The sequence below is a fragment of the Balaenoptera physalus genome, assembly GCF_965194825.1.
Source record: "Balaenoptera physalus genome assembly, chromosome: 16".
Classification (NCBI taxonomy): Eukaryota; Metazoa; Chordata; class Mammalia; order Artiodactyla; family Balaenopteridae; genus Balaenoptera; species Balaenoptera physalus.
In genome coordinates, this window is record NC_138898.1 from 49,723,803 (window position 1) to 49,999,613 (window position 275,811).

Genomic DNA, 275,811 nt, shown 5'->3' on the forward strand with positions numbered 1-275,811 from the left:
TGTTGGAGGGGCTGCAGCTAACAGCCCCTCCGCAGCAGGGAGGTGGGCTTGGCCCAGCTTCCAGAGGAGCTGAGACCCTCAGGACGAGGTGGGGCTGGCCAGGGGGAGGGGGAGAGCAGGGGAGGTCCAAACAACCGCCAGCAGGTGGGCAGCCTGGACTCAGGGAGGGGGCACGAGGGGGGGCACAGGCAGAAGGAGGCTGAGCAGGGATAGGCCCCTCGGGGGCAGGTGAGCCGGCCACTGCCACGCGTTCAGGCCTCATCACTCTCCGTCTTCTCCAGGACAATTTGTTCTAGATCTTCAGCAGTTTCTCACACAATGTGGCCTTGAGAGTGAGTGCAGCTCTGCCCACTGGGGAGACAAGGCCTCTGGGCAGTGGTGTCCTGGTCTCAACAGACCTGGGATGGATGGAGTCCCGGCTGCACTGCTGACCCTCCACGTGACCTCAGCACGGCTTCTCTGTTCTCTCTGCCAGTCGGCAACCAACTCCACTCAGGATGCCACCCGGCAGAGAAGATGCCTTCGCGAGGACCACCGAGGTGCAGTTATACTGTGGAGTGTCCAGCCCTGGAAGGCGCCTTTATTTGGTCTATGTTTTGGGTCGCCAGAAGAGCTTGGTCTCCTCTAAAGTAAACCACGAAAGGCAAGATTAAACAGCCCCCGCTAGCCAGGGTCATCAGGCAGTGCTCTGTTTAAAGTCCCAGGCCTGCGGTCTGCCAAGACCTCTCAGGAAAGCCATACATGGTACGATTCTCTCCCATCCTCATTCGAGCAATATTTTAATGGACAATAAACAGCAAGCTTTATAAATAAGCAGAAAGGAGGAGTTGGAGATGTTGGGAGGGACGTGAAGACTGGGAGTTCTACACTCTGCAAGCAGAACTGCACCCAAAATCTAATTTTAGCCATTTGTCCCACAGCAAGAGTTGGAAATGATCTTCAGAAGGAGAGTGAAGGGAGCTGGGGGAAGGGAGACATTAAGGACCTCTTTGAGGCAGCTGTGGATGTCACGGGGTTTCTTCCTGAGCTTTCATTTTTTCCTTCATAACCTTGCCTTGTGGTTAGATCTGACCCCCGCCAGCCGGTCTTTAGTGTGTACACGCTGCTTCTCTGTGGCTAGGAGTTGAAAGTGACCTTCAGGATGATGCAAAAGCCTCCTTCCATCCAATGCTACAAAAGTAGACATCTACCATCTTCCCTGCATACTGTGAGGGAGGGAAGGTTTTTAAAATACAGTCAGCCCTCCACATCCGCGGACACCAAACTGCCGATACAGAGGGCCGAGTGTCCCACACCATTTTACATAAAGGACTTGAGCACCTGCGAACTTCAGTGTCTGCAGGGGGTCGTGGAACTCTGATGAAAATAAGTAAAAGCTCCCGCCACACATAAGTAGGCTCAGGACTTCTGCTCCAATGCTCTCAACATCGTCACCCCCTGTTGAATTGCGTTGTTTCATTTATCAAGCCAGCGTCTGTGTTAATGACACTTACACCCATGGCTCCCAGTTTTGTTTCTAACCCAGCGTCTCCTCCACGTCCTTCAGATCTTCAGAGTTCTGGTTTTTTCGCCTTGTCTTCCTTTATCTTTTTCGGACCTTTCAGCAACTTGACCACACGCTGCTACTCACACTCCGATGTGTCTGAGTCCCTCTGAAGTGGGATTCGGGAGCCAGGTTGTGAGCGACGAGGGTCGTATTTCACCACCATCCACACGTTGAGCATGCGGGCTCTTCTCTCTGTGCGGTCCTCTTGTCCATCACCCCACGACAGGCTGCATCTGCTCACTGAGCATGAGCTGCTGGCGATCAAATGCTGTGGCAGGAAAACGTCTGACAAATCTGTTCAGCAAGTCCACCACCCTACAGCTGAGTTTACAACACTGGAGCTTCAAGTAACTTTAGCGTGAATCTGAATTCACTCTGTAAAAGCCGACAGAGACCACGGAAATGGGAGAGCTTCCCGGACCTGAGTGCCCGTGAGCTGGGGGAGCTGACCAGGCTCTGCATCCGGGATGGCGTGATTTCACACCGAGAGGTTTATGCCATCGAGGATTCTACAGGACCATGTGCATCGGGTCAGAATAAGGCAATTTGGCAAACCCCTTTCCAGCTCTATGTTCCAAGTACTTGAATGTACACTGGAGATGTGATTTGAGTTTTTTTCCCCTCATGTTTTCTTGCTGTGTCCTTATCTGAAGCAGACAACTGGGTCTGAGGAGAGGGACTCAGACGTTATTACAAAGTCACAGATCAAGTGTCAGTATTGCCACCCTGAACACGCCCCACCTTGTCGGTCTCAGAAGCTAAGCAGGGTCGGGCCTGGTTAGTACTTATATGGGAGACTGGCTGGGAATAGCCGGTGCTGTAGGTTTTAAGAAAAGTTTCAGCATTACCAAAATGCCAAATAAGGACGTCTCTTCTATAGTTAGGCAAGAAGTATTTCAAGAGAGGATAACTATATAAGCATTAGTATATTATAGATATGTTATATAAATGTATATTATGTATGGCAATAGATATATTACTGTTGACATCCCATAATGTCTAAAAATGATCACTATCGTTGTACCACTAGATCAAAACTAACTGAGAAACTCTTTGCTAGAATGTGGTTCTTTCTTCATGTTACTGTGGGGACTTGGATACACGGACAACCATGCAGCTCCTGGAAAAAGGGCAGCTGTGTGGTCCGACATGGTGAAGCCTCTCCCCCACGTCCCAAAGGTAGACAAATCAGATGTGGAGCCGCACACACGTGGTATCAGTCATCTGGCCTTTCTGAAACAGGATTCCCTTCCCACATACACTCCCCGTTCCTGCTGTCTTGTGTCCAAGGAAAAGGGCATCAGCTATACATCACCACAGACAGGCTCTCACCATAGAACCAGGGGCCTGTGTGCACCACTCAGGGAAGGCCTCTTGCGTAAGAATTATTTGGAAAGAAGTACATACATACAGAGAAGGGTCAGACATATTGTATCTCTACAGATGAAATCCTTAAAAAGGATTTGTTTAAGAATAAAGTAGTCTGTTGAGCTTTGGAGTTTATTTCTGTTTAGAAAAAACAGATAAAATTTACAAGATGCAAAGGTCTCACATAATACATTATCATTGATGACTATTCTCTTTACACCCTAACAGGAGCCCTGGCTTAGCCAGTGATGGGAAAAACACAGACAGCAGGAATGCATTTGGGACCCACCATGGACACGCGGAAATACACCACAGTGTGAAAGGGGGACTCAGTGACAAGTGATGTTGGGCCAGCTTGTTCCAAGAGCAAGCTGAGACATCAGAGGGACCAACATAGCCGTTCTGAGGGGGACGCTTGGGTGTATTCCTTGCCTGCCCTGTGCACGGGGCGACTTCCCCACACTGACAGCACCCCCTCCTCTACTAAATCACAGCAGCAACAGAAAACGGTAACGCTACTTTGGTGGGTTCATTTTGTTTTGTTTTTGTTTTTGCAGGGCTATTCAGGTTCCCAGTTTCTTATTTCCATCTTCCTTTTCAGGATTCAGTTCCAAATCCTTAAAGTAGTAGGTGCCTAGCATCTTTCATGAATTTTTCAGGATCCAGTTCTGCCCAGTGATAATGCACTAAAAAGAACAAAGATAAGACACATTACTCAGAAGAGTCCCCAAATTTGCCTTCAATTCATATTAAAATACATGACCAAGCATAACAAAATAGCTGGAGATATCCTTTCAAGTTCTTACAACGACAAGAGAATGACAGTGTTTCACTTTACTGTGAAAAATCTGCTGTGTTGTCATGTATAAATCCAAATACCTTCTCACCAAAGAGATGCCAATTTATTAGAACTTCACCCTTAGAGCTCAAAAAGCCACCAACCAAATATCTGGGAATTAAACAACACACTTGTAAATGGACTTTGTATCAAAAAGAAGTCACATGGCAAATTAGAAAATACTTTAAGATGAATGAAAATTGAAATACAACAATCAAAATTTGTGACATTCACCTATAGCAGTGCTTAGAGGAAAATTCATAGCTTTAAATGTGTACACTAGAAAATAAGAAAGCGTTTAAGTCAATAATCTGAGTTTCCACCTTAAGGAATTAAAACAATAAAAGCAAAGTAAACCCAAAACAAGCAGGAGGAGGGGAATAACAAGAGCAGGAAGGAATGAAGTTTCAAACAGAAAAACAAAACAGAAAATAAATGAAAAGGTCAATAAAATTGATACACTTCTTGTCAGACTTACCAAGAAAAAAGAGAAAAAACAAGTTAGGAATATCAGGAATTAAAGAGACAACTTCAATACAGTTTTACACACATTAGAAGAATAAAAAGGGTATATCACAACTTTATGCCCACAAATTAGACATGGATAAGATGGACAAATCCCTTGAAAAAAATACAAAAGTCTCATTTCCACATCCTTTTAACAATGAGGGAGGCAAAGGGGTGGGGAGCCTAAAGAAAGCATAGGGACAGTGTACAAACTAAATGCTTGTTCTTGGAATATCTTTAATACTGCTCAAAGGAGGGTAGGTTCTTCGGTATAAAATGTCCAAGCGTCCTGTGTTTCCTTTTGCGATTCTGAACCCACAACAAAAGCCAGCTGGTTGTGCCAAGATTTGTGTGGCAGGCGTTTGTCATCCAAGTTTAACTAAATCCCAAACTTCACACAGCAGTTTCTATTCCCTCAGACCTAAACTCTAATTGGATGAACTCCAGTAAACTCAAAAGATTACAGTCATTTGCACGTGGTGATGCCACATCTGTAAACATGCTTCCAGATGTACTCAACACAGGTCACGTTCTCAAGAAAGGGTCACGTTATGAGCAGACACCTCCATGGAATGACCAGCCTTCCATTCTTGAGCCCAGCTTGACACCGAGGCTCACAGGCCCACATGGGAAAGGCTGGTTGGAACTGCAGCTTGTCCATGTTCTTCAGGTCTGTCTGGACCCACACAAGGGATCAAAATTTCCCCCAGGCCTACCCTCATGCTCTGAACCCCAGCTGCCAAAGTACAACACTACCTCCTAGGAGATATCTGAAAAACCACAAGGGGAATATACAACCTAATTCCTGGAGACCGTTACTACTCCTGTTTTAAAGTCAAGAAAAGCAACCCACTTGCTCCTATATTTTAATCAAGATGTTAACGCAAACTTAAGAACCTGGGGCCTTTTAATACCTCTTTCCTCACCTGCAATACTAGTAAGCACAATCCTGAAATGAGTTCCCACATTCCACCTTTGGGGAACTCTATCTTCTTGGCACAGATTAAAACCTTTGCTTTTGAACTTAAAATGAGCTTTGGGATCCTGCTTGAATACATTATTCTTTTACATTTGCACCAATTAAATACTCTACATGTTTTAATGAACTGCGGTAGTAAACTTATGCTTCAAATGTTTGCTGTGCAGATGGAGATGGTAAGGTTTACTACAGAAGAATGAACGATCGAGAAGATGTCCATGATAGTCTGTTCTATGACAAAAGCAGGTACCATTATGCAGACAGTATGTCTCTAACTTTGTAAAATTAGAGAGACATAGAATCACCTGCTTAGAGAAAATGTTACAAACACATTAAGAAGTGTCTAATAGCCTGGCACCACCATTTCATGGCCTTATGAAAGAAGCTGCTGGGGTGGTTCTCTTTCACTGCATTCAACCGTTGGGGGCAGCAGGGAATAGACCAGGATCAGGAGCAAGGGATCCCTCAACAGCTTGTTTAAACACGGAGTTTCTCAAAGATGCTGACTTCCAGCTGATCTGTTTCTGGCTTCAGGCCATTCGAGCAACCAGAAGACGTGAGTGCTAGTCAGGATACGCACACACCACAGACCGGCTCTCCAAACCACGGTCAAAAGAACCCAGCCCAAGTTTTATTGATTTATTTACTTCCAGTCACAGGTGGGAATCTAATATGAGCTCAGTTACACAGAAAAGGCAGGCTGTTCCATGGAAAAACATGAGTTGTTGGGAATTCGATGTTATCAATGAAGGACTCACGCAGCCCTTGCAGCAAGTTAGGAAGCCCAGTGAGGCCTCCGCTGAACTGTCAGAGCAGACACTCCTCTGGCGCGTGAGTGCTGCATGCAGGTCCTGACTTGGTGGTGAGAACATGGGGACAGTGATGCCATTTTTAACTGAGAAAGGAAAGCTTGGTGTGAACTAATAAAGCAAGCAGGAAAAAAAAAAACAAAACAAACCAACTGATGTCACCTGATTGTGGAAGGAACAAACTCTGACAGCAGTTAGTTTTTGTTTTTTGGATTAAATTCTACCCCATGTAGAATTTGTAACGTATATTTGTATATATTTCACCATGTCTGTCTTACCGAACTTACAGTGGTTCAGATGACAGTCTCAAACCTTACTTGGATCCCTCTAGGCTGGTGCCGCCCAAGCAAACTTTCTGCAGTGACTGACTGTCCTGTATCAGCTCTGTGCCACATGGCAGCCACCAGCCGTATGTGGCTACTGAGCACTTGAGATGTGGCTACTATGACTAAGGAAATTAAACTTTATTTAATTTTAATTCATTTACATTTAAATATCCACATACAGGTAGCGCCTACTCTATTAGCACACTCTAGGTTATCACCAAGCTTAGCTCTGCACTTGAGCAATAAACAGAATCAATTATTATGGCCAGATTCTTGCCAATTTATTTCTAATAAATAAGGCAACTGAGGAGCAAGCCTGGGCATGAAGTAAATCCAACCTCCCTGCCAGGAAAGTGACATAATATGCCCGCTCCGTACCAGCGAGCAAGCAGAACAACATCCTGTATAACAAAGGCCAGAACAACACTTATGGGTTGGGAACAGTAATCTCCTCCTAGTAAGACGAGGGAAAACAGGGCAAAAAATAACGTTGGAAGAAATACTGCTTAAAATTCCCCAAATGTATTGAAAGACATACATTTATAGATTCCAGAAGCTCAGAAAACCCAAAGCAATCATCAGAATGAGACTTAGATGTTTAACACAGACGCTGGAATTATCAGACAAGGAAGAATAACTATGATTAATATGTTAAGGGCTCTACTGGGAAAAGTAGACAACGTGCGAGAACAGATGGGTTATGTAAGCGGAAACAATGGAAGCTCCAGAGAGAATCAAAAGGAAATGCAGAGTGCTTTCGACAGGCTCATCAGCCAAGGGAGGAATCAGTGGGCCTGAAGACAGGTCATTATAAACTTCCCAAACCAAACTGCAAAGAGAGGAAGGAATGGAAAAAGGAACAGACCATCCAAGACTGTGGGGCAGTTGCAAAAGGGGTAACATACACACACCAGAAGGAGAAGGCAGAGAGAACAGAGAAGTAACAATGGCCAAGAACGGCCCAAACTTAATGACAGGAGACACTGAATCACAGATCCATGAAGCAGAGAACACCAACCAGCAAGCACACCTAGGCAAATCCTATGCAAACTGCAAAAAAACAAAGAGAAAATCTTGAAAGAAGCTGAGGGCGGAGTGGGAGGAGGGGCCACATGGCTGTGGATTACAGAGGACGTCTCAGAAGAAACTATGCCAGCAAGGGGAGAGTGGAATAAAATACTTAAAGTTTTCAACCAAAAAAACCACCAAACCAGAATTCTATACCAGCAAAACTATCCCTCAAAAGTGAAGGAGAAACAAAGACTCTCTCTGACCTGCAAGAAATGCTCAAAGAAGTTCTTCAGGCAGAAGGAACACAATACGGCTCCGAAACTTGGACTGACATAACGAAAGGGACAGCATCAGAGATGAAATTAAGGTAAAATAAGATCTGTTCTTTTTCTTATTCTTAGTTCATCTAAAAAACTACTTATGAAATGATAACAGTTAACAATGCATTGGGTTGTGGAGCACATGAAAGTGACATGAGTGACACAAGGTCACGAGGAACACGAGGGAGGGAACACTGGGAGATGCTGCCATGAGGCACCTGCACAGGTGAGGAGGCCAGGCTGTTTGCAAGTGGGCTCAGATTTGTTAAAAATGTATACCGCAAACTCTGTTATATCCTATAAATGACATAATTGTGAATAACTCATTGACCTCACAATGGAAGGTATCATTTCTCTTTGATTGATATGTCACATAAGATAGATTATTGTTTTCCACTAATTGCATATGCTATCCAGGCATTGCTGGGCATCCTAGAATTCTGTAAAAATTTCCAATTATCCTCACATTATTTTTCAAATATTCCAGATCTTAGTAAATATAAACATCATGGATTTTAAAAAGCACAGGCCCATATGACAGTGAATTTGGATTAAATAATATTTTGCCACCGTGTTCTCTGAAAATCTTATTGTATGTTCCTTCAATATCATGAAGTAACACCGTAAGTGTTTTGGGGATTTCAGTATTAGCTTATGCCTATGAAATAAGAAAAATGTATACTGCAAACTCTAGGGCAGCCACTGAGAAAAGGTTGTTTAAAGTTAAAAAAAATTAAAACACTACCTCAGAGGCATAGTGTGTTTTATACCATGAAATACACAGGGACTGGAAAAGTGGTATTAATGTTGACACAGGGAAGCAAAGTGAAGCTCTGGGAATAAGAGATCCCACCTTCTACAGGGAAAAAAACAGTGAAAAGTGATGGAATAGCCTTTTACAGAGCGTGCGCACACACACAAACACACACACACACACACACACACACACACACACACACCCCTGCTCTAGCTCATCAGGAAGAAACGTGCTCGGCCAGGACATGTCTCACTATACAGACAAAGGTCAAGTTGGAAAAGCAAACAGACGGCAGCTTCCAAAACGCTTTCCTTGCTTGGTTTCGAGGGCTGACATCTGAGGACAGAAACACGGGGTGCTGGTCCGAAGTGCGCCCCTCTCGTGCACGCACTCACGACGGCAGTTAAGTCAATACTCAAACGAGTGGATACTGCAGCCTGTGATCACAGGCAGAAACCACACTCTTTTCATGAGAAGTAGCCCTCGTTCCTTTAGATGTGGGCCAGAAAGGGGGGAAAACTGAGCTGCAGCCTCACAGAAAACCGTGAATCCTCCCAGCGAGATGAGGAGCCCGAAGGAATGAGACAGAGGACAAAGGACAAGTTAATTTTAGCAGTTTCACGTCCATTTGGTAAAATAAGAAATGTCTGCAATGTGACAGAGAGATGGCGGCACCCTGGGGAGGTCCTCTGAACCAAGGAGGTTTGAGCTCATTTTCAAAGCAGCATACCCCAAGATCATGCAGCTTCTCATTCCATTTTCTCTCGCCTCTTCTTTCTCCCTCGTGCCTCAAAAACTCAAAGCTGCTCCCCTTCGGGCCTGTGAGGCTCCCCAGGGCTCTTTCCGTTTTTAAACAAAAGTAAATGAAACCTGCAGCAAATGAAAACTGCAGCTCCCCTCACTGGGGGCGGGCGGGCTGCTGTTTTTCAGTGGAACAGGGCCAATGCCAAGGTTACCTTCTGTCTGTCACCATGTAACTCAGCTCTTACAGACATCTGAATACTGGGTGGTGGTTTTGGGGGTCGACTGGGATGACAAAGTCCAGCAGAAGGGGCAACAAAAGTCCACAGGCAGCAAAACCCCCAATATATCCGTGGAGTACCAGCTGTCGCTTAGCCTAACACCCTTTAAGGTCTGCAAATCCGGGAGCGTGGCTAAAACCCGGGTGCTCTGCTGGGCATGGTGGCTCGTACCTGCCTGCATCTCCCCACGTCGCTGACGGGATGGGCTTCACTCACTAAGTTCACAGAAGAAAAACCAAGGAAGCAGAAATTACATAACTTACTCACTGTCACACAGAAATTGGTAGGATGCAAATAAGCACCTGACGAGGTTCTGAATCACCGCTGGACCCACTTTATTAATTAGCATGATTAGAAAACTAACCTAAAGAGCCGCCCTGTGCACTGTCTTTATGTGGCACGTTTCACCCCCCGATTTCAGATTTCTGGATGGACCGTGAATCAGAAGCACTGGCGGTATTTCTGACGACAAAACTGACCACGTCAGTGATAAGCAAATCCTCATGATCTTGGAGGGGAAGTTTTACGTAACATAAATGCCCCATAAAAGGTTACTGTGTGTTCATGAATATTTAACATTATTTATACACCAAATTCCACATTCAGAAGACTCTCCCTAACTTATAACAACTGTTTCAGTTCACGAATAAAAACCAACGGCTTGAGGCCAGAGCATCAAGGTCCAGAACAAGGTGGGGCTTGTGAACAAGGTGGGGCGACAAATGAGGCCGAGTGTGAAGGGCTGCCCTGTGACTCCGGCTTCACGCTCACCTGAGAGTGTGACACGTGTGAGCCCAGACCCGCGAGCACGGCTGTCACCTCCCCGGAGTTACACTCGGACAGAACATGGTGACTGGGGAAAGTCAACAGGGCCTTCCAGGACTGACAATCCCACACGGCCCCCCATAAAACTATGATTCAGCAACCCCTCCTTTCCAAGATCTCCCCCCGGCCTGTCTGCTCTACTCACGTCTACCGGCCGGTCCGCCACCATGGGCTCGGCAATCTCTCTCAGCACCGGCAGCGGACATCCTGGGGACATTCCACAGGAGACCCCTGGCCCCCACCCCCTTCAGAAGGCAGAAGCCATCTCACGGGTGTTCTCTCTCGCCATGTGGCACCTCCAGGGCGAACCCAAGGCTGACTTGATTTGAACCACAGTCCACAAGCCGAAGGCTCCAGACCGCACGCCCGGCCTGGCTCCTTTGGTTTCTGCAACTGCCCTGTCACTGGCCTGTCGCCTCCAGCCTGCTCCCCACGGCTGCTGGGGTCACCTTTCAAGTCGGGACCTGACTGTGTCATTGTGCACTTGGCAGCTTTCAAAAGGTTCCCCATGATCCCAGGACAAAACCCACATTTCTCCGAGTTGCACACCAGACCCTGTATGGCCCGGGCCCTTCCTCCGCCCCTGCCTTCAGACAAGCTCCCGAAAACAGCCCCACGTCCCTTCCCTACCGCCTCTGCCCGAACCCACGACTCGCGCTCCTTCTCTCCTCTCCGCTGGGCCACTCCCCGCCCTCGGCGCCCGTCGCCCCATCTCTACCAGCCCTTCCAGGTCCCGCCCTGACCCCTGGTTCCCTGGAGCCACGGCCACGTCCCTGTCCGCCCGGCCCGCGGTGCCGGCACCGGCGCACTGCCCGGCACTCTGGCGGGACTGTCCCCTCGCTGCTCCCTGCTCCTGTGAACGCTGCCATGTGATGTGTTCACGGGGAAGGAACTTGAGCCGAGGGCCATCGGACGGCTGGAACAAGCTCCAGAGGCCTGTGACCTCCAGGCAGGGAGGTGGACCCGAGCCACAGGGAACCGTGAGGCACTCCCATCTCGGGAAAGTGAACGGGCAGCGCCGTGCGGGGGACGTGAAGGATGCAGGCTGTGAGGGGAGGCCTCCCGCAGCTGCTGAGAGCGCAGAGGCAGGAGCTCACGTCTGGAACACTCTAGAAGCGCCAGGAGCCGCAGTTGTTGCCAGACGCGGGTGCGTCTCAACCCTTCTCTCTGCCCTGGAGGCAGCCAATCTCAGGAAGCCACAAGGAGCCGCCATAAAACAAGCTCTGCCTCCAAAGCCACCCTGTCCTCTACCCCGACTGGTGCCCCCGACGTGAGGCGCCGACGCAGCTCCGGGGGGGCCCTACCTGCGCCCCGGCCCCCTACGGCTCCCGCTCCGAGGACACGTCCCCCTCGGCCCCGCTGCTGGCGCTGCGGTCTTCCTTGCGAGGAGCGCTTCTTTCCTTGCTTGATTCAGAAGGCCCTTTGGCTCTGGTTTTTTCTTTCCTCTGCTGTTGCTTTTCAAGCTTCGACAGCTGGTTATGAAAAAGAAAAAGATTATTTTACAAATGTAAACTCGTGCCTGTATGTCCAAAGCACCAATTACTTCACAGGCAGCAACCACTAAAAACGCTTTCTGTCTGATAACACGGGGCATCGCAGTGGCTCCGACATGCCAGATCCCACACCAAGTGTCTGTCTGCCAGACGCCAGCATCCTTAACACAGACTCATCAGACGTATGACGTCCGTCAGATTTCCCCACCACTCAGCCTGTCTCGGGGTTTTGGGGAGGGTCCACTAACAGCCTTCTTTGACAGGCTGAGCAGAGCCTGTAAATGAAAAGGCTTTTAGTCTGTTATTTTTTTCTTTGATGTCTCTATAGCTTTTTCTCACCACTTTGTCTTCCCACTCACTGTTTTGTCCACCATTTGCTGAAGGTGAGAGAAGGCTGTGAATAAAGTACATCAGGCACATGGGACGTCGTCTCGGCCCTCGGTTTGTCCTGAGACTGAAGCCTGACTCGTCCACAGCCCAAACCCTGGGTGCTCCCGGCGAGCTGCGTGGTGGCTACACGGGGACGCTGCCACAGGGCACACGTCCCACAGGCCACCCGGGGCCACTTCTGCCCTGGGTGTCTCCCCAGCTTGTTCAGAGACCACAGACCGGACAGTGGAAAGACAGATCTGCAGACACTCTGCACAATGGTTCGGTCACCCCAGAAAGACCTGCCAAGAAACTCATCCAAGGAGGTGGGCCAAGCCATGGCCACGGGATTTTCTTGGACCATAAAAACCATCTGTAACAAAGCTTGACACACGGCAACACCCAGGTTCATGGGCCTCCCAGGCCAAGTCTGCAAACATTTTCCCATTCACGTGGAAAGGGGGAAACAGGGAGGGACCAGCTGCTCCCCGCTGGTCTCTGCCCCGTAAAGACGCAAAGAAAAGTTACTGTAACCAACCTGCCAGATCATCACTTTATTATTCTCAGACTCTGAATTAAACCTTTAGGTAGATCAACAATCAGCGGCTCTCAATTTGGCCCAGAAAACCAGGTTTATTAATGGTGGACTTATGATATTATCTCCCCCACCTCCCAACCCCAGGTGCCTGAACAGCTGTAGTAAACCACTGGCTTGGTTAACAAGCTAATTCAATTTTGTGAATGAAGGCTTCACTTCCCCTTTGACCCAGGACTCCCTTCCCAGAAAGCTCGCCTGGATAAATTCCCTCTCGTGTTGCAGGAAAGGCTCCTGTGAATGTGCACCGTGGTATTGCTTGTATTCAGCAAGAACCTAGAAACAACCTTGAGTGTCCACTGTAGGAGGACAGGTAACTAGAATGTGGCAGTCACACAGAGCGATATCTAGAGCAGGTGGACATGTACCAAAACAGATACGTCTCTAAACCCACGTTAGACAAACGAGGGTAAGCTTCAGAGGCCGTAACAGTAGGATCCCATTTTCACAAAGCGCTACGTGCCACTAACGGGCAGACGGAGGACGGACTGGGAGCGTACAAACCAAGTTCAGTTAACTTTGGGGAGAAAGAGAAGAGAATGGGATCATAGTGGGATGAATATATATGGCCTCCAACTGTAAGTGTCAGCTTTCACTTCTATAACAACAAAACCAGCTCTAGAACAGAGCTGCTGACCGCTGTCAGACGTGGACTGCTTGCTACTGGCCCTCGGACCACTGACAGTTAAGACTCGTGCCAGGATCTAAGCCAACACACAGCTTCCTTCGTCAACAAAGTCTTGCTGTGAAAAAGTATCACTGCTAAACTGTGCACTCAGTGGCAAAGCTGAGCTCCTCTGGCCATGGCCTGGTAAAAAACAGCTCAGGTACAGGCACGGTGAACAGGATGATCTTGAGCAAAGATGACAACAGGCTAGCATTTTTTAATTGAGATAAAATTGACAGACAACATTATATGAGTTTCAGGTGTACAATGTAATGATTCGACACTTGTATACAATGCTAAACGAAAAGGTTAGCATTTTAAAAATCTGAGTAATGGCTACACAGAGCTCTTTGCTATATATTTCCCTCTGCACTATTATTTTTCCACGAACGATTATTTTTCCATGAACGATTATTTTTCTCTGTGCCATTCTACCGCAGATGTGGGAGGAATTTCCTTCATCAAGATGCCAGCCTTCCTTTCTTGTTTCCCTTTTGGTGTTAAATGCTCTTTCTTCTAAGAAATGATTAGGATGGTAAATGGGGGCCCTTCTGTCTTGCTCTTTTTCTTGCAAAATGGTCTTGGATGCACAACGTGAATGTACTTAACCGTACTGAGCTGTACAATTAAAAATGAGTGGGATGGTAAATTTTATGTTATATTTTACAACTAAAAAGAATTTTTATAGTGATATAATTGACATATAACATTATATTAGTTTCAGGTGTACAACATAACGATTCCATAGCTGTACATACTGCAAAATGATCACCTCCGTAAGTCTAGTTAGCGTCCATCACCACAAAAACTTTTTAATGACCTTAGAAAACATGAAGTTGGCAACTCGTGCTGGCCCCCTTCCTTTTTTATATTTCATGTCCCTAGTTCATGAAATCCAGACATCTGGGAATCAGTGTTCGGCAGGGAACCGTGATGGTCTCCTTCTGCTGTCGGCAGTTTACATTCACATCAGTGTCTATATGTGTGTTTACACGTGTGTGTTACACGTGTACATATCTGTAGGTGGATGGATACGTCTACGAATACACATATATAACCGTGAACATGTTCCAAGTTAGACGCTGAGAAAGCATGATCTTTATTTCCAAAAGAGGCCCTCTCAGTTTTGCTTCCCCTCTTTAGAGGTAAATATAAAAAAAATGTTGACTATCGCCAGTGACACAACCAAACCAAGGCTCCCGCAATGCTGAGATTCCATCTCATGCAAAGGCTTGTTTGTGATCCAACCTGTTATTCGCTTTCTACTCTTTAATGCTGCGGAGAAGCCAGATCCTGGCAGGGTGATGGGGAATAATTCCCAATGGAAGCAGCCTTCCCAGAGGCTGCTCAGGGCCCCACGGCACCGTCTTGACTCTGCACTGGCCCAGAGGCGCCATCAACGCCGAGCCAAACTGCAGAAACATTAGCGCGACCTTACACCCCAGTTCCATCCCTACCGCCCTGGACCAAGCTTGTGAATCACTGAATCACGAGTGACAATTACCGAAGGGACAGGCACAGCCCGAGTTTCTGTAAACGATGTAATGCTGATTCTCTTTCATTATTTATCTTAAAACAACCCAACCACATATGGCTCCACGCCTCAAAGTAAAAGTTCTCTGAGGGAACATTGTGAACTAACCTAATAAATTTAAGCCTTTTCTCGGAAAACTTGGAATCCAATGCAGCCAAAATGTGGAATTTACATCTTAAGGCAAGAAAGCAATTGGATTTTTCTTTTTTTGAGGAAACAAATGAGAAAGAAAGAAAGAAAAAGAAGAGAAGAAATTGGTGCTGCACACAGATTCCTGTAGCATGTCCACGGCTTTCAAGTTAACGAGCACACTTACGTCAAGGAGAATAAAAACCGCACAGGCCTGTGAACACAGGACCTAGACACCAAAATGGAGGACTTTTGTTTCTTTGTTTGTTTGCTTTTTAATCATCTGAGAGTGTCCATATTGCAAAGGAGACACTGTCCAAACCATACAGGCTCTAGCGCCTTAAAGAGAAACCCAAACCTTCCAAAGGCAACTCCAGGCACAAGCCACCGCCAGGGGCCAGGTAACCGTCCCAAGGCCAGCCCATGCCTCTCACGGCGGATCTCTGAAGAGGGGGGGCCAGGGGAGGGCGGGCTGGAATATCTAGACCCAAACCTCCCTGACTCACGCCTAAATCCACTGAGAAAATAAAGAACCTCCTTTTTAATTAAGATGACCATGCTCTGATTGCCTAATGTACAAATAAACTAGTTGAACAATGCTCTATCACGGGGCCTGCAAATGTAATCATGCCCTGAGGGACCAGGCAGAAGCAAAATAAGTGAAGTAACTATAAGACTTTAGGGCAGGATGGAGACTGCGGCCACACTGCAGAGGACAAGCCCCGCCCACCCCACCCCCCCAAGCCCTACCAGGGCATTCACATTTTCTTTTTAAACAAGCATCTGCACAAAGGTATAAAGTCAATGGGGTAGACAGAGCCCCCCATAGGTACCCCGCTTTGCACCTCCGCCCAGCTGATCCCGACTGCTCCGAACAACCCAGGAACAGCTGTATTCTCATCAGCGTCCCCTGGAGAAGCCACCGTCGGCTGCCTACACTACAGCCATCCTCCAGCTCCCTCCTCTCTCCCTGCTGGCATGAGCAGCCTTCTACTCAGAAGTAGTACCAGTCTGAGCCTGCTGTCACATGGGCAGGGGACAGCACTCACAGCCACCCGGACCTGAGGACCGCCAGGGGGCTTCAGAGAAAGGTTTCTCTCCCAAATAAACAGAGGTGCATGGAGACCCGGGGGCGGACAAGGAGCTCTGGAGCGGTGGCAGCTCTTGGAAGGAAGATGGGGTGTCCAGGGGTACAGAGAAGCCTCTGGGGAGGGGTGGAGCCAGCCGGAGGAATCAGGCATCCTCTTGGGCGGGGGGCGGGTCACTAAGCTCCTCCCTGTTTCAGCCACACTCGGCCGGGTTTGGAGCACGTGCAGCTGAAAGCAAAGCATCTCATCACACACTCATCGAAGTAAAGGAGAAATGGGCCTTCAACAGGGTGGGGGGCTTGCTCAGGTGTCATGCACAGTGTGCAAAAGGCAGAGATGGGACCAGGCCTCTAGATGCCAAACTCCGTGGGCACCAGAGGACGGGCTCTGAGACATGTGAGTTACTCCCACCTGCCCCGGTCTTTCTCATAGAACAGCGCTGCTGAAGCATCTCCAAAGGCAGATCCCTTCACCCTGTGGGCTGATCCAGTGGATGATGACATAGAACATTAAATGAAGGAGCACCTCCAGGCTGCCGTGGACACCACAAGCTCCCAGGACGCGCTCCGCGTACAGTCAGACTCTGGGCGTCCCCGAGATTCCACGTGTTCAGGGGAAGCTCAGCCAAGGGCTCTGCTCTGCAGCTGGGGACACCCATCCAGGCTGGAAGGGTTCAAAGGAGCTGGCAGAGAGATCTGTGTCTGCAGTTGCCACCACCCGCCTGCCTCTTTCGGGAACGTCCAAACCACCCAGCTGCCAGGCACTAGAAGTGGTTTTGGAGGGGTTCAAGAAAGATGGTTTCTTTGCAAATCATTTCCAAACAAAACAGGTGCCCAGGAACCCCTGATGGAAGGGTAATTCTCCGAGCGAGACAATGTCTCAGACTTGCTTCCAACACGATTTGGGGAAATGATGTGAAAAATTACAGCTTCTTGTAGATGCTTTTGTATGTTCACATAAGTCCCACAAAAACTATTTCAGGTCTTCCTCTTCTTCTTTTTTAGACTACAGTTGACTAAAAGGAGCAACTCCTTCCTCAAAGGGCCCAAGAATATAACCTGAAATTTTAATTTCATCCCTTTAAAGTCTATCTTCACACTAGGGAAATAAATGGCCCCTTATATTGTGACAACCAATTTGTCACCTTGAGCATTCCGAGAAGTCAAGAGCAGGTATTATTACTCCCAGATTGCTTCTGAGCGCAAGGGAAGTGGAGTCAGTTGAGAGAGCAAGCTCAAGGCCATGGCCAGGCAGTGGCCAGGCTGGGAGGAGCCTCAGGCCACCAGACTCCCAGCCGAGCCTCCAGTCGACCTGGCTCCTTTGGGGCCGAAGCTCACCTGGACAGGGGTTTCTGAGGTTAGCCCCAGGTCCGGGGCAGCCAACCCTGCTCTGATCTTGCTAGGGCGACGCCAGGTACAGCCCTGCCTTTGAGTTATTTTAATGCTGGTTATTTCCTGCCAGACTGTTCTGTCCCGTGAATGAGCAAAATCTAATTAGAGAGTGAAGAAAGTAACAAAAGAAAAGTGCAAGCCCCATGAAGTCAGTTACTAGGATTTTTATAGACCGTGATGTAGATGGAAAGGTTCTGTTCCAACCAACCCCTTGCAAAGATTCCAAGAAAGTCATAAAGATCAAATGTCCCCTCTGCAATTACGTTGTAAAGTACCACAAGGTATGATGGCTCCACGGGCGCTGGCCCACACCTGTGGCCCTGCTGACGTCAGAAGGCAGGAGCGGGCGACCACAGGGAGCTGCAGAAGGACATGGCTGGCATGTCCCCTTAGAAGGACAGGAGCGAAAGGACAAAATGCCCCAAACCCACCAGCCCGTGAACCCTTTTCAACAGCACTAGAAACTTCACTCCACGAGGCTCGCTGTCTTTCCTGTGTCCACCAAGTCCTACCGCCAGGAAAAGATGCCCTGACTGTGCCGAGTCATTGAAACCAGTGTGTTGACCATTCTCTCACCCTGCAGAGCACGCTGACACCAGAGAATTGTTTTGCTGAATAACTAACACGTTCGAGGCAGTAAGCAAGACGCACCGTGGAGTGGAGCAATCCTCCGCCTCCACGGGCCTCCTGGGGTCAGGTGGAATCCCAGTGCTCCGCTCGACCACACACACCAGAGGCGGCCTGCCAGCACCGCCTGGAGATGCAGGAAAGCCCAAGAGGCCCCGCACAGCGACCAGAGCAGCCCACAGCCCCTCCACGTCAGGCGGGGACCCCTTCAGGGGTGGACCCTTCAGGGAATGACGGAGGCTGGCGCTCAAGGCCGGGAAAGGGCGCCTCCACCCGAGCCCGATGCCCACGTGCCACGGGCGGGACATCTCCTGAGCTACTGGACACCCCTGGGTCCATGACCTTTTGCTTCTCCCTGTTTCTTTCCGCTGCCTACAGGCCAGAGGGCAGAGAGTGGGAAGGGGGAAGAAGAAAAGGCAAATTCCCATCAGCCTGTGAGACTCGCAAAACTCCGAGAAGACAGAAGTGCGAATCTACTGTGGGATTTTGAACAATCTGTAGAAACCTACTTCCACAGATTCGCTCTAGTTGACTAAGCCATTTTTTAAAAAGCAGTTGGAATTTATATTTGGGCAACTTTGTTTTATCGAATTGTAACTTGATATAATTTCATATCATGTGATAATTCTGAAAGCTTCTTTTTTAAAAATGTCCTTGTGTAATGGAAAATCTGACAGAACACTCAAAGAGGATGTTTCCATACACTCCGAAGCATCTGCCATTATGTCAACTGTCATGTTGTGTTATTTTTAAATCAACTGGCTGCTTAATAAAAACATTACAAAGCAAAGTGCACACATGGTACCTAATTTTCATACATTATTAACTCTGCTTGAGGTTTTCGTGGGAATTAAAAAAGGAAAAAGTCAGGCAAGGAGGCATCCGCGCAATCTAATTTTATTTTCTAATTCCCCATTGTTTACAAAAACCCTCTTAGGCATGCGAAGTGGCAGTGAGGGTGGGGTGCCCGGCTGCCTTTCGCATTATCCTTACTCTCCTCTCCTCCCGTCCACGCCCACGCTGGGGCGGCTTCAGCCTTCAGGACCCGGGGCGGCTTGTTTCGGGCCATCATGGGATCGAGGTCAGCAAAGGCGTGGGTTTCTCGATCACCGCGGCAGAGGCTGTCAGGGCCTGCATGTCCCCCAGCCCAGAGGTCCCGGCAGCGTCAGCCCACGACTTCTGACCTCCTCCAGCCTGAGCACCTGCACCTTCGGCCTGAAGATGCCCCCGGGCCCAGGGGGGGCACCTGGCCTGAGTGTGGGCGGCAGACATGTCTGGAGGCAAGCACTTCTGGACGTGATCTCGGCCAGGGGGAAATGAGAGCTAGGGGTCCACCTCCAGACCCCTCAGGCCGCACGGCACCCACCCTGAGATGTGTTCCATGCGGCCCCCCAGGGGGTGCCCAGGGGTCACCGACACGCAGGTCCCCCTCCCCGTCTCGCTTCCACCCCTCACCGTGCTTCCTGTACCGGGAAGACCTGTAGCAAAAGCCTTTCACTTCGGGGTGCATCCAAACCAGAAGCATTTTACATGCTTTGAAATGAGCCACATTTTAACGTGATCATTTGTTATGTGTTACAGGCCCCGTGTTAACCTGTGTTCTCCACTGGCGGGCACCCCAGACACAGGAGGGCCGTGGGGGTGATGAGGATTCCACCCCCACTGAAGGCGCTGAGGGATGCAGTACAGTCCTGTGGCATCTCACTATATACGTGAATCCTCTGAAAACTGGTCACCCATATACATGGCAAATGATATATTCTAGCAGCCAGGATTTTTATTATGTTGCCCTCCGTTCCCTAACCCCACTGGGGACAAGGTATCAACTGCACTCCTAACACGACACAACCCACTCCTGTGGCCTGGGCTCTTCCTTCGATGGGGGCTAATTATAAAATTTCGAGAGTAATGGGCGAGAAGTTAACTATTTCCCCGCCACTGAGGAAGCAGCAGTGGCTGTGGCATTCGGAGGCTGGAGTCCGGCTTCTCCCGCCCCACGGCCGAGCTATCAGCTCCCCCTCCTCTCTAGGCCGCTGCTCTTTGCGGGCAGAAATAACAGGCACCTACTTCATCAACATCTGCATTAACGTTATCAACACATATATGTGGACCCTAGAAAAATGGCACAGATGAACCGGTTTGCAGGGCAGAAATAGAGACACAGACGTAGAGAACAAACGTATGGACACCAAGGGGGGAAAGTCGCGGGGGGGAGGGTGGTGGGATGAAGTGGGAGATTGGGATTGACATATACACACTAATATGTATAAAACAGATAACTAATAAGAACCTGCTGTATAAAAACATAAATAAAATTCTAAAATTCAAAAAAAAAAAAAACAAACCAAAAAACCATCTGCCTCAGGCTGGAGTCTCTCTTGGCACGTGTCTGGTTAATAATCACGGGCTGTAGCGAAGTTTCAGGAGACACTAAAACAGTTTCAGCTTTGGTATTCCAATGCATAATTGGTACCAGAAAACTGTTCACGAGCATTTTAAACTAGTAGTGGTCCTTAAATGATTCAAAATGTTTCTTCAATTTGCAAGAATCTTAAAAAAGAGGGGAGACCTTTTCTCTGCCCCACTGGGTCTTACGTGTTGTACAAGTGCCAACAGAACAGATCTGGAACAATGAAGAATTATTGTGCAAAATAATGAAGACGTGGGGCCCAGAAAAACAGTGCACACAACCTGAAGAGAAGTCAAGGCCAGGATGCTCGGCAGCCGGACCGGGGGCAGGGCAGGGGGTGGCCACCTGTCCACAGGGCAGGGGAGTGGGCCGAGCGCTCCGGAGGACGGGGCTCCCGCAGGAAGGGCCTCGAAAGAGAACGCCTGGGCTCAGAGGTCTGGGAGCAGGAGGAGAAGACACAGTGCTTCCAACAAGATTTCAAGAAGAGAAGAAAGACAAGTACATACTCCCAGAAAAGCAAAAGGCTGAACAAGAGAAAAAACGATAGGGTACGACTTGGGCCCTGTGGTGACCCACAGTCACAGGGTCATGGCAACATAAACACCATTTTTTGATTCCATTAAAATGATATCAAAACGCTGGCAAGATGGGAGGGTGGGCGGCATGAGCAGTGCTGGCTCCCCCTCTACAGTAGCATGAAATAAATGATGTCAGAACTTAATACATCAAGAAGCAGTAGAAGTTTGGGCCTCCCTGATGGCACAGTGGTTAAGAATCCGCCTGTCAGTGCAGGGGACACGGGTTCGAACCCTGGCCAGGGAAGATCCCACATGCCGCGGGGCAACTAAGCCCGTGCGCAGTGACTACCGAGCCTGCGCTCTAGAGCCCGCGTGCCACATCTACTGAAGCCGGTGTGCCTAGAGCCCGTGCTCCGTAACAATAGAAGCCACCGCAATGGGAAGCCCGCACACTGCAACGAAGAGCAGCCCCTGCTCACCCGCAACTAGAGAAAGCCCGCGCACGACAATGAGGACCCAACGCAGCCAAAAATAAGTAAATAAAATAAATAAATTTATTTAAAAAAAAAAAAGAAACAGTAAAAGTTTATTATTTAGGGACAGAGGGGGAAGCACCCAAAGAAATAGCTTAAAATATGTTAAAGGCACTTGCTTATGGGGAAGAGGACAAGGATGAGGGAAAACAGGCAGAAAAGGTTATTTTTCATTACAAGCCTTTATGTACTAAATGATTTTTAGTTATGCACATAATTGCTTTAACAAGCAATTTAAAATTTGTTTAAGAAAGAAAACACATACAGTAGATATAGTTAACAACAGATCCAAGACTATGGAAAAAAAATTAATGACTCAGAAAAATGAATTCATGTAATCCTTCCAATACTCAGAGGAAAAGACAATAAGCAAAGACAACAGAAACTTATAAGTCATATGTAGGATGGGAGAAAAGGAGAGATCAGGGCAGATACCAAAAAAGCAATAAGCAAAGACATTACAGAAGAACATCCCATGAGCTCCAGTATATCCTGGAGGTAACAACAGGGAAATTTAGGTCAAGAAATCCACACGGAGGGCACACCACTAAATGCCAGCAGGGAGCCAGGATGCAGTAAAACACTGGCGACACGCGTGTTGGATGAACGAAGGGATGACTGCATGATGACAGACAGATGCGCAGACAGAGGGAAGGAAGGAGGCCAACCAGCCCTCGGGATGACACCTGTAGAACCTGAAGGTAAAAGCTGGCGACCCAAACATTCCCGCATCAACCAGGACGTTCCCAAACTTGCAAGTATCCAGAATGTTTTATGGCCATTCCCACCCTTAAAAAATAAATGCATAAATAAATTACAGAAGAACTCCAGCCTCTTGAGAGAGTAATAAAGAAATTGTATTAAGTAATATAACCAATAAAATTGAGTGACAAGTCCCAAAACTAACTGGTGAAGAAGAAAATATAAAATATAAATGAGAAATTAAACTTATCGGGATCTAAAATTCAGATTCACAAGCAACTTTTTAAATGGGATGAAACGCAAATGCCTAATAAGCTTATGAGAAAGAGTGCCACTTCACTAGCAATTGATGCAAATAAAAACAACGAGATAATTTATGAGTCATCAAGCTGACAAGGATTAAACAATGATAATACTCAGCCTTCGCAAGGGTTTAAGGAAAGGAACACTGAATGCTGGTGATGGAGAGTACATGTGGACCTTAGGGGCGCAATGTGGCAACGCACATCTCAAACACTAAGTGTCTGCACATTTTGACCCAATAATTTCACCTCCTGGAATTTACCTCGTGGAAAATAAGTGGCTTCGTGCACAAAGACACATCCAAAAGGGTGTTCACTGAATTGCTTTTTACAACAGTAAAAACTGCGGAGCAATCTAAATGTCCACAGAAAGAGGATTTAAATAAATTATGAGACATTCTGTACGGACTGATTTACCATTTGAGGTGTTGCTACGGAAAATTTATGGCTGCAGCCATCAAACCCTAGAATTCCCCTCTCTTCACCAATTAAAAAAAGCAGCTCTTTGAGAACAGTACAAATTCAGCTCCGAGGGCCTGTTTGGTGGCGGAGGGTGTTGAAACGAGAGGGTCCCACCACTAGGACGAGCCCGACAGAAAAGAACGACGTGCAGCAGACAAGCCCCAACAAGAAAGCCAGGGACACACATGTGGGCTCGGGACAAAGGGGTGGGGGGACCAGCACAAAACACAGCACCGGGGTGTCTCAGGGGGAGGCAGGGGGTTGTGAGGGGAGGGCCTGGACGGCCCTGGGTGGCAGCGGCTGGGGCTCCTGTCTGAAAGTGGGGGGCGGTCACCCTAATGGTAGGCTTTGTACACACGCATGTTACATACGTCCTTTTTCAGCGACCACAGATTATGCAATAAATGTTTCTAGAACACACACGAGCGACAGCACCTCATCTTCAGCCACTGCTCTGCCCAAGCGGCTCCAACAACCTGACTGGCCTCCAAACAGAACAGGTAAGGAGAAAACACGACTGAGCACAAACTTCTGGAGCACGCAGCCCGTCACAGAAAACGGCGCTTCTGGGAATTCAACTGAAACCTCGGCTCCAGGTGCCCCCAGCAGGGGCGGACCTCCCGGTCCTGGGATCCAGATGGAGATCCCCCGCTAGGAGCCAGGGACACAGCAGGCAAACTGTCTCAGAAATCTAACGTTTGTTATCACTATTTTCTTTATGAATGCCATTTGTGTGGGAGAAAACGTATTTATAAAAGCGCCCACTATAGTTTTGGTACAAACAAAGGCTGCTCCACCCCGCCCAGAGATACCTTTGTCATCAGCCACAAGTCCCTTTTCAGGAAGCCACTAGGAAGTCTCGCCTTCTGCGAGGAAGTTTGCTAACAGTGAAGTCAGAGAACAGAAGTAATGTTCAGAGCCACCTTACTTTCAAGATTCTCCTTCCTCAAAAGACACGTATTTCTAGACAGACCCAGGAACAGTGCAGGTGCTTTTCCTAACACATCAGCACCGCCCTGCACTATGAGAAAGGCCTGTTTCACCCCAAATGGGCACTGCTGTCGAGGTTCTTATGTGAAGAAGGTCCATCCTTCACCCTGCCCTGACTGCCCTGTGAAAGGGCTACACTCGCCGTGATCAGTGTTGCTTGACCGCAGCAGTAGTGAGATTTGAAGCCAGATGGATGCTCTGTCGTGAGGGCCGTTCCGTGGACTTCGCGGTGTTCAGCAGCATCCCTGGCCTCTGCTCACTAGAAGCCACTGGCGCTTCCCCTCCCCCAGCTGTGACAACCAAATATGTCTCCAGACACTGCCAAACATCCTCGGGGTGCAAAATGGTTGAGAAATAAAAATAACTTTTAAAAACAAACACAAACAAATAAGAACAAAAACGCCGTTCTTAGAATTGCTGTAAGTCTCTCATATTTGCCGTTGGTTAAGTGACCTTTTTTCCACTTCTTGCACAGACCCTTTCAAAACCTGAGTCAAGCAGGGCCCCTGCACTGTTTTTCTGAGGTTCCTGCCCACATATGCAGGTAGGCTGAGTGCCCCGCTGTCCTCCTGTTCAGGGAAGAGACCCACTGGAGACCAAAACAACCAACCTGTAAAACTAACTACCTACCAACTACCTAACCTACTCCAGTCAGCATTCTTAGGTACGGACAGACAGCCAAAAACATCCAGATACTTGAGGGGGCATCCACAGCTCAAAAGAGAAGGATCACGTAGAATAAACAGAACAACTGACTCTGAGCAGAGATAATTTGGCAAATAGAAATGAACATTTAAAAACCCAATCAGAATCTTCAGAAAGCATTAAGAAGATATGATACCCCCCAGAGGACCTAAAGAGCCATTTTTCTAAAGAAGACATACATACAGATGGCCAACAGGCACATGAAAAGATGCTCAACACCACTAATCCTCAGGGAAATGCAAATCAAAACCACAAGGAGGTATCAATGAGATGAAACAATTCTGAAGCGAGTACTGAGATTTGCTTCAAAATAAAACCAAAGGTGGGAGGGTTGATGGTATCAGAGGTGCCATAACTGGGTGATGATGACCTGGACGCTGGGTCCATTGAGTTCTATCTGCTATATTTGTCTAAACTGTTGAAATGTTTCCATAATAAAAAGTTAAGGTCATTTCACGTTAACAATTCAGAACTGAGCTATGTAGTTATTGTTAAAAACAAATACATCAGAAGATTCTAGAAAAGCCTAACAGAACAGTAAAATTCAATGTGTGCTTTGATGAAGTTTTACTGACTTGCTTATATATATGAGCCATAAATGTGTTCATATCCATTTCTTAGAATTTCTCTTACATCAAAAAAAAAACATTATCAGAATAAAGATGTTCACTTTGGCATTACTTACAATTGTGAAAAAATTAAAAATAATCTAGGTGTCCAACCATAAAGGAAAGTTAGTAAGTTATAGTAGACTGACTTAATAACTAATATACAAACACAAAATGCTAAATATAAAAATCAGTCATCCTCACTGAAGATATTTAAGAAAAGATTTAACTGGAAGAAGTCCGTGGTGATTACACCAAAACAAAGATTATGTGAATATTTGGAAAAGACTATAAAGAAGAAATTAAAATTGTTGCATTAAGAAGAGTACATTGGGGCTTCCCTGGTGGCACAGTGGTTAAGAATCCGCCTGCCAATGCAGGGGACATGGGTTCGAGCCCTGGTCCGGGAAGATCCCACATGCCGCGGAGCAGCTAAGCCCGTGCACCACAACTACTGAGTCTGCGCTCTAGTGCCCGCGAGCCACAACTACTGAGCCCACGTGCCACAACTACTGAAGCCCACGCACCTAGAGCCCGTGCTCTGCAACAAGAGAAGCCACTGCAATGAGAAGCCCGTGCACCGCAATGAAGAGTAGCCCCCGCTCGCCGCAACTAAAGAAAGCCCGCGCGCAGCAACAAAGACCCAGTGCAGCCAAAAATAAATAAATAAAATAAATAAATTTTAAAAAAAAGAAGAGTACATTGGCTCAATGGTTTTTTTGTAATGTTGTTTAATCATTTTTAAAAGATGTACTCTGTCTTGAGTACAAGATTTTCCTCTAGTTTCTCAGTTTTTTTTAATGAAAAACAACAAAAAACTACAGTCACCTACGAGCACAGTAACTCTTTTCTAGACTGCTGGAACATGCCATTCAGTCCCGAGAATTTCCTCACTAAGTGCATTTCAATCACCCACACAGGACCCTCGAATCTAGGGCAGGCACCTGGGGTCAGCATGACCTGAAGGGTTGGGGAGACCAGACAAGATCTAGGAGAAAGACGTGGAAACTGCAGGTGTCACCTGGCCATCCAGTCTCATCTTGACAAGAGGCTGCTGTCCCCTGCCCCGACGAGGGGGCTGTCCCAGCAGGTGACCTGACTCGCTCAAACACTTGCAGTCCTGAGCTCGGGGAAATGCACCAGGGCTGGGAGCGAAGCCCACGTTCTGCTCCCCTGGAGAATTCTAAGAGAGGCTTGTGAGTGAAGATGTGCTCTTGACACAGAGGCCGACGGAGCCTGGGTGTAAACAACAAAACATCTATAAAAACACGGACAGAACAGGAGTCTGCAAAGCACCCCCTTTACACCAGGGATTCACTGGGAGCATCCTCTCGGCCGAGCGGCATCCCTCGCGGATGCTGGGATGGAGCGAGGCAGCTGCACCTGACCCCGTGGTTCCTGTTCCCGGAAAAGGCCACCCCTCCCCCTGCCTCCAGCTGAAGCTGCTTTTCAAGCTTCTAAACCATTTCTGTGATGGAAAAGATTAGAGTAGTAAGAGTCTCTATCTAATGCTGGGTGCTGAGCACTGGGTTTTACAAACACCTCTTTTCTATGCGCCTCTACCGCTGCTCCGCAGGACAGGTGCTAAAAGCCCTGCTCTCCAGATGGAAGAAAATGGAGCTCAGAACACTGACGAAACCGATGCCAAGGATGTGCTGGGCTGTTTCTCTGCAGCACTAGCCACTCTCCCCTTGGGTAAAACATGCTGTCCCTGGACGAGAGGGACCGTCCCCAGGAGCACCCGGGGCCCCAGGCAGCAGTGGGCGCAGATGTCCTGATGTTTATTACGCGGGGGTCTCCGTGAGTGCCAGGCCTTCCCTGTTTCTCACGGTGGCCCTGCGGTCAGAACAGGGCCTGACAAGGAGACACTCAGCAATACCTGCTGGCTGGATAAATAAAGCTCATCCCCAAAATGCCTTCCACAGCCCTTCTGCTAGGATTTGCTCTGTGACAGAAATGTCCTGGTCTCTGCTAATACGGCAGCCACTAGACACATGTGGCCGCTGAGCACTTGAAATGTGGCCTGTGGGGCTAAGGAAAAAACATTTGTTGTACTACCATCCTCATTTAATTTTATTTTTATATTGAAGTAACATTGGTTTATAACATTATATAAGTTTCACGTATACAACATTATATTTCCACTTCTATACACCCTACAGCATATTCACCACCACTATGGAAACCAGTGAGGAGATTCCTCAAAAAATTAAGAACAGAACTACTATATGATCCAGCCATCCCACTTCTGAGTATTTACCCAAAGAATACAAAAAGACTAACTGCACCCCCTGTTCACTGCAGTGTCATTTACAATAGCCAAGATATGGAAACAACCTGAGTGCCCATCATCAGATGACTGGATAAGGAAGATGTGGGGTGTGTGTGTATACACACACACACACACACACACACACACACACACACACACAATGGAATACTACTCAGCCATAAAGAAGGAAAGTGTTTTTATTTTATTTACTTTTCGTGAATTTAAACTTCCACAGCCAGATGCGGCTGGTGCCTGCCCCCGGGTCAGCCGGGTCTAACCTATCCTGTTCTAACGCAGTGCCATGCCTTCCCAACGATGCTGCAGACCTCTGCTCCCACATCACCCTGCACAAGTCTGCTCCCATGTGGACGCCACACTGGCACTGAACACACAGTGGGTGTGAAGGTTGGTACCTTCAAGGTGTTTAGTTAAGGAGCAAGAAGAGAAGCTAAAGGAAATAAGCATGACTCATGCTGAAGATGCAGTTTTTGGACAAAAGCTGGTAGAAAACAACAACATTATTCACTGACCACTTTCTCTTCATTGATATAAGTGAGTCTTGAGAACAAGTAGCCTCTCCCTTCCCACCCACCCCCAACTACCACAAGGAAGAGGCACAGAAGGTCAGAAAGAAAAGCAAAGAATAATTCTGTTACCAAATTTACCAGTTATCAAAAATTTGAGTCATGGTTACTCAGGTGCCAATTAAAAGCAGAAAAGATGAATCTATATCCATGTCATGTTTCCAGAAAATGTGCAAATGTACAAGCAGCATATATCAAATTAAAAGAGTTCAAGGTATGAGGTATTTTAAGGAGGAGGGCTGATTAATTCATCTGCAGCTCTATCCTGTTGGCAGGAAGACCATCAGGCAGATTTTATAAAAGTAAGTGGAACTCCTAGCCGGGTGGTGTCAGCTGCTACGACCCCAGTTTGGAGCCACAGTTCTCTCTTCCAGCCTGATGAGCCTGCCTCCAGGACGTCCCTTTAGGCCACTGGCCTCACGGACAACCAGACCAATGGTTGGCAGAACACATGTCCTCTTCCCTCAACGACCCTATCTACTAGTCGGGCTAGTCCTTGCTCTGGCGAAATCAGTCAACTTTGTGACAAAGGCAGAGGAGACGACCTCTTCTTCCTTGATGAGCCCCAGACACCCCCAAGTGCCCCAGACGCATAGCATTCCCACTGGAAAACAGCCAGAGGAAGCAAAGATACAGAGATCGTGTAGCTGATATTAATACCAACACACCACATGCCAGAGACTTACCCCTACGAAGTCAGAAACCATTTCATTACCTCCATCTCTGACAAAGAAAGCCTCCAATCTGCAAACATCATGTTACTATCTAACCACACACGGAAGAGGGGAACCTCCATTCAGTCCTTGCACTGGCCATGGGCACGCCGAGTGAGGAATAAACTACAGAGAAGGGCACGGTTCCGATATGGCACACACATCTTTGGAATACAGTAGGCACTCAATAAGAGTATGCTCTTTTATACACTCGGCGCTGCACCTTAAGTTGCAAGCGAGGTGGTCATGTTTGTCACAGGCACACTTTGTCTGTCTTCTGCCTCTATTCGTGGCACCAACACCAAAAGGTGAGGGGCAGCCTGAGAGCTGGCTTGATGGTCACCAGGCATGAGGTCCTCCAAGCAGTAGGGCCAAGGATGCAGGCAACAGGCAGGTACTGCCTCGCCCTGCACTCGTCCACGATGGTCACCACCAGCCACACAGGGCTATTTAAATCGAAACTTAGTGAAATTAAATGTCGAGCTCCTCACTCACACCAGCCACATCTGAAGTGCTCACTAGTCACAAGTTGCCGGCGGCTAACGTGCTGGACGGCGCAGACGCAATACACTCCCAACATCACAGAAAACTCTACTGGACGGTGCTAGTCTAGATGGTTTTAAACAATCATAAAACTGACTAAAAGTCACCCTGGTCCTCACTGTCAACGTGCACTGGCAGTTGTAAACACTATTAGTGACGAAAGACTCCTCCCTGCCCCCCGACGCCCCCGCACACGCCACTGTCCAAATAAATCTCCCTGGGGATAGGGGGTCACTCATCCACAAGCAGACGAAAATCTCAGCGCATCACCGCTCACATGAATGCTAAAAAGGGGGGGGGGATGGCTAATGTGTATTCTACCCCCTTTTTCTGTCCCTAACAGAACTACCCTAAAGAAAGTCTACAACTGATTCTACAAAAATCTGGAGAGAAAACTGGTAAAAGAAGTTATAAATACCGAATTGTGTATAACCCCTGAAAACGGCACATAACATATATACAAGGGGGTGGGGTGCAGAACACAGAGCAAACTACTTTTCTTCTATCAGATGGACCCATTCATAGGGGAGAGAAAAGGCAACTCAGATCTCAAGGGTCTCGCTACACGGTGGGATCCAGGTTCCAAAGACAGGCCTAAAATAGAACCCGACTTCTTTCCTCTGGACCAGGCTGGAACCCACGGGGCCAAGGAGAGCTGCTCAGCTCTCTATTATGATCCAGGCATTAAACATTGATGGGCTACGGGCCTTTTCCTAGCAGAATATTAAAAATGCACACACTGCTTCTAATTTCAACCCATGATGGTCTGTAATGCTTTCAGAGGGTTCTGCATTTTTGATTTCTTCTTCAGTCCTCCCCTCCTGGCCACTGGGGCTCCATCTCCCTCCCCCACCCCATCGTAGGTGAGCGGGGGGCCAGGACTTCCGAGCTCCCCAGCACAGGGCTCTGCAGGATCCAGCGCTGTTTCCCCAAGAAGGAAGTCTTTGCTCAGGGAATTTCTGTGAATGCATCGTACTTAGAAGTCCAAACACTAGGAAATAAAATGAGAGCAGAAAACAAAAATAGCATTCAGCTACCTATTGTAGGAAAGTAAACTGTTCCGGAAAAGGGTCCTTCCAGATGCTCAAAGGGTGACTGTTTACACACCGAGTGTATTTAAATGCATCTAAAAACTGTGATGCATTTCCCTGCCATTTCAGAAGAACACCCCAGAGTCACCTGCTCTCTTTCTTGGGGCCTTTTTGCACACGTGGCTTCTGCCCCCGGGATGCTCTTCTCATCCCACTTCACCTCATTCATGCTCCTCATTCTTTAGCTCAACTCTACTTCCTCAGGGAAGCTTTCATGACACCCCTGTTGAGTCCAGGACCCCAGATCCACACTCACATGACCCCTTGTATTTACACCTCATGGCATTTACCGCAGTTGACAATTATGTACTTATTTGTAGGACTATTTGGAGAACGCCTCCCTCGCCCCCACAAGTCTGAACCACCAGTGAGGAATGGCTCTGTTTTGTCCCAGTACCGTGCGTGGGACAGCAGGTAATCAATCAATAAATATTTGAAAGACGAACAAATCAACTACTGAATGAACAAATATCTTTTGAGAGTCAAGGAAATGTGTTCTTGTCCTGAGATGTAACTTCAGCTTTGAACACAGATGGCGGGGGAATGGGTTTTACTAACTCAGAGGGATAACCAGCCCCTGGCATGAGACTGCTCTTCTGGGAAATGGCCCTCTGCCTAAAGGTAGAAACGACTAACTGAACGACCTCAGAAGTAGGAGAAGAGGAGGTCAGGAAGACTTGCATAAAGATTAAGGGGGAATTAAGATTAAACAGCCTTCTGCAAACAAGTTTTCTCAAATTCTAGAAAACTGCCTTCTTCGTTGCTGTCAGAAGACTGTGAACCCATCATTCAAAACACTATATTTATTTACTACAAACATAATGAAACTCCTTTTTCTTCTCTATTTCACTGAGTCCGGCCTGGGTTGCCAGCATGGGGAAGTGCTTGCTTCCTGATCAGAAGCTCCTTCTGTAATAATCCACAGTCCTAAATTCTAAAGCAGTTCCGATTTGAGGCCTCACGTCCCCGGCCTGGCACCCCTCACCTCCTTCCCACCAGCACCACCACCCTCACATCCCACGTGCCCTGCTAGACACACTTTTCTTTGGCTGTTTCTCAAACCCACCCAGCACTGCCCCTCTCTGGGATCCACACTGGCTGTTCCCTCTACCTGGAATGCCTTTCCCAAGACACTGCTCCTCCCTCCCTCAGGCCTTGATGCAAACGGTTCCCTAAAAACACGGCCCACCAGGACCCCCCCACCCCGTCCTTCCCGGCCTTACTCTCCTCCATCACATTCGTCACCACCTGACACACCTGTCTATGTGTGTACTGTTTCCCAGAGCTACACACACACACCCCCAACACACCAAGCATGATACACACTCTGTGCATATCCTGTTTTGCTCACTGCCATATCGCAGTGTCTAGAAGCACCTGGCACAAAGCAGGTGCTGGATAAATATCTGTAGAAAAACTGAGAGTCAGCTTCTCATGAAATCTCTTTCACAACAACGTCTGCTCTACCCTGGTTTATGAGTAGTCCAAGCCACCGCCCCCTGCAAGGAAGGACAGGCTGGAGACAAGGCAAGACAAAATCACTAGGAAAAAGAACACCTTGATTTTAAAAAAAGAAGAAATAAGAAACAGGCAATTCACACACACACACAAAATACAGATAGCCAGTAAATGTATTTTTTTAATATTTGTTTATCCATTTATTTATTTGGCTGCATTGGGTCTTAGTTGAGGCACGCGGGCTCTTCGTTGCAGCACGCAGGCTTTTCTCTAGATATGGCACGCAGGCTTAGCTGCCCCGCGGCATGTGAGATCTTAGTTCCCCCACCAGGGATTGAACCCGCGTCCCCTGCACTGGAAGGTGGATTCTTAACCACTGGACCACCAGGGAAGTCCCTGGTAAATATTTTAAAAGAGTCAATCTCACATATAAGAAAAGATATGTAAGTTACACTTAGATCACTTATCACCTACAAAATTGACAAAGATTTTAAAAGCATACACAAATATTGGCAAGAACACCCTGCTGTTAGGAATGTAAATTATAAGCCTTCTGAGGGCCAACTGGTAATATCTAACAAAAATATATATGGAAATATAATAGAAATTCCACTTCTAGAACTTTACCCTATGGAAAGTACCAGAGGTGTATGCAGAAATATACGTACAGACACACACCATTGCACCCCCCGCCCCCCAAAAAAAGGAAACAACTAAATACCCAACTATAGATTTTTTTTTTAAGTTGTTATATTCACATCATGGACTACTCTGTGGCCATTTACAATCATGATAAAGAGGAATAGTTAAAATGGGGAAATGTTTATATAATAACTGAGTGTGCACAGAACACAAACTATGGCTACTCTGTTATCTTGATACAGATAAATATCATGTAATTTATACACGTAACTACGTGTCTCAGCCTGGGTCCCGGCCCCCTGCACGACGCTGACCCTGTGCTCGGGAGGTACAGACCCAGGTGGCAGAAGTGCAGCCCCAGAGAGAGGAGGTGAGACCCAGAAGCGCCCAGCAGGCTCCTGGTTACCAGGAGCCCCCAGAGGCCGCGGGGCTTTGCTGGGAGGAGGGGGCCCAGGGCGGCCTGAGCGGGGGAAGCGGCGGCTCCTCTGCCGGGCTCTGTTGCATCTCCTGCCCCCAGTGTCAGTGTCCCTGCCCCACACTCCGGGCGGCATCACCCGGCGCCCCCATCAGTCCTCAGTGACACGGTATCAAAGCACAAGCTCTTACGTAGCTTTGCGAAAAGCCAAGGCAAAGCGCTAGGTATGAACTACCCTGTTTCTCCGTTCTCTAAATTTGCTAAGTGAACTGGGTGAGTGCGGCCACCACAGGCGCCACGCGCCCTCGAGCCATGGTTACCCAGGCCGGAGGAGGCAGCCGCCTGTCCCCGATGGCCCCTCTGCCCCTGCACCGTCCCCTGTCACCCGAGGCCACGGACCCACAACAGGAGCCGCTGTCTCTCTCACACGCTCCTCCCGCGGACCCTTACCGCCCCCAGCTTCCAGCGTCTTCGCCCCGTCCCCCTTCCCCTCCTTCAGTGCCGCGAGGCGGGGACTGGCTCTGGCCCTCAGCTGCCCTCCATCTAGACCCCCTCCCTCCTTCCAGAAGCCTCTGTGGGGACCCGTTCTCAGGCCCTGTCACTTAGGGGTTTGAGAGACTCCGGCTTCAGCTCCGACACGTGCAGACCCTGGGCATCACTCCCATCCAAAGAGAGAAAGCAGAAGACACTGAAAACCAACCACTCTGGTTGAACCAAGGTCGCAGAGTGAACCACCACCCGCGACATGAGAGACGGGCGCCCGGAGACAGACACAGCGAGGCCTGCCTGCGGGAGCCGGAGCCGCGGGACCGGGGGCGCCGACGGGCTGCTGGGCACGGAGCGTGGGGCCCGGGGCGCGCTGGGGTCCTCACACTTCCATGCGACCGACCACCAGGAGCTGCGCCGCCGGCTTCCACGGGGAAGACCCCGCCCACAGCAAAGCCCCCTCCTCCTCCTCCTCCTCCCGGGGGAGCTGGCCCTGCAGAGCCTGACCTCAGCTCTGGAAAGGGAACTGCTCCCACTCCAGCCTCTCCAGGCTCCCCGTCTAAGTGCGGCGAAAAACAGAGCCACAGGGGTCAGGGCTTCTGGGAAACAGACAAGGAAGGAGGCGGGGAAGGGAGCCGGGGGTGGAGGGGGAAGCGGTGCCACAGCCCAAGACACAGGCTCGCTGAGGGCCTGACACTCACGGGGAGACGGCAGGACGCTCCTCCTCGCACTCACCCCTCACCGCCCGGCACGGGCTCCGGCAACCACGAGGGCTCACAGCGCCAAGGGCTGGAGACGGACCTTCTCCAAGGAGGAGAAGGGAGACAACGATGAAGACACCTCGGGGCCGGGGCCTCTGGCGCCTCCAGCTACAGCAACTGTTTCGCGGAGATGACTCCAGGCTCATGAACGTAAATCCTGACGTCCAAGGTCTCTCGACCTCAGCACCTATGCCTTCATCAACACGCCTGGCCTTCAACAAAAAATTACAAGGTGTGCAGGCCTGGGCTGCTCAAACCCTGCACACATCTGAGAAAGGCCCATTTTCATGACCGGCCTGGGGAGGCTCCAGGGAACTGAGCCCTTGGAACCTTCTGAACGATGAAGAGTTCTGCCAGCTTGAGGCCCTGTGTCACTCTGTCCAGACAGTTTACTTAACAAGGTGATTGTGGGGAACAGCTGGAGCTTCAGTAACTGAGGTCAGCCATGCAGGTACCTGTGCCCACGTGACCCACCTGCAGGACAAGGCCGGGCCACTCAGGACAGAGCAGAGTTCCCCGGTTGGCAGCATTTTGCACGTATGGTCACACATCGTCCCTGGGGAATGAAGCACCTGGGGGACACCTGGAGGCTTGCACCTGGTTTCCTGACTTTACTCTGTATCCTTTCACTGTAATAAACCATAACCACAAGTATAACGACTTCTGAGCCCTGGGGGTCCTCCTAGCAAATCACTGAGCCTGAGGGTGGTCCTGGAGACCCCAAGGCAGAAGTGAGACATGTCAGAAGTGGGATTCCCTAGAACAACTGACTCACAGAACCTCTGATGTCTGGTGGTTAATGAGTCATCACGGTACAGACGGCAGCTGTGCTGTGATCACTGCTGGGGGTGAGTTACCACTGGAATTTAGAAATGATGGATCTAACTCCCAAGGAATTGGCTCACTGGACATATAAACAATGCAAGATGATGAGAAACAGCCTACAGGAACAAGCCTTTGATTACTGTTAGCTGGGATAACTAAAATGAAAGTAACGGACAGTGCTGGCTCAGATCCCAGCCCTGCATCAAGCTTGGATTTCGGGCAGTCTGAGCTCTGGCCACTAGCCTCATGGTCACTACCAAATGGAAAAACTGTGCCGGAATAACAGATAGCACCTCTGTGACTTGCGGTCAGTCACCAAGAAGGTAGTCCAAGTGGCCAGGGGTCAGGGCAAAACCAAGAAAACTACTGAAACTGAAACCAAGGGGTGTACAGTGAAGGAGCTATCTCATCTTACAGGTCAATATTGCCAGATTCCTGAAGAATTTAGCTAAAATCAGTTGCCCCTTGGTTCTGAACACCGCAGAGCAGAGGTGCACGTCTGGGTCACTGCTGGGCCCACAGCTCACAACTGAACAGTCACTGATGCTCTGACATGACGAAAACACACAGCGGCCTGCTCCCAAGGGGACAGCCAGCCTGACAGACTGGACTTGGGCCACTGTAAAGTTTGCTGACAAGAAGAAGGAGAATTATCCTGCCCCTCCTTTAAATGCAGAATAGAACACCCCAGATGAAGTGGCTGATATACTGCATGCGAAGCCGTTCTGGACTGGCTCTATGATAACTGGGATGTACATCCACACGTGTGCCCTTTACTGAGGTTGTGAAAACTGCTGTGATGAAAAGGCCCCTTAACCTGGGGCCCATGTAACCTCACTGCTACAAAGTCGAGAACAGTTTGAGACACTGTATCAGATTTGCTGTCTCAGCTTCCTCTTAAGGGTCCTTAAGATGCTAAAAAGTATTAGAGCGATTCACAAGGTAACAGGGAAAGACTAAGGAGGTGGCCAAGAGACCCCTCCCAACAGCATGGAGTCTCTAAGTGGTTATTAAGAAATAGGTGAATAAGCTGGACATTGACGGCGTCGATGCAAAGGTCTCAATGTGACGTTACCGATGGCGGGTCAACAGACGGACGCCCCTGCTGGGCCTCCGACACTGACAGGACCCAAATAAATCTGCTCTGCTTCCTATAGCCTGGAGGAATTGTAAAAGCCAGAAGGCAAGGGTGGCGATGAGAAGGCTGACCCCCGATCACTGGGGTGATATTGTGACCGATTAGTCAGGAGGAGAGTTGATGGAGCCAGTCTCTCAGCCTGAGCCCCGGCTGAGGACCCAAGGCCACACGCACGTGGGTGGGTAAAGGGCCCGCGAGTGAAGAAGCTTTTCTGAGGCCCCCTGATATGGAGCCCAGTGCCCTGTGACTCCAGGACCCACTGGTGAGGCCCTGACTGGGAGGAGACGGGGGTGCAGTCTGGGTGAGAAGTAGAATGTCTCGACAGACTTCATGTGAACTGGCCGCACCCCCCTTACCTGAATGTACTGTGGAGGTGGATATTACGTCTGACTGGGGACACGTTGCCTACCTCGTATCATTAATGTGAAACAACACAGAATACCTGGTGGACAAAAAGAAATCACCGCCTTAATTAACGACACGTTAGAAGTACCAGCATGTTCTCTGTGTAACAGCTCCTGTGTGGCCTGAGAAAGACGCGGGTGGCTCATGGAGATGAACTGCAGGGGATCAAGGCTTGAATAAAGTAGTAACGCTTACAGCATCAGCAGTCTGACAGGATTCTGACAAAGAACAAGTGCAAACTACAGGAGACATTCAGTCGTTGATCTTGTAAATTGCATTTTTCTCAATACCTACCCCAAAAGAGTCAACTGTGCTTCGCCTTCACATGGAAAGAATCCCAATTCACATGTACTGTGTTGCCACCGTTATGTGAATTCACCAGCTACTGCTGTAATCTGGTTAGGAAGGGTCTGTACCGAATGCAGGTCCTGAGCGTGGTAACACTCCACGTTGATGATATAATATCAGAAATGGAAGCGCAAGCTAGGCCTGAATAAGGCAGTGGTGACACACGTGACTCACAGAGTCTGGCCGATAAACCCAGCAAGTGCTCAAGGGCCCAAAGGAACAGTCAAGTTCTTAGGAAGAACTTGGGCAGGAGCCGCCCGTGCTATTCCTCAGGCAACTAAAGTAAACGGCCGCCCTTGCCAACCCTGGGAAGCAAGCGGGAGGCACAGCACCTGGTCAGGGTGCTCAGGTTTGGGGGACATATAGCCCACACCTGGGGACACTGCTAGCTCCAAACCGTAAAACTACCGCAAAGACGGTCACGCTACAGCATGCAGTGTCCAACAGTGGGCAAAGACACGTCACATCAAACATAACACATAACACACAGACATCAGACATCCCACATATCACACACCACCCTCAGAGGAGGAGTCTGATCGAGGATTGAAATGGGCAACTGAAACATCTGTTATCTAACATAGGAGATAAACACGTCTCCACGAACGTGTGCTCAATCTCTCAGTGGACCAAATGCACTTCTTTTTAAAACTTTTTGTGACCACCCTAGAGCTTACAATATGCATTTTGTAGCTAATCTAAGTCCACCTTCGAATAACACTGCAGTGTTAACGCCTGGAGTGCAGGTCCCGTGTCAGGGCATCCCAATTCCTCCTGCCCATCCCTGGTGACACGGCTGCCCTGCAGCTCACCCACCCACATGCTAGCATCACCCGGGGCATCATTACTATTACAGATTTAAACACACAGCTAACTTTTGGATCAATTAAGAATAAAAAAAGTTAAACATTTATCTCGCCTTACTGTATTCCTTCTCTGATACTCTTCTTTATGGAGATCCAAGTTTCTGACCTGTATCATTTTCCTTCTGCCCTGAACAACTTCTTTCAACGTCTCCTGCAACACAGGTCTGCTGATGATGAACTGTCTCACTTTTTGTTTGTCTGAGAAAGTTCTTATTTCGCCTTTACTTTTGAAGGGTAACTTCACTGAATGTAGAATTCTAGATTGGTGGGATTCTCTTTCACCACTTGAAATATTTTTCTCTACTCTCTTCTTGCGTGCATGGTTTCTCACAAGAAGCCCCTCTAATTCCTATTCTTATTCCTCCCTAGGTAGTGATGTTTTGTTTCCATATTGAAAACCTTCCAGTAAAACACCTTCCTCCGAAAACAGACACCCTCTGATGGAGCCCATAAAATTCCCAGTGAGGTAAACCTTGAACAATATGTGCAATCCAAATTAATGGGGCTCAAGTAGATGACCTCTAGTCATAAAGGCATCTGTGAAAGGCCTCACGTGACTGTTGCATTGTAATGCTTAAAAGAATTCCACACCTTGCAAGCAAACCGGGCTGTAAATGAATTTGATTGCTGATAAGATGCCCCAAACTGACACACAGCTCAGTATGTCCAGCTGGTATCTGACCCAGAGATAACGAACTCCCATCCCCCTCAGGAGGCTCCTGTGGGATGGTGTGTGGCTCGGGACTCAGGATCACTTAACCACCAAGCACTTGCCAGACCGAAAAAAAAAAAATCACTGGGATAAAGAGTAGAGAATGCTTACTTCTTGCAGCTGGCTATTTGTCAACGTCACGGAAACAATGGTTAAAAACTATATGAGCCCAATAAATTATCGACACACATTCAAAACAGAAGCCTATCCATGGTGGTTTTAGGGACAAGGAACCAACTGGGAGACTTTTATAGTGTAGAAAACTGTCCTTGTGATCAACTCACTAATTCAGGGAACCATTTTAAGATGATGCTGCCAGGAATTCCCTGGCCGTCCCGTGGTTAGGACTCCGCGCTTTGGCACCACGCAGCCAAAAAAAAGATGATGTTGCCGAAGTTTAACCCACCATCCACTCTGAACGGGATTCACTCTATACTTTGAGCCCCTGCAGGACGGGCTCCCACTTGCTCCAGGTCGCCTTGTGAAAGGCCACTGTCTCTGCTGCAGAAAGTAGCTGCGTGGTTGGTCTGCTGTCTCCCCAAGCCTGAGGCCTTGGCCACATGGCCTGTCAGGAACCGACACAGCAGGAGGGGCGGCCTGTGTTCTAATCAGGACCCAGTTCCAGAGGCAGCGGTGCCGGGGGCTTCGTTATCCACCCCTTGGCAACGGGCCGTGCTCCGATAAATGAATGTCACAAGTAGGTGCTCAGGGGACTTCCCTGGTGGCGCAGTGGTTAAGAATCCGCCTGCCAGCTCTATTTGCAATAGCCAGGACGTGGAAGCAACCTAAATGTCCAGCATCAGATGAATGGATAAAGAAGATGTGGCACATATATACAATGGAGTATTACTCAGCCATAAAAAGAAACGAAATGGAGTTATTTGTAGTGAGGTGGATGGAGTTAGAGTCTGTCATACGGAGTGAAGTAAGTCAGAAAGAGAAAAACAAATACAGTATGCTAACACATATATATGGAATCTAAGGAAAAAAAAAAAAGGTCATGAAGAACCTAGTGGCAAGACGGGAATAAAGACACAGACCTACTAGAGAATGGACTTGAGGATATGGGGAGGGGGAAGGGTAAGATGTGACAAAGTGAGAGAGTGGCATGGACATATACACACTACCAAAAGTAAAATAGATAGCTAGTGGGAAGCAACCGCATAGCACAGGGAGATCAGCTCTGTGCTTTGTGACCACCTAGAGGGGTGGGATAGGGAGGGTGGGAGGGAGGGAGATGCAAGAGGAAAGAGATATGGGAGCATATGTATATGTATAACTGATTCACTTTGTTATAAAGCAGAAACTAACACACCATTGTAAAGCAATTATACTCCAATAAAGATGTTAAAAAAAAAAAAGCAGAAACTAACACACCATTGTAAAGCAATTATACTCCAATAAAGATGTTAAAAAAAAAAAAGAATCTGCCTGCCAATGCAGGGGATACGGGTTCAAGCCCTCGTCCGGGAAGATCCCACATGCCGCGGAGCAACTAAGCCTGTGCATCACAACTACTGAGCCTGCGCTCTAAAGCCTGCGAGCCACAACTACTGAGCCCACGAGCCACAACTACTGAAGCCTGCACGCCTAGAGCCCGTGCTCCACAACAAGAGAAGCCACCGCAATGAGAAGCCCACGCACTGCAACGAAGAGTAGCCCCCGCTCGCCGCAACTAGAGAAAGCCCGTGTGCAGCAACAAAGACCCAACACAGCCAAAAATAAAATATAAATTAAAAAAATTTTAAAAAGTGGACGCTCAATAGCAAATTAGTGATTTGTTAATCTGCATAAGAGGTTCTCACCAATGACATAAATGGCGTGCATGAAATGTGGAGTGGCTACAATATTTGAGGCAAACTCCCCAACCCTGCATAAATAGAGTGTAAGAATCTGCCTAGGTGTGTAGTTCTCCGTGCCTGGGAAAGGTGCCCCAGGTTCCTTCGCCCGTGAGCAATGCTACGTAGTCTGGTCCTGCACCAGGATCCTAATGCAGACCCAGGGACCCAGTGCAGACCCTACAGGTAACAGTTCCTGCCTCTAAGTCTAGAAGATGCAGCGACTGCTTGAGCAAGGGGGCTTCAGCAAGCTGACAGGACAGGGGGAGGAGCTGTTTCGTACCTGCTTGTTAACACATGTCTCTAATCAATCCTGTGGAGAATCTGGTTTGATGACTATTTCCATCTCATCTTGCAGAGAGGTTATGGGGGAAATAACTAACCCTCACCCACCTCAAACATTCTGGTAGTGATTATTACCCACCAAAAAGAATATGAGCGTTGCCATGGCCAGGTTGATTAGGTCGGTTCCCAGCAGCGGTTTATCCATCTTCCCTCCTGTCCATCAGACAGGTCAGTGTCACATATAAATCAGAGGGTAATTATTTTAAAATCTCATCTTTAATATCTGTTCTTCAAAAAACGGACCTCAAGTTCCAGACTCCCTAGAAAATTACAGACAGCAGAGGCCAATGACAATCACTACCACAGATGGGATGTGCGTCACATGGCTCCCAGAGTATCATCAGAGAGCAGAGAGCAAGGCGGGGATGAGTCACTGTCAGGCACTGTGTAACAGGACCTCGTTCCACACCGTGAACAAAGAGGCACCTGCCCAGCAGCACGAACCACAAGTATCATCGCCATAGCAACTGTTGTCAGGCCAACAGGCCTTTTCAGTTGCAATCAAAGAAAATGTAAATCAGGAAAGCTTTCAAAACTCAAAAGTGTGGCCTCAGGAAAACCAGGCTCACTCTTGGATTGACTTCAGGAGGACGTGGCTCATTGTGAGCTTAACTCTGACAGCAAATTTGACATTTCTTTAATATTCAAGTGACTTAAAGCCTGGGGTCTCGCCAGCATTTCCTTCCATTCCTCATGAGCCATCCTACAGATGGTAAAGCCTAACATGGAGAAAAGCGCTCTCCTAGAAAGTCAAGGGACAGGAGAGCAAGGAGAAGACCTGTGTCTGGAAGAGTTTACTGATTCTCAGTCCAAAGTACACTGAAAAGAAATGAAATCAATTCTCTATGGGGAGCCGGGGTGAGCAGGGGAGGGACGGGATGACGCAAGTGGGGAGGCTGGGGAGGTGACAAGGGGCAGGACAGAGGCAGGTCGAGACAGAAAATGAGCATGACACCGAAAAGGTAAAATGTTGTCTTCCTGGATGGTAAATGGTTCATCTCAACATCAAGCATTTAGACAATACTCATTTTAAATCCTGAAAGTTTCACACACGTTTCAGATCTCTTCTTTCACAACAGATCACAGTTACAATATGGCCTCACCTGTAATCAAGTTTCAAAATACAAATTCCTTGAAGTGTATTACCATGAGTGTGCAGAAAACGGCAAGCGAGTTATCAGAACTGCAGAGACACCACATCTCCAGCGAGAGGTGGTGAGAGGCAGGCAGCGGGTTAAACTAGGAAGACTCAGTTCCAAAGAAAAGAACAATTTCCAGGCAGTAAAACTGAATTACCACTGGGGGTGTTAACAGTCCACCCCGAACCTGGAAACCTTTTACAATCAGCTCTAGTTCCTCCCATCAGGTGACTGGGCTTGGGGTGCCTGCAGATGCCGGCCGAGGTGGGGCTCCCGGCCCTCCCAAGACGCCTCCGACCCGAGGCCGTCAGCGCCAGATTCCTCCCGCGCACAAGCAATCTCTCTCTACTGCCTCCTTTGCTGCCCTATCTTGGCGCCACAGACATATGGGTCTTGACTGCCTCTTGGTTTCAAATTCTTTTCTATGCCTTTCTTTTATATTTCCACCCATAAGGCTCTCCTGTCATCTCGAAAACCTCGGGAAAACCTGCATTTAGCACTTACTACCCAAGAGACCAGAGCATCAAGGATGCAGTGTTGTAGAATCAAGCCCCCCTCCGCCCTCTCACCACCCATGTTTTAGGAAGATCACACTTGTGTGTCCAGTACGGAGAGTAGAGGTGTAATTTTTAAAAAGAAGCAACTCTATTTCTCAAATCACTGCTTAAGACTTTGGTAGAGCAGATGCTCCTGAATTGTGCCTTTGTTTGTGGATGTATTTGGATAAGAGTTTAGCAAAGTCAAGGAAAGGGAGGAAAATAGGGTGTTTGGGGTCTCGTTCTCACCAGACTCAGCCCCCCAGTTCTCTGCCCTCCCCGCAGTAAGGCTGAAGCAGGTCTCCTTTGAGCTGTGGCGATGTGTGTCTGCGGAAGGTTCTGACATTTGGGGGAGTAAGACGTCTTCATTAAGCGGTGCTGGCTGAACACCTGGAGCACAGGGTGGACACTGGGGGCCACTGAGCCGGTCTCAGCCTCCCGCCCCCAGCGCCCTGTGTCCAGTATCCTGGATGATAGAAAACAGCTCCCCAGAGAAAAACAAAACAAGACAGTAAAATAAACCAGGAATGACTCTTCACTGAAATGTTCCCTGAGTCATCAGTGCTGCAGAGACAACACGGGTTCTTCAGCATCAGGTTCAAAAGTCAGGGCTCCGGGTCACAAAAAATGCAGCCCCTTCTCACCTCCTCAATGGAAAGAGCTCTGTGTGTTTTCTTTAGGGTGACAGAAACAGCACACTGAAGCTGCGAACATTTAAATGCACACAGGCTGTGAAGGGTTGTAAAGTTCTTGAATCCAGGCAGAGAAAACAAAAGCCCCGAAGAAGAAAATATTTACTCCCCCATAAAGTTCACGTGCAAGGGAAGTTTTTCAGTTGCACATTACTTATGATTGGGATTAACTACTTGGTCACCTGAATAAAAGAATGTATACGAAATGCCTGTTTCTGCTTTTTTGGAGAGGGGAGGGGCAGTTAGTAGGAATAAGAACAAGAGAAATATGCTGGGAAACAGGAGCTGGAGTTGAGTAAATGGCAGCTCCCGGCGCCTTCCGAGTCCTGCTCTTTCGGGGCCTGGGCCGGAATTCTTCAAAGGACCAGCAGGTCTCTGTCCAGGACACACGAGCATTGGGCACCAGGCTGGGATCCAAAGGTCTGTCCATCCCTGAGCCCTAAGTCACACAGCACAGAAGCCGAGAGCAGGTGGGACCAAAATGCCCTCCGAGGAGCCAGCAAAGGGGTACAGGACGTCGCTGCCCCCCGTGCTCTGAAGCTACACCCATCACCCTGGGGATCGGCACCCCCGTGCTGTGCTCTCTGCTCTTCAGCTGGACAGAACCTGCAGGTTGGGGTGGGCAGAGAGAAGTGAGGGATGAAACGTAACAGTCAGTTTTCCAATATCTTGGCTCCATCGTTGGTGGAGGAGTTGGCTTCTCGCAGGGGAGGCTGCGTGGGTTTCCGCTTGAACGGCGTGGCCGTGCCTTCCACGCGGCCAGGCTCCTCCTCTCCCTCTGCTGCCTCAGCACAACTTCTTTGGGCAATTAGGAATTAACTGGCATTTTTTTAAGCGAGGCATACTCCGAATAAACAAAATTTCTGTCTTTTTCCACTTTTTAACCTATCAAATTGGCAAAAATTCACATTGATGTGAAGAGCCCAATGCCCGGGAAGGGGCGCCTGCTACAGACATGACGGAGGAGGCTCTTGATAAAAGCATCACACCCTGAGTGTGTGTCCAGTGGCTGCAGGTCTGGGAACTATGCCAAGAATCAACCCGGGGTGCGGGGCGAGACTTAGGACACGATGCACCTCACCGCAGCACCGCCCCTAAGAGGAGAGGCTAGTACATGACTTAAATGTCCAACAAGTGTGAGTTAGTTAAATAGACTAGGATTCATCTCATGGCAGGATAGTAGGCACCCATTAAAACTGAGGTTGAAAAGATTATTTGAAGATGTGCAAAAATGTCCACGATATCATCAGTGGAAAAATTAGGTTATAAAACAGTACAGAGTGATCCCATTTTGCAAACTTGGGATCAAAATAGAGGGCGTGTGGGAAAGCGCTACACAGAAAACAGACTGAAAGTGTATTTTGGTGCTGTGGAGGGTAGAATTAAAAGGTGATTTAATTTTCTTCTTTGTAAAGACAAGATTAAGTATTATCACTGATTTTAAAAGAACCACGTTTGAATAAAATGCTTCTGCCACGCACTCAGCAAGGATGAAGCTTTCCTCTGTGATGTCTGGGCAGCCACCCCGCAAGCTTCCAGGTTATGATTCATTATGTGGTACCCGCACTCAGTAAGCATTCTGTTCATCTTTAAGTTCATGATGGGGAGACAGGATGGATTTTACCGACTGGAAGGTACATTTGGGATGGTGTGGCGGCAAGTCTTCAAGATTCTTCAGGACCTTGTGACCCTGTGTAGCCACACTGCACAGGGCTGGCCAGTGTACCCACAGGACACTGCACAGATGACAGCGTGTGATTTACAGGGAGGGCTCTGGGCAAAACCAGCTGTCATGTTGGGAGGACACCGGAGCAGCCCTGTGGCAAAGTCCCCGTGGCAAGAAACTGAAACCTCCTGCCAACAGCCAGCGCCAGCTCTGCAGCCCCGAGGGCCACGTAGGAGACAGGCCCTGCCAACATGGTGACTGTAACCTAACAGGACATCCCTCCCTGGCAGAACCACCCAGCTACACGGTCCAAATTCCTGACCCACAGAAACTGTGTGAAAAACGTTTACTATTGTGTTGAGCCGCTCAGTTTGGGGTAGTTGGCTACGCGGTGCTAGCTAACTAACACAGATGGTCTGACTTAAAGCACAATCCACATGACCCAGGCAGGCTTCACTTCTCAGGGGCGGGGGGCCCTCACCCGCGTGGCTGCAGGGAGGTCTCTGCACAGGCGGCGGCTCTGCAGGGAGCCCCCCAGGGAACAGGGGCGGGGACGCGTTTCTGTCACTGTGGTCCAGGGCTCCTCCGGTGACACCTGGGAGGCCAGCTAGCTTCCAGCAGTGCTTGCTGAACACTCTCAATGGGACAGCAGCGGAGGGGCACCAACCCCTCCAGAGGAGACAGCACCTGAGCTTATCAACAGACAGCGCTCTGAATCAACCTGGGGTCATAAGATCACACGTGCGGCCCCAAACTACAGGCCAGCCCACAGCACGGATGACCTTCTACAAAGAAACACTCGAAATTGTGCCCGCCACCCAAAAGTGTCTCTGATGAACTTTTAACTCATCTGGACTTTTTGATTTCTGCTCCTAGTTCTTCTACAATCAAAATTATTTTTAACTCTCAATGTTATGACCATATTTTAAGTGACATGGGTTAACTGCCCTCCCTATGTAACTGCTACAAGCAGTTTGTAATTTAAACAGCATTTTTTCCATTCCCCACCCTACCCCTTCCTTTTTTTCTTTTTTTTTGTCACAAACTTTTGGTAAGGTTCTCAGAGTTGTCAGTTACTTTAAACACTGCAATGTAAGCAAACACTGGAAATCAAGACAACTCAGGTTTCCAAGTCAATAAAATTATTATTGCTCAGAATAGTTCAATTGCAACAGTTTCCATGTATATTTATATCATCAAATCAGTAAATTGGAAAAAAAAAAAAAAAGAAAGTAGGAGAGAAGTACCTCTGATATAAATCTACATGGAAAAATAAATTGAGCAATGCAAATACAGGGGAAAATGTAAACTTGAGAAATTTAATTTGGTAACTTAAGAAGAGAAAAGAGGCATCTTCTCCCCTTTATTACCAATATTTTTGAAAAAGTGATTCTGAAATGGTTGGTATCAGAATAGAATATAACAAAATGTTTTAACTGTGAATTCTAAACAGAAAACTATCTCAATGTAGGGTTTTATTTCATTTTGGATACTTTGTTTTTTTGGAGAAAAAGGATCAGATAAATGTTGCCAGAACAGGTTAGCAGGACACTTGGCTGAAAAATACTCAAGCCCACTCAGCCATCAAAGACTCCTGTGCTTGCTTCCCCAGGCATAAGCTAGAAATGCCACTTCTCCTACCCTGCAGAAGTGAGGCTTTTAGTGTCAATTTAGACATGACCCAGGTTTTAAAGAGTTGAAGTTCTTCTGAAGACGATGAGTGACAGTATTTCAAAGAAACTGCACTCCCACCTTCCTCATCAACTGGCACGGACGTTATTCTGTAAAGGGCAAGAATCATAAACTTGACAAGAATAATTTTCATCACTCTAGACCTTTCCCTTTTTATTACATAAGAGTAGGACCATTTCAAGAGTTAAGTCCCTCCCACTGCCTTCCCCAATAAATGAGTAACAACCCCAAAATAAAATATGACTCATAGACATGTTCTACCATGTTCGCTTCGATTTGTAGCATTTTTCACACCAGAAAAGGTTTGACGTTTTATTAACCATAAGGTGCTTAGGTGAGTTCAAAAAAAAAAAAAAAAAAAAGTTGATCAATTGATCTCAAATGGTTTAAAACATCACGTAAAAACAAAAATCACACTAACATCCAAGAAAACCTCAGAATTTCAATTTAAGACTTGAATATCCTGGGCAGATTAATCAGCGTGGCTATCAATTAACACTCACAGATGATGACAACACCATGGAGACCAGGTGGCACTCCACCAACAAGCTACTCCCTAGGGACAAATGACATCTGGTCACTTGTACACTCTGTGGCAATTCATTCATCAGACAAGCAGTTACTGAGTGAGTAAGACAGGACCCAGCTGGACGACAGCAGATGCTCATCCCCTGGCTCAGAAGCAGGAGACGTCCGTCTACACCGAGGGAGCCTGATGATGGGTTGAGCAGGATCTGCCTGTCTTCCCATAACAGACATTTTCTGTACAATCGTAACCACACAGCCCCAAATCAGCCAACGTATCGATTAGCCAGAAGGAAACTGCCGGACCACAGGACTCATCATGACCACTTCCACTGATGACGCGATGCTGAATTACTAGGTTTAACCAACAAGTTCCCCCAGCTACCCAAAAATTTTTAAAGGCAGGGAAGACGATTCAAATAATATAAAAGAATAAAGAAACTTTAAAAGAATTCTTTTATCCTTAGAGGCTTTTTCTGAATGTAAAATTCTTTAAAATACAGAGTTACAATACTATTTTACAAACATTGCTATGAAATACCAATTTAGCAAGTATATTTTGGCACAAACACGGAAGCAAATCTTTTTTTCGCAGGTTAGTATTGATAAGCTTTTCTATGAGCGCCCAAATTCAAAGAACCAAAAATAATCACTGGATTATTTAGCTGTGGCATGTAAACCAAACTCACGTCCAAGTCTGAAGTCAGCTTGGTACTTTACAAAGGGATCAAAGTTGCAAAAGCCTCAACTGGCTAATAAGGTCTCTCTAAACAGGATGACGATTTTCTTTTTAATTTTGCTGATGTTAAAACAGTGGTACCTTGGCTTCTGCATTCTTAAAAGCCATTCTGCAAGGTGGTTTGGTATTGGGATAGTTCTGGAATGTCCTACTGACTGTAAATGGAGAGGTTTCTGCCTGCTGGCCGAGCTCTTCAAGTTTACGTTTCCTCCCCAGCAACCTCATTATTCTCCAGGACCAGGTCTGGAAAGGGCCAACGGGTTGCTCTGCTCCCATGGCCCACAGCTCTTTTTTTTTTAATGTAGAAATAAATGTCCTGCAAATCATCAGAAATTAAATAAGCAAATACAGTCATGCCAAAATCTTCCTTTTAAAACATCTGTTCTAACAACAACCAATTAAAGTGATGACAGAGCCTATAAAAAATAGAACAGATGACCACACTGATGCCGTTTTTAATGCCTGGTGCAACGAACAGCACTGGAGTGAGGGGTCCAGCTTACTCTGGTGCAGCCTCTCGGTTATGAAGTCGAGGCTTTGAAAACAGTATAACCCACAGTGCAATTGGCCAAAAACATGACGCTGCTCCGCGCTGATCGAGATGGGATGAAGGCCTTGGGAAATAATGGAAGGGAGACCATTTACAGGATACCCTTTCATTCATCATAAGGATCAATTAAAACCTCTGTGGGACCCCAGATCCTTTACAACTGCTATGTTTTAAACGTTTTTTCATCAGATGTTCTCAATTAAATAAGCCACGAAAGTAAGAGAACAAAATTTACACTGTAATCAGACCAAAGTCTCAGAATGACATAAATGCTGCAGAAGGAGAGAGGAGCCCCCCCAAACGCCCCCCCCGGCCTGAGGACAGCCGTGCAGGGCGGCCCCTCCCTCCCGCCAACGACACAGGCCCCCCACGCTCCGCGGGTTCAAGCGCATCTACACCTTGGAGACGTTTCGAAGAAGGCTGACCAAGGAGGGACAAAGCAACCCTCATCCCCACTTCCGCGAGGCTGTCACCGCGGGCAGCCGAGACTCGCGGAGCCAGGCCGCGTCCTGAGCGTCAGGAGCACGTGGATGCCCCCCCCAGGGCACCAGACCCACAGCGGCCTGTGAACAGACAACACTGAGACGAGGTCCCGACACACAGAAACCTGAGCGAGTTTCACCCCACTGGCTTCTTTGTTCTGCTCGGCGTGAAGCTCCCGGGGACAGATGGAGAATGAGGCGGGGGCCCAGGAACCCCGCCTCCTCGTGCAGGGACACAGAGCAGTGACCGTCTTCAGGTCTAACAGACAGTGAGTGCTTGTCGACTGCCCGTTCTGTGATCGGTGATGGGCGCTCTGGTTCTCTTGTGGAAGAGAGTTTATAATTTAATGCAGAACAGGGCACGAGCTCTAGAGAAGTCAAATGGAAGTAACGTGCATCTCAGGGCAACGAGAGTGGACACACGGCCGTGCGGGGGGAAGGGGCTCGAGCCCCATCCTGGGGGCGAGGAAACCAATGAGCTTCTGCTGACGCTGTCGGCCTCCCTGACGCAGGGAGGCCGTGGGAGACGGGCCCGGTGACTCAGGCGGGGACGGGCCGAGGTCCCATCTTCCCCGAGGGCAGGGGAGCCAGCGGACATGTGGCGGGATGGCTGTGATCAAAGATTTGAGAAAGATCAAGCAAGCCCGGGATGCGAGGCGTGGCAGAGGAACCCTTCGTGCAGACCCTCGGGGGGCAGTTACAATCACTCCAGCCTGCGGTGAGCAGCCCGCACGTTCATAGAGGACACGGGAAGGACGGGTCACCCGGGCGACGGTGAGGGTGAGAACACAGCGAGGGCCCCGTCACCACCGGCCACTAGTGCTGTTACAATTACACCCGAGATGCTAAGGAACAGGCCCTGGTCATCCGTGAGAAGCAGGAGGCCGAGGAAGACGGGCAGGTCCCAGGGGCCCGGCCGACAGCAGAGGCTGAATGTGACCTGGAAAAGGAACACGGCCAAGGAAACACTGGGGCTGACGTGCTTCTGAGCAGGACCGTCTGGCCCAAAGGTCAGAGGGAGCCGCTGGCCCGCAGGAGGTGGCAGCACCAAGGACAGACCCCGAGGAGTGCGGCGTCCCTGCCCACGGACGCCCGAGTCCAGAGGGGCGGCTTCCGTGCCCTGTGGCCTGGGAGGCTCCTGGGAGGTGGCCTCAGGGACAGCGCTCCCCACCGCCTCCTGCAGGTGCAGCGCTAAGCCCCCGCGGGCTTGCTCTCGCCCGGTCCCCACAGTCTTGAGGATGCAATCATATGTATACAAAGGGGTCCCCGCTAAGGCAGTCTGCAAGCAAGTGGTCCACGGTGTCCCCTTCCCTAACCGCTAAAGAGGATGGAGCCCAGACACCGGGGGGCTGCACCCCACAGAGAACCCTCTTCTAGGGAGACTCTCCCCATGTCCGAGATGCTCGTTAGCCAGAACCAAGGGAAACAAATATCTGAAAACAAGGCGCCACAGCTGCAAAAATGTTCAATTCAGTAACATTAAAGCTGAAAAGAAAACCTTCTGGTGACCTCATATTCAGCTATAAAAAGCAGCAGAAAAATCTGGAAAAGGGCAAGTAAAGCTATTTAAGTTTCCTCATAAAAGGACAGTGGGCCGCTCAGAAGAGATCGTGGTCTGCGTAAAAATGAGAGCTGTGTGGCTCACTTCGCTCGTCAGTTCCACCGTGGCTCCAGACCCGGAAGGACACCAGCCCAGAGTCACACCTCATAACCATCACGGGAGGGCTGTTTCTGCGACAGTGACCACGTTCACACCACGAGCTCCCTGCCGGGCCACACTCAGGATGGGGCCCTGCGACAAGCAGGGGGTCAAGCTGACTTGACCCGACACAGGGGCCGCTGCCCCAGGGCCCAGCCCCCCGCATCCTCACCTCCAAATGATGCAGAATGTGGCTGTCACTCTTCAGGGCTTACGCTCTCACTCCACAGTCCTCACCGAAAACACAGCTGCCTGCTCTTTCTCAGAGCTAGTTAGGAATTGACCTCACTGTTTTACAATTTGTGTATTTAACACACCGGCATCCCATAAACAGAAATCCAAGAAAATTCAGAACTCAAAACAGCTTGCCGAAACAAATCGCACAGTCAGGTAGCATGGAGCACTCCTTTCCACAGCAATATCCCAAAATGTGTTTTTAAGTTTCAAAACATAATTCAAAAATAGATAATAAAAACTTGTACTACAGACAGCTGGCATCTGAAAAAACGTAAACACATCGACAAACGTATGTTGTTCTCTTCAACAGGATTGCAAGAGCCAAACACAGACACGTGCAACACCTTCGGGAAGCTATATGAAAAACGACGCTCCTTGTTTCCTTATGAAAAAAGCATTGGCGGCCTCAGACTAAATTTATTACCTGTACGCATGTGCAGGTATTTTAATAAGTTGCCCTGTGCATCTTTGCACCTGTAAGCGTTTCTCATTTGGGCCACGCAAGCAATCCCAGCCTGATGAGGGCGGGTCAAGGACTGGGCCGGTGCCAGAGACGGGGCAGCAAAGGGACACCCTCCAGAAGCAGAGGTACAAGCAGCCGCATCCTCGTAGGGAAAAGGGGAGGGCGCTCGGATCAAAGGGCACCAGAGCCCCGAGACTGCTGGAGGCTTTCTGAGCAGACCTGGCAGGAGTCAGCCCCCACAGTTCAAGAAAACTGATGTTAAGCAAAGACAAGTGACCGGCAGTGTTAACACAGAAAAGGGAGTCGGTTTAGGTAGGGCAGGTAGATCCTTGTCACAGTTACTGATGATGACCCGAAAACGTGGCCAGGCAAAGAATGATGCCCTCGTTCCATGGACAACATTTACTAAAGCTCCTCCTATGTGCCAGGCAGCTCTCACCTCCAAGGGACATTCAACCAGTCCAGTGCATCCTTTCCAATGAACTAGGAAGGCAACTGTCGGCAGGGAGGAGCCACGTCCCGTTCACCGAGCCCCAAACCCCCTCTGCCTGACCCTCAGCGACTTCAGCTCTGGGGAGGCCCCCCTGGGCCCCTGGGACCGCAGAGGCCTTCTGTCCAGGGGGAGCTGGGGCGCCTTTGAACGGGCAGTCCCCGCGACATCCTGGAACACCTGCTACTGAGGAGAAGACAGCCCTGATCTGATGGGTACCAGCTGCGGGGAACAGAACACCAAGTCTACGGCGCCGCAGAACTGCGGCTTCAGCGCAACGCAGCACCAGCTGAGGGGCGAGGCGACTGCCAGGAAGCAGGAAGTCCCCGCCGCCCCAGCCCTCCACACTTGCACATCCTCTCCCGCACCTGCCCGAGGTCAGGGAGCTGAGGCAAGCACACCTGCCACGCCTGGTCAAGTCCAGTGGAATCCACGTGCCCGCTGCTGCTTAAGGAGCATGGACGTCCTGCTCCCCTGCCCCGCCCACGATCCACACTTGCAAATTCAGCACAAATCTTGTTTCCTTCAATTCTGGGTTTCATTTATAGGGGCTGGAAACTAATGTGCTTTTTGGCTCATGTAATGAGAAAGATCCTTTGATTAAACACACACACACTCACGCTAATTCATCTTGTGAGGCAAACAAAACAAAACTATTTTCCATGTTGTTTTAAAAGAAAATTAAGTAGACAAAGTGTAATCACTAAAATACATCAAACTCTGCTAAAGATGACAGAAAGTGGGAAGAAAACTATATAACAGGAAGGTGGTGCAATGAAACTAAAAATCAAATGTAGGGAGGAAGAGACCAATTTTTCTTACAGAAGAATTCCAAATAATTAGGGTTGCCAGATTTAACAAAATACAGGACGCCCAGTTAAATCTGAAGTTCAGATATCACAAGGGACATACTAACACCAAAAAATTATTCACTGTTTATCTAAAAATCAAAGTCATCTGCGTGTCCTGCAACCCTACAAATAATACATGCAGATATTTCCGCCCCCAGGAGGTGGAGCTCACTCTTCCCTGAACCCCTTCAAGGTGGGCTGTGCTTAGGGATTCACTTCCAAAAACAGAGTAGGGAAACGGAAAAACAGCAGCCCTGCAGCCGAGAGACCGGCCAAGACGACACCAGCCAGGAGACCAAAGCTCATGTCACGTGGATGTCACACAACCCCGATACGATGAGACACAAAAGGGCACTTCATGTCAGTGGTGCTCATTCCAAAAGCCCATAACCCCAGTCTAATCACAAGACACGTGGGACAAACCCAGATGTGGGGGCATTCTGCAGGGTGCCCGGCCAGAACGCCTCAAGACTTCAGGGTCATGAAAAATGCTGCGTTTTCCCTCTGTTAACTGAGAAAGATGGAGAAACTGTCCCAGACAAAGAAAGGTAATGGGGTGCCCTGGACTGGGTCCTAGAACGTAGAGAGGGCGTGAATGGAAGACGGGTGAGATCCAAACAAAGCCTGGAGTTTGATCGGCAGTCACGCACTAATGTCAGTTTCTAATTTTTACAGACGTGCCGTGGAAATGCAAGAGGGTGACAATGATATACATGGGTGGGAGGTATCTGGGAACTCTCTGTGCTCCTGGCAACACTTCTGTAAATCTAAAATTACTCCAAAATAAAATTTTACTTTAAAAAAAATCAGATGTAATGGAATGAAAGGGTATCAGGGAACTGCTTCAAAATTCTCCAGCAAAACATAGGGAGGAAGTTGATAAAACAAGACTAATGAAGTGCTGATAATCTTAATTTTTAAAAGAGTTTTTTAAATAAGAATTTCTTTAAAAAGGGACATGAGCCAATGGCAGAAGACGATGACTAGAAACTTCACACGGGAGATCGCTCAGGTCTCACCATCCCTATCACTTTCTGCCCCAAGTAGGTCCTTTGCAGTTTGCTGGGACTGTCCCAGGGTCAACGCTGCAAGTCCCGTGTCCCAGAGAAGCCCTAGGTGCTGGGCAAACCCGGGCCTCTTGATCTCTGACTCTCTGCGTGTGTGTGAATATGTGTCTGTCTCATAAGCACAGGCACACAGAGACACACACGTGCACACACGTACACACGCACATACATGCATACACGCGCACACACATACATGTACACACGCGCGATCATACACGCATACACACACAGCGTGCACGAACACATGCGCGTACACACGCGCACATGCACACGTGTACACACTTGCACACGTGTGCACACACGTGTACCCACACGCACATGTGCGCACACGTGCACACACATGCACATGCACACACGCACACACACTGGGACTCTTGAACTGAATACACAAAAAGCTGGGCACACCTCCAGAGTCCAGGTAACTCACTTTTACAGAAAACTCTAGAATAAAACAGCCCTCCCTCCACTCTGCCATCCACCTACCACAACAGGTTTGTGCCCAATATCACGCCCAGTCTGTAAACACAGAGCCACCTTTATATACATCCTTCCACAGCCTCAGGGAGGTTTCTAGGGCACCCCAAAGTCCTGGGAAAGGCCACCCTATAAGCAGTCTGCTACCCAGAGGAAGTGTGGTTTACTGAGCACAAACCTGAACAGTGAGATCTGGGCTTTTTCGGGCTTGGCCTGCATTGGCCTGAGCACGGATGTCTGTAACAGAGAAGCGGGCTGGCCCCGCCATGGCCTCTGGCGTCCTGACTGGAAACAGACGCTCCTGGCACACAGTCTGGGGCGCTTGCCCATCTCACACCTGAACTGAACTGGAGACCTGAACTGGAGAAAACTGAAATCATTTGCCCACAGGGGCCAGGTAAGGAGACCGATGACCAGCTTCTCCATGAGGGAGTGAGGAATGCGGCACGGCAGTGACCATGCCTCGTTTACATGCCGACCATGGCTGCCATTTACTGAGCCGTTATTACGTGCCAGGCACACACCGCTGGGACCCAGCAGAAAACGCCAGGTCGTAGCTGGGGGCACAGGGGCTTCGAGAAGAAAACAAAATTATGGTCAAAGGATTTCTACCAACTCAGATTTACACATTTCCAAATATATAACATGAAGATAAAAATATAAACATGACTGAGGCAGTGTCCAGATTGGAGGAAACCAAAGAGACATGACAAATGCAACATGGGTCCTGGAACAGAAAAGTGGGGAAACTGGAGAAATTCACATAAGGGTTGAGGATTAGTAATGTATTGTACCAATGTTAATTCCTTACTTTGATAACCGTGTTGTGCTCACGTAAGATGTCAACACAGAAGGAGCTTGACGAAGAAACTTATTACTATTTTGGCAACTTTTCTCTAAGTCTAAGACCATTTCAAAATTAAAAGTTTGAAAAGATACATTATGCAAGGAACATTCAAGAGATTAAAAAAATAAACCCTGCATTCTTTTGTAAAGATATTCCAAGGTTACTGCAAAGACTATGAAAATTGACTTTCATTTCGTTTTTAGACTTCAGACTACAAAGTAACCCTTGCAAACAAAGGCAGCAAAGGATGTTTGAGCCTTAGTGTTTGTAGTTCGTCAAATGCTAAGGACATTTCACTTTGTTATCAAAGCCACTTGTCACATTCTGAACTCAGGGGCACCATCCAAATGGACTGTGGGCCAGGCTGGGTGAGCCAGGATCTTCCTGGAACTCAGTGTGTTAGGGGAACCCTGGGCCTTAATGAGGGGACAGTGGTAGCCCCCTGGGGTCCTGGCTTTGGACACCGTCAGGAAGGAGTCTGCGGTCTGTGCTGGCCCCTGTGTGTGCGACAGGGTGTGGGGACACCACGTGCCGGGCCCTGCATGAGGCCCTTCCACTGGAGCGCCCTGCACAGGAGGCCCGCCTTGTTTTACAAACCAGGAGAGGTCCCCGGAAAATCTGAATGGCCTGCCCCAGGCAGAACTACCACCACTTCCAGGGCCTGATGGGAATGCAGGTCTGACCCTGCAGCCAGCGTCCAGCTCACAGCAGAGGATGCCTGAGGATGGCTTCCCAACCGTGACCCGGGTCACCAGGGGCAGTCACTGGTGGCATGTGGGCAGGTCAGCCGCCACCAGAGGGCTGAGTGGACACCTTGCCAGCACAGGCCTTCTGAGGACAGTGCTGCAGACAACGCCAGGGCCCTAGTAGAGCAACCAGTCATGGGAAGGGACTCTGGGCACAACTGCCAACACCCCTACCCCAGCCCCCCAAGGACCGGCACCCCCCAGCAATGGTCTCCACCCTCGGGAAGCATCCAGCCCACTGGTAAAAGGCACGGGGCGTGTGCCCCCAGTGATGCACATTCACTTACGTATAATGTACATACATCTGTGGAACTCGCACACTAAGAACGTTATAAATGCCCTAAAAATAGAATGTTTTAAAAATCAGATGCATATAAATAGGAGTGGTGATATTTACTTCCCATTCTCCAAATGGCGTTTCTTCCCCACAGCCCACTCTGGAGGCCACTGGTGTATTAAGTCTGTAGCCCCTGCAGCCTGTGTGTCCGAGTCTCCCTCCTGGAGGAGGGGGAGGGAGGAGGTGGGATTTGAGGCTGGTGGGGGCTCTAACCCAGCTCCAGATGCCCTGTTGCGGGGGGGAGGCCCACAGGCCTCCAAACAGACCAGCTGCTGGCCTTGGATCACGCACCTGCCTCCCACCCCAAGGCACTCCGCACTACTACCAGCGGTAGAATGAGAAAGCAGCTGAGCATGTCATTTCCCTGCTTAAAATCCTTCCAGGGCCCCCCAAGACTTTGAAGATAAAATACAAAGTGCTTAAAATGGTGTCCAGAGCCTGACCCAAGATCCTCAATCAAATCAACTCCCCCAGTCACAGCCACCCCCAGGTACAGGACCAGCTTGGAGGGTGGCTCCACCTTGAAGCCACTGCAGGGCCAGAAGAAGATGCAGAATGATGGGTAGGACTGCTCAAAAGTGGTCTAAGCTGCCCTTATTGCTCTAAGCAGGACTTCAACAGCCTGGCCAAGCCCGGGACAGAGCCCTACGACAGGAAATGCTCAAAGAGCACTGAATCAATGAAGGACTGCCAAGAGGGATGGATGGATGGATGAACAGATGAAGGAGTGGATGGATGGAGGGATGGACAGATGGGGAGGTAGTGAAGCAGGAGGGGGAAAGGGACCAGATTTGGACTCCTGCACTGCCTCACCGGCTCACCCAAGAGTGCCAGTATTGCAATAGCCTTGGCAAGAGCAGGGGAACAGCTTCCTATAAACCCTGTATTAAATACTAAAATTCATCTACAGAGAAATCACAAGAAGCCATTTCCCGAGTCTGCTCCCCCGGTGTTGCATTGCTGCAGAATCTGGGCTGTGCTGGAGGATTTCCCATCACAGGGGACAGTACAAGAAGCAGCAAGGAGCTGGGCCCCAGACACCAACATTCAATCAGAAGGCGTTAGCACAAGGGGCATTAAAATGGCCAGCCCCCCCACCCCCGTTCACTGGAATGTCTTCAAGAATCTACAAGTAAGGACTTCCTTGGTGGTCCAGTGGTTAAGACTCCATGCTTCCACTGCAGGGGGCACAGGTTCAATCCCTGGTCAGGGAACTAAGATCCCACATGCCACAAGGTGCGGCCAAAAAAAAAAAAGAGTCTACAAGTAAGAAGAACACTTTGTTATGCTGGGGAGTGGATATACCAGTGTCTACTGTCTTACTCCTTCTTATTTGTCTTAAATAATTCACAGTAAAGTATTTTTACTTGGAAAACAACGTACAGAAAATGAGCTCGGCTCAGAGAAGCAATTCTGTTCTGAAATTTCTTTGAAAAAAATAAATATTTTGATTTACTAAATTAAATGCACAATCCATTTTGAAAGGAGCATAGATCAAGGTACTTAGTCAACTATTGTCAAATACTTTTTATGAAACTTTTCTCCCAAACTGGATCATGAAAACAAGAGTTCTTCAGGATACCAGCCCTATTAAAACCTTGTCAAAGGAAAAGCCATTTCTCAGAGGGGTTAGCAATGCCCTTCTGACCCAAGTAGGATGACAAGGGGCCGGGGAACTGGGAGGGCCAGACCACTGGGCAAAGCCAGAGACACATCGTTCCTGCCGAGGCACGAGCCCTCCCCCCAGCCCTGGACCTTTAGTCCCCATTCCTGGTACATAATGAAGGCAATAAAAATGATTTCGAAATAAGAGCCATAAAAAGAAAGTTAATTTATCAGTAATTTAGCCTCCCTGAGCCACAATGGAATTATCTGAAGCAGCTGTACCTGTTCAACAATGTGACAAGAAAGTCAGTAGTGACCAGATGGCTGTTTTATATCTGTTTAAAAGGAAAGCAGAACCAAAAGAGGGGGAGGGGTATAATTTGACCTCTATTCTTATCTAATTTGAGATGTCAGTACATACAGGTGGCCATTCTTATCTAACTTGAGATGTCAGTGCATACAGGTGGGCCTCAGTCTTTTAACTAGTGCACAGTACCCTACACTATGAACGAGGTGTAATTTGTCCAGCCTTTCCTCTACTGACTAGCATTTTGGTTGTTCCCATAATACTGTACGGAGCATCCTTGTACCAACATCTTCGTGCACAGGTGCACAGACTTCTGAAGGAGATGCTCAAAGCAGTGGAACTGCTCAGTCAAGTTCTATCTGCTACTAATTTTGATTAACATTGCTAAGTGTCTTCTAAAACGCTTCACCCGCTTGCTGCCACCAGCAGCGTATCACAGCCCCACATCCTCGTACTCTCATCAAATGACGCCATCAACTTTTAATTTTTACCAGACAAAACAACGGGATCTTCTAATCTGCACTTCCTGCATCATGGGTGAGATTAAGCCTCTATTCAAACCTTGGTTACCATTTGTCTTTTTTCTGGGAACTGCCTAATAATTGCCTTTTCCCAGTTTCCTATGTGTTCTGGCCTCTTGTTTGTTATGAATTTGTAGGTGCTCTTTATAGATTCTAAGAATTAGTTCTTTATTTTTAAAAGAGAAAAGTTTCATAAACGGAGAGACATACCATGTTTATGGATTAGATGCCACAACACAGTAAAAAAGAGAAGTCTCTGCAAATTGATTCAGAGCGTTAATGCAATTCCTATCCAAATGCCAGCATGGTTTTCATAGACATAACAAGCTTATTCTAAAATTAACGTGGAACGGCTCAGGGTCTAGAAGAGCTAAAACAAGTCTGACAACGGAGAATAAAGTGGGAGGAGTCGCTGTGCTCAACGTCAAGGCTTACTGTATAAACACCAGAGCAAAGCAGACAGTGTGGTGATAGGGGAGCGGCAGACACATGGAGACCCCAGAAACAGACCCACACAAATAAGTCCAACCGATTTTTGACAAAAGCGTAAAAATGGGGGAAAGACAGTCTTTTCAACAAATGATGCTGGATCTACTAGCCAGCCATAGGCAAAAAAAGAACAACCTAAAGATGGATGGATTACATCAGTCTCAATGTCCTGATTGTACCATACTTCGCAAGGCTCTGCCATTAGGGGAAACTGGGTGAAGGTTCACAGTATCTCACTATTATTTCTTACAACTGCATGTGAACCTATAATTACCTCAATAAAAAACTCAATCAAAAATGTTGAAAATATTTTCTCCTAGTCTAACATTTATCTTCTGAATTTCTTTACGTTATAGGAGGGTTAATTTTTATCTAGTCAAATTTAATTTTCTCTTAAATGTCTCCTGGATTTATTGAATTTTTTTACATTTTTCAATTTTCTCTAAGTTGCTAAAATGAGCAACTAGTACATCTATTTAAGTCTTTTTTATACTAAATAAACGTATTTTTTTTGCAGGTTCTCATTAGTTATCTATTTTACACATATTAGTGTACACATGTCAATCCCAATCTCCCAATTCATTCCCTCACCCCCCACCCCCCGCTTTCCCCCCTTGGTGTCCATACATTTGTTCTCTACATCTGTGTCTCAATTTCTGCCCTGCAAACTGCTTCATCTGTATCATTTTTCTAGATTCCACAAATATGTGTTAATATACGATATTTGTTTTTCTCTTTCTGACTTACTTCACTCTGTATGACAGTCTCTAGGTCCATCCACGTCTCTACAAATGACCCAATTTCGGTCCCTTTTATGGCTGAGTAATATTCCATTGTATATATGTACCACAACTTCTTTATCCATTCGTCTGTCGATGGACATTTAGGTTGCTTCAATAGCTTTGTGTAGACAGACATGATTCTAATGAACAAACCTTATTTCAAAATAATGGATATCAAATACCTACGATAATTCAAGCTTTTCCCACCTATGAAGTGAATTTTCAGAAATCTTGGCCTGATGTGAAGCTCACTTTGTAGCCATTTCTCCAGGTCTGCCGCTCGTGGTCCAGGGATCCAGTCCCGGACCACGTAAACCACCATTAGGCTGAGGACCCTGAGTCAGTTCTCACATCCACACCACGGGAGAGGCAGAAGGGGATCCTTAGACTGGAATACTCACCTATGACAAGGAGCTGAGGCAATAATTCAGGACCGGCCAAAGGGAGAGGGCAACAGGGCCAAGGCCCAGACGGAAAGGCTGCGAGGAGACCCCAGATGCAGGTGCGGCCTGTGTCTCAACCTCCTTACAGAACCGGGAAGGCTCCTGCCACCAACCCAGGGCTTTCACCTCACAGCTCCTTGTAATAAAGACGCTTAGTCACCAATGCTTTTATCCAGCAAACAAAAAAATAATAATAATCCTAAGATACTGGGTCTGAACAACATAATCAGTTGCTTCCAGGTTTAAGTACTGAATAAATATCAGTGCATTTTATTTTTTTAATATTTATTTATTTGTTTGTTTGTTTAGGCTGCTCCAGGTCTTAGTTGCGGCATGCAGGATCTTTAGTTGCAGCATTCAGGATCTTAGTTGTGGCATGCAGACTCTTAGTTGCGGCCTGTGGGATCCAGTTCCCCAACCAGAGATTGAGCCCAGGTCCCGTGCATCGGGAGCATGGAGTCCTACCCACTGGAACAGCAGGGAAGTCCCTCTCAGTGCATTTCAAAAATCTTCCTCATTATCATAATTAATATTCCCACAACACGCCGTACAATTCACGCATCCCCTCGCACTGGACTTCACCCTTCATGACAGCCTGTGAGACCTGCAGGGCAGGGATCGTCCCCACCGTGTCTGAGGAGACTCGGAGCCCCTGCAGGAAGCAGAGGTAGGAGCTGGGTCCACGCCTTCTGACCACGGCTCCACTTCCGCCACCAAACCTCAGTGCAACCAGGCCCACCTTCTGCTGATGGTTCTTGATTCTGTTCTGTTTTTCATTAAAATCCAGTAGAGGTTACCCAACCTCTACTATGAGGGAACGGTAACTAAGACGACCGCCCTGTCACTTCTGCTCCATCTCCCACCGTGGTCGTCAGCCTCCAAGATGGCCCGGGAGCCTCACCTCCTGGAATTCAGGCCATGTGTGCCCGCCCCCCTCCCCCACGGAATAGGGTCAGTGTGCGTCACCAACGGGATCCTGAGGAAACGGTGCTGGGTGGCTTGAGAGGCCAGGTCCTGAAGGACACTGTGGCCTCCACCTCGCTCTCCTGGGCAGCTCACTCGGAGAAGCCAGTGGTCACGTCAAGCAGCTCTACGGGGAGGCCCGTGCGGACAGGGGCCAAGGCCTCCTGCCAACAGCCAGCCTCAAACGGGCCGTCTTGAAAGTGGGTCCTCTGATAACTGAGTGATAACTGAGTCATTCTGCTCTGTACACCTGAAACTAACACAGCATCGTAAATCAACTAGACTCCACTATAAAATAAAAATTAAATTAAAATAATAATAAAAGAAAGCATATCTTCCAGTTACAGTTCATATCTGAACTACAGCCTCACAAGAGACCCCGCGTCAGAACTGCCCACTAATGAATTCCTGACTCGCAGAAAATGTATGACATAATACAAGTTCATGGTTGTTTTAAGCCACTAAGGTTTGGGTAATTTGTTACACAGCAATAGATGACTAATATACCCATATTTCTTTACCAGAGTCCAGGCATTCAGTAGACTTGAATTAAGGCAGCAGTGAGAATGATTTTCTGCTGATTCATCTTAGATGCCCTCATTCTGATCCTTTGTGTCCAAGCCCATATTTGGATAACTCAATTAATTAAGGTTAGCAGTGCTATCTGTGGCCTCGGAGGAGATTATGGAAAAGTGTTGATCTAAGAAGAGTTTTAGGTCATATTTATCTTAAAAGTCTCCAAGACTTTTGAAGGTTCTTTGTTATCGTCTAATAAATAAGAAAGGCTTTCCTTCTTGTTTTTCTGGCATCCTGTCAATAGAGCAGTAACGCATAAACTACTGGGTTACAGGTTAGTCAGCAGTGTGGGGCCCAGACTGGGGTCTTTGGGTGATTCTCAGTTCATCCTGTTCATTTGTAAAGAAGGGGTACCTGGAATTCCCTGGCGGTCCAGTGGTTAGGACTCCACGCTTCCACTGCAGGGGGTACAGGTTCGATCCCTGGTCGGGGAACTAAGATGCCACAAGCCACACAGTACGGCCAAAAAACAGAATAAAATTAAAATTAAAATTAAAAAAAAAGGAGTACCTGTGAGCAAAGAGAGACCACCCATCGGTGTTGGGGATGTGCAAACAGGAACCTGAGAGCAACTCTGGTTTTACTTGTCAAAGTATCTCCTTTGACAAAATACAAATAAGATCTGTGGATTGGAATTTATCCAGGGGAAGCTGGGTGAAGGTATACAGGTCCCCTGGGTACTATTTTTGCAACTTTTCAAGATAACAAAGTTTAAAAAATAAAACACATTTAAGGCAACAAAAAAAAGAATATTGCCATTAGAATATAAATGACACTAAATCCATTCCTCGGGCTCAGATGCCAGTTTCCCAGAACACACTTGGGAAGGCTATTCTAACACAGCCATAGTTAAGGAGGGGACTGAGACACAAGGAGTCTAAGCTTGATTTCAAACCTCCTTTCCCTTGGGGGGCAAAGACTTTAAGTGTCTGGACAGGCAAACATGGGGCTGGAGGTCAAGGGCGGTCAAGTATACAACGTCCCCTTCCTTGCCAGCTGAGGATAGGCACAGCCACGGTGCTTACCCAACATCCAAGCACACCCCCACGCCCCCCATGAAGTGAGTGACCCTGACAGAAACGTGAACAGAGGTGATGCGTCAGAGCTGGTCAGATGCCTCCACCCCTCTCTCCTGCCGGGGAGGCTAGTGTTACAAGCTGGAGGGAGCCTGGATCCCTGAGTCAGCAAATGGAGCAGACCCCTACCAACCCAGGTGGTACTTCGGTGATACTAACTTTTGTTGTGTTAAGCCATGGAGATTTCTGAGTGTCTGCTGTGGCAGCCAGCATTTCTTAAGATAGTCCCAATAAAGATAATTCCATTCAGAGAATAACTAACCTAGAACTTCTAAGAAAAGAGCAAAAGTGCTACAATTTAGCAGGTCATAATATCTTCATAGGGAAGAATGAAAATATCCAAGCCTCCTTCATATGTAGATGTTCCCTCCATAATCCTACAGAAATACTCACGTGAGTACGAAAAAATTTACATACAAGCATGTTTACTGCCACACTGCCTATTTGTGTTAGCAAAAAAAAAAAAAAAAAAATTAGGGCTTCCCTGGTGGCGCAGTGGTTGAGAATCTGCCTGCCAATGCAGGGGACACGGGTTCGAGCCCTGGTCTGGGAAGATCCCACATGCCGCGGAGCAACTAGGCCCGTGAGCCACAATTACTGAGCCTGCGCATCTGGAGCCTGTGCTCCGCAACAAGAGAGGCCGCGACAGTGACAGGCCCACGCGCTGCGATGAAGAGTGGCCCCCGCTTGCCACAACTAGAGAAAGCCCTCGCACAGAAACGAAGACCCAACACAGCCAAAACTAAAATAAATAAATAAAAAATAAAAAATAAAAATTAAAAAAAAAAAAATTTTAAACTAAATGCCCATCAAACAGGGAAAGAATACAGCCATTCAACGACCTATTCTCTGTGGTCCCCACACACCTCCCTGATGTGTGCTCTGCTAGACTCAATCAGCAGTGCCCACAGCTGGGCCACGCACAGGGACACCCATAAGATGTGAATTTTCTGTGACGGATGATAGTCACTGATACAGGATGCTGAGTACACGGGGATTTGTTACACTATCCATCCTCTCTATGTATGTGAGTTCGAAGTTTTCTATAATACAAAGTTTTAAAAGTGTAAATTTTAGAAAAACTGCCATAATTAAAGCTGACTAACCCTTGCAATAATCAGAAATGATTATGTTCACTAAAAGAGGCAAGAAAACTAACCCAGGCAGATAAAGCAATTGCTCTAGTGCCTCAGTGGTTAGAATGGGCTGCCGATTAACTCATTAGTCTACGAAAATCACTCACATAAATTCAGTGGTAATCGAAGCTATTTAGATCTAGATTAATTTAAGAGAGCTCATGACCTTGTTTGAAAAACAAATATATTGAGTAGGAAGCATTCCCAATGGACCCACATTTTCTAGACTATATTGTAGACCCTAAGACTCAGTTCTTGTTTTGTTGTTACTAAAATTAAATTTAAATGGAATATCAAAACATAGTGAAACAAATTAATAACCAAAAACACTCTTTGAAATAACTTTATATTTTACAGATAAAATACAGAAGCATGATCCATAAACATTTATTCATTTTCCAACTCATGATTACCTTTCAAAATAATAATGTGCCAAAACTAGTTATTTGTTGTCTTCTTGATGACAGCCATTCTGACAGGTGTGAGGTGGTATCTCATTGGTGTTTTGATTTGCATTTCCCTCATGATTAGTGATGTTGAGCATCTTTTCATGTGTCTATTGGCTGTTTATATGTCTTCTTTGGAGAAATGTCAATTCAGGGTCTCTGCCCATTTTTTAATTGGATTGTTTGTTTTGTTGCTATTGAGCTGTATGGTTTCTGTATATAATCTGGAATATTAACCCCTTATCAGAGATATCATTTGCAAATATCTTCTCCCATTCAGTAGGTGGCCTTTTCATTTTGCTGATAGTTTCCTTCACTATGCAAAAGCTTTTTAGTTTGATGTAGTCCAATCTGTTTATTTTTGCTTTTGTTGCCCTTGCCTGAGGAGACATATCCAAAAATATACTGCTAAGATCAATGTCAAAGCATGTTCTGCCTATTTTCTTCTAGTTTTATGGTTTATGATAAAGACTTATGATTAAGTCTTTAATCCATTTTGAGTTTGTTTTTGTATATGGTGTAAGAAAATGGTCTAGTTTCATTCTTTTACATGGAGCTGTCCAGTTTCCCTAATACCATTTATTGAAGAGGCTGTCTTTTCCCCATTGTATAGTCTTGCCTCCTTTGTCATAGATGAACTGACCATACAAGTGTGGCCAGGGTGTGGAGAAAAGGGAACCCTCCTGCACTGTTGGTGGGAATGTAAACTGATGCAGCCACTATGGAGAACAGTATGGAGACTCCTCAAAAAATTAAAACTAGAACTACCGTAAGATGCAGCAATTCCACTTAGGGGTGTTTACCCAAAGAAAACAAAAACACTAATTGAAAGAGATATATGCACCCCTATGTTCATTGCAGCACTATTTATAATAGCCAACATATGGAAGCAACCCAAGTGCCCATCAATATATGAATGGATAAAGAAGATATAGTATGTATATATATATATATATATATATATATATATATATATACACACACACACACACACACAATGGAATATTAAGCCGCCATAAAAAAGAATGAAATCTTGCCATTTGCAACAACATGGATGGTTCTAGATGGTATCATGCTAAGTGAAGTAAGTCAGGCAGAGAAAGACAAACACCATATGATTTAACTTACATGTGGAATCTAAAAAACAAACAAACAAAGCAAAACAGAAACAGACTCATAGATACAGAGAACAAACTGGTAGTTGAGGAGGGAGGGAGGAGGTGGGAAAAGATGAATAAGACTGAGGTACAAACTTCCAGTTACAAAATAAATAAGTTACAGGAACATAATACACAGCGTAAGGAATACAGTCAATAATACCATAGTAATTTCGTACGCTGACAGATGGTTACTAGACTTATCATGATGATCATTTAGTAATGTATTTAAACGTCGAATCACTATGTTGTATACCTGAAACTAACATAGTATTATACGTTAACTATCCCTCAGTAAAATAGATAGATAAAGGTGATCTTACCAAAAAGAACACTGTTAATACCGATTAATGCTCAAAAAAGGAGGTTCTTTTAACTTTGTAAGGCACTTTCATTTGCATATGATTCCCTTATTAACCTAAACTTTTACTCAACAAAATTGTTTACAGCCTGTCAAACACAGACAATACTTCTAACTGTGAGATACAGAGGCTCTGGAGATGGGCCAGTGATTCCCAGAACCTGGAGAAATACAACAGAATAAGTAAGCCCTGAAAGACGGCTTTGCAAGCAGCTACTGAGGATTCTGGTCAACACCATCCAACTTTTGGGGAGAAAAGGAACACACAGACCTGTAAACCTCAGTGCAACTACAAGTGAACTGAAGGTCAATGGCAAGGACATGAATCCACTTCTAGATCAGCTGACTCCTGAAGGACCAAACGTCACCCACTGGTCTGTTTGAACAGACCATGTTATAAATCAGAAAGATGGTAGTTAAGGAAGTTCAGTCAGAAGAAGCCTGAGGCAGGATGACCTAAAAGACTGTCTTCTGTTGGAACCCAGCTCACTCACTTAGTGGCCGCGTCCCATGACCTTGAACAAGTTAATCAAGGAGAGAATTGAGCTTCTCCCCTCTCACGGTGGTTGTGAGGATCATACGCATGGATGCAAAGCTTAGAAACTGTTAGTTCTCAACTTTGTTTTTATTAACAATGACAGTCTGCTATTTATTATAATCCTCCTTCATGTATAACTTCATTTTTCAAAAGCAAGGTTTACTTTTAGAGTTATACATTTCTCCACCCCTCTCCCTCAAAAAATTCTCAACACTTTTTTTTTTTTAATTTTTATTGGAGTATAGTTGATTTACAATGTTGTGTTAGTTTCAGGTGTACAGCAAAGTGATTCAGTTATACATATACATATATCCACTCTTTTTTTTTTTTACATTCTTTTCCCATTGGGCTATTACAGAGAATTGAGTAGAGTTCCCTGTGCTATACAGCAGGTTCTTATTAGTTATCTATTTTAGATATAGTTCAACACTTCTTTTTTTTTTTAAGCATTTTATTTTATTTTTAAAATTTTATTTATTTTTTTAACATCTTTATTGGAGTATAATTGCTTTACAATGGTGTGTTAGTTTCTGCTTTATAACAAAGTGAATCAGCTATACATATACATATATCCCCATATCTCTTCCTTCTTGCGTCTCCCTCCCTCCCACCCTCCCTATCCCACCCTCTAGGTGGTCACAAAGCACCGAGCTGATCTCCCTGTGCTATGTAGCTGCTTCCCACTAGCTATCAGTTTTACATTTGGTCAACACTTCTTTTTTAAAAAAAGAAACTTCTGGAAAGAACAGCAGAGCTACTATGCAAAGAGAGAAGAGAGTTTAGAAGTTGATGACTCCGTGTCTGGCTAACTTGTAAATAAGCAGACTGGCTGTCTGTTGAGCTGATTTACCTCTCCTATTATTATACGCCCCTGGTAAGTAAAATTACTTGTATTTCATAAGCTGCTTTCATTTTTTAGCATATTTTTATTTCACACTCAAAACACCAAACTCAACTTTCAAATATTCGTATACATTAGATCAGTATTTAAGTTCAAGCAAAGATAATTCATGAATCTGGTCACTATTCTTCAATTAATATTAGGTGACATGGTACTCAGGCACAATATATTTGTTAAATGCCGCATCCGCAAAAATTACATTTCTGCTCAATATTATGTAACAACCTAAACGCGAAAAGAATTTGAAAAAGAATAGATACATGTATATGTATAACTGATTCACTTTGCTGTACACCTGAAACTAACACATCATTGTTAATCAACTATACTCCAGTATAAAATAAAAAGTTTAAAAAAATTACATTTCTAAAGCAAGTCAGCCAACACCTGCTCCGAGCACCTGTCCTCCAACCCTGGTGCCACGGTCCCTCCCACGTGGGGGTGCCCACAGCTGAAGGGGCCAGTGCACTCCCCAAAGAGACCCAGGTGCCCGAGGGGGCTGGGAAGGTTGGCCCTGTGAGGGGCCCTCTACCTGGCATCCTTGACCCCACGTCCTTCAAGACTACACCCAAGATGAGGTACCCACACAGCGACACATTTCACGAAGCTGGGCCCAGGAAGTCACTGCATGCATCCCCAGAAGGGTCTCCTCACCCCTCACCACCTGCCGAGGCCTCCAGGCTGCACCTGGCTTGGTCCAAAGGCTGGATGGGCCCCTCCAGGCTCAGTCCGCTGGTTCCCAAACAGGAGCCAAGCAGGAACCAGAAAGAAAAAGCATTGCCTAAGGATCTGATTGCCTTATTCTTCCTAGGAGCTCCTCTACCAGACTGAAAACATAAAACATAAAACATAAATGAGACTTTTCCCTCACCGCTTTAGAGAATATTTCACTCTTACAACTATTATTTTCCAGGTAACATTTAATGAGAATCCCCCAAAATGCCTAGAAGTGCACTTAATGTTAAGGATGGGGATATGGGGATATATATCCTTATATATGCATATAAGGATATGCAACGACTTGAACACAGAATCACTCTATCTGAGTGCCCGCACGCTGTCCCCTTGGCCACAGCTGCTGATGGTACCACGCAAGTTCCAGCTCAGCTGACAGCCAGGACTCCCTCCCTCAAGCAAGCACTGAGGGTCTTTTTGGCCCGGGGCCTTCTCAGAAGTCACGGGAACCTGCTGGCCTGCCTGGAAGGTCAACAGGGGTGGGCACCAGTAGTTAAAGGCCCCATCTCCATCCTCTGGACAGACAACCCCGGAGGGCATTCTGCACCCCCTTTAATAAGTGGGCTGGTCAGAAATACCGCAGATGCACATCTGTCTCTGTATAACTGTAAGAATCTGCTGAGCCCCATGCCCTAACCCTTTGGAGCGGCTCTTGGTCTCGATCTTGTGATGCCTCAAAAGGAGGAATTCTTACCAGATCCAACAAGAACAGTGGTTTTCAGCATTAGCTGCATGTTGGCATCTCCTGGGGAGCTTTGAGAAGCTCTGATGCTCAGATCACCCCCCAGAACCATCACACTGACCTGTCTCAGGTGGGGCAGGCTGCCTAGGGCTCACCCTCTACCAGGACCCAGGAGTTCCAACCTAACCAGGAATACAGTCGGCGGAGCCCCGCAGGGAGGGCCAGAAGATGCAGAGACTCTCAAGGGGACCAGTCTTGAGAGGTTTAAGATAAATCCTCTCTTAACAGACTGGCGGCTGCCAGAAACGTGGGGTGGGGGATGGGCAGAGTGGATAAAAGGGGTGAAAAGGTACACATTTTCGGTAATAAAATAAATAAGTCCTGGATGTAATGTACACCATGGTGACTATAGTTATTAATACTGTACTGCATATTGGAAAGTTGCTAAGAGAACACATCTTAAGAGTTCTTATCACAAGAAAAAAGAAATGTGTAACTATATATGGAGATGGATGTTAACTGGACTTGTGATCATTTCACAATATATACAAATATTGAGTCATTATGTTGTACATCTGAAACTAATATAATGTCATGTGACAATTATATCTCAATTTTTTAAAAAAGATAAATCCTCTCTTTACCAGAATGTATGAGAGATGGCAGGTCCCTGAGAGTGGGAGGCAGATAAATGAACTACATACCAACAGATAGTCTTTGCTTTTATATAACTGGAATCACACTACATGGAGATGTGCTTGCTTCATACAATAACAGAGCTGCTATGTTTTTCACACAAGTTCATAGATCGCTACTGCGTTCAATTTTTTAAAACGAACCAGCCAGTTGTCATAACACCTTTGATGAAAACCCACCTCGTGCACGCTATCTTTATTACAAACCAAACTTCTCATAGACAATTGGTCTCCCTTTCAGGCCTCTCATCTCCTTGGTGATAGGTTTCTTGCTCAGCCAGCACCATCTGTTTTTATTAACTGTAACGTTGTAATACATCTTATACTTAGGAAGGCCAGTACACTCAGTGAGATTTTTTTTAAATTACATTTATCTCTTTAATTCCACTGGAATTTATTTTAAGGTATAGTAAAAAGTAAGGATGTTGGGCTTCCCTGGTGACGCAGTGGTTGAGAGTCTGCCTGCCAATGCAGGGGACACGGGTTCGAGCCCCGGTCTGGGAAGATCCCACATGCCACGGAGCAGCTGAGCCCGTGAGCCACAACTACTGAGCCTGTGCGTCTGGAGCCTGTGCTCCGCAACAAGAGAGGCCGTGACAGTGAGAGGCCCGCGCACCACGATGAAGAGTGGCCCCCACTTGCCGCAACTAGAGAAAGCCCTCGCACAGAAACGAAGACCCAACACAGCCAAATAAATAAATAAATAAATAAATAAAAGAACTGTCTAAAAAAAAAAAAAGTAAGGATGTAAAATGATTAATTTTTCCATAATTGCCAACCAGTTGCCCAATTACTGCTTATTGTTGAATCCCTCCTCTGCCCTTAATGTGTAATGCCTACTTTATAACATGTCATATTCTTACACAGTAAATATCAAATATTCAATTCTGAACTGCCTTCCCTTATTCGGTGGAAGATCCCTGCCCTTTGGGAACTTATATTCTAGCAGGGGAAATAAACGATAATTTTTTTAGGTAACCGAAAGTTACAGTTATAATATTTTAGAAGGTGATAAATCTTAAAAAAAGAGCAAGAAGTGGGGCGGGTAGGAGGCCCTGGAAGTACATAGCAGGCTGGGGTCAGGGGTAGGCTGCAGTACGATGCTGGGTGATCAGGGTGGGGGCCGGGAGCGTGGGCGCTGGGGGGAGGAAGAAGAGGAGCAGATTGTAATATGACAGCGGGCGCAGGGCTGACTTCACGGGCGTGTGATCACAGCAGGCACACGGGGTCTCGTGCTCAGAGGCCCTGCACTTGGTCCTCTGCTCTGCCACCGCCATCGTGAAATTCTTAATCATTTTATCTTCGACTCCTGTGTTTTGCAGCAGAGTCCAGTGGGACGAGGGAGCATGCGTGTGAGCAGAGCAGATGTGCACACGACGTGTGTCTGCCGCCCCATCCACACACAGCATCCTGGAGCACACGGTGTCAGGGAGCAGGTGTCAGGTGAGCGTGTCAGGTCCAGGACTGAGGAAGCGGGGTGCTGATAGCCCGGAGAGGCCACGATTCCCACTGAACCAGAACTTGCTTTGAATGCAGAAAGCAGGCGATAGTGTTTAGGGTGAAGGTCTGACGTGGCCACTCCGCTCTCACCCTTGTCCAGAGAGGGCTCACTTCCACCCTGGTCTCTTTCAGGGCCTTGGGGACAAATGTGAGTAGGTACCCATTACACTGGCACTTCCCGGCCTACAGACCTGCAGCAGCAGCCTGAGGTCCCAGACGGCATCACTTCAAAGGCCGAATACTCTGCATCCCTAGAAAGGATGCAGGAAAAACCCTCAGGATTACTATCCACACCGGAATCCTCATGTGATGACTGAAACACGTGATGTCCACTCTGCTGTATGCTAAAATGCTGACACAGAACTTCAAACACACGGACGATGAATCCCCGGGAGCCCCAGATGAGCTTCCTGGTTGTGGTTACTATTGCTGCCACTGTCTTTCAGGATGTGAGCCTTTTTCTCCTTTTTCTACCCACAATCCAGGTATCAGGACTTAAAAAGTGAAAGCCACATTCCCACCAAACACAACTTTAGCCAGGAACAGGAGTCCAAAGCAGTTTAAATGTTAAGAAACCTCCGTGGTTCCTTTTACTCCACTATTAATAGACAGGCCAGGAGGAATGTTATTTAGCATTAAAAGCAAAACCCAGGAAACACCCACCGACAGAACACAGAGACTTCACTTCTAGGTACTGAGACCATGTCTCTCTCCTAAACTTGTAGGAGCTGGTGTTTGAGTGGATCACGCTTTTCTACTCCTGGGGAGAAGACACAGCCGGCCACACGCTTGCTTCCGGCCGAGGCTGTAAACAGTCGAGGACTCTGCAGTCCAGGGTGGCCCGCAGAGCTCTCCCTGCAGGTGTGGGTGGGGATCAGGAGACAGCGCGTTTCCATTCCCACAGGTGAAAAACGAGACGCTTCAACAAAACTCAAGAGGCTGCCTGTCACTGCCGCGTCTCTCTAAGCCCTGAATTTATGGACTTATTTATCTTTGGAGAATTCTGTTTCCCGTGGCTTGTGAAGCCAGCTGGGCTCTGACCTGATTCCCTCCCTCTCCTTCCCTTGATTTGCCAAACGTCACGCGTGAGCACAGAGCTGATTTATCACAGGTCTATGCTGGGGCCTGAGGCAGGCTCGGAATGAACTCCTGAAGGCACTTTTCACGTCACCTGACGCCAGAGCCAAGGAACGGACCCAGCTGAGAGGTGAGTCTCCCCAGGGGCCAAGCAAGTCTTTCAAGTCCATTATCCTTAACCTTCGGTGATTCCTCCTCCTGTCTTGTTTCATTAAATTCTATTAAGAGAGACATGAAGAAAGACTAAAAGGAAAGCTGGCTGCGCCTATGTGGTAGTTTATTCCCAGTTCACATCTGGGTGGTAGGCCCACATTTTCTGCTTTGTAAATCTGACTGGTTTTCCCAAAATACCTCTCTCTTAATAAAGCTACACACTTTTTTTTTTCGGCCGCACTGCACGGCATGTGGGATCTTAGTTCCCCAACCAGGGATGGAACCCTCACCCCCTGCAATGGAAGCTCGGAGTCTTAACCACTGGACCGCCGGGGAAGTCCCTAAAGCTACACACTTTTGAGGCAATTTCATCATTAACAATAATCCTCACTCAGTGAGACAGTAACGTTGAGCAAGTGTCAGTAAAACTCCCATTTACTGACTGGGATGACAACTTTACCAACTTAAAGATTCTAGACCCAACATTCACACTGGCTAAAGTTGAGTGTTGTTATATTACTCTCCATACGTTCAGCATGTTTGAAATATTTCAAATTTTAAAAATAATAATAAAAGTCTGTTGCCTCGAAAATCTACATCCACAAAAGAAATGTAAACAAGGATTTTTTTTTTTTTTTTAAGAGATTGGAGTTTATTTATTTATTTATTTTTGGCTGTGTTGGGTCTTCGTTGCTGTGCGAGGGCTTTCTCTAGTTGCGCCAAGTGGGGGCCACTCTTCATCACGGTGCGCGGGCCTCTCACTATCGCGGCCTCTCTTGTTGTGGAGCACAGGCTCCAGACGCGCAGGCTCAGTAATTGTGGCTCACGGGCCTAGTTGCTCCGCGGCATGTGGGATCTTCCCAGACCAGGGCTCGAACCCGTGTCCCCTGCATTAGCAGGCAGATTCCCAACCACCATGCCACCAGGGAAACCCCAAGGATGATTTTTACATCATTGTTAGTAACAGCAAAAAACTGCCAACAACCCCTAAGTCCATCAAAAGGAGAACAGCTAATCAAAGGCAGTGTATTCACATGACAGAATCAATCCTGTCTTGCAGTTAAAATGAATGAACTAGTTGTAGATGTAACAACACAAACAACATTGCTGGTGGGGAAAGCAGCCTGTTTCAGGACAGTAAATGTAGAACAATACCAACAATACCATGGAGGTCAAGGGCATGTGCACACACACATGTGCATGTATGTACACAATCCATCCTGAATGTAATCCTAAGGAAACCCAAATTGAGAGACATTTTCAAAATAACTGACCTGTACTCTTCCAAAGAGTCAAGGTTATGAAAGCCAAGGAGAGACCAAGGAACTAATGTAGAATGAAGGAAACTAAAGACGTATGACAATTGAATGCAACATGATTCTGAACAACTGCAAAAGACCAGCTATTGGGATAACCGCTAAAACATGAATGGGGTCTGAGGACTGGATGGTATTAAAATGCCAATGATAGTTTGTCTGATTTTTTTTTCGGCCACACCACACAGCTCGTGGGGTCTCAGTTCCCCAACCAGGGATCAAACCCGTGCCCCCTGCAATGGAAGTGTGGAGTCTTAACCACTGGACCGCCAGGAAATTCCCTAGTTTTTCTGATTTTAATGGAGGTTTGGGGGTTCTATAAGAGAATGTCTTTGCTTGCAGGAAATATAGACTAACATGTTCAGGGGTGATGGGGTATCAGGTCAGCAACTTACTCTCATGTGGCTCAGGGAAAGTCACTGGTACTGTTCTTCCAACTTGCCTGCAACTAAAACCTTACGACATTCACTTTACACCATATATAAAAATTAAGTGAAAATAAACATGAAAGGCTAAATTATAAATCTCTTAAAAGAAAATATAGGAGGAAACCTTCATGACATTGGATTTGGCAACAATTCCTTGGATATGATACCAATAGCACTGTCCACAAAAGAAAAAATAAATTGTACTTCATCAAAATGTAAAACTTTTGTGCATCAAAGGATACTATTAAGAGTGAAAAGGCAACTCACAGAATGGGAGAAAATATTTTCAAATCATATACCTGATAAAGGGTTAATATCTAGAATAGATTAAAAAAAAAAAACTCCTACAACTCAACAAAAAAACAGCCCAATTCAAAAATGGGCAAAGCACTTGAGTAGATATTTCCCCAAACAAGACACACAAATAGTTATTAAGCACATGAAAAGATGCTCAACATCCCTGGGCATTAGGAAAATGCAAATCAAACCCACAATGAGGGCTTCCCTGGTGGCGCAGTGATTGAGAATCTGCCTGCCAATACAGGGGACACGGGTTCGAGCCCTGGTCTGGGAAGATCCCACATGCCGCATAGCAACTAGGCCCGTGAGCCACAACTACTGAGTCTGCGCGTCTGGAGCCTGTGCCCCGCAACAAGAGAGGCTGCAACAGTGAAAGGCCCGCGCACTGTGATGAAGAGTGGCCCCCACTCGCCGCAACTAGAGAAAGCCCTCGCACAGAAATGAAGACCCAACACAGCCAAAAATAAATAAATTTTTAAACAAAACAAAACAAACAAACAAAAATAAACCACAGTGAGATATCACCTCATACCCATTAGGGTGACTACTATTAAAAAAAAAAAAAAAAAAAACAGGAAATAACAAATGTTAGGGAGGATGTGGAGGAATTGGAACCCTTGGGCACTGTTGGTGGGAATATTAAATGGTGCAGCCACTGTGGAAAATGATAGGGCAAATCCTCAAAAAATTAAACAAAGAATTATGAATATGATCCAGCAATCCCATTTCTAAGTATATACCAAAAAAAATTGAAAGCAGGGTCTCAAACAGGTATTTGTACACCCATGTTCATAGCAGCACTATTCACAATAGCCAAAAGTGGAAATAACCCAAATGTCCATCAACAGACAAATGAATAAACAAAATGTGGTCTATACATACAATGCAATATTATTCAGCCTTAAAAAGGAATGAAATTATGATACGTGCAACAACATAGATGAACTCTGAATACATTATGCTAAGTGAAATAAGCCAGGCACAAAGACAAATATTGCACAATCCTACTTATGGTGGGTCTCTAGTAGTCAAATTCAGAGACAGAAAGTAGAATACTGGTTACCAGGGGCCGGGGGCAGGGGAGAATGGGGAGTTAGTGTTTAAGCGGTAGAGGATAGTTTAGGAAGATGAAAAAGTCCTGGAGATGGATGGTGGTGATGACTGCAAAACAATGTTAACGTTCTTAATGGCAATGAACTGTACACCCAAAAATGGTAAAATGATTAAAATGGTAAGTTTATGTATATTTTACTACAATTTTTTAAAAAAACATATGACATACACACACCAACAGATACCATGTATTTTCTATGAGTATGTGTAAAATGTGCATAAACATATTTTTATTAAGTCTAGAAGAAAACATATGGCGCTTATTAATGGTGTTACCTCTGGGAATGAAAGATATAGTCAAAAGCAACGTTAATGTATCTTAAACTTCTGGTTAAACTTCTAATTTTTTAAAAGATATTGATTTTATATATTATATGTAACAAAAAATGATAATAAAGATGTTATTTTATGGGTTCATGAGAAAAACAGAAGACAGGAAAAGAACTGTTTCCAAAAAAATATCTTTCTACCCCGGAATACTATAAAAACTTACTAATAAAAAAAATAACATTTCTGGGCTTCCCTGGTGGCTCAGTGGTTAAGAATCTGCCTGCTAATGCAGGGGACACGGGTTCAAGCCCTGGTCTGGGAAGATCCCACAGGCCGTGGAGCAACTAAGCCCATGCGTCACAACTACTGAGCCTGCGCTCTAGAGCCCGCAAGCCACAACTACTGAAGCCCGTGCACCACAACTACTGAACAAGAGAAGCCACCACAATGAGAAGCCCACGCACCACAATGAAGAGTAGCCCCCGCTCGCCACAACTAGAGAAAGCCTGCACACAGCAACGAAGACCCAACGCAGCCAAAAATAAAAAATAAATAAAAATTTTTAAAAATAATAATGATCACATTTCTAACTTGGTACTTTCCAGTCAATACACTGCTGGCAAGAAATTTTTTAAATGAAATTTTTTAAATGACAATAAGAGACTCTTCCCTGTAGAAAACGAAGGGGGCAAAGGGACAACATAAAATGAAAAAAAAAAAAGGAATCCACAGGGCATAAAGCCAGATGAAGTCTGGATTTTGAAATGAAATCTTATAGAAACTGTCCTTATCCCCCAAGGTTTCATGAGCCAGCAACGACACCGACAGTTAACAGCGGCCTCTGCCCTCCGAGCTGTCAAAGCGCCTTGGCTCCCTGACAGACCCTGGCTCGGCCCCCCACCCCCGTGGACACCGTGACCCCATGGGGCAGGAGGGGTGGAAATGCAAACAAGGCCACAAATTAGCTCTTCCTGTCCCACACAAACGGAAGCTGCAGGCTGCACTTTCACAGTTAAAAATGGAAAAAGAAACTGACTTCACATTTTATGGAAAGTCGTCAAAGGAATACATTTTCTGTGAAGAATCTTCATGGAAGAGCTATTCTTCTGCGTTTCATATTGACAAAAATAACGAAGGCTGGGGAACAAGGCAGGCAAAAGCAGCCGCTGTGAGATTCTGGATCTGTCACCAGCGAGGGGTACCCGGTATCCGGGCTGGACCACCTCCTCCAGCCCTGGAGCTGCTGCGCCCTCCTGACAATTACTCCCCATAATTCCTAAGAGCAGTGAACACCGGGAGACACACTCTTCCAAAAATAAACCCTTTCTTTTCTCTGACAAGCTCTGAACTCTTAGAAACTGCCCTGACAATATAAGCTAAAATGGTACATATAAATCAAATTCAATATAAATGTTGATTCTTGGGCTTTTCACAATTTCTTCTTATAATTAAAGTTTTTTGCATTAAGGGGAAAGCTGGGCCATAGTGAAGCATCACGCTGACCTGAAGACAGGGAACTGAATGCCTAAAATCTGCTCTTTTTGAACCGCATCAAAAAGAGGTTCTGGTTTAGCGTCCAGCTTGTGCCCCGGGTCACTCAGGACCAGGGCAAGTGTCACACCCCTTGATGACGAAATGTCTGATCTTAACCTAGAAACTCAAAGAAGCTTGGAATCCCCTCACCGTCCTGCACGGAAGGCAGGAATAGGGCCCTTCCTGTAGTGACCGGTGGGGGCTGGACTTTGCAGAGTGTCCTGACGTTCACACCACGGGATAAAAGATTTCCAACACGAGTCTTTACTAGGGAAGCTCCGCTGGGGGTGGCAGAGCGCCAGGGCGGCCGAGACCCTCCAGGGGCGTCCAGATCCTGTCCACAGCTCTTGGCCACCAGCTGCAGGACCTCCTAAATGCCCCCCCACCTCTGCCCCGGCCAGCTCTACAATCCAGTCTCAGCCAGCTCTGTGAACACACACACACACACACACACACACACACACACACACACACACACACACACACACACGTAACCCTCTAGTAACCCTCCAGCTTGCTGCCAGTAAAACCCACACTACTCACCCTGGCCGTGAGGCCGGGGTCATGGCTCTGCCTTCGCGTCCCCTCTCTCCCTGCACCCCCGACCTCCCCCTACCACTCCCGGGGCTCTGCACCCGCCAGCCCCTCCGTCCAGCACACTCCTCCCCATCTCCACGTGGCGGCCCCCCAGCTCAGCATCCGCACCCCCAGCTCCTGTGCTGGAGGTGGCCCCTCCCAGCAGCCCTCTCTACACTTCTGCCAGCTTTGATTTCTTTATAATATTACAGTTTTAAATTATACTTTCTTGTGTATGTTTCCCACTAGAATGCAAGCACCATGAGGGCACAACTTTGCCCAGCGCTGTTCGCGATGCCAGGCCAGCAGCAGCGCGCACCCTGTGAGTACCTGCTGGGTGGGCAGATGAGTGGGTGGTAGGTAGGGGAGTGGACAGATGGATGGACACAAGGGTGGAAGGATAGATGGAGAAATGAACAAACAAACTAACAAAGGAGAAACATGGCTGGTATTCAGTCCGTGGACCACACCACGCACTGAGGGCTCAAAGGCAGGAAGGCCTTGCCTGGATGGCACTGAGGTGAGCGCCTTGGATGAAGCACTGTCTGAAACAGACCTTAAAGATGGGGAAGACAGCAACAGGTAAAGAGCGAGGGAATTCATTTCAGGGGGATGAACAGAAGCACAATATTCAAGAAACAGTAAATAACCTGCAGGAAACAAGTCCTACAGCTCAATGCGAAAAGCCTTTACCATAAACCCAACAAGTAATGCACCATAAAAGATGAACGTTTAACAATGTCCCACGTGTGTTTAAACGAAAGTGATTACTCAACTGCCCATGAGGCCTTGACATCATGCATCTCATTAAACTGCAATTCTCCAAGCAAAGACTGAGGTGCTGATCGTCCCGGGTTTTTATTCTAGTCCAATCAATAAGCCGACCAGTGAGTAAGGCATTCCATGTCTGGTACCCGAAAAACCAAGAGAACTATAAATTGCTTTTCAACTAAAAACTCTAAGAGGCTACAGCACTACAATCTCGCCCACACTTAGGGTTCATCTCTCTTAAGAAACAAGTTATTCCACTAGCACAGGCCTCAGTGACGCTCAGCAGAGGGCCTGTCATCCGTCACGAACGTGCTGAGCCGCTGTCACTCTACTGGCTTTTCCTGACACATCTGTAATTGCGTTGAGAAGGCCCCGTGCCCTGGGAATATTTCCATCACCGCTGGGGGGTGGGGGATGGGTACTGAGGGGCGGTGATGAATGACAACGGCCTCATATGTGACCTCAATAATCAAGCCCAGCCAGCCTGCTTCCTGGCAGCTGCAGTAACACAGGTTGTAAAGTATTTTTAGACATTTCAGCTGGGGATGGAGCGTGGTGCAGAAGAGACCAACGCCTGGAGCAGATTAAAATGGCAACGCCCGACTGTCCAGTTGCCTCCGGCCCAGCAGTTCTTCTACATCAGTGTCCTTGCGGGGCACAGGAAGAACTGGTTAAAAACACAAACCTGCTACTCTTCTGCCTTCCACGTCCAGACACGCCAGGAACTCGGATGCAGAAAACCTGGGGGCGGGGGGTGGGGTGGGGTGGTGTCCAAGACTCCTCCCTTTAATACAAACCCTCGGTGGCTTAAAGTCGGTGGTCCTGAGTGACTCTGGTGGAGAGAGAATAGTAATCCTTGAACCCAACTGCCCCTGGCCCCCCAAGCATCTTCACTTCCTTGGGGCCTTCGGAGGGTCTGATGAAAGCCCTGGAACCTCCCAGCAAAAGCACTGGCGCGCACAGACACAAAGAAAACCTGGGTGAGCCCAGGGTGGTTCATGAACCCCTAAAAGCCCACTTGACCCAATTCACACCCCACCCTCCCATCTTGACCTTATCTTAAAGAGCAATCAGATTCAAAAAAAGATAAACCCTTGGTCAGTAAGGCTGACAAATGTTGGCAAAACACCTCTGGGTAGTTAAGGGTTTTATTTATTGAGCAGTCCTTTTTAAAAAAATTATAGGAAGAGCTTCACTTTTTATTTCTTTGACTTCCAGATCATTCTTCTCTCTCTGTTAGTAACGCAGATGTTTGAACAAGGCTTTCTACAAAATACCGCTGACTGTCCGAACGTTTTTCTACAATTACCCAGGACTATGAAGCTCCTAATAAATTAGCTAAAAAGCTAAGAATTCCCAATTATAATCCTGAGTCTGGATGATTACATTACTGCTGTGCTCAATGTATAATCCCTGGCAGGATAAACTTTACCTCCCTCCCTTGGGAATAAAGAAAGATGCTAGTTAATCTTCAGTAGGCCAACTCAGTAACCTAAGGAGTTTGTTTTTCTAACACATCCCCAAATGAGATTAGAAGATTAAAATAACTAAGAATCTGCCCAAAACACATACACAGGAACAAACAAAGCCCTTAAGCCTTAAATGCACTAACCCATTAGTGCCCTGAGAGAGTTATTTTAAGCAAAACAGATGTTTTTCTCTAGTTGGAGATTAAGAAATGTTTCATGTGTCGAAGGTGGAAGAGGAGAAGATTGCAGTTTTTAATTTACCAGCCGTATTCCAATAGCAGGAAACAAACTCTTTTCAGTTTTCACAATTTCGGTGACCCATTATGGATTGAAGAAGCAAAGATGAAGGTGAGTCGACTGATCAATTCATCAATGGGTCTCCAGGCAGAGCCAGTCATGTATCTCTTGGAAAGGCTTCTTTTTAACTCTATGGTATATACTGAGTTTGGACAACCATCTATATAAAAACAAATTAAAATGCTAAAACAAAAGCAAGCCCTCGCAGCTCCCCAACTCGGAAGAAGCCAGCCTGGGTGGAAACTTCTACGAGGCTCCCAACCCTTCCGACCAGCCAGACACACATGCCCCGGGCAGGGCGCCCGTGCACTGATGGCACCCAGCAGGGGCCCTGGCTGCTCGAGCAGAGAAGCCCCCCAGCCTCCACACCCGACCCCTGGCCAGACGGTTATGCAGGAAAGTGGATGTTCGCGCTGAAAGGATGAGAAAACCAGCAGTGACGCCCGCAGCCCCAGCGGTCTGGCAGGTGCCAGCCCTGCCCCGTCGGGAAGGCTTCCGTACAAGGTGAGGTCCCGGGACTCAAGGTCACCAGCACACCCAAGGTGACACGGTGACAAAGATGAACACGAGCAGCAACAAAAACTCTGTGATGAAGCTCTTGCTAAGTTCCCGCTTTTGTCTTAGTAACACTTCAGTATAAACAAGGCAGGACCCTCAGTCATCATTTGTCCAATAAATCAACGTGACACAATGAACCAGCGACTGGAGTGAAGGACAGGATCCAGTGCCACTGTGGCAACCAGACCCAGAAGCTCGCTCTGTGGCCCGGCTCAGGCCACGCAAAACCTCACGCTGACACCAACAGAGACCGGGGAGTTCGCACCAGAGTTCAAGCCTAAAACAGGACGAAAAAGGGAGTACGTACATTTAAGTAAACGTTCTTCCATGAAGAAATGCAAACGTACGGGCATCAGTATAACTCTTCCTTATATTCAGAACACTTCTCGTCAGACCGTCCCTCATACTGAACTGTGCGGTAACTCAGACCCACCTTTGTGCACCTGCGGGGGGGCTGCCACCTGTGTCCTGGCCTGTCCTCCGCTTCACCTTCTGCATTCTGCAGCACGTGTTACTGAAAAGTACGGGTAAATGAGGCTGACCGGCGTTCCCTCCGCACCCCCTCTCTAGCCCACACATTTCCTCCTGACCCCACAGATGACCCTACAGAAGCCACCAGTGTCTCAATCTCGACGTCCCAAGGTTTCAGGGCAAAGGGATGGGTGCTTGCTGATAAGACGAGTGCAGAGAAAGTTACAGGCCAAGTGAGGGTGATAATCAGAGAAGCATGAAATGAAAAGCTCTGGCACCATTCTTCACTGGTCAACTTAGCCAAGAGATCTGTCAATAAACACATGAGCCAGTTCAAGGATGTGTATTTGAAAGTTCATTTTTTCAGCTCCTTCCAGCCTTTCGATTCAGTGAGGTTTACAAGCTCACTAAATCAATGAAAATATAAATACTTAATGGCAACACTGTGAACTAGGTGGGCCCTGGGCCCCAGGAAAGAGCCCTCCAATTACGAAATGCCCTCCTGGCGGGGAGAAGCCCCCCACCTGCTCTCACCATGTGCAATCCCAACCCCGTGAGACTCAGGAAACCTCCCCCCTCCAAGGGAAAGCAATTAAGATGAAAACAAGAGCAACAGTAAGCTTCTCCCCTCGGGCGGACTGGCAAGGGTGTTGAAATTTCCCTGTATCTAGCCACCCACGGAAGAACTCACGCACTAGCCGATCTTCTCTACGTTATAATCAGGATGTTCCTGCCAGAACCATGTTCTTCCACAAAAGTGCCACGGGGAAGACAGCCTCTGTCTGGTGGCTCTGCTACTGCTTCCACCGCCTGTTCTTGGAGGGCTGTCCCTCAGAGCGAGCACTACCCCTCTTCTTCCACTTTCTCTCCGTCGGGAACATCAGGGGACCCACGCTGCAGCCCCTACTGCGCTGGGCACGGTGCCCATGCAGCCATGGGAAACGTGCAGGGGCTGCCACTTCCAGACACGAGCAGAGCCCTGGTTAAGGCGGGCACACAACTAGTTGCCTTTACCAGCCCAGTCTTCACCAGCAGTAGCTGCATCACCCATAAATAGAGCTCTGGGACTCTTAAAAACAGGATGGGACTCTTAAAAACAGGAATTTAGCCCTATTTCAAGTGCAAGTTTGGAAACAACAACTGAGAATGCCTCCTCCCCCCACCTCACATCCTTAAAGGTCAGCAAAACCAACAGTCTCCTGGGAGTCCAGGCCAGCTCTGTGGCAACGGCACTGCCAGAAGGACATTCACAGACATACAGCTCACGGGCCCAGGACACACGACTCCAGAACAAACTGCACCCCAGGCTCAGCCCCAGGCAGTGAAAAAGACTCAGAGCAATGGGACGAGTGGCTGACGGGGGCTCACTGGGGTTGAGGGGTCAGAGGATACCCTCCGAGGAGGAGACAAACGCTGAGACAGAGTCCAGAGGCAGGGGAAGCGGGGGTCTTGAGGGGGCTGGTGCAGAGCAGGCCGTGAGCCACAGCAGCCGGGCACGTGGCTCAGGTTGGAACCCAGATGTCTCTGGAAGGCACTGAGGGGTTTAAGGCAGAGCATGAAGTGGTGTGCCTGTGATGTGTCCCAAGTTGTCGGACACTGTCCTTTACCCCCATCACTGTCAAGAACCTTCCAGATTTATGCTGCCCTGAATCTGTCTCCGGAGCAGGGACCAGGTCACGGCACTTCCTCCCCCCCCAACACACTGTCACACACTAAAAAGACACCTGATGCCTAAATACACACACACACACACACACACACACACACACACACACACACAAAAGGACCTACTGTAGAGCAGGGAGCTATATTCAATATCCTATAATGAACAATAATGGAAAAGAATATGACAAAGAATAGATATATGTATATGTATAACTGAATCACTCTTCTATACGGCAGAAACTAACACAACATTGCAAATCAACTATACTTTGATTAGGAAAAAAAAAAGCACACACACACATTGTTCATTTGTTCAGGTTTAAAGAACCTGTATTTTAAAACACAACACAAAAGTGAACGAATCAGCTATAAGCCCGAAGAGGAAACCTGTTCTTACTGAGAGGGGAAAGGCAGACAGGCCACCCCCAGAGCCCCCTGTGCCTGCCTATCAGTACCTCCTGACAGCTCGGGGACAGAGATCTGGGCAGTTTATAGGGTCTGAGGCTTCTGGAGTCCATTAACTAGAACAAGTAATTGAAATTGACTCAGGACAATTCCTGCATTTGAAGAGAAAGCTCCTAAAAGATTCAGAACTAACGAAACTAACTTTCTTATCGTTAACAAGTTAGCATGGCCTGTTAATAAGTTTAAATGGTGTCTTTTTCTTTACGGTAAAGAAGAAAAGAGGGGGTGCTTGCTCAAGAAGGTTGAAGAGCCTAAAGATTTCATGTATTGTTCTATCACTTCTAGAAAAATATTTACAATGAAAAAAACTTGACTAAATTTTCTCTCCAAATACAGTTGAAGCAGAATAATAAATCAAAACAACAAAACAGTGATCAAATAAAAGCAGAGGGAGAACAGCCGGGGGCAAGAGGAAACCGGGAGAGGCCGGTATCCTGCGAAACCAGGTGAAGATGAACCTGTCAAGTGCACAACCTCAGTGTAACCACAGGGAAGGAAACGGAGGAACATTCTACAGAACCAGCAGACCAGAGCCACGAGGACCGGGAAAGGCCGTAAACACCACGTGGGATCCCAGACTATCCTGAAACAGATGAAGGACACTAGAGAAAACTAGTGAAACTTAAGTAAGGTTGTAGCGTAGCCAACAGCATCGTATCAATATTAACGTCAACATTTTGATGAGCAAACTGTGATTACATAAGACGGGAAATTTAGGGGACGCCGGGTAAAGGGTGTATGGAAACGCTGACTCTTTTCAACTTGCCTGTAAGTCTCAAGTTACATCAAAATAAAAAGTTTAATTTTTCATGTGGACTTTTCACTTGTGATTTTCTTTCATGTTATCAGTAATTCCAGGAACCTCAATTATCACCTTTCAAGCCCAGCACTACTGCACCAGATGTGTTCCTGCTTCTCTATCAATCCAAAGAATCAGTGACATATAAGAAAAGGTCTGTTCCCCTTGGAAATGATGACTTTGAACAGGTCACAGAGCTTTACGTTTACATAATGCTCCCCGCCACCCCTGCATCCTTCCACTTCAGTGTCCCAGAAGGCGGGGGCGGGGGGAGAATAGGGCTGCCCGCCCCCAGCTCTCACTCTTCCTGCCCTCCTGCCTCTCGAAGGCCATTGAGCAGCTGCATTAATTAAAGCCTTCAGAAGTGCTAAGCACTTATGAGAAGCACACAGCTCACGAGGACTAGCACAGATTTCCTTTCTCTACTTTAATTAAATTTTTTCTGAAAGCTTACAGAGTTGGCAGCAAATCCAGGTCAGACGTCGCTTTAGAAAAATAAGGATTTACAAAGACCCTCAGGTGGCACATCTACCCATACCTGGAATAAACCCACTCCACGCAACCATTCCACACTCGGGAACCGGGTCCGGCCGAGGGGAGCCGTGCCGCTCCTCTGCTGCCACCCAGCGGCCTGTGGGCGCCCAGACACCTCGCCCGGGACCGGCCTGGAGGAGGACTGAGCTCTGGAATGGAGTCGGGAGGAGGCAAGGCCACGGCACAGAGGAGACGCCGGGCGACAGGTGCGTTCTCCGGAAGGGATGTGGCAAATAAACTCTGGGTTACTACAATGAGGCATTTTCTCCACCTCAGACTCAGAAGTGCTCCAGGAACTAAATCAAGGCCAAAAGATGTTACCGGCTCCCAGGGGACAGACCCAACCCTTGACTCTGGGCTTACCTGCTTTGGGTCGGAGGTAGCAGCACCAGGAGCCGGAGATTCCAGTTCTATGGTCACAGGCCCATCGTTCTGAATGTGAACTTGCATGTAGGCACCAAACTTGCCGTCTGTAAGAGCAATTCCAACGGTCACAAGAGTTGGAGACCTCAGATTAAAGCTGACCTCTATCAGTGTAATCAGAAACCCGGGAGCAGGACCACCCAACTGCCCCCCTCTGCACCCCCGAGTAAGGAAAACACAAAACCACATGGCAGAGGCGCCTCCGCATGCCCTGCAGACCTGGCAAGAGGGCAGGGTCAGGGAAAACGTGGGTTAACAGGCCTGTGAGACACTGAGAAGGTAAAGTGTACAACCACTGTGGAGGTCAAGTTCAAGCTGAACAAACCCTACAAGCCTGGAATTCCACTTTGCGGCGTCTGCTCTAGACTCTCGTATCCAAAAGGAGACAGCCAAGAGTGTTCACTCTGGCAGTGTTTATAAGAGAGAAGGTGGACCCAGTGTGACTGTCCCGGAGGGGAACCAATGCAGAATCTCAGCCTGAATTCTCCCACAGAATACCATTCGGCGGCCACACCTGTCAATGCAGCAAATCTCAAACCCACAGTGTGATCTTTAAACAGTGGCGAGGACACATCAGTGCGACACCATTTAGATGGTGTGTTCAAACACCAAAACAAATTCTATCACTTGTGGAGAGAGATGCATGAAGAAACACAGCAGGAAGACGAACGGCAAAGGCAGGGCGGTAGTGACATCCACACGGGCGGGGCGGTTGAGAGACACGTGAAGCACGAGACTGCCTGGCCGGTGAGCCCCCGGTGTCTGTTCTCTGCATGTTTCCTAACGAACGTTTTTAAACAAATCGAACACAGTAGGCAAAAAGCTTAGGAGGCTCCCCCAGAACAACCTCATACACGGCCCTGTGAGCGGCCCGCGGGCCCCTCTGTGTAAGATGCGGAGGGGGGGGTCCCTCACCGTGAGGCCAAAAGGCAGGTCAACCTACAGAAGGTCCCACGGGCCAGAGAACCGAGGGGACACCTCGGTCCTCGCAGGACAGGACTGCCCAGAGCTGGGGGCCACTCGGCTCCCCCGGCCCCACGTCCCGCCTCGCCCCAGCGAGGCTGCAGCGCCATCCTGCTCCCCGGGGTGCGTCCCCAAAGTGGCCACGGACCGCCCCAGAAATGAGCGCCTCTCCATGTCCTATTCCGAACCTTCTAACCCAAACCCACTCCGATTGTGTCTGATCAATCAAACTGTGTCTGATCAACCCCCGAATGCGGAACGACGTTCTTCGCAAACGACGCTTGTAAAGAAAGCCCAGCACACGCTCTGAGAGCTGGTGCCGCGCAATCATCCGAACGTTGCCTCCACCCACCCGGGAACTTCTGATGTGCACTGGGTCCAAACGCAGCCGACGACACATGCGGACACCTGCTCGAGTGACTGCACACCGTTCCTGATCAACCCAACAGGGAGAAGGTGCCGGGTCCACAGAGTAAAGACAGTGTGAGCCCTCGGAGTCCGAGAACCATCAGGAGCCCTTCTGCTTCCTCCCACCACGAAGGAGCAGAGAGAGGGTGAGATCCATGCCCCGCTGAAAATGAACTCACAGCAATGAAGCGCCAGGCTCGGTGCTGGAGACCAGAAGACCCTGCTCAGCTCAGGGGCGCGGACAGCCCGGCACTCGTGACCCAGGGTCTCACAGGGGACAGATGGGTGCAGGGTGGTGATGATGCGGCACCATTCAACCCTGAGGAATCCCGACCCTGGAGGTCAGAGTTCCCCCCTTAGGGGATGGGGAGGGAATCAGAGGGGCTCCCTGGAGGAGACTCCACCGGGTTCAGGATGTGAAGGGCAACAGCACTTGGGCCCAGCCCCCAACCAGCTCCGAGGCCTCGGCACCCCACCTGCACCACAGGGAGACCAACCAGAAGCCCTGGGTCATGGTGCAAGTTCAAGGGGACCGAGCACAGAAGCGCTCAGGGCCGCGGCCGGCACGTGCCTATGCAGAATCAGGGTCTGCTCTCAGCATCACACTCGGGGACCACGCCTGCATGCCGGCCCTGGGGGTCACCATGCACCGCAGCAAGGACGGGCTCTCAGGACCTGGAGGAGGGAAACCTGTTTCATTCTGGTGCTCCCCACACTCCCCTGGGCAGGGAGCCCTCGCTTCATGGGGTGGACGACCTCTGGGAGACAGGCTGACCTCCGGGGAGATGGCTGACCCCTGGGCAGACAGGCCGACCTCCAGGGAGACAGGCCGACCTCCGGGGAGACAGGCTGACCTCTGGGGAGACAGGCTGACCTCCGGAGGACAGGCCAATCTCTGGGGGACAGGCCGAGGAGAAGAGCAGCCCAGGACAGGCCTGGACCAGAAGCCCCTCCAGCTCCCTCCCCAGAGCAGCTCGGCTCCGGGGCTCTGGATACCAGACCCGCTGCAGCAGCAAGGGATTCCCACCAGCTCGACTCCGCCCCACCTGCTGGCACTCGCTCCGATGACCCTTGACCTCACAGAGGGTCTCAGCAGAACAGGCACAGACAGTAGCCCTGGAAACCGAGAGAAGACGAGCTGTGTGCCCTTTTTAGAGGCAAGATGAATCTAGTTCCCACTGGGCAGCCAGTCATGCTCAGATAACGGTGACTTCCTGTGACCTCCCATCAGATTAAAGTGGCCGCTCAAATCTACAGAGCTTTTGTGTTATCCATGGCAGAAGAGCTAAAAAGACATCAGCTGGGATGAAATCATGTGTTTAATTGCAGGCTAAAATTACGGCTACAATTAGGAGCAAATTTCAGCTCCTGCACTCCTCAGGGAAGCTGAAGGCAGACTCAGGAGGAAAGGAATTATTTCCGACCTTGAATTTCTGTTGCCAGGATATACGGCATATGCTTCACCGTGTTTTTCATTCCAAGTAGCAAGAAATTTATTCTCTTTTCCTGTTTTTCTTCAGTTAAGAACAGAACTATTATCTGAATTTCCATTTGTACAGACAACAAATCCAAAGACACGTTTTAAGAGATCTTAAAATGGTAACATTCTTTTCCAGTCTACATCAAAGAGTAAATAAAGCCCCCAAGAAAAATTACATTGGCCAGGGAAAATAAAAACATTTTTTTAAATAATCTTAAAAGACAGAAACATATCTACAAAACTACATCTAGGCTCCAGTGATGATATAATCAAGTCATTCTTAAATATAAGTCCCACATGTTTCCAGCAGGAAAACTCCCCACTGGGGCCAACCCTGCAGGGTCCAAGGGCTCTACCAGCCCCAAACCAGAGCGCCCCATTTACCTGCAAAGGCTGACGGCCTGCCACCACCCAACGAGAAGCCCTGCCCTGCCCCTCTGTGCCCCAGTCTGTTCCAGGATGACAGCAGGCCAGTCACCACAAGGAGGGTGCAGGCGAGTTAGTACAGGCAGCGCACCGGGCCCAGAGCCCGGCAGTCAGCGCGCAGGAAACCCGGTCACTATAACTGCTATCACTCCTACCACTGTCCGTGTGTATATGGGCAAAGGGGCCGGGGTGGGGGGAAGTATATGAACAAAAGGTGGGGGGCGGGGGGAAGAGCAGAAAACCAAACTGAAGAAGATGCTTTTGAAGAAAACTGGGGAGAGCAGAACGCCCTGCACACAAGTGTTCTCTGCTCTCCAGGGCCGGCCCTGCGCAGCTAGGACCCGGCTGGGGCTCGGCCCACCTCCGCAGACGGTCCTGGACACCCGCGCCAGACACTGAGCCTCAGGCCCGCCCACCTAAGCTCCCCGCCAAAGGCGGCTCCCTCTGCCATCAGGATGCATCCTCACCGCCCAGTCTTCCTCTCTGTTCTCCTTTCAACCTGCTCTGAGCCTGGGCACGCAGGGGAGAGGGGTTACTGATGGGGACCCCAACATCGAGTGACAGGCTGGGGACCAAGAAATCAAGCAAACGTGTGGAATCGGGGGCTCAAAATAAGCAGGTGGTGAGGCTAGGGCCATGGGGCTGGAGGAGTTTGGTCCCCGTGGGAGTGTGGCCCCGGGGGGCACATGGCGCTAGGGCAGCTCTGTCCGTTCTACAGAGTCCAATTGCTTCCTGGCCCCCGGCTCCCCAGAGAGCTCAGCCCAGTGGGGCACCACCACTGGGGTAAGGATCCAGCTCGAGGGGGCCTGGAGAGCAGAGACCAGGGCTCAAGGAACGGCATCTCCTAAGTACCTTGGCTGGGGAGACACTCAGTTGTCAGAAACAGGGTACATTCCAGGCCCTTTGGATTTCTCAGAGCATGAGGGCCAGGCCCAGGTGGGCAGGTCAGAACCACCATCTGACTCCATGTCACATTCAGGGTCACAGAGGTCGTGGACAGCAGCCTTGACCGGAACCTTGTGGCTTCTCCCTGGACCCAAGTCCCTCCCAACTGCCGGTCTCTGCTTGGCTCTGCGGTGGTTCAGGCCTTGGAGGGAGACACCCGCTCTAGGCAGCAGGCATCCGGGGACCGCGACTCCACAGTAAGAGACACTGGGGGACAGGCCCTGTGGCCCAGGATGGAAAGTGCCTCCTCGCAGGAGAGTGAGGGCACCTGTCCCCAAAGGGGCGTCCCCAATTCCAAACCGCAGACCTAAGAACAGGGGCAGCTTCTGGGGAAACGGACATTAAGATGGTAAATGTCTAGGACCAAAACTAACCCCTCGCTGGGAGGTTAAATTCCCGTCCTAGCTGGAGCTCTGAAGTCGCCCATCCTGCACGACAGGAAGGCTCAAGGCAAGGTCACCCCTGACCACCAGCTTTGCTCAGACTTCCCCAGGCTCTGCCGGTGTCCTCGGCGTCCTGCTGCCCGGATAACCGTGTCCAAGGCTGCCTGGTCTCCTCACTGAGGCACAAGAGAACCACGCAGTGTCTGAGGCCCTGAAGGGCCCGAGTGGACCTGTGTGTGACAGAGCCAGGCCAGGGCTCTGAAAGAACCTACTGCACCAGGCAGACTCCCTTCCCCCGAGAGCAGCTGAGTGAGAAACCAGGCAGGGCAGCTTCTGAGCTCATCCAGCCACAGGGTCTGATCTCAGACTTTAACTCCTTTAGACTTGAATATGACACAGAACTTAAACTTGACCTGTAACTTTTCCCTGGGACTGTGATAATGGGCGAGGGTTTATAGTTAAGCTCAGGGCCTCTCCATGTCGTTGGCTTTTTATTATGAGTTTCTCATGTATTTATTATTGGAATATATTAATACCGTCACTTCACCTCACTGCAGAACCTCTCGTGTGCTGGCCTGCGCCAAGGCTGGACACGGTTTAGGACACAGACTAGGGAAGAAGTCTTTCACCTTGGGAGCAGAGTGGCCCTGGAGGGGCTTCACAGCAAGGTTCTGACCCAATTCAGGGCCTCTGGGGACAAAAGACACACAGCAGGAGCAGCCTCAGTGTTTAAAGATGGAGTCAAAGGACTGAGCCTGTAAACTCTGACCCTCATCCAGAGGGAGCCTCTGCTCCGGACCACCTGCCATCGGCTCCCGCCACCTCCTGGGCTAGAGCCCCAGGGCTCAAGTGGCCGGCAAGCCCCCAGCCCCATGGACACATATATATGTAATTGTTCTTGTATCAGTTGTTGAGTAGACAGAGGGAATCCCAAAATGTTTCCCAAACCTGAAAGCTTGTTCTAACCTGAGGGTCAGCATCCATGGGGGAATGACTCACTCGGGCTGCTGTGGAGGCGGAAGACCCATAGGGAGCTGTCGCGACAATCTGGGTGGGAGGAGAGGCGGCGGCCGGGCCGGGGCGGGGGGCCGCAGACGCCGTGTGTAGCTGCTGGATTGTGTGTGTATGTCAAAGGTCAGGCCCGCGGGATCTGCTGATGGGGGAAAGAGGAGCCAAGCAAAACTGAAGTTTTGGACCTTAAATGCACCTATTAGGAAAGAAGACTGAAAGTAAGTGAAGTAAGGAACCAGGAAAAGAAGCCAAATAAACCACACACACAAAAGGTACGCAGAATTTCGAAAGTGAAGATTAAGGGAAAATAATAAAATATCAAACAAAAAAATATAACCAGACTTGATAAATTAAGAGCTAGTTTTCTGAAAAAATATTAAAAACTCTGATAGAGGGCTTCCCTGGTGGCGCAGTGGTTGAGAATCTGCCTGCCAATGCAGGGGACACGGGTTCGAGCCCTGGTCTGGGAAGATCCCACATTCCGCGGAGCAACTAGGACCATGAGCCACAACTACTGAGCCTGCGCGTCTGGAGCCTGTGCTCCGCAACAAGAGAGGCCGCAACAGTGAGAGGCCCGCGCACCGCGATGAAGAGTGGCCCCCGCTTGCCGCAACTAGATAAAGCCCTCGCACAGAAATGAAGACACAACACAGCCAAAAATATAAATAAATAAATTTAAAAAAAAAAAACTCTGATAGAAAGCAAAGGGAGAAAATACATCTAGCAAACCACAATGAGAAAAAGGTATGATTCTAGATGCAGAGATCGTTCTAAATCACCCCCCAAAAAAATCTGTACGCTTCCTCCCGATGCATTTGAAACTCCAGATGCAAAGGAGACACAGACAAACTGCCTACAGGGGCTCAAGGGTCCTGGGAATCCTGACCAGGGCCGTGACCAAGGAAGGCCACCCAAAGGGCTGGACCAACAAGATCTATTAAAATAGATACTTCCTGTTGATTAAATTGGTCCAGACCAACGGAAAACGATGAAAAGCTTTCCAATTTATCCTGCAAGGCTAGTATTACCCTAATATAAAAACTGGATATACAAAAAAAAAGCATAGCCCACTTTCCCCTTTGAATACAGAGGCAAAAACTGTACAGGAACGTGTGGGCAGTTTCTCGCAGGCACACACACCAGAGGAACACGGTGCAGTGACCAGTGAAGGGTGAGTCAGCACAGCTCCTGATTAGGAAGGGCATTCACCAGGTTAACACTTAGAGAAAAAGACACTGGAAAAAAATCAACTCCCCTTCCTATTTAAAAATGAAACACTTGGCTAGCAAGGGAAGCTCGCTCCTTTGAACTTGAGAAAGACTATGTGGTGACCTGCTTTTTCACAGTCCGGTAACGAAGGCACCCTGATGACCTTTCCCGCCTCCCAGGCAGCACAGCTGACACTTAAAAAGATGAAGCAACTAGGCAAACACCTCAGTGATAACTGCTGCAGCAGAGACCAGGGATGAAGCTAAAATCAGTGGGCGGGGTGTGTTGAATATCAGGATATTGGCATAGTCTCACAGTATCTCCACACAGGCTATTTACACAAAGAGGAAAAGAATAACTTGACCAGAGAGAAATCTGGCAAATAAGCAGACTGATCGACAGCATGTACCCAGGATCTAATGTACAAGATCACCTCCGTGGTGTTCCTGCCAAAACGCACAACCTCAACCTAATGTCGAGAAGACTTCAGGCAAACACATGCTGCGGGACACAGACAGACAAACTGACCAAACAAGTCACCCTTCAGAAGTGGCCACAAAAGACAAGGAAGGACCCAGGAACCATCATCCCCGGGAAGAGATTAAGGAAGAGACGCAACGACCAAGTGCAATGTCGGTTCCAGACTGGATCCTGGGACCAGGAAAACGACACCAGTGGGAACACTGCCAGAATTCAAGCAAGGTCTGTATTTCAGTCGACAGTGCTTCAGCAAAGTTAATTTCCTGGTCTTATTAAGTGCACTGTGGCCATGTCAAATATTATCAATAGAAGCTGGAGGAAATACACTATTTTTTTAAATTGGAGTATAATTGCTTTACAATGTTGTGTTAGTTTCTGCTGTACAATGAAGTGAATCAGCTCTATGTATACATATATCCTGTCCCTATTGGACCTCCCTCCCACCCCCCACCCCCAATCCCACCCACCTAGGTCATCACAGAGCACTGAGCTGAGTTCCCTGTGGTATACCGCAGGCTCCCACTAGCTATTTTATGCATGGTAGTGTGTTTATGTCAAACCTAATCTCCCAATTCGTCCCACCCTCCCCTTCCCCCTCTGTGTCCACATCTCTGTTCTCTATGTCTGCGTCTCTATTCCTGCCCTACAAATAGTTTCATCTGCACCATTTTTCTAGATTCCACATATATGTGTTACTATATTTGTTTTTCTCTTTCTAACTTCACTCTGTATGAGTCTCTAGGTCCATCCACATCTCTACAAATGACCCAATTTCGTTCCTTTTTATGGCTGAGTAATACTCCATTGTATTGGGTTGGCCAAAAAGTTCGTTCAGGCTTGATAACATCTTACGGAAAAACCTGAATGAACTTCTTGGCCAACTCAATTACATGTAACACATCTTCTTTATCCATTCCTCTGTTGATGGACATTTAGGCTGCTTCCATGTCCTGGCTATTGTAAATAGTGCTGCAAAGAACACTGGGGTACATATGTCTTTTTGAATTATGGTTTTCTCAGGGTATATGTCCAGTAGTGGGACTGCTGCATCATATGGTAGTTCTATTTCTAGTTTTGTAATGAACCTCAATACTGTTCTCCATAGCAGCTGTATCAATTTACATTCCCACCAACAGTGTAGGAGGGTTCCCTTTTCTCCACACCCTCTCCAGAATTTATTGTTTGTAGATTTTTTGATGATAGCCATTCTGACTGGTGTGAGATGATATCTCATTGTAGTTTTGATCTGCATTTCTCTAATAATTAGTGATGTTGAGCATCTTTCCATATGCCTCTAGGCCATCGGTATGTCTTCTTTGAAGAAATGTCTATTTAGGTCTTCCACCCATTTTTCAATTGGGTTGTTTTTTGATATTGAGCTGCCCGAGCTGTTTGTATATTTTGAAGATGAATCCTTTGTCAGTTGCTTCATTTGCAAATATTTTCTCCCATTCTGAGGGTTGTCTTTTCGTCTTGTTTATGGTTTCCTTTGCTGTGCAAAAGCTTTGAAGTTTCATTAGGTCCCATTTGTTTATTTTTGTTTTTATTTCCATTACTCTAGGAGGCAGATCAAAAAAGATCTTGCTGTGATTTATGTCAAAGAGTGTTCTTCCTATGTTTTCCTCTAAGAGTTTTATAGTGTCCAGTCTTACATTTAGGTCTCGAATCCATTTTGAGTTTATTTTTGTGTATGGTGTTAGGGAGTGTTCTAATTTCATTCTTTTACATGTAGCTGTCCAGTTTTCCCAGCACCACTTATTGAAGAGACTGTCTCTTCTCCATTGTATATCCTTGCCTCCTTTGTCATAGATTAGTTGACCATAGGTGCATGGGTTTATTTCTGGGCTTTCTATCTTGTTCCATTGATCTATGTTTCTGTTTTTGTGCCAGTACCATTTTGTCTTGATTACTGTAGCTTTGTAGTATAGTCTGAAGTCAGGGAGTCTGATTCCTCCAGCTCCGTTTGTTTCCCTCAAGACTGCTTTGGCTATTCAGGGTCTTTTGTGTCTCCATACAATCTTTAAGATTTTTTGTTCTAGTTCTGTAAAAAACGCCACTGGTAATTTGATAGGGATTGCATTGAATCTGTAGATTGCTTTGGGTAGTATAGTCATTTTCACAATATTGATTCTTCCAATCCAAGAACATGGTGTATCTCTCCATCTGTTGATATCATCTTTAATTTCTTTCATCAGTGTCTTATAGTTTTCTGCATACAGGACTTTTGTCTCCCTAGGTAGGTTTATTCCTAGGTATTTTATTCTTTTTGTTGCAATGGTAAATGGGAGTGTTTCCATAATTTCTCTTTCAGATTTTTCATCATTAGTGTATAGGAATGCAAGAGATTTCTGTGCATTAATTTTGTATCCTGAAACTTTACCAAATTCATTGATTAGCTCTAGTAGTTTTCTGGTGGCATTTTTAGGATTTTCTATGTATAATATCATGTCATCTGCAAACAGTGACAGTTTTATTTCTTCTTTTCCAATTTGTATTCCTTTTATTTCTTTTTCTTCTCTGATTGCCGTGGCTAGGACTTCCAAAACTATGTTGAATAATAGTGGTGAGAGTGGACATCCTTGTCTTTTTCCTGATCTTAGAGGAAATGCTTTCACTTTTCACCACTGAGAATGATGTTTGCTGTGGGTTTGTCGTATATGGCCTTTATTATGTTGAGGTAGGTTCCCTCTATGCCCATTTTCTGGAGAGTTTTTATCATAAATGGGTGTTGAATTTTGTCAAAAGCTTTTTCTGCATCTATTGAGATGATCATATGGTTTTTATTCTTCAATTTGTTAATATGGTGTATCACATTGATTGATTTGCATATATTGAAGAATCCTTGCATCCCTGGGATAGATCCCACTTGATCATGGTGTATGATCCTTTTAATGTGTTGTTGGATTCTGTTTGCTAGTATTTTGTTGAGGATTTCTGCATCTACATTCATCAGTGATATTGGTCTGTAATTTTCTTTTTTTGTAGTGTCTTTGTCTGGTTTTGGTATCAGGGTGATGGTGGCCTCATAGAATGAGTTTGGGAGTGTTCCTTCCTCTGCAATTTTTTGGAAGAGTTTGAGAAGGATGGGTGTTAGCTCTTCTCTGAGTGTTTGATAGAATTCACCTGTGAAGCCATCTGGTCCTGGACTTTTGTTTGTGGAAGATTTTGTCACAGTTTCAATTTCATTACTTGTGACTTGTCTGTTCATATTTTCTATTTCTTCCTGGTTCAGTCTTGGAAGGTTATACCTTTCTAAGAATTTGTCCATTTCTTCCAGGTTGTCCATTTTATTGGCATAGAGTTGCTTGTAGTGGTCTCTTAGGATGCTTTGTATCTCTGCAGTGTCTGTTGTAACTTTCCCTTTTTCATTTCTAATTTTATTGATTTGAGTTCTCTCCCTCTTTTTCTTGATGAGTCTGGCTAATGGTTTATCAATTTTGTTTATCTTCTCAAAGAACCAGCTTTTAGTTTTATTGATCTTTGTTATTGTTTTCTTTGTTTCTATTTCATTTATTTCTGCTCTGATCTTTATGATTTCTTTCCTTCTGCTAACTTTGGGTTTTGTTTGTTCTTCTTTCTCTAGTTCCTTTAGGTGTAAGGTTAGATTGTTTACTTGAGATTTTTCTTATTTCTTGAGGTAGGCTTGTATAGCTACAAACTTCCCTCTTAGAACTGCTTTTGCTGCATCCCATAGGTTTCGGATCATTGTGTTTTCATTGTCATTTGTCTCTAGGTATTTTTTGATTTCCTCTTTGATTTCTTGAGTGATCTCTTGGTTATTTAGTAACATATTGTTTAGCCTCCATGTGTTTGTGTTTTTTACGTTTTTTTCCCTGTAATTCATTTCTAATCTTATAGCGTTGTGGTCAGAAAAGATGCTTGATATGATTTCAATTTTCTTAAATTTACTGAGGCTTGATTTGTGCCCCAAGATGTGATCTATCCTGGAGAATGTTCCGTGCGCACTTGAGAAAAAAGTGTAATCTGCTGTTTTTGGATGGAATAGCCTATAAATATCAATTAAATCTATCTGGTCTATTGTGTCATTTAAAGCTTCTGTTTCCTTATTTATTTTCATTTTGGATGATCTGTCCATTGGTGTAAGTGAGGTGTTAAAGTCCCCCACTATTACTGTGTTACTGTCGATTTCCTCTTTTATAGCTGTTAGCATTTGCCTTATGTATTGAGGTGTTCCTGTGTTGGGTGCATATATAATTGTTATATCTTCTTCTTGGATTGATCCCTTGATCATTATGTAGTGTTCTTCTTTGTCTCTTGTAACATTCTTTATCTTAAAGTCTATTTTATCGGATATGAGTATTGCTACTCCAGCTTTCTTTTGATTTCCACTTGCATGGAGTATCTTTTTCCAACCCCTCACTTTCAGTCTGTATGTGTCCCTAGGTCAGAAATGGGTCTCTTGTAGACAGCATATATATGGGTCTTGTCTTTGTATCCATTCAGTGAGCCTGTGTCTTTTGGTTGGAGCATTTAATCCATTCATGTTTAAGGTAATTATCAATATGTATGTTCCTATGACCATTTTCTTAATTGTTTTGGGTTTGTTTTTGTAGGTCCTTTTCTTCTCTTGTGTTTCCCACTTAGAGAAGTTCCTTTAGCATTTGTTGTAGAGCTGGTTTGGTGGTGCTGAATTCTCTTAGCTTTTGCTTGTCTGTAAAGCTTTTGATTTCTCCATTGAATCTTGGTTGTAGGTTCTTCCCTTTCATCACTTATATCATGCCACTCCCTTCTGGCTTGTAGAGTTTCTGCTGAGAAATCAGCTGTTAACCTTATGGGAGTTCCCTTGTATGTTTTCATTTTTTCCTTGCTGCTTTCAATAATTTTTCTTTGTCTTTAATTTTTGCCAATTTGATTACTATGTGTCTCGGCGTGTTTCTCCTTGGGTTTATCCTGTATGGGACTCGCTGCGCTTCCTGGACTTGGGTGGCTATTTCCTTTCCCATGTTAGGGAAGTTTTCGACTATAATCTCTTCAAATATTTTCTCTGGTCCTTTCTCTCTCTCTTCTCCTTCTGGGACCCCTATAATGTGAATGTTGTTGCGTTTAATGTTGTCCCAGAGGTCTCTTGGGCTGTCATTTCTTTTCATTCTTTTTTCTTTATTCTGTTCCACAGCAGTGAATTCCACCATTCTGTCTTCCAGGTCACCTATCCGTTCTTCTGCCTCAGTTATTCTGCTATTGGTTCCTTCTAGTGTAGTTTTCATTTCAGTTATTGTATTGTTCATCTCTGTTTGTTTGTTCTTTAATTCTTCTAGGTCTTTGTTAAACATTTCTTGCATCTTCTCGTTCTTTGCCTCCATTCTTTTCCCGAGGTCCTGGATCATCTCCACTATCATTATTCTGAATTCTTTTTCTGGAAGGTTGCCTATCTCCACTTCCTTTAGTTGTTTTTCTGGGGTTTTATCTTGTTCCTTCATCTGGTACATAGCCCTCTGCCTTTTCATCTTGTCTGTCTTTCTGTGAATGTGGTTTTTGTTCCACAGGCTGCAGGATTGTAGTTCATCTTGCTTCTGCTGTCGGCCCTCTGGTGGATGAGGCTATCTAAGAGGCTTGTCTCCTTTGTTGTTTTTAATATTTTTTCTTTGAATTTAATTTTTGTTAGTTTGACTAATATGTGTCTCGGCATGTTTCTCCTTGGGTTTATCCAATATGGGACTCTCTGAGCTTCCTGGACTTGGGTGACTATTTCCTGTCCCATGTTAGGGAGGTTTCTGACTATAATCTCTTCAAATATTTTCTCCGACCCTTTCTCTTTCTTTTCTCCTTCTGGGACCCCTATAATTCGAATGTTGGTGCGTTTAATGTTGTCCCAGAGGTCTCTGAGACTGTTCTCATTTCTTTTCATTCTTCTTCTTTATTCTGCTCCTCGGTAGTTATTTCCACCATTCTATCTTCCAGCTCACTTATTCATCCTTCTGCCTCAGTTATTCTGCTATTGATTCCTTCTAGTGTAGTTTTCATTTCAGTCATTGTATTGTTCATCACTATTTGTTTGTTCTTTAGTTCTTCTAGGTCCCTGTTAAACATTTCTTGTATTTTCTCGATCCATGCCCCCATTCTATTTCAGAGATTTTGGATCTTGCTTACTATCCTTACTCTGATTTCTTTTTCAGGTAGGTTGCCTATTTCCTCTTCATTTATTTGATCTTGTAGGTTTTTACCTTGCTCCTTCATCTGTAACATATTTTTTGTCATCTCACGTTTTTTGATGGGTGGGGCTGTGTTCCTGTGTTGTTGGTTGTTTGGCCTGAGGCACCCAGCACTGGTGTTTGCAGTCAGTTGGGCAGAGCCAGGTCTTGGTGCCGAGATGAGGACCTCTGAGAGAGCGCACACTGATTAAGATTCCCTGGGGTCTGAGGTTCTCTGTTAGTCCAGAGTTTTGGACTCAGTGCTCCCAATATAGGAGCTCAGGCCCAATCCCCAGCCTAGGAACCAAGACCCCCTCAAGCCGTGCAGTGTGGCAAAAAAAAAAGCAACAAAATGGCTAGGGAGGTCCAGGCTGGAAGAGAAATTCAGGAGTCACCAGCACATGGATGGCTTTTAAGAATTTAATTTTTATTTTATTTTTTTGGCCACACCATGCGGCTTGAAGGATCTTAGTTCCCTGACCAGGGATCGAACCTGTGCCCCCTGCAATGGAAGTGTGGAGTCCTGGAACACCAGGGAATTCGCTAGATGGCTTTTAAAAGCCATTGGACAAGACGCCCAAGGGCCCAATGTAAATGAGAAAAGTTCAAAGGCCAGAGCCCTCTAAAGTTACAAAGCCGAGGAAGTAGGAAGAAGTAACCAAGGACTGAGAAGGGGCAATCGGTGAAGCAGGAGGAAAAGCAGGAGAGTGCAGAGTCCTAAATGCCCAGTGAAGGCCTACTGTCCCACAGAGGAGGGAGGAAGCAACAGGACTAAACCTGCTGTTGGGCCGCTGAGCTGAGGATAAGAACTAACCTGGCCAAGTGGAGGGCACGGAGCCTCACCAAGAGCAGTTACAGCGGTGAGAGGGGCAAAGGCGGTCTGGAGTGGGATGGGGGCAGACAGCCCTCCAGAGACCACGCAGTCAAGTGGAGCAGAGAACTGGGGCAGGAGCTGGAGGTGTGGCTGACAGGCTGTCTCCACGATGGGAGGACCAACAGCACATCTGCAAGCCGGTGGGGATGGTCTGGGAGGAGGGAGCAAAACTGATTCAGGAGACAGAAGAGGGGACAGAAGAACGTCCCTGCTCAGTCCCTGCACAGGTGAGAGCGTGGGGTCAGCCACCTCGAAGGAAGGCAGGCCAGTTCCTGGTGCAGATGCTAGCAGGTGGAGCAGACGGAATTCTGGAAGTTCTCTTCTGAGTGCTTCCGTTTTCTCAGGAAAATGGGAAGTAAGGTCAATAGCTAAGGTGAGGATGGAGCTTTCAGGAGAGAGAACAGTCGAGTGAATGAACAGGTCAATGTATCACAATTGCTGAGCCAACTTGCAGGTCAAGGTCATGACCATGAGGCCAGTTGATGTGGACGTTGTCTCCAGCCACATTCAGCTGCATGGGCCCAGGGTAGGCTGAGGGCTGGCGTCCTGCCAGGGCTGCAGTTTGTCCCAAAAAGCAGTTAAGGGAGGTAAGGAAATATGCTAAGAGTAATTATTATCATGAAACAAAGGAATTATGAATTTATAAATTTAATGCAAATCAAATAAAAATAACAGATTATTTTCTGGAACTAGACAAGCTGATTTTAAAATGCATATAGAAAAATAACAATTAAGAATAACTAGGGGAATTCCTTGGTGGTCCAGTGGTTAGGACTTGGTGCTTTCACTGCCGGGGCCCTGGTTCGATCCCTGGTCAGGGAACTAAGATCCTGCAAGCCACGTGGTGCGGCCAAAAAAAAGAATAGCTAGGAAAACTCCAAAGAGCACTGTGGGCCAGACACACCTTACCCGATATAAAAGCACAGTAAAAATCCAACAAACAGTTCCAAAATATGATAATCAACTAATTAAGGATGAAAAATGACTGTCTAGCAAATAATCCCCTAAGCAAGGTCAAAGAACAAATGACAAAATAAATGAAAAAATATCTGCAAGTCATAGCTTATGTAAAAAGCTCGCAGAAATAAAGAACCTGAACAGTTCACAGAAATTTAATACAAGTCACTCAAACATCTGAAAAATGTTCAAACACACCCTGCACATTAGAACCACAATGAGATGCCATTTTCATCTATAAGGTGGTAAAAACTCTAGAAGATCGAAGCTTTGGAGATACTGCAGCCTCACACACGCAAAAAGGTGCAGTGCCGACAGAGCCCACCTGGCAGACCGCGGCCTGGGCCAAAGCTGTCACGCAGGAGTTTCATAGAGACGTGTGACTGATTCTGGCCAAATCCATGCATATTTTCTGTTCTTTCTTCCTTTTCTTTTATTCTCTTCCGTATTTTGAGGATCAACTTCCTCATTTCTCTTTTTGCTTTACACTTACGCCATGTCATTTCTGTAGCTACCATAATTTACCTTCCCTCTGCCCAAGTGGCCAGTTCTACCCTTTTTTGTTTTTAAATCCTAGCTCTTCATGATTTCCTTGATTTGCTTAGTTGATTACTCCAAAGTTAATGACCACCTGATTTTACCAGCTCTCCTTTCCCGCCTAAGTGTCTGTGTCACCTAAAACCAGGGTCAGTGACAAGGCAGTGGTTCAGGACCCTGAGGACACGGCACAGCACCTCACATTCACGGTGTCTGTGCTCAGTTGTTTTGTGCGAGGAATACCTCTGGGTCCAGGGAGATGAGAGCAGCCTCATCCTGGCAGCTGTGCTGCCCCGTCCATCCTCTTCCTCTCAGACTCCTTCTACCTCCTGTTCTTATTCTCTTTCGTCCCCTCTATCTCTTTTCCTGAGCTTCCTCCATACTTCTGGCCATGAATTGCAAGACCAGCTCTTTCTTCTTGCCCAGCAGACTCTATTACAGCAATTCAATCGGAAGAAATAAAGGCAATTTTTAAAAAGAAGATGCAGGTATAGATGGAAAGAAACTCCTTTCACTGTTGTCACCATCCAAAGACTTGAAATAACTCAGGATGAAAAGAAAAGCCTGAATCTTTCAGCAGGGGAAATAGGAAGAGTTTAAAACCTTATTGATTCAGGGTCTGCATATTCAGATCACAGCGAAAATGTGATCCCACATTGTGATTTCCTAAATTTACATGAACAATAATGCCTCTGGCATCACAGCCATCACCAAAATACATAAAATAGGCTTCCACTGAAAGCCCACTCATGCTGCTAAAATGTTTTAAGTAGGAAAAAGAGAAGAAAATTAAGCAAACCCGTGAAAAATTAAACACTAACCATGAAGCAAAGACTAGACGTGGTCTTCCTCCTTCTGGCACCTTCTCTGCGAGATGAACCTGTAGGGGCCGGGGTGTGATGGGGTCCCCCAGAGGGAAGAGAGCGGAAGCAGGCAGACGGCTACTGCACTCCTGACACGTCCTTCCACATTTCTCTAGCGCTCTGCCGCCCACGACAGATCAGCCCCGCAGGGAATACGCAGGTAGCTCTTTTTAATACCGGGGAAGCTTCTGATTTGCTGAACAAAGCCGACGGGTGAACGCTTTCCTGGGTCCATCACAAACGGCTCGGAGTTGGAACAAGACGCTTGAGAGTGGAGATCCCTCTTTTCAACTATTCCATTCTGGTATAACATTTGTTTTTTTCCTAACTATAAAAGCAATGCATGCTCAAATCTCAACTGTGAGAGTGGTGAATGACCCCCACTGAACGGTGCTTTCAGTGTTCATGTGAAGGATGGAGATTCCTGGCTGCAGAGGGCCCACTCAGGCTGGGGGTCCAATAAAGCACCCTTAACCTCGGGCTCGTTCTGCAGGAGAGGGGAGAACTGATGGATTTGCACGGTAGGGTTTTCCCCCTACAGCAATTATTTGAAGAGGGCCCAGAGAAAACCCTTTGAGAGTACCAGAGTTACGAGCTGGGGGGGGAGTAAAGATGGCCATAAACTCTGACACTCCTTCCACTGCAAGGTGGGTCTCCACCCCTCCCCTTGAAGCTGGGTGGGCTGAGAAACTGCTCTGACCAACAGCATCTGGGGAGTAACGTGGGGCCACTTGCCAGGCCTGGTTCACGGGCTGGCGCTTCCACTTCCTGTCCCTTGGAGCACCCACTCCTGGCACCATGGTGGAAATCCAGCTACCCCGAGAAGCCAAGCGATGTGGGGAGGCCCTGGGGGATAAGATGAGGTGGGTGTGGGGAGGACGGTCACCCTCAGCCCCACCTCACCTCCCATGCTCACAGGACTGCACCTGTGCACCCTGCACTGAGGACCCCACCTGGCTCAGGTAGCTCCGGGCACCTCCCTGCTGCATGGCGGCTTCTAGGGTGACCAGCTGCCCCAGTTGGCCCTGGACCAAAGAGTTTCTGGGAATGCAGGGTTTTCAGCGCTAAACCAGGAGAGTCCTGGTAAACCCGACCTCTGCTCTGAGGTTCGTCTGTCCAGTGCTCCAGGTCAGGGCAACAGAAGGGGAAGAGGCCCTAGAGTTTGGGGAAGAGAAACAAGCGGGGGTGTTTCCACTGCGAGTAGCCAGGGTGCTACTCAGAAGCCCAGTACACGCATCAAGAGTTAACGACCCTGCAGGTGGGAATTAGTGTGAAGGGTCAAGAAGGTAAACAGGGAACAGACACCATCAGCCACGGCTATCTCAGGACCCACCCCTGTCGGTCAGTCCTTCAAAGCATGCATCACACCGGAATGACAGAAGGTTCTGGCCCCACACTTGTTTCCGTAGAGAGAACTCGCTCATACACAAGTGGTAAACAAGGGAGTGTGTGCACAGCGCAGAGGCTGCACGGGGTCAGAGGTGTTCCCAGGCAAAGGCAGCGGGACGGCGGGGGCACGGGAAAGCCCCCGGCACCGGCAGCAGCAGCTCTTTGGACTGCATCTTCTGAAAGCGAAAACAAGCGTGCACACCCTTCTGGACCAGCCACAGGTCATCGGTGGTTTGCCGTGAGCTCTGGCAGTTTCAGAGGTGGTTTAGCAGAATGAGAGGCCCTCTCTGCTCTAACAGAAGCAGCCACGTGCCCACTCCCTCCCCACCGGACTGGAAGCTCCTTCACAGCAGGGACAGCACCATATACCCAGAGCCCCGCCCGGGGCAGGCAGACAAACAGTGACTTACGGACACAGGAGGCACAGAAATGACTTGAAAGAACCGGTAAAATCTCCCCCAACGGAAACAGGACTAAAATTCTGGATTAACATCACTGCTCCGAGATGTACGACCACCTGGCCTCAAGCCTTCCGGCTCCCCTCTTACTGGACCTACTTGAGTCTGAGCAGCAGAGAAGGCATCCCAATAGATGTGATGAATTCAGAAGGATAATGAAAAGGAAAACAAATCAAGAGGGGGTGAGTTATAGAATGAAGCTCGGGCTCTAGAGACGTCGGCTGGTTCCATTCCCGGCTTTGCCACTTAGACGCTGAGCGACCTTCCTCGGTTACTCTGCCGCACCTCAGTCTTCTCATGTGCAGAATGGGGGTGATCCCAGTGCCCACCTGCTAGGGTCATTGTGAGGGTTCAGTGACGTAAGCATGAAGAGGGTTTACTCTCGCACGGCGCCTGGCACATACTGAGCCCCAGAGAGATGTATTCTGGCATGCTTTACACTAATACTAATAATAGTAACAATTATAATAAAAACATGTGAAGACCACACCATAAACAGCTTGCCCTCCAGGGTTCCCATTCCACACGGAACCCAGGGAAAGCGCTTGGGGTCACAGCACCGAGCAGGCCAGGAGCCAAGATCAGCAGACTCGCCATCCAGCACATGAGCCACGGCTGGGCAGTGCAGAGGAGCTGCAGCTGGCGAAAACGCCAGAAGTCAATGGGTACCAGTGGAGGCGCAGAAGCAAGAGAGAGGAGTAAAAGGACAAGGACCCACCCTCCATCCAGCCCTTAACAACACGTAAGAGAAGCAGATTAAATACGCATTTGAAATAAGGTTTCAGTCATTAAAGAGGAAGGGAGTGAAAATAAATGTCTAATTAAACTAACAGCCAAGACGTGGAAGCAACCTAAACGTCCACTGGTGATGAAGGGATAAAGAAGATGTGGTCTAGCCACACAGTGGGATCCCAGTCAGCCACAAGAAAGGAGGAGATCCTGCCATTCGTGACAACATGGATGGACCGTGAGGGCTTTACACTGAGTGAAAAAAGTTAGACAAAGAAAGACAAACACTGTCTGATCTTACTTATATTACGAAACCTAAAAAAAAACAAACCCATAAATACAGAGAAGAGACTGGTGGTTGCCAAAGTTGGAGGGTGCAGGTGGTCAAAAGGTACAAACTTCCAGTTAGAAGCTACCTAAGTTCTGGGGATGTGAGGTACAGCATCCTTACCTTAACTGTCAACCCATGTGAGTTGATGGCTGTTAACTTATTGTGGTGATCATTTCACAATATATGGGTATATCAAATCACCATGTTGTACAACTAAAACTAATGGAGTGTTATAGGTCAATTATACCTCAATAAAACTGGAAATTTTAAAAAAATTTTTAGGGTTAGGGTTAAATGTTTTAGTTTTTGAATTAAACTCCTTTAAGCCTTAAAGTCACTAAAGAGGTCCTGAAAATCCTAAAAGAAAGAAAACGTATTTAGTAGTTTGTGTTCCATCTTCCCTCCAGGTCACAGAGGACTTTCCATACTGGAGCTGGAAGCCAGAATCTCAAAATTCACCAAAAGACAGCAAGCATGTAAAACACGCTCCCTGCACTTCGTTCCACTAAAGACCATAAAGGAGATAAAAGGCGAAGAGTGAGTGAGGCCCCGGGGAATCACTGTAGTGCCTCTGAACGCCCAAAGGAGCAGAAAATAAATTCTGATTAAAACCCATGGCATAATTCATGTTGATTTTTCATCAAAATGATCAGAGGTATCATATCCCATGAGCTTAAATTCTGATCCATTATAAAATTATACTGTTTACAGTACATTGCTTCAGGCACTTCATATAATTACCTGGATGAAATACAGATTTTTTTCAAAACATAAAAGGTGTTTTTAGGAACACAAAGCACTGAATAATAAAACGCTCCTCTTTAAGGCTTTAGATGAAAGTGGTTTTGTTTTCACTCAAGCATTCCTTCACGACCATCACTGTTCTCCCATGGAAAGGGCCTTCACCTGTGCTTTCATGATATTCCTTTTTCTTTTATATAAATTTATTTATTTTTGGCTGCGTTGGGTCTTCGTTGCTGCGCACGGGCTTTCTCTAGTTGCGGCGAGTGGGGGCTACTCTTCGTTGCAGTGCACGGGCTTCTCATTGCGGTGGCTTCCCTTCTTGCGGAGCACAGGCTCTAGGCGTGAGGGCTTCAGTAGTTGTGGCACGTGGGCTCTAGAGCACAGGCTCAGTAGTTGTGGCACATGGGCTTAGTTGCTCTGCGGCATGTGGGATCTTCCCGGACCAGGGCTTGAATCCGTGTCCCCTGCACTGGCAGGCGGATTCTTAACCACTGCGCCACCAGGGAAGCCCTTTCATGATATTCCTTCTGCTCATCCTTCAAAGGACTTCAGTGCATCCCCAAATACGTCTGAGATTACTCAGAAATGGGATGATTCTATTAACGTCAAGCAGAGAAGACAATGCTGGCAGCATTAATCCTTGGCTCAGCCAAGAAAAATTATTATTCAAAGCACTTGACTTAATTGCTAATTCTGGGAAGAACCTTGTTTGCAGCAAAGCCACGACGGACAGAGGACCCCAGTGGACATCCACGATCGGACGTGCCAATGGAGTTCTAAACTTGGATGCTCCCAGAAGAAGCGAATATATTCTGCTCTACCAGGACCCAAGGAAAGAGCAGGCTTTGATTTAAGGCGGGAGGGTCCTGATCACATAGAATCCATTTGTCCTTTTGGCAAATGGACACCTGACACAAGTAAGAGGAGAATTAAAACGAAAGGAAATACCAGTGAGGGGCTGGAACCTCACTCCTCAGAGCACGAGCCATCTGAGAAGCTGACGGCCCTCAGAGATGTGGGGCCCTGCTACAGAGCTCCAAAGTCATGTCGTGACTTTTATTACTTATGGTTGAAAACAGGCCCAATAACAGAGGGACCTGGGTTTGTCTAACCCACTGAGAGAAAGTTAAAGTGTAGGAAACACTACAGAGTCAACTATTAACAACTACTCAACATCTACGAGAGTCCGACAGCAGCAGGAGCAGCTGCAGTCAGACTCGGAAGCAGACATCCTGCTGAGCAAGTTCTCACCCTGAGGTGCGTCACCAAAGGAGGCTAAATACGCTTCCCAGTAACTCTGAAGGAAAAGCACACGAGCAACATGAAAACAGACTAGAAACACACCCTCTTAAGAAGATTCATAAGTTCCGATTCATAATCCTCCCACGAACCAGGCCCACTCTTCTCAGGCGTTTTCTAGGCTTAATCTTGATCAGTCAGGCTTGGCTGGCAGTCCCCACGACACGCCGTTAAGCCTACACTGTCCAAACGACAGCCGAGAGCCACACACGGCCACCAGGCGCTGGACATGTGGCTGGTCTGAATCGAGATGCACTGGGAGCCCGAAAGACTTCAGTAAGAAGAAGGATGTGAGTTATCTCATTAATAACTCTGTACATTGACTACAGGGTGAAATCAGAATATTGTGGATATATTGGGCTAAATGAAATACAGTTTTAACATTAATTTCACTTGTTTCTTTTTCTTTTTTTTTAATATGGCTCCTAGAAATTTAAAATGACACATGGCTCCCATTTGCGGCTGGCAGCTGTATTTCTCTGTTGGGCAGGATAAGCAACCGACATGAACCACCACTATATCAAGTGCACTGCTGGGTTGCTAAACATTCCAAATGTGGAAAGAAGAATGAAGAAGGGTAAACGGTACTGGGGCATTCAGAGGACACGCACAACGGCGGTGGCGGCAGCGGCCCTTATGCTGTTTTAAGAAAGTAATAAGCGTAAACAGTGAACTTTCTGGAAAAGGAAATGTTGCATCTGCAGATTGCCTCTCCCCTGCCAGGAAGTGTCCAGGGGACGCCCTCCTGGGCGCTGGGCTCCCGCCTACCTTTGACAAGCTCCGGCCGGTACGCCTTGCGCAGCTGCTCCAGGAAGCCATTGTAGAAGCCCTCGGCCTGCTCTGAGGACATCGCCAGGTGGAAGTCAGGCTTGTTCCCCTTGAGGACGCACTGCAGGGTGAACTGGCTGATGCACAGCACCTCGTACTGTTTGTCCATCACGCTCTTCGACCAGTGTTTCCCACTTTCATCCTCAAACACACGCAGGTTTAAGATCTTCCGGACCCTGGGGGAAAACAGGGGTGAGAGCTACCTGGAGAATCACAAGCCCCCCAGACACACCCACACCCCCAAATGTCACCAGCACCCTGCTCACTAGGGACACTGTGCTGGCTCCATCGCTTACAGGAGGGGTGACCTTAGGCAAGTTACTTTCTACTCTGTGCCTCAGTTTCCGCATCTGTAATAGGGGTAATAATAGTCCTACCTCTTAGCGTTGATTGGTGATTTCTTTTTTTTTTTTGTCAGCCCCTCCAATTCATAGCAGCTTCCGGTGGGAACCGGATGTGTCAAAACATGGGCTCAATTCTGATTTTTTACAGAATTCCATCTTTACACTGGAATAAATGATGCCCCGTTTTTATACCCTTTCTTGGAACGTCTCAAAATGAATAATTCAGCAAATACCCTGGAGAAAACTCATGGTCGTTGCAGATATGCAAAAAGATCTGGGGAAAGACACCTTGACAACTATGTCACATGCTCCTTACGCCCCAGCGGGGCTTTCCCTATATCCGTGGATGACAAAGGATGGCCACCCTGGCAAGGAGGAGGACCAGGTAGCATTTATAAGGTCAGACTTGAGACGAATGACAAAGAACTACCTCCGTGAAAGCTGCAATTCCACCATTTGAAGCCACCTTTTTGGATGATGTTGAAGACACGTTCAAAGCCTGAACAAATACTCATTCGCCGACACCTTACATGGGCACCCTCTGCGGTGGGCACTATTCATCACCCCTTCTCCACAGTGGGGTCCGCCTTATGTTGAGTCATTGCTCTTAACAAGGTTAAGTACTAGCTCTCCATTTTGTCAGAGCCACGGAGAGATTCAGACCAGTCCCCCGGCTTTTAACCACTACACCACTTCGCTGCCTCTTTGCGTATCCAGGGGACAGCTATTAAAATACCAACATCCATGAGTGTTATTGAACTAGCCATCAACACCTTAGCGGGAGCTTGGTTCCAAGTCTGGTTTTCAACCTAATACAAAAGGGACAACTGGGCAACGGTCACATGTAGGCTCTGGGCACCAGGGGCAGAGAAAATGGATCCAAGCATCTGAAGTACATGTGCGAAGTGGTGCGGGGGGAGAGTGAACATGAGGAGGGGGAGGCTGCCGGTACTAAGGGCCAACAGCAATGACAAACCTCCCACCCTAGTAAAAAGAGCACTGGCTCCCAGGCCAGGTGGCCGAGGTTCTAATCTGGAGTCAGGCTTTTTGCTAAGGACGTGTGCATGACCTTCGGCCGGTAATGTAACCTCTCTGAGCTCCAGATCCTAATGTGAACGGTGAACAACTGGGCATTCTTAACATGTGTAAACAGTGCCCAGATCATACTGCTCAAACTGAAAACATAAAACATTCCTATGAAAAGAAGCTTGGTTTTCACACTAAGAGAATGGTTCAAGGCTGCAGCAGCAAATAGGGACAAAGGCTACGCTGTGCTCCTGCCCTGTCGCTGACTTACTGGGTGACGGCTCTTCCTCGCTCTCCCCATCTGTGACACAGAGATAACCACACTGCATCAAAAGGGACATGGGTAAAACTGACAGAGTCTCACTTTAGAGGAGCAAACTACTATGGAAGTTCCATATATGTATACATATATAATTTCTTTAAATAGCTAGCCAGCCAGCTAGATAACCAGCACATGTCCCACTAGAAAGGCAGTGACGTGGAAACCCGCCTCTTACATGTGCTCCAGTTCCTTCTGCGTATCTTCCAAGGAAATACCCAGCAACACGCAGATGCCCCGTCCAATGGCACTTATCTGTTCTCCACCAACTGGAAAGGAAACAAAAGGGAAAACCAAACAGGTGCCGTGAAGCACATTTGAGCATCCACTGGGAAGTTTAAACATCACACATACTTCTCGTAACTTCTTTGGCAAAGTCGGTAGGTATTGAAACGTGAAAGGGGTTACGTCAATGCAGTATGATAATCATACTTTGTCCATTCTGATTTTACATTTGGAATGAATGAGTTGTGAAGTGAACAACCATTACACAGGATTTTCAGGCCGTGTTTTCATCTGTGCTACCTTGGTTGAGACCCCTGAAACTTTCTATGAGTTTGCCCATCTGTAACAACAAATGTTTTTCTCCCCAGAGAATCCAGCTCTGCTATATTAATTCTCAAAAAGGAGATGCCTGCTTTTCTTGGAAATCAGCAAACCTGATAACACAATACACAATGCACAATGGAAAACATTTATGTCATAAAAATAAAGAAATGATTTCTCTACTTACTGCAGAAAAGATAAATATATCATACATGAAAAACTGTTTAAAAGTTAAGCTTCCAGGGACTTCCCTCGTGGCGCAGTGGTTAAGAATCTGCCTGCCAATGCAGGGGACATGGGTTTGCGCCCTAGTCCGGGAAGATCCCACGTGCCACGGAGCAACTAAGCCCGTGCGCCGCAACTACTGAACCTGCACTCTAGAGCCCACGAGCCATAACTACTGAGCCCGCACGCCTAGAGCCCGTGCTCCGCAGCAAGAGAAGCCACCGCAATGAGAAGCCTGCGCACCACAAAGAAGAGTAGCTCCCGCTTGCTGCAACTAGAGAAAGCCCACACACAGCAACAAAGACCCAGCGCGGCCAAAAATAAAATATAAATAAATAAATAAATTTAATTTGAAATAAATTTTTAAAAAAATAAAAGTTAAGCATCAAGTCAGCAAACTTCTATCATTTCCCAGTTTATTACTAGGGTTGCATTCTAAGCCAATGACCTCCAAATCATTTTGAGTGATGCACCCCATGCATAAAAAAAATTCTTTGGGGGCTTCCCTGGTGGCGCAGTGGCTGAGAATCTGCCTGCCAATGCAGGGGACACAGGTTCGAGCCCTGGTCTAGAAAGATCCCACATACCGCAGAGCAACTGGGCCCGTGAGCCACAATTGCTGAGCCTGCGCATCTGGAGCCTGTGCTCCTCAACAAGAGAGGCCGCGATAATGAGAGGCCCGCGCACTGCGATGAAGAGTGGCCCCCCACTTGCTGCACCTAGAGAAAGCCCTCGCACAGAAACGAAGACCAACACAGACATAAATAAATAAATAATAAATACATTAAAAAAAAAAAATTCTTTGAACATAGATTCCTATTCCAAACATTTGCATATGTATTTAGCGTCAAATATACACTCTACTACCATTAGACAGTATCTCAGTGCTGGTACAGTACTTAGGTCAAGACACATCATTATGGTGGTGAAACTAAATCCATATTTCAAATGTTGATCTTCATAATTTTCAATTTTTGTGGCCAACTTTTTGCCAAAGCTCATTAGATTATTGATGTTTGGTTATTTTATTGTATACTGACCTAATGTTCCAATCAGGAGAAAGGTCAACTCTGCCATTTTCTTGTTATTTGCTTCTGCTAGATAATAATATTTATAAATATACCTGACAAGGCATCACAGACTGTACCATGTTGCCACATCCTGCAAGCTAAGGGAAGAGTGAGAAACCCTCTTCCTGCAGGTGTCTGACAAGGGACCATCTGACAGACACGAGGGGAGCACGAGCATCAGTTTGTCCCTGAAATAACTCTTTTTTAAAGAATAGTTATTGATTTATTTATTTTGGCTGAGCCGGTCCTAGCTGCGGCACGCAGGATCTTAGTTGCGCCATGCGGGATCTAGTTCCCTGACCAGGGATCGAACCCAAGCCCCCTGCATTGGGAGCACGGTATACTTTCGTGTATAGAGCAGTTTTAGGTTCACAGCGAAACTGAACAGAGGGTACAGAGATTTCCCATATACCCCCAGCCCCACATGCAGTCTCCCCACTATCAACGTCCCCCTCCAGATGGTACATTTGTTCCAAATGATGAACATACACTGACACCTCATTATCACTCAAAGTCCACAGTTTACATGAGGGCTCACTCTTGGTGTTGGACGTTCTATCGGTTTGGACAAATGTAATGACACGTATCCACCATGACAGTATCGTACAGAGTAGTTTCACTGCCCTAAGGATCCTCTGTGCTCCACCTGTTCATCCCTCTAAAGCTTTTTCTATAATTAGGATTATCTTCTTAGAATAGATTCTCAAAAGTAGAATCACTAATTGAAGTGATTCAAATCACTATTTGCACAGTTTCAACATTTGTATAATGTGGTGTTATCCTAATAAGAAATGAATTATGCACCAAAGCCGTGAGATGACACAATTCGCTCTCTTATTTTGGAGAAGTTTTGTCCCTCCTTCAGGCAGAAGAATTAGGAGGTTAAAGGGATGTTTTATTATAGACAAATGGATTTCCAAGGGGAAAAACTTGAGAATCACCATTTTAGACAAAAGGTCACAGGGCTAGAAAAGACCTGAGCTATTTGGTCAACGTTTATTTGACGCCATGTATAGTGGCATCACCCAAGACTTCCTCTTTGAGAAGAATTCACCAACTCGCAAATGAACACATTCAAACCCAACCAATCTCTTCCCATCATTCTATGATTCTATTCAGATTTCGGCTTATAAAGCTGAGTGATGGACATGGGGGTTATTGTACTATTCCATCTGTGTAACCACATGAATATGTTTGAAGTGTTCTGTCATAAAGCTTTTAAAATTAGATTATCACAATAACCATGCTAAGGCATCAAATGTGCCTGACCAAGCTCATAAAGTGAGCCTGCCACGTAATATGTGACTCCTAATACTCTGTCCCACCTATAAAACTGGAAGTGACATTTTAGAACCTTTGAAATAAAATGCCGTTCGAGAAAGGCCACACGGAAGTGAAGCCAGTCAGTCACATTCTAAAGGAATCAGAAAATCTCTCTCCATTACAATGCAAGTAGAAGGCAAGGCTAACTCAAAGTTTCCTCCAGCACCGTGAGAGAATTCCATCTTATTAACTCTTTCAGACAGTTAATTTGTTGTTTTTAACTAAAAGCATACAATTTAAATAGTAAACTAAGATCATTCAAACTATTCAGCTAATCTCACAGAAATGTGTTTTTGATATTCCAGATCAGCACAATGGAGAGTTCTCCATTCTGATCAAAACTTACATTCTCCAAAGTCTGCTCACTGGTCATCATGACCACATAGGCTGCAAGATTCTTCTCAAAAAAAGCAAGAAAATCTTTTCATCTATGCATTTTCCCAGTTTTAGTGAAGTTACCTATTAATTAAAATGCTAAAAAAAAAAAACCAAAAACAAACCACTTTGTTTTAAAATTCCATAAATCCCAGAGCTATACTATCCCTTATTACTCCAGGACGATATCCAAAATCACTTATCAGAACAGCTTAGAAATCATTAGCCAGGAATGAAAAGTAGAATCTCGAATCTAAATATATGGTTTTACTGAGTTTGATTGTTTCTTAAGGGGATTTTGTTGTTTCGTTTTTAGATTTATACTTTCCTGGACATAGAAACACACATATGGTATAGGCTTGAAGGAAAGGACATCTAGAACTACTTGAACTGAAACAATATTAGAATTCTGCCAATAAAAATAGGAAAGACTAGAAGACAATGTAAAGTTAATCATTCAAAAAAATTTTAACATCTATACTATCTTCACTCGAGGTTTTTTTTTAAACTGGAGTATAGTTGCTTTACAATGTTGTGTTAGTTTCTGCTGTACAGCAAGGTGAATCAGCTATATGTGTATATATCTCCCCTCTTCTTTAGATTTCCTTCCCATTTAGGTCACCACAGAGCATTGAGTAGAGTTCCCTGTGCTGTACAGTAGGCTCTCATTAGTTATCTATTTTATATATAGTATCAATAGTATAGGTGTATATATGTCAATCCCCATCTCCCAATCCATCCCACCCACCCCTTCCCCCTTGGTGTCCATTCGTTTGTTCTCTACCTCTGTGTCTCTATTTCTGCTTATCTTGGCTTGAGTTTTTAAAAGGACTTCCTTCTACCTATTAATCATCTGGACCCCTGATGTTCAAATGACCGCAGTGTTCAAGCCATGACTGATGGTTGCGTGGCTCGGTTCACATGAAACTGGTGGAAAAGAGAAACATCTCATCCTGGATCCTCTGGGTTCCCACCCGGGTCACGTGGGCAGACACGGTCAGAACCCACCCCTACGAGCACCTGTCACGAGCGGGCACCTTAAGGGAGTCAAGCTCCAGGTGAACCGGGACACGGAGAAAACCGGCTAGAAAGAGAAACGCGGAGCAGAAGGCTGGGGAGGGGGTGTGTGCCCCGGAAACGCTCCGCACGCGTCGTCTGTGCAACACCGCGTGGAAGGGCGGGCCGGGGGATGCTCGGGGGACGCTCGGGGGATGCGGGAGGCCACCTGCGCTCCGGACTAAAGGAAACGCTGCAGAAGACGACGAGGCGCGGTCACCGCGACACTAAGCGGAGACCCTGCAGCCCGTGGACGGCGCCCCGGGACGGCGGGGACTCGGGGCCGCGGGGGCCGGGCTCGCGCGCGGCCGGCGGCGGCCCGGGGGCGTCCAAGCCCGGCCCGGCCCCGCCCGACTGACCTGTGACGCTGGCCCGGGTGACGCGCTGCACCACGGCCTTCATGGCGACGGCTGGGGCGAGCGGGGCGGCGCCGCGCGGCTTCCGGCCTCGAGACTCCGCGGGCTGCGCAGCTGCCCGCGCCCTCTGCCGGGGACACCTGCAAGCGCGCTCCGACCTCCCGAACCCGCGAGTCGACGGCCCGCCCACGTCGGCCGCGCCCACCACAGGTTGGTCCCGCCCATCTGACCTCTCCGTGTGGCCCCGCCCCCTCGAGAGGCCCCGCCCCTCTCGGTCCGGCCCCGCCCACTCTTGGTCCTGTCCCGCGTACAGCTAAATGAGCCCCGCCCGGACGCTGGGGTCCCGCAACCCCCTTCCCCGCCCCCACACCCCAGCCCGACTCACTGGTGCCCAGGCAGTAGTTTCTGGCCCGGTTTCTTTTCACAAACCCCGGCCTGAGAGACAGTCATCCCTGAATCCCAGCTTTGTCCTGAATCCTAATCCTAATCGTGTGCCTCCTTCCATGTTTCCACCCTTCTGCCCCCAGATTCTCCCAAATTCTTTTTCCCTTGGCTTCCTGCCTCTGGAACTCCTCAAAAACCAGACAGGAGAGTATCTGCTGCCTAAAATAGCCATTTAACTGTTTAGGTATTCATTTGACCTAGCCGTGCCCTGGCAGTGCACAGATACGTGATTCTGTAATTGTAATTCCTCCTCTAATACTGATACTTGGCCCCTCTCCCAGACTTGTTAGAAGATTTGAATAATATCTACTGTGCAAAAGTGTTAGAAAGCTGCAAAGGACTGTACAAGTATTACCCTAACAAATTATTATCTCTGATAAAAACAAGCCCTTCTCAGTGTGTCTTCTTCTTACAGCCTAATAGTGCTGGTGGGTGTAGAGGGAGGGAGTTCAGGATGTTCCCGAACCAAACTTGGGTCTGCTATGCCCTGCATTTCCTCCTGGCACCTCAGAAGTGGCAGTTGGTTTGTGGCCTTTTTGTGTCTTATTGTTCATAACTGCCCCTGTGACTGTGCATGGGTGCAGTTATTTGCAGTCCCTTATAGTTTCTTTGTATCTGTTGCTGTAGGAGATGTTTGTCCAGGTGCAAGTGCTCAGGTAGAGGGTCCCAGGTCCCCACCCTTCTCTCCTGAAACAGGTCATAAATGTGAGAGGTGCCCTATCTATACTGGGAGGGAGGGAGCAGCCTTATCTCCAAAGACAAAAGCACACCAGGAAGAATCTGAACCAACAGGCCTTGCTAAATTTCCCCAGTTTACTCTGCCTACCTCATATTCCTTAACCTATCATGTTCCTCCATGACTACTCATGCTTCGTCAAACCTAACAACAAAAATTACACAGGTCTGTTTCTTTGGGTCTTCATCTCCTTATGAAGGCTCTCATGGCATGTAAAACAAATAAATTTGTATGCTTTTCTCCTGTTCATCTGTCTTTGTCACTTTAATTTTCAGACCCAGCCAGGGACCTCAAGAGAGTGAGAAAAACTTTTTCCTCTCCTACAAGAAAAAGCTTCAAATGGAGAACAAGGAAGAGTCATTTGGCCAGAAAAGACTATACCAATATACTTGAGTGTTAAATACTGCACACTAAATTGCCAAAGATAGCATCACCAGTAATGAGACAAACAAACATCATATACTTCTGATATTGCACCAAGAAAGACACTATGTCACTTTTGTGGTATTTCTGCCAAAAATGTAGAATCTGAATCCAATCATGAAGAAACATCAGACAAACCTAAATTAAGGAACACTCTACAAAATAACTAGAAGGATCCTTCAAAAATGTCAAGAAAAAGAAAGTCTGAAGAACTGTTCCAAGTTAAAGGGGACTTTTAAAGAGACAGGAAAACTAAATGTGATGCATGAACTGAGTTTTATCCTAGCCAGAAAAAATATAAAAAGAAAGAAGTGCATATTGGGACAATTGGTAAATTTTTTTTTTAATTTTGCATTAAATCAACATATCTCAAAACATTTTGATCTCAAGACCCCTTTACATTCTCAAAAATTATTGAACACCCCAAATAGCTTATATCTTAAGATTTTTACTTGTACTAGAAATTACAACCTAGAAAAATCGTTAAATATTGACTTATGATAATTTTTTAAATGACAATAATAAATCCATTATATACTGACATTAGAGCAATGAGATCCTGACTTACCATGAAGCCTCTGGAAAACCCCATTGTACACTCTTGAAAGAATAGGAATGAAAAAGTCAAATATTGTCTATATGTTATTATAAAAATAGTTGGAAATCTCAGCTCCTCTAAGGAGGATCTCAGAGAACACTTTGAGAACTGCTGGATTTGATAATGGCATTGAATCAATATTAATTTCCTGATTTTTATGTAAGAGAACATCCTTGTTTTTAGGAAATACACACATGTACTTAGGGGTAAAGGGACAACATATCTGCAACTTACAGATCTGGCGAAGAATGATATATACAGAGAAAATAAAGAGAATGATAAAGCAAACAAAGTAAAATGTTGACCACTTGGGCTATAAGTGAAGGTAACTTATTTCAAAATAAAACGTTTTAAAAATATACCAAAACACCAGGATTCTTTTTACATATTTATTGAGCTCGAAAAGGTCAATATCAGGAGGCAAAAGCATCCAGCAGCACCTCTTGCGGTGCCTCCTTCCCTCTGCACGCCCTCCTTTGCCAGCTAAATCACCACTCTCCTCATGTTTTTGAATTCCACCTTGTGCTACTGACTCTCACATTTTCATTTCCATTCCCAACACATCCTCTGTGCTTGTGCTTCCAAATGCCTTCTTGACCTCTCCACTTCCATGAACCAAATTAACAGACTGAAAATGGGATTCAGGCTTTCCACCCCTGCCGCATAAAAAAGAATTTGCTCTTTGTTCTGGGTTTCTGGCATGGAGCTTCTAAAATCCTTGGAATTTCCCAAGGGATAGGAGTTCCTAATGAAACATTTCAGGGTGGGAGCCGGTCACCAGAAAGACCAATCATGCGGTTAGAGGGTGGGACTTTGAGGAGGGATAGTGGGATGGGGCTGGAGATTGAGTTCAGTCACACAGCAAATGAGCCCATCAGTTGTGCGTATGAGATGGAACCCCAATAAAAGCTGTGGACACTGAAACTTAGCAGAGCGTGGCTGGTGAACACATGGATGAAGAGGTCCACCGAGAGGGCACTGAAGCTCTCTGTTGGGGACCTTCACAGACCTTGCCTGATGTGTTCCTTCGTTTGGCTCATCCTGATTTGCATCCTTTATAACAAAACTGTAAGTATAAGGCTTTCTTGAGTTCAGTGAGTCATTGCAGTAAGTTATCAAACCTGTAGGAGTCATAAAAAACTCCCAAATTTGTAGCCAGTTGGTCAGAAGTCAAGGTGGCTTGGGGACCCCCAAGGTGCGCCTGGCATCTGAACTGAGGGCTGCCCTTTTGGGGACGTGCCCTTAGACTTGCAGGGTCTGTGCTAAGTCTGAGTGGTTAGTGCCAGGACTGAATTGCAATCCCCCCAAGCCCCCCACACTCCACCGGCTGGGCCATCCTGATTCAAATAAATGGCTCCACTGTTTCCTCCAGCCATAAGTGACTCATGATTGCTCTTTCCCTCTCCCTGAGTATCTAGTCCATCAACAAACCTCCTCACTCCCCCAAGCGAGCCCCATGTGCCCTCTTTTCTCCAGCCCCAGTGCCATCCTGCTCCATGGCCCCGTCATCTCTCACCTGCATCTACTACAGCTGCTCAGTGGTCTCCTTACTGCCACTTTTGTCTTCACCCAATCCATTCTCCATAAGAGATAAAAGTGGTTTCTAGAATATAAAGTCTTCACGTTCCAGACTCTGATCTTCTTTAAATTGCTCAGGTAATCCATCTGTTGCTACCTCAGGACCTCAGCATCCGCTGGTCCTCCACCTGGAAAGCTCTTCCCTCATTCTTTGTCCATCTTGCTCCTCTCCTTCCTTTAATTTTCAGCTTAAATGCCTCCTCATCGGAGAGAACTTCTCTGACCACACAAAGTTAAGAGTCCTGGTTCCCCATTATTCTCCATCGCTACCCTATGGTTTTTCCCTCATAATCTTCTGGCAACTTTTTTTTTTTTTTCCTGGCAACTTCCAATCACTCCCGTGCCCGATAATGTGTTCTATTAGTGTCTCGTGCTTACCATTCTATCCTAAGCATCTAGCACACTGCCTGGAGCTCAGATAATATTGCTGAATGAATACATGCGTGAACTTGATTTTTTGGCTAACAGGGGGTCATAGATTTACAGTATGGCTGTGGCTGTACTGGGCATCCTATCCAGACACAATGTTCAGAAGTACAGGAGACTATCTCCTCCTGGTGCTTCCTCTGAAGCTGGGACACCCTGCCCAGAAGCCCCTCGAGTTTCACTAGCCAGAGTGAGATCACATGACCATGCTTAACCCAATCACTAGCAAGGGAGATGGGACCTACTCCCCCTGACTGGCTCAGATAAGAGGTTCTCACCTGGGGCATAGAGCCCCCCAGGGGTTACCGGAAATGTGTGTGGGGAGGGGTGTCTGAAGCTGTCACAAGATGTGAAGATTGTTACAGGCATTTAGTGCCCAGGGAACTTGAAATGCTAAAGCTCTTGCAACACCTGGGGCAGCACACAAAATGGACTGTCACATCCATGGAGGCTGCAGTGCCCCCTTGAGAAACACTGACTTGGACCAATCAGGACCTGGGCCAGTCCCCCTGAAGCACCTGACGGTGTGAGTTCAGGGTCTGCTAAAAAAGAGGAGTGGGATCAGTGGGTGCTGGGAAGGCAGTCAGCACGGTCGACCAAGAAGTTGTTTCAGCTCAAGGCCATGTTGAACGAGTGATGTTGAAGAGGCATCTTCCTAAATCTTTTCAGCAATCTCCCAAGTTCTTGAAAGTGAGATTGCTGGATCAGAGGATGTGCCATTTTCCAAGTTGATACACGCTGCTAACCTGCTGTGCTGAAGAAGCAAGCTACTACCCATGGAAGCCCCGTTTTCAGAGGACAGGCCAGTTGTGACGAGGCAACTCCCTGGGGAGCCACAGGGAAGAAAGCAAAGCGGCTGGAGGACGACAGAAGGGGACTGCATTTATCACCAGAAAGAAGGCCTTTCACGCCTCATTTCCAGGAGTAGCTAAGACATTCTATTCCTAAGAATAATCATGTGTGCACAAACACTTTCTCATTTGACAGTCACAACCCTATTAGTAGACAGGCTAGATATTATACCTCTTCTTCAAAAGAAACCAAAGCTCAGAAAACACAGGGGAGTTTTCTATCACGAAAAGTTAGGTTCCATTTTTAAAAAGAAATTAATAGGGAGCTGTGATTTGCTTAGAGTTACATCAACTGTAGCAGAGACCCAAAGTCACAATGGCTTAAACTACGTAGAAGTTGATTCTTTCTCTCCTAAAGCCCTGGGCTGTGTGGTACTCCACAGGGCCGGAAAACCCAATTCCTCTTCTCTTGTTGCTCCACTATCCCTCAGGAGTCCTTTTCATCTGAATGGTCCCCGATGGCTCCTCCTTCCAGATGTCAGGAAGGGGGCGCACGTCCCAGAGATACATACATCTTAAAAAAATAAAAGGAGGGCTTCCCTGGTGGCGCAGTGGTTGAGAATCTGCCTGCTAATGCAGGGAACACGGGTTCGAGCCCTGGTCTGGGAAGATCCCACATGCCACGGAGCAGCTGGGCCCGTGAGCCACAACTACTGAGCTTGCGCGTCTGGAGCCTGTGCCCCGCAACGGGAGGGGCCGCGATAGTGAAAGGCCCGCGCACTGCGATGAAGAGCGGTCCCCGCACCGCGATGAAGAGTGGCCCCCGCTTGCCGCAACTAGAGAAAGCCCTCGCACGAACCGAAGACCCAACACAGCCAAAAACATAAATAAATAAATAAATAAAGTAGCTATAAAAAAAATAAATAAATAAAAATAAAAGGAACCCACTCCCTCTAAATACTACCAGACCTCAGAATTTCGGGAAACTTATTTCCAATCTTGCAAACTCTCCTTCAGTGGGTGATTCCCAACTTCTGAACAGACCGTGTTCCAACTGCACTTGCAAGATAGACGTTTGGAATTCCGAAAACCTTCTCCCAGAAGAACACCTTATATTTTGGTTGTTAGATTAGTCCACAAAGGCCTATTTAAGCCATGATTCAGCAGAACTACAGGAATTGTTGAAGCTCCAGGCTGTTTGGAGCCACAATTGTTTTACTGGTCGGTCAGTAATAAGTGTTATGGAGAGAGAACATGGTCTTCGCACAAGCAGTTGTGGTTGAAGTGTTTTAAACAAGAAGGAATAAGTATATATATATACACACACACACACACACACACACAGACACACACACACACACTCAGCTTCCAGAATTCCTACAGCCAGGCATCCACCCCCGGGTGGAGAAACCTTCTCTGGGGAAACTGACCTACAGAGGCAGGTATCTTGGTGCCTCCCGATGAAAGTCTGGCTTGCTGCCTGGAGTGGACATTTGTCCTGGTATGTACCTGCCCAGCATGCTGTGATCATCCTTCCTATATCTAGGAGATACCCCACTTTGAGGGTCAACACATCCCTGATGCGGAAGTCAGAAACGCACTTTCCCAGTCTCCCTGGCAGCCAGGGCCCAGGCATGAAACTGAGATTCCGACGTGAGTGATGAGAAGCAGGCTGCTCTGGGAAGCCATTCAGAAACTCCCTTCCACCATCGCAGGCTGCTTCTTGCACATGTTTGATGCCCATCACAGCGGTCCACCAGGGTGCCCACCCCACTGGCACTGACCCATTCTTGACCTCTGATGCCCAGTGAGGAGCCTCTGCTGCTGCCATCTGAAGCTGCTACTTGCCATCTTGGAGCCTCTGTCACTTAGGTTGACTGCCCCAAAGCACTGCTCAGGCCACCCACAAGGTAGGACTGACACCAAGGAGAAATCAAGGCAAAGGTTTGAAGGTGACAGTACTATAGCAGGAACCCAGAAATGTCCCATTCCTGTCCTACCAGGAATCCCTAGTCCTCACAGGGTCCCAAATAGCTGCACACAAGAAACACTACCCAAATGGGCAACGAATGCTAGTTTCTTACTAACCGAGGCAGGACTCGGTGATCCACAGGAAGGGATCCGATACACAGGGAACTGACTCTCACAGGAGTGGAAGACAAACTCTGGCTTGGGAAGAAGCTCATCAGACTTTGACACTGTAGCTGCAAGGTGATGTTACTACAGAAATAACGGGGACAAAACTGGTGTGCAGTGAGAAAGGCAACAAGGCAGACAATCCCCAGGCAGGCTCAGTGAGTGGCTACACGCCGCTTCCTGCTGCCAGGCCCTCCGAAGACCTCAACATACTCTGCTTGAATTCTGAGCTGTCCATACTCAGTTTTTTTTTTTTCTGGCCACGCTGCACAGCTTGTGGGATCTTAGTTCCCCGACCAGGGATTGCACCCAGGCCCGCAGCAGCGAAAGCACGGAGTCCTAACCATCGGACCACCAGGTAATTCCCTGTCCACACACATTTTTAATAAACATCTCTTTCTGATTTAATCGCACTTATGTGGGTTTGTTACTTGCAACCAAACGAGACCAGCGGAGAGAACACTGCAGCACTCAAGGGCAGGAACCCCGCTGTCCTCACTTTGTATCCCCTATCTCTAGAATACTGGTAGCCACCACTGGGGTTTAATCCACTCCTGCTGAAAGAATGAGGGTATCTGTACTGCTCCTAAAGAACAGATCGAGTCTGTTTAATCCAGGAGTTATAATCTAATTCACAACATACTTACCGAGCACCCACTAGTGCCCAAAGGGCTGCTCTAAGTCCCAAACTGAACACGGAGATTTGCTTAAAGGGACCACAAAAGCTATGTCTGACAGCAACATGAAAGGAATATAAAGTTACATGAACTAATTTCAGAAAACCAAGCTTATGGAAGCTCAATACGACATTTCACTTCAAACTTTCACTCCTGTGAGTATAGAAGGACACCTCCTGAATATGCAAATTTACTTTTCTTCAAAGAAATATTTATTGCCTATTATTAGTGATTCTATTTTACAGCAAAATTAAGTGTATACACTTTACACAAACAGAAAGTGGAAATCACGGTATCTCGCAAATTTTTATGCTGAACCAAAGTCCTGTTTTCAGAATTGAGCCGCGCATCATGATTTTGGTCCAGGGCCACCAGTCCATGATTTCAAATAGTTGACGATCCTGGCAGTAATTGGAACAAAATCGTCTCTATATGTGACAATCGTTTCCACATAAAACCCTTTCGGGTGTTCAGATAGTTCATTTGTTGAGACATCCTTTTGTTCTACTTCAACACCTTAAAAAAAAAAAAAAAAAAAAGGAACAGCTGCATCACTAATTTTTATTTTATCTTACTTTATTTTTTTATTGAAGTATAGTTGATCACTAACTTTTAACTTAGGCAGCAATCATTAGAATTATTAGTAAAGCCTTTGAAATAAAATAAACTAAGGTAAGAATTACCCCCACCCCCATCAGGTTCCTGACACCGTTTTCTTTCTGTAAAAAAGAAAATTTAAATAATTTTTTTTAAATGACCACTACAGAGATAAATGTTTTAAAATGCTTAATACTGACATGTGCATTTTCAGGCCATTGGTGAGCTTCCTCACCAAATGTAATCTTCAGCACAGCTTTTACATAAAAAGCTTTACTGAGATAAAACTTATTATACAATTAACTCATTTAAAATGTAAATTCAGTTTTTAGTATCTTCAGATCTGTGCAACCAGCACCAAAATAAAGTGTAGGATATTTTCATCCACAAAAGGAAACCCCTTATTTTGTAGCAGTCGCTCCCCCACCAGCTCCTCCCCTTCAGCCCCAGGCATCCCTTTCTCTAGACGAATCCACAGATTTCCAGCACATTTTTGAAAGCTGCGGGATTTCCTTTTCCTCCCAGCAACTGGGAAGATTTCAATACCTTCGCTGGTGTAAGTCCTGAAATCGTTTGGTCGCCAAATGCGACCATGCGACCATGAGACCAAAGCAGGGCTGAAGTTACAGAAGCATCGCCTCTTTAAACCACCCTCCAGGGTCTTTGAAATTCCACCTGAAACCTCACGGATTCTTCAGATTCTGAGGATAGGGGCGGCCTCGCTCAATAAACGAGCAAGGTTCGGGGAAGAGGATCTAAAAGGTCGTTGCTGGCAGATTCCACGATAACGCGCGGCTCTAAGCACCGCTCCCGGTCTCTTCGCGCGGCACAGCGAAGCCACTTCTGCGACCCCCCGGACACGCCCCACGCAAGGCCGCGCGTCCCCCGGAGGTCCCGCCCGAGAGCCGTACCTGGCGGCTTGCTCTTTCTCTGATTCCACAAAAACAAGGAGCCCAGCAGGGTCCAGGCGCCCAGTCCGTACAGCACAGACATCCGCCGGTACCAAGACAGGGCCTTTTCCGGACGCATGACTCCGCCGGGAAGACCTCGCTCTTCTGAGCCTCAGGGCGGAGGCGGGCCTTCCGGTGGGCGCGTCACCGCCGCCGCCGCCTCCAATGGGGAGCCGCCCCGGGCGACCGCTTCCTGTGCCGGCCCCGATGCATCCTGGGGCGTGTAGTCCGGACGTCGCGCTGGGCAAAGCACTCGGGTCTGGCGCCTGCGGTCCGGAGACGATCTTGCCTCCCACGTGACGGTCCCCAATGACACTTTCTCTCAGGCAAACCTCCCACTTGCAGAACGGTAAGGCCTGCCTTACATAGGCTTTAGGTGGCCCTTGTAAAGCTTAATTCCTTCCCTCCTCCAGCTCTCAGGTTTGCGAGGATACCCCGTCTACGCCCCGCAACTCATCTTCCCCATCTTCCTGCCTGGAGCCCTGTCTGGTGCGCGTGGGTCCCTCCACGTCTGAATTAGCCCCTCCACTGGGCTGTGGGTCCCATTCTTCTCTGCCTTTCAGGGCCCTGGCCCAGCAACTACACTCTAACTGTCCACATCCATCTCACGCCCTTTTCATTCTGTCGTTCTTCACTCCATCATACAAACGAGCCCGCGCCTCAAAAACAAAAAGTCGCCCCTCGATCCACCTTCAGCTTTTCTCTTATCCGTACATTTCTTCGAAGCATAATCTACCCCCACTCCAAGAAACCAAACAACTTGAGAGCAAAAGGGATGTGTTGGGCACAGAGTGGACACTCAGTAAACTGCCATAGCCAGTAACTACTTTGCAGCCATAATCAGACTTGATTTCCAGCGCATCCGACTCCACCTGCTCCTTTCATAGTTTCGAAAACATAATTTTCTTCAGAATCTATTTATCCTTCAGGGCTCTTCCCATTTCTCCCACCCTCTAGAAATTGGTGTTTTGCCACACACAAAAATTAACTCTAAATGGATCATAGGCTTAAATATAAAAGCTAAAACTACAAACCGAGAAGAAAAGAAGATCTAACACAACGATTGGAAATCAACTACATCCAATATAAAATAAAAATTAAAAAAAAAAAGGCGATCTTTGCCATCTTGGGATAGGCAAAGATTTCTTAGAATACAAAACGCATAAACCACAAAACAAATATTGGTAAATTGGACTTCTTCAAAATTAAATCTTTTGCTCTTCGAAAGGCAGTTAAGAAAATGAAACAAGCCACAAAATAAAATATTCAAAGTAGGTATATCTGACAAAGGACTTGTATCAGAATATATAAGGATATCTTACAATTCAGTTATAAAAAGACAACCGAACTGAAAAACAGGCAACAACCACTTAAGAAGATATACAAATGGCCAATAAGTACAGGGGCATTGTTAGTCATCACAGCAACGCAAATTAAAACCACGAGACACCCTTACACACCTATTAGAATGACTAAAAATTATGTTGAGAATACCAAGGGTTGTACGGATTTGGAGCAATCAGATCTCTTACTGGTGGGAACATAAAATATCACAACCTTTTTGCAATACTGGCAGTTTCTTAAAAATTGAAGTACCCCTACTGTATGAATTAGACGTTCGGTTCCTATTCACCCAAAGGAAATGAAAACATTATGTCCACACAAACGTATGTACATGGGTGTTCACAGAGCTTTATTCATAAGAGCCCCCAAATGGAAACAACCCAAATGTCTATCAACTAGTGGATGGATAAAGGAAATGAGTCTACCACTCCATAGTAAAAGGAACTACTGTACTGATCCACGCAATTGCATGGATAAATCTCCGATGGGTAACGCTAAGAGAAAGAAACCAGGCACAAAAGAAACCAGACATAAAAGTCTGGAAGCAAATTCATCTATAGTGGGAGAAGGCCGACGAGTAGTTGCCTCCGACCAGGGTGTGCAGAAAGGGGAGGACTAAAAGGGGCCTGAAGAAACTTTGGGGGCAGTGGAAATGTTCTGTGTCTTGATGATGTGATGTGATGGTGGTGCTTTCATGGGTGTGCACATCTGTTGAAACTCACTGAACTGTACACTTTAAATGGGTGCAGTTTATCGTATGTAAATTATACCCCAATAAGGTTGTTAAAAACAAAACAGGATAATCAGTATTCTGTTCCAAGCTTGCTTCTCTTCTCATACTGAGCAACTTTACTCATGTTATTTACTTTATACATTTATGACTCTCAAATATACGCCACATTCTCCTGAAAGATAAATGCATACTAATTACTGCCAACCTGCAGGGCATTTTCAGTTCTACCCCACAAGCTCCTGAAACTCAAGAGCGGCCAGGATTGAATTTATCAACGCCACCCCTACTGCGCCCTGCCCCCCAACAGGAAAGAAACCTTTCCTGACTCACCCTCTCACCTAACACCTCATCCGTCACCTGTGTCTAAAAGCTGCCTCTGTTGAGGCCTCGGCTGGATTCCAGCCTCCTTCCATCCAGGCTGCCACTCTCCTGATCATTTCAGAAGTTTCCTTGCTTTCAAGATGGAGTTTATAGTTACTAGGCACACTGGCTCAGTGTCTCCCTCTCGGGATGGCTGCTCTCCAAAGAACACTAACACCCACCTCCACGTTCTTTGGAAAGAGCCACCAGCACCCACAGGTGGGACCTGCATGGCTCCGGGTGCCCCTCAGCACCTTCTATCATTGTCACTGGAGAGACACCAGAGCCAGCTGGGTCTATCACATTCCTCCTGTCAATTGGAAGCAGGCCCAAGGAGGAACAGTTTCAACCCTAAACTGGATACACAGGCTTATGTACTCTTCTATATGATCTACCTCAATTCAAAATTATATCCCAAATATAAGAAAAATATTCTATGGAAAAGGTACAGTAAATAAAAGCCTTAGGCATTTAAAATGTAATTGTTAAACATCTTAAGATAGGAAACCCTCCCAGAATTTTGAGCAGAGATTAAGATGGCAGTAAATAGGGCTTCCCTGGTGGCGCAGTGGTTAAGAATCCACCTGCCAATGCAGGGGACATGGCTTTGAGCCCTGGTCTAGGAAGATCCCACATGCCGTGGAGCAACTAAGCCCATGCACCACAACTACTGAAGCCCACGTGCCTAGAGCCCATGCTCCACAAGAGAAGCCACCGCAATGAGAAGCCCGCGCACCGCAACGAAGAGTAGCCCCCGCTTACAAGCCCACGTGCAGCAATGAAGACCCATCACAGCCAAAAATAAAATAAATAAAATAAATAAATTAAAAAAAAAAAGATGGCAGTAAATACAAATTCAAAAGATAGAGCGCTGGAATCAATCCAGATGGTCCGACAGCCAATTAATAGGAGTTCCCAGCTTTACTTTTCTACATAGCACTCATTACCTTCTTAAAAAATTATATATCGGGCTTCCCTGGTGGCGCAGTGGTTGAGAATCTGCCTGCCAATGCAGGGGACACGGGTTCGAGCCCTGGTCTGGGAAGATCCCACATGCCGCGGAGCAACTAGGCCCGTGAGCCACAACTACTGAGCCTGCGCGTCTGCAGCCTGTGCCCCGCAACAAGAGAGGCCACGATAATGAGAGGCCCGCGCACCGCGATGAAGAGTGGCCCCCGCTCGCTGCAACTAGAGAAAGCCCTCGCATAGAAACGAAGACCCAACACAGCCAAAAATAAATAAGTAACTAAATAAATAAATTAAAAAAAAAAAAATTATATAATTTACTTCTAATTTTTTAATGTTGGTCTTCCCTACCCAGAATAAAAGCTCTGCGAGAACAGGAATTTTTGCTTTTATTGACTACATTCCCAGGCCCTAGAAGACTACTCCAAACATAGCAAATACTGAATAATTACTTGTTGAATGAAAAAATGCCTCCAAAGTTCTGAGATAAAATTATTTTGGGCCTAGATTTTATACTCAGTAAAGCTGTCAGGTATGGAGACAGAACAGGTTCTGTGAATTATCTCTTGTATGCTCTTTCTAAAAACAGTCACTTAAGGCAGCAAAATGACTTATGAGATAAAAGGAAAACTGGAACTAACCTAGGAGTCCAAACAAAAGAAATTCCTGGATGACAGTTGTCCTAGCAATTGGCCCATGTTAAAAGGGGTATCACCTCTAAACAAGGATGAACTCCACTGAGTAGAATAAGCTGGAACTTATTGAGGTCACACTGGTTTATAACACTGTATGTTTCATGTGTACATTACAATTCAACTTCTGTATGCACTGCAGTGTGCCCACCACCACCCAGCACCATGGAGCTGACCCCCTTCACCCTCCCCCACCCCTTCCCCACTGGTGACCAGCAATCTGTTCTCTGTGTCTCAGGTGAGGTAGGAACAGTGCCACTCCAGACCACTCTGCCTCAATAAAGTTTCACATATTTCTTACTTTTCCTTGTCTGTTAATACTTGGACAGTAAATGAAGATTAAGTTCAGGAATTACCTCTTGGGGAATTTACTTAAAACACACAGACTTACACAGAGACCTCAGAAATCAAATTTGTATTAGCCTTATTTTAACCAGTGCTTCTTCATCCAGATTTATTTCCTTTCTGATCATTATGATTTTCATGTAAGCAAGCTGCCAAAATACATCAGCTCTGATTTTATACAGACTCTAATAAGTTAGGATACAAAAAGCATATAAACATCTACCGGTACCAAAACGTTTATGACCTTATAATTTTATGGTGTAAAGAAAAGGGCACAGATAAGGAATACAAACAAATTAAAATCTAAAGAGTTACATAACACTTCTTTTGATTATTTATTAAAATGCAGCAGAAACGTAAAAGGAACGTTAAGCCTTTATAAACAACTGTGAGCACAGTGTGACAGTGTCTTCTTCCATTTCCTTCTCATGTCCTCAGCTCAGCAGGCACTGGAGACAGCCAGTTTCTTCAAATGGTCCATGAACACCTGCAGGCTGACGTCATCAGTCAGGATGGGCGCTCCTGTTTCCTGAAGTTTAATGAAAAAGGTTTACTGGCAGGTCTCTTAGAAGCTGGTTGGAATTCATGCGTTATTAAGGACCCTTCCCCTCACAAAATCAGCAAGTGCTGTCCATCTGCCAAGAGCACTCCTGCCACACAGCCCCATCCTCTGCCTAGCTAATCTTTTTTTTTTTTTTAATTTATTTATTTTTATGTTTATTTTTGGCTGTGTTGGGTCTTCGTTTCTGTGCGAGGGCTTTCTCTAGTTGCGGCAAGCGGGGGCCACTCTTCATCGCGGTGCGCGGGCCTCTCACTATCGCGGCCTCTCTTGTTGCGGAGCACAGGCTCCAGACGCGCAGGCTCAGTAGTTGTGGCTCACGGGCCCAGCTGCTCCGTGGCATGTGGGATCTTCCCAGACCAGGGCTCGAACCCGTGTCCCCTGCATTGGCAGGCAAACTCTCAACCACTGCGCCACCAGGGAAGCCCTGCCTAGCTAATCTTTTCAACTAAAGCATAATTTCCCTGATCCACTCATATCAGGCCATTCCTGCCACTACAGACAGTTTTGAGCATATGCCCTTCTACTTTAACCCCCTGTGTAGTTCTGATGACTCATCCAGGGTCTGGCTCCCAGCAGGCATGAACTCCTGGGGGCCCACACGCCCCATCTCTCATCTTCCCCACCACCCTGCCGCAACCAGCCTGATGCTCTTAAATGATCTGCTTACAACAGAAGCTTGGTAACAGCGTATTCTCAATGAGGTGAATCAGTATCCACTAAACAGATGGATCTCTGCACTATCAAGAAATGCTTATGATTCAATTAACGTTAAGGGGAAAAGTATTGAATAGAAACCTTGATTTCTAAAAAGTTTCCAATTTGTTAAAAAAAATATATACATATGCACACACACACACACACACACACAGATATACATGATATATACCTTTTATATTAACTAGAAAGAAGCCAGAAGTACTTAACTCTAGCTAGTAGCATTCTATGTAATTTAAACTTTCTTTCTAAATTTTTTTTTTACATATACTAGTCTTCTAAAAATGAAACATTTACTACTGTTATAATTAGAAAAATATAAGCATGATTAAAGTTTTATAAAAGGATTTCTCTGGGAAGAAAGAGTAGATGTACTTTTCCTCATTCCTTCAACTAAGTACAACTAAAAACCCTGGATGTTTTATATAAAACAAACATAAGAAGACTTTGAAAGGTGGTAAAAAGACAGCAGATTAACTAGCGACCCTGGGATGCAGGGAACCACACAGTGGCTAGTTCCCAGGGCTTCCTTTTTGCCTCATGCATGCACACCAGACTTGGAGCTGAAAAAGCTGGCAACAGTTATTGAGCACAGACAAAAACTACAACAAAAAGAGCCCACTTTCTCTAGCAAAAGATGAGGGCAGCCTAGCAAGACAGAAAAGGCTGAGCGGATAGTGTAGACTTGCACCCTCACATGGCAGTACTGAGGGACCCAACAATCCCACCAGGGTGGTATCAGAAAAGGCCAAGTATGGAGCCAGGAATTTCATCCCTGCTGGCCAGTAAGAAGTCTCCCTGCACCCACGGTGTCCGCAGAGACCATACAGGGAGCCTGGACTTCTACCCCACACCTGGTAGTAATAAGACGTCCACGCCCCACCCACTGGGGTGGTATCAGAGAAGGCTTAGTGCAGAGAAAGCACTTTCACCATCACCCACCAGTTACAAGGCCACCTCCACAACAGAATCAATGGGAACCAGGTGGGGAGCTGGAACTCCTGTCCCCACACACAGTAACAAAAAGTCGCCCTCCACCTCAGGTGTCAACAGAGGCCAATGGAAAACCTGAACTCCTGTCTCACCTGGCAGAAATGAAACAATGTACCACCCCCTTCCCTGCCAGAGCAGTGTGACAAAAAGCCAGCCAAAACAGGTTTAAATTGATCCAGAGTCTCATAATAAATACGAAAATGTCCACGTATCAATCAAAAATCACTTGTTATACCAAGAGTCAAGATCTCAAAATGAATGAGAAAAAAGACAGTCAACAGGTATTAACACTGAGTTGACGACAGTGTTAGAATTACCTGACAAAGACTAAAGCAGCCATGATAAAAATGCTTCAAGGAGCAATTAGGAACACACTTGAAACAAATGAAAACATAAAGCGTCACAAAAGAAATATAAGACAAAGAAACTCCAAATGAACATTTTATAACTAAAAAATACAGTAACATATAAAAAGTTTGAATGCAACAGCAGAAAGGGAACAGAGAAAAGAGTCAATAAACTGGAAGATTAAAATAAAAGAAAGTATCCAACTGAGCTGTGGAACTACAAATGACCTAACATTTGCATCACTGAGGTCCCAAAGAGAAAGAAAGGCAAGGCAGGCTGAAAAAGTATTGTACAAAGTAATGACTGAAAACTATCCAAGTTTGGCAAGCGGCATAAATGTACAGAATCAAGAAGTTGGGCAAATTCCAAATAGGATAAATTCAGAGAAATTCACACAAAAACATATGGTATTTCAACATTTGAAACTAACAAAGAAAAAATTTTGAAAGCGGCCAGAGAAAGATTACATTTTATCAATATTTTTCAACTGCCTAAGAAAAAGGACTGTCACCAGAATCCTATATCCAGAGAAAATATTGTTCAGGATTGAAGAGGAAATCAAGAGATTCTCAAATGAAGGAAAACTAAGAGTCTATCACCAGAAGACTTACCCCGAAAAGAATTGCTAAAGGAAGATTTCTAAACAGAAAGGAAAAGATAAAAGAAGAAACTCTGGAGTATTAAGAAGGAATAAAGGACACAGTAAGCAAAACTACAGATAAAAATAATAGGTTTTCCATCTTAGATTTATAAATTATGGCTGAAGAAAAACTGTAACACTGTCTGATGCACACAGAGGAAACATTTAACACAATTATATCATAAATGGGAGAGGGTAAAGGGACATGAAGTGAGGCGGGGGTAGGTTTTCTATACTTCATTTGAACTGGTAAAAAAGATAACACCAGTAGACCATGATAAGCTAGGTACACATAATGTAATGTAATGCTCTAATATCTAGAGCGACCAGGAATAACTGCTAAAAAATGCTACAAAAAGAGATGTACTAAAAAAAACACTGTGAACAAGTTAAAATGGAATTATAAGGAATGTTCAAGTAACCCACAGGAAGGAAGGAAAAAGAAAACAGAAAAATGAAAAGCACAGAAAACGAAAAAATAAAATGGCAGACTTAATAAGCCCTAACATATCAGTAACTACATTAAATATAAATGGTCCAAATAAGCAAATTTATTATGAGTTTAGCAGAGTAGATTAAAAAAATATATGATAGAAGCAGGTTGAAAGTTAAAGGATGGAAAGAGGTATATCATGCAAACATTAATTTTTTTGCATAATAAATAAAAAGAATAAAAGAAAGATAAGTGTGGGCTTTATAAAGGCCAGATAAAGTAGATAGTAGTGCAAACAAAATTACCAGAGATAGTGGGGACATCATACAATGATAAAAGGGTCAATCCACCAAAAAGAAAGGGCAATCCTAAGTGTGTATGCAACAAACAACAGAGCTGAAAAATATGTGAACAAAAACCTGACAGAACACAAAAGAGAAACAAACTCACCATTAAGAGTTGGAAACCTCAACATCCTCTCTCAAAAACGGATAGAACTATACAGATAATCAGCAGGGATATATAAGAACTTAACACCACCATCAACTAACAGGACCTAATTGACATTTATAGGACAATTTATCCAACAATAGCAAAACGCCTATTCAAGTGACCATGGAACATATGCCAAGTCAGACCATATCCTGGGCCATAAAACAAACTTCAACAAATTTTTAAAAGTTGAAATAATACAAAGTATATCCTCTAACCACAGTGGAATCAAAATAGAAATCAATTAACTGAAGACAACAAGAAAATCTGTGGAAACTAAGCAATACTTCTAAATAATCCAAGAGTCAAAGAAGAACCCTCAAGAGAAATTTTTAAAAAATATATCAAATTGAATGAAAATGAAAATACAACATAATCAAAACCTGTGGGACACAGCAAAAGCAGTACTGCAAAGGGAATTAAGAGCACTAAATGCATACACTGAAGAAGAGAAAAGTCTCACGTCAATAATCTAAACTCCTACCTCAAGAACCTAGAAAATGAAGGAAATAAACCTAAAGCAAGCAGAAGGAAGAAAATAAAGATTAGAGCAGATATAAATGACACTGAAAATAGACAACAGAACAACAAAAGGAAACAATAGGTATTCAGATTGGAAAGGAAGAAATGAACTGTCCCTCCTTGCAGAAGACATGACTGTCTGTAAAAAATCCCAAGGAATCTACCAAAAAACTCCCCAAAGTAATAAGTGACTCAGGAAGGTCACAGGATATTAGACAAGTATACAAAAATAACTTTATTTCTATATATAGATGGTTGCTGACTTACGATTTTTTGACTTTATGATGGTATAAGAGCAGTACTCATTCAGTAGAAACCATACACATTTTGAATTGTGGTCTTTTCCTAGGCTACCAACATGCAGTACGATCCTCCCCCGTGATACTGGGTGGCTCCCAGCCACACTGATCATATGGGTCAACAACCAAGACACTCACAACCATTCTGTTTTTCACTTTCAGTACAGCATTCAATAAGTTACATGAGATATTCAACACTTCATTATAAAATACGGTTTGTGTTAGATGATTTTGCCCAACTGTAGTCTAATCTAAGTGTTCTGAGCATATTTAAGGGAGGCCAGGCTAAGGTATGATATTCGGTAGGTTAGGTGTATTAAACGCATTTTCAAGTTATGATGGATTTATTGGGATGCAATCGCATCACAAGCTGAGGAAGATCTGTACTAGCAATGAACAACTGGACACTGAAATTAAAAGTACAGTACCATTCACAATCACTCAAAAAAAAAAAAAAAGAAAGTGAAAATACACAACACTGATGAAAGAAATAAAAATAGATTTAATAAACGTTCAGGGAATTCCCTGGTGGTCCAGTGGTTAGGACCTGGTGCTCTCACTGCCGAGGGCCCAGGTTTAATCCCTTGTCCGGGAACTAAGATCCCACAAGCTGTGCGGCATGGCCAAAAAAAAAAAAAAAAGTTTATAAGAAACCTGTACAAGGGCTTCCTTGGTGGCACAATGCAGGGGACATGGGTTCGAGCCCTGGTCCAGGAAGATCCCACATGCCGCGGAGCAACTAAGCCCGTGCACCACAACTACTGAGCCTGTGCTCTAGAGCCTGCGAGCCACAACTACTGAGTCCGCGCGTCTAGAGCCCATGCTCTGCAACAAGAGAAGCCACCACAATGAGAAGCCCGCGCACTGCAACGAAGAGTAGCCCCCGCTCACCGCAACTAGAGAAAGCCAGCGCACAGCAACAAAGACCCAACACAGCCAAAAAAAAAACAAAAGAAACTGTAAACAACCCAGCTGTCCTTCAATGGGTGAATGATTAAATAAAATGCAGTATGTCTATACCACAGAATACTACTTGGCAAATAAAAAGGAACAAATTTGACACTTAAACGAATCTCTAGATAAGTATGCTGAGGGAAAAAAGCCAATCCCAAAAGTTTAGGTACAATGTGGTTTCACATATGTAACCGTTATTTTAAAATTGAAGTATAGCTGATTTACAATGTTGTGTTAGTTTCTGGTGTACAGCAAAGTGATTCAGCTATACATATACATATATTCTTTTGCATATTCTTTTCCATTATGGATTATTACAAGATATTGAATACAGTTCCCTGTGTATGTAACACATGTTAACTTTTTTATGACAAAATTATAGAAACAGAAAACAGGAGACCAGGAGAGAAGTGAGCATAACTATAAAAGGGCAATGTGAGAGATCCTTGTGCTGGTGGAAATGCATATCTTAATCTCCTGGTTATGATACTGTATTACAGTTTTGCAAGATGTTACCACCGGTGGAGGGGGGGGGAACTGGGTAAAGAGCAAAGGGGATCTCTCTGTATTGCTTCATACAACTGCATATAAATTTACAATTACCTCCCCAAAAATGTTATAAGAAAACAGAATGAAAGAAAAGACTCATTTGAGGGAGACATAAATGCTGGGAATAATTAGATAAAGAAGGAAATTGGAGCTAAAAAGTGAAGAGGAGGCAGAAGGAATGGTGAGCGTGAGTCCATGTGTTTGCCCTGCACTCCTGGGGGAGACAGAAGTGTGGGGACTCTGGGCAATGCCACTGTGTCTCCGAGGGAAGCACGTGGAGGCCACAGTTCAGCGTTCTGTCCTCTGGCCTGAACCTGTCAGACTCCGCTGCGTACTGCAGAAGGGGATCCACACAGGGCATGTCCCCACCCCCAGCCTACACAGAAGTCCCTAGTCCTCCCTTATCCAGGGTGGGCAGCTTCCAAGACCCCAGTGGCTGCCTCAAACCACAGGCAGAACAGAACCCTGCAAGTACTAAGGTTTTCCTACTGTACAGGTGCTAATTAATATTGGCATACACAGTCTGGAAACACTGGACAAAGATAACGCACTCCCCAGGTGGGAGGGAGCGGGAAGGTGTGAGATTTCACCAGGCTACTCAGAATGGTGTGTAATTCAAAACTAATGAATTACTTCTGGAATTTTCTGACCACAGCCGACCTCAGGTAACTGAAACCTTGTAAAGCGAAAATATGGATAAGGGGAATTACTGTATTATTCAAAGTTTTCTTCCCAGCAAAATACCCAAGTTACTCTGTCTCTGGGCCAAAAGGGATTTAATTCAATAAATTTGTAGAATTTATTTATTTATCTTTTCTTTTTTTTTTGGCCACAACTTGCAGCTTGCAGGATCTTAGTTCCCCAACCAGGGATCGAATCCGGGCCCCGGCAGTGAAAGCGCCGAGTCCTAACCACTGGACCACCAAGGAATTCCCCAATTTGTAGAATTTAAAAACAAGTTTTTAAAAAAGCAGCCTGGCCTCCTCCTCAAATACCTGACAATTACTCACCTGTCCCCAAGCATACAGGTTATTGTGTGTCTGAGATGGATTCACTTTGGACAAAAGGAATCGAGCCTTTTAAAAAAAAAAAGAGATTTAGATTTAAAGATTAAAAGTGGCATTAATATTAGTGTAATAGAAAAAAAGTTTTTACATTTTTTTTGTTAAATTAGAAATTTTTTACCACATAGGAACCCATTTCTTTAGTTTTTCTTTAGTTTAAGCCCAAAGCCTCTCCATTTATTAGGGTTCCTGAAACATGGAGTGTATTTCATTCTGGCAATCCTCTACACCAACATATTTTGACCACTCATTTAAAAAGAAGTCATATTTGGAAGCTGACCTATATGTCAATTTATGTCACCATATAAGATACGAACCAGGCAGTTTGGATTTACAGCCACGAGAACGCCTCATAAAGCCAACAGAGCACCAGGGCCGGGCTGGGCTCGCTCACCTGGCTGCCTCCGTGCTCCGTGCTGACGTACCGCGGCATGGGGAAGCGCGCGTGCAGGATCTCCTGAGCATCGTCCAGGGGCGCCTGCAGAAGGTGCTTGAAGTTTTCGTACTCAGGCATGTCCTGGTAGCCCGCTTTCTGCCACTGGGCTATGGTCTACACCAAAACAAAGGAATCAAAACTACCGTGGAGATGCTGTGACGACAGCCTTCTCTGACGCCCCTGACATGCTAACGTCCCACCCGGAACTTGTTTCCAGTGACAAAGTCTTCTGTCGAGGGAGACGAGTGTCCGAGGGGAGCCATGTGGAGCTGACCAGGAGCGTGAGTAAGCCGAGCACTGCGTCCACGACACCCCCGCCTACACAGTCCTGCCGGAAATGTCCGTGCCCACCACACCTCCCCTCCCCTTTCTAACTGTACTGACAAACACCCCGGATCGGGTGCCCCAAGGAGCCCTGGGCTCCCCTGCTCTCCACCTCCCCCGCTATCGCTCAGTCTACCCCTCACGTCCTCACCACCCCTGGCAGGGAACGGGGTTTGCCGGCTTCCTATACAGACTCCACTGTTCCTTCTCTTTCCTGGTGGCACGCATCTCACGCCCTCCTCCGGGGCTCAGCAGTCCCACGGGCGGGTGGGACCGACTCCACCCCAACCCCTGCTCCCCCGGGCCCCGAGCCTCTTGGTGGTGGAGATAAACTGTAAGAATCAAAGCATGGGTGTTAATTAGGCAACAAGCAGAAGGCAATACACCAAAGTGTGGAAAGGAAAGACTGTCTCCCCAACTAAACATGGTGTCTCAATCCTTCTTTCACTCCCGTCAGCAACTGTGCTAGGAAACACACCTTAATCACGCCGGAAATGAAGAAATACTCACTGACTGATTAATATATCTTTATAACTAAAGTGCTTTCACACATTATTCGGGGGATACTAAAAAAGAAAGCAATGGAAAGAGAAAATGGAGTAAGAAGACGTAACAAGTGAGAAATGTGCTCTGGAAACAGAACCGCTATCAGGAGACCAGTCTGCTCTCACTTCCCCTGCGGCGCCAGCACCGTTTCCCGGGTCTTAATTTCTGACTGGCTGGTGGTGTGGAGGGAATGCCCATCGGCTTGCTTGGGTCCAAGAGTTCATAAGAACCCCCGCAATCAGAAGGCTTAGGACTTTCAAAGGGCAAGGGCGAGGTCATCTGCCTTCATCTTTAGAACCTATCCCTTGCACACAGAAAGTGCTCAATCAATGTGTGAAGGAACAGGACAGCGGCTGTAGTCAGAGATGTCTATAAGGGATGAGCTGAAGACACAGGAAGCTCCTGAAGGAATCAGTGGGAACAGCAACTGGTCGGTCACCCAGCCTTAAGTCTAGGACCACTACTGATGACCTGACACCTGTGGGCAAGTGGCTAGCAGAGTGGCTGTTAATATGCTGAAAATAGTTTAAAGTTATAAAATGCCTGTTAGTATTAGAAAAACCATTTCTTTCTAGGGCATTAAAGAATGCTGAAACACAATTTACATCTTTTCAGGACATCTGAAATCACTTCTAATGTACAGACACCAGGAAGTCAAGTCAGTTGCCAAAGCAATGTACTGAAGGTAAAAAATGTACAATAGACAAAAAAGAGAATATATCCCTGAATATAACACTCAGTTAAAGGATTTTCTCCTGAGGAGCCATTCGTTTCCTTAGGGCATGAACCTCTTTGAGAAAGAAATGCATGCTGCCCTGAACACCATCCATAGCCATCCTAGGGATCCACAGACCTGGCATAAGGTTCACTGGGCCACATTACCTCAGAGAAAAACTCTAGTCCCAAACCTAGCAGTATTTACTAGTAACTCTAACATAACTCTGAAAGGACGGTGTGAATATAAAAAGTTTACTGACGAAAAGTAAACTCATCTTGCCTGACAACTCAGAAAGCAATAAATCATAGTGATTTAAAAGGACCACCTGAAAAACAGTATGGAGGTTTCTCAAAAAACTAGAAATAGAACTACCATAAGACCCAGCAATTCTACTCTCCTGGGTATATACCCGTAAAAAACAAAAACACTAATTCGAAAAGACACATGCACCCCAATTTTCATGGCGGCATTATTTATAATTGCCAAGATATGGAAGCAACCTAAGTGTCCATCAACAGATGAATGGATAAAGAAAACATGGTAGATATATACAATAGAATACTACTCAGCCATAAAAAAGAATGAAATTCTGCCATCTGCAGCAACATGGATGGATCTAGAGGGTATTCTGCTAAGTGAAATAAGTCAGACAAAGACAAATACTGTATGATATCACTTACATGTGGAATCTGAAAAATACAACTAGTGATGTAACAAAAAAGAAGCAGACTCACAGGTACAGAGAACAAACGAGTGGTTTGTGGAGTGGGGGGCAGTGTATATACAGGTGGGGGAGTGGGAGGTACAAACTACTGGCTCAAGGATGTGTTGTACAACATGAGAAAAGTAACCTTTAAGAAGTGTATAAAAAGTTAGGGAATTCCCTGGTGGTTAGGTCTCCACGCTTTCACTGCCGAGGGCACAGGTTCAATCCCTGATCGGGGAACTAAGATCCCGCAAGCCTTGCGGCATGGCCAAAAAAAAAAAAAAAAAGCTGCATAAAAATTAAAAAAAATAAAAGGACAACCTGACGTTTACTTATAGCAAGTAATATTAAAACTACTAAATATACAAATACCCCCTTTTTTCAGGGACCTGAAAAAAAATTTTATTCACTAGCATAAAAGCCACTATACTCATTATAATAAACTGTGGGTTTTCTAAGCCCACATTCTTTTTTCAAATGTCATAAAAACCTAAATTAGTAAAACATGATAGTAAGAAAGAAATTAACTTCATCTTACCTCACCAAGATAAATGACAATTTGGAAGAATGTGTCCATCAGCAAAATTCTGTCAGCTAGAATGCTGCTACTGTCCAGGAGCACAGGCTGAAGCGAAAGGGAGAGATGGAACGGGTCTTCCCGCGGTGTCCACACGGCCACCCGCCAACCCCACACCCAGCAGGGAGGGTCTCCTCTTCGTGCCACATCCCCACATTCTGCTCCCTGACTAGGCAGTTCTAGATTTCAACTTGGTAGAAAAAACAGGCTCCAGATAATCCCTCATCAACTGGGAAGTGAGATGAACGTTAGCTTTTGCTCTAGGAACCAGAAATAATTCCAAATTTTCTCAGTTTTGTGCTAGAAATATATTCTATCAGAGACATATTTCTCTCAAATCTACTGCTGTAGATGACAGAGAACTCCAATGCCTACATGAAAAAGAACATCCTTTGATACAAATTTTAAAGTTTACTACAAAATACATTTGACTATGGCTTTTATTTCAATAAGAAAAGTAACTTAAACTTACATTCATTTAGAAAAATTTGAAAATTTCTACTCAAGAACAACAAATATTGAAATTTTGGTTTATTTCCTTATAGTTTTTAATTCTTGCAGGCTTTTAAAAAGTCATAATTTAGAAAAGTTTCTACTTTTTTATTTAACATAAGGATTTACCTTATTATGTTACAAAAACTTTGTGAATATTTCTTAGATTACTTAATTTTCCTGCTATTGAACATTTAAATTGTTTTCTAATTTTACACGTCCTATGACTTTTTCCTATGCACATTTTTTTAACACTCAGAAATAACGTTAAATTACTATAAAGACTCAAAGTTTTCTTTTTTACAGTTTTGCTCTAAGAGTAAACGTGCTAGAAAAAACAGTCTGTATTAGGTGATTCCGACTGTGGGAGAAGCACTCACAGCGGCCCTTACCTCTGGAGGCCCGTGGAAGGAATAGGAGTAGAGGATGGGCTGGATCATGATGAGGGACTGGGTTAGGTCCTGTCGGGCAAAGTGGTGTCGATAATACGACGACTCATCAGGGCTGTTGTTGAAGACTTGAAGAAATGGAGACCTCCTCAGATGGAACATGAACTGCATTTACAGAGAAAAAGACAAATGCACACAGCTGTCACCTTCCTAGACACCCAGAGAGTAGACCTGCCCCCGCCCTGGAAACAGGAGAACCCAGCCCTTAGGAAAAAGGCCTCTGGGTTCAATGAACCAGAGTGGAGTGGCAGCCCCAGGGGCCAGGCAGGAGGGAGGGGAGAGCTGCTGTTTAACAGTACAGAGTTCAGGTTCATGAGATGAGAAAGTTCTCGAGATTCCCTGCTCAACAATCAGACATACGTAACACTACACCACACTGCACACTTAAAAACGATTAAGGTGGTCAATTTTATGTTATGGGGTTTTCACTACAATTAGAAATAAACATAATTTTTAGAAAAAGAGGGGGCCCTCTGGGCGTGTCAAAGCTCCTGCATGAAAGAGGCAAGGCAAAGAAGCACTGCTTTCTGGAGTCACCGGGCCAGGTCGCAGAGCAGGGTTTCTGCTCTGAAGAGGTCACAGTCCAGTGGGGAAAAGGTGCACTCAGGGCCCCAGCGCAGGTAAGTCCTGGTATGATGGGGTGGGGGTGAGGTGCAGCAGGAGCGTCCCCAAAGCTACTGGGGCCTAAAAGAGGTGTGAGAAGAAGCCAGAGGAAGGGGAGGGACGCCAGGCACAGTGACAGCACAGGAGAGGCCAGAGTGCTGAGACATAGGCAGAGCGCTGGGAGTGAGGAGCTCAAGGGAGAAAAGGCCAGGAGTCGCCACTGCAGACAGAGATGCATTCCTTCCAGCCCCCAAGGAGCAGGGGTGGGAGAGCAGCTGTTAGCTCACGCTAAAGAGCTGCCAGAAGATGAAAACGACCTGCCTTGAGAAGTACAAAGCTTCCTGAGAGGGACTTCCCTGGTGGTGCAGTGGTTAAGAATCCACCTGCTAATGCAGGGGACACGGGTTTGATCCCTGGTCCAGCAAGATCCCACATGCCGTGGAGCAACTAAGCCTGTGCGCCACAACTACTGAGCCTGCGCGCCTAGAGCCCACGAGCCACAACTACTGAGCCCGTGCACCTAGAGCCTGCGAGCCACAACTGCTGAGCCCACGCGCCTAGAGCCTGTGCTCCGCAACAAGAGAAGCCACTGCAATGAGAAGCCCGCGCACCGCAACAAAGAGTAGCCCCCGCTCACCGCAACTAGAGAAAGCCCGCGCACAGCTCTGAGGACCCAACGCAGACAAAAATAAAACAAAGAAACAAAGCTTCCTGAGAAGCTTTTGAATATAATGAATTGTAGGTTCCTAAATAATGACGCAGGCTGACATTCAGCACATCCTACGTGCAGGGCACAGAGCACTGGACAAGAATGATCGAGTCCCCCCGACAAGCCACGAGGAAAGCTCTCTTACCACCCCTAGTTCACAGGCAAGGAGACCGAGGGGCAGGCAACGTGCCTAAGACCCCTCGCCACTGAGCGGCAGAGCCGGCCTCTGCTCCAGGCTGCCTGGCTCTGGACCTCTATGCTAGACGCTTCAACAGAAGGAATCTAAGAAATCATCTAAATTTGGTGGTTTTCAAAATGCCCTCCGAGCCTTAGCGGACCCTCGGGGCCCAGGGGTGCGGGTCACCACGTCTGTCTGCTCTCTGTGCTGGCTGCTGAGAGGCTCCTCTTGAAGAGAAGATTCCCCAGCTTTAGAAAGACTGCTTGCCACTTCCCAGACCAACTGCATCCTTCTGAAGAGGTTCGGGACCTCATCCAAGACCGGCAGCAACGCAGCCAGCACTGGAACCCGGTTCAGCCCTGACCCTGGCCGGGCCCGGCCTCTTTCCACAGCGCCGTCCAGCCTCAACTGCTCGGGCACAGGACAGACAGGCACACGCGGGGACTGCAGAGCCCTACCCTGGGCTGAGCGTCCAGTGAGGTGACCTCTGAAGCCCCACTCCTTTAGCCCTAAGACTCCAAGCTGTACAAGTTCATGACTGAAGCCTGCGTCCACTTGCTAAATCGAGTATTCAAAAAGGTAATACCCGATGGAGTACCAAAGTCCTAACAAGTTCACTTAAGATTGAGAGTTTGCTTCTTCCTACTTATTCCTCATTAAGGCATCCTTGAGGGACGAGGGGAAAAAGATTGAGTCTGCCTCCAGTTCTGGGGAAGCTGCACCTGTGAGGGGCCCGACCCGCACACCCCGGGCCCAGCTGCAGAGCTGGCTCCTGGCCGCCAAGCCAAATGGGTGCCTGGCCCGCGGCGGACACGGGGTCAGCCAGCCTCGCCCCTGGAGCGGAGCTGAGCCCCAGCTGCCACACTTACAGACGAGGGTGGAGGCTCAGAAAAGGCAGCACCCAGACCCCCACCTGCGGCGCCTCGCTCCACCACCCGCTCCCTGCTCCAAACGGTTCCACACACCTGGTCCCCCCCACGTGCGGGTCTTCACAGTCACGACGCAGCACAGCCACTACAGACACGTCACCAACGTCTACCATGGTAACTGCGGTCTCATTTTGCTGCGTTCATGTTCACGGGTGACCATCCACCCAGAACTTCTACAAATCAGAGGTCGTGTCGTGGCCTCGCAGCAACAATCCTGTTTTGCCTTCTCCCCAGTCTGTGCACCTGCTCTCTGCGTGTCACCTGCGTCTTCCGTGGGGCTCAGGCACTGTCTGGCCTTGAACTGAACAACCTTCTTCACCTCCAAATGGAGTCTCAAAACACACGGAGTCCTGACTTGACCCCGAGAGCAGCGAGTTTTATTTCTATCACTTTCTTCTTTAGTTATTTTAAAAAACATATATTACTTACCTGAGGATACAGAGAGAAGGAATCTGATAACCTAAAAGATGAGGGGTCTTCTTTGGTATACTGTCCAAACTTCTGACACTATTGAGAGAAAACAGAAAAAAAACAAAAAAACACACAAAAAACTTTAGTGTCACCTGAAAACTCCCTGGAGTAGGAGGGCCATGCCCCACTCTCAGCTCCGCCCCTGCCTGCCCAAGTTCCAGCCCAGCCCCCCAACACCCAGGGGGTGTTAAATGCAGATCTGGGGTGTGGGGGCTGAAGGCCCCACGTTCTAAGCAGCTCCCAGGCGATGCCGGCCGAGGCCGCTCCGACAGCGAGGGGCTAGAGAAGCCTTCTCAGGCGCCTCTTCCATAAGAAAATCCTCCAGGGCTTCCCTGGTGGCGCAGTGGTTAGAAATCTGCCTGCCAATGCAGGGGACACGGGTTCGTGCCCCAGTCCGGGAAGATCCCACATGCCGCGGAGCAACTAGGCCCGTGAGCCACAATTACTGAGCCTGCGCGTCTGGAGCCTGTGCTCCGCAACGGGAGAGGCCGTGACAGCGAGAGGCCCGTGCACCGCGATGAAGAGTGGCCCCCGCTCGCCACAACTAGAGAAAGCCCTTGCACAGAAACTAAGACCCAACACATCCACAAATAAATAAATTAATTAATTAAAAAAAAAAAAAAAAGCAGCAGCACAGAAGCTTTTTTTTAAAAAAAAAAGAAAAAAGAAAATCCTCCAGGGCTCTGATATCCTAGCAGTTACAGACAGGCCTAATGTTCTATTATTCTACAATTCCATTTTCTTTCTCCTCTCACAGGCAAATCTCTGAACATTTTCTCTTCCTGCCTTTATTTCCTCTTCATGTCACACACTTCATTTCACCAGGGAGTCAGATGCTCACCATCTAAAGAGAGCTCATCTCTGGGAGTGACCCTCTTCCAACCGCAGCCTTGCACAGACCTCACCTTCCTCAACTCCCTGCCACCACGAGCCACGTGACTCCCCGAACCTCCTGACCCCTCTCCTTCAGCCGCCGCAGCAGCGCCTTCCTACATCCTGTCACCTCTCCGACTTATCTTCTTTGCCTCATCCGACAGCCCGTCTCCCTACCTCCTCCTGCCAGCGGTGGGTTCCTCCGAGGTTAGTTCTTGGACCTCTGCTCCCATCCTCCCTGCCTTGGCTACAAATGACATGAAGGCCAGGCCAGAGTCACCCAAATCCCTCCCCCACATGCAGTGCTGACCTCCGACCCGAGCTCGTCAGGACCTATCCTAACTACAGGGTGGCTTTCCTTGGACATGCAAGTTCACATTCAAAATAAACTAGTACATTAGAAAAGGGGATTCCCCTCCCTCCCCCTCACAGCCGCTCTCCTTTCCTGTTTCCCACTGCTCCATCATTCTTGCAGTTGCCCACACTTAAAACTTGAGTTAGCGTTGGGCTTCCCTGGTGGCGCAGTGGTTGAGAATCTGCCTACCAATGCAGGGGACACAGGTTCAAGCCCTGGTCTGGGAAGATCCCACATGCCACGGAGCAACTAGGCCCGTGAGCCACAATTACTGAGCCTGCGCGTCTGGAGCCTGTGCTCCGCAACGAGAGGATGCGATAGTGAGAGGCCCGCGCACCGTGATGAAGAGCGGCCCCCACTTGCCGCAACTAGAGAAAGCCATCGCACAGAAACGAAGACCCAACACAGCCAAAAATAAATAAAAATTTAAAAAAAAAAAAAAAAGAACTTGAGTTAGCGTTGATTTTTTTCATTTTTGATTCCACGTATAGTTCGACCAAGTTTGGTCAATTCTTCTCTCGGCATACAGCCTGATTCCAAAGCTTCTCTCCCCTCCAACTGAACCACCGCCTCCTTGGTCTCAGCTCCCTGGAGCCAGCGAAATCCTCCACTGGCCTCCGTAACAGCAGCCCTTTCGCCCTCCGATTTATCTTACACAGGGACGGGCAGTGTGAACACAGCGTCATGCTGCTCTCACGCCCCTGCCTAAGAACCACACTTAACCCTTCCCCTCTCTCTAACACCCAGGCAGAGACGTCACTTTACAGTCAAGGCACTGCTCAAGCGACCTGCACCTGCACTGCCGCTCCCCCACCGTAGTCGCTGGCCACCCGTGACAGCGGCCTCTCCAGGGTCCCCAGCATAAACTGAATGCCCAGCTACACCCCACAGGCTTGTGGGTGCTGGGCCCTCCACTTGGCAAGCCTTGCCTTCTACTCTCTTTAAAAAGACTTGACTCAAGGCTCACTTCCCACCAGAAGCCTTCGCCAACCACTTGGACCCTCTGCTCAATTTCACATTATGTTTGCAATGCTGGCATTCCCTGAAAAAATGATTCTGTGGGACAGCAGGGGCACACATAGGGCTAAACAAAGTTAAATAAGTTTTGTTACTGTGCTTTTCAGGACCTTTGATCACTAACACGTGCTGTGAATTTCCAAACGGTAAGATCATAAGGTATCTCAATTATTGATTTATTGCCTCGTGGCTCCAAACTTACCCTTTTCGCCAGCTGTGAAATGGATCTGGGACCCTTAAATATTTTTCCCCTGCCAGGGCACTACGTTAGGCTTGGTCAGCGGACGGTTGCAGCATCTTCAGGCAGCACTGGCGCCTGCAGCCCCCCAGCCCCATGCGCCCCTGCTGAGACGCCTCCTGGTGAACGGTTTTCTCGGCGCCACAGAGGGTGAATTTCTACTAAGTCCCTCCAGCAGGCACCACGGCAACGTCTCTGCTCTGAGAGACCCAATGAGCCACGGCCCTGCCCCACCTGGGGCTCCGTCAGCCCTGCGGGGATGCGGGGATGCGGCTCTTGCTGGGGTGCTCTACCTCAGCCTGGAAGTAGCACCCCTCGGATCTACTATCCTGTATCCTTCAGACTTCTCTTTACCTCTTACTAGCCAATCCCTCATTATTCTAATCCCCTGTTGTGACACTAATTCTTTTTATAACACTTCCCCCGTTTAAATTACCGCGTGGCTTCTCTCTCCTGATTAGACCCCGAATGACACATCAGGGCTCTCCTCACACTCACTGGGCCATGGACCCCTTCTTCCCCCCAAACCCTCCACGACCTAGAGGGAAAACAGAGAACCACAAGATTCACAGGGACTCATCTAAGTCAGCCCTCAACACACTCAGATTTGTACCATTACCTAAATGGCCTGTGTGTGGTGTTTCTTCCCAACTGTAACGTGAGCCCTTGGGGGAGATGCATATTTAACACTTCTTTTACATCATTCTCAGGACGTCTGGTGTTTGGCATGAGGTAAGCCACTGATAAAATTCTTATTTACTGGCTGTATAAAATAATAGGTTTAAACGACAGTTCTCTCAAAAGTAGAGCAGAGACCAAGACTGAACGTAGTACCACTGGCCCCAGCTTACCAGTCGGATGAGCTGCCGGTCCAGCCACCGGAGCACATCCGGCCCCTCCTCCGACTCCGCTCGGAACACTCCCAGCCGCGCCATCAGGACCGCTGCAGCCTCCTGGTCAAACGCTGCTTCGATGTGTTTGAGCTGACTCTGTGCATCTGCCCAACTGACCATTCCAGAGTGAGTGCTGCGCTTGCATGCGGGAGAGGCCCGAGAGCCGGCTCTCCAGTAAGACACAGACATGGGTACATGACGAGGGTATGTGTGTGTGTACACACACATAATCTGTTCCTGTATTTTTAGACACACACACACACACACACACACACACACACACACACACACACACACACACACACACACACACACACACAGGAATATTACTCAGCCATGAAAAAGAATGCAATTCTGCCGTTTGCAACAACATGGATGGACCTGGAGGATATTATGCTTAGTGAAATAAGTCAGACAGAGAAAGACACATACTAAATACTCTGTGTTACCACTTATATGTGGAATCTAAAAAATGAAACAAACGAATATAACAAAACAGAAACAGACTCACAAATATAGAGAACAAATTAGTGGTTACCAGTGGGGAGAGGGAAGGGGGGAGGGGCATAAGAGGTAAAAACTGCTATGTATAAAATAAATAAGTTACAAGAATATACTGTACAGCACAGAGAATATAGCCAACATTTTATAATAACTTTAAATGGACTATAATCTATAAAAGTTTCAAACCATTATATGATACACCTAAAACTACTATAATATTGTAAATCAACTATACTTCCAAAAACTTTTTTTTCAAAATAAAATAAAATAAAATGAATGAGGTAGAGGCTTTTATGTACTGCCATGGAAGGTGTCCTTGACACATTCTTGAGAAAAGCTTATGAATATCTTCACATAAGCCATCATGTATATAATACACACACGTGGTCTACAACTGCACAGAAATGGGATTGTGAAGTTACATGTCAGTACGGTGATAGCATTTTACCTCTGGGGAGAGTGGGAGAGACCCATTCTTTACATAATTATGTGCTGCTGGAATCTTTTATAAGGAGGGTATATTTATGGGTCACTTATTTGATAAATAATGAAAAATAATTTTTAATGAACTTATTCCTACTGAAAGGAGAGTCTTCTAAGCCGGCAGTGCCTCCTCCCCATCCTGCTCTGATCAAATGAGCCAGTGAGGGCTGGTGAGAACCATTCACTCAGTGGAATCACAGAGATAAACTACTAGATGTTAGACTCGCTCTCCATAGCAAAAAGCCAGAGGTTCAGCGGAGAGGAAGCCGGGGCCACTCACTTGCGGGCGATGGTGGTCACGCGGATGCGCCGCTGGGTGCTGGAGTGCTGATAGTGCGTGACGAACTGGATGGCGCCGCGGCCCCCCTGCGGGATCGGGGCGTTGTGCTGCAGGACGAGAGGCCAGCACCCGTTACTGTCACCGCATGACCCCACACAAGCGGTCACAGAGCCTGTGCACTCATCCTAAGACGACCGACACGGCGGTGACCGCAAGGTTCTTAATGCGTTCTGAATGGTCCACTTAAGATCAGGGCATTTCACTGTTTGCAACTTTTACCTCAAAAAAGAGAACCATATGGAAATAAATACTGAACGTGAGTTGATATACATGCTGAAGGGTTTAGGGATGAAAGACACTGATGACTGCAATTTGCGTCGAAATGCATCCAAACACAGTGAATTGGGGAATGGCTAGATGTGTAACAAATCAAACAGAGCAAAATGTTAGTTACAGAACCTGAGTGGTTGATACCTGGGTATTCACTGTACAAATTCTACTTATCGTTCTGTACGTTTGAATTTTAAAAAATAAAATACTGGGGAAAAACTGACACACTCAAAAATTCACCAACATTATGATGGCTGGCAAAAGCCATTCCTCTTCTGATGACCTTATCAGTTCAACAACAAAGTGACAAAAGCAGTTTGCTGTCTGACTCTGACTAAACCCTGGAAGGAATAAAAAAGATGATGTCAGACTAAGATCAGGCCAAACACAAGCCCAAAGTAGCATCACTTTGTGGAGAAAGAAACCGGAGGTCACCAGTCTGTAACAAATCAGAAAACTCAACACTGAGACGCGACTATTCATGAAAAAATGCAGCCCACCTGATTGACTACTTCAAAGTAGATGCCGAGCGTAGACGTGGGATCCAGGCCACAGATTTTCCACTGACTCGTGCCACCGACACCAAGCTCCTAGGGGAGAGAAGAGGGATTAAAAAGAAATGAAACAAAAAAGATGCTCCTGTGATTACCTGCTGATGAAAAGCACTGAGACTCTGAGAAGGGCAGGTCCCTTAGAATATCTCATTCCAAATGAAAATTTAAATTCCGGGACTTCCCTGGTGTTCCTGTGGTTACGACTCTGCACTTTCACTGCAGGGGGCGTGGGTCCCATCCCTGGTCGGGGAACTAAGATCCCGCATGCCACACAGTGCGGCCAAAAAAAGGGAAAAAAAAAAAAAAAAAAAGAAAATTTAAATTTCACTGAAAAAAGTACAATTACAGACCAGAATAAAGTTTAACATTTATTACAGTACTTTACAATTAGGCTTTCTATATTGGCACTCTGGTCAGTTTTCATTACGTCGTTGAGCTTTATCTCTACACACACACACACACACACACACACACACACACACACACACACACACACACAATACATAACACTGATGTCAACTGAGAGAATCAAGTCAGGGATGGGGAAGAAGTAAATACTTGAAAAGAAAAAGAATTACCTTCTTAGCTTGAAAGATTTATGTACTTCTTCCACCATTATTAGAACAAGAAATAATTACAGAACTTTAGCTGTTAAATATTAATTTTTAACCCAATTCCTTTATGCAAAAGCTACATATAAATTCTTGGTAAGAGAACTGAGATTTTAGTCATGTGAAGGCTGCTTTGTGTTGACTAGCTGAATGGCTCCCAGCGATAAATAAGAAGTTCACTAAAACTTGAAGGGTATCAGTGTTTTAAGCATGACATCTAGAAGAAAAGTCTGCAGGTGTCAAATACCTAGAACCATTAACCAAGAAGATCACTAGACTCTGAAACATACATTTGATCATTCTAGAGACAGCGAATATTATACATTTTAACACCTCATTATAATATGGGATACCATCCTTAGAAAGCAACACAATTATGCATTAAGAGAGTCATGATACCTCTTCTGTTACTCTGAATCCACCCAAATTGTACACTGTCAGCTGAGTACAGCTGACACCAGTCCGGTCTCTCTACAAAGCCATGCCAGGAGCCCATGTCCCTGGCCACAGAACCAGCAATCTCAGGAAGGTGATGGTCACAGGGGAAAGGGAAGAGTCACAGCTCTACGGTGGAGGCTGGGGAGGACACCCTGGGTTTCACGAGTCTTTCCTAAGCAAGATCATGAGATGGATAGATTCCTAGGCGTTCACCTTCCCTTTCAGGGCCTTTTCTATAAGAGGCACATAACATCTGCTGGATAGTGAAGGCTGCACCCACGAACAATGGCAAGGAAGTAAAAGGAGCCTGTCTGCTTCCCTTTCTTGCCTTGCTAATCCCTTCTCTCAAATCTCTCTCCACACCTTTTGACTCCATTTTTAATACGAAACCTGTTAAAATTTCAAACCAAGGGGATTCAGAGCATATCACCCAAAATATGCCAGGCTGGCATAAATATTATTTTAAGCGGTAGGTAATTTTTAAAAAGCAGACATAAGAAAACTCTCTATCCTCCTCCTACCAGGAAGGCAGGAGCTTCTTAACCACCAAAGACAATGCTAGATGCTTATCAGTCCAGAGGCGGCACCAGAAGAATCTATGTAACAACTCTTGGTAAAACAACCTTCCTTTCCCATCCGTCTCCCCCATCTGTCTACTCTTCCACAATTTGCCACCCCTAGAAGATCAAGATCCCTTTCTTTTGTCTCATCACTTATCTACACATTTATTGTAAAAGAACATTTATTGTTAAGATGCAACTAATCCCAATGTCTAACCCCCTCTTTGAGTGACTCATCACTGAGTATGTACGTGCTGTGTATGTGTGTGATGCACACATTAATAAACTTGTTTGTTTTTCTCCTGTTAAGCTGTGTTTCGTCAGTCTAATTTGCAGGGTCCCAGCCAATGAAACTAAGATGAGTAGAGGAAAAAGAAAAATTTCCCTCCCCTATAGCACCAACCCCCAAGCGTGGCCACAAACCCTCCAGAGTCCCACAAGCATTGTATTCTCTCACTAATACACAAATTCCTTATGTAAGCATCTACCCTGCCTTGATCAGAAGAACTGTAAAGATGGAATTAGGAAATCACCAGTTTATTGTGATTCAAATACACTGATTCAGGGTAATCAATGGATAACCTAAAACCATCAGGTGAAAGGCTGCTGGCAAACAACATACTCATGTTGTGCTACAATCTTGTTCAACAGATCTCCTGCTAATGGCAAAAAGGAAACGGGCCCCTGTAATTGAAGGACAGTCATCACCTCACCACAACTCAGCACGAGGTACACAGATCACTCAGGAAGCATGGGGGACAGAAAGGTTTAACCCAAATCTAATCATTCATCTAACCTCCACTTCACAGCAAATACAGCGAGGCCAGAAAACAAGTCAGACACGGAAACAAATATACGGAGACACTCGATTACCGGAGACTCCTGGCACTTGGCACTGTCTCTTCAACAGACCAACATCATCAAACAAAACAAAACAAGCAAAAAAGCATAAATAAAATGACAGGAAGACCATCCTACATTTTAAAAGACTAAGGATATGTATATGAAATACAATAGTGATTAGAGAGGAAAAACAGCTGCAAAGGGCATCTGGAGAGAAATTAGGGAAAGAATATGACTATATGTTATATGATACTAGGAAATCATTGTTTTCTCAGGTTTGAGAATAACATAGAAGACCCTTGTCTTCAGAAGATGCACACTGAAACACTGACAGACTAGGTGTCAAGACGTCTGCAACTCGCTTTCAAAGGCAAAATATTGATATGATAAAAGAATACGGCAAAGAGATGAAATCAGGTAGATAACACAAATGTGGCCAAAACGAGGACAGAGCAATTATGACAAAATGTCAACGATTACCAACTCTACGTGGTGGGGATACAGACTCATTACGTTCTTCTCAAAACTTCCCTGTGTGTCTGAAAACTGTACTTTTCCTCCCCTTTGCCTCCTCCACCCCCCATCCAAAAATTTCACGGCTGATCCCTGCTGGATCCTGGAACAGCTGTACTAAGTTATAATACCTTCTTAGGCAGATATTAAGTCTATGGAGAATATGCTGGAACAGGGGAGCCTCCCAAAGCCCTGCCAAGAAACAAGAGTACACGTCCCTGAGTACATGGGGGTAATGAGGGACTCACCACAGGGGCTTGGGCAACAACCTGCCTCACCCAGAGGGTTACAGGAATATCCTCAAACCGCCTGCCTCTGGTAACTTCAATAAAAACTTACTCTAAGTAGTCACTAACGAGTGTTCACTGCTGAGGAGGACAAAAACTTCGATGCGAAAGGTGAAACCCAGCGTGGCGTCCTGGGTCCCAGGCACTGTTCTAAGTGCCTCACCTGGGCTGCTCGTGGAGTCCTCCCAACAGTGCTGTACAGTAGGTCCCATTCCTGCCTTCATTTCCCGGACAGAGACGCTGGATCCCGGAGCCATGAAGCACCTCGTCAGGGCCACACCTGCACCCTGAGCCCACGCCCAACTCTCCCATCCAGCCTCACGTTGAAGAGGACGGGGAGGGAAGGACGTGACTGTGACAACCCAGCCCAGACCCACCCTGGACAGGCCTCATTGGACCAGAAGTGTACACTTGGCAGCTCAAGTGTAATCAGAGGAAGTGGGCCACCAGCAAGGCCATCTCCCCACCTAGTGAGAGCTGAACTTCGTTCCCATGTACTCAAATCTGCCACTCAAGGAACACCGATGTCTGCATGCACCAGTGTCACCCACTGCCCAACCAGCTCAAAACGGTCTCTGAGAAGCGAGACAGAGGGAGCCCTTCCAAGGGCAATAAGCACACGGGTCTGTCCCTGCAGGACTGTGCCGCACAGGATGCAATGCCTGGTGGCTCTCTGGCACGGCCACCCGAACAATGGTAGTTGGGTGGGGAACCTGGTCCCTACCTAGCTCCCCCGTTGTCATCTCTGACCCTAAGCAAGACACTTAACCTCTCTGACCGTTCAGACCGATGGATGGAAAGACAGAAATGACACTACCCCTCAGAGCTGTGGGCGTCAGTAAGTTACCCCTCTCCCCTCACCACAGACACAAGCCAACAGGTGACACAATGCAAGGTCATCCAGCCCCGACACGTCTAAGGGGTCAAATCCCAGGCACAGGAGGTGAGGGCGATGGAGGAGTTTTCCTTACGTTTTCTGACACACATGGTCCTTTCACATTCAGAGACACACAAGGGCCGATGGCTCCGGCAACCTTCAGTTCCCGCGAGGTCTGAGGCAGAATTACATAAGAGCAGACAGTTAACAATCACCAAGAACCACCCCCTCACAAAGGACACAACTAAAACGGCAGGGTTATTATTCCACCAAGGGAAAATCCTACAGGGATTCTAGCATGCAAAAGCTTGTATATGCTTCTCCAGGGCTGCTATGAACTGACTAAAACTTTAATAAAACCCTCCTTTAGAAACAGAGTTATCTTTGTTCCAAAGACGCAGCAGCATGTTCTGCGTTCTCAACTCTGAAATTATCGTGCACACAGAAGACAGCAATTCTACCGATACTCCTGTATTCTTCTCCTGTGCCACAAACCTGTCGTAACTAGTTACGAACGTCAATCAGGGAATATGCTGTTTTGTGTTGCTTTAAAAATACTTAATTTATGAACTCCGACACAATGACGAGGCCAACATACTCAAATTTTTAAATCTGAATTCATTTCAGCAAACTCCATCCTTCTTCGTCTTTTTAAAAAAACCTCAAACATTTGACAATGTTGCTTAAAGTTTAACCTAGATGATTTAATGATTATTGCCAATTTGCAAAGTAATATTTGCCATCCTATTTTCTAACGGCCCCTTTGAATGTTTTCTCAATGACTCAGAATCAAGCGTGTAGAGCGATCAGTCCCTATGTGGAAAAACAAAAGCCAAACTCGCAATGCTGCCCCATTTTAGAGCGCCCTGGCTAGTCTGCAGGCAGGCGCTAAACACAAACCGGTGGCTGGGTGGGCACTTGGCCCACCACCTTTGTAAGGCCTGCTCTCCCTGCAGGGAGAGCAGACATCTCATGGTTTAAAACACTGATAAACATGCAGGTCATTCTTGAGAAGCAAAGGGACAGAATGAATATACTTTGTTCAGATTATTTTGCTAGGAACTTTTTAACTTATCTTTAGATGCCCATGTCCTGAGGGTGAGGCTCCCCCAACTCTGACTACTAAGTAAGTAAGAACACTATTCTTTCATTAAGGTTTTAGAAATCTATTCTACCTTTACTTCCAACGTAGCACCAAATGCCATTCGGAAATTGCCATTAAAATCTTTACTAAAAATTCTTTGGAATGTCTGCTTGAAGAGAGAGGTGTTGAAAGAATCTCCCATCACCATGTGGCCTCTAGGAAAGAAAAAAGGAAAAAGAAAGTGAACCTTTAGGATGACTCAAAGCCATTCTGATGCTTCCTGGGTATTTATGAACAATTATTTTAGAGAAGAAGAAAAAAGCAAGTATGTCCACAGAGGTGCTACTGATCACTTACTGATAATGGAAAACAGCCAGTTCAATTTGTACTCAAGAAAGACACTATTTTTAAAACATTAAACATAGAATTCTTTAGAACACTGTCGTGGTTATACAAACTTATAGAGAGGATAAAAATTTCAAAGAACTAGACACGCACACAGATTTTTAAAAATGAGTGCATGTACAGACTGGTGAGAGCCAAGTACGGTCCGTGATGTATCAATAGTTAACCATGCTGTACCAAGTCAGTTTCCTGGTTCTGACGTGGTGCTGTATTTATGTAAGATGCCACCACTGGGAGATGCTAGATGAAAAGTATGGACAGACTTCACTGTACTATTTTTGCAATTTCTTGTGAAGCTGTAATTGTTTCAAAATTAAAAGTTTAAAAAAAATAAATGATGATATAATCTGGATAAGGTGTGACTAGCCCCAAGGAAACCAAGACTGTGATCTTCCTTGAACATAATGGACCCCATAACACAGCCCAGGGTCACCTCGCCTTTGCTGGAAGTCATCCCAAACGGTTGGCTCACTTCAAGCCATCAACTGAAACCTCTAAGTCTTTTTTTTGTGTGTGTCACTGTTCACACATTTCCCCGATACTGTAGTTGTGCAACAGGTGATGTGCCCTAAATACTGTCACTCAGGGGTCAAAGGCCTCACTGAGAGTGTGAGGGAAGTGCTGGTCCCTCTCCACAGAGGAAAGACACACACACGCGAACTCTGGTGTGTAAGCTCGGGGGTGCTCACAGACACATGGGCGTTTTCCTGTGATGTTCCAAGACAAGAGCTCCTGCAGGGCACTGGGGGGAGTCCAGCGTATTAGGTGAACTCACCGGCACAGCCAGGCCAGCATCACTGGTCCTCTATCACCTCACACGCCTGCTGGTCCCAGGACAGCTGCAGATGACGAGGGTTCTACCCGCTCCCCTTTACTCAGTGAGGACCCGCAGCACCACCTGGGAGCTCCTTAGAAATGCAGAACCCCAGGCCCACCCACAGCGCTCTGCCACTGCTTTTCCAGCTGCATGTGAACAAGACCCCAGGGGACTTCCAGACAAACGCAGGTTTTCCCCGACGCTGTCTGTGTTCAGGCATGCCTGGAGCACACAGGGGCCGCACCAGTGGTTCTCAAACTCTGCTCCACGTCAGAAACGCTCGGGAACTTTAAATATGCTGACGCCCAGGCCAGGCACCATGCTAATTAAATCCGACTTTAGGAACAAGACCCCGACCAAAAGTAGTTTTGAATGTTCCCGGGTGATTCTGATGTTGCAGCGCCTTCAGACTAGTGGTGCCATCAGTGGTTCTCACCAGAATCCCCAGAGAGCTTGTTAAAACCCACCACCAGGCTGCTTCCTCAGCCTCTGATTCAGGAGGTCTGGGGTGAGGCTCGAGTGTGCCCATGGGCCCCAAAGGCGGCTGGCCGGGCACCATCCCGCTTTGAGGACGTGGGCTCCCAGCCCGCCCTGCACCGCACCCTCCAGGCTGAGCGAGTGCCGGCTGTCACGAGGTGCGGTTACTAAGCCAGGTGAGGGGCTCCTAATTGCTCCTCTAGCATTCAGCCTATTTCCCCCCTTCTCACAAGGAAGTGCTGAAGGCCACATACTCCATGCTTGCTTTCCTGCCTCAGTGTCTGCAACAACTCTAAGAAATGAAGTTACTCTGCCACGACAAGTTCACAGTGAACCCTGACCTCCTGATCACAGCTTCTTCCTCCAAGAGGCCCACACACCCTCCCCAGGCACCGAAACCGTAGCCCAGAGCCACCTGAACGCTCATCTGAGCCAGCCTTGGCCATTCCCACGGTTCCATCACTCACGTCTCATTCCTTAGAATAAGCACTCTCACTTTCCCCAGGGGTTCACTGTCCACATACCCAGTAAGGTTTGTGCAGCACTTCATCTCCAGAAGTCCAGTCTGATCAAGGGCACAAGCGTAAATATCAACGCAGTGACCGTTTGCAGCAGCCCGGTTAGCAAGCATCTCATAGTGCTGCAGAGAGAGGAAAATTACCTTTACGGAACAGCAGCACCACTCACTAGGCATGCCTTACCACACCAAAGGGAGGTGATCAAGGAGAGGAATATGCAGACAGTCTCTTTCATAACATCCAAATAAAATAAAACTGCAGTTTTCAGTCTCAAAACACTTTTAGCAGTTTTAGGGCCACCCACTCTAACCAAGGTCTCAGAACTGGGACAGATACTTAACATCAGCCGAGATCTGGGAGGACACCTCAGCAAGAGGAACTCACTGACCACAAAGCATGGCCTCAGCAGAGCAGCTGTCACTCCAGGGCAGCCTAAACCCCACCTGGGTGACCACACTTACAGCCTTGAGCCAGGAGCACCTACCTTGGTTGCCTTTTTCATGAAGCGGGCGTTATCTTTCTCAATATCGTGCCAGGAGCGAATAGGAACCTTTAGTTCATCTCCAACCACCATGCCAGGTCCTTGGGTAGGGGGACCCCCAATAAACAGCATAATCCTGGCTCCCGTGTTTGGAAAAGTGCCCTAAAGCAGTAAGTGGCAGCATTTTAGGAACATACAGCCCACCCCAAGCATGTTTCCCACAGAAGTGCTCCGAACGTGAGTTGTCCTCAGCTGTGGTGACTACTGATGATACTGCAGCAAAACGCAGATGACGCTGCCGAGAAGCAGCTTCTCTCTTCCAACCTGAGGGTCTGGCGCACTTTTATTTACTGTGATCCTGGTGCCCTAATGGCCTTGTGTTTCTCATGAAAACTTTGTATTTTCAAAACACCGAGGGCTCCTTCAGTGTGGATAATAATAATCACTGAACCACGTTCTGATAAATTAACACTGCCAGCTGACTGCGGTCACAGCTGATTTTTCAGACAAGGCCAACAAACACACCTTCTGTGAGAAAGCTTGTGTGGTCCGATAGGTCCCAGTAAATTCTGAGTTACCTCCAACAAGCCAACAGCAATGGACAAAGCAACGCCAGTGGATCGCAACGGTCTCTTCCCCTGAGGTACGGGCCATGGGTCCCTCTGCAGCTCCCCAAGAAGATCAGTGAGGTTCATGTCGATCTTGTGAATGGGCTGCAGAAATCTGCATGATTTTGAATGGACACGTCAAGCCTGACTTAATAAAGTACTCTGGTCTTCAGCCTGCACGACACATAGTTACTGCTCTTCAAAATAAGTATCAGTGAGTAGAAAAAACTTGCAGTTTTTTTTTTCCTTCAAAGTTGTCTCTAACTACAAACACAAAAAAACTCAAAGCAATTTTATTCAGGAATGTCATCTAAAGCCTAGTATATAGCAACCTGCATATGTAGCGTGGAAAAAAAACCAATTTCAAATAGAAGCAAATCAGTTTAATTAAATTTTAAGCAGCAAAAAAACCCTAAAGACATGCTAACATGAACTCAGTCCATGTAAGGTTCATGGACGTGGACAATCTTCATCGTTCTGAAGACCCCATTTGCGTTTCTCTTGAACCTTGGGAGTCATACAGGGAGGAACACCGGTTTCTTAGAGAAGAGGCTGTGCCAGGCACGTCAGCAAAGCATCTTATCACGTTTGCCGACTGTTAACCCAGCCCTGGGCAGCCCTAGGAGCACAGCGGGCCATGTGAACGAAGTGCCCGATCTCAGGTTTGTTAAAGGACACTCAACAGGAGCCTTTTCAGTTTCCCCAGCTTTACTTAAGAATCAAAAAGGACAAGAGCCATGTATCTAAGAAGAGGGGAATGACTGCGTACGGTGGTCTCAAAACCTCTGTGATGATACAACTCTAACAGGAAAAATATTTTGAGCAAATCTGCCCCACGTGTATGTGTGTGTATATATATATATTTATATATTAACTTAGTTATAAATTTTAAACGTACACTGACTTGTCATGTTTGTCATTAAACATTAAATACTGGTTAGGCTGAGTCTTTTTTTCCCCTCTAACAATAAAAAACAGAAGCCCTCCCGCTGTCCCTCCCTCGCGCCCAGGGCCGCCGCCGTGCGTGTGCACGTCCAAGCTCACCTGCTGGAAATGGAAGGGTGCTCCTGCGGCTGTGCCGGGCGCGCTGGGTGCGCGGGCACGGCAGGCTTGGTCAGGCCCAGCATGTCCTACACAAACCAAAAAGACTCATTTCCCTTAACACTACAAGTGAATGACATTTTTTTCCCTTTTTCCTAATGAATTTTTAAGAAACATCCCTGGTCCTGCTTGGGGACAAGCAAGGCACTAACCTGTATCTGCTTTGCAGTTAAATCCTTCGTCCCCCGGAAGACATAACTCTTGGAAATCCCCTCACAGCTGAGCTCATGGACCTGCACCATCCTCCCAAACGTGATCAAGCCCACCAGCGCATCCGGAGGAAGGAGACTCAGGGACATCTGCAGGGATTCCTTGAGTGCTTGGAGGTCGTCTTCTTCCAGGCATGTGTCCACCACGTAGAGAAAGATCAGAGGGGACTGAGCACCTCGCTTTATGCAAAGAAAAACAGCGCAATGATCAATATACAAATAGACATAACCAGCTCTTTTTAAAGCAAAACAAGGGAGTTCCCTGGCGGTCCAGTAGTTAGGACTCCATGCTTTCACTGTCGGGGCCCAGGTTCAATCCCTGGTCGGGGAACCAAGATCTTCCAAGCCACATGGCTCAGCCAAAAAAAAAAAAGCAAAACAGGTATGTAAGTAACAAGTCTTTATTTATACCGACTGTCAGGGATAAGAACATCGAAACAAACCTCTACTTACCTCATTAAACGACAAGTTTTATCAAAACAAACTAGATGTAAAGACTATTTTATATCCAACTATTTATTTCACATTTTTGAACGCCAGGCATTGCTCCAGGTCCTGCAATACATCAGCGAACCAAAAGGCCAGAGATCCCTGCCTGCCTCAGGAGCTAACTTTCCGGAACGGAGAAAGGGGGAGGGATTGTGAAAGCCGGGCATTGGGGCGGGGGGGGCGGTGAGGGGGTGGCAGGGAGGCTCCACCATTAAATGGGAGGTCAGGGCAGCCTTATTAAGAAAATAACATTTGAGCAAAAACCTGGAGGAGAGGGAGGGAGCAATACAGATACAAGGGAGAAAGCTCTAGCCTGAGGAAAAGCCAGAGCAAAGGCCCAGGGGCACATCTGTTCCCAGCACGCTTGAGCAAAGTCAAGGAGGCCCATTTGGCTGAACGAGGACCCTAAAAGAAGCTGAGGTCAGAGGGGTAACACAGCCAGCTCACACAGAACTCTGAAGACCGTCTATTACTCCAGGTGAAAAGAGATCCATTTTCGCCACTGGAGGTTTCTGAACACAGACCTAATGTGATGTTTTTAAAGAGTTACCCTGGCTGCTGGGTGAAGAATAAAATATAAGTGAGCAAGGGTAAAGTCAGGGCGAAGAGCTAAGAGACTGCCCCAATAATTCAAGTGAGAGGCGGGGGCTGGCCCAGGACAGGAGCTGTGGGGAGAAAGAAGTGGCTGGATTCTGGATCAAGCATGAATATCGACTGCATGGGATTTCCTAACGGATTAGATATGGGATGTGAGAAAAAGAGAGACGTCAAGGATGAATCTAAGATTTCTAAGCTGAACAGCTAGAAGATGGGGTACCATCAACTGAGATGGACAAGGCTGTGGAGGGTGGATTTTGAACTGAATCAGTGCTACCTTTTTGGTAGCCTTCTATGGAGACGGGAAAACAATGCCAACACGTGCACACGTGCCATGACCTAATGTTCAGGATCCTGTGGGCCTCACAGCTTTAAATCGTCCAGACAGGCAAGAGACACAGAAGACAAAGTATTTCAAAAGAAGCTCAATTCGGGCTTCCCTGGTGGCTCAGTGGTTGAGAATCTGCCTGCCAATGCAGGGGACACGGGTTCGAGCCCTGGTCTGGGAGGATCCCACATGCCGCGGAGCAACTAGGCCCGTGAGCCACAATTACTGAGCCTGCGCGTCTGGAGCCTGTGCTGCGCAACGGGAGAGGCCGCGACAGTGAGAGGCCCGCGCACCGCGATGAAGAGTGGCCCCCACTTGCCGCAACTAGAGAAAGCCCTCACACAGAAACGAAGACCCAATACAGCCATAAATAAATAAATAAACAAACACAAAGTTAAAAAAAAAAAGAAGCTCAATTTAACACTGCTCCTTAAGTGCGCAGCAAACAATTACCTGTATCACGTACTCAACTGTAGAAAACTGGGGCATCAATTCAGCAGGCTGATTCACCTCAGATATGCCTGCATAAGCTGGAGGAAACTGTAGAGAAGAAAACAAAGCAATGTTTCATGAGGGCTGAAAGATATATTATGCCTTTTATTTTCCATTTATAAAAATAGTTAATGATCACATATTAATTCTGAAAGCACAAAATGTAGAACATGTTACTAAAATACAAAAATCAGAATTTAAGGGACTTCCCTGGTGGTCCACTGGGTAAGACTGTGTGCTCCCAATGCAGGGGGTCCAGGTTCAATCCCTGATCGGGGAACAAGATCCCGCATGCATGCTGCAACTAAAAGTTCTCATGCCGCAACTAAAGATCCTGCATGCTGCAACTAAGACCTGGGGCAGCAATCAATCAATCAATCATTCTTTAATCAGAATTTAAAATCTATAACCCCGCTCTATATCTATATCACATTGGAACTTTTTCTTAATGCAGTTTTAGGTTATCTTGTAACTTCTAAATCATTAAAACACACACTATTAAAAACCATTTGAAAATTGTTGCCCTGCAAATTAAGGGCTGAAATTTTAGCTGTCTCATCAATAATCTACATGGAAGACTAAAGCTTTTATTTGGGTTTACTACTCTAGCTGCTATCAATAAAGTAATACATGTTCACTGTAGAAAAACTGGCCAGTACAAGAAAAATATAAGATAAAAGATACAAACCCCCCGTGCTCCTGTCACCTGGAGGCAGCTACTGTCAACCTCTCAGTGTATTTCCTTCCACACTTTTTCTACTTAAGCACAGCTGAGATCACCTTATACACACAATTTTGCAACCTGCTTTTTGGTGCTTAACATAATGTCATAGGTGTTTCCTTTCATTTTTTCTCTACAAACATTTTAAATTTGTAGCTTGTACACTGATTTTTTTCCCCAATCTTTAAAAATCGTGGTAAATTTTACCATCTTAATCTTTTTTCAGTGTACAGTTCAGTGGTCTTAAATACACTCATAATGTTGTGCACCCATTTCCACCATCCATCTCCAGAACTTTTTTCATCTTGCAAAACTGAAACTCTGAACCTATTAAACAGTAACTCCCCATCACCCCCACCCAGCCCCTGGCAACCACCTCTCTACCTTCTGCCTCTATGAATTTGACTGCTCCGAGTACCTCATACAAGGGGGATCATACAATATTTGTCTTTTGTGACTGGCTTATTTCACTCGGTAATATCATTAAGGTTCGATCACGTTGTAGCATAAGTCAGGACACCTTGCATTTTAAGGCTATTAATATTTCATTGAACATACAGACCACATCTGCTTATCCATTCACCCGTCAGCAGACACTCGGATCAGTCGCAATGTTTTAGCTATTGTGAATAATACTGCTAGGAACATGAGTGTTTAAGTATCTCTTCAAGACCCTGCTTTCAGTTCTTTTGGGTATATATCCAGAAGTGGGAATGCTGGACCATTTGGTAAACATCATTAATGATTAGTGACGATGAGTATCTTTTTATGTGCTTATTGGTCATCTGTCTATCGTCTTTGGAGAAATATCTATTCAAGTCCATTGTCCATTTCTGAGTTGGGCTTTCCTGTTGTTGAGTATTAGGAGTTCTCTATATATTCTGAATATTAATCCCTTATCAGACACATGATTTGCAAATATTTTCACCCATTCTATGGGTTGGACTTTTACTCTGTTGACATTGACTTTAGATGCCTTATAATTTTAACAATAAATTACATTAAACAGACATCAATTCTGAATATAATAGGGTGTAGGAATGTTTTTAAGATCTGCATATACTTCTGAATCGCCCACGGAGATAAATCTTGTATGGTATCTGCTTCTAACTCCCAAGACTACACTTAAAAGTCATCAACTGCACACTGGTCTCTTCACCACTGGACTCAGTGTGTGCTACCTAAGAATGAGACTGTTAATCAATTATGACCAAATGTAAGAATAAACAAGTGGATGTTATTAATATCTTAAGATCTGCTAGAGCACTATATATTATGTTGGGCATAATTATTTTCTAACAGCTTTATTGAGGTATAGTTTATATACCATAAAATTCACCCATTTTAAATGTACAATTCAACGATTTTTAGTAAATGCACAGAACGGTGCAATAATCACCATAATCCACTTTTAGAACATTTCCTCCATAGGCACAGTTAATTTCAAAGAAAAGTCTCTCTCATCGTTGTGAGCTCCTAGTTTAGTAGTTAAAAATGTTTAAATCAAAACAAGATCAACTTGACCCTAAAAGTTAGAAAGATCAGAAAATGAAAATCCAGTAATGCACACTATCCAATTAGAATAAACTGAAGTCAAATGTGATATAAACACCTTATCTGTTTTCTAGGGTAACATACTCAGTGCTTACAGAAAACCTATTTAAAAAAAAAAAAAAAAAGGAAATCTATGTCCCCTCCACAGCAAAGACAAAGACTCATATAATGAAACTGAATGACCATTCAAAACAAAAATCACATATGTTCAACATTCAATATTAGGCTTAAGAAATATCACCTTGACAGGTGTCCTGTGCCAAGGCAGACACAAATTCAACCTCACTTAATTTTTTTCAGAGTAGGACAACTAAATTGAAACACAGGAAATACTTGTAAAATAATTACAGTTCACATACCTGATTTCTTTGGAAACAGAAATTACAAGCCCAAAGCTTTGCTCGATAATCAACCTGACTGTGAGAAAAATAAATATTACAACCAGATACCGTTTTCATTTTTAAGGTAGAAAGCATTTAAGTGTAAACTTCTTGTTCAGTAAATCACACGGGTGTGTGTTCCTGTGTGGGTGCCTCAATGGATGAAGGTATGCAACACATTCTCTGCAGCTAGAGTTCTGGCTGCTGAGTGCACCGAAAGGTTCCTTCAAGCAGCAACAATGAACAACTACTAAATCCTTTTTGCTCTTTTCCGATTTCCTAGATAATATTTAGAAGTTCATGAGTTATAAAAATTATAGGTTATTTCCTTTTGCCCTGTTATCTAAACATAGTCTTTATGATTTTTCTAATGTCTTTATTGTTCAAATATATGAAACTATGAAATTTTAATACTAAAAGGACATTTAACACATAGGAAAAACAACTCAGACTTTAACCACACTTCGTTCACTTGAAGAAGTTGAGCAGAATGCTTCTGGGTTGATACACTTCCTAGAACTGGTTCAAGATAATGCTTTATAGTTGCTTTCTCCCCCTTTCTACGTTTAGAAAATTAACGATCAGCTATTATTTTAAAAGAGCAGCATCACTTTATACATGGGCACACCAAGTAAGAGCAAGGAGAATGAAGTAAAAAATGTTCCCTCATATAAAAATTTTATCTTTTAAAGAGCGTTTATGACACTCTTCACTTGTTTAAAAATTCTTTCAAAGAGTGCCCACATTTAAGACAGGTTTCACAGGTCACTATTTCAGGCACAAAAAAGTTGCATTTAACAATAAAATCATCAAGAGTTCAAATTTCTTCTGCCTATTACCTCTTCCTGCCATACAGCACCACCATACCAGGCAGGTACAACAAAACTCTCTAAAGCTTTTGGATTTTTTTTGGAAAATGCTTTAAAAGGCATCAATAAGATTAACAGTTAAGGCAAAAGCAAACTGAAAATCAGAAAAACAAGAAATTACAAATCCTTTCCCTCTACCTCCACCTCATTCCCATAAGTTCTAATTCTATCTGGAATATCAGGCCAGGGAGATTTCCACAAGCATTCATCACCTAAGACTCTCACCATTTACTACTCATCTCAAATTTGACATCTTGCCCAACTGAGTCACTTTTAGGAGAATCACGGGAAAGTCATAATTTACTGTATTCATCATTTTTACTAGTTTTTAAAAGAATTCATACCAAAGTGGATTGAGAATGGCTTTGCAAGTTGGCCTGCTGCAAAGCACTGGTTCATACTGTACAGGCGGCAGGTCTGGACGTTCTTTCAAAGGAGTAAGGATACAAGCCAGGGGAACAACCATTCTTGTAGCCTCGAGACGGCTGGAAGGCCACACATTCCAACTAAAACGCACGCCATCGCGTTCTTCATTCTGCTGAATGAATTCCAGGTATGTTGCCATTGTCTAAAAAAAGAAAAACTAAAGATAAAGTTCAATTGTATGTGAAATTCTCAACTGAACTTCAAAAAAAGATGACCGCCTAACGCCACGTTTCTTAAACACTTAGTCTGGAAGAACCTGTCACTGGAGGATGACAACATCTCACTTCTCTCTGACCCACAAGAGCCAATTAACTTCACAGCTACCTCTCCCATTCCTTTCTCAACCCTCCTTTCTAGCCCTTAAAAAAAATAAAAGGGGCGGGAGGTTTACAATCATTTGGTCATCTCTAAGCTGCATGTAGATGAATAACAGTAATTTAAATCTCCTCTTAGATCACATATCATCTCAGCCAAGCCAATTTCAGCCCCGTGCTCAAGGGTTAAGTCTCAAACCCTGTTTCAGCATCCAGCTACCTTCCTCCCTGACCCCCTTTCCTCCTTGCTCTATTCGAGTAAATACTGTATTATAATTTACATTCCAAGAGATCTTGGTTTTGTGCCCTTTCCCTCCTTCCGTTGTTAATTATGGAGAAAAGAACTGGATACTGAAGAGCGAATCCTATTCAAAACGAGAGCAGCTACCAGTTCTTAGCCAAGGTACTTCTACTTGGGATCACCAATATTACAAAGGCACACTTGCTATTATGCTAAGTAGTTCCTCACCAGCTCCTGTCCCCTCACCACAGTCGCTTATGCTCAGGCCTTGGAAGATTCCAGTTACTAAAACAGCCATTCAGACTAAGTACATTTTTCAAACCCAGATAATGCCAATTGTTTACATCCTGTTTACATTCTAAAATCTAGGCTAACACACACTTCAGCTATTAGGGTTCAAGGGAACAAAACTCTCAAGAACAATGGGAAAAAGGCAAATTAAAGAATCTATTATAGGGCTTCCCTGGTGGCTCAGTGGTTAAGAATCCGCCTGCCAATGCAGGGGACACGGGTTCGAGCCCTGGTCCGGGAAGATCCCACATGCCGCGGAGGAACTAAGCCCGTGAGCCACAACTACTGAGCCTGCGTGCCACAACTGCTGAAGCCCACGCACCTAGAGCCCGTGCTCCGCAACAAGAGAAGCCACCACAACAAGAAGCTCGCGCACAGCGACGAAGAGTAGCCCCCGCTCACCGCAACTAGAGAAAGCCGGCGCGCAGCAACAAAGACCCAACACAGCCAAAAATAGATAAATATTAATAAAAAAAAAAAAAACTCTGTTATATAAGTGGCCTCTAGTGCTCACTTACGCAATGCTGAATAACGATTGTCTCCAAGCTATTTTGAGAAGTGCCATACTGTTAATTTGGACTAAGGGAACACAGGGCTATAAATGCAAATGAATTACTCTATTACACACAACGCGGACCACAAAAATTCCAAATGTTTGTTCCAACTGAAACTCTAAGGCATCTATTTGTTATCTCTGGCAAAAACGGGAAACTGTAGCTCTGTGTACACAGAAAACACTTCTGCAGCTTCCTGGCTAGTAAAGGGTAATTCAAGTGGGAATGAAAGCAAGTTCTAACATCCCAATTCTCAGCAAGCACCTCGGCAGACTTCATTAAGTGGCTGTTTTCCTTCTCAAAACAGTTCATTATTTAAGGCACTATCTCCATCCCATGTCCTCAGGCATCCACATATTAAAACCTGCGCTCTCCATTTCCCACTGCCTCTTCCGCTCACTCCCTCAAGAGCATGGATTCTTAACTCTGGGCAGATAGCCAACAGGGGACTTCACAGGGTCAATAAGTCCTCTGAAACTGCATGCAAAATTGTGTGCATGAGCCAAGGTGCATTTTTCTAGAGACAAGGGTCTACCACTAACACCATATTTTCAAAAGGGAAGGCTTTCAGAATAGGTTAACAAATGAATGAATGAATTAATGAATAAGTAAAACTGTAAAGAACCTGTAGACGTATCTGCCAAAAAAAAAAAAAAATCTGTACCATTCATTCCACCTTAAGGCATGACTTTTCAGGACACAACTAAGGTAAAGCAAGGTTTAATCCTTAAAGGGAGCCCAAAGACCTGGGTTCTAGCTCCGGCTCTGTCACGAAGCATAAGTCATTTAACCTGAATCTCGAGTTCCTCAACTGTAAACTGGATGTTGGGTCCTTCCGTCCCCCGCGACTCCGAGGGATCCTGCGCCAGAATCCGGCCAGCCGACCGCCCCACCTGGCCGGGACCACGTCACTCTCAGCAGACCCCTGGGTCTTCGGGCCCTTCAGCTCCTCTGACCGCCGGGAAAAGGCCTCGCCCCAGGAGGAACCCACCAGCCCCTAGCAGAGACTCCGGTCCCGGCCCTCGGCCTCTCATAACCTGTGCTCCCCACTCACCTAGCCGGAGCCGCTCACCTGGCCGCAGCCGTACGCACCCACCGCTGCAAACGCCGGGCTCCAGTTCCTACCGCCAAGTCCAGCTCAGCCCTAAGCCGATTGGTTAGCGCCCTGTGCGTCACGCCACGGCGCCGTCCGCTGGCCAATCAAAGAGCGCCTCCCCGGCGGGCGAGCGGAAGCAAGGAACCTAGAAAGGCTGCGCCGCCATCTTGGAACAGGGCAAGACAGACGTGGTTGGCTCTTCAAAATCACAATTACTCAGAATACACGTTTCTCCACGTTCACCTCTAAACCTTTCTGCTTCACGAAACACCGGCGCCTAGGGAACTGTTTCCTAGGCGCAGCCAGCGCGCCTCAGGAGCTCGCCCTACTCCAATAAGACGTCCGCTCGCTTCAGTGGGAAGTCCCTTTCATCGCCTTAGTTACCGGGAAGCGAGAACGTTGACGTGTGGCCCCGGAAGAGGGCGGGGCTCCTCGCTGAGGAAACCGAAGCTGGCCGGAAGGAGGTGTCGGCGCGTAGAAAGGGGCGAGGCTAAGGGAGCGTGAGCCTTGAGCGTGGGGACGCATGCGCGCAGGAGTCCTGTCAGTTAAACAGGTGTAGTTATTCTTCCTCACCTTGCAGGGTTTCCTTCCCTCGTTCGCGCACAGGTGCCTTCCGGCTCTCTGCGGAGCCAGGCGTTAGCGCACAGGCTAATCCCTCTCGATCCCTGTCATCCTTCCATGAGAAGGTGAATAATTGGGAACTGTCGTAGTCAAACATTTTAAGAGACTAACAAAACACCAAACTGCATAGAGCACGGCTTTCTACAGCCACCATGGCCGTTTTACCCCTTCTTATAAGTGGCAAAACTGAGCACGTTTATTAATCTGACCCAGAGATATAGCCCGTCTGTAGCATACAAAAATAAGCAAAATTATATAAACTTAAAAGTATGCTTAAAGCATATCAAGGCGTCCAAGAATTAATTAGCTCAATTTAATATTAGTACAAAGTTTTAAGTGACTAACAAATCATAGAAATTAGTTTTAAGTCGATTGCTATGAAATTAATTGCTGTTAATACAAAAATTTGTCGAATAATGGTTCAGTTTTATTGAACAAGTTTACACTTTTCGTGTATCTAAAGCGTTATGTAAGCGTAATAGTAGGTTTTTTAATACTTAAACTAGTATAAGTTCAGGAAGTTCAAATCAATTATTCTCTCAGTAAAGAGACACACTCAATTAAGATACAATACACATTTGTATCATACTTCACAGTGAGAAAATGTTACCAAGTCCAAGCTGGTGCTGCTTGCCGCACAACAGGCCAATTGAGAGATGAGTTGGGGCAAGGACTAGCGACTCTATTCGGAAAGTCGCAGACACAGGAGCCTGGTTCTGACCTCGGGTGGCCTCGGCCTGCAGCGGCTTGAAGCAGGATTTCGGTTCCCCGCCAGAGATTGAAGTCAGGCCGTGGCAGTGAGAGCGCTGAATCCCAGCCACTAGACCACCAGGGACAAGGCCCCGGCCCGTCAGCTGTGTAGAAATGAACTTCTACATAGAGACGGAAAGTAGTGAAGCAAGTGTTTATTAAGAAGGAAAAGGGGGGGGGGGGGGGGGGCTTCCCTGGGCGCAGTGGTTGAGAATCCGCCTGCCAATGCAGGGGGCACGGGTTCGAGCCCTGGTCTGGAAAGATCCCACATGCCGCGGAGCAACTAGGCCCGTGAGCCACAATTACTGAGCCTGCGCGTCTGGAGCCTGTGCTGCGCAACGGGAGAGGCCGCGACAGTGAGAGGCCCGCGCACCGCGATGAAGAGTGGCCCCCACTTGCCGCAACTGGAGAAAGCCCTCGCACAGAAACGAAGACCCAACACAGCCATAAATTAATTAATTAAATAAATAAATAAATAAATAAATAATTTAAAAAAAAAAAAAAGGAAAAGGGTACAGTACATGTGGAGAGCCACACGGGCGGGCTCAGAGAGGGAGTCACGCCCTCGTGGCAGTCTGAATCACTTTTATGGGGCATTTCTTCATGGTTTCTTCTGACCAATCATCTTGCTTTGCCTGGTTCTGAGACCGAATTTGGTACATCTCAGGGTCCTCACCTGTGTGGGTGCGCATCTCTTAGCCAAGATGGATTCTAGTGAAGAGGCCTATAGGTAGTTGACGTCACATACTAGGAGGCGCCCCCTCCCTTTTAGACCTCCAAGGAGCCTTTCTGCACATGTGCAGTCGGGGAGGTCTCCTTGACTTTGAGAATGAGGAATATGTGGTCTTTTATCTCTTATCTGGGCAGGGCCCAGCCTCCTCCATCATCCTGCTTTTATGGAGTTTCTGCTATTATGGAGTTTCTGTCCGCAGGGGAGAAACTGTTTAGCCTGGGGCCTATTTACCTCCTGCCTCAGTTCCAGCCAGACTCAGGAGGGGATGTGTTAATTTCCTTTTTCCTGCAGCCATTCACAGGGGGGCCTGGTCAGGATGTTTCCTGTGAGCTAAACAAAGGTATTTTAGCTTAACACTCAGGCATGGGAGGCAGAATTCCTCGAGTTTGGCCATTATGTATACTTTAAGCTGTAGGCAACATCCCTTTAGTGATTAACTTGAAGCAAAAGAAATAGAATACAAAGGTTAAAGTAAAGAAACAGATCCAATGTGGAGTCAGATTTATTCTTCTCTTTTACAGAAAGACATAGCTGTTTTTTTTTTTTAACCAAACATTAAGAAAAAATCATTTGCCAAAAATTTGCTTGACTTATTTGAACCTGGATTCCTAGTACTAGAAATTACTGTAAGAAGGATTTTTTTTAATCTAGCACATTAATGTATTAGAAGTTTAATTTCCTAATTTTAGGAATAGTGAATTTTAGGAATAGTTGATTTATGTGACTGTGTAGTTATCTTGATAGGCATTGGGAAGGAAGAAAATTTCCTCCTTCTTTCTAGGTTCTTCTGGCTGGCCTAAGAATTAGATCGACATGAGACAGATTAACAGGAGAAAATGAAACGGAAATTTAGTAACATGTATACATGGGAGAGACCTAGGGAAAATGAGTAACTTGCCAAAATGTTTTAAGTCCTCACCTTAAAAACCATCCTCAGCTAAAGACAAAAGAGGATATTGAGGGTGGGGAGTCAGTTATGGGAAGTCACCAGGAAAAGCACAGTAAACAAGGGTAAGGTTGTTGAGCAGATTTAGGTCACTGGCTTCTCCACTGATAACTTTATAGAGATGTGGTCATCGTCTTCCTGGTACAGAGAGGGAGACAACCTAAAAATGGAGATTTCCCTTACAAATGTAAATGTGTCTTACAAAAGGATAATTCCTACTTGGCTAAGAGTTTTTTCCACATCTGCTGTTTCTTAGAAAATAACCAGCTTAAAATAATTAATATGGCAAGAGGCAATGAGAACAAAGCTTCTTTAAAAGATGTAATAATCGAATTTGTTAGAACTCCCTAAAGTTAGTAAACCATTTCACACTCTTACAACAAGAGGTGAAGACCTTTGCGATTACAGCCATGAAGGCATACAGATGCACAAACACAGAGAGTGTAAAACAAAGAATGTTGTCTGCCATCCAGTTCTATAAGGATCAAGTCATGAGCCACTGCAGCTGCTGACCTACAATACACGCTGAAAGGAATTCAGTACAAAAACCAGGATGAACCATTCAGTGTTTTGGATATAGGGGCCCCTAGATATGCTAGTGAACACAAGTTGATGTGCCTGACGCAGAGCGAGGCCAAACAATATTGAAACGTCAGAGTTTAGAGCAGAGAAAGGTTTATTGAAGGGCTATGCAAGGTAATGGGTGGCTCATGCCCCCCCAAAACCCGGAAATGCCCCGAAGGGTTTCAGCAAAGCCTTTTTTTTTTTTTTTTTTTTTTTAAGAACTAGTGTTTGAGTCCTAATTTTCTTTTTGTTTTTTGTTTTGTTTTTTGCCATGCCGCGCTGGTATTGACTGTTATTGGCTGATATTGACTATTCTATTAAGAACTGTTTTGAAATCAGGAGCCCTCAACAAAGAAAACGGGTTGTGTTCTGCTTCTTTGAAACTAAAACATACTTTTCTATACAAATATCAGTTAGTCTAGGTAAGAGATAACACATTCTGGGCTGTCACAAATAAGGGGGGGAAATGGAAGCGCCAGTAAGAGGCAAGTGAAAGGTGACTTACAGCTGCTGGAAACCCACAAGGTTTGTCTGCGGCTGCCCTGTGCAATAGGGAACCAGAAGCTCAGTGGGTGCGCTCTTGGCGCTCCGGAACTACAATTCCCAGAATGCCACGGGCAGGTTCCCAGGTCGCGCTCTGAGCGCCTCAGGTCGGCTGCATTCATGGCGGCACCCTGCAAGGCGGTGATCGTCCCCGGGAACGGGGGCGGGGATGTGGCCACGTACGGCTGGTACGGCTGGGTGAAGAGGAGGCTGGAGCAGGTAGGAGACGCGCCTTGCTGCACTGGGAAGTCGGCCTGGCGCGGGAGAGGCCGGAGGGCTCCCCGCTCCCACCCGCTTGTGCAGAGCCCTGCCGGGAACCCCGTCTTAGACTCTACAAGTAGTGGAGGAAGTTCGGCTTGTGAAGCAGCCCGGAGGGCTCCTCTCAGGGCTCAGAGTACAAGCTCCACCTCTAGAAACTAGAGACCGAGCCCGCTCCCCGTATCTCCTGCGGGTTCAGATCTGGGACTCCCAGATAATTCTACACCTGTCTTCTCTCTGTCTCGGATTTTTAAACATTTTAATATGTAATATTAATATTTACAAAGGATGTATGTAACACGTACGTACATTATGAAGCATAATGTAATCAATACTTGAGGGTCCCTCACCAAACTGAAATCTAGAACATTATCAATACCTTCAGAGCCACCTGTATGTCCCTTCATCCCGTTTCCCTGCCATACGAAATTTTTAAAATTTGTTTCGCTTTTAAAAATTAATGTACTTTTCAATCTATGTATGTATCCTTTAAGCAATATATTGTTACATTTGGCCTCTTTGTGAGCTTTATAAAAATGGCATCTAACTGCGGGTTGTCTTGTGCATCTTGATTTTTTTTTTAAACCCTCTGCCATAACTAGGCAATAAGACTGTTTCCTGAGTTGCCAACCTCTAGAGCTCTAGACTGGGTCTCTAGAATAAAATTCCAGGCTTGTGGCTGACAGCCATGGCTAGAGCTACAAACCAAAAGGTCAGGGCTGCAGCTGTCCAAGAGGATTGGATCTCCAACTTTCTGTACCACGTTTATGAACCACATTTTACCTACTCCCTGGAGCATAGTCTGATTGGCTCCAGGTCAGTTTGTCTAGAATCTATTATGCCCTCTCTATATGTATATGCCAGTGGTGATAAATGTACATGTGCAGATGCACATACAAAGAGATCTACAGATCTGGCTAGATAGAGAACTACAGACAGATGGAGTTTATGAGGAGGGATTGTATATTCATATGGAATCCTGTAGCACTTACCCACTTCATTTCATGATATAATCAACTACTTATTGAATTGATAAAGCTCATATCAGGTGTCTCATTTCTTATTAGCAAAGTATTAGTTATAATTAAGCTCTTTATTATAGCTTTTTTTCTCCCCCTCATATCATAGATACCTGGTTTCCAGTGTTTGGCTAAAAACATGCCTGACCCAAGTAAGTTTTTTAAACGTGTCTTTAAAAAGCCTCCTCTTATTGGGTTTTGATCTTGCCATTTTCCGGTAGAGAAGAGGAATATCCTAGCAGAGAAGCCTAAGGGAATACGTACCTCAGAGTGAATGATGGCAAGTATTTGGGGGAGGAGGGTGCAAACCAAAAACCGTGATAGAAAATTCTAGAAAGGATCAAGAAGAGCACCTGGGCTCAGAAGAATTTAATTTTCAACTTTGTAAGCAATGGATTTTCCCGTCTATAAGTCAAATATTTTCAGGCAAAGTTTATGGGTGTTTCATTTGAGGCAGAGGTATGACAAAACTTACAGCAGCTCTATGAGATCCTAATATTAGAAAATGTAACATGGCCACTTTTGTTCTGAGTGTGCCTATGACTTGTCTCAGGAATTTCCTTTTTGGGAAGAAAGAATATATATGGACATGAACTTGAGAGACAATATTGTCAAGAGGATTTTTGTTTTTAAGTTGGAAAGTTTACATTAAACTTCAGAGTTATATTTTATTTCCTTAGTATTTCCTTTCAAGATAATGCTAAAAAATAAACACAAAACTATTTACCAAAACTACAGATTTCAGTCTTTCAGACAGCAACACGTAGAACTTTGGCCCTATTAAAACAGCCCCATCCCGCATTGTGGCCCTGCGGTTTGGAGTGGTCCTCTGTTAGAAGGGTGGGCAGCATTGGACTGAGACTGTCCCTGTTGAGTGACGGACTCTTTCTTTCCCCTGAACCTTAGTCACAGCTCGAGAGAGCATCTGGCTGCCCTTCATGGAGACGGAGCTGCACTGTGACGAGGAGACCATCATCATAGGCCACAGTTCTGGGGCCATTGCAGCCATGAGGTGTGGTCCTTATTGAATTGTCACCATCCCCCCTACCCCTGTGGGCTCCAGTCAAGCTTGCTTGGGAAATACTTCGTGCACATCTTAAGTTTCCACTGCAGAGGGGACAGTGAGTGGTAACATGATCTGTCCTAATTCCTTCCTGGTTTGGTTAGTGGATTAAAAAGATACTTTGCTCTTACTGGGATACAGTGACCCTTTTAAAACACAAGTGCCTCCAAACCCCAGCGGCTCCCGTCACCCTCAGAAGAACTTCTCGGCCTTCAAGCCCCCCGCCCGCCGTGTCGTCTCCGCTGTCTCCCCTTCGCTGCCCCCAGCCTGGTTTACAGACCTCAGTGCAGTTCCTTGAACACGCCGAGCGTGTGCCTTCCTTAGGCCTGTGCTTGCCGCTGTTCTCCCTGGACTCTCTGTCCCCAGACACCTGCATGGCCTTCTCCTCTCTAGGTCTCTGCTCCAGTCGAATGTAAGCTCCATGAGGGTGGGGCTTTGCTCACTCTGACATGAAACCCTGGTGCCTGGCAGAGTGTCTGTCATATGGTAGGCGCTGATAACTCCCCGTTGGAGGGTGGAGGCTGTTACCCGCACTGCCCTCCACCCCCCTCCCCCCCGGCTGGCCCCAGCCCCCAGGGGTCATGGGCGCCTCCCTGCTGCTCCCCATTAGAACGTCACCCTCCAGGCTTATAAGGCCTGGAGTGTAAGGATGGAGCTGGCTGAATAGCCTGTTAGGGTTGGGTTTCCTCTGTATTTGTGGGACTGGATGACAAAGGATTATGGGTTTTTTTGTTTCTTTTTTTAAAATTAATTAATTAATTTTTGGCTGCGTTGGGTCTTCATAGCGGTGTGCGGGCTTCTCATTGCAGTGGCTTCTCTTGTTGCAGAGCATGGGCTCTGGGCGTGCAGGCTTCAGTAGTTGTGGTGCGTGGGCTTCAGTAGTTGTGGCGCTTGGGCTCAGTAGTTGTGGCACACAGGCTTAGTTGCTCTGGGGCATGTGGGATCTTCCTGGACCAGGGCTCGAACCTGTGTCCCCTGCATTGGCAGGTGGATTCTTAACCACTGTGCCACCAGGGAAGTCCCAGGATTATGCTTTTTGTGTGGCTTCTTGTCCCCAGCAGCCCCTCAGGATGTCACATGAATCGATTGTCAGAGAAATCTTGCCAAGTTCCATAACCTTTCAGCCACACCTGTGGAAGCTACAAGAATAATGCTTTACGATGTGGACCTACAGAATTATGGTACATAGTGTTTAAAAGCTGCCAGGGGTTGTCTGGAAAATGAAGAAAGCCCTTTATGCTGAAATCTGTGCTAACCCAAGGCCAACTGAATTTTTCGCAGGCCGCTGGCTAATAACGATGTAGTTTCTTTTAAAGACTCCTGAAATTTACTGTAGGATTGTCAGGAACCTTCTAAAAATTAACTTCTAAAGTTAAGGTGGGCAAGGAGAAAACCAGATGGTAAAGCCATGGGACCTAAGATCATAGGGGAACAGGATACAGAGGACTACCCCACAGTTACTTATTAATCACAAGGGGGAATTGTGTCTTTACAGTGGAGGGATCTGAGGGGTATCACCCTAGGGAATCTGACAGTCTCAGCAGTAATGGGACAAACTGGCATCGTGTGCCCATCATTGTGGAGGAGTGGGAAGGACACAACTTTGCCAACATAATGGTCTTGCCAAAAAACTGTTTCACCTCAGCCTAATCATGAGGAAACAAGTTCAGTTTAGGGGATAACGTACAAGAGAATGGGCCTCGAATTCTTAAAAGTCATCAATCTCATTTAAAACAAATTTAAAAGTGATTGAAGAGTCATGAAACCAAACGCATGATCTTTGACCAGATCTAGGATTGAAAAGATGTTTTAAAGAACAGTTTGGTACAACTAGGGAAAAATGAATACAGGTAATGTTACTGTCTTGGTGCTAAATTTATTAGGTGTAAGAATGATACTGCCGTTACATAAGAGCACAGCCGTGTTCTGGGGATACGTGCTCAAGTATTTAGGGGTGAACTGTAGCAAAATTAACGAATCTGGGTACTTGTTGTTCTCACTTTCTGGTAAGTTTGACATTTTTCAAGCAAAAGATTGGGGGAAAAGTTTAGGCACAAGAACAAAATACCAACCCTAAATCTTGCCTGGCACCAAGGCCTCCTAGAGCTCTTACCTTTCTAGGTCCTTCCTTAGCCTGGCCTCTGCTCAGTGAGGGAACTGTCTACAGGTAGCTGAGTGTCTGTTTGCCGGGCACTGTTCTAGGGAACAGGGTCACAAAAATCGAGAAGGCTCGGACCTGCCCTTGAGGGATGACCTTGGGGGACAGAGGTAAGACAAGGCAAACAAGCGTGTGTGAGAGAGGCACAGTTCTGGGATGGTACAGTCACAGACCACTTGCGTCTGTCATCTGGGTTGGGGAGGTGTCATGCCTTAGAATGCAGATTCCTGTGCCTCACTCACAATCCTCTGAATCAGATGCTCTGGGCTGAGCCTGGGAATCCACATGTTAACCGACCAAGTAATGCCGACGAATGCACACATCAAAGGGAATGATTACACTTTTTATGTTGATTCAGAAAGAATTACGGAAGAGGTTTGCACTACCTTGAAAACAGAGTAGAAACTCAGGTAGCCCAGGTGAGGTGATTAACCACCGGGCTCATATTTCTGCATTTTCCTTGCTCTTTTTCATACTAACCTCAGCAGCCTCTAGCACCTGCTTTCTGTAAGCTAAATCAAATGAGTTTTGGGTGGCTTACTGACTTTCTGGGACCAGATTTAACATTAAACATCAGCTACACCATTCCTCTCTCTCCAGGTACGCAGAGACCCACCGGGTGTATGCTATCGTGTTAGTGTCTGCGTACACGTCTGACCTGGGGGATGACAATGAACGGGCAAGCGGTAAGTCTGAAGGCAGAAACCAGAAGAGCCCTTCCTGTAGCCACGGGGCTGCACGCTCAGGTAGTAAAACAGCACTGTCTTCCGACAGGCTAACACAAAATCTAACAGCACGTGAGGAATATTTACCACCCATCTTGAGGTATAAGTTAGGCACTTAGACAGGGCGGTGAGCCACTATCTAACCCGTAGTCTAGAACTGAACCCCTGAGCCCTCTCCTCCCCCTTCACCAGTAGCTATGGTATCAAGCCCTGCGGATCTGAAAACTGAAGAAGGGCTTCTAACTCACACTTGGGCTCTGACTCTCTGCGTCTCTGCCACGGTCCTCACTAGAGTGGCGAGAACGGAAAGCACCCACGACGCTGAGAGTTTGTGTGTTCCTCTCACAGGATACTTCAGCCGCCCCTGGCAGTGGGAGAAGATCAAAGCCAACTGCCCTCACATTGTGCAGTTTGGCTCCACCGACGATCCTTTCCTTCCTTGGAAGGAACAACAAGAAGTGGCCAACAGGTTGGAAGCCAAATTGTACAGATTCACTGACCGTGGCCATTTCCAGAACACAGAGTTTCATGAACTGGTTAGTGTGGTCAAGTCCATGCTGGAAGTGCCAGGATAGCCAGGGTGGTTCCTGCTGTTCTACGTAACAACATGGGAGTAGGGCCACGATCAGATTATTAACAGATGATGATCATCTATTATCAGATGAATAGCGGGCATGCAAACCAGATCAAATTAAGGTCCGAAAAACACACGTTTCAATGTTCAAACTAAATTACAAACAGTATTTTCATTTTCCATAGAATCCACATCTCAAATTACTCTGACCTAAAACAGTATTTTTCCCATTTGATAAGGGACATGGGACAGCTTAACCACCCTTACCTATCCAAAGTGAGTAAGACAGAAACGAAACCCAGGTTTCCTGATCCCTAGTCCAGACTAAAACTAAACAGGTTTCATGTTATGCTGTAGGAGTTGCAGCATAACATGTCCTTAAACATGTTGGGAGAGTGACACACAAGGAGGTTGAAGCAGGGGTCTGCGGGGTCAGGCAGGCATCGGTCTAAGACCAGACTGGCAAGGATTAGGGCGACGGGGAGAACTCCTGCTGGGCCCTGTCTGGATTGTTGCCATGTGGGAATTTGGCAAGGCATTGCCAGTTTTCTGATTTTCAAGGAAAGAAATTAATACACTTTGTATTTAGGGACCATAAGTGTATGTATATATAATCCGCATGTACATGAATTACGTTCAGTCTACAGACAAATGGGTTATGTTAGTTGGCAACTACAGTGTAAATAAAAAATCTGCAAACACGGCAAGACACAAAGTCCAAGCCATCCATGTGTGACCTCTGCTGTAAGTTTTCACTTAGCCAGTGCTTTGGAGCTTGAGAAAAGCCTGAGAAATAGACATGACGTCAAAGGATGAAATCATGGGAACAGTTTGGATTTTGTTACAAAGTCTTAAATATTTTTAAAAATGATCTTTCCATATCTCAAATTTTGTTCTGTAAAGTGTTCTACCTTTTAATTTCCATGGTCCTTTATATCTCTTTCAGCATCATTCCATGATTTTTCTTCTAATCATACTCCCTCAAAAAAACCCTTTTTCATTTTCCAACGTTTTTTGGCTATTATTATCCCCAAGTAACATCTCAAAACAATTTCCAGTAAATGCACACCTGATATTTGCTGCAATAATGTGAATTCCCACACTGTTCATACCTAACGAAAATTCAAAGCCATCATTTGAACCTGAAAAGGCTTTTGATTTCTAAATGTGCTCAAAAAATGTCAGGAGAGATTCGCTAAATTTTTAGCAGCAATTATCTTAGGGGATGGGAATTTTGGTAGTTATGGTGTGGTGGACGTCTCCTTTTTACATTATACACCTGGGGATTATTTGAATTTGTGCACTGTGTCTTACTTTTATAATTAAAAATAAAGATTAAAAACAGTTTCACAAGTTAGTGAAAAACAGAGTAGATAAATCCATTGAATACTTTTCTTAGAGAAGCTGTTTAGCATTGACTTGACCAAGCCTATAATCAAAGCTTGATTCTATTTGAATTATTTGGAAGTAGTCATTGTTCTACGTATTCTCTGCCTTGTTTTCTGAAGTCCTTTCTTAAAAAAATTTACAAACTTATACAAATAACAGTTCATAATACTTTATTGTCCTCTTCCTCTGTAGAAAAAACCAAATATATACAATTGAGAAGTAATTTGATATTCTTCATTCCTATAAAAATAACTTGAATATAGAGGCATACGATGGTTGAGTTGGGCTGATAGTACGGTAACCAAGGGCACCAGCAAAGAAAACGTTCAGTTCTTCATTCACAGAAGCCACGGTTCAGGTGCTCACCAGCCACGGCTGACTAGTGGCTTCCTTGCTGGACACAGATATAGAGCCTTTCCATCCTGATAGAAGGTTCTATTGGACAGCACAGCACTAGAGCGCGTGTTACATGCTTCCCTCACCCACCACCAACGTAGAAGTGACTCAACTTGAAGTTACCTTTGTTTGACTAGTTTGCTTAGTTGATCACCATAAAAATTATGATCCCATACAACTTACTCATCACCAAACTAAGAGATCAGAGGAGTTTCAGGGAAGAACCCCACATGGACTATTCATTTAAACCATCAAATTATGGCATTTCATGATTCTCTGACTCTCTACAGATCTTTATAAAGCAGAGAGGGGCCTTGATAGACTCTAGGGAATATCTATTTTCAGGTGAGCAAAATACCTTACACTAAATGGAAATCAAGTGTAAGGTTAGGACTTCACTTACAATTTGATTTTTTGGTGGTGGTGTGAGTCTAGAGCACCACAATTTGTTTTGGTCAAAATTTACTCCTGTAGGGTAAATACCCATTTAATGGTCAACAGAGGTGCTGTATTTTAAAATTATTGTCTCGGGGCTTCAGTGGTTAAGAATCCGCCTGCCAATGCAGGGAACACGGGTTCGAGCCCTGGTCTGGGAAGATCCCACATGCCGCAGAGCAACTAAGCCCGTGCGCCACAGCTACTGAGCCTGCGCTCTAGAGCCCGCGAGCCACAACTACTGAAGCCCACGTGCCTAGAGCCCATGCTCCGCAACAAAGAGAAGCCACCACAATGAGAAGCCCGTGCACCGCAACGAGGAGTAGCCCCCACTCGCTGCAACTACAGAAAGCCCGCGCGCAGCGACGAAGACCCAACACAGCTAAAAATAATTTTTTTTAATTTAAAAAAATAAATGAATTTTTAAAAAATTATTGTCTATCCTTCTTTAGTTAATATTCAGAATGAAAAACATGCTAAGGGAAAAAAGTTTATAGGGGCTCTTTATTCTGGTAGGCAAGGAATACTTTTGTTTTAGCCACTGATTGTAAACTTTTTAAAAAAATCTCTGGCTGTCAAGATATAGTACAAGTCTGTATTTAAAACACAAACTGCTTCCTTCGTTCCACTTCTAAGTCTCCTCCAAGCTCAGTTTTGTCATTAAATAAGACGAGCGCCCCTGTGACAGGCCAGGTCCCAGGAAGGGAAGATATTGTTCTTAGCATTCCAGCTCTCACTGAGAGTGGATCGGAAACCCTCTGTAGTTTCAGGCTCCCAGATTCTTCTGGATCTTACACATATTAGTACTTGAAATGATCTTTGTTTCAAAGCACTAGTGTCATCAAATGCTAATTCTGTACAGCTGGCCACAGAATTTATCTGGTTCTTAAAAATTGGATACTGAGCCGAATTTTATTTTACTGTTCATCTCAAAATAACCCTTGTGTTAGTTCTCCAAACCTGGTGTTTGAACTCAGGCCCCAGCAGAACTTTCCTTTCCCTCGGTCCCCCGCTTTTGGCCTGGACACAGAAACTTAAGTGGCACTAAAAGTGAAAATATGACAGCTGAGATCCTAAAAAGACCTATAGCTAACTTCTGTGTAACAATACATCAAGTAACCTATTGTTTTCTGTCTAGCTGAAGATTGGGACTGAAAGTGCTATTAGAACTGAGGACAATTATAATGGCTTCCTGCTTAGTTTAGACCTATTACACCATGAATTTTAGAACAGAATATGGAAAAAAATCTAAAACAGGATAAGGAAAGAAGAATGATAATCGCCCCCGCCCCCCGCCGGCCCAGTAAAATGAATGGAGGGCAATGGATTCTTTTTAGTTTTAATTTTAGTTAAATAAGAATCTAGGGGAAAATTCTAGCAAATAATACAATTGAGCCACAGAGTGAAACTTGTACGACTTTAACAAAGAAGAACCAGTGAAAATACTCCATTTAGGATGAGAGTAATTAATATTTACGCACTAAAAAGACATCCTTGACAACAGCATCATTTGGGTTTGGGGTAAGTACATACAGAGGCATAATCCTCTGAAAGAATATTTCAGACATAAAAAGGCATCAATAGTGTGTAGAAAAGGGATGTTCCACTGTGTCCCCCACTCATGCCCCAAGTCTGCGTTCTCCCCTGCTATTCCTGCCTTCACCGCTTTTCATTTCTTCTCAATGAAACCACTGAGAAAACAAAACAGAAATGGTGACACTGGGTCATATATAAAAAATTCCCAATGAAGACCTTAATAAGTAACTTTAAAACAGGCATTTTAAAGCTCTGGCCGTTATCACAGTACTTGGTGAATATGAACATATTTGTTTCTTTTCCCATGAATCATCAAAAGTCTTGAAAGCTTCAGAAGGTGGTCTTCCAGGAGTTAAAAGTATTTTACTTGTGGAAGAATGGATTTCACTACTAACCTTACCTGTTTCATATCCTGTTGCCTACTCTACCAATGTAAATTTAGTCTTCATAGATTAAAAAATTTTTTTTCATAGCAGCAAGTTTGTATCTTGAAGTTTGTTTTCAAGGGAATTTGATGTTCCATCATAAATCAAATTATTTGTTCCCAAAGTAACTTCATTTGCAAAATGTCAGTAAAGTTCATAGCTCTCTATTAAAATTCGAGCCACTCTGTCATGTAAATACAGTTAGATGGTGAAATCTCACCACCTTCATGGCAGTCGTCAAAAACCTTTAAAAAAGAAAAAAGGTTATATTCAAACTGAAGTTTTAAAATTATTACATTATAGGTAATGTCTTAAATATCAACTACAACAAAATTCTAACAAAATATCCAAGACCCAACCATTTATTTAAAGCAATATTAAAACTTTCAAAGTGAAAGAGGTTAGGACTGTAAATAAGAACATACTGGAATAGGACCTGCTCTGTGATCACAGAGTGAGTGAGAGACCTTTCACTGTAGCACTAAGCCGACCATATCCACCTACCCACTGGGCAGAAGGCAGGTAACAAGAGTCCAGGAAGGGAGGTCTATACACACGAATGACTTAATCTTAACTAACCAAATGTTTCATGTTTAGCCACCTTCCTTTTTGTGAAGGGTGCTAAATAGAATTCCCAAAAGGTTAGCCTTTTTTCTAGGAGTTGAAACCAGGGCATAGAGAGCTTAGGCATGTAGATAATAAAACACGGACTAACAGCCCAAGAATATGAATGCCACAAGGGCTGGCATGGTGCCTGCAGCACACAGGTGGCTTTCAGAGACTATCTGGGAACAAAAGAATGAAGAGTGTGGGGCTAGCCTCGAGGGAAAGCACATCACCTCTGGGTGTGAGTCCTGGTTGTCCCGTCTCAGCTGAATGCTTAGGTCTCCCTCAGCCTGAGTTCCCTCACACTTAAAGGGAAGTAACACCACTAACTCCAAGGGACGTAAGGAGGATTAAATGAGACCACAGAAATCTTCAAGAACATGTCTGGCCCATAGTAGGTTCTCAACAAATCTCATTTCCCTCCCTACTTAGGTGAAATGATTAGCCCTCATCAAAAATCGTCCATTTGGGGACTTCCCTGGCAGTCCAGTGGTCAAGACTCCACGCTTCCACTGCAGGGGGTGCAGGTTCGATCCCTGGTCGGGGAACTAAGATCCCACATGCCATGCGGTGCAGCCAAAAAGAAAAAAAATGTCCATTTTGGGGCCAAGAGCAGAAAACAAATTTCCTTAACATGGTTATTCTAAGAAAGAATACAAGGTGATGATTTGTTCATTAAAGCTCTGTCATCAAGGTTACATGGAGGTTTCAGCAGTTCTTGGTCAACCCTGAGTTTGAGAAAACTAGGGTGTGCTTGCTGGTATCAATACATTATGTGGCAAAGGGCACTTGGTGGCAGTAAAGTGTAAAGGGAAGCCATTGTAACTCACCGGGCAGAGTCCGCAGGGGGCCCGGACCAATCCCGTGGGCGGGATGATCGGATTGACTGCCCTGTACAGTTTCATGTGTCCGTCCACACTGCCTACGGTGCCTTCTTTTGCAGCGATGATAGTCATCTCCACTTTCCCATCATAGATGAGTGTATTCAAGATGGTCTCAATGTCCTCCATGGACAACTCTACCTACAAAAGGGATACGTTAAAAAGGACCCAAAAAGGACAAGGAGACATCCTTTTGGAGGGTGTTAAAAAACGTGAAAGGCCACAATTCCTTGGTGAAATGGGGAAGGATTATGCTGGAGAGTAAATGAAAGCACAAAGAGGCTGAACAATGGCCCAAGTGAGCGCAGACCCTCCAATGCCAGGGGCAGGGCTCTGAGCTCGCACTGAGCTTGACACTTGCTGATGTCTTCACCCTCCCAAGGAAAATCAAGACATCTTGTAACATTTCTTTGGCAAGAATTTGATGGAGATTTATAAAATGCTTGAGCAGAAAGGTACTTTGGACATCAAATAGTCCAAATTCCTGTTTTTTTATGAAAGAGAGATCTGGAGCCCAGGAAATGAAAATGACTTGTCCAAGCGGCCACTTCAGCTTCTTCTCTGATGAGGAAAAGCATCAAGCACAGTGTCTGTCTGTACAGATCTTCAGAGAATGTGCTGACAATGCCACTAACATCTCATAAGTAGGAAAATACCAATAAATGACAACTGCTATGATGATGGATGTTTGGCACATATAAGGAAATGTCCCCAAGAGAATCAAGAACTTGTCAGAACAGACTTTTGAATCTGGTAGTGAAATCCGCTGCCAGGCCTCCACTCTGCTGCTCTGTAGCCCAAGCTCAAGTACATACAGTTCAGAAAGTGCCCGACGGCAATGACCGCCGTTGCCTGACTGCCTTAGGACAGTGTTTCCTCAAAGTGGGTTCTGCAGAATGTACATGGGTATCACCAGAAAAAAGGGTCTGGGTCAGCTGTGTTTGCAATACATTGTAAACTATATCCCTATGATGAAGAATAAGTTTTTAAAAATAAGATGAAAATTAGAAACCGAGTTCCAACCTTACTGATCCCCAATTCACAGATATACTTCCACACTTCATGTGATGAAGCAAATGAACTATTTCTTTGTATCATTGGATTCTGTTTGCTTTCTCGTGCTGTTTCTGCCTATAAGGGTAGAAACATAAATTTCAGGAAGAATACTGGTGCCTTCCGAATACAATTCATATAGAGTGAGAACAACAACAGGACATATTTCGTTTAGTAAAAATGACCAATTTCAATGTTTTCAATTCCTGTGAGATATGATACACAAGATTAAACATTCCTTATGAAGAAACTTAAAAAAACTGTACTTGGAGTGATGTTTCCTCAATTATGCCTCACCTTGGTTTGTAGGAACTTAAAACACTGTTGGTTAAGCACCTCTACAAACTCAGATTCAAAATCCTGGTCACTGTACCAGGCTCCACCGGTCACGGAGCGGTCTGGCTGCAGGTTATAGAGCATGTACACCTTCTTTTTTGAGGCCTAGGAAAAAACACGCACAGTAGATGGTTAAAAGGTAACAAAATAGTCTTCCAAAACTAAGACTTAAAAACCCCCAAAGCTTCATATTTCAGAGAAGTTTGGGATTTACAGAATTATTGTGAAGATGGGACTTTGTGCTCAGCTTCCTCTAGTACTAACACCTGACATTACCAGAGTACATCTGTTACAGCTAATGAAACAATATTGATAGGTCAATATTAATTATAAAGCCTATACTTTGTTCAGATTCCCTTCGTTTTTCCCTAATGTCCTTTTAATGGCCCAGGATCCTATCCAGAATACCATATTATTATACATTTATTATACATGAGGCAAATTTTGGTTGTGACAGTTTCTCAGACTTTCCTTGTTATTGGTGAATTTGCCATTTTTTAGAATTACTGGCAAAAAATTCTGTAGGATGTCCCTTAATTGGGATTTGTCCGAGTAGACTGGAAAAAAGACCACAGAGGTAAAGTGCCCTTCTCATCACGTCATATCAAGGGTACCTGATCATCACTAAATGATGATTCATTGTCATCAATATAACTTATCAGCCTTGACATTACAAATCCATCACCTGGTTTGAGGTAGTGTTTCTCAGTTTTCTCCACTGTAAAGTTACTTTTTTTTCCTGCCCTTTCCATATGTGGAAGGAAGCCACCACGCACAGTCCACACTTAAAGACTGGGAGTTCGCTCTACTTCCTTGAGGATGAAGAGTCTACACAAATTATTTGGAATTCTTCTGCATGGAGACTTGTCTATTCTCGCCCATTGACTTATTTATTCAATCATTTATATCAGTATGTTCTCATGAATATTTATTTTATACTTTGGGTTACAATCTAATACTACTTTAGTTTGAAACTTTGAAAACATCATGTTAAGTGAAAGAAGCCAGACACTAAAGACCACATATTGGTAGTTCCCTGGCAGTCCAGTGGTTAGGACTCGGTGCTGTCACTGTCTTGGCCCAGGTTCAATCCCTGGTCAGGGAACTAAGATCCCACAAGCCACACGGCATGGCCAAAAAAACCCAAAACAAAACAAAACACAGCAACGTTAAAAAGATATAATTTAAAAAATTAGAACAGTGTGGTGACTGCAGAACTCTGTGAATATACTAAAACCCATTGAATTAAATCTCAATAAAGCTGCTACTAAAAATAAAGATGTAGAGCATGATTGGCAAAATGAAGCTAGGCATGGGTACATGGGGATTCATTTTGTTATTTTCTATACTTTTGTATACATTTGAAATTATCCAATAAAAATGTGGAAGAGAAATAATATTCTAAATGAGGGAGTGGTAGGACATAAATACCATTGATAAATAAAACCACTGATGACTATCAAATTCTTATTTGCTGAATTTTGTGTTCAAGCACACTTTAATCTAGGAGTACCCCAGCTCCTCTGATGCCTCAATCAGTGAAGTCAGCAATGTGTCTGCTGGAGCCAGCTCTGGATCCTGGAGCCCCTGGAGGATGTGACGGGGTGGCTGGCAAGAGGAGGAGAAATACCATGCGCTGGAACAGATGCTCCACCAGGGCCAGGGCAGAGAACTTTCTGTGACTTGCTCACTAACGTATTCCAAGCCCCCAGAACAGTGCCCAGCACATAACAAATGCATGACAGGTATTTGTGGAATGGGTAATCTCATACACCAGGTTGAAATAAATTATCTTACATACCACAAAATCCAGGAAAAATGTTCATGATCCCCAAAATTCTTTACTGAAGAGAGTAAAGTAGTTTTAGATTTTTGAGTGGGTAAGACTCTAAGAGTTAACTGGCAGTGACAAATCTAAAGCAGCATCTCCAAAGCATCCGATATGGGCTAAAATTTTAAAAATCTTTTTTGACCAGTTGTTTTAAACCATGACATAGCTTAAAGAATAAAAACCTGAAATATACTTGGAGCAATATATGTACAGTGAACATTCAGGGGAAGAAAAGAGATGGTTACTCACTGCCACAGACTTAACAGCTTTAATTAGCTTTTTACTTTCCAAATTCTTTAGAATTTTGTTAATTTCTGTTAATGGCAAGTTGCTTTTGTATCGGATATCTCTGCTCCATATTCCTATAAGAAAGTAAAGTAAAATAAGTTGAACACTATAAGATGTGTGTTTCTTTTCCCACTGCTTATATCTCATTATAAATCTAGCAAAATATGTATATATTCCTAGATCATAGCTATAGGAAAAATGAATTAGAGGTAAGAGTCTCAGCTAAAGTAACAAAAATATGCAAAACAATACGTAAGTTATATGTTCTATTTTCTAACTGGAAATTTCTTGGAATGCCAGTGTGGCACCTTTTAAAAATCACATGAAAAGGACATTTTTGTAATGGAATAAAAATCTTGAATGTCACTGAATTAACATATATTGCCTTTTCCATGCCCCCCTACATCCCAACCTCTTTTTTTCTATAAATATTACTTTAGACTATATATGTGAAAAACAAACTTAAGTTTGGGTCAGGGTTGGCTGCCATCCTCGATGAGAGCAAAAAACACTTTATGAGAGCATCTGTGTGCATGTATGTCCATTATTTATACAGCACTATATTTGGAAAATAGAAAGATTACAGTTCCCACAGTCACTAAAAGCCTGTGCAGAAAGCTATGATTTTTCTTTCAAAGAAGGAAATATGTGTTATATGTATAAAAGGAATTTATGTAAAAACATTTTGCTGTATTTTCTTCCCACCATGAAGGCATAATAAGATAGGAAGGTTTTTTAAAAATAGAGAATGACTTCTTCATATTTATTTTTAAAATGTTAATTTAACTTCCCAACACATATAAAAATTATATGACTTCAGATTACATCGTAGTTGTTAAAGCTAATATCAATGACTCAAACAGATCTTAAATTGTAATAACAGCAATTTAGATAAAGTTCTTTAAGGGCAACAGGAGAGGAACTAAATAGCTGTTGAGGGAGCTACACCAGACACTGCCACACTGCACTAGGCGTCCCTCGGGTTTTTGCAAAAACCAGAGAGATGTTATTATCCACAATTTACAGTTAAGAGGAAGAAACGAAGCCTTCCAAAACTTAGCAAGTAAGGATTAAAAAAAAAAAGACTCTTAAGTTTTAATTTATTTATTTTGAATAGATAATACATTCATATGGTCCAGAATTCAGAAGTCTCTTTCCATCCCTGCCCACAGCCATCTAGTTCCTATCTCCCTGAGGCAACAACAGTGTCACTCCTGGGTGTCCTTCAAATGTATGTACATTATATATTTATATATATATATATGTGTGTGTGTGTGTGTTATATCTTCTTCTCCTTTTAACAAATGGCAGCATACTGAACTGACTGATCTATATACCCTGAAAAGCCAGGATCTCAGTCCCCACTATCTGGTCCTAAAGACAATGTTGTTTCTGCTGTTCCTCTACATGCTTACCTTTATTTCCTGCATCCTCTATGATTTGATATACTAGTTTTTCCTGGTTATCTGATCCTTTCATTTTACTGCAGGGAAATAAAGTCGAATTAAAAAGGCAAAGAGGTACAGGATAATCTAATAATCTACATGACTACTTAAACGAATGAGCAGACAAGGTCATCACATTGACTTATTTACCAAAAGAAGGGCTTACCTTAAAAAGAATGAGACAGGGCTGTATGTACCAAATGAAAAGATGTCCAAGATATAGTAAGTGAAAAAAAAACAAGTTGCAAAACAGTATGGATAGCATGATCCCATTTTTGTTAAAATAAGAAAAAAAAAAAGAGAGAGAGATTATATATAAATATATGGTATATAAATATATAATCATCTATATGTATTTATATATACTTATAAGAAAGGATATATACCAAAATATTAACAGCAGCTATCTCTGGGAAATGGAACGCATGTGGGAGGTGAGATGACACACGGGCCTGGTTTACGTGACGCAATTCTGTACTGGCTTTTTTTCCCTAAACATATATTACTTTTATAATATTAAAATTTTCTTAAAATAAAAAATTAGGTGCTTACCCAGCATTCTGAGACTCCTTTATTCTATACAGGAGGCCTGTATTACTCCTTAAGAGATCCAGCTGACCCTAAAGTTGTTTTTTTTAAAAAAGAAAATAACAGTGAATTATTTTGGAGATATATCAAATCCAATGACAAACATTAATGCATTCTTCAATATTTTACACGGACTAAAATAGCCTACCTCGCATAGTTGCCAGTTCTTCACTTGAGTACTTAAGTTTTTTCCTACATGTCACATGTGATGTACTTTTTAAAACTTAGCTCTTTATCTCGCCATTTCCCCAAATATTAATACCTAACAATTTTCTACATGTTAGATCCTGGCTTGGTTATATGATCAATGTGTAAAGAATTTTAAACAAGTAGCTTTAGAATAATAAATAAAAATCCATACTTAATTCAAATAAATTCAATAAATATATATAATATAAATAAATATAGTAAAATGTAGTTTGTCTAAAAAAGTTCAAATAAAGGCTACTCATGCAAAATTCTATGATACAATGATTAAATGAAATTTACAATGTTAATAGTAACATTTACTGATATGTGCAATTTCTGTAGTGTTACATGAAAATTAGGCAGAAAGGTAAACCAATGAATAAAAGGTCTGTAGTAGTTCTGTTTTTACACAAGTCACAAGTAAAACAAAGCATGTGTGCCATGCTCCTGCATTTCCTTGGGTCTGAACTTAGGAGAACCCAGATGGCCGTACCACTGGGCTTCTGGCAGTTCAGGGAAGCACGGCTAAGAGAGGCCCCATTCCCACGAGTTAAGGCTGGGCAGACCCATGACTTGGAATTAGGTTGATATATGGATGAACAGCAATACTTTCCCTCCCTCCCTCAAACCACAAAGCCCAATTTGGAGGCTCCATTCAGTTGTTCATCTCAGCCTATGAACATTTACTGAACACCTGTACTGTGATATATGTTTGGGGGGGACAAACCTGGATTCTGAAAGAGAATTACACAGCTAACTTCAATACCATCGGGTTGGCATTAAGACAGAGCTAAGTAAAGGGTGGGACGGACTCTCAGAGAAGCAGCTTTGGCCCAGCCTGGGGGGTCACTGAGGATCCCTGGAGTCGACAGCAGAGATGAGTCTTGAGAATAATGAGGAGTCAGTCTGTGAGGAAAGGGAAAAAGGGCCTGCTAAGCAGGAAGACAACACGAGCAAAGGAACTGAGCCATGAGACAGCGTGATGTGCTAGGGAACCAAAAATTATCTGTTCCTTCTGAAAACTGACTTGAGTTGGAGGGGTGGAGGGAGATGAGGTGGGTGCAGAAGGGAGGGGCTCAGTGTGGTAAACCCAGGAGTGTGGACTTGAATCTCTAGAGTTGAGAGAAGGGTTTTTGGTGGGAAAGTGACTTGGTCAGATCTGTATTTAAGACAGAGCAGGCTGGTTGCTCTGAGGCACATGGAGCCAGGAAAGCCCGTTAAGCTGCACTGTAATAGTCCAAGTAAAAGCCAAGAGCCTGAACACATGCAGGGGCAGTAGGAATGGAAACAGTGGAACAAATCTGAGAATTGTTTAAGGCTAAAATCAGCAACACTCGTGATTTATTAATAATTACTCCCTTGCTTAAAATTCTTCAGTAGCTCTACCACTGCCTACAGCCTATAGCTGACAGAACTGGCAATAGGTGGGGTTGCAGAGGTGGTGAAAGAGAGTGAGGTGCTGAGGATAATTTTCAGACAGAAAGAAAAGGCTAAAAGGGGGGGTCCGAGAACAAAAACATTTTTAATTGCCACACTTCCCAGCATCCCTTGCTCTATCCATCCTAGAGTTGAAGACCTTCACAATGGTGAACTGACTAGAAAAGACCAACACTCCTTTTTTCCTTTTTCCTGCTGAACAGGGTTCAGCAATCTGGTGCACTGCTTTCTTTTTTTTTTTGAACTGAAGTATAGTTGAGTTACAATATTATATTAGTTTCAGGTGTACAACACAGTGATCTCATATTTATAGATTATACTCCACTTAAAGTTATTATAAAATATTGATTATATTCCCTGTGCTGTACAATATATCCTTGTAGCCAATTTATTTTATACATAGTAGTTTGTACCTCTTAATCCCATACCCTTATCTTGCCCCTCCCTCTCCCCACTTGTAACCACTAGTTTGTTCTCTATATCTGTGAGTCTGTTTTGTTATATTCATTCCTTTGTTTACTTTTTAGATTCCACATATAAGTGATATCATATGTGTATTTGTCTTTCTCTGTCTGACTTACTTCACTTAGTATGATAATCTCTAGGTCCAACCATGTTGCTGCAAATGGCATCATTTTCTTCTTTTTTATGGCTGAGTAATATTCCATTGTATATATGTACCACATCTTTTTTATCCATTCATCTGTTGATGGACACTTACGTTGCTTCCATATCTTGGTTATTGTAAATAATGCTGCCATGAACATTTGGGTGCATATATCTTTTTGAATTAAGTGTTTTCATTTTCTTTGGATATATACCCAGGAGTGGAACTGCTGGATCATATATGGTAGTTCTATTTTTAGTATTTTGAGGAACCTCCATACTGTTTTCCACAGTGGTGGCACCAATTTACATTCCCACCAACAGTGTACAAGGATTCCCTTTTCTCCACATCCTCACCAACATTTGTTGTTTGTGGTCTTTTTTATGATAGTCACTCTGACAGGTGTGAGGTGATATCTCATTGTTGTTTTGATTTGCATTTCTCTAAAAATGTTGCTACAATTTATGTCAGTGTCCTGCCTATGTTTTCTTCCAGGAGTTTTATGGTTTCCGGTCTTACAGTTAAGTATTTAATCCTTTTTGAGTTTATTTTTATATATGTGTGAGAAAGAGTCCTAATTTCATTTCTTACATGTAGCTGTCCATTTTTCCTAGCACCACTTATTGAAGAGACTCTTTTCCCCATTGTATACTGTTGATTCCTTTGTCTTAGATTAATTGACCATAAGTGGATGGGTTTATTTCTGGGCTCTCTATTCTGTTCCATTGATCTATGTATCTCTTTTTGTGCCAGAACCATACCGTTTTGATTACTGTGGCTTTGTAGTATAGTCTGAAGTCAGGAAGCATGACACCTCCAGCTTTGTTCTTTTTTTCTCAAGATTGCTTTGGCTATTCAGGTTCTTTTGTGGCTACGCATACATTTTCGTATTATTTATTCTAGTTCTGTGAAAAATGTCCTGGGTATTTTGATAAGGATCACATTAGATCTGTAGATTGCTTTGGATAATATGGACATTTAAATAATATTAATAGTCTTTATTTTTTATTTATTTATTTTATGGCCGCACCACACGGCATGCGGGATCTTAGATCCCCAACCAGGAATCAAACCCACGCCCCCTGAAGTGGAAGTGCGTATTCTTAACCACTGGACCGCCAGAGAAGTCCCCATTTTAACAATATTAATTCCTCCAGTCCAAGAACATTGGATATCTTTCTACTTCTTTGTAGCACCTTCAATTTCCTTCATCAGTGTTTTATAATTTTCAAAGTTAGGTCTTTCACCTCCTTGGTTAAGTTTATTCCTAGGTATTTTATCCCTTTTATGTGATTTTTAAACAAGATTGTTTTCTTGCTTCCTCTGATAGTTCATTATTAGTGTATAGAAAAGCAACAGATTTCTGTATATTAATCTTGACCCTGCAACTTTACTGAATTCATTTATTAGTTCTAACAGTTTTTTGATTGAGATTTTAGGGTTTTCTATATATAGTATCATGTCATCTGCAAATAAGGACAGTTTTATTTCTTCCCTTCCCATTTGTATGCCTGGGCCCTGGCAGTGAAAGCACCAAGTTCTAACCACTGGACTGCCAGGGAATTCCCTTCTTCCTGATTTTAGAAGAAAGGCTTTCAGCTTTTCACCACTGAATATGATGTTAGCTGTGGGTCTGTCATAAATGGCTTTTATTATGTTGAAATATGTTCCCTCTATACCAACTGTGATAAGAGTTTTTATCATGAATGGATGTTGAATTTTGCCAAATGCTTTTTCTGCATTGATTGAGATGATCATGTGAATTTTATCCTTCCTTTTGTTACTGTGGTGTATTACACTGATGGATTTGTGCATATTGAACCATTTTTGCCTTCCTGTAATAAATCCCATTTGGTCATGGTATATGACCCTTTTTGCATATTGCTGAATTTGGTTTGCTAATATTTTGTTGAGGATTTCTACATGTATATTCATCGGAGACACTGGCCTCTAACTTTCTTTTTTTGGTAGTATCTTTGTCTAGTTTTGGTATCAGAGTAATGGGAGCCTCATAGAACGAATTTGGGAGTGTTTCTTCCTCTTCAATTTTTTGGAAGTGTTTGAGAAGGACTGGTATTTGCTCTTCTTTATATGTTTGCTAGAACTCCCCTTTGAAGCCATCCAGTCCTGGACTTCTGTTTGCTGGGAGTTTTTTGATTACTAATTTAATTTTACTACTAGTGACTGGACTGTTCAGATTGTCTATTTCTTCCTGATCATCACATGTTTATCCCTTAATTGTTTATTGTAGTTATAGTTGATTTTTCCATTTTTGTCTTTTAATCTTCATACTAGCTTATTTAAGTATTTGATCCAAAGCCTTTACTATGTATTTGCCTTTACTAGCAGTAAGAAGCAAACAGAAGGTGTGAATAGACTATGCCCATAGGTAGTTGTGTGCCATTATGTAGCTTAGTGACAATTAAGTTACTAAATATAACAGTTAAAATACAAGTATTTCATTTGTCTTGTAAAATGCATATTACTTCTTCTTTCCTTAATTCAGGCAGTCTGAGCTGTTTCCTGGTTTGGAGTCTTATCAGTCACAACCTAACACTTTTGAGAATGGTTTCATGACTACATAACAGGAAGTAATGACAACCACAACATTTAAGTAATTACATGAACTAGTTGGATTCACCTTACCATGGACAACAGTCTATTGATGGCCACTGCCCGCTGCTGGGCTTCTATATGCGGCATTTCATTCTGAATTACTTGGTCTGTGATTCCATGAGGGAACTGGTGACATAATTCTATAATCCTAGGAACAAAGGCATTAATGATATTCATGTTTCTACCTATTTCAAGAGGTGGTAGGGGAAAAAAATACAAGCAGAACAGTTTGGAATTGTGCCTTTTTTCACATCTGATAGATAATCTAGGTTTCTACAATGGTTCTGATTCAAAGCATGTTAAAAATGAGGACGATGCTTTTGAAATACACGTTTACATTTTTATTGTATTTAAGAGAAGCATTTCTTTTCCTTATTCATATGAACTTTAAATTAGAACAAAAGTCAAATGAAAACACAGAAAAACATATTAGAGCTGAGGCTTCAGTTTTCTCAGACGGAACAAGTATGACAAAGGGAAGATACAGTGCCTTGGATAGCCATAAGTCTGTGAGCAGGAGGCAAATCAAACACTTCTGGTGGGAAGTCAAAATTTGTTACGACAATTCACCACAACTGGGACCTGCTTTTAGAATTATCCCTAAAAAACAAAAATAAACCCAAATTTTCACCTTGTCCTAGGATCATCATATGTGTTATTCATAATAGTTTAAGAAAGTTGGGGTCCTTTAAAACTATGTGGTAACCTAAAAATTGCAGTGCACGGTAGAGAATATAAAATAGGCAGAGGCTTTGGGTGCCCTAAAATCTTCACTTAAATACTGCACTAAAACCATCTGGCTTGTGTTGCTTCATAACAGAAAACTGCACCCTAACTTCGACTAAACGTTCTGCCACGGGAGTTCCCCTATTGACAAGGGCGATCCTGGATCAGAACGTGTATCCACAAGTACTACGGGGAAAACGCCGAGTCTTCACTGAGCGTGGATCACCTTAATGTGGGAAAGAAGCGCATCAGTAGAGCTTCCCGAACAGCACCAGGGAAAGGTCAGCTACACAATCTTGCAAACTGTCCGACTCGTTTCGAATTTAAGAGTTCTGTCTTCCGGGGATGGGAGGAGGGTTCCAACACCCGCGATCCCCTCCCTGCGCGTCCACTGAACTTGCGAGGGTCCCGGAGACGGGGTCCAGCGCCTCGCGGGGGCTCCCGAGCCGGGAAACGATTCTCACTCACTGATTTACCTGTTTTCGATTTCGACCGGATCCGCGTCGGGCGGCTGCACCTTCACCTTCACCTCGGCCATGAGGGCGCAGGTCCCGGCCCCCGGGGGAAGAGACGCTCCGGGTGGCCGGACAGCAAGCGGGGGAACCCTGGAACCTATGAAGACAGCGGCTGCCACAGGGGCCTTCTTCCTCGTGTCGCAAGCGGTCCTTCTTTGCCAGTCGCCTTGAGGTGGCCAAGCCACGCCTGCGCCGCTCCAGATTCTTATTCTGGTTTTTCCAGAATGTCAGTGCCTGTCGGACGAACGAGCCTGGTTCCCCTATTCTGAGTTGGGACGCCACCTTGTAGCACTTTCCAACCTCTGTGAGGGCAAGTTCTTGGTCGCCTACGGTGAAGCCTGACGAAAGGAGCTCGAGGCGGGTACCAGTCTCCGGGCCAAGCGCAGGGGCGGGGCTAGTTGCTAGGAAGCCGGATTCCTGCCAATCACCTGCCCGACTCTCAGGTGGCGGGGCGCGGCTCGCAGCGTCTTTGGTAACCCGGACCGCTGTGAAGGAGAGGACGAAGGGCAGTGAGCGGTGGGCTGCCTGGGTGGGGGCTGCGGAGGTACTCCGGGGTTCCCAATCGGGTCCCGGTGGCCGGAGGAGGAGGAGGAGGACGGCAGCCCTCACTCCAGCTGAAAGGTAGCGGACGTCCTTGGGTGCACCTGAAGGACGGGGACAAGGACCAGACGCGGTTCCGGATGCGGGCGGTGAGGAGGCAGTCTGGATGGAGGGGTTGCGGGGTAGGGGATGCTGTTGACGCCACACTGCCATTTGGGCCTAGCGGATCAGTCTACTGATTGATCCTCTTCGCTCGGGGCCCACTGGCCTACCCACTGGCAGCCTTCCAAGGGCAGCTCCTAGTCGCCGCATGAATTATTCCCTCCCAAATGTTTTTATTTTGAACTAGTTTTTAACTCTTTTTATTTTAACTGTCTCTCACTTAAATGAAAGTGTGAGGATGGGCAAGCTCCAGAGTCCATCCCTTCTGTAGGGGCTGTTGCTCCACTATCTATATATGTATCTGCAATTTAAATTCTTAGCCTCCGAACTGGAACTGTCCAACCAGGCATTAAGTTCACTGCTTAAATTTAGTTATCCCACCTTTGGGTTATATTCTGTGACAAACCTCAAACCACAGAGATGTTATTTATTTAAACATTATTTATTTAACATTATTTATTTTAAAAAAAAATTTTTTTTTGGTCGTGCCGCAGACTTCTGGGATCTTAGTTCCCCGACTGGGGATGGAACCTAGGCCCCCTGCAGTGAAAGCGCGGAGTCCTAACCACTAGACCGCCAGGGAATTCCCAGGGCAGCGTTATTTAGAATAGCAAAACCCAAAACTAAAAAGAAACTAGTAAATGCCTAAATGCCCAATCACAAATTGATAAATAAGATTATATAAGTACTTGGAAAATTGCAAATAATAGTGGAGGGTGCAAGAAGTACACTATAAAATTCTAGTTTTAATATAGATTTCAATTGAGTAAAACCTATGCATCCATTATCATTGAAATTTGAACAGACCATCGGAGATGTAAATGGTTGCTGTATTAAGGTGTGGGGGTTTTTCCCCCTGAATCCTTTATGTATTAATAATTATGAGGCCCCCCCACCTCCAAGAAAAAGATCACTAAGGCCTCCATACTTGTACTTAATTATTTATAAATACAATAGATGGAGTGGGAGACTTTTGTGGTTTTTGCTCACTGTTTATATCCATGCCAGCTTTCTTCTGGCTGAGGTGTGATCCTCTGCCATCCTTCTAAAGTTTCTTTTGCAGCTTTCACATGCAAGAACCAATTGGTGACAACTGCAGGGCTTTGAACCTGGAGCTCTCCCAAAGGAGTTGGCTCTAAATTAACGTTTCATGCTACATACAGAGTTACTTCTGTTCCTCTTGTGTGCTGACTTGCCTGAAACCAAGAGAGGTGGCAGAAAAGTGTGGTAATGACCCAAGGGTTGCTCAGGTTAGGTCATTAGTGATGGTCTCTGCTCTGATGAGTTCACTTAATTTGCCCATTTAAAAGAATTTTGTTCCCCCATCCCATACATTCATGCTTTTTCCCCCAAAGTGAGGTAAATATTTAGATAATCAAAACCCCACACAAGATCTCAACAGCAAAAATACAGCTGAAACGATCGTTATTTCAATTAAAAATGATATTTGTATTAACACAACATTGTAAATCAACTATACTTCAATTTTAAAAAGACAAAAAAAACCAAAGAACTGAGATGAGTCTCCCAAAAAATAAAAAATAAAAATGATATTTGTAGATGATAGATTAACAGTGTTCACTTTAGTATTTACTGGTCTCACTGTATTTGAACGAGGTGCTTCTCTTCAATGTTTGTGTTCAAATATAGGTGCCCATTGGAATTTATTTTCATCCACTGTTTTTTAATGTAAGGAGGGGAAATGACTGCTGGTTCAGTGTGTGTCCCTCAAATCATTCCCCTGCGGGTGCCTCAGCCTGGAAAAGCCAACCATGAAATTGATAACAATACGCTTTTGGAAATGAAATCAGGTAAGAATCAAGTATACTTGAAATCATTTAAAATAACACTGCCATATTCTTTATATTCATCTGGTTGTTGATTTACCTCTTTACATGTTTTCTATAATCAGGATCTTGGGAAGTTTGTAAAACTTCCAAAATTTGAAACAATGGTGGTTTATAGAGTGGTATTTATATAGATTAAAACGGTTGGCTCTTGCCAGCCTTCCATTTGTGTGGGTAATAGTTGTAGCAATGCCTTGACTCACCTTAGCCAGTGGAGGATTTCCTGATGCTTCCCCAGACTTTCCCAGGATTCTCATTATTTATCTGGGATTTCAGTTTGACCTGCTAACACAGGCTTCCCAGTCAGACAGGTTGGAGAGTGAATCCTGGCTTTGAGAACTTCTAGTGACCTTCAATACATTGCTGTGCCTTTATAAGTCTCTGCTTCTTCACTGTAAAAGAGTGATAATATTATCTACTGTTTACAGCCATTGTGAGGTTGAATGAATCGATACGTGATGTGAGGGACACAGGGTCTGGCACATGGTAATGCCAAAAGAAATCTTAGCTATTTCTGCAGAAATAAAGCAGTGAATGCATTTCCTATTAATGCCAGGAATATACACACACACACAAATACACATATACATATATAATTAACATAAGGAGAAGGAAAAGTTTTATAGATAGAACATATGAACAAATACTTGTTTAAAACGGGCTCTGACTTGCAGCCACATGGATGGACCTAGAGATTATCATATTACATGAAGTAAGTCAGACAGAGAAAGACAAATATCATATGATATCACTTATATGTGGAATCTAAAAAAAGTGATACAGATGAACTTATTTACAAAACAGAAATAGACACACAGACATAGAAAACAAACTTATGGTTACCAAAGGGGATAGCAGGAGGGGGGGAGATAAATTAGGAGTTTGGGATTAACATATACATACTACTATATATAAAATAGATAAACAAGAAGGACCTACTATATAGCACAGGAAACTATACTGAGTATCTTGTAATAGTCTATAATGGAAATGAATCTGAAAAAGAAAAAAATAGTATACATATGTATAACTGAATCACTTTGCTGTATATTTGAAACTAATACAACATTGTAAATAAATTATACTTCAATTTAAAAAAACAGGCTCTGAGACTCCAGTTATGTATTTTAATAACTAATGTGCATACAAACTATTTATCTGTATTGATGGTGTGACACCTGGGCTTCCTAGACTAAGAGTTCCAACTAAGAATATATTACTTTATACTGTGTCTCCCTTTATCTTAAAAGCCAATATTATTTTCAGAAATTCTCAAACCAAAATACAAATCTTAGTATATGTGCCCATAACCCTCAGGAGAAGTTGGGTGATTATTGACAAATGATGACAGGATATCCAAATTCTCTAGTATTTAAAATGTCTAATAAATAAAAGATTCTACAATTCAATGACAAAAATAATAATGACCCAATAGAAAAATGGACAAAGGATGTGAAAGAACATTTTATAGGAAAGGAAATACAAATATCTTTTAAACATATGAGTATATGCTTCTACTCACCCCTTCACCAGCTTGCTGAGCAGACCTTTTCCCCTGCTTTTTTTTACTCCCTTACATTTAATCACCACTTAACAGATTATATGTTATTTTTTGTTTGTTTACTGCTTGTGTGTTTTTCCTAAAACGGAAGCTCTATGACAGCGGGGACTTTGGTCATTGGTGTATCCCCGGTGTCTGGAACAGTGTCTGGCATGTAATAGGTACTTGGTAAATATTTGTTGAATGAATGAGTGAATCTTACTCAAAATGTAAGAAATGTGAGTTAAAACTATGAGATACTTTTTTTTTAACCTAGGAAAATATAAAAGGAATATTGGCAAAAATAAAAGAAAAAATGGTCACACACAATATGGCTGAGATTGTGGGTAAACACGCACTTCCGTGCCTTGCTGATAGCAATGTGAATTGTTTCACTGTCTGTGGAGGGAAGTTTGGCACCGTTAACCAAAATTACAAGTGCCCATAGCTTTTGACTCAACAGTACTAGTTCTACACATTTTACAGATGTACTTATAAAAAGAACTCTTTATAGGGTTATTCATTACAATGCTTGTAATAGCAAAAGAAAAACAAAAAGAAAGAAAGAAAAGGAAAGAAGACAGTTTAGATGTTCATCTGTAGGGATTGGCTGTTTGCCAATGATTCATCCATAGAAAGACAGAATACAGTGCAGTGTAATGAAGAATGGGGATGCTTTTATGTACCAATATAGGGCAATATCCAAGACAGATTGTTAAATGAAAAGAGAAATGTGTAGAACAGGGTATGATAAGCCACCATTTGTATATAAAGAGAGGGGGAAAAAATATGTACATATATGCTTGTATGGATGTAAACTATTTTTGGAAGGATAGTTGATATTATTGGTTGCCTTTGGACAGCTTATGTCAGGGGTGGGAGGGAGAGTTTTCATTGTATATCCTTTTTGACCTTTTGAATCTTGGATCATATGAGTTTTTTACCTTTACAAATGTTCTAAGAAGTGTAGGAATCATTTACCTAGTCCAAATAAAATATAACAAAAGCATTTCTTAAACAATGCTCCAAGAATGAAAAATTAGCTTCTGCTTTCTAAGTAGGCATTGTAGTTTTAAAGTTCACCCCTGCTTGATTTGTATCATTGCTGTATTGGGAAGGCAAAATACCATAGTGGTTCAAGAGCATGGCCTATGGATCCAACCTCCGATAAGTCAAACCACAACTCTGCTGTTATTTAACAAGTTTCTTAACCTCTCTGGGACTCAGTTTCCTCATCTATAATGTGGGTATGAAATAGGACCTATCTCATAAGGTTGTACTGATAAAATTAGCTAATTCATGTAAAGCACAGTGCCTGGCATAAAGAACTCAATTATTGTTAGTTATTGTTATTCATTTCTACAGTACATTAAAAAAAACTCATTAAATAACTGACCCATAGGTGTTATTCAGGGACTTGCTACTTTAATGTTAATTCCAGATATCCTCTTTTGGGTTTTTCAGACACCCCAGATGTCAACATATATTATACCGTGGATGGCAGCAAACCTGAATTCCTAAAGAAAATTGGTTATGGTGAAAACACTACGTTTAAGTATACGAAGCCTATTACTCTGCCTGATGGAAAAATACAAGTTAAAGCTATCGCAGTGTCTAAGTAAGTTAAGAGCATAATGATTAAGATAATTTGTATTTATTATGTTTTAATTTTATTAATTTCAATGAGAATCAGTTCTGGATTAGAAGTACACTAAAGAAAAATTATCTTAATTTCAGCGCATATCTGTAACTTTTGTGTTTTGTTTGTCCTCTGTTGAGTTATACTGTAAAGTACACAAATCATAAGGGTACAGCTCAGTGAAGTGCTATGTATATTAATACTGCTTTTAGTTTGAAATCCACATTGGGATTTTGGGAAGGAAGAGCCTTTTCAGGGTTTGGGACCTCCGAAGAGATTCGCCTGGCTCTGAGGAGAATTCTGTTTTTAGTTAATGGTTCTTTTATTTCCCAGGACGTGGCCACTGTGGTTCTCTCTCTGATTTTGTATTGACTTTATTGGCCTTCAAAGCTACTGTCATTTCAGTTTGTTAAACATTAGCTACTTCATTCTTTTCTTTGTCCTTTCTTTCCTAGTCAAGGATTTTTTTTTTCATTTTCAAATATAGAAACACCACTTAATTTGGTAAACTTCACCGTGGGTTGTAGAGAAGAAAACCCTCAAATGCTTTGCAGATTTGTGTGTCTGTGATAGAAGAATTATTTTGTGGAGCAAGACAGGTTTGGCCACATTTTTGGAAGACTTTTAAGCCCCAAACCAATACCTGGCTGGCCCAGGTAATTTAAACGAGACTCCAGGCTCCCCCTGCTGGCTGAACTACTGCGTGGCTTTTTGACAAGAGCTACAAGTTCTACACCAAAGATGATTGCTTAGGCATTAAAAAAATTTTTTTTAATAATAAAATAAAAGTAAAACCAAACAAAACAACCTCTTTACACATTATTATTCTTTACTAAAGATTGGAATCTGTGTCTTTTCCCACTTGCCAAACCATTTCTATTGAAACAAGTCATCTCAATTATTAAAAATTAATAAGCTAATTACTCTGGTGCCCAATGCTGCAAGGCAGGCCCCTTTATAAGCTGCAGGTGGTCATAAAGTGAAGTAGTAGTTAATGACTATGTAGTTCAAAGGAGTTAATAAAGCTTCCAAAAGAGTCTGAAAAATAAGGGCATTGTTAATGCCTCTCACCATCTTGCTCTGTGCCCACTAAGTGTCTGCTCTGAAAAACTGTTAGTATTTCAGATGTGCTCAGCTTAGGGAAAGTATCTATGCAAAAATTTTTTAGTTTTCAAGGCAGAAAATTAGTGCTTGTATCCATTTGCGATAAAATAGTTCTTGAAAGGAAATGAATAAGAGCTTTGCCATACATGTGCTTTCATGTTCCCATATGTATGTCTATGACTTTCACATCAGAGAATGGTCTGGTAAGGAACACAGGTGGGCAGGAGGGGCCAGGGACTCGGGAACATCCCAGCAAAGGGAGAGGGTTTCAGGTTTGATGGTGTGTGTATTGATGGTCTAATCCAGGGTCTGCAAACTTTCTGACATCTGCCTTGATTCTTTAAAATCCTCCTTTGTGGTCAAGAGCTTTCTATCTCTGATATCATCATTTTGTAGTGTTTTGGCAATGAACTTGCATGGTTCTCCTTTTTCTGTCAATGACCTTATATGGTGGCCAAGAAAAATCAAGCCTGGCTGAGGTAAAAGCTGCTTCAACTGAAGGTAGGTAGCTGGGGGAGTCAGAGACCCCTGAGAACAATCATTTTTCTTCAGCAGAACCAAGAGGGACTTCCCCGTTTGGCAGCAATGATTAATAAAGTAAACGTATCCGCAGGCTACCAGGGCATTTCACAGGCATCCATCTACCGCCCCTGGACCTAAAACCTTATGTTTGCGTGGATGACAGATCCAAATGCCATCTCCAGAGGCAGCGACAAAGGCAAGAAGACGCTGCTTGGAGTGTGAGAAAGAGGATGGAGTTTGTTGACCTGCAGATCTGGATTTTAATCCCAGTTCTGTTGCCTCCTCTTCGTGTGACCTTGGCTAAGTTATGTGGCCTTTGGCATCTCAGTTTTTTCCTTTGTCACATGAGGTTAACAGGACGCCCTTGGAAGCCATTGTGAAGGGCAGAGGTGATACACTTGGGATCAGGCAGGTGGCAGCTGTAGTTATTGTCTTTCAAATTCTTAACGAAGGGCTAACAGATTGCTGTCATGTGACCCACCTCAAAAGGTCAGCCTCGTATTTGAAAAGTTCATGCCTGGGAGAATAAGAGGTTTCTACTCAACCCCTTCATGTTCCTAAACCAGAGGTTCTCAGTTGGGCATAATTTTGCTCCAAAGGGGGCATTTAGTAACGTGGGGAAACATTTTGGTCGTCACACTGGAAATGGGAGTGTGTTAGTGGCAGCTGGTGGGTGGAGGCCAAAGATGCCGCTGAGCATTTTACAGTGCACAAGACAGCCCCACAGCAGCGATTACCCAGCCGCAAATATCAATAATTTCCAATAGGTTGAGAAAACCTGGCCTGGACAAGTTGCAGAATTCTTCCAGATCCAGTTTTTTTCACTCCCTTGCAATCATTCAAGTAATTATGGTGTTTTATGGAGAGGATAATGATCTTTACAGGGATAGAGCTATGAGTAATTTTTTTTATGTCTAGTGTACCTTATATTGGTATTCCTAAAGATACATATTTATGGCATCTGATTCCAATCCTAGCAAAAATTTATGTGTGTTCAAATGAGATTTGGGCTCTGAGTAGAATTCCTAGCTCCAACCCCAAACCTAAGCCTTTTTTGGATTACCATCAGAAAATCCTTCCACCTAGCAGGCAGTCTGAGCTGGTTTCTGGGTGACAAGGTCTATGGGAGGGAGCCCTGGCTGGGTCCCCAAGGAAAGGGATAGCTATGGTGGGGAGACAACCTAGACCTTAAAAGGGGTAGAGCAAGTGGGTGGGAACCAGGCTTCTGCTCAGAGTAATGGGGCTGGTATGTGCACATTCAGGAAGCCTGGCCATTCGCCAGGATTTGAATGGTCCCTGGATGGAGATGTTTGTGAGGCCCAGGAAGTGTCTAACTAGGAGGACGACTGTATCTTGGATGACAGACCATGGGCCAAAGATGAGCATTCAGATGAGATGGATGTTGAGGTGAATGAGTTAAGCAAGCAGTTCATCTAAAAGACTGTCTCTATCTGCATCCACATATCTGTATCTGTAAATTTGGTTTTGTTATTAAATACAAAACAAAACACATGCTTCCCCAAAGTTTAGCCGCCCATAAGTCACTCCAACCAGTGAACATGCAAGTACCCACTGATCATGTTATTTCTCAAATATTGTCACTCACTGATAGGTAGTGGCCGTTTAGATCAATTGTGTATTTCTGAGAATTTTCTTCTCCTTCTAAAAATGTGGCTTACAACCTCTGCATTGCTTAGTGTTAAACATTTCTCAACTATTTTGGAACTGATGTATATTCATTTCTGAATGTTTATTTAAAGAATTTTAAGCATTTTGGGACACATATTTACTTGAAGCTTCAAGAATTTTAAGAAATATAAAAAACCAACATGTAAGAAATCTGAGAAATTGCAAAAGAAATGATAATGAAACAGATAAAATAAATCAAAGGCCAATATGAAAATCAATGAGCAAAGCAGACAAAGAAACACCAAAGAAAGAAGACAGCTGGTGATGTAAACAGTATTAAGTTTCTGGGCCGATCAAACAGAATCACCTGTGTTCCAGCTGTGAGCTTTCAGTGCAAATTAGTGGGAGCGAGAGTTGAACATATCAAACAAATACACCAAAGTGTGGTCACCATGATGCGGCAGGGGCCGCTGGCTCTTCCCAATGTCTGTGTTTCCCTTCTTCAAGAATCATAGAGCCCATGATTTTTAGCCGGACACGTGTTTCCTAGAAGAAAGATATTTCCCAGTCCTCCTTGAAGCTAGCTGGAGCCATGTCACCAGGTGTGGCCAGTGGATGCATGTGGAAGTGATATGGCAACTTCTGGATTGTACACTAAAGGAAGAGGTGGGCTGTGGTTCCTGCTGGCTGGAATGTGGCTGTGGTGGGCAGCCACGTGGGGTCAGAGGACATGTGCAATGTCCTAGATATGGTGGAGCAACACAGTGGAAACTTGACCTCAGACCCTGACACCATGGCTCCTCTGCACAGCTCTGGGTGGATTACAGCCCATTGCTGCCCTCTTGTTTAAGCCTCTGTTGTTTCGGTTCTGTGTTACAACAGCCAAGCCTGCATCCTAGTACACTAGGGACACATCTCAAGCAAATACCTACAGAGAATATATTCAAGAGTACAGATGATCAAAAAAGGCTGACAACATCAAGTGTTGGCGAGTGTGTGGAGAAACCGGAACCCTCAGATGATGCCGCTGGGAATGTAAGATGGAACAACCAAAAAGTTAAACCCACTGACCATATGACCCAGCAATCCTGCTCCTGTGTATCTATCCACACATGGGGCTGGACTGGGCCTTGTTCTTATTATGATTACAAGAGGCCCTTAGCAATAATCATCAGGAAGATTTGAAAGAGATGAGGTTTATTACTTACAAGTCCTGGAAATTACGTGGCACACAGCGAGGTCACAGGTAGAGAGAGAGAGACAGAGGGAGAGGTGGGGATGGAGGGAGGGAGTGAGGAAGGGAGAAATCACAGGCCAGAGGTTCTGCTTTTATTGGGGTTGAGGGAGGGTACTAGGGTTCCATGGGCTCACTCTTTTTTTTTTTTTTTTTAATATATATATATATATTTTTTAGTGTTTTTTGTTTTTACTAATTTTTGGCCATGGTATTCTATTTATTTATTTATTTATTTATGGTTGTGTTGGGTCTTCGTTTCTGTGGGAGGGCTTTCTCTAGTTGTGGCAAGCGGGGGCCACTCTTCATCGCGGTGCGCGGGCCTCTCACTATCGCGGCCTCTCTTGTTGCGGAGCACAGGCTCCAGGCGCGCAGGCTCAGTAGTTGTGGCTCACGGGCCTAGTTGCTCCGCGGCATGTGGGATCTTCCCAGACCAGGGCTGGAACCCGTGTCCCCTGCATTAGCAGGCAGATTCTCAACCACTGCGCCACCAGGGAAGCCATGGGCTCACTCTTTATTGGTGAATTTTAAATGTAAGAGTGAGAATTTAAAGTGGGAAGAGAGGGCTTCCCTGGTGGCGCAGTGGTTGGGAGTCTGCCTGCCAATGCAGGGGACACGGGTTCGGGCCCTGGTCTGGGAGGATCCCACATGCCGCGGAGCGGCTGGGCCCGTGGGCCACAGCTGCTGGGCCTGCGCGTCTGGAGCCTGTGCTCCGCAACGGGAGAGGCCGCAACGGGGAGAGGCCCGCGCACCGCGATGGAGAGTGGCTCCCACTTGCCGCAACTGGAGAGGGCCCTCGCACAGAAACGAAGACCCAACACAGCCAAAAATAAATATAAATTAATTAATTAATTAAAGAAACGTTTAAAAAAAAATACTTTAAAGTGGGAAGAGAAAAAACAAGCAACCTAATTGGTCAGTCATTGAAACCAACCAAGATCTCTAAGATAAAGGAGCCTCCGTGGGGGGAGGTGGCCTGGATCTTTATCTAGCCCTGTGGTCGGCAGTATGTCTACTCAAGATCGCCGCCTTTGAAGTGGATGCCTCAGCAAGCAAAGCTTAAGTCAGGCACTTGTTTGTTACAAACAAGAGAAGATCCAACCTCCAGGGCTTATACTACAAAGACTTATATGTGAATGCTCATAGCAGCATTATTTATAATAATACAAATGTTGGAAAAAATCCAAATGACCGTCCACTTGGCAATGGATAAACTACGGTACATCCATAAAATGGAATACTACTCAAGAATAAAGATGAATGAACTATTGATACATGCAACTACATGGGTGAACCTCAAAAAAAAAAAAAAAAAGAAGGATGAATGAAAGCAGCCAGATATGTAAGACTATATTTGTATGATTACATTTACTTTGAATTTCTAGAAAAGGCAAAACTATGGAGACGGGAAGCAGATCAATGGTTGCCTGGAGTAGGAGGTGGAAGCCAGGAATGACTACAAACAGGCACGAGGGAATTTTTCGGTGATGGAGCGTTCTAAAACTGGACTGCGGTGGGAGTTGCACGATTGTGTAAATTTATGAAATATCATCAAATTATATACTTAGAACAGGTGAATTTTATATGATGTACATTATACCTCAATAAAACTGTTTTAAAAAATAAAAAGTATAGATGAGCTTCTGGTTCTGAGATGAAATCACTGCCAGAGTTCAGTTCTGGGCCCCTCTACATTGCTTTCTCAGTGGACTCCTATTGCGTCCGAAAGGAACAAGATTCATTGTGAAATATTATGAATAAAGTGAAAACTTGATGGTATTTGAGGAATAACAGTTAAAATCTCCCAGGGCAGCATACATAGTGCTACCCACAACTGGGGTACGGAAAATCCCCATGACTCATATGGAATGAATGATATATAGGTAACCCCATTCTTTGTTTTAGAATAGTTCGAGACTTAACATATGACATCTTTATGGTGAGTGCGGTAGATGGTCCCCCATGAACCACGCCTCCCAGGGCAGCCCCTCCGCTTGGACCTGGGCTGGCCCTGTGACTTACTTTTGACCAAGATAACGCACCAGACATGACGCTAAGGCCAGACCACAAGAAGTGTTGCAGTGTCTGCTCTGGTCTCTCGGAACATAAATGCTGGGGGAAGCCAACCACCGTGTAGGGAGTCTGACCTCCCTGACACTTCCGTACTGTGAGGAAGCCCAAGTTCATCACCTGCAGAGGGAGATGGACAGAGAGGGAAGGAGAGAGCTGAATGGCCAGCCCAGACCAGACTTGGAACATGAGGGGAGAGACCATTTTGGACCTCCGGCTGAGTTGGTCTTTGAATCGACTCCGGCTGACACCTGACTGCAGCCACACGAGAGATGGCAACTGGGAGCACAGATGGCGAACCCACAGCTTTGTGTTTTAAGACATTATGTTTTGGGGCAGTTTGTTACATAGCAAGAGATAACCCGAATAAGAGTAAGGTAGGGAAAGATTATAGAAGCTGTATTTTGGTTTCTCCAAATTTAAAATACAATAAATTTAGTCTCTAGACTAAGGGACTTTATAGAGTCATCCTAATTGCTAGGCACCTTGTCTTTGAATCTTTGTGTAACACACAGACCTTTTCTGTTCTGAATAATGTTCAGAGACTGCAGACAGAGTGCCATGGTAACAAAGGTGTTTCAGGTGGACTATGTACCGCCAGATACGGTCCCTTCAGAAGACGATGTGGAAAATGTTCTCAAAGGCCCTCCAGAGCAGGTACGTAATGACGCTGTAAGGCATTCGATCCTTACCGCATTCTCAGCTCCCATTCTCAGTGGTCGCATCTTCCCCTTCCTTTACCACCACAGTCATTCTACCCATTTTCAGGTCCTTATAGTTGGGGTCAGTATCAACCATTGCAAAGTATCTTTGCTGATTTCCCACCCTTTGGCCAGTCCCTCCTCCACCCTGCTCATTGGAGATTCCTAGCAGGCATCCTTGTCTCCTGTGTCCTTACCTGTCGAAGAAAGCAGGACCCTTTAGCGTGGCATCCTAAGAAGCAGTTTCTGTCCTCAGTCATTCTTTGCCTTGTGACTCCCCTGTTTATATTCCGACCAAACTAACCTGGGCGTCGGTGCTCCGTCTCTGCTCCCCTAGCACCAGGTCTTCTCCTTTTATAAAATGCTTTGATGCTGTGAACACTTTGCTCCCTGTCTGTCTCCCCCATGCACTGTAGGCTCCCAGGTGTCAGAGAGCATGTCTGCCATACTCAGCATCTTGCACGGGGACAGGTAGGAGAGGGCAGAGGGTGTATGTTTGTTGACTAGATGCATCAGACTAGTAGAAGCCCTCAGTGGGCATGGCCTTCAATTACATTGAAACCTTTATTGCCAAATAGCTACAAAGCCTCATCTCTTTGGAGAATGAACTAGACCCGTCTTGAAAGGACGTTTGGGTTCTGGGCGTCAGTGAGCTAGATCCCAGGGTCAGAGGATGCGCCAGCGCATGGCAAGGCAACCAACCAAAACGTCTCAGTCACGGAGGTCTCGCTGGGGGTGACGGGAAGTTTTTTGGGAGTCCCTTCAGTCTAATGATTGACCAGAGGCCAGAGGGGAGGCTGTGGGAGCAGAGCAGTGGGTGCAGGTGTCGTGTAGGGCCCACGTGTGGTCAGGGGTCTACACTGGGCAGGGGCTGAACCCACGTGTAGCAGCAGGCGCTCAGGCTTCAGCCAAGCACGAGGGACTGAGCCCAAGGAGAAGGAAGTCCAGAGAGAAGCGTGTTTATGTTTCAGGGCCATGTGTGGGCAGGTAGTGGGCAGAACTACTGTCTTGGCCTGACCCAACCTGTCTTTGCCCCCCTGGGTCTGGTGGTCCCTCTGTTATTACTCTGACTCCCATGATGGTGACATCCTGCCTGTATATGCAGCCACCTGCTTCTGGTCTTGGCCACTCAACCTGGTGGGGCTTCCCAAGCAGACACGCTGCCCGCCAAGCAGCCCAGGTTCAAAGCTGTGTGTTTCCAGGGAAAGGTGAGACAGAGGTCACTTTGTGAAAATGACTGTAAACCCTTTCCAGTGAGAAGTGCAGGCTATGTCATTGTCTCTACCATGGAACTTTTCATTTTCATATCTAAATGGGCAGAATCAAGGGATTGATACGCAATCTCTTCCCTCCTAGGAACTGAAAAATGGATTTGTTGAATCAAAAGGGAGGAAGAAATATAAGAATGTTGAAAATAAACTGGGTTGGAATGTTAACCTTGGAAAGTTTCCAGGTATGATGTGACAGGACGAAGATAAGATTTAATATTCTAAACCACCAAACAGGTTTAGTGCTTGTGTTCTTGTCTGCAGAAGGGTTGGATAAGAAACACCAGAACAATAAAGTAAGCTATAATTTGACTTTTAATGCTGTCCTAGCCAACAGCTTAAGACCATGAGGGACAGTCCAGCTGTCCAGCAGAGTCAGATTTATCGATTCATTGCAACGTGGGAGACCACACACCAGAGGAACCATGGGATCTCATCAACCAAAGCACAGACTACAGTTATAGGGGGAAGGGTGGAGTTTGGATGAAATTTAAATGAAAGAAGAGTTTTGACAGACTCAAGCAAAGCAGGGCTCGGTGTGAAATGGTCACCATGAGGTATGGACCCGAGAAGGGGACCAGGGTTCTGTTACCTTGGAAACAACAAAGATAAATGTGGAATGTTGTGTTCAGAAACCTTTCTCTGAAGCTCTGCACCAGGGTTGGAAATTGAAGCTGCTTCTCTATGTCAAAGTGACTTGGGTCCTCCAGGCAAGAGTTGGATGTTTCATTCTTACTGATAAGATTTCAAACAGCAAAGTTTCTGATAATCTGATTTTAGAGAACAAGGTTTCTTGGCAAGTAAGAAACAGTAGTCACTCAAAGTGGGGGCTGTTACGACATGTTACAGCTGCAGTGTGTCCTTGGGACACATGATGTTTCCTGCTAACCTTGCAACTGGATTTATCCATTTTCCCAGCCTGGTGTGGAATGTTGTGGAATGTTGCAGGGCAGATTTTAATTTTCTCAGTCTGGGCTAATTCTTTTCTTTATTGCTATTAATTTAACTGAGTGGGAGCTTCTTTGTATAACTCTACTTTAGAGAAAGAATGTGACAACAGTGGTCCCTTATTAAAAGGTTCCTAACTATGAAGACACAGTTGCATGAATGCATATATAATTATAGATATTCACAGAATGACGTTTTTGATATAATTGTAGACGTGGGTGAAAGAACTGACCCTAAAACTTTGAAAGATCTTCGGTTCTCAGAAAGCCCACGGGAAACCCCAGCTTTCCGTGAAGAATCAGGCTCTCGACCAGCTACCCAGCAGCCCCAGGTAACTTCTAAAGACAATCTTCAGGGTACTAAATGCCTACTGTGGTTTTTTTTGGTTTTTTTTTTAGTTTTTTTTTAATGAACTAATTTATTTATTTTTGGCTGTGTTGGGTCTTTGTTGCTGCGCGTGGGCTTTCTCTAGTTGTGGCGAGCAGGAGCTACTCTTTGTTGCGGTGCATGGACTTCTCATTGCAGTGGCTTCTCTTGTTGCGGAGCATGGGCTCTAGGCACACAGGCTTCAGTAGTTGTGGCGCACGGGCTTAGTTGCTCCACAGCATGTGGGATCTTCCCAGACCAGGGCTCGAACCCGTGTCCCCTGCGTTGGCAGGCAGGTTCTTAACCACTGCGCCACCAGGGAAGCCCTTTTTTCTTTTTTTTTAATTTTATTTTTTATTTATATATTTTTGGCTGCCTTGGGTCTTCGTTGCTGTGTGCGGGCTTTCTCTAGTTGTATCGAGCGGGGGCTACTCTTCCTTGCTGTGCGCGGGCTTCTTATTGCCTTGGCTTCTCTTGTTGAGGAGCACAGGCTCTAGGCGTGTGGGCTTCAGTAGTTGTGGCACATGGGCTCAGTAGTTGTGGCTCCCGGGCTCTAGAGTGCAGGCTCTGTAGTTGCGCATGGGCTTAGTTGCTCCGCGGCATGTGGGATCTTCCCGGACCGGGGCTCGAATTCGTGTCCCCTGCATTGGCAGGTGGATTCCCAACCACTGCGCCACCAGGGAAGTCCCACAATCAAATTAAATTTTGATGCACTGTGGGGACCAGTATGTATGGGCCAGGTGAAACTCAGTCAATGGCAGACCAAATTTGGCCAACAGACCGCCACTTTGCGACTTCTGGTCTTGGCCGTGTTAGATCTGACACAAAAGGCAACTGAAAACCCCAGGGTGCTTCCCATTGTCTGCAGCGTCAAGTCTGGCATCCTGAGCTCGGCCCACAGGCATTGTGGTTGGTAGGGAGCCTACTGGGGTCAGATAGGCCTGAGGATGTGACCCCACGCAAGTGACTCAGACTTTCTGAGACTCAGCCTCATCAAAAATGGGGATTATAGGGAACTTCCCTGGCGGTCCAGTGGTTAAGACTCCACGCTTCCAATGCAGGGGACATGGGTTCCAGCCCTGGTCGGGGAACTAAGATCCTATATGCCACATGGCAAAACAAAATAATAATAATAATAAAATAAAGTGGGGATTATATGCACCTCCTAATATGAGAAGGACTTGGTATTTCTCTGGCATTTGTGCCAAAATGCATGACTCACTCCAATCATGAGAAACATCAGACAAAACCAAATTGTGGGAGGTTCTACGAATGAAGATCACGAAAGATAAAGAGAGACTGAGGAGAGATTCCAGATTAAGGGAGACAGAAAAGACATGACCACTAAGAGCAAAGTGTGATACTGAACTGGACCCTAGTCCGGGAGGAAATTATAGCTGGGAAGGCCATTGCCGGCACGACTAACGGAATGTGAACAAAGATATGTGGATTAGATGCTAGTATTGTATCACCGCTGACTTTTCTGGTTTTGATGTTTGCACTGTTGTGTAGGAGGACGCCCCGTTCTTGGGAAATGCTGTAGTGTTTGTGGGGGGAGGAGGGGAGTCATGACTGCAGGTTATTCTCATGCTTCCGAGAGAGAATGGAGCACCTGGGGCAAGATGTCAACACGAACAAAGGGGTTAGTTGTACTATCCCTGCACCTTTTCTCTATGTTGGAAATTATATCAGAAGAAAATGTTACAAAAATAAAATAAAATGGGGATAATGTTGCCTATTGACCTTAGGAGGTCACTGTGAAATGTGCCAGGCACATTTTCCTACTCTCAGACCCTCCGTAAGTGTTAGCTTCTCTCCCCCAGCCATCCTTTCTGTTCCCTTCCCCTGCCACTCCGACCCCTGGACCATATCCAACAACCAGGATGGGCCATCACTGCCCTGCCTGTGTCTTCACACGTGGGTTTCCTCTACTTGGAATTCCCTTTGTCCTTCTGTCTACTTAACAAACTGTTCTTTACTTTCCCAGGCCCAGCTCAGACATTACAGCCCCGGGGAGCCCTTCTCCCCGAGCAGGTGAATGGGATCATAACCTCCCCAGGTTCTCGTGGGACTCAACACAGATGTGTTATGACACTGAGCCCATGTGTTTCAGTACTTTGTATGTACACCAGTTCAGCTCCTTGAGGGCAGGGACTATGTAATGTTTATCTTTGTCCCCCAACCCTGCATCAAATACAGTGCCTGGTACAAAGATGATGCTCAAATTAAAATATATCTAAGTGAGTTAAATGTTTCTGGATAACAGCAGATGACTGTTCTCTCAGGTGAGTCCTTTTCCTAGGGATTTAATCTTTGAGAAATATGGATGCTCACTTGGGTTTCTAAATTCTGAAATCTGGTCTGTCTGATGGTAATTCAGATCTCTTTTCTTGTAAACTCTTGTTTTTAATGAAATATACGTGTCTGATGATGAACATCACTTTAATTTTTTAATTAAAATTATTACTTAATAATTCATAATTACTTAAGACTTTCCCCATCATGGTTTTTAAAAGATGGCTGCTGGATATGGTAGGACAAAGCACTGAAATGAACTCTTAATGTAATTTTACTGTACTGTAGCATGATTTTATACATATTCTTAATTTTAGTTCCCTGGTTTTGCACATATAACTGGCCAGAAGAGTTTGACAAGCACAGAGATCATGAGGATTCAAAGGGAGACAGACTTTCTCAAGTAAGTACTGCATTCTCTTTACTGTTTCTTAAGTCCTGCTAAGGCACAGTGTGGTCAAAAAGAATTTGACGATGGGACATAACAGTGGTATTTGCCCCAACTGTTTTTTATTAAATTTTTACAATATTTAAAGGTTCAAATGACATACAATAAACTGCACTTAAAGAGTACAATTGACATATACATATAATCTTGAAACTGTCACCACAATCAAGAAAATGAACAAATCCATCACCTCCAAAACTGTCCGACATCGCACCCTTTTGAAATCCTCCCAAGTGTCCCTCCCTATCTCCAGGCAACTGTTGGTATGCTTCCTGTCACTGCAGCTTAGTTTGCATTTGATTCCGTATATAAATGGAATGATTCGGTATTTACTCCTTTGCCAGGCTTCTTTCACTCCACCTAATTTACTTTGAGGTTCACCCATGTTGTTGCATGCATCAGATGTTTATTTCTTTTTAATGCTGAGTAGTATTCCATTGTATGGATACATCACAGTTTATCCTATTTCCTATTGATGTACATCTAGGTTGTTTTCAGTTTGGGGCCGTTACAGATAAAGCTGCTATGAACATGTGTATACAAGTTGTCCTGTGCATATATACTTTCATTTCCCTGAGGTAAATAGCTAGGCGTGGAATGGCTGGGTCATATGGTAGGCATATGTTTAACTTTTTAAGAAAACTGTCAAACTGTTTTCCTAAGAGGTTGTACCATTCTACATTCCCACCAGTAGTGTATGATGTAGGAGAGTTCCAGTCTCCCTACATTTTCACTAACACTTTTATTTTTATTTTTGGCCATTCTAATGAGGTGGTAGTTGTGGTTTTAATTTGCATCTCCCTGGGGGTTGGGAGGGTGGGTGAAATAGGTGAAGGTGGCCAAAAGGCACACACTTTCAGTTGTAAAATAAATAAGTCCTGGGGATGGAACGTACAGCATGGTGATGATAGTTCATGATACTGTGTTGCATATTTGAAAGCTGCTAAGCGGGTAGATCTAAGAAGTTCTCAACACAAGAAAAAACATTCTGTAACTATGTATGGTGACGGATGTTAACTAGACGTTGTGGTGATCATTTTGCAGTATATACAATTACTGAATCATTATGTTGTACCCCTGAAACTAATACAATGTTGTATTATTTAAGTCTTCTCTATCTTTACTGATTTTGTCTATTGTTTTATCAATTATTGAGAAAATTATGCTGAAATCTGTGACTATAATTATGAATTTGTCTACTTGTCCTTGTATTTCTGTCAGCTCTTGCTTTATGTACTTTGAAGCTCTATTATTAAATATATAAACCTCTTGGAATCTTATGTCCTGTTGCTGAATTTACCCCTTTATCATTACAGAATACCTTTTTTAAAAAAAATTAATTTTTATTGGAGTAGAGTTGATTTACAATGTTGTGTTAGTTTCTGCTGTACAGCAAAGTGAATCAGTTATACATATACATATATCCACTCTTTTTTGGATTCTATTCCCAAACAGGTCATTACAGAGTATTGAGTAGAGTTCCCTGTGCTATACAGTAGGTTCTTATTAGGTATATATTTTAAATAATAGTAGTCGGTATATGTCAATCCCAATCTCCCAATTTATCCCTCCTCCCCCCTGAAATAACCTTTTTTAACCCTGATAATATTTTTTACTCAGAAATCAAATTTGTCTGATATTAAAATAGCCATTACTGCTTTCTTTTGATTAGTATTTGTGTGACGTATCTTTTTTCATCCTTTTATTTTTAACCTATTTGTGTTTCTCTATTTAAAGCTGGTTTCTTTTAAGCAGCATATATAATCAGGTCTTGCTTTTAAAAAAGCTAACAATCTCTGCACTTTAGTTGGGCTGTTGAGAGTATTTATATTTATTCTGATTATTGGTATGTTTGAATTTGTCAGCTGTCATGCTATTTGTTTTCTGTTTGTCTTATCTATTCTTTGTTGCCTCCCCCCCTTTTTTTGGCTTACTTTTGGATTAATTGGGTATGTTTTATGATTTTATTTTATTTTGTATCCTTTGTTGGCTTATTAGCTATAAGTTTTCTTCTTAGTGGTTGCTTTAGGGTTTATAGCACACATTTTTAACTTATTACAATCTGTCTTCAAGTAGTATCATGCCACTTCATTTATAGCCTAAGAACCTTATGACAGTATACTTCCAATAACCGGATAACTACAGCCTTTGTGCTCTTGTGGTCATTTATTTTACTTCTACAAATATTATGAACCCCACAATACATTACTACTTTTATTTGAAATAATCAATTATTTTTTACAGTCCTTTATACTTCTATTGTGGCAAAATATACATAAATAAAATTTACCACTTTAACAATTTTTAAGTGTACAATTCAGTGCGTTAAGTACATTCACAGTGTTGGGCCACCATCACCACCGTCTATTTCCAGAACTTTTTCATCATCCCAAACAGTACTCAGCTCCCATTAAACAATAACTCCCCGTCCCCCTATCCCTCCAGCACCTGGTAATCTCTGTTATATTTTCTGTTTCTATGAATTTGCCTGTTCTAGTAACCTCATGTAAGTGGAATCAGACAATATTTAACCTTTTGTGTCTTATTTCACTAGCATAATATTTTCAAGGTTCATCCATGTTGTAGCATGTATCAGAATTTCATTCCATATTAAAGGTAAAAAACATTCCATTGTATATATATATACTGCATTTTATTTATCCATTCATCTGTTGATAGACATTTGAATTGTTTCCGCCTTTTGACTATTATGAATAATGCTGCTATAAACATTGGTGTACAGGCATCTCTTTGAGTCCCTAGTTTCAATTCTTTTGGGTATTTACCTAGGACTGAAATTTTTGGATTATGTGGTAATTTTATGTCTAACTTTTTGAGGAACTGCTAAACTGCTTTCCGCAGCAGCTGCATACTTTACTTTCCCACCAGAAATGTTCAAGGGTTTCAATTTCTCCACATCCTCACCAATACTTATTTTCTGTTTTTCTAATAGTCATCCTGACGGGTGTAAAGTAGTATTTCATTGTGGTTTCGATTTGCATTTCCCTAATGGCAAGTGATGTTGGGCATCTTCTTTGGAGTAATGTCTATTCAAGTCCTTTGCCCATTTTTGAATTGGGTTGTTTGTTTTTTGGTGTTAGTTGCAAGAATATTTTATATATCTTGGATATTAATCCCTTATCAGATATATGATTTATAAATATTTTCTCCCATCTGTAGGTTGTCTTTTCAGTCTTGATAGTATTTTTTGATATTCAAATTTTTATAAAGTTCAATTTATCTATTTCTTTTGTTGCCTGTGCTTTCGGGATCACATCCAAGAAATCATGGCCAAATCCAGTGTCATGAAGCTTTTTTCTTATGTGTCCTTCTGGGAGATTTATAAATTTACCTCTTACATTTAGGTCTTTGTATTCGTTTTTGTATATGGCATAAGGTATCAATCAGTCCAACCTCATTCTTTTTCATGTCACTATCCGGTTTGCCCAGCACCATTGTTGAAAAGACTATCCTTTCCCCAAGTGGACTCAACTACAAAGGCTAGTGATTGTTGAGAGGCCGTGGTAGAGACTGGTGCAGGCAACCAAGCCATCCAGAGCACAGTATGCAAACGTCATAGATGCTGAGCAGTTCAGTTAGGTCACAGGATCGGGGCCCCAACCTGCCTGGAAATGCCTGGCAGCAGCAGTGTTATTCACAGGGGAGCCCGGTTCCTGGAGTCCTTTCACTTTGGCTGATATCCAGAACCAGGTAGGTGGGTGAGGGCTGAAGGATGGGACCCAGCTGCCTAGGAAATGGGGCCAGACGTTGCTGGGGCAGAGCCTCGGACTCCGCCCAAGGTGAGTGAAGACAAAGGCAGGGCCTGACTGACAGTGACTCCAGAGTGCCAGGTCAGAGGACCTCTCGCTGAGGCTGGGCTCAGTGCTCAGGTGGGGAGTCAGCAAAGTGCAGCGTGGACATTCCTGGAATTCCCACAGCTCACCCTCACACACGCCAGATCCAAGGTGATGGGACGACTGGGGCCCCACTTGGGAACTGGGGTCAAGGCGGCTGATAAACTGCTGCCGCGGCCGGGAAGTGAGATGGGCCTGGCCTGCAGGTGAAGGGCACCATCGGTCCCAGCTGTACGGCCACTTTGTAATAAAATGACTAGAGAAGCATCTCCCATCTTGAACTTGTTCCACAGGCTTTGAGTGTGTTCTGCTTTCTGTTTTATTTTATTCAAAAAAACGTTTGAATGCTTGTCAAGATTGACACTTGACTTCTCAATGTACACTCCTCAGAACATGGCCAGTCAGGACCCTCTTCTGTTGCAGGTGTGCCCACTGCCTTGTGCCCCGCCCGTCTGACCCCTTTGCCCGCTACTGTCTAGAATGTGGCTCTTCTGTCCCGCCCATATTTGGCTGTCGTCTCCCAACCCCAGAAGGAGCTCAGGTGAGCAGCAGAATCGTAAAATCTTCTTCCATTGGTTTATCTGATCTTTGTTTGCAGCAGGAGCAGAGTACCTGGCACACGTGAACCACAAACATAAATACTTGTTGAAAAAATTACTGGCAAGTGAATCTTGTACTATCCAGACTCCTACTTAGGAATGAAAAACTTGTTTGCAATGCCATTTCTTTTGTGTGGCCTTGAAGAAGCATAGGCTCAGAAAAAGACTGAAATCTTTTTATTTCAATGATTCACATATGGATAAATACATGTTTCCTACTTATATGATATTTCTATTTATAACCTGGGGACAATAAGGAAATATATTCTAGAAATAAATGACCAGGGGTACTAACTACAAGTCTGTATATCCATAGGATACTTCATTCTGTCCAAAGAAGCTGTTTATATAAGCTATAGATTGATCAGTATATCTAAATTTAAAAGTTTTAGCTAAGTGTAGATAATAATTGATATTATCCTACCATTAAGTTTGTAGTTAGTTAGAAAACATACTTGGCTTACTAAAAATCAAAACCTTCACCAAAATGTGTTCATCTTTTATGCACGTGATACTTTGGGGGTTTTTTGGACTAAGGTTTACAAAATGATATAAAAGGATCTGTGAAGTTGACTGAAAATGACCATTTAAAAAAGATAGTCCCTGAGAAAAAGTCACTATTCAATAAATTCAAAGTCCAGAGTTTTAGGATTGAGTTATGCATTTAAGCAAGTGGCCAGATACTAAATGGATATGCTGTAGAAGTCAGTTTACTTCCATGATATATTTTGAACACCTTGTAAAAGATGGTACAGCAAATAAAACATGAACAGGTCTCATTGGTTTGAATTTTCCCTGCTTATATTCGTTGGTGCGATGTCAAAGTTATTTTTTACTGGCCTGCAAACAGATTTTCAAGACTTTCTTTGTTGTTACAGGGAGAAAAGGTTATCAGGGATTATAAATATTCAAAATGATGACATTTGCAACATCTATACTGCCTGTAAATGATATTTATTAACTTGCTCTAATGTATAAACAGCTTTGTAATTTGACCTATTTAGTTCTTATTGTGTCCTGCTCTCAGCTGGGTTTCTGGTACTCAAAGGGACAATCCTACTCCTAGGATCCCAGACCCAAGACACTCAGGGTCTCATTAGAGACATGCAGAGGGGTGCCTCTTCATCCTGCCTTGTGGATTTCTCCGTTGCCAGCTGGCTTGATGTTAACTTTCGTCAGTAGAGGCTCATTGCTGGGAGGGACACTGCAGGAGAATGGTCTTGACTCCTCTTCCTGTTTCTGCTGTGCTTCCCTCTCCCTGTGCTCTGACGGTGCTCAGCTAACCTGCAGGACACCTGGTTGTGCTGAACCCCGGTGAACTGCATGGCATCTCATGAACAGCTTCTCAGTGGGCTCCACGGGTACCCAGCCAGCTTCCAGAAAGTCTCTCAGGCATCCCAGGGGGCAGTTTCCCAGCACGTTTCATCAGCAGCCTGCACGTGGCTTCCCAGCAGGTCCTGCCAGCTCCCCAGGGGGAGAGTCCTCATGAGTGTCACAGGATCCCGCCTGCTCTGGGGCCAGCTCTGGTCTGTGTCACCCCAGTGAACTTCTCTGCCATCCAGTGGGTGACAGCCACACCCAGTTCAGTAAGTGCCTCTTCCAGATTCGATCCTCTTCGGGTCCTCTGCCTCAGCCGGAGCAGCAGTGGCTCTCCCCATCCTGGGTAGTCCTGTATCCTTTAGAGTTCACTTTACCCGCTAGTAGTTAGTCCTCTGTTATTAGTTAATAGCTATTTATATTAAACTTTCCCTGTTTAAATTACCCTGAGGTTTCTGTCTCCTGACTGGACTTTGACTGATACAGAGTTGGTACCAGGAGCGGCCCCAGGAACTAGACCTGCAAAGAAGGGGTTTGGGAAGTGGTTTGGTCCTTCCCTTTGCTCGGGAGCAGTGCTGAGCTCCTTGCCCATGGGAAACAGGATGCTAGTAATTCATAGCATGAAGTGGCATCACAATAAATCAAGCTATCACATGGGTCTGGTAGTGAGGAAGCATCACCTAAAGCAAGCCTCTTGGGTGGCCAGGTGGCTGCTGCACTTGACGGTTGTGGCAGCAGTGATGATACCAGGGCTGTGGTGTGGACAGTTCTCCTGAGCACCTGGGAGCATCACAGAAACCGACAAGCTCAGGACCTTTCACTCATAATCCAAGAACCAGAGTGCTCCCGTGGCAGCCCCAAAAGAACCTATTTCTTGTAGCTCCAGGGATTTGCTGCTGAAAGCAAACACAAACTTAAGTTGAATATGTTGGTGAGTTACAGCATAAGCTGAATTCACTTTATCACCACATTTCTTTTGTGAAAGTTCGGGTATGTATTGGGACAGAACAGGATCCTGAAACTGGGAATGGAGATGTTGGCTTGGACCCAGATGAAACGCACATTCTTGATTCCCTAAATTACTCTGCCAGTGGATGAGCTGGCCCTCCTGTCTGAGGATGCTAGCCTTCCTTTCCTTGAAATCTCTGTGATAACCTCGCCTGGGGCAGTGGCCTTGAAAGGGGGTGTGTATTCTCATCAAGACTCACCGTAGCCATCCTGTAGCATGACTACGGTCCAATCCCAGCTGCTCTAGAGGGACAGGTGTACTCTGTGATCCAGGACAAAAAGCTTACACGTGAAAAGAAGAGCACAGTTTTGCTAACGTATATTGGCAGAATCTTGGGGGACAAGTCTGGGAGTGGATTTTAAATGAGGGCAGAATATAACACTAAGTTGGGCCAAATTCACTGATATGCATGCCTCTTTTATAGATTCTGGATTGATTTAATATGTTAGCTAATGAAGCTGGTGGTGGCTCCAGCTGCTTTTTGGGTTGGCTGACTAAAACTTGGACTCAGTAGTAGCCTATGGTTAGTGAGACTCGATGCTAGGTCTTTCCTGATATCATGTTGGAGTAGGTTTGTCAGGTGTCTCCTGTGTGCCCCCAACTCTCACCTGCATTTCACAAGAAGGCCCAGAAGACACGTCCTTCACTAAGGCATAGAGTGAGGAATACATATTAGTGAAAGGAGCACCTGCATCCTTGAAAAGTTCCATGGCTGCTTTCCTTGGAGGCCAGACATGATCATGGCACGATGCCACTCTTGAGATGGGCTCCCTGATTTTAGGGAGCTAACGGGATTCCAGAGGTCAAGTGGCAGCACTTAACTGCCAAAGACAAGGTGGGCACATCTACTGTAAAAGGCTGCAGCGACATATCAGTAATCAGAATCTGATCGTGGTCTTCCTAAGAATGAAACAGATGGGCAGCCTACTAGTGTCTTGCTTGGTTTATATAACAGAAAAAAAAATCACATATTTTGTAGCCAAATATGTGACTTGAGCCACCACAGTGGAACATCCAAGGGTGTCACCCAGTTTCAAGACTTAAGTCGATTTGCAAACCCACAGCTCCCTAACTGAAGGGCGGCTGGGTGTCCTTGAGGATGGACCCTGCATCATTGCAAGTACATGTCATAAGTCATCCTTGAAGCCTTTTCCAGAGGGACGTGTGCCTGAGGAAAAGGAAATGCCTAAACCTTTGGGGGATTACTAGATACTAGCTCTGAGTTGATGCTGATCCTTAGACTTCCAAAACGCCACTGTGGTCCACCGGTAAAAGTTGGGGCTTAGAGTCGTCAGGTGATAGATAGAGCCTTATCTTAAGGCTGACTCGCAGTTTTCGCTCCATGTATTCTGGGGACTTGTTGTTATGTTCATGTACACTTATAATTGCTGTGTCTTCCTGATTTATTGACCCTTTCATCATCACAAAATGTCTCTCTTTGTCTCTAGGATTATTTCTTGTTTTTAAAGTCCTTTCTTCCTGATATTTATGCAGTCACTCTAGCTCTCTTACCCTTACTATTTCCATTATATACCTTTTTCTATACTTGTATTTTCAACCTATTTGTATCTTTGAATCTAGGGCATGTCTCTAGTCGGGCATATCTCGCGTTTTTTTATCCCATCTGACAGTCTCTGCCTTTTGAGTGTGGTGTTATTGTCTATTCACATTTAATGTCTGTAATGATATGGTTGGATTTACATATGCTGTTTTGCTGTTTGTTTTCTATTTGTCTCACGTCTTTTTTGTTCCTCTGTTCCTCTTTTGCTTCCTTCTTTTGTGTTAAATAAATAATTTTTAGTATGCCATTTTCATTCCTATGTTTCCTGTTTCTTTTTTTTTACTATTTTAAAAAGTTCTTTTCTTTTTTAAAGTTATTTTCTAAGAGAACGCTCGGGATTACAACATACTCCTTAATTTCTCACAGTCTATTTCAGAATAATTTAACTTAAATCCAGTAATACACAGAAGCTTTGCTCCAATATATCTTCTTTTCCTCCCCTCAGAGACAATTTCTATTGACTGTTTCCCCTGAGTACTGGCCACACTTTCTTGTTTTTTGCACATCTCACAATTTTTTCTTGAACTTTGGACATTTTAGATAGTATAGTAAGTCTGGATTCTGACTTTTTCTCCTTGTGTTGTTGTTTTGGTTTTTTTGTTTGCTTACTTGGGTTAACTCTTTCAAGCCTGTCTTCCCTGAAGTTTTCAGCCACTAGTATCAGGGTTTTCCCCTTGTTTTATTTTTAAGCCTGGGATCAGCCCTGGGTGTGCATAGCTTAGAGTTCAACTGAAGGTTGGCCAGAAGTTGTGCTCAAACACCTTGGTCCTCCAAGGCTTCCAGTCTCTGCTGAGGGATCTGTTGTGGGCTGGGTGGAACATTCAAACTTCAGGCTGTTTTCAGGTCTGCCCCAGCTCTTACTTTATGCTGAGCTGTCTTGTATCTTCATGTGCAGCCAAGGATGTGTGGGTGGCTTGGACCCTCTTAGGTCTAATGCTGCACATGCGAACATCCTCCAGTCAACTGAGGGTGTGGGAGGAGTTTATCAAGCCCCCTAGAGATGACCTACCTTCTGGAACTCCCTGTCAAGTCCCTGGTTAGTTGCTGGTTCATCAGTTGCCCCAAACAGGACCGTGAGCTCAGGCTAGTGGACCCACTGTCCTCGCTGTTTGCTTGCCACTGAGATCATCACCTTAACCGCGCTCCAAATCACACGAGCCCTGCCCGTCAGCAGCCGCAAAGCTGCTGCTTTTTACAGCCCTCCCTGCTCTGTGGAGCTTCCACGCTGACGGAGCTGGAGGAGGATGGGGACAGCCCAAGCAAGACCCAACAGACGTGCGGTGTCCTTGCCCGAAGTTCACTACTTTTCAGTTTGTTGTCTGTCTTTGGTTGACTTTCAGAATTTTTTAAGTTTTACCCAACTTTATAATTGCTTTTTGGAGAGAAGATGTGTCGATTTCCTCACTCCATCATGCTGTAAGCTATCTTTTCTTTTCTTTACACCTCTCTTTTCTACAATAAACATGTTTTTACTTTAATAGGAAAGAAATAAGAATAAAAGTGGTAATTATTTAAAAGAAATTTTTACAAAAGCAAATTAAACCTTACATTTTAAGATCTACTTATACCTTGAGTTTTTGCCAACCTGACCTCTTTCTTTGTGCAGATGGGCTTATGTGCAGAATGTGAAAACCTGGTGCCCATGAATACGCCCATCTGTGTGGTCTGTGAGGCTCCTCTCGCTCCACAGCTGCAGCCACAGGCCAACCCCCGCTTGAAGGTAATGAAATGTGAATCTGTAAAAGTGTGACTAAAACACCTAGAAATTAATGTTCGAACCATTAAACATCTTTCTTCAGCTGATGGAATTGGCTAACAATTGATAAGCTAATACCTGTGAACAAAATCCACTCTCATTTTTGGAAAGGCATCTGCCCAAGAGTTTAACTTGCCAGTAGGATCTAAATATCAAGAGATACACAGAAATGTGTTCCCTGAACATGGATTTGGAGGACAAATTGCACTGCAGCTAACACAGACTGTTGTTTACTTCATATATTTAAAATCGAACATTGTAATTAATATTGATTCTTCATCTTGTCCTTAAAGTCACTTCATGTTTTCATTTGCTTTGTTTGATTATCGGTCTCTATTACGTAAAAAAGAAGGATTACAGCTAGTCACATGGATGAAAAAGTTAAGTATCATCATGAACATTAAAAAAATCTTGTTAGACAAATGACGTCATGCCATGAAAATTTTTTTTTGTAGAATTATTGAACATACAGCTGTATCTTTTCTCCATTTTTCAATTTATGGTCCCATTCACCTCCTTTTTACTTGACCTCAAGTAAAGGTCACTAGAGGATGAAATAGACTTAATAAAGGTAACTTTGGGGATTAAAAAAGCAAGAATTTTTATCAGTAAGGGAAGTGCGTGGACTTAACGTACAATTAGAACTGTAACACTCCGAAAATGACCTTGTGGAGTCTATGTGGGCAAAGTTTATGAGAGAAAAGGTAAGTCCACTTTTTCTTGCATGTCCCAGCTCCCCTTCACTGTGAAAAAAATGTTCAAAAGTATCCCAGGCTAAGTAAACCTTCAGAAGTGAGATTTTGAAGAACTGGCTGGGCCAAAGTCAGGTAGATGAAAATTTACTAATCTTTTTGTTTGATGACTATTTTCAATCTTAAGAAACTTTAGAAGTCACTGCAGGAAGCCACCATGCAGCCCTGGAGGGCTGTCTCCAAACTTCTTATACATGAGAGTGAGACACCAGCTTCTCTCTTGTTTAAGTCACCATGATTTTGGCTGTTCTGTCAATCACAGCAGCACCTGTTCTCACTAATATTTACATTATCCGGGATATTTGAGGATAATATCATTTCCAACCCTTTGAACCATTCAAAACAGGAGGAATAGGGGTAAGTGCTGGCTGAGAGCCAAGTTCAGTATATATCATGCCACCTTCAGCATTTGAAACCCAGAGTTCTTCCCATGTTGTGGAAAGACAGGGGGTACAAAGGTATAAGTAAGTCCTCTGTTGATGATAAACGTAGGACTTCTATAGTGATTAGGAGCGTCAAATCCAGGAGTGACCCCCTTTTTTTTTTTTTTTTTTTTTGCCTTCTCTCTTTTTTTTTAACATCTCTATTGGGGTATAATTGCTTTACAATATTGTGTTAGTTTCTGCTGTATAACAAAGTGAATCAACTATATGCATACATATATCCCCATATCCCCTCCCTCTTGCATCTCCCTCCCACCCTCCCTCCCTATCCCATCCCTCTAGGTGGTCACAAAGCACCGAGCTGATCTCCCTGTGCTGTGCAGCTGCTTCCCACTAGCTATCTATTTTACATTTGGTAGTGTATATATGTCAGTGCTACTCTCTCACTTCGTCCCAGCTTACCCTTCCCCCTCTCCATGTCCTCAAGTCCATTCTCTACGTCTGCGTCTTTATTCCTGAGAGTGACCCCTTTTTAAAGTACAGTTTTGATGAGAGAGAGACAATCACTTGAAACTGATTTCTACTCTATCAATGGGCCAAAGGCAGAACATATACCTTATAATGAGGAAATCAACTGATAATTCAAAGATGAAATTTAGAAAATCAAGCCTATTTGACTTCTGATGTTGAGTTTTCAAAGGGAATCATGAAATTACTGAGTACCCAAGCTTCACATTAGCTAAAAATGCCTCAAATAGGCACAGCTTCAATAAAGGGCTCTCTGAAACATTAACTTTCTCAAGATCTTAGGAAATAATGATTTAGGGTACATTTATCATTATCTCCAGAAGTGAGAATCTCATGACCATTTCTGTTGGCACGGTGTTTTTTTCCCTGGTGTTTTGTCTGTTTTAACATTGGACTCATACGATTTACTATTGTTTTTAATAAAGACATGACTTCAACAGCTGTACGTCTTATACTATTATACTGCTTTAGTTGTGCTGCTTTTACCAAAGCATTTGGGTCACTCTTGGCACTCCATCTTCTTCTTTTTTTTGTACTTTACCACGTACACAATACATTCTGCACCCTAAGAATTTACTGGAATAAGTCTGAGCTCCCAGCAGTGCCAGGTGGCACAGGCAATGGTGTGAGCCTGAGAAGCAGTCGCTGGACACCTGCTGTAGGGTCACTGAACAGGGACGATTAGGGGAAGGAGCCTGAGGAAGGAGCGAGGTCCCCAGGCAGCTGGCATCCCTCACCAAGGCGCAGCCATAAACCTTCCTTCAGGTTCACCCAGTTTCTCTGGGTTCCACCTTGCCCCTCCCATGCCAGCCCTCAGGTACTGAGGAGCTTTTTCAAAGGCACCTTTTGATGTGGCTTCACCAGCTGCTGCTTCCCGGACCACCCTCTAGGGCTCTGCTCACTGCATTCCCCGGGCTGTGACCCCTGCACCCACTGCCCCAGTGATCTGGGCCCCCGCTTGCCATGGTGGCAGGGGGCACAGAGGAGGATTCGTCAGCTCTTGTCGGGGGCCAGGGCCAGGGACAGCTTTGAAGAGGGGGTGTCATCTGAACAGAAGTTGTAGGAGGCACAGGCATTTGCCATATGGAGGGTTAAAAGCAAGGATGGCTTTTAATCAGACTTGGTTTTTAGAGAGACCTTTGTCACCGTAACATCTGATCTGGTGGGAAATGCCTGATTTTTACGACAGGACATTCAGTATTGCTGCTACACACAGAAGGACCCTGGTTGGAAATCTTCATCCCAGTGGCTTTCCCAGATGTTACAAGGGCGACAGATTTTTAGATCACATTCTCACCCAGAGAGCCTCCTCTAAGGTCAGTGGGAACACCTGTGTAAGCTGCTCATGGAAGCCAGCGTGCCTTCCCTCCCCAAAGCGCCAGCAAGGCCAGTTGATGCCTCCCTCCCATTTCTAGGTTGGTCTCCATCTCACTCCACAAAGTGCACAAAGCACTATTGGGCCTCTTCCTGCTGTGATGCAGACAGACCCACCCACTGTGGCAGGCTTCTCTCTTGTTGATGTAAAGCCCTTGTCAACGCTGAGGAATTTTGCTGCATCAGATACTTTTTTCTACTGCCAGGATTAGAAGATATAGTAGCAGGAGTTTCTTCTTTTATCCTCTGGCCTGTATTTCAGAATAGGAGAGGATTTTATGTTTTTTAAAATTTTCTAATTTTCAGTAACACGTGAAATAGTCCAAAGATACACAATGAAGTGTGTAATTTCCCCACCCCACCTCTATTTCTTTTTCTTTTCTTTTTTTTAAATTTATTTATTTTATTTATTTTTGTTTTTGGCTGCGTTGGGTCTTTGCTGCTGTGCACGGACTTTCTCTAGTTGTGGCGTGCAGGGGCTACTCTTTGTTGTGGTGCGCGGGCTTCTCATTGCGGTGGCTTCTCTTGTTGTGGAGCACGGGCTCTAGGCACGCGGGCTTCAGTAGTTGTGGCACACGGGCTTAGTTGCTCCATGGCATGTGGGATCTTCCCAGACCAGGGATCGAACCCGTGTCCCCTGCATTGGCAGGCGGATTCTTAACCACTGTGCCACCAGGGAAGCCCCCCACCTCTATTTCTATCCCCTGAAATAACCAATGACAGCAGCTTAGTGAGTGTCCTTCTATGTATTTTTCTAGATGCACAGAAACATATTTATGTATATTCACACATTTAAATTTGGTTTTGTTTGTTTGCCTCTTCCTGCCTCCCTCCCTCCCTTTTCTTTCTTTCTTTCTTTTTTTTAAAATAAATTTATTTATTTATTTATTTATTTATGGCTACGTTGGGTCTTCATTGCTGCCCACGGGCTTTCTCTAGTTGCGGAGAGTGTGGGCTACTCTTCTTTGCAGTGCACGGGCTTCCATTGTGGTGGCTTCTCCTTGTTGCAGAGCACAGGCTCTAGGCACACAGGCTTCAGTAGTTGTGGCTCGCGGGCTCTAGAGTGCAGGCTCAGTAGTTGTGGCTCACAGGCTTAGTTGCTCCACGGCATGTGGGATCTTCCCAGACCAGGGCTCGAACTTGTGTCGCCTCATTGGCAGGTGGATTCTTAACCACTGCGCCACCAGGGAAGTCCCTCTTTCGTTCTTTCTTTCTTTCTCTCTTTTACAAAAAACAAAGGCATCCCTTTGGCCGTTTTCTACAGTTGAAGACTAATGTCAGCATCTCCCCTTTCACCAGAACACATGAACTCGTTTAGAAAGAGACCTTCCGCTTCCTTCTGGCTCTAACTAGCAACACAAGTTTTAGCTCCAGGACTCCCCTTGTGTCTGGGGTTCCTGGAATCTGTGAGGCTTAGGGCTGGGATCCTCGTGAAGTCATTACTCTGAAAGAGGTCTGGTGACTCACACAGCGAGGGCACAGGTACCTCCTATGAGACCCCAGCCCCTCGCCCAATGATTCAGGGCTAATGCCAGTGTAACCACAGCTGTGTGTCAAGTTGACCTTGGCATCTTACAAAATCCGCTTTGAGATTAAGTTTGCCACTACCTACTGGTTTGTGTCAATTAAAGCTTGTCATTTGGGAGATTAGAAAATTGTTCTCATCTTCCAGCTGCTTTGTAAGGAAAAGTTTTACCCCAGTGACTAAGCCAGGTCCACGAAATTGCTTGGAACCGTTCAGCTGGTCGTTGTGTTGCCAATGCTGTGGGTGAGGCAGCAAATGAGGGTACTGGCTTTTTGTAAAGTGCTTGTTGTAAAATGTTTAGGCTCCTCATTAAGGCTGTCTGGTGGTGGCCTGAGTCCCACATCGTCCCTACGGACATACATGAATCTATGATGTAGTGATTGTGATACAAGGTCATGGTCACTGCTCTTCAAGAAGTGAGCCACGTGGTGTCAAAAAGCCACCCCAGAAACCATGAGGAAAGCCTGTCGACCAAGAAGGCTGTGCTTACTGGACCTAATACAGTGAGATAAACCACCACTTTGACCATCTTAGCAGCATCTCAGAAGAGAGAAGATGGGGAAGGGTATTTATAGGGTTTCAGTACTGCGGTTGGGCGATTTTAAAGAGAATTTGACAGGAATGCAGCCTAAGGTAAACTGTGAGCTTTGGGAGATGAGGATGTGCCGGTGTAGGTTCATTGGTTGTGACAAATGCACCATCTGGTGCGGGATGTTCATAGTGGGGGGTTGTGTGTGTGGACAGGGGTGTATATGGGAACTCCCTGTAATGTCTGCTCAGTTTTGACGTGGACCTTAAACTGCTCTAAAAAACAAAGATTATTAAATTCAAAAAAAAATTTTTTTTTAACTTTATTTTTTTATACAGCAGGTTCTTATTAGTTATCTATTTTATACATGTTAATATATGTATATATGTCAATCCCAATCTCCCAATTCATCGCACCACCACCACCACCCCTGCTGCTTTCCCCCCTTGGTGTCCAAACGTTTGTTCTCTATGTCTGCATCTCTATTTCTGCCCTGCAAACCGGTTCATCTGTACCATTTTTCTAGGTTCCACATATATGCATTAATATACGATACTTGTTTTTCTCTTTCTGACTTACTTCACTCTGTTTAAAGAGAGTTTTGCAAGGCAGTATTGGGATTGGGCAGAGTTAGTTTGGATTGGGCAGAGTTATGTCATGCTAGTTGTTTTTTCTTTTAATCAATTTATTTATTTTAGGCTGCATCGGGTCTTTGTTGCTATGTGCAGACTTTCTCTAGTTGCGGTGAGCAGGGGCTGCACTTTGTTGCGGTGCATGGGCTTCTCACTGTGGTGGCTTCTCTTGTTGTGGAGCACGGGCTCTAGGCATGCGGGCTTCAGTAGCTGTGGCACGCGGGCTCAGTAGTTGTGGTTCACGGGCTCTAGAACGCAGGCTCAGTAGTTGTGGCGCACGGGCTTAGATGCTCCGCGGCATGTGGCATCTTCCCGGACCAGGGCTCGAGCCTATATCCCCTGCATTGGCAGGCGGGTTCTTAACCACTGAGCCACCAAGGAAGCCCCTATCATGCTAGTTTTCATTATTTATTTATTTATTTATTTTCATAAAAATTTCATCTTTAAGGTGGTGATGTTTTGATATACATATACAGAGTGAAATGATTATTTCAGTCAAGCTAATTAACATATCCATCTTTGTATACTGGAAATTTGCTAAGAGAGTAGATTCCAGGTGCTCTCACCACACACACACAAACACACACACACACGTACACAAATGGCAGCTATGGAGGACATACTAGTTTTATTTATTTTTTTATTTTTTAAAAGTTTACCCATTTATTTATTTATTTATTTATTTATTTATTTATTTATTGGGTTGCACCAGATCTTAGTTGCAGCACATGGGCTCCTTGGTTGTGGCGAAGTCTTAGTTGCGGCATGCGAAGTCTTAGTTGCGGCATGCATGTGGGATCTAGTTCCCTGACCAGGGATCGAACCTGAGCCTCCTGCATTGGGTGTGTGGAGTCTTATCTTCTGAGCCACCAGGGAAGTCCCAGGACATACTAGTTTTAGATTGTGGGCCCTGCAAATTGAGGGCCGTTGGACTTAATAAGTAAGCAGTTTTGCTTAGTTTATAGTTTTCTCTTTCTAGAATATTTCCTGCACCAAACAGATGGATTATTTTCATTTGATCTCACTGTATTTTAACTGAGGGGCAGGAAATTTGTTTCACTTCTCAGTGGACTCTACCAGATCAGGAAGATCACTGCCTTAAATCTCACAGAAAAGCTCTGATGATTGCAGATTACAATGCTTTGGGGACCTTAAGCAACTGGGAAGAAAGCTGGAACCAGGGGGTGTCAGGACCCACGGAGAGCAAGTCTATGGTTCTCTGCCATTTTGAGGAGCAGTGAGTCGGCCTCTGCCCTTGAGGCGTTCTCTGGGCTGGGAACTGTGGTTTCCCGAGCTGGCTCTGGTTCCTAGGAAGACCTTGGGGTCTTTTACGTAAGTGGGACTTGAGGAAGACTTGGAAAGGACAGGGGGGTTCTGCAGAATAGTCCAGTGACTAAACAGATGTTAGTTACCAACCTACCATGGCCGAACTCTGGCTAGGCTGTGTTAACCATCTTTTCTTTTTCTCTTGTTGTTTTCTGTATTGCAACTTATCCCCAGATTCCTGACTCAGAAGGTTGAACTTATGACCCATTTTCTAAGACGGTCTTTTTACTTTTCCATTTCTAAGTGAGAAACTACAGAGCAAATCTAATTCACATTTAATATAAAGCCCCGTGGGGTAGACCCCAGGCCAAGAACTAGGTTACTTGTAAACATATACTCTTTTGCTGGTCTTGGGCCTTCCTGTTTATTGTTGAAGCCAGGAGATGGAGCCTACCAAGTAACACAGTTTCCACAATGAAAAAAATAATAACTCAGAAGCAGTGCAACATAGTCAATTTGCCTTCCTAAGGCCAGATGAATACTCTTTTTCAGTTTTTTCATTTTGGGGTTTGTTTCTTTCAAAACTATGTTCATTTGTCTGACACTATTTATGTTGTAATAATTCCTAAATCCTAAATCCAATTTCAGGGTCTGGGTGTTAGTGTAGGGTCTCTAGCTGGCTGATCGGCTGGAAAGACTGCTTAATGATTTCCTTGCACAGCTGTTTGCTCAGAGGAACACCTATTTCTTTCTTTCTTTTTTTTTGAACAGTACTTTGATTTATTGGACTTAAAGAATTTACATACTAAATACTGAATAAGAGAAAGAAATAAAAAGCATGATTAAATAAATATGAAACTTCTCAATTCTGGCTTTCATGGCTTTCAGAGTATCATGCCTTGAAATAAAACCTTAAACTTGAATCAACCTACAGATGCCACTTCAAATCAGCATAGCTACATATGGTTTCCCTTTTTGCATGGTGTGTGTGTGTGTGTATTCAAACTTGTGTTCCATGTAAGTTATTTTGAAAGATAAGTTTTAGATCATGAAATCATCAGAATATCGACTGCTAATCATCATGGTGGTAGATAAAGTACCTCTTATATTATTCCACCTTATTAACACCCTTTTGTCCTAGTATGCTATACTATGCAGATGAATTGGCAGGAAAAATGAATACATTTATCTGTGAAGAAATTAGAGAGCCTCCATGGAAACACGTATTTCTCATTCTCTGTTTTCAAGGAGAAAGTGATCTGCCGCACCTGTGGCACAGGGAACCCTGCTCACCTGAGATACTGTGTCACCTGTGAGGGTCCCCTGCCTTCATCACAAGAGGTAGGTTGACTGCATGTGCCAGTCCTGTATTTTAATGACTGATAAATGTTCAGTGTTAGTGATAAGAAATATAATCTGCAGAGGGGAGAGGAAGTTTGTAGGGGAGGAGAGGGGAGAGACCAAAAGAAGCTGCTCATGGTAAAGTGAAAGCAACATTTCTATGTTCACCAGTACAAAACTGTTTTCAAAGTCTTCACAGTGATTCAATCAAGTCAGCAATTCCTTACAATTTCATTTAGTGACTGCATGGAAGGCTGGTGGCAGCCAGTGGGGCAGGGGCCGTTCACATTTCACTCACAGGCAGGCACGTCTGTGTGGACTGTGCCTGCTGTGTTTTTTTGTTTTTGTTTTGTTTTGTTTTTGTAAGAAAAAATTTAAACTTTATTTTGGTAAAACATTTCAGATTCCCTCAGATCACAGCATATCAATAAGCAAAATGTACACATACTGATTTTATACTACATGTCAAGTCCCAAATCCTGGATCCTAGGAAAGCAAGTTGCAAAGTACAAGTGCTGGTAACAACTATAGGTAGTATTTTAAACAAAAATAAGTGAGTTTTCAGCACTTAAGTGAAATGAGGCTTTAATCAAAAAGAGACTCAATCCCACAGTGTGCCTGCTGTGTTTTGAAATTGAGAGCATGGTGGGCACCCATCGTTGGGTTTCCTGCCAGCCTAACTTGAGTGTTTAAAATGAAGGAATTTAAATATAGTGAATAGGTTCCGTGTAGCTGATCTGTTTTATGTTTATAAAATGTTCTGATGAAGTTTAAAATTACTTCCTGGTGCCTCTTGCCCTGGCCTAACAATCCCATGAAGAAGTCGGCATTTACTAGCCAATTTAGAAGAAAAATACTTGCTTCCTTGGGGCCGTTGTATAATATTTCTCTCTGTTAGGGGGGTTTGTTCTCATCTCGGAGCAATTACTTGGGAAGCTGGACGAGCATGTGATGATCAGTGTAGTCAGCACGTTAGTATCAGCAGGCAGGGGGTTGCGATCCCGGGGCCGCCAACACAAAGTACCGCAAACCGAGTGGCTGGAAACAGCAGAATTTCATCGTCTCACAGTTTTGGGCACCTGAAGTCCAGAATCAAGGTGCTGCCAGAGCCCTGTCGTCCATGACGCTCTAGGGAAGGAACTCTCTCCAGCTCCCTGTGGAGTGCATCACCCCAGTCACCTGGCCGCCTTCTCCCTGTATGACTTCACACCCTCTTCCCTCTGGGTGTGTGTCTCTCTGTCTCCCTTTTTTATAAGGACACCAGTCATACTGGATTAGGGCCCCCCCTAATGACCTCATTTTATAATAACTTGATTACCTCTGTAAAGACCCTATTTCCAAATAATGTCACATTTTTTTAAGAAAAAATTTAACCACAGGTGCTGGGGTTAGGACTCCTCTTTGGAGGAGACACAATTTACCTTTAAAAAAATCTTTGTTTTTCATATACTTGTAACTTCTTTTCTCTGCTTTTTATTTAAATTTTTCTTTTTAATTGTTGATTTACAACAATTCACCCCTTAACAGGTAGGTTGGCCAAGATATCTTTTTTTTTTTTTTTTTTTTTATTGGCCACACCGCGTGGCTTGTGGGATCTTAGTTCCCCGACCAGGTTTGGGACCCGTGCACCCCTGCTGTGGAAGCGCAGAGTCTTAACCACTAGATGGCCAGGGAATTCCCCAAGGTATCTGTTAATGCTGTGTCTAATTACTGACAGTCTAAGACTACCTGATTTGAAGGAACTCTTTTTGTTCCAAGTTTTATAGAGGTATTGTTTATAAGCAAGAAAACTCACCTATTTTAATTTTACAGGTTAATGACTGTTGGTAGTTATATACAGTCATTTAAACCACCACCGCTGTAAAGATACAGAACAGTCCTGTTACCGTAAAAAGTTTCCTCATGTTCCTTGGCAGCTGAGCCCCTCCCATAATCACCAGCCCCAGAAAATACTCATCCCTTTGGACACTGTGGCATTACCTTTTAAGGAAGTATGTAGCTCTTGTGTGTGTGTGTTTGATTTCCTTCCCTTACCGTAATGTTTCGAGGTTCATTCATGTTGTATGTATTAATTTAAAAAAATTTTTGATCATTGAGTACTATTCCACCGTATGGATATAATATGACGAATTCATCCATTCATCAGTTAACAGGGACTTGGGTTGTTTCCAGTTTCAGGCTATTGTGAATAATGCTGCTGTGAACATTCCACGTGCAAGTTTGTGTGTGGACGTAGTTTTCATTTCTCTTGGGTAAATACACAGGACTGGGATTGCTGGTTCCATCTAAGTTCCTCTTTAATTTTATAAGATGTTGCCGTACTTTTTTCCCAAAGTGTCTATACTGTTTTACATTCCTACCAGTGAGATATGGAGGTTCCCGTTTCTCTGCATTGTCACCAACACTTGGTATTATCAGGCATTTTTTCATGACATCCCCTCTGTACCATTTTAATGTCTGTAGGATCTGTAGTGCGACTGCCTCTTTCGTTCCAGATGTTTGTAATTTGTGTTATCAGTTTCCTCTCTCTCTCTCATCCTCTCTCCCGCCTTTTCTCTCTTTTTCTCAGTCTCTCTCTCCAGCTAGAGACTTATAATTTTTTTAAATTTATTTATTTATTTATTTTTGGCTGTGTTGGGTCTTTGTTGCATGTGGGCTTTCTCTAGTTGCGGCGAGGGGGGCTACTCTTCATTGCGGTGCGTGGGCTTCTCGTTGTGGTGGCTTCTCTTGTTGTGGAGCACGGGCTCTAGGTGCACAGGCTTCAGTAGTTGTGGCACATGGGCTCAGTAGTTGTGGCTCACGAGCTCTAGAGCACAGGCTCAGTAGTTGTGGCGCATGGGCTTAGTTGCTCCTTGGCATGTGGGATCTTCCCAGACCAGGGCTCGAACCCGTGTCCCCTGCACTGGCAGGTGGATTCTTAACCACTGCACCACCAGGGAAGTCCTGTAGAGACTTAAAACTTTTATTGATCTTTTCAGAGAACTAGCTTCTGGTTCATTGATTTTCTCTATTTTTTTTGGTTTCATTTTTTGGAATTTTGCTCTTTATTGTTTCCTTTCTTCTCTTTGTTTTAGATTTTATTTAATATTCTTTTTCTGATTTCTTAAGGTGAGAATTCAAATCTTTGATTTAAAATTTTTCTTCTTTTTAAAAAGAGACTACAAATTTATCTCTAAGAACTTCTTTAGCAATATTCCACAAATTTATGTAAGTTGTATTTTTATTATAATTCAGTTTAGTTTTATTAAAATTTTATTAAAGTATATTTTCTAACATCCCTTGTGATTTCTCCTTTGACCTATGATTTATTTATAGGTTGGTTCTTTAATTTCCAAATATATGGGGTTTCCCTTATCTTATTGTTACTTATTTATAATTTTATTCCATTATAGTCAGAGAACATACCCTGTATGATTTGAGTTATTTTCAGTCAATGAAAATTGTTTTATGGCCCAGTATATAGTCTAACCTGGAAAACATACCAGCTGCACTAAAAAGTGTGTTCTGTTGTTGTGGGTATTCTATAAATATAAATGAAGTCAAAGTGTAATGTTGCACAGATCTTATATGTCTTTGCTGATCATATTCTAATTGTTCTGATAAATGCTGAGAAAGGGGTATTAAAACCTCCAACAATGATTCTGGAATTGTTTACTTGTGTCTTTAATTCTGTCACTATTTGCATCATGTATTTTGTTAAGCACATAAACATTTTTTATTGTTGTGTCTTCCTGGTGAATCTAACCTTTATTGTTATGAAATTTCCCTCTTTATCTCTTATAATACATTTTTCCCCCTAAACTTGTTTCATCCTATATTGATACAGAACCACTCCAGCCTTCTTTTTTATTGTTTACATGGAATATTTTTATCTATGTATTTACTTTCAGCCTATATAGTTGGACTTTGTCTGTGGCTTCCATATAGTTGTTTTTCCTTTTTATTTTTTAAATTTTTAAATTTTGTGTTTTTTTGGTTTTTCCTTTTTTAAAAAAAATCCATTGTGATAATTTCTGCCTTTTAAGTGGAATGTTTTATCCATCAAAGGTTAACATAATTATTGATATGTTTGGTTTTTGATCTACCATTTTATTATTGATTATTGATTTTTAGTTTTCCCATCTGTTTTGTTTCCTTTGTTCCTACTTTCTTGCCTTTTGGGGGTTTTTGAATACTTTTTGGAATAATATTTTAATATTCTTGTTGGCTTTTTAGCTGTATTTCTTGGCATTATTTTTTAGTAGTTGCCCTAGTGATTAAAATATACATTTTTAACTTTTTAGTCTAAGTAGTTATTATTGTACCACATCAGGTTAAATACAGAAGTCTTGCAACTCTATAGGTTCATATCCTTTCCCCCATCCTTTATGTTACAGTTATACATTTTACAACTTTATATGTCATAAACCCTTCAAGAATGTTGTGGTTTATGTTTTAAACAACTGTATGGCTTATAAAGAAATTAAGAGAAAAAAGAATATATATATATATATATGTACACACACACACACACATATACGTATGAATGTATATATGTATAACTGAATCACTGTGCATTTCAATGAAAGGTCTGAAGGCTTTGTATTTAGAAACCCAGATTAGCAAGTTTTGTATCAAAACCCTGCTTTAACAGCAGGATAAATTTAAGTCTGAAGGAAAAGTTTCCAAAGGGTTTCTCCTTTGATTTTATCCCAAAGAGTCTTCCTTTAATTGCACATAAATGGGGCGAGGATAAGTATATACAAAAGGGGTCTTCTTTCTCAGAATCTGTGGATGTTGGGAGCTGGTGTAGCCTCTTTCTGGATAGATGTCTGTCTTAGGACAACAGAACAGTCCCTGAAGTAAAACAGGATACACTGGGCGCATAGTTTTCTTTGAGGAAAAATTATCCTTAATAAACACTTTCTATAATGTGTGCACACATTCCGTGATCAATGGAGTCAGTTATTCATTGATCGATTGATTCATTCAGTAACTACTTGAATGGCGCCCAGGTGCCAGTGTCCCAGGTCCTGTGCTTGTGGGGAGAAGTGTGAAATGAGAGTCCTTTCCCTTCAGGAAATCAGGTCTGGTGGGAAGGAAGCTGACACAGGGAGCCTGACCCTGTGCTGAGCCCTCCTGCGGACTGCGCTGCGCTTAACCAGGTGAGATCCCGCCGCAGGAGCGCCCCCGCGAGGAGCCACTGTGTTGAAGGGGCTGCATGGAGTCGTGGATGAAAGCCAGGCTATGGCGTAGAGTCGGCTGGCCTGGCTTCAGATCTCGGGGCTCAGCCCCTCGGTGCCTCGCTTTCCCTCATCTGTAAACAGAGCCGACCAGGGCGCCCCCGTGCCAGCTCCTCCCTTCGGGGGAGCAAAGATTCTAGTTCAGGTCCGCCTGCCGGAGTCTCAGAAAGTCTCACGAGACAACCCCAACTCCCTCCCCCAAAGAAAATACTTCTTCTCCTGTGTCAGGAGTGGCAAGTAAGTTGACGTTTCCAGATGGAAACCAGAGTCCGAAGGAGAGAGGGTGAGCCTCAGCCGTGACCCCTCAGGCCGCCCCCTCTCCTCGGGCTTTTTCTCGAGTAACATCCTCACAGCGAGGGCGGTGGGCACGCTGCCTTTGGCGTGCCAGGTAACGGGGGCTTCAAGATATGTGAGGTACCAGTTTCATCGACTTTGCGTGAAGGAGCGCATGCTCTTTGTTCTAATTCATTCACTGGTGAAGCTCATCATAGTTTTACCCTTTGGGGCAGAAGTACCGTATTTCCAGGGTTTGCACTGGTTTGGGGCTTCCTTCTCTTCTGGATTGGGAGGGGGATTGGAGTGCTGACCCGCCTGTATGGCCCTGTGTCCACCCGTCCACGTGAGAGCAGGGGAAGCTTGCTTCTGAGTTTGATAGGGAGCCTCCATGGGTTTTTTTTTTTTTTTAAGATTTATTGATTGATTGATTGATTGCTATGTTGGGTCTTCGTTTCTGTGCTAGGGCTTTCTCTAGTTGTGGCAAGCGGGGACCACTCTTCATCGCGGTGCGCGGGCCTCTCACTATCGCGGCCTCTCTTGTTGTGGAGCACAGGCTCCAGACGCGCAGGCTCAGTAGTTGCAGCTCACGAGCCCAGTTGCTCCGCGGCATGTGGGATCTTCCCAGACCAGGGCTCGAACCCTTGTCCCCTGCATTAGCAGGCAGATTCTCAACCACTGTGCCACCGGGGAAGCCCTCCATGGGGGTTTTAACACAGCTTCTCTTTGCCTCAGGGCCGCCCCAGAGCCAGGCTCCTCCCTTCCACAGCCTTGCTGAAATCGCTTCTTGGGATTTGGGTCCTAGCACCTATTTCCCTAAGAATCTGCAGACAGAGATCATTAGTTCTCTCAGATTGAGAAGGTCTCTCATTGCTGTTTTCATCTGCATTTTTTGAGGTTAAACCTTTTCACTCATCTGTTGACTCCTGGTGTTTTCTTCTTTTATGAATTGTCTGCTTACCTTTTTAATGAAACACTCAAAATTATTTATTGGAGTAAGGGTCACCTGTAAATAATGCAAGAGGTTTCGTGTGAAGGGTTAGTCTCCCTTCCCGTCCTAATCCCACGGCTCCTACCCCCAGAGGTAATCACTGTTACCCACTTTCTGAGGTCTTCTTTCAGCCATTTGATGCCTTAATAAGTAACTGGTAGTTTAATATGAACACAGACCCGGTTCTTTGCTCCTAGCCGTGTATCTCGTTAGTAGCCTCCTCATTTTTTCTGCTGTCTGTATGTCCCGTGGTGCGTTTAGACCATCCCCTGGTGCTGGACGTTTAGGGCTGTTTCCAGTTACTTCCTCTAAAACCACAATCCTGCAGGGAATGGTCTTGAATATACTTCTTTGTGAATTTGTCCATCTGTAGGATAAATTCCTAGAAGGTAGAATTACAGGGTCAGAGGGTATGGGCCTGTGTTCTTTGGATGGCGGCAGATTGTACGGTATGGGCGTAAATTGTATGGGAAAATTGTGTCTCTGATATTCATGAAAATATAAAAGTATTTTCTGTCCTCTAGCCTGGCGTTGCAACTTGCTACTCCGTTTGTTATAAATGTGGAGCCAGCAATCACCCATCTGCACGATTCTGTGGCTCCTGTGGTATTTACGTGAAGTCCTTGGCAAGACCTAGTGTGGAGAACAGCTTGGTTCCAGCTGCTGGAGAACCTGGCCCTTTTGCTGAGGTGAGGCCTCCATGGTAGTAAGAACTGGACCCAGGAAGGGGTTGTGGTTCTGAATTTGTGTTCTCCACCCTGTGAGCCAACCCAGGGGAAGAGAGCCGAAACACTTAGACCTTTCTCGTGGACTTTCAACTGGGTGTGTAAATAACTTCAACCACATTATGTTTTAAACACTCGAGTGATTTCTTCAGAATTCAAAGATGTAAATATGCATTTATCTGTAGTAAATCGAGGTCTAACTGCGTGTGCAAGGTAATAGATGTAATGTCATTAGGGAGCTTTAAAATACATGGGATAGAATGTACTCTCGTCTCGTGAATTTCTTATGTAGCACGCCAAGAACTTTCCCCCTGCTCTTTTATATTTTAGAAAACTTATATTGGGTTCGTAAAATTGCTTTCGCCACTTATAACAACTGGGCATATTTGAGGAAAATCTCACAAGGTTATTTTCAGAAGGACTTAATCTGTAACCAGCCTTGTGTTAGACTTTTATGAATTTGCCTAAGCTACAGAAAGACTTTTCGGGTTTCTTCTCTTCTTTAGATTCTTCAAATCTCTTCATTAGAAGAATTTGAAGATTGATGATTGTTAGAGAGAATGCACGTGCACTCAGCAACTTTGCATCATTTTAGGGAGTTCATGGTTTCTTAACCCAAATGAAAACACTTACAGATCGCGGGACTGCCAATAACCGAGGTGGCACCTTTGTGCAAATGAGACATGGTGTTTTTTTTCTCAAGACAATTGACTGCCATTTGTTGGAAATTGATTGTAATTTACTAATTTTGTTAGACATTTTCTTTACCATAAAAATTGTCCTAATAAATATGCAAACATACAATGTCCACTATGTGAATATTACCCCTTTAGATGCAGTGCTTTTGTGCAGTGTGCAACGTACACATCCTTACATGGTGGTCCTCTCAGGTCCCCAGGCCCAGATGCAGGAGAGTGTCTCACAGAAGATGTTGGTGCCCAGTAGTTGAGTGTGGATGGGTAGTAAAGTCTATGCTCCTCTGGATTGTAGAGCTGAGAGGATAGATTTCCAGACCTCAGGCGGCAGGACAGGGAGCATCAGTTGATTTGCCGAATTTGAGACAGTCAGTGGACAAGGGGTGGGGCTGGCTTCAAGGTTCAGGCTGAGAGTTGCTGGGAAAAACAAGCAAAGAAGGTGAGGCAAGGCCTGAAAACCCCTTTTAATTCAAAGTACAATCTTTTGGAGATACTTTTACTCCTGATTAGAATTGTTTTCTGTGATAAAATGGAGAATTAATTAATTTACATTATAGTTTTTGGTTTGGTTTTTTTTTTTTTTTTTATGTTTTCTGCCTTGCTCATACAGCCTCGATCTGCCTGGCAGCCCCTCAATGTTCCTTTGCCCAAGCCTGATGCTGGGCCTAAGAAGGATGTGGGCACACAGACCACTGGCCTGTTCTACCCATCTGGGACCCTCCTGGCAAAAAAAGAACTGGAAATGGCTTCTCAGAAGCAGAGACAGGAGAAAATGAGTGACCATAAACCTCTCCTCACAGCCGTCAGCCCAGGGAGAGGTGAGACACCCTCTCCTCTCAGAAGGGAACCCACTCTTTCCCTGAAAGAAAATTCCGTTTTTTATCTTCCTTTCGATTCATTTTTATGTACAAGAAGTGCCTTTATTTTTCTTTTTTCAAGTAATTTTGCTTTGTGTGAATAATAGCACTTCCTTAAACTTTTAGCATGTTTTGACTCTTAGCCCCGTTGTCGTGTTGGTAAATGAAGTCGCACATAAGAATGTGTACTACTAACACAGAAATGTGCTTAGTCTGCGTCGTTACTGCTGGCTGCCATAATCTCTTTTTCTATTGTGGCAAAATTCACATGACATAAAATTCACCATCTTAACCATTTTAAAGGGTACAATTCAGTGGCATTTAGTACATGAGCAGTACAACCATCACCACTGCATTTCTAGAACCTTTTCATCCTCCCAGAAGTAAACCCTGTACATCCCCCTCCCAAGGGTGTAACGATCACTCATCTACTTTCTGTCTTTATGGATTTGCTTATTCTGGACATATAAGTGGAAGCATATAATATGGTCTTTTGTGACCGGCTTCTTTCACTTAGTATGATGTTTTCAAGTTTTGTCCATGTAACATGTTTTCAGTACTTCATTCTTTTTTTTTTTAATAGCTCAGTGATATTCTACTGTGTGGATATATGACATTTGTTTGTATGTTCATCAGTAATAGACATTTGAGTTGTGTCCAGCTTTGTGTGTGTGTGTGTGTGTGTGTGTGTGTGTGAACAGGTTTGACTGTTAAGAATAATGGTGCTCTGAACATTCACGTAGAAATTTTTCTGTGGCATATGTTTTCATTTCTCTTGGGTATGTACATAGGAGTGCAATTGCTGGGTCAAATGGTAACATGTTTAACTTTCTGAGGAACTTCTGGACTGTTTTCCAACGTGGCTGCACTGTTTTACATTCTGACTGACAGTGTATGAGGGTATCGATTTTTCCACATCTTTATCAGCACTTGTTATTACAAGCATCCTAGTGGGTGTGGAGCAGTGTCTCCTTATGGTTTTGATCAGCGTTTCCCTGATGACTAATGATGCTGAGCATCATTTCATCTGAGTTACCTGATTTATTAGCATCCAGTTGTCCACAGTATCCCTTTATAATCCTTTTTATTTCAATAAGGTTGGTGGTAATATCCCCTATTTAATTTCTGATTCTAGCAATTTGAGTCACTTCTCTTTTTCTTGGTGAGTCTAGATAAAGATTTGCCGATTTTGCTGATCTCTTTTCAAGAACCAACTTTGGGTTTTGTTGATTTTTTGTATTGCTTTTCTGTTCTGTCTTTTGTTAATTTCCACTCTAATCTTCATTATTTCCTTATTTCTTCTTGCTTTAGGTGGAGTTTGCTCTTTTTCTAGTTTCTCAAGGTCAAAGGTTCAGGTCTTATTTTTTTAGGTGAAATTATTTATTTATTTATTTCGTGGGGTTCAGGTCTTGATTTGAGACCTTTCTTCTTCTTTAATGTAGGCATTTACAACTATAAATTTCCCTGTGAGTGCTGCTTTCACTGCATCCCATAAGTTTTGGTGTTGTATCTTCATTTTCTTTCAACAATGAATTTTCTAGTTTCCCCTGTGGTTTCTTCTTTGACCCACTGGTTGTTTAAGAATTATTTAATTTCCAAATATTTGTGAGTTCCCCAAATTTCTGTCTGTTATTGATTTCTAGTTTCATTCTATTGTGATCAGAAACATACTTTGTATGATTTTAACCCTTTTAAATTTATTGAGGCTTGACATGGCCTAACATATGATCTATCCTGGAGAATGTTCCATGTGCCCTTGAGAAGAATATATATTCTCTTGGGGGTGGACTATTCTGTAGATGTCCATTAGGTCCTGCTAGTTTAGAGTGCTGTTCAAGTGTTCTGTTTCTTGCTGACCTTCTGCCTAGTTCTATCCATTTTGAAAATAGGGTATTAAAGTGTCCAACCATTATTGCTGAGTTGTCTATTTCTCCCATCATTTCCCTCAGTTTTTGCTTCATGTATTTTGGTTATCTGTTATTAGGTACATACTTATAATTGTTTATAATTGTTATACCTTCATGATACCCTTTTTCATTATAAAATGTCCCTATTTTTATCTAGTAACATTTTATTTGGTCTTAAAATCTATTTTGTCTGGTATTAGTATAGCCAGTCCAGCTTTCTTGTGGTTGCTGTTTGCATGATATATATATTTCCATATTTTTTACTTTTAATCTGTTTGTATCTTTGAATCTAAAGTGTCTAAAATCTCTGTTTTTTGATTGGGTTGTTAAATTCATTCACATTCAATGTTATTGATAAAGTTGGATTTGTGTCTTCCATTTTACTCATTCTTTTCTAAATGTTTGTGTCCTGTGTATGAATCACAGTTTCTTGTTTCTTTGCATTCTTTTTTTGTCTCTTAATTTTTTCTTCTTTTTTTTTGGAACATGGACATTTAAAATAACATATTGTAGCAACTCTGGGTACTGACCTCGCCTCCAGGCTTGTTATGTTATTTGCTTGTCTGTTTGTTTAGTGACCAGCTGGACCAGGTTCCTGAGCTCTGTCTCACCCCCACAGTGGGAAGCCTCTGAAGTTGCTCCTTGGAGAGTGAGGCCTTGGCCATGCACCCTGTCACCCTAGGATGACCGTGATTTTGGCGAGGCTCTCTTTGACCATCTCTTTCCCTGACCGTAACCAGCCTTTAAGTTCCACTTATTGCTGGCTGATTGCTTTATTACTTTCCACCACACTCTGGGGGTGTAAATTGCTCTACAGGCTGATCCAGTTAACTTTTTCTTTTGGAATGTGGGCAAATCTCACTTTAATTGCAAATGGCTTCATTTACAGCACATTCAATAATGAACAAACAGGAGAGCTGTGACTTTTGAACGTATGAATATATAAAAGTCCCTTGAAATTCAGGTAGTCAAGATAAGGGCATTTCACAAGGAAAGCACCCCCGCCACCTCCCATTTTTCTGAAGTCCGTTTTACACTCATTTTAAAAGATGATGAGGCATACTCAGAAATGTAAAGTAGTAGGATGTGCCTTGCAGGGAGAGAAGAAAACCTTTTTTCAGATTGTTGGGTAAATACATATAAGCAATTCCACTTGACAAAAGCTGATGGATGTCCTCCCTGAGTCAGGCTAGGCTCTGAGTGGGGATGGGAAACTCTGAGAAAGGGAGAACCTGATACAACACAGTACCAACCGGTTCCCCTCTAACACACCGTGCCGTGACCCCAGACATGGGTTTACAAGAGCAGCCACCGGGGTGGCGACTGACTGTCCTCACTGCCGGGAACTGACAAAGGGTCTCAATTTAGCCAAGGACAAAATCCTTGACCAGCAAACTCAAATTGTCACTGAATTTAAATCATAAAGGATCTAAGGAAATTCTTGTTTTATTTATGTGTGTATATGGACTCCTTACACGATTAACATTCCTTTTCTCCTAAGGGTTTGTTCTATAAACTGGAGTAGCCTAAGAAAAGCATTGTATAATTTTGATTTTATTTTACGCTTTCAAAAGAGAAAGGAGGGAATGGAGAGAAAAGTGTCACAAATCCTTCAACTCTGGGGCTCAGCACGTACAACAGCCTCCTTGGACAAAAGGTCCACCCGGATTGTTGGGTAGTTTCAATGCTGAGCGAAGACTAGGGGAGCCCACCCCAACCCCACAGAAAGAATTCTACAGTTACTCTATCACGGTGCTCTAGCTAAACCATAGGTTTCAAACTACAGAGAGTTTCAACTTACCATCTAAAATTTTTAATTGTAGCCTTTCAGCAACAAATAAGCTCAGAGAGCTCATCTCAGAAGTAAAATTAAAGACCTATTGCTCTGATGTATGAAAGTCAAGCCGTCGCTCCCAGCTATGCCACACTTCCAGGCTTAGGCAGACACAGAAGGTGGTGGCGGCTCCTTGGCGGCACCATTCACAGTGGCATCATCGTACGGGGGTAACAGCACCGCAGTGTCATTGCTGGTAACATAAACCAGGACATCGGAGGAGTTCCTGCCATTTGATGTATCGGTAGCAGTTTCAAACACAGCTAATCAAGTAACCCTTAAAAGTCAAGATAATGCTGATAAACAGAAGAATAATAAGGAGCAAACAGGTAGGATTCACTGACATGATATCATCTTTGTAAGGAAAATCAGGAGGCAGCTGTCGTATGTATTCCTGGATGGGGTTTGGATAAACAAGCACAGTGACTGCAACCAAGGTGTTCAGGGCAAAATCAAAGATCTGGTAACAGAAGAATGGGATGACCCAGGCCGCGTGTTGCTTGTATGCTCCATAAGTAGCCACTGCACGGATCAGGATCATGAGAAGAGAAATCGCGATAGCAATGCACGTGTTGGCATCATCCACGAGCTCCAGGTCACCTCCGAGTTCAGAACTTGAAAAGTGATACTGATCTGGATCAGCCAGGGCGCTCAATAGAACCAGCAGTGCCACGGCATTGATGATCAGGTACCAGACGCCGAGCAGGATGGTGCCGGTGCGGACGTGGCAGCACAGGCAGCAGCTGTTGGAGTAGAACCGCGTCCAGGGGGCCACCATCTTCATCGCTCGGGCCGCCGGCGCAGTGGCACGAGCGCGCGCCCAAGTTTGCAGGAGCTTCGGCCACGTGGGTCTGGGCCCACCGCACGGCTGCTGCCAGCTCCCTGATCCAATTAAATTTGAGATTCTTTACAGGGATAGTGTTTGAGATCAGTGTTTGAGATATTTTTCAGACTTCAGGAGAGCTCTTCTTAGCTGTTTATTTCTGTGGTTCTCTTTGGTAAGCTGGCCAGCCTGTGGTTTAACTCCTATCTCTAGACTTCTTTTAATTGCTTTTTACCACATCACTCATTGTTAGCCTTAGGCCTGAACTTCCTCACACTCTTGCCAAAGGAGTGGGTTCCTATGGAGATTCGGAGCTCTCTGTCTTATCTTCCCTTGTGCAAAATATCTGAGCCAATGCTCTGGATCAGGGGGTGGGGACGATGGTGTGTTTCTCTTCAGTGGCTGGGCACTCAGTGAAGGGGGTGCAGCTGTCACCTCTGGTCTTCTTGACTTGCCTCTTCTACTATGAGACCTCTGCTTTACAAATAAGCCAGGACAAGGATGACCTGGACCGCAGTATTCTCTTTACCAGACCCAAGGGAGAGTGTCCATCCCATAAATCGTAGCTGGACAGAGGAGGGGGGGCCCCCACTCTTGACTGCATTTGCCCAGAATTTGGTCTCTGCAGCAGGTAATTGGGGGCGGGATGAGAAACACTGAAATCCTGCTTCTTCTGGGAAGATTCCGTAGCTCTCCAGCTGGGAGCTGGGAGGTGGAAGGAGAGGGAGCTGTGTGTTTATGGTTGAACCACGTAGAATGAAGTTTTCATCGTGCTCAGCTGAGAGAGGGGAGGAGGGGGTGGGTCATGGTTCAAACACCACAGACTCTTGCTGTTCTGAGTTTTAGCACAGTTTCTTCTTCAGATGTTTCTGTATTTGCTCTATGTCCCTAGAACCATTTCCAGACACTTTAAATGTTTGTTTATTTTATAGTTCCATGGGGATGAGGTCCCCTGAGTTCCTTGGGCTGCAGAGCTGGGAGTCAGTCGTTCCCAGCTCTTCTCTTGCCTCGTGGATTTCCCAGCTGGGCGTCAGGACCCAGTCCACTGTCTTCCAGGCATGAGTGTCCTGGTCGATCGTCCGCAGAGATGACCAGAATGACCCCTCCCACCCCTGTATGCTGTTTCCCTTCCTTTGGAATCTAGACTGGCCTTTGCGAGTTGCTTTCATCAGCAGAAGTGGCAGAAGAGACACCACGGCAGTTCCGGGCCTGGACTTAGGAGGGCTGGGAGCTTGCACTTACTCCCCAGGAAGTGAGTGCCGTGTAAAGAGGTCAGGACAGATCGCTGAATGAGGACAGATGCCTCAGGGCCCAGCCAACAGCCACCACAAAGACTGCTGACGTTTGAGCAGGTGCAGGCGGCAGTCACGGGAAGAGAGAGGCCAGGCGGCCCCCAGCCCTGCGCCATCTTAGCCAAGGCCTCAGCCACAGGGATGAGACCATCTCGGACCCCCAGCCTCAGCTGATGGCTCGGCTGATACCATGTGGGGCGGAGATGAGCCGTCCCTGCTGGGCACTGGCCACACTCCAGACCCACAGAAGTGTGAGGCCTCAGGTGGCTGACATTTTAAACCACCAGGTTCTGGGGCGCTTAGCTTGGCACCAACAGATAATAGACATGGGACCTCAGTTCCCTATAGCAGAAGGCAGCCCCTGGAACCCCCTCTTTCATCCCGAGCTGGGAGGGAGCAGACCTCACCCCCCAAAAGAGGACTTAACGGTCTTCCCAGGACCTTTTCCAAAAGACCCCCCTCACCCCTCCCAGCCTTTCCATAATGCCCTCCCTGGAGGCTCTTTTGAGAGTTGACATTTGATCTTGGAATCGTACATCTGTTGTAGATTCTCAGTCAGATCTTCGTGTTTAGCATACTCCTGCCTGCGTATTTATTTATTTACCTGTATTTTCTCTGGGTCCACCTGTGAACTCCTCAAGGGCAAGCACTTTGTTCACTGCTGTATCCCCAGCCCTCAGATAGTGCATGGCACACAGGAGGTGCTCAGTGACTGTTTGTGGGATGAATGTGCCTACTTTGTGCCAAACCCTGTGCTGGGCTCAGTGCTCCCTCTGGTGTTATGTCAGCTACTCGCAGCCGACGCTCGTGATGCCCAGACCCCTCTGCCCGCCCGATCCCAGCACAGCGTGGTGCTTGGTTCTGCGCATCTCTGCTCGTGTCCCTCGTCAAACGCGCCACAGCATCTCTTTGCTTTGCTGCCTCAGAGCAGCAGAAGACTGCCGGTCCACAGGCGGGTGCAGTTCAGAAGTGCCGGAGCTCACACACGGGCCCGGGGCGGAGAGTGAATGCCTCGGTCCCCCTGTCCAGTGCACAGACCTGGGGTGTGTTCTGCCGGGTTCCTCTCAGGTCCCAGCAGGACGGAGCCCCGCTGCCCGTGGCGTTGACCAGCTTTTAACAGATGCTTAATTGGCTTCCCTTCCTGCCCTGTCCTGCTGTTTCTGCTCCATCATTCGTGCTTCCCAGGGTCACCTTCAAAAGAAACTGCCTGTCCTAAATATTCGTCTCAGGCTCTGCTGTCAGGGAAACCCAAACTAAGACACTGAGGTTCTCTTATTTGGTGTCACAGTAACGTATGAGGTGAGAGATATTAGTCCCATTTTACAGGTAAGGAAAGTAAGGCTGAGTAAGATTTAGATGTCTGGATGACCTTGCAAAGGCCACCCGATTGCCCTCAGCTTTAGTGTCCTCACTGGTAAAATGATGAGGTGGGATCCGATGCAGGTTTTCATACTCAAGTGGCCACAGGGCAGAGCCAGGAAGTCAAGGCAGGCAGCCAGGCCTGCAAGGGCTGTGGCCGGCTGGAGCGCCCTGCCCCGTCCAAAGCGGGCAGCCACGCCTCGGCCCCAGGCAGCCAGGCCCTGCAGAAGGGCAGGCCCAGTGCTGCTGCATCGCCCACCTGCGCACAAGAAACCAGACTCATGTGAAATCTCTCAAGCCTTAAATGGTGGCAATGAATTCAAATTATTTTAAACCCTGTGCAGACTGAAAGGGGCACAGGAAGCTTTCTGGAGTGATGGGAATGCTTTCCATATCGATGGGATGTGTACACTTGCCAAAACTCAAAACAGGGGCACTTACCTTTAAAATAGGGGAACTTTATTAGTAAGTTGTTTCTCAATATGGTTAATTTTAAAAGAATAAAAGAAAAAGACCCCAGATATGACAATCAAAATACGTTCCTTTGGAATTCTATAATATTCATGGAACTTATTCTGGTACATAGTCGAGGTTCAGAAAGCAAAAACCATCACAGAGTTTGGCAAAGAGAAATGAGCTCTCTGAAAATGCATGTTGCATGCTGACACTTTTCCTCCTTCACCTCAGAAAAATCATCCATGTGTTTGGGTTTCTCTCCTTCCTTAGGATACTGGAGAAAACAGGTGGACCATATCTCCGCTCACCTCCGGTCTTACGCTCAGAACAACCCTGAATTCCGGGCCTTGATTGCAGAGCCCAGGATGGGAAAGGTGGGTGGCCTCTGAGCGAGACTTCCTCTCTGGAGCATCCCGTGGGATCAGGCTGAGGTTGCCCCCACGGACTGTCCTGAAATTGCACTTTGCTTGCCCTTTCTCTTTTTCCTGTCCCGCTTTCCATGCCTCCTCGCCTTATTTGACATCCAGGAAAACTGGCTCAGAGAGATTTGGTGACCTGCCAAAGACTACACTCTGGGTCTCAGGGGATTCAGGATTTGAAGCAGGTCTGTCAGACCCCAGGGATACTGCTGTTATAAAGACACACATCTGTGAGAAGACCTTTTCCTCTGTCATGAGACTAAAAGAACCTTTCAAAGTTAGCCCATCCACTCCTCTGCCACCAAGTTAGGCCAACATTGGAACTGTGTCATTGTCAAGTATTGCTCAATTTCCTTTGATAATCTATTTTGGTGGTTTATTAATTCCTTGGCCTAATCTAGGGGTCTCCAAACTGTGGCCTGTGGGGCAAATCTGGCCTGCCACCAGTTTTGTAAATCAAGTTTTATTGGATCACAGCTACACTCATTCATTTACTTATTGTCTGTAGCTGCTTTTGTACTGCAATGGCAAGGACCATATGGCCCACAAAACCTAAAATATTTACTATCTGATCCTTAAAGCATTTGCTGAGCCCCATTGATCTAAATTCCTCCCGCTACTTACAGAGACAGCTGCTCACCTGAATACTTGGCCCTTGATTGCCAAGGCCTGGCCCCCCCAGGTCACCTTTTGCCAGGTGATGACCTGCAGCCATGTGGCTTCATTAAAGTGTGTCTCTTGTAGAGAGTATCAATTTGGGTCTTGCTTTCTTAACCAATCTGGCAGTCTCTGCTCTTTGATTGGAGTATTTAGTTCATTTATAATTAATGGGATTATAGAGAAGGCTGGATTTGTGTCTGCCATTTTGCCATTTGTGTCCTATTTCATCTAGTTTTTGTTTCTCTTTTCCTGCCTTCCTTTGTGTTAATTAAATGTTTGATTAAATGTACAGCTTAGCATCTCAGAATTTCTTGGCTGTGGCTCCAGGCTTTGAGTCCCACGATCATGGTTGTGAATTCTCTCTAACACTTTTTTACAAGCTCATCTCTGCTACCGTCCATGAGGATGGCTATGAAGTTAGCATCAGGCTGAATTATATTCAAGTCTCAAACAAGGTGAGTAAAACCGCCGGAAGTTATTCATTTCAAAATTGACTGACCTAGTAAATGGTAGCTTATGATTTATTGAAATGCTTCTGCATAATCCATAGAAAGGAAGAGTTTAGAATATTATGAAACTTAACTGGAGGCCAGCAATTTCGTAGAATTAGATAAATAACTGAGCTAAACCTCAGAGAAGCCAGCTTTCAGGCACATAAAGATGTCATAAGAACAGAAATTATCACCCACCCTATTGGTCCTGTAGTTCTCAGGTTTATTTATACCCACTGAAGTCTGAGTATAGGTGAAAGACTGACAGAAATGTTTGCTGATATGTACTTTGACCTATTTGCCTATAAAAATAAGCCATACTTTGTGACCATGTCTCCCTTGATCTTCCCTCTCATTTGGTAACTGGAACATTGCCGTGGAGCCCATAAGTGTGTGACAAACATTAACTGATACAGGCAGCTTTAGTTTCATTGGACAAGAAGTCACAACATACAAAAGAATAATTCATGGATTGAGAAGAAAGTGAAGAAGGCAAGGAAAAGGAGGGGAACTCAGGCCTGGCCGTGACCTGGCAGGGTGCTAACGATGTCTCTAAAACTGGGACAGATACCTGGGCCCTGCCTGACCCACAGGGAGGCTGGGAGTGTCCAGTGGGAAGATACACGTGAATGTGCTTTGTAACCAAGGAAAGCACTAAATGCTGTGTTTTTGGTTGTGTGGCTGCAGCAGAGCTTGGGCGGGGAGGTGCTTCAGGAGAATGGGACTGAGGGACGCAGAACACGGCGTCACGCCACACAGTTGTCCCCACTTGAGGCTGGGGGGGAGGGGCATAACCGCTAGGGCAGGTCAGCCCTCACCTACTGAGGGCAGCTGGAGACGGGGGTCAGCTGTGAGCTGTTAGCAGCCAGCATGGCAGCTGGGATGGTACCTGACTGGTTAAGGGGAACTGGACAGACACAAGAGCATCTGCAATAAGCTGTCCATCACGTAGAAGTCAGGGATGTGTCCCAGGTTCTGTGTGTGTTTTTTCTTAGCCCACGTGTTCTGTGCTCAGGAAGTAGCAGGTGGCTCCCGATGGCAGGAGCAGGGTGCCACGCTGTGGAACCGGTCCAGGTGGATACGGAATCCCGGGTCTGGCCTGTGTATCACCCATCCTCATTTTATAGACATCCATGTAACCTCATTTTGCCTTGACAACATCTCTTTGAGGCTGGCCATAATATTTCCACTTTACGGGTGAGGAAACTGAGGCTCAGAGAAGTTAAGCAACTTGCTTCTTCCAAGGCCCCTAAGCTACTAAGTGACCAAACCAGGATACAGACTCTGCAGCCTGAGCCTCCCCGTCAGGCCACCCTAATCCCAAGACACGGAAGGGCTGTAAGCACAGAGGGACACAGTTACGTATACATTCATTGTATAAAGAGGCTGGGGCAGCCACAGGGAAGGTGGGCTGGCAGGAAGCTGTTTGGAGGCTGTTGCAATGATCTCGGTGTGAGAAGAGGGGCCAGAATGAGGAGTTGCGTAAGAGGCAGAATGGACAGAACATCACGGTGAGGTGAGGGAGGTGTCTGCAAGCACGGTCACGCTGCAGGCTTGACTGTCTGGGTAGACAGGGCTGTCGTTAACAGAAAGAGGAGCAGGTGAGCAGGGAGACCATTCTGCTGGGACGCGGCGGCCTCGTCTTTCATGGTGCTGGAATTTTTTCATTGGCCAGAACCTTTACCTGAACAAGGCGGTGAATTTCAGCGACCACTTTCTGAGCAGTGTCACCGAGGGAGGGAACGGGCTGTTCGGCAGCGGGTCCAACCTGGGTGAGTTGTCCCCTTCCGGGGACTTTAAAACGGTTGACCAGTTATATATGGATGTTGTTACAGGAAAGTAAATCCTACACGTTCTCATCACGAGGAAAAATATTTTTTTGTTTCTTTCATTTTGTTTCTATACGAGATGACGCTGTTCACTAAACTTCTTGTGGTCGTCAGTTCATGGCATATGTGAGTCAGATCATCATGCTGTCCCCCTGAGACTCATACAGTGCTGGATGTCAGTTACATCTCAGTAAACCTGGATGAAAAAATAATAATTAAAATAGAAAAACCTAAAGAACCATTGACCAAAAACAACACAGTGACTTGGCAAGGATGGAGAGAACTGCTTAAAATTTGCCGGCCCAGCCAGGCCTCTCACTTTCACGTTCCACCCATGTTATTCCTCTGGCCTCCCCAAAGTCAGGCGTGAGACCTTTGCAGTCTTTCACAGGAACTGGGGAGATAAATTGGGGCAGGGGGTGCTCTTTGGGGCCTGAGAACTGTAGCCCCTTTTATTCCCCTCCCTCCCCCCCCCCCCAGCCTCTGGTTCTGGACCAAGAAGGACAGCCCCAGGAGTCCTTCGGGCCAGGTTTCATCAAATAGAAATTTCTATAAAAGCCTTTTCCTCCTTCCGACCTCTTGAGGGGGGCATGGCAGGAGAGTGGCTCTTTACATGATGGGAGCGGCGGGGGGCTTCACTTTGGTCCTCGACTCCTGTCATTCCAGTGAGTGACTACACCCCAGACACCACGGAGAAAGCCACAAGGACCAAGAATTTCAAGACCAAACCGTTTCAAGAGAAGAAGCAGCAGCTTACGGTGTGCGTTCTCCTTGATCCTTAGAGCTGTCTTTCTTCGCCTGTGCATCCAATGTTTTGAGATTGTTTAAATGGAAGAATGCTTTTTCATTTTCTGTTCCCTTCTTTGTAGCAGTGTGTTTTTATTTTATGGAGGCAGAACCCTTAAAAATCTCTCAAGATTATTCACTGGAATTATTTTAAAGTTCTCCTCAGTCTCCTGAATCACCTGTTTCCTCTGGGGTCAGTTCTATCCGCTCATCTTTCTCTCTCTTGCTTTTGGTTTGTCTCGAACATGTGATGATCCTTGGTTGTTAGGTCATGTTGATAAACGAAGGGCTAGCTTGATTAGCACGGGTGCCCAGCTGGGTCTGTGGGCCTGCGGTCTCTGTGGGTGGAGGGTCCCCGAAGTTGCCAGCGTGGGAAGGCCTTTCCTCTGCTGGTGAGCGTGGTAGTGGGAGTGCCGTGGTGGTTTCCGCTCCTTCCTGGCTCTCCAAACCCGTCCCGTGTCTGGCCTCAGCCCTTCGCCCTTCTCAGGCCCAGTGCTCCCAGGAGAAGCCTCTGTTAGGCAAATTGTGAACTGTAGGGAAAATAGTATCAGGGTTTAAGCAGGGAGCAAAAGCTTCCCGCCCTTCTACTCGGGAGAGCAGGTAGGATGCCGGCCATCCCCGTGATTCGTGGTAAAGCCCTTTAATAACACACTGTGGATTCAGCCACACCCAACGCCCGCCCCCCTGCTGGGCTCCCTGGAGAGAACACGCTCACATGACTGGGGTCTGCAGCTGGTTTTCCTCTTGGCTTTGATTTCCCTGTCAGTCTGATTCCATCTGCTTTCAATCTTTGGGATTCTTCACCATTTCTGATCCATGCACGGTACCCTTTCCTGGTTTCCCTCAGCTGTTAGAGTTTTGTTTTTCACAATTATGGACCATGAATAGTTTTAACGGGAGCTTTGGAGAGACAGTGGGTGCCTTTGCTCACCCACCACCTTGCCCTCCGGTCGGCCTTCTTTGGCTGTGGCAGCGAGCTGGAGGTGGAGGTGGACACAGGGTCAGTGGTCCCCTCCAGCCCCACCACTTCAGTCACGGGGGGCCCCGGGGCCTCCCGGCACGTACACGGGCACCCAGCCTGGTCGGGGGCGGGGTTCTCCGCAGGCAGGTGGTCACACTCAGGCTGATTTCGAACACCTTATAAAGCATGCAGCGTAAACTTTAGGATTCACCTGGTTGCTTTTCCTAGAAGTATTCATAATAAAACTAGTGTGTGGTTTCTAGGGTTTTATGAGGTTTCTCATTGCATCCCCGTCCTTAATAACACGAAAAAATGTCAGTGTGTTGTCCTTCCCCCAGGCAAGGCCTCAGAGACTGGCTAGATTTACATTAGATGTGTTTACCTGTGCTGCTGGCCGTTGAAGACCACACACACACACATGCACACCCCACACACACTTCACACACACACATACACGCTCGTGCTCACACTCACCTGTCCCTGGGACTCAGAACTTATCCAGGAGAGGAAACATTTGCCCTGAGGGTTGAGCCTGGACAAGTGGGACGTGACAATAAAAAGATTTTGCGGCCGTGGAAACGACCACCTTCTGTGATCCCGCAGCCTGAAAACAGGCTTCTGCTGAAGGAAGTCGGACCAGCAGGGGAAGGAAGAGTGTCTGTGATGGAACAGCTATGTGATGAAGTAAGTGCAGCCCAAGAACACGCCTCCCTGAGGCTCTCAGCCAGGCCTGCCACCCCATCTCTTTCAGACGGAAGTTTTGTTCAATATTGTGATAATCACAGTGCCGCTTAATTTAAAACCATCTGGAAGTGGGCTAAACGGCTAGTCAAAAACTTTACATTAATTGTTACCTGTTGCTAATTTTTATAGCAAAGAAAATAGGCAGAAAGGTGCACAGGAGCCCAAATAAAGTGCAGGAAGGTGGACAGTATCCCTGGTCTGTGACCCTGTGTGACCATCATGTTTCCTAAAGAAGCAAGGCTGTCCACCCAGGTGCCTGGCCTCCTGCTGGCGGAGCAGAAACACAAGTTTGATCTCCCACATGACTTGGCAGCTCTGTCTTTATAGTTTGGGTCTTGGGGTTCCTGCTTCGTTTGAGTTAAAGCAGTTTAGTTCCATCAAGGGTTTGTTATACTTACTAGGATGGCGAGCAGGTGCCACTGAGCTTAGGCTTTGTGCAAGTTTGTCCTTTTCTACACGCTGCAGGGAGCAGAACCCAACTGCAGTGAAAAGGAAGAGCAGCCCGTTCTGAGCCTGGCGGTCACGAACAAGCACCATGAAGCGATCCCGGTTCTCGTGCAGAGGGGCGCGGACGAGGACCAGCAGTGGGGCCCGTAAGTGAAACACGAGGAAGGGAGAGTTGTGGGTGAGGTCGCAGCCAGCTGGTACTTGGTGGGGCTCCTCCGAGCGGTCAGTTTGCAGGCCCTGTTCAACTTGAACCACTTAGGAACCATTTCAACCCATTTTGGCCTTAATGAGAGACTTAACTGCTTCTGTTTTCCAAATCTGGGTAAAACAGAGGTTTTTAAACGGACTACTGGATTGTCTAACTTTTAGTAGCTTTGATAAATGATGGTCCATTTTGTTAACTCATGAATTTATTTATATTTGTGGGCCCGCAAATCCTTAGCCGTTGGGTGTTAAGCAGTGTTTTCATCATGATTTTCATCATGGTGGGAAATGTACCAGCGAAGTTACTGCAGAAAGAAAACCTTATCCAGTCGTCCGTGGATGCAAACAGCCCCGGGGGGAGGCGGTGCACGCGGGTTCAGCACGCCGTCTCCTGCTGCCTCGGTTTCCGCAGCTGGGAAGCGGGATGACGAGATCCCCAGTCACGTGGGATGGTCTTGTTACTTTCCCACCCTTGACCCCACCCGGCCTTGTGAGCCCACTGTTCCCTTGCAGATTACTTGGGAGACGTGGGGTGGACAGTGTTTTGAGTCCAGGTCCTCGCCGTTAGCTGCTTACATCCCGCTGACCAAGCTGTTGAACTGGAAGTCATCTGGGGGAATCACAGGTCAACCACCCTGCCGCCCGCACTGTTACTGAGGCAGCTGGGGCCCCGCTCTGTGAATCGCGCTGCCGAGGTTGGCAAGGAGCACAGGGGACAAAAGTTAAATAGCTTTGCTTCTATTCTCCTCTGTTTCAAAATTTCCTCTAGCGTTTTTATTCAAAATATCTCTCTCTTAATTTTTCTATGTGCGTTTTTTAAAGTTTCTGCCCAATAGGATTCGTGTCAGTAGACACGACCCCCTTTTTATCAGTAGTTTAATTTTGTAGCAAAGTATTTGGCCTGTGGGTGTACACACTTGATGGCTGGAATTTACTTTCTCAAGTTCTCTTGGGGTTCACAGGCGTCATACCTTGTCAGCTTCGTCATTTACATTCCTACACTTATATTATCATTATTAATAGAAATAATGACACCTTGTTTTGTGTGAAGGTATGCTTTATAATTGGATAGTTCAGATAAGGATTTTTTAATTGCATTTCCGTATAATGTTTGTGGTTGATACAAAACTCGCTTGAGCACATTTTGAATTGTTGCTTAATTGTGATGAGTTCTGGCTTTATGAAGAGTCCGGCTAACAGGATGAACCTAACTCTGGACGTGGAACAGGTGACCTGTCTCTCTTTGGTGTTCCTCAGTTTCCATTGTTGCTTCATTACCATTCTGTAAACTGACATCTATCCACGTGTGATCTCCTTGCATTTCTACTAAGTCTAACGCCGTGGTTATATGGTCTAGCTGAATGGTGTGTAATAGCCCTTTGTCACTCCCCCTGCATTGTCATGGTTACTGTTAGCAGAATATAGCTCACGTGGGGTCAGGGAGGGGCGGGTTCAGAAAGCAGATTTTTCCACTGAGAGCCAGTTCTGCTGAGTGTGGCTTATATTTGTTAGTTCACAGGGTTTGGGCCTGGGTCCACCCGGCCTCTGCCCCACAGCTGGACCTCTGTAGACCCAGGAACATGACCTTAAGGCTCCACTGTCTACAGCTCTTCAGGCACAAGCCATCTGGCGATCTGACTTTCCTGTAAAAGAGGCTCCGTGACTTGTCCTTTGCAAACAAGGATTAACATTCTCTTCTCACCCTGAGCCTGTTTAGCTAATGGCGAGAGGCAGCCCAGGTGGTCTCCATACAGGTAACTTCTGTCCAGCAGCTTGGCCGGTAGCAGAAAGCCCCTCCCTGGGGTTTCTGGTTCCCATGTTTGTGTCTTTCTTACCAGAATAAACTCATACTCAGCAGAAAGGGGATGGCTGAGGAGAAATACACATCTTCCACCAAAGCTGACACCTCTTACCAGCAGACTTCAGAAACACGGATTCAAAAAGTCTTGCGAGGAGAGGGACACAGAAAGATGCTGTTTGCTTTTGGACAGTAGCTGCCCTTCTTCACTGGCAGTTTCAAATATCGAGCCTCTGAGCTGTGCCCTAGCAGGCAAGTGAGGAAAATGCAACCATCAGTTTACTTAGAGGTTCACCTGTGGAGATTTATTCTGTTAGGTAATTCAGGATTTGCAAAGAGAGAGAGTGTACCTTAATTCACCGTGAAACTTAGATTGGAGTAAACAGTTTGCGTTGCTTGTGCATTAGTAGGAAAGTGTCTTTATGATACAAATTCACAGGACACCACAGTGTACTTGCTGTGCCACCTGCGTTCCGGAAGGTCTGCCGTGACAATGACAAGCTCCTCGGAGGAGGAGACTCACAGCAGGAGTTCTGATGGCAGGACGCGCTCCGTCTCGTGCCCTCGCCGTGTTGCCGTTAACTTGTTTGGGGAGCTAGGTACACAGCTAAGCGTTGGCAGAGTCATGATTCATCATCTTCCAAAACCAAACTGTGGTTATGCAGGAAACCACCAACCCAGAAAATCTAGCCATCAGCGATCCCCGCCCCCAGCCCCATTACTGAGTAAATAGAACACGCACTCTGCTCTCAGTCTGGGGAGAGTTGTGAAGACAGAAGGTCTTGAGTCTACCTAGGAGATGCCACAACCCTGTGAATATATATCTAAGTTCAAATGGTAAATGCGTGATGAAGCCCCAGGAACTTGAGGGGGTGAAGTGACAGTGAAGCCTTATTTATGCCACTGGGGAGGCAGGAAAGATGAAAGATGAGGAGGAGATTGGTGTCTGGTGTGACTGAGACCTCCGTGGTCAGACGCCCGTAGCACACTGTGTACCCCTCCACCCTGAATTTACAGCCAGGTCCTCTGAGCTCCCCGAGAGAGGAACAAGCACTGTGTCACAGGTGACCAGGTGGCCCTGGCACATCTGGGGGCACCAGCCTGGCACTCACACATGTGCTTAGTAGATGAACAAATAATTCAAGTGACTTCGAGCCCAGGAGAGGTCATCTGAAAGACCTCGTGAAAAATGTACACTTTGAATGTGACCACTGGGAATTGTGCTAAAGGAGGGGAAAGTAGAGTCTTCTGTGGTGACAGGGGACAGTGTGGAGGCAGGAGAGAGCAAAATGTGGAGAAAATGAACATATTCCTCTTGCTAGGTCTTCTCGTCTGTAAAATGGGGATAATCGAACTCGGGTCATAGAGTTAGTGGAGGATGAAATGAGATCGTTTGTAGTGCCCAGTGCCTAATGATTGGACTGTAATGGTGGCAGTCGTGAAGCTGTGATTATGAAAAAAGAGGATTATCAGGATTTGAACGGAAAGTATCAACTGCATGATGATTGACATAGGATATGGGGATGGGGGTGAGTTGGCTCTGGGAGAATAACCATGTGGGGCTTAAATAACAGAAGCCCTGGGTGAAAGGTGTTACAACTGGATTTAAGTTCTAAGTTCTATTTCTGTTAACAGATGTCACCAAGCCTTCCCAAGTCCAAGTTTTCACATTAAGGAAAAGGCATGTGTATTTTTTTAATGCACCAAACTCTAAGAAGATGAACTTGATAAATGCTTCTCATACTTTAATGTGTATGTAAATCAGCCAAGGATCTTGTGAAAATTCACATTTGGTAGGTCTGGGTGGGGCCGGGCCTGAGATCCAGCATCTCTAGCAAGCTCTCAGGAGATGCCAGTGGTCCAGGTGCCACAGTTTGAGTAGCGAGGGTCCACAGGCTGTTCTTACAAACACTGAGACGTTAATAATCAGCCCAGCATAGTCCGTGGTAAGGAGTGACCTCACAGTGCTGTTGGACACGGGACTCTCCCCCGCGCCTGACAGCTCAGTTATGTTGATCTGATCAAACTAATAACAATAATATCACCACCAACAACAACAATATGAAGCGTGATCCCCAAATCTTAGTTGCTTGCAGGAACTGTTTGTATCAAACCAAAGGCAGATCTTTGGAAAGTCATGGAAATTCTGTCATAAGGCACATGGCCTTGCCATTTTCACTTACTGCCTCTGGAGAAATATGAGGAGAAACTAACCAATCATACCACTCAGATTTAGTTGGCACCAGGAGCCTTGGCCAAATAAGTTAGCTGAAATTACATGAATGATAAGATCTAAACTTAGATAAGGTCTAAGACCATTAGGGTGGTTGGACACTTAGAGTTCTGTTGCAACACAAAACCGGTGGAAGTGCTAAGTTTCTCATTTACTTTGGAAAATGGAAAGCCTTCTCATTACCTGGTCAGTTCTGATTCTGGAGCCCGAATCAGGCAGAGGATTACCCTCCCACAGGTGGATGCAGAGTTCATAGTTATGTTTTCCTGCAATTCACATGGGTTTCAATCTTGGAGGCAATACTCCTTCCCTTAATTTGTTTGTCTATTCATTCTTTTCATTGATGTATTCATTTTACTAGTGGTTTCTGAGCACCTACTGTGTGCTGGTCAGCATTCTAGGTGATGGAGATACAGCAGTGATGAAGACATCACTTCCCTTCCCTCATGGAGCTTACAGTTTAGTGGAGGAGACAGACAATAAACAAGTAAGCAAATGAATGAGTAATTTCAGAGCATGATAAGTGCTACAAAGAAAATAAAGCCAGGTAACAGAATCGAGCGTGGTGAGGTCAGGAAAGGCCCCCACCCCCACCCCCCAGGACCAGAGACTCCCAGAATTAGTCTGGGACAGACTTGATTTAGGTACAGAGCAGTATGGGGAGGTTTAGTCACCAATTTCATCATTCATTTCTGGCCTAGTCGTACTGACGTTGCCTTATTTATGACTAGTCTGGCAGAAAGATTTCTTAAATTGTGTATGTTTATTGAAAACTATTCATACGCACCAAATCACTTTTTAATTGTGTCGAAGTGAGACGTGGACATGATTGAAAAATCAAATCCTGTGGAAGGGCATGGCGGTCCTCTGCTGCCCTCACCTCTTCACCCCCAATCCTTGTCTCCAAGGACAACTACATGTAAATGTTTTAAAGTTCTCCCAAGAGTCACCTATATCTCTGTCACTAAACAATACACTTAAACCGATCACTCTTGATTTAGCATGCTTAGACAGTATCTGCTGATTCTTGCTGTCATAGGTGATGATTTTGCTTGCTGACTGGACCTTCATGTTTTGATCATTCTGTTCCGGTTTTTGTTCTTTATTAATTACTGTTAAAATATAAATGATATGCCTAAACTCCTATATTTCAATCATCATCTTTCAATGATGTCAGTGATGTCTCTTGACTCACCTGGATGTAAGTGCATATAAGTGTATATTAGTGCTCTCTACCTTTACCTCTACCTTTCCTTCCCCTTCCATCTCACAACTTCTGTTAGTATATGCTTACTTTTTACAACACAGCTATATTTACTTGTGTTAACATAATGAAGACATCCATTCTTCATCTATAGGTTGATTGCAATAGTTGAAAAGCACGAGAGCAATTGCATTATAATAGCTACATAAATATTGTTCATTGGCATACTCTGATTACATTTTCTTGTTTGTAGGTTCAAGAAAACAACACTTAGGCCACTCAAAGTAAAATTTTCTTACCAGAAATGTCAAGTAGATTCTCCTTACACACCATAAATTATTCAAAATCAGGTCACATTTCATTTTCTTTCATAAGCCATGAACAACTTGTGTGTTTTTGTATGTGACTTTGATTTTCCTGGACTTTCTGATTGCCTTTGTTTTTTTCTGGTTTGAAAAAGAACATGCCTTCACCACATCCATAATCTTACCTGGTTTCTTACCTTTTCAATGCTTTTTTTCTTAGAGACTTTCCTCTTGGAGTATACTTCCTACTCAGATTTTGCCTGACAGCCCTCTGGCCCTGCTGCACAGTGGTCATCATGGGATTTCTTTTCACTGGAATCCACCTACAGTTATCGTTCACATTTTTCGCTTTCTTGGTTTTGACCCTTGTCAGGCTAGAGTGTGGCCTTAGGTAACTTCTTCAGAAAGGGTATGTAGAAAAAAACTTTTGAGTCCTTGAATATCAAAAATGACTTTCTTTTCTCTTCACTCTTGACTACTAATACCTTGATATTAATTTCTGTGTTCAAAATAATCAAGCCTTGCTCTCATGATTTCTAGCACTCAGCATAGCCCATGAAAATGCGACAGCAAATTCTTATTCATTTCTGACCTGTTTGTTCCTTCTGGAAGAATTTATCCCTGATGTTCTGAAATTTCAAAGGGGTATTTTTTTCATGTGCTGTTGTTCATTCATCCACTTGGCCCTTTCAGTCTGAAAAGTCATGTGTTTCTTCAGCTCAGGGAAATTTTATCTCTTTGGTATTTTCTCCCCTCCATTTTTTTCGATTCTCTCTTTCTAGAATTCCTATTAGTTAGATGGTGGACCACTTGAATTGACCCCCTCTGTCTGTCTTTTTAATTTTTCCCCCCATATTTTTCATTTCCCTTTTTCTCTCTGTTTTAAGAGAGAGATTTTCTTGACCCTCCTGCTGAATACTTTTTCTTTCAACAGTTATATTTTTACTTTCTAAGAGCTCCTTTTTGTTCTGATTACTTCTTCTTCATAGCCTTCTCTTTTTGTCTAATATTGTCTTCAGTCATTTTTAATTTCTCACATTTGTGTTTGATTTTTCTTTGATGCTGCAGATTTTTCTCAGATGTGTGTGATCCTTTGTCATCCGTCCATGTTTGAGAATGCGGAATGGGCTAGATGAGTGGGAATTCTGTGTGTATGACAGGAGCTTATCAACTGGGGTGGGGGTGGGGTGGGTTGTGGGTGTATGAAGCTGCTCTCAGGCTGGGACAAGTGGAAGGCTTCCCTCTGGGCGTGGAAGTTGCCAGAGGCTCCGCTTATCTCCTTCAGAAAAGAGGCCACCATCCTTTTTCTCTACTGGGATAAATGTATGGCTGCAGGTACATCTGCGGGTGCAGGGGACAGGGTGGGGGTGTCGAGGGAAAGAGCAGGGCCAGGAGAATGCAGACCTCCAGTTGCTCATCTCATCTCTGTCTTCAGCCACGACTCCCACCTTCCATCACTCCTGCCACCTCTGGGCAGGAGCCTTTCATGAATTCTAGAATGCAGGTAGCACCCCATCCTCCACTGCAGCATCCACTGCTCACTCACTGGGCCAAAGCTGACCAGGCAAGGTAGAGACAGTCTGGCACATCACGAAATATGCTGTCTGACCTCTTGGGCCTGCCCTCTAGGTTCTAAGATTGGTGTTTATTTTCATATCACACAAGCCAAACTCACTGAAGCCAAGGTCATTGTCCCTACACAAGAATAGGAGCTGCAGCCCTGAAAGGTTATTGTCATACAGACAGTGCCCAAAGGGTCAAGCCAAGGGTGAGACCGTGTCCAACGCGTTCCATGAACTCTTGCAGGAAATATACTAACATAGTATTTATTAGCATTTGCTAAATTGACTACAAACCAGATCCTTGTGGGGTTTCTCACTTTAAAAAATGAATATGTGTATAGCTTTTCACTTTCTGTCTGATATCAAAGCTTACCCTCCAAATCCTCCAAGGAAAGGAACGGAGAGGGCAGAGTCAAGAGATTTTCCTGGGTTAGTTAAATAGGTCATGGGTGAAACCAAGGCCCCTTTGGTCAACTGCTTCTTCTCCAGTTTCTTGAGGATGTGAACCAAGGATTTAGCCAGGGATTTTTTCCCATCCAAACAGGCTCCAAAATACAGCTCTTCATGAAGCAGCTCTGCTTGGCCTGGCAGGAAGGGAGTGCATCACTGCCTTACTGGGGTATGTTCCTTGGCCTCCGAGGGACACTGATGGCCACAGTGATCCCCCTGTTGGCCTGTGAGGATTTCAGAGGGTCCTGGTTCCAGAACAGGTGACCCAGTAATGGGGCCACCATCCCCCCCATGGCTCCCAGGGCACTAAGGGCTTTTAAAAGCACAATGAAAACGTTGCCCCCTTAAACCCACTTGGTTGTGGGTCATTGATGCAATGGGAACCCACGGCCGGGATTGGCACTGGACGTGTGAGATCACAGCACCCCTCAGGTCTCAGGGTAGAGCTGCCCTTGAGGGCTGGTCACGGTGGCCTCTTGGGGGAAGTTTGGGACAGGGGCCAGGAGCTCCCAGACTGGCCTCCAAGGCAGGGAAGGTTCGGAGACCTGAGTCCGTCCGCTCACCCCCATTTCCTTCGCAGATGCAACGCAAGCATTCAGAAGAAGAACACAAGAGACCAGACAGCGTATGACCTGGCCCTGGAAACTGGGGATGACCCCGTCATCTCGCTCTTTGCTGCTAAGCTCAGCCTGGATGACCGTTAGCCCTGAGGGCCCCGCAGGCTTCCTTTAAAGAAACCGCCCAGCTCTGGCTGTGCTTTGTTCTCTTCCTTCTGAAATGCGTATTTGAGGTTTGGAAACTGAGCTGAGAGGCACTCATAAGCTTTTAAAAGTTATGTGACAGTATAAGCCCCCAGCACCCCATGAGTATTTCCCCAAATGCCCTGGAGAGTGATGAATTTAGTGTATGCTTTCAGTGGTGTATTGCTGCTTGTCTTAGAATTTGCTCTTTAATATTATTTCTCAGTAGATAAAATTACACACGGTTCTAAGCCAAAAGGTATAAAATGTTGTGAAGTCTCCCTCTCGTCCCTGCCGCACAACCACCCACGTCCCCTCCACAGAGGCCACCAGTGACATCCGTGTCCGTCGTGTCTTTCCAGAAGTAGTGTAGGATTATATAAGCAAATGTACGTAGTATGTGTATGTGTTCGTACAGAGTACACGTAAAATATAAGTAGAGGTAACATATATTCTGTCCCCTTGTCTAAGACAAATCGTGGGAAACCACGTACTGTTCTGCATGTTGTTTGCTTAATATCTAGTAAGTGGTTCCAAATTAGTTAGTGCATAAAGATTGAGCTTATTAGAATTTTTCCTTATTAAGCTAAACTCATCAATATTCCTGTTGTTATGGCTTGTTCTTTGGTTGACAAGTAAGCTTTGAATAAACCAATTGCAGGAATGTGTAATTTTGATTCCTCTTTTTTTCAGATCGTCATTTCAATCTTTGGGTGCTAACGCTGCAGTAGGAGTCCCTAAATTGTTTCTGTTAACATTTGTAAACAGGATAGTTGTTAATTTAGAATAATTAACTCACGACAATAAGTAATAGACTCTGCTGGCATCACTGCCTGCACTTTATTTCCCCAGGGTGGGTGACTGTCTGCAGGGGGACAGGTGCAGAGTGGGACCCAAGCCCCAGTGCGGTTGGGCGGTGCCAACACTGGCTTCCCAGGTAGATGCCTGGCCTGGCGGCCTGCAGAAGGGGAGAGAGCGGCTGCCAGGGTAACCAGTGTCCAGAGAGCCCCGCTGAGGCCAGTCATCTGGTTTGGTGTCGGTGGTTTGCACAGTGTCTGCTTCGTGTAGCCAGGACGACCTTTCCAGAATTCTCTTCCTTTAAGGTTGGGCTCGGGGTTGGCTGCAAGAGAAACTGCACAACAAGGCTCTGCGCTCGTCAGTAAGCTTCAGAAAACACTTTCCTTACTTTTCCATATGCGGCCACCTGAAACAGAAGGTTACTCCATAGATAAATATAAAAATATAAAAAGCACACATGAATAAAGTATGAAGAGTTAGATGTTAGCTCTTTTATTCGCTATTTTTATTAGCTAGTTTAAGCGGACGTCTTTACAACAAATATATCTGGATTTGACTCCTCACGTGAAAAGAAATGAAATTTAGTTTACCCGACTCCCTGCTCCTGCTCCCATCTTTCTACAATCAGCGTTATCCTAGGATGGTAATGGGAAAACAATCACAGCGCCCACTGGGCTCCCCGGTGCCCTCAGGCCTCGGACGATTTCCTCCTCACCAGACAGGCTACCCCAGGCTTTTCTTCCATCCAAGCCCCACCACCACCTGCTATGTGCCCCCGCCCATCCCAGCTCCCAGTTTGGTGGCATCACATGTGGGGATGGGAGTTAACAAGGTGGGGGAAGGGAGAATTCACTCTCTCTGCCCGGCTCTTGAGCTGGGACCGCCGTCTCCTCCTGCCCTCGGACTGGGCCCTACACCACCAGTGCCCCTGGTTCTCCGGCCTTTGGACTCAAACCAGAACTACGTCACCAGCTTTCCGGAGTCTCGGCTGCAGATGGCAGGCGGTGAGAATTCTCAGCCTTTGTGAGAGCACGAGCCAGTTCCGATAACAAATCTCTCTCTCTGTGTTTATCCGACTGGCTTTCTCTGGAGAACGCTGCCTAATACACTTCTGTAATTTACTGTCTTTTTTTCTTTGATATTCATCCCCGTATTCACTCTCTTTTTTCCCTTCAAACTGGGGGTACAAAGTGCTGAGGACCAGGCATGACAGGCAGCTCTATGATGACGCCCAGCGAGTCCCTCTCGTGGACACCGTGGGGTGCCCCTCCTGTCATTGGATGTTACGTGGCAAAGGTGACGTGAGTCTGTAATGTAATTAAAAACCATAATCACTTGATTTAAAGTTAATCAAACAGGAGGTGATCCTGGGTGGGCCTGAGCTTATCAGTGGAGCCCTTTAAAAGAGCGGCTCGAGGTCAGAGACTTGAAACAGCTGAGTCTTTCTTTTGGTTCTGAAGAAGCACACTGCAGGCTGTGGGGACCCATGGGCGGCCGCCTGGAGCTCAAGGCCTCCCTGATGGGAGCTGAACTCTGCCTCGAGCCTGCTGGGGCGGGAGCTGCAGGGGGCCTGTCTCCCCTCGGCCCCTCCTGCCCCCAACACCTCTCCCCACAGTGTCTCCGCCCGCCCAGGGAGGGGGACTGGTGGCAGCGTTCGCTCCTCTGCACGGTTCACCTTCTGTCTTTTCCCTTTTCTGTGGCCTTTGGCTTTGGCGCTGCTGGGCTTTCAGGTCATCTTGCTCTGTTCTGTCACCGCCCGCCTAGGGCCACCCCAGTGCATCCCCCGTGGGTCCCCCCCGCGGCCGCTGTGTCCAGGATGCCCATACCTGCGGGCTGGGATGAGGCTCGCTCTGGGCTCCCGACCCCGTCTGCCCACCTCCAGACCCTGCCCTTGCTCAGGCCTGGCCTCCCCTCCTCCCCCGGGTCCCTCAGCCTCCTCCTTCCCATCCTGCCCACGTCCTGCCCTTCACCAGGCGGCCTACATCTGTCCTCGTGAGAAAACCAAACCCCCTTCCCGAGTTGACCAGGGACTCCTGGACCAGAGGCTGAGGCCATGATGCAGGCTCTTCTCTGGTTCTGCTCCTGAGATCCTACCTGGGCCCCAAAAAGTTACCAGGCCCCTCAACTCCGGGCCGGGCAGGACTGGCTGCCCTCCTGCCCCTCCACCACTGGCCCCAGCCGCGTGTGCCTCTCCCCGCAGCAGAGATGACCTGTCCAGCTGGTACCTCCCCGGTCACAGGCCCGTCTCCCCGGAGACTAAACACCTGCGGGCGCAGACTCGTGGTGCCTCCTCCCAGTTCCTGGCTCATGGGTGATGAGTCTGATCCATTTCACCTGCCGGCGCTAATCAAGGTCATTTTCAGATTCGCACGTCCTCCAAGCCGCATGGAGCCTGAACAATACAATGTCTGCCCGAGCTGTTTCCAGGAGCTTGGAGTCAGCTGCGTCTGCGTGAGGTCAGCCAGTTAAGACGCGCCAGCGTCGTGGGGCGACCTTTGGAAGGTGCGGAGCCTGAAGCCTAGTGACACCTGCGCAGAATGACGATTATCACACCTTTTCCCAATCACCTCTCCCCACGCTCCCCACGCTTCAGACCGCCTTGCTGCTTGATTCGTTATGCCATAAAGACCCCAGGCCCTCGCCTTCGGGGAGGTGGATTTGAGATTTGTTCTCCTGGTTCCTCGCTCGGCTACTTTGTGAATAAATCCTCTCTTTGCTGCAAACCCCGGCGTCTCGGCTCCTGCGTGTCTGGCAAAATGAACATGGTGAGGTAGGTTCTCAGCAAAGAGCTGTGGAGAAAATTCACTGTGGCTTTTGGGTTTGGGCGAAAGAATTTTGTAGCCAAACTGCAGGTTTTGCAGCAGGGGTATCCTGGCTGTGAGGTTTGAAAAACGTTGTTTTTTTTATCAGATAGTTCTGATATAATGTTGTAGATAAAAATAAAAGTACGTGTGTCAGTAGACTAGAAAATGTTTGGGTATCAACTGTTTTATAACCTAAAAAAAAAAAACTTCAAAATGTTTTAAATTTCAAATAGCATCCTGGTTACGTGGGTTTATGTGTTGTTATAAAGCGGGTAACGTTGCAGTATGTTTTGTCTCTTAGACACGTTTATAATCAAGGTAGATATTTAGGCTTCATCAAATTTTGACAGACTAAATGATTTACTAATTCTCTTACTGAGATAATTTATTGTTTTTGCAAACCATTACATGCTAATTGTAAGAAATTAAAACAATTCAGAAAATTCAAATGAAGAGGGAAAAATTGTACCATCCAGAGAGTTTTCTAAACGTCTCTGTGGATAGACTATTTTATGTTAATATTTTTGCACACTAATAATATTGAAATCGATTTCCTTGTTTAAAAAAACAATATCCTGACTTTTTGCTCCATATACCAAGAAATATGTTACCTGTTGGGAAAGAACACCTACTTCTCCTACTCTCTTCTTTCCTTAAATTCCTTAAGATCAGGAACAGCTTTTACAAGGGAAGTGAAATTACCCAATCAAAAGGTGTTGAAAGTGCATTTAACGTGTGCCTGCCCTTTGGTGACCGTGACAGTGACAGCTTAGTCCGTGGGTCCCTCCACTTGTCAGGAAGGCAAGTTCCTCAAAGGGCACCAGCTTTGCTCTGTCTTCCTGTCTTCCTTCTGTTCCAGGATCCGTCCCCAGCGAATCCCTGTAGACCTGTAGCTCCGTGTAAACAGCAAGCAGAACCTGAAGGTGTGCAGGATGTGGGTTTACCCACCTCTGATCGCAGTTGTGATCAAATGGAGCTGGTCACAACCAGCGAGAAGAGGAGAAGGCAGATCCAAATCTCTCTTTTGATTTGAGAGATATCAGAGGCTTCATTCCTTAGCTCTCTTATAATTTGTACTGATTCTCTGGTTTCCAGAAGCTGGGGAGCCACTATGTCTGTGGAGCCGTTTGCTTACTTATCCAAGCCCCGGAGGAGGAGGCTGAGGCTGGGCAGGCTGGTGATAGTGTAGCTGCAGCAAAACCGACATGCCACCAAGTGTCATTGAAATGAGGTTGCGGGTGGCTGGAGGAGGAGGCCTGTATGTGTCAGATTTACTAGAAATAGAAAAAGGAAATCTCTAACAAAGCATTAAATTATTACATGTTCCAAAAATATTTGTGCTAAGCCTCAGGGGTTTTTTGGTTTTCTTTTTTGTGGAATGACTATTGGAATTCCAGCTTTTCTCAGTGGTTGGCACAATTTTAATTATAGCAGGACAGATGCTAGCCTTGTCTGCATTTCTGTGCCTCTCCTTTTGATTTATACATTCACTCACACATTCATTAACTTTTTTTTTTAATAAATTTATTTTATTTATTTATTTTTGGCTGCATTGGGTCTTCGTTGCTGCACTCGGGCCCTCTCCAGTTGCTGTGAGCGGGGGGTTGCAGAGCACGGACTCTAGGCGCACGGGCCTCAGCAGTTGTAGCACACGGGCTCAGTAGTTGTGGCTCATGGACATAGTTGCTCCGCGGCATGTGGGATCTTCCTGGACCAGGGCTCGAACCCGCATCCCCTGCATTGGCAGGCGGATTCTTAACCACTGTGCCACCAGGGAAGCCCTTATTAACTTTTCAAAGTAAATTTTTATAGAGCACATACCAAATGCAATGTGCCATATTAAGATTTTTTTTGTTTTTTTTGTTTTAATTTTTATTTATTATTTATTTATTTTATTTTTATTTATGACCGTGTTGGGTCTTCGTTTCTGTGCGAGGGCTTTCTCTAGTTGCAGCAAGTGGGGGCCACTCTTCATCGCGGTGCGCGGGCCTCTCACTATCGCGGCCTCTCTTGTTGCAGAGCACAGGCTCCAGACGGGCAGGTTCAGCAATTGTGGCTCACAGGCCTAGTCGCTCCGCGGCATGTGGGATCTTCCCAGACCAGGGCTCAAACCCGTGTCCCCTGCATTGGCAGGCAGATTCTCAACCACTGCGCCACCAGGGAAGCCCCATATTAAGTTTTTTCAAACAGTTTTCTTGAGGATTTAGAGGTGTTCTGTGATAAAGAATGGAGAAAAGTCTTGATATTATGCTACAGTGACGGGGGTGGGGAAAAAAGCTGCCTGGGTCAAGTTAGATGATCATTCTGATAAGCTTTTTCTCTGAAAACTGTTCAACTGAGGTGCCCAAGGTTATATAAGGATATTGGGTAGAAAACATGTTTAAGGTCTTCACAATTGAGATCCTTAAACCATCTGTAACTTAGAATATTTTTACTTAAAACGGTGTTCGCTGTGGCTGGTTTCCAGGGGACTGTGTCCATGGTGTTCCAGAACCTCCTGTCTGATGTAATAATACACTAAGAGGTCGCTGCATCCTGAGTCCCCACGGCAGGGACACCAGGACCACAAACTCGCCAGTCATGGCTTCTGTGGATGGTGGAACTCTCTCTGGCCTGATCCAGTGACAGTGAAGTCCCTGCCTGGAGCTGAGACCCCAGCTTCAGGCATCCTGGCCTTGGGCCGTGGAGGTTCATCTCTGGTTGGAGTGTGTCCCAAACACCATTTTTCATTTTTCTTTAATTTACTTCTGCAGGGGGTCCCGAGAACTCACTCCAGTTGCTTTTTTCCCCTTGTCTGTTTACAAATGCTCCAGACCCAGGTTCCTGCTCGTCCTTGACCAACTACAAAATTGAAAAGACTTAGTTTCTCCCAACACTCCAGTCAGTCAGCTGCATCCCCAGCAACCCCAGGGGGCTTCCTTTACATCAAAGACACGGACCAGAGGCTCCTAACTCTGCTCCCCCCTCCTCCATCTGATCCTGACGTGACAGACAGAAGGGCACAGATGCTTTCAGGCTCGAATTGTACAGAGAGCTGGACCGTCTCCTGCCTTTCCAGGCAAGAACTGGACGCCACAAACTGCTGGTGGTTTTTTCCCAGGAAACGGGTAGGGGGCTCAGGAGAACAGAGCTGGGCCCGGGGAGCAGCTGTGGGCTCCCCGCAAAGGCAGCCCTGTCACCCTCTTGCTGCCCCCCTTCTGTTGAGGACCCTTTCCTGGGTGAGTCGGGAGTGGACATGTGGTGGGGATCCTAGCCTGGGGGTGGCGCAAGGTTCTTGTTGCCCTTTGGTTGGGCAGACCAGCGTGTATCTGTGGCGAAAGCTCTTAAATACGTGGATCATCTGATGACAAAGGAATTTATACATTTCTAAAAACAGGCTTTTTCTGGGTTTTGGCCAAGTTTTTTATTAGAATGCAAATCCAGTCTAACATGGTTCCGTTCGGATAGGACCTAAGAAACGTCTTCATGGAATTTGCTGAATATTTTGGACCCTGCTTTGCTGCCTTCTCCCCTAAAATTCCCTCCTCATCTCTTACATCAACTCTTTCCCACACTTACCTTTATCTCTCTGTTCACCCTTCCTGTCTCCTCCCTCCCCGCCCCCCTTAACCTTCTCCCCTCCCCTCTCACTCCCCTCCCCCATCCTCCTACCCACCCCCTCCTTCCCCTCCTCGCCTGTATTTCTAAGTGTTACCCACCCCACCATCTCTTCCTCGCCCTCTTGTTTCCCAGAGGCGGTATTTGGTATTTACCTTAATAGACTAATTGCTTTAATTTGTCCATTTCTCCTCAGTGAAGACTCATGTCAGTGTTTCACGGAGGGACCCCCTTGTTTATTTAGGGAATATGAATTTGAACTGGGACGCTCACCTCACGTGAATATAAACTCACTAGTTTTAACAGAAAACATATGTAAATTTTCACACAATACAGGAATCTAGCTACTGAAAACTGTCAATGTGTACAGTGTCTAGAAGTTTCATTCCTGGAATTCTCACTAATCCCCCGTTCTTTCCCCGAAGGAACAACTGGAAAGTTTTGAATTCTCTTAAACCACATGGACATAATCAAATATGTGTGTATACCTGGCTGCCACACGTGATGTCATGCTCACTTCCGTGTACTTTTGTTGATGCTCTTCAGTGGCTGGTGGGCCTTTGTGGGTGGTCAGTATTAGTAAGTGACTGACTGGCAGGATTGGTACATACATACAGGTTCATAGTGATGCTGGGCCTGTGTAAGGGGCTTGTCAGCTCCCAGGTTTTGCTCTAAGGAGCACGGATATGGAGCAGACGGGTAGGTGGTTCTTCCCCATTCCAGACTACTGAGTAGGTGAAGGAATTTAACTCACTTCCTCCAGGGCAAAGCTGACTTCCTTACTCTCATCCTACCCACGTGGTTGGAGATGGCCCAGAGTGCCCTGTGCTTGATCTCTATGCCTCTGACATCCTTACATCCATACTAGACTTTGTTTTTTAAAGTATTCTATCTCTTTACTTGTTTAGATTTTCTATTTCTTCTTGAATCAGTTTCTATAGTTCATCGTTTTCTAGGAATTTGAACATTGCATCTAGGTTATCTAATTAGTTGAAGAGCATACAATTGTTAATAGTATTTCCTTGTATTCCCTATAATTTTTCTAAGGTCAGTAACAATGTCCTCACTTTCATTTCTGATATTAGTTATTTACATCTTTCTCTTATTTTTCTTCTCTTGATCTTTTTCAAAGAACAAACTTTGGGGTTCACTGATTCTATTGTTTTCCATTCTCTCATTTTTCTCCACTCTAATCCTTATTTCCTTCCTTCTGCTAACTTTGAGTGTACTTTTTTTTTTTTTTTTTTTTTTAATGTATGGCTGTGTTGGGTCTTCGTTTCTGTGCGAGGGCTCTCTCTAGTTGTGGCAAGCGGGGGCCACTCTTCATCGCAGTGCACGGGCTTCTCACTATCGCGGCCTCTCTTGTTGCGGAGCACAGGCTCCAGACGCGCAGGCTCAGTAATTGCGGCTCATGGGCCCAGCTGCTCCGCGGCATGTGGGATCTTCCCAGACCAGGGCTTGAACCCGTGTCCCCTGCACTGGCAGGCAGATCCTCAACTGCTGCGCCACCAGGGAAGCCCACTTTGAGTGTACTTTTAACTTTCCTTTTCTAGTTTCTTAAGGTGGAAGTTTGTTACTGATGAGATCTTTTTAAATTTAGGCATTTATAGCTGTAAATTTTCCCTGAACGCTACTTTCACAGTTTCCCGTATCTCTCGATATGTTGTTTTCATTTTCATTCATCTCGAAGTACTTTCTAATTTCCTTTGTGATTTCTTCTTTGAACCATTGGTTATACAGGAGGGCGTTATTTAAATCTCCACAGGTTTGTGAACACGGATTCTGCTGCTGTGTGTGGTGTGTTCTGCAGAGCTACACGGTCTGTTAGGTCTGGTTGGATTAGAGTGGTATTCAGTTCCTGTTTCCTTGCTGCGCTGATAATTGTTTTGGCCACTCTTGAAGGTAGAGTATTGAAGTCTCCAATGACTATTGTTGAGTTTATTTCTCCCTTCTGTCCTGTCAGTTTTGCTTCGTGTATTTTGAGGCTCTGTGGTTAGGTGCGAATTATGCTTACAGAAAGAGCTGTTTGGGGCAAGTTAGTCAATCCCTTTAATTTTCTCTAAACTCTTTATTGAAAATGGCAACAATGATATAAATTTAAAACTCAGGAATATTGGGTAGAAACAAATCCTCAATGGTGGCACACCCAACCTGAATTACTCCTGGTTCCTTTGTGAGATGGTCTTGTCTTGGAAATTGCATTGGTGGTGGTTAGTTGCCACAGAAGCCCAGAGATGCCGCCTTGCTGACTTATTAATGGTCCAAAATGTCCTTCCATGAGGTCCATGCGTTCTGTGTTTCAGACAACTTGAATATAAGGAGCACACACAGCTCAAAGTGAGGGCTGCCTCTGGGGAGGGCAGTGAGAGTTTTTCCAGCTGTAATTCTGTAACGTTGATCCCCTCAACTTGTAATAAGTGTCCAGAGTCAAATGTCCTGCCTCCCCTCCTAGAGTAAATTGCCAGAAGCATTACTTTGTTCCCCCCTGAGACATCTCTTTAGTAGGTACTACTTAGTACCTTTATTAGTACTAAGAACTTGATTCCCAGAATTTATGTTGGGGAGGGCTATAAAATAGGGACGCTAACTTACATTTTCCAAAAGAGAGGTATAGCTTATAACAATACTTTAAAAGTGCTTCCTTTTAAACTAGAAAACTCACAAGTATGTGGAGACATGCTACTGAACATGCTACTTAAACAACCAATGGGTCAATGAAGAAATCAAAAACAAAATAAAATACCTTGAGACAAACTAAAGTGGACATACAAGGTACAAAAACTTAAGGGATCAGCAAAAGCAATTCTAAGAGAGAAGTTCATAGCAATAAATGCCTACCTCAAGAAACAAGAAAAATCTCAACCTTTATACCTCAAGGAACTAGAAAAAGAACAAACTAAGCCCAAAGTTAGTAGAAGAAAGAGAATAACAAAGATAATAGAAAAGTTCAATGAAACTAAGAACTGGTTCATTGGAAAGATAAACAAGACTGACAAACCTTTAGCTAGACTCACCAAGAAAAAAGAGGGCTCAAATCAGAAATAAAAGGTGTTAAACGGAAACTACAGAAATACAAAGGCTAATAAGAGACTACTATGAACAATTATACACCAACAAATTGGACAACCTAGAAGAAACAGACAAATTCCTAGAAACGGACAGACTTCCAAGACTAAATCATGAAGATATAGAAAATCTGAACAGATTACTAGTAAAGAAATTGAATCAGTAGTCAAAAACATCCCAAGAAAAGTTCAGTACCAGATGGCATCACTGAATTCTCTCAAATATTCAAAGATGATTTAATACCTATGCTCTCAAACTCTTCCAAAAATTGAAGAGGAATAAATGCTTCCAAACTCATTTTGAGACCAATACTACCCTGATATCAAAACCAGACAAAGACATTACAGAAAAAGAAAATTACAGGCCAATATTCCTGAAGGACATGGATGCAAAAATCCTCGAAATATTAACAAACCAAACAAAACAGTACATTAAAAGGGTCATACACCATGATCAAGTGGGATTTTTTTCCAGGGTCTCAAGGATGGTTCAACATGTGCAAATTAGTCAGTGTGATACACCACATTAGCAAAATGAAGGATAAAAATCATATGAGCATCTCAATAGTTGCAGAAAAAGCATTTGACAAATTCATCTTTTTTGATTAAAAACTCCACTAAGTGGGTAGAGAGGAAACATACCTCAACATAATAAAGGTCATATATGAGAAGCCCACAGCTAATATCATACTTGATGGTGAAAAGCTGAAAGATTTTCCTCTAAGATCAGAAACAAGACAAGAATGCCCACTCCTGCCACTTTTATTCAACATAGTATTGGAAGTCCTAGCCAGAGCAATTAGGCAAGAAAAAAATAAGAGGCATCCAAATTTGAAAATAAGTAAAACTCACTATTTGCAGATGACAAGATATTATATGTAGAAAACCCTAAAAACGCCACCAAAATCTGTTAGAACAAATAAATGAATTCAGTAAAGTTGCAGGGTACCAAGCAATATATAGAAATCTGTTGCATTTCTGTATACTAGTAACAAACTATCAAAGAAATTAAAAATCCTATTTACAATTGTGTAAAAAAGTATTAAATACCTAGGAATAAATTTAACCAAGATAGTGAAAAAACTGTATACTGAAAACTATAAGACATTGATGAAAGAAGTTGAAGATACAAATAGAAAAATATTCCATACTCATGGACTGGAAGAATTAATATTCTTAAAATGGCCATACTATCCAAAGCAATCTACAGATTAAATGCAATTTCTATCAAAATTCCAATGGCATTTTTCACAGAAATAGAACAAACAATCATAAAATCTATATGGAACCACAAAAGACCCTGAATAGCCAAAGCAATATTGAGAAAAAAGAACAAAGCCAGAGGTATCACGTTCTGTAATTTCTGACTATGTTACAAAGCCACAGTAATCAAAACAGTATGGTACTGGCATAAAGCCAGACACAGATCAATGGAACAGAATAGAGAGTTCAGAAATAAACCCATGCATATATGGTCAATTAATTTACAACAAAGGAGCCAAGAATATACAATGGGAAAAGACAGTCTCTTTAATAAATGGTATTGGGAAAACTGAACAGCCACATGTAAAATAAACTGGACCACTGTCTTACACCATACACAAAAAGTAACTCAGAACGGATTAAAGACTTGAATGTAAGACCTGAAACCATAAAACTCCTAGCAGAAAACATAGGCAGTAAGCTCTGTGACATTGGTCTTGGCAGTGATTTTTTGGATTTGACACTGAAAGCATAGTCAACAAAAGCAAAAATAAATGAGTCTCCATCAAACTGAAATGTTTCCTTTGCTGTGCACAGAAGCTATCAACAAAACGAAAAGGCAACCAACTGAATAGGATAAAATATTTGCAAATCCTATCTAATAAGGGGTTAATATCCAAAATACATAAAGAACTCACATAACTCAATAGCAAAACACCAAACAATCTGATTAAAAAATGGACAAAGGATCTGAATAGACATTTTTCCAAAGAAGACATACAGGTACATGAAGAGATAATGGCTCAATATCACTAATCATCAAGGAAATGCAAATCAAAACCACAATGAGATATCACCTCACAACCGTTAGAATGGTTATTATCAAAATGACAAGAAATAACAAGTGTTGGTGAGGATGTGGAAAAAAGGGAACCCTTGTGCACTGTTGGTGGGAATATAAATTGGTGCAGCCACTACGGAAAAATAGTATGGAGGTTCCTCAAAAAATTAAAAATAGAACTATATATGATCCAGCAATTCCATGTCTGGGTATTTATCCAAAAAAAAACTGAAAGTACTAACTTGAAAAGATATATGCAACACCCCATAGTCATTGCAGCATTGTTTACCAAGATATGGAATCAACCTAAGTGTATATCAACAAATGAATAAAGAAGATGTATATATATATATATATACATGCAATGGAATATTTTTCAGTTGGAAAAAGAAGGAAAGCTTGCCATTTGTTACAACATGGATGGACCTCGAGGGCATTATGCTAAGTGAAATATCAGAAAAAGAAAAATACTGTGTTATCTCACATATATGTGGAATCTAAAAGAAAAAAAAAAAACCAAAAACATTTTAGATATAGAGAACAAATTGGTGGTTGCCAGAGGCCGGGTGGTGGGCAAAATGGGTGAAGGTGGTCAAACGGTACAAACTTCCAGTTATAAAATAAGTCCTGGGGATGTGATGTACAGCATGGTGACTATAGTTAGTAACACTGTATTGTAGATTTAAAGTTGCTAAGAGGGTAAATCCTTTTTTTTTTTTAATTTATTTATTTATTTATTTATGGCCATGTTGGGTCTTCGTTTCTGTGTGAGGGCTTTCTCTAGTTGCGGCAAGTGGGGGCCACTCTTCATCGCGGTGCGTGGGCCTCTCACTGTCACGGCCTCTCGTTGCGGAGGACAGGCTCCAGACGCGCAGGCTAAGTAGTTGTGGCTCACGGGCCCAGTTGCTCCGCGGCATGTGGGATCTTCCCAGACCAGGGCTCGAACCCGTGTCCCCTGCATTGGCAGGCAGATTCTCAACCACTGCGCCACCAGGGAAGCCCTAAGAGGGTAAATCTTAAAAGTTATCATCATAATAAAAAATTTTGTAACTATGGTGACAAATGTTAACTAGACTTATTGTGGTGATCATTTCACAATATATACAAGTATCAAATCATGTTTTACACCCAAAACTAATATAACGTATGTCAATTATACTTCAAAAAAAATCTTTCCTTTTGCTCCTGCTTTGAAATGCAGTATTTCTCATAAACCCAACAGCTGCATGTATAAGAATCTGTCTTAATTATTATAGCTCTATAGTATGTTTTTGAAATATCTTAGAGGAAGTCTCCCATCATTTATCAAAATTCTTTGCTTTTCCCCAAAATTTGCACTTCGAGTTGAAACTTGGAATCTATGATGGTCCACTAAAAATTTTATTAAATTATTTTTACTTTATTGTATTTATAGATCAAGGGAGGAATATACACCTCTAAAATATTGTCTTTTCCAGAATTCATATTTGTGTCTTCAATTATATGTTCCTTTTAAAATATCCTCAGTAAAATCTTAGTGTTCTTCTTTTAAACCTTAGATATTTCTTCATAGGTTAATGGTAGGTAAAGTGTTTCTTGATATCAAAATGATGTTATCTTTAATATTTTCTCATTGGATTTTGCAGATATATAAGAATTTTTGTGTTTCTCATATGGTTTTACTAAAAACGTCTTTTTAAAGATTTAAGACTTT

At 45.1% G+C, this 275,811-nt stretch overlaps 6 protein-coding genes and 1 pseudogene across 16 annotated transcripts; 2 read left to right on the forward strand and 5 right to left on the reverse strand.

Annotated features, from left to right (window-relative positions):
- Window positions 1-3,032: 3,032 nt before the first annotated feature.
- On the reverse strand, window positions 3,033-114,520 carry DTD1 (D-aminoacyl-tRNA deacylase 1). Of its 5 annotated transcripts, none has more exons than XM_082431724.1 (7): window positions 114,343-114,520; window positions 109,567-109,657; window positions 107,640-107,875; window positions 85,177-85,283; window positions 23,941-24,009; window positions 11,613-11,780; window positions 3,033-3,600 (listed from the first exon to the last, which is right to left on the reverse strand). In XM_082431724.1, the coding sequence occupies exons 1-6, from the start codon at window positions 114,383-114,385 to the stop codon at window positions 11,628-11,630; spliced, it is 699 nt and encodes a 232-aa protein (XP_082287850.1). In that variant the 5' UTR covers window positions 114,386-114,520; the 3' UTR covers window positions 3,033-3,600; window positions 11,613-11,627. The 5 variants fall into 5 exon arrangements, with proteins under 5 accessions (XP_082287850.1, XP_082287853.1, XP_082287852.1 ...); XM_082431727.1 differs by lacking the exon at window positions 114,343-114,520 and adding an exon at window positions 113,770-113,793; XM_082431726.1 differs by lacking the exon at window positions 114,343-114,520 and adding an exon at window positions 113,712-113,739.
- A 7,817-nt stretch (window positions 114,521-122,337) lies between these two features.
- SMIM26 (small integral membrane protein 26) lies at window positions 122,338-123,831 on the reverse strand. The gene is made up of 2 exons (XM_082431745.1): window positions 123,657-123,831; window positions 122,338-122,664 (listed from the first exon to the last, which is right to left on the reverse strand). The coding sequence occupies exons 1-2, from the start codon at window positions 123,772-123,774 to the stop codon at window positions 122,498-122,500; spliced, it is 285 nt and encodes a 94-aa protein (XP_082287871.1). The 5' UTR covers window positions 123,775-123,831; the 3' UTR covers window positions 122,338-122,497.
- A 4,359-nt stretch (window positions 123,832-128,190) lies between these two features.
- On the reverse strand, window positions 128,191-166,982 carry SEC23B (SEC23 homolog B, COPII coat complex component). Of its 3 annotated transcripts, none has more exons than XM_082431662.1 (20): window positions 166,510-166,982; window positions 163,974-164,197; window positions 162,740-162,797; window positions 160,067-160,153; window positions 158,143-158,379; window positions 157,934-158,019; window positions 156,860-157,004; window positions 156,285-156,443; window positions 155,807-155,922; window positions 153,675-153,798; window positions 152,594-152,674; window positions 148,317-148,406; window positions 147,487-147,593; window positions 146,178-146,331; window positions 142,802-142,879; window positions 139,897-140,058; window positions 138,974-139,060; window positions 136,100-136,255; window positions 135,652-135,717; window positions 128,191-128,664 (listed from the first exon to the last, which is right to left on the reverse strand). In XM_082431662.1, exons 2-20 carry the CDS (start codon window positions 164,192-164,194, stop codon window positions 128,575-128,577), a joined length of 2,304 nt encoding a protein of 767 aa, XP_082287788.1. In that variant the 5' UTR covers window positions 164,195-164,197; window positions 166,510-166,982; the 3' UTR covers window positions 128,191-128,574. The 3 variants fall into 3 exon arrangements, with proteins under 3 accessions (XP_082287788.1, XP_082287789.1, XP_082287790.1); XM_082431663.1 differs by having other exon boundaries at window positions 166,528-166,949; XM_082431664.1 differs by lacking the exons at window positions 162,740-162,797; window positions 166,510-166,982 and having other exon boundaries at window positions 163,974-164,081.
- Window positions 166,983-170,778: 3,796 nt separating this feature from the next.
- On the forward strand, window positions 170,779-177,852 carry RBBP9 (RB binding protein 9, serine hydrolase). The gene is made up of 5 exons (XM_082431734.1): window positions 170,779-170,927; window positions 172,095-172,137; window positions 172,892-172,997; window positions 175,807-175,892; window positions 176,280-177,852. The coding sequence occupies exons 1-5, from the start codon at window positions 170,829-170,831 to the stop codon at window positions 176,504-176,506; spliced, it is 561 nt and encodes a 186-aa protein (XP_082287860.1). The 5' UTR covers window positions 170,779-170,828; the 3' UTR covers window positions 176,507-177,852.
- Window positions 177,853-180,050: 2,198 nt separating this feature from the next.
- Window positions 180,051-193,946, reverse strand: POLR3F (RNA polymerase III subunit F). Of its 3 annotated transcripts, XR_014255102.1 has the most exons (11): window positions 193,766-193,946; window positions 192,594-192,711; window positions 187,679-187,746; window positions 187,293-187,313; window positions 187,097-187,164; window positions 185,643-185,755; window positions 183,524-183,667; window positions 183,197-183,304; window positions 182,123-182,314; window positions 180,662-180,931; window positions 180,051-180,416 (listed from the first exon to the last, which is right to left on the reverse strand). XR_014255102.1 is itself a non-coding variant. In XM_082431713.1 (10 exons), exons 1-10 carry the CDS (start codon window positions 193,825-193,827, stop codon window positions 180,854-180,856), a joined length of 972 nt encoding a protein of 323 aa, XP_082287839.1. In that variant the 5' UTR covers window positions 193,828-193,946; the 3' UTR covers window positions 180,051-180,853. The 3 variants fall into 3 exon arrangements, 2 of the variants coding, with proteins under 2 accessions (XP_082287839.1, XP_082287840.1); XM_082431713.1 differs by having other exon boundaries at window positions 180,051-180,931; XM_082431714.1 differs by lacking the exon at window positions 187,293-187,313 and having other exon boundaries at window positions 180,051-180,931.
- Window positions 193,174-262,481, forward strand: DZANK1 (double zinc ribbon and ankyrin repeat domains 1). 2 transcript variants are annotated; one of them, XM_082431679.1, is made up of 20 exons: window positions 193,174-193,570; window positions 196,157-196,317; window positions 199,358-199,511; window positions 206,634-206,748; window positions 208,149-208,245; window positions 209,221-209,339; window positions 211,987-212,072; window positions 216,395-216,512; window positions 222,064-222,177; window positions 230,451-230,543; window positions 237,554-237,718; window positions 239,060-239,267; window positions 247,248-247,351; window positions 248,437-248,511; window positions 250,223-250,319; window positions 251,043-251,134; window positions 252,727-252,807; window positions 253,333-253,460; window positions 261,165-261,239; window positions 261,651-262,481. In XM_082431679.1, exons 2-20 carry the CDS (start codon window positions 196,209-196,211, stop codon window positions 261,772-261,774), a joined length of 2,154 nt encoding a protein of 717 aa, XP_082287805.1. In that variant the 5' UTR covers window positions 193,174-193,570; window positions 196,157-196,208; the 3' UTR covers window positions 261,775-262,481. The 2 variants fall into 2 exon arrangements, with proteins under 2 accessions (XP_082287805.1, XP_082287806.1); XM_082431680.1 differs by lacking the exons at window positions 193,174-193,570; window positions 261,165-261,239 and adding an exon at window positions 194,177-194,493.
- LOC309645894 (lysosomal-associated transmembrane protein 4B pseudogene) lies at window positions 242,052-244,218 on the reverse strand (annotated as a pseudogene). Its single transcript has one exon. The product of its transcript is annotated as a lysosomal-associated transmembrane protein 4B pseudogene (transcript).
- Window positions 262,482-275,811: the final 13,330 nt, after the last annotated feature.

What these genes read in the sequence shown, in the direction of transcription:
- DZANK1 (XM_082431679.1), top strand. Translation starts at nt 196,209, where the DNA reads ATGACTGCTGGTTCAGTGTGTGTCCCTCAAATCATTCCCCTGCGGGTG. An exon ending in TCAAAGGCCCTCCAGAGCAG is followed by an intron (nt 206,749 to 208,148) that starts GTACGTAATGAC and finishes CTTCCCTCCTAG; the next exon opens with GAACTGAAAAATGGATTTGT. An exon ending in ATATTCAAGTCTCAAACAAG is followed by an intron (nt 248,512 to 250,222) that starts GTGAGTAAAACC and finishes TTCATTGGCCAG; the next exon opens with AACCTTTACCTGAACAAGGC.
- DTD1 (XM_082431724.1), bottom strand. Translation starts at nt 114,385, where the DNA reads ATGAAGGCCGTGGTGCAGCGCGTCACCCGGGCCAGCGTCACAG. An exon ending in CACCCGGGCCAGCGTCACAG is followed by an intron (nt 109,658 to 114,342) that starts GTCAGTCGGGCG and finishes TTTCCTTTCCAG; the next exon opens with TTGGTGGAGAACAGATAAGT. An exon ending in CAGAAGGAACTGGAGCACAT is followed by an intron (nt 107,876 to 109,566) that starts GTAAGAGGCGGG and finishes GTTTTCCCCCAG; the next exon opens with GGTCCGGAAGATCTTAAACC.
- POLR3F (XM_082431713.1), bottom strand. Translation starts at nt 193,827, where the DNA reads ATGGCCGAGGTGAAGGTGAAGGTGCAGCCGCCCGACGCGGATCCGGTC. An exon ending in CCGGTCGAAATCGAAAACAG is followed by an intron (nt 192,712 to 193,765) that starts GTAAATCAGTGA and finishes CTTTGTTCCTAG; the next exon opens with GATTATAGAATTATGTCACC. An exon ending in AAGGAGTCTCAGAATGCTGG is followed by an intron (nt 187,314 to 187,678) that starts GTAAGCACCTAA and finishes TGGTACATACAG; the next exon opens with CCCTGTCTCATTCTTTTTAA.
- SEC23B (XM_082431662.1), bottom strand. Translation starts at nt 164,194, where the DNA reads ATGGCAACATACCTGGAATTCATTCAGCAGAATGAAGAACGCGATGGC. An exon ending in TGCTGCACAAACCTTACTGG is followed by an intron (nt 153,799 to 155,806) that starts GTATGTGGACAG and finishes TTTCTTTCCTAG; the next exon opens with AGGCCACATGGTGATGGGAG. An exon ending in ACCGGCAGCTCATCCGACTG is followed by an intron (nt 142,880 to 146,177) that starts GTAAGCTGGGGC and finishes TTCTCTCAATAG; the next exon opens with TGTCAGAAGTTTGGACAGTA.
- SMIM26 (XM_082431745.1), bottom strand. Translation starts at nt 123,774, where the DNA reads ATGCGTCCGGAAAAGGCCCTGTCTTGGTACCGGCGGATGTCTGTGCTG. An exon ending in GAGAAAGAGCAAGCCGCCAG is followed by an intron (nt 122,665 to 123,656) that starts GTACGGCTCTCG and finishes TTTTTTTTTAAG; the next exon opens with GTGTTGAAGTAGAACAAAAG.
- RBBP9 (XM_082431734.1), top strand. Translation starts at nt 170,829, where the DNA reads ATGGCGGCACCCTGCAAGGCGGTGATCGTCCCCGGGAACGGGGGCGGG. An exon ending in TGAAGAGGAGGCTGGAGCAG is followed by an intron (nt 170,928 to 172,094) that starts GTAGGAGACGCG and finishes CTCATATCATAG; the next exon opens with ATACCTGGTTTCCAGTGTTT. An exon ending in TAAAAACATGCCTGACCCAA is followed by an intron (nt 172,138 to 172,891) that starts GTAAGTTTTTTA and finishes CCTGAACCTTAG; the next exon opens with TCACAGCTCGAGAGAGCATC.